The following is a 288,358-nucleotide window of genomic DNA, read 5'->3' as shown; positions in this document are numbered from 1 at the left end:
CTTAGGTTAGTTAAGGTTAAGTAGTTCTAAGTCTAGGGGACTGATGACCTCACATGTTAAGTCCCATAGTGCTCAGAGCCATTTGAACGATATTATTTATGTAACTGACCATGCATCGCTTGCCTGGGTAATGTCAGTGCCCATGCAGTGTCTCAATAATTGTCCATCCCATGGTCGACTGTAGGGGAAGTTTCGAGGTCTGTTTTACGCTGGTACCCGTACAATATCCTGATGGGGCAGCAATTGAAACCTCATGATCTGCAGTAACTTTCTGAATTTGCTCTTCGGTTTCTGGCACGGATCGAAGTTGATGACATGTGTCCGGACAGTGGACGCACATTTTACACTGCAGGGTGCAGTGACTACTCAGAAATACCAAATCTGGGGCACTGTTAAACAGCGTGTTACGCACGATGAGCCACTGCATTTGCGGAATGTGACTGTGTGGTGTGGATTCATAAGCACCTTTACTTTCGGTCCGTCATTTTTTGAATAGAATATACGCAGAGGGCCTGTCAGGTCAACCGTGACGTCTGCGTCTTATCGAGATTTCGTTGTACAGCATGTGATTCCTGCTTTTGAAGAGCTCAACTGCTTTCATTCAAGATGTGGCGACATCGCATGGCCCTAGCCCAGTGAAAGATTTCCTTAATGCAACCTTCCACGAACGTGTTATCTCCAGATATTTCCCAGATGCATCGCTTGCAGGTTCACCTGGTCTGAGTCCACGTGACTTTTGGGCTCTGTTTACCACGGACACATTCGGTGTTTACCTGATCTGAAGGCCAGTATACAGGAACACGTTGCTCAGATTCCAGCAGATCTGCTGCGACCAATTGTTGATCATATCGTTTTATGGATGCAGCATCTCGTCGACATCTTCAGTGTTCATACTGAAAAAATTTCGTAAGTGACATCAATAATAAAATCAACAGTATGCCTTTCTCACTTGTTTCACCTTTTCTGCCCACCTCCCATACTTCTTTATTTCATTCACAGCACCAGATTTGCACCCGGTGGCCAAAATTAGAACTAATTTTTTTCTGCGTAAATCGTTTCGATATTAACCCATTACAATAACTAGCAAGTTTCGCTGCCACACAATAATTGCAGTCCACCTCTGTGAGTAGCTGCACTTTAATTATAACCATCCATTCTGTGTGTCAAGGATCTGATAAGTCCTTGGTAGGTTTCCGTAAATATGTAAGCACAGTCGTCTAAGCATATATCAGGCAATTCCCGTAAATTGCGGGCCAATGGCTTGGGAACGAGGAGCTGGCGCCCCTTAGCGCCCCATTTGTACTCCGTTGCCTTGCACTGAGGCAAATTTGGTGGCCACGTGAGTTCACCCATTATCATGCCCCGCCTACAGTACGCTTCTGGCACTGTGGCGCGGACAGTTGTCCTACTGGAAGGTGACGTCGCCGAACAGGAAGACATTGAGCTTGAAAGAATGCAGGAGGTCCGCAATAACATTCATGTAGTCCACGGCTGTGAAAGTGCCTTTGGCAGACTTTTCGGACTTCCGTTTCTAGCCTGCTCTGTAGTATAATACATATTATTGTTCAGTTTTTAAATAATGGCTTTCACTTTTTGTGCTGCAGTCTTTTCCTGACATTACAAAAATTGTTCTAGAAAATTAAGGTTTTTCGAAATGTCAAAACATGTTACAAAGATACAACACGGTCATGTACCTCGGAACAAATATTTCACTGAAATTTAAAAGTGTTACAGTTGAGAAAATTTCCACAGTAGTTTATTAAATAATCTATCTGTTACGTTATTACTCTACTACTCACAAGTAATCAGTAATTGAAATCAAATCAAGCAGAAGTCTTACCAAAAACCAGTTACAAGTTATATACCATTTGAAATGGGAGCTACTGGAAACTAACATCAATTTCCATATCCAAGCTAGGCAAAATTGTCAAGACATTAAAGAAAGCTAGTTCATTTTCAGGTATCACATATTTCATGGTAGATGACTTCCTTCTGTCCCAAGGAACAAGATGGTGCACGAGCGACGAAATATAGCTCAACTGTCCACATGTTATATGAATAGACCTAAAAATACGTAGCATTTCAGTGACCATAAAATTCTGTGCTTGACAAATAGCTTTAATACATTACACAACAATTCAATGGGTAGAACGCGTTATATTTACAAATGTTGCGTAAGACATAATCCCTTGTCTAACAACAACAAAAACTGTAGAAAATGGCGGAAACTGCTTATAACATCCTCCTTTACGGATTCCTTCTAAAATCAGTCGCTAGACAAAAGTACCGACCAAAATAAGTCGCGTGTTCCTAGCTACACTATCCTCTAAGCGCAACAAAAACTAAAAACAAAACTCCTCCCGAACAGCCCATGAAGGCCCAAGGTACCGACCGGTCGCCGTGTCATCCACAGCCCACAGGCGTCACTGGATGCGGATATGGAGGGGCATGTGGTTAGCACACTGCTCTCCCGGCCGTATGTCAGTTTCCGAGACCAGAGCCTCTACTTCTCCATCAAGTAGCTCCTCAGTTTGCCTCACAAGGGCTGAGCGCACCCCGCCTGCCAACAGCGCTCGGCGGACCGGATGGTCACCCATTCAAGTGATAGCTCAGCTCGACAGCCCTTAACTTCGGTGATCTGACGGGAACCGGTGTTACCATTGCGGCAAGGCCATTGGCTCTAAGTGCAACACCCCTACCGCAAATCTGCTGGATGACCAGCTGCATGTCTCTCATAGCATAATACTGCACCCAACGGCATGCATCCGAGGCGCGGTGTATGTTTCCAACAGCGTTTCTCTTGAACGGCGGACATGATCATCGGCTTAGTTTCAAAAGAAACGTGATCCATCCGACCAGACGCGTTTCCAATTATCACAGCCCAATCTCGATAATTCTGTGTCCTCTACAGTGGCAACTGGCTACATCGTTAGATCAGCATGGCAACGCTTGGATGTCGTCCACTGCTCTGCCTATGGATCGCTGCCTATCCGGGTTCACAGAGCAGGCAAACATTCGTCCTCCACGTTCTGTGGTGAGTCGTGTGCGTCCAATACCATGTGGTCTACTCATGGTTTGACTGTCGTTCATCCAGTTTCCATAGATGCTCCTCATTTGCGGTCGATATCGTCGCTAAAAAGATCGCTCTTTCGTCTCTGCGCAGCGTATTCAGGGTGTCCCAAAAATGTTGTGACAAACGTCGAGGCTTTGTAGAGCGTGTTTTGAGGAACAAATCAAGGACAGGAGCCCGTGTCCGAAAACGTCATCCAACATCACTAAAGAGTGCCGGAGTTATAGGCGACGGCGCCTGCCATAAAGCCACCGCTTTGGCAGCAAACGTATTCAGCCGAAATATTAGAAGAAGAAACTGAATTTGTGCGGCTGCACGCCCGAAATTTTATGGAATAGTCTTTACGCCGCGAAAACATGAAGATGCACACTGACAACCTGTTCTGCATTCTACGAATCTCGAGAGTTTTAAAGCAGGTCAACGTGGGCTGCAGGCTCAACAGCACTCGATGTTCCACAAAGTGTCTTCTCAAGACTCTTGCAATAGCTCCGAGACGCAGATGTCGTTGGGTATTACAAGGTCGGCCAACAGGTCTGACAACCGGTCGTAACTGCATGAGGAAAGTGTACGATTTCTTGAGAGCTTGCAGCTGTCTCAGGAAATACAGTTTCCCAACAAACTGTGGAGGCTCAGTGTAGATACTCTGTATGCATTGCACCCATCGCGAGTGTTCTGCTCACAGTACTTCAGATAGCGTGTCTGTTGTGAAGTCAGCATCATCTATATGGAACCATGAGTGAATCTACGACCGTGCTCTTCACACACGTATTCCGCTTCAATTTTCACACTTAATCTCTTTACCCAGTCTTCTAATGGACAAGCGGTATCTGGTGCAGTCACAGGAAATGAGGAGAAAGAGACAAGACTGACCGTTGTGGGGCTTTGGAGCGTGGAGAGGGAATACTGAGCTTCTTATCTTCGTCGGTTGTGGAGGAAATACTGTTAACGCCTAGGAGTACAAATACAAGATACCGCGACGACGTGTGCCACTTCTGAGACACTTTTTCTTCATGGACGATAATGTACGTCGGGCACTGAGTTGCTCTGCACGATAAGTTAGGCTTAGGTGAAGGTATCCACAGGTATGATTTCCTTAGAGCACGTGCGTAATGCACTGGGAACACCAACTCCATCCGTTTGGTCTCCAGCACGAGCACTTCCATATCTCCTTAGAGTCTGAAAGTTACCAGTCACAATCACAACTTTCAGAATCGATTTTCCTTCAGCGTAAGCTAAATCGCAGACATTCTGCAAAGGTATTTCTGCACCGGGTAGTCGTTTACTAAATGAGACGGGATATCTCAAAATGGCTCTGAGCACTATAGGACTTAACAGCTGAGGTTATGTCCTCTAGAACTTAGACCTACTTATACCTAACTAACCCAAGGACGTCATACACATCCATGCCCGAGGCAGGATTCGAACCTGCGACCGCAGCAGTCGCGCGGTTCGAGACTGAAGCGCCTAGAACCGCTCGGTCACTCCGGCCAGCTCGGGATATCTCAGTTGGTAACACTATGGCGAGAGGCAGCGCTAAACAATGCGCTGCACGTTCTGGAAAAAGGGAGTTCTTGTCTGTCTGAAAGGTTCCAGTCGGCGTTTTTCGTAGGGCAGACGCGCTGCTGTGGGTGAGTGATATATTAAACAGAATATGAAATCACTTTCTGTTTGCTGAGCTTCTGGTTTACACTGAGTGGTCTGGCGTCACATTATTGGCACATTTCCACCTCTTTAATCTGTATTTATCTATACTCAAACTTAAAATTCGTTAGTCGGTGAAAAAAATGGCTCTGAGCACTATGGGACTGAGGTCATCAGTCCCCTAGAGCTTAGAACTACTTAAACCTAACTAACCTAAGGACATCACACACATCCATGCTCGAGGCAGGATTCGAACCGTAGCGGTCACGCGGTTCCAAACTGAAGCGCCTAGAACCGCACGGCCACACCGGCCGGCGTTAGTCGGTGAGACAGAAAGTTTTACCAGGTATGATACAAAATCGGGGGAACGTTAGTACATCCGAATACTAGGACCGCTGAATTCATCACACTCTCGTCTAGTAGACTGTGTTCAGCACTTTATACTACGTATAAAATTCTTGTTATTTGAATCTTTCCTTTACGGTTCTTCCTTCTGGCTATGATTACGCTTTTGATAAATTTACATTTGCTTGAGTCAAAGTTTATGTTGATTATTCGTGATCCCTTGTCGCTGTGTAACATTTTAGTATCTTTAGCACAGAGTGTTCAGTCTGTAACCCGCATTGAGCTGTCTCATGTATGTTATAGACTCCTGCCTTCGGAGGATATACAAGTCTTAACGGGCCAGTATTACAATTAGTATATACGTTTTTCAGGACTGCAGTCAGCAGTACCCTTTGGCTATTTCTTTACATGTTTTCAGATCAGAAGACAAATCATCGGTTGGAAACGCATAAAGCTGCGGTGCATCGCTTAATGCACGAGTTAATTGTTATGTGTCTTCAGTTTTTCAGATTTCTCATCAGAAAAGATTACATTCACAAACTGAACCAAGCACATTTACTGCGTGTAACTTGCCTACTACTAGGTGGGTTGCTTAAACATTCTTGAAAACAATCTATGACAAGTAAACTTTACCTGTTCTCACTACATTATGTTACTTTAAAATATTGTAGTCAGATAATGTTATAACATAATTTGAGTGTATATAACCTTTATATAGGAGACGGATAAGTCAGGATACGTTTTTGCGTGTAATCCGAATTTAACAAGAGGGAACAGGTAGGTTACATGTTTTTCCCGGGAATAGGCTCTGCTGCCAATAGAGCTTTTACGTTACTTCACAGAGAGCAGATCACGCCGTTAGCAAGTATGCATTGCAGCTGTACATAACTATAGTATCTATTTTCTGTTTTGTTTTTGTAGAACAAACCTTTTTTTTTTTAGAAACATTCCTATTTTTTCCGTGCTGGGGCTGAAAATGTATTTGCCCATTACGACATGTAAGACAACGAAACCCATTTTTTAGGTACTTAGTAATTTCCGTTCTGTCCTTAAAACAGGGACTGAAGATATTACGGATGGAAGAGTGCAAGGGATTTCGGAATGCAGCATCTTCCAGCCACCACGCATTCCCATCAGACGTCTCGTTGGTGACGTCATCCACCAGATACAGCGACAATCTTCCGCACTTCCGCCTTCCTTCTGTCGTGATCGTCAAGTAGTTTCCCAGAAGAAAAATGTAACCGTTATGAAATTTGACACACTAATAAAGTGGACGCAGCTGCGTCTCCAATTAGGAAAAAATTGATCACTGTTCCCTTTAAAAATAATGAATTTGTTAATGTGTTGTTTACTTCTTCTGACCGCGCATAACATAAAGGCGCGTACCGTAGTTTTTACAAAATATTATTGCTAATACGATACTCACACTCGTGTTTATTTTAAAATACAGTATCGACGCACCAAGTGGCATAAAGCTGATTTGTTGACTTAGGTACCGCGTGAGTGCGTATAGTATCGTTTATGGTGGTTTTTACACGTGAGAGCGTATGTACCGTAATTAATTTTAGAAACAGGAAAAATAAAGTATCACACTGGTCACTTTTTTGTTCCTTAAGGACCCTGGGTGATCACCACGTTTGAGTAACGAAACACAAAACAGTGGGAAATAATATCGGCAGAAGTCGATTAGCCACTTAAGTACAAAATGACATCAATATAAAGGGAAAAAACAAAATCTGTCGTTTGCTCTTGAAACCAAATCATCTGGTCGTATCCTGCTTTAAAAACAAATAATTCTGTGACGAGTCTGTCCATTTCCCAACACACTTACATTTACTATCACATCTGCTGATAGCCACCATTCTACCTGCCTTTTAAGTGTAAACAATATAAATAATTGTTACTATAGGTCTTTTACTCTAAGGGTAATAATTTAGCGTTACTTGCTGTACATCTTTCTAGAACGGGATAGTGTTCGGAACAGAAATGACCTCATTTTGACAGTACCAGTTATTTCCAGGCACTCATAACCACATGATGAAATAAGTTCTTATTTCTGTTTTTATATGTGCGTTCCATTGGTTTATTATTGTGATCACCCTTTACGGAACATGCCTTTAAGTGGGGTTCCGCTTTCAGCACATGCATGTTTCTTTTGTCCCCAAAAACCAATTTCTCAAATTCAGTAGTCCTTAAAAGTCGATATGCTTTTCTTAAGGCATTCAGTTTTTATGGTTGCTGTATCTGCTGAATATTGTTTATAGCTCGAGAGTTTGTTGGATGACTTTGTGATGTCTGATAGATTAATTGCTTCAGAATGATTGACATACGTGCATTTTTGTGAACTATAACGTAATCAGCGTATTAAAATAAATTTTGGAACATATTTCTGTCGTTATCCTGAAAAGTAATAAAAAATAAGAAAATCATATTTCTGAAAACTGACGTCTTAATTATTATAAAACAGAACTAAATGACAAGTGGTGTGTTGGCGGTTTTTTCAGGTGGAAATGCATTCTACACACAAAATGCATGAAGTTTATTTAACTGTATTAATACAGTTTTCTACTAATAGCAATTTCAGTGGCGCAAGGTAATCTTTTTTTACATTATTTTTGACGCCTTAGTAAGAACGTTGCCGGTAACCTGATAAAAGTAATTGTATGAATCCTGCCGATGAGCGGCTGATCGATACTGATAGTTAACAAAAGTTTGTTACATCAGCATTTCTTGCTGGTTCTGAAATACGACTTTTTTCACATATACAGAATGAAAGTTAATAAAACCGACAAACTGTGGGGACGGATTCCTGACTGGAAATGGTGGAAAAAAGTTCCTATGAACATGTGTCCGAAAAAGCATCGTTGCCACGGTAGATGGCACTGACGAACGCAAGTTCCTCTGAATACGTGCCGGTGTTCCTTGTGAGTTTCAGGCCGTGTGACTGATGCAGCGCACTGTAAGCAGCAGAATGGTCTGGCATTCATGTCGGAAACAAGTCGAGATGGTGTTTGTGTACTGCCAAGTCAGGTCAGGTGCCCACTATACGCAGGAGGCGGCTACACGGGTAGCAGGGGCTGTGTGGCGTGGACTGGGCGGTTTTTTAGGTTAGAGGGTCTTGGGAAAACACAAGATGGGCTTCAGTCACAAATGGTGCAGGCTGAACACAGGAAGAACATAGGTACAGGAACCATTGGTATAACAGTTGTAAATTGTCGTAGCTGTGTTGGGAAAGTACCAGAGCTCCAAGCGCTAATAGAAAGCACTGATGCTCAAATCGTTATAAGCACTGAAAGCTGACTAAAGCCGGATATAAGCTCAGCCGAAATTTTTGCGAAGAACCTAACGGTGTTCCGAAAAGATAGGCTAAACACGGTTGGCGGTGGCGTGTTTATTGCTGTTAGAAGTAGTTTAACTTAACGCGAAATTGAAGTAGATACTTCCTGTGAGTTAGTATGGGCAGAGGTCATTGTTGGCAACCGGAATAAAATAATAATTGGATCCTTTTACCGACCTCCCAGTTCAGATGATACAGTTGCTGAATGGTTCAAAGAAAACTTGATTTTGATTTCAAACACGTACCTGACTCATACGATAATAGTTGGTGGTGACTTTAATTTACCCTCGATATGATGGCGAAAATACATGTTCAATGTGCTAAACGCATTCTCTGAAAATTATTTCGAGCAGTTAGTTCATGAGCCTACGCGAATAGTAAACGGTTGTGAAAACACACTTGACCTCTTAGCAGCAAATAATCCTGAGCATCAAAACCGATATAGGGATTAGTGAACACAGGGTTGTCGTAGCAAGATTGAATATTGTAATCCCCAGATCCTCAAAAAATAAACCTATTCAAAAAGCAGATAAAAATTCACTTGAGCGTTCCTGAGAGACAATCTCCACTCATTTCAAATTAATAATATAAGTGTACACCAGATGTGGCTTATATTCAAAGAAATAGTATCGGCAGGAATTGAGAGGTTTATACCAGATAACCTAACAAACGACGGAGTTGATCCTCCTTGGTACACAAAACGGATTAGAACACTATTGCAGAAACAGTGAAACAAACATGCCAATTTTAAACAGACGCAAAATCTCCAAGATTGGCGATTCTTTACAGAAGCTCGAAACTTAGCGCGGAGTTCAATGCGAGACGCCTATAACAGTTTCCACAACGAAACTTTATCTCGAAACCTGGCAGAAAATCCAAAGAGATTCTGGTCGTATGTGAAGTATGTTAGCGGCAAGAAACAATCAATGCCTTCTTTGCGCGATAACAATGGAGATACTATCGAAGACAGTGCTGCCAAAGCAGATTTACTAAACACAGCCTTCCGAAATGCCTTCACAAAAGAAGACGAAGTAAATATTCCAGAATTCGAATCGAGAACAGGTGCCAACATGAGTAACATAAAAGTAAATATCCCCGGAGTAGTGAAGCAACTCAAATCACTTAATAAAAGCAAGTCTTCTGGTCCAGACTGTATACCAACTAGGTTCCTTTCGGAGTAGGCTGATGCATTAGCTTCATCCTTACCAATCATATACAACCGTTCGCTCGACGAAAGACTGGAAAGATGCACAGGTCACACCAATATTCAAGAAAAGTTCAAAGAAAGGCAGCACGTTTATATTATCGCGAAATATGGGAGAGAGTGTCACAGAAATGATATAGGATTTGGGCTGGAAATCATTAGAAGAAAGGTGTCTTTCATTGCGACGGAATCTTTTCACGAAATTCCAATCACCAACTTTCTCATTCGAATGCGAAAATATTTTGTTGACACCGACCTACATAGGGCGGAACGATCACCACGATAAAATAAGGGAAATCAGAACTCGTACGGAAATATATAGGTGTTCATTCTTTCCGCTCGCTATACGAGATTGGAATAATAGCGAATTGTGAAGGTGGTTCGATGAACCCTCTGCCAGGCACTTAAATGTGATTTGCAGAGTATCCATGTAGATGTAGATGTAGATGAAGTAGATTGAAACGGTCGAAGAGGCAGCAGGGCTGTAACAAAACAAGTACAATCACAGACGCCAACCACATCACACAACATTTCAACCCCATTTTGGGTGTTTGTGTGATCATGGGTCCATTTAGACTGACTCCCAACAAGGGGTTGAAATGTTGTGTGATGTGTTTGGCGTCTGTGAGGGTACTTGTTTTGCTGTGGCCGTGCTGCCTCTCGACCGTTTTCATATGCTTGGCCGTACGCAAACACCATTTCGGTTTGTTCCCGGCATCGGTACTGGACCATTCTGCTGCTTACTGTGTTAATCATACAGCCTGCGACACACAAGGAACACACGACACATGATCAGAGAAACTTACGTTCGTCAGAGCCATCTACCGTGGCAACGATGCATTTCCGGACACATGTTCATAGAACCTTTTTTCCCCCATTTTTAGTCACGAATCTGTCCCTGCACAAAATATACTGCAAATCGGTCTCCGCTAGCCATGTGGGAGTATTCTGACTATCCCCATTTCAAATGTTTATCATCTCCGTAATGCTTCATTCGTTTACACACTCTAAGTAAAACAAAACTCACCCGAGAAAATACAATGCCCGGAAAAAGTGAAGTACCCGAAAGGCGAGAAGGAAACGAAATCGAACTTCACGGTTTGACAGGTATGTGGTGTTATTTCAGTGATTACAAAATCGAATCAAATTTACAAATAACTTGGCAGTATAAATCCACTTACCAGTGTGACATTGCACACCCTTTGGCCTGGCTGGCTGCACTGATTCGGTTGGGAAGGGTGTCGTACAACAGTTGTATCGTCTCCAGGGGCAAGCTATCTTACAAACGTAAGTGGGTCTTGATACACCACATATAGACATTGGGATGGCGTTGACTTCCTGGCCTCACACATGAAATATCAACTGAAGACGGACCTGGAGAACTTGTTGACCACAGGCGTACCTCAACATCATGCAGACAGTTCGTAGATACATGTGCCATGTGTGGACGAGCATTGTCCTGTTGGAAATCGGCACCACGATACTGTCCGTGAGAGGCAACACTTCAGGACGCACGATGCACGTGACGCGCCAGTGTGCCGTCAGAGTTGCTTCGATCACCAAGAGCTGTGACATGGAATCGTACCCAACGGCTCCCAATACCATGATACCAGAAGTAACATTTCTGTGCCTCTCCAAGACATGGGAAGAATGGGACCTCTGCCCCAGTCTCCGACGATGGTCATAAGGGATAGTGCAGGACCGCAAAGCGCCTCCGAACACAATGTAATACCATTCATCAGCAGTGCACACTTCCCTGTTGGCACCACTCCAAATGCATTTTGTGTTGCGGTATTGACGACAATCTACGCACGGGGCGGTAATTTCCTAGTCCAACTGCTACTGGTCTGCAGTCAATGGTGCAGATGGCACAGAATGTTTCAGGGAACCCATTACTTCTTCTTAGGAGGCAGGCGCAGGCGTGGAGCGGTTTCCGGCCGCGTTGACCGAACGTTTCTAGGCGCTTGATTCCGGAACCTGTAGTGTTGCTCTTGGGGCACGAAAAGAAAAAGAATTATTATTTTATATTTTTTCTTGAAAAATTTCAAAAAATGAATATTTTGGTGGGACACTTGGCAACAGAATCAAGGATTGATTACACTATTATAATAACATACGTTGAGCATTAAATACCTGAATAAGAGCAGCATATATATATTTTGAGATCGTTCGGAAGAAACATTATCATTTCTGTGCATTTTTATAGTCGCGATGTAGTCATACCCGGAACAACACTAAGGGACCAGAAGATTTATAGACTTTGAAAGAAATGCAACACTACACAATTAAAAAAAAGAGTTGATTCAGAAATAATAGGAAAACGATAAAGTTCCTTCTGCTTCGTGCTGCGTTCGGCCCATCAGCGTGATCATAATTTCTGGTGAGGAACTAATACAAAATAATTAGCATTCAAGTAAATAAGGAGATGGAAATCGTCAAGGTTAATTTACTAAAATAAGCACACTCATCTTTAACACGCCTTTTTTTAATGCTACGTACCTTTTCATATTAAATTACAATAGATGGCCATTGTGGTTAAATACTTTGTACATAACAGTTAAAATGTCCTCTTGATGCTGTGTGTTCGTAATCAGTTACAAGAAACTACATGTTTTCTGAATGGAAAAATAACAATTAGCATATTCACTCAATATTTTTACATGAAATATAAAATACCGTTGCGGAACGCAGCAAATCCGCGTCCGCCTTTCATGGAATACAAACAGTAAAAGGTGAGGCCCCAAAAGCCTCATTTGTCTTGAAACAACAGAATTCTTTTTTATATCATTAATCGATACATGTACATAGAGATTTACAGGCACCGCTCAAGAACGGCAAAGGTAAAGAATAATAGATTCTGTCGCTGCTATGCGATGGTTCATTTCTTTTACTTTACAGTTCGATAACTTTAGGCCATCAGGCGTTTACTACTGAGAGTATATTAATGTTTGTGAGGCGAAAATTACTAATATTACAAACCACACTGCTGCTGCGGTCACAAGTTCGAATCCTGCATCGGGGATGGATGTGTGTGATGTCCTTAGGTTAGTTAGGTTTAAGTAGTTCTAAGTTCTAGGGGACTAATGTCCTCAGATGTTAAGTCCCATAGTGCTCTGAGCCATTTGAACCATTTTTGTGGAGCGATTATGAAGCGCTCGGTGCACAAAACAGCGATTCTCCTTTGTGGTAGTCAGACGTGGTCGAGCGGAACATTCACGAAGAGCATGTCTGGCCTCACATTCCCATGTAGTCTACCATCGAATCAGTGTCGCATCCGAATGCTCCAAAAATCTGCAGATCGCACGATTCGATCAGATGACCAAATGGAGACCCACCACGAAGTCCGTTTTAAACGCTGTCAAGTACGCAGCATCACGGGGTAGCTTACAGTGATCGCTCAATATTTGACACTGTCACACACCAAGTACATCCTACCATGTCTGGTAACAGCATTAAACACGAACAACTCTAATGACTCTCGTGGCCATTCTACCTGTCACAAGTGTCTTATAATTTACACAACCGGCAATGGTACACACGTAGGAAGTTACACTGAGAGCCGTCAATGTATTTTGGATGCTTTACTTTTTTCGTCAGGCAGTGTACTTTCAGCTGATGCAGAACTGACCCTTGTTGATCAAGATAACAGAAGATGCTGGAAATGACCACCGCGACTTCGATGAAGAGCTTCGCTCGATTTATCAAATTGTGAGTCACGCATACCAGCTCTACTTGATGGACAGAAGCAATAGCGTGTTCAGTATTCTAGAGTAGCTCTTCCAGTGTTTGAAGAATATTTGACTATAAATGACGCATCGATTTCCCCCGTATGTAAAAATGACAGGAAGAGAGATCAGAAGTTCGAGTTGACCGGGAGGTAGTGTTGTCTCTGCTCATTGTCCTCTCCTCACCGAACACCTTTTGTGTTCGGGACAACTGCGTCAAAACTTTGTGTGCCGTTGCTCCGTCTTGCTGAAAGTATTGAAAGGTGGCTACACTGAGTCACAGCGCCAGAGATTGCGCCAAAGAGTATTATTCAGCCGCCTCCACTGGCAGTGCTTGTTCAGAAGCGGTGGTAGGCAGTTCTTGTCGATAAGTCGTAGTGGGCAGTGCTTGTTCAGAAGCGGTGGTAGGCAGTTCTTGTCGAGAAGTCGTAGTGGGCAGTGCTTGTTCAGAAGTGGTGGTGGTTAGTGCTTTGCTGAGAGGATGTTGATAGCTGTACCTTTTGAGGCCATGTCGTGTGCCGTTGTTTTGATGGGCTAGACAGCAGATGTTGTTCGAATGGGGGTGCTGTAATGATCAGAGTGTACTTTTCGTCAATATATATGAAGGTAAAAAATTCCCTTTTTTTATTATTTCAATGTCTTAAACAATAATGTCTCTTGGTCACAGGTTCAGTCAACAAAGCATCTGGCTCGTGTTCTTGTATTAGACTGTATTTGTGGTTTCTATGTGCAATTATACTATTTCTGTTTTTTTTAATTACTTCAGTATAAATGGTGTTTAAAATATCTGGTCTTATTGAGGAAGAACCGTGCCAGATGTGTACGTTGAATCACACTTCCACACGCAGAACAGCTACACTTGTGCTTTGTTGTTTCGTAGCTTTTATAGTTGCTGGGGACTTAATTAATTAATTGTGTTAACGGAAGTTTTCTTTCATTCTTTGTTGTTATTCTATGCAGTCAGATTGCGTACTAATACTGGTCAGGGCCAACCGGTTACGAGACTGCGTAACCGGACAGACAGTAAAATTATTTGAATAATATTTAAATAATTAAGCCCCCATGCAGTATCCATGTGTGCCCGACCGAGACTCGAACTCGGGACCTTTGCCTTTCGCGGGCAAGTGCTCTACCAACTGAGCTACCGAAGCACGACTCACGCCCGCTACTCACAGCTTTACTTCTGCCAGTACCTCGTCTCCTACCTTCCAAACTTTACAGAAGCTCTCCTGCGAACCTAGCAGAACTAGCACTCCTGAAAGAAAGGATATTGCGGAGACATGGCTTAGCCACAGCCTGGGGGATGTTTCCAGAATGAGAATTCTGTCAACAAGAGAAAGTTCATATGGACGCTTTAACCCACGCACAACAGAAAATCTGTAAAGACTGAGATGCAGGTCCTTTTTTATAACATTTCGTCGTACTTTGTTCCAAACATCCCTTCATTCAAGCAGTTTTTCTGGTGTTCGAACGCTTTTCAGATAGTTATGGTTTTATTCGCTATGTATCCTATTTCGCGCCATTTTGCAAGTAGCTTTTTCAATACAGACTTGGCTGCAGGTTTTGCCAAATTATTTATAATCTTCAATTATTGCGCAAACAGTTCAGTACATGTTCACCACGCGTTTCGGTTATTATTCGGTAGTGAACACGCGCTGTTTTATCGTCTGCACTATTCTGTGTTGAACTATGCTGCTCACATCTACCCCTCTCACTCACCAACGTAATCGCACAGCGAAGTACTCGGGACGGAGAATGTGGGAAATGGGCATAAACAGGCATGTGACAGCAACCGACTGGGACATCGAAATGACAGTTTCCAGAACTGTCTGGGTGGGCAGTTCTCCTGTTCACTGAGAAGGTTCAATACCGCGTCAGGGTTACAAATATTTCCCAGTTCAGTTCAGTTCTGTATAAATATGACTATCGTAGTTTGTGAGTTTCGTCTTCTGGAATTAGGACAACTTGCGGCCTTATTAGCATCACACGCAGGTTAGCACGATCGTAACAGCATTTATACAGTAGCTTGCAGTAACGAGACTACTATCACCAGTACCAACAGCAGCGTCAGCAACTGAAACACGTCTGTCAACTGTATAGAACCGACAGCTCTTCTGTTTTTGCCACTGTCAACATCATCTTCCAACAATTTCACCAGAGTAATTACCACCAACGGAACGGAAAAATCTGAACTAACCTCATCCTGTGTTCCAATAGTTAAAGACCCGCTAAAATTTCATCCCAAAGATAATCTGTAAATAATAAATTAAAGGCCCCCACCTACTTTTCCTGTCTTTATGTGAATGCTGATCTGAGGAACTACTGTTTTCACTGATACATAGTCGGATTCACAAGGAAGATTTGTGTATCAATAAATAAAATAAAAATGGACGTACGTATGTATACTCAGATGACAAAAAATCATGGGATTGCAATATGCACATATACAGATGGCGGTATTATCGCGTACACGAGGTATAAAAGGACAGCACATTGGCGGAGCAGTGAATTGTGCACAGGTGGTTCATATGAAAATGTTTCCAAACTGATTATGATAGCACAACGGAAATTAGCAGCCTTTGAACGCAGGATGGTTGTTGGATCGAGACGCATGGGGCATTCCATTTCGGAAATCGTTATAGAATGCAATATCCGGAGATCCACAGTGTCAGTTGTGTGCTGAGAGTGCTAAATTTCAGGTATTACCTCACGCCACGAACGACGTAGTTGCCGACGGCCTTCACTTAACGACTGAGAGCATCGGTGATTGCGTAGAATTGTCAGTGCTAAGAGACAAGCAACACTGCTTGAAATAACCGCAGAAATCTATGTGGCACTACGACGAACGTCTCCATCAGAACAGTGATGTGAAATGTGGCATTAATTGGCTATGGCAGCAGACGACCTACACGAGTGCCTTTGCTAACTGTACGACATCGCCTGCAGCACCTCTTCTGGGCTCGTGACCACATCGATTAGACCCTAGACGACTGGAAGACGGTCGCCTGCTCAGATGAGTCCCGATTTTTGTTGGTAAGAGCTGATGGTAGGATTCGAGTGCGGCGGAGACCACACGAAGCCATGGACCCAAGTTGTCAACAAGCCACTGTGCAAGCTGGTGAAGGCTCCATAACGGTGTGAACTGTGTTTAGAGGGAATGGACTGGGCCCTCTGGTCCAACTGAACCGATCATTGATTGAGAATTGTTATATTCGGCTACTTGGAGACCATTTGCAGCCATTTAGAGACTCCATGTCCCCAAACAACGACGGAATTTTTATGGATTACAGTTCGCCCTGTCACCGAGACACACTTGTTAATGAATAGTATGACGAACATCCTGGACAGTTAGAGCAAATTACTTTGGCCACCCAGATCGCCTGACATGATTCCCATCGAACATTTACGGGACAGAATTGAGAGGGCAGTTCGTTCACAAAAACCTGAGAGACTGCAGAGCACTCTCACTTCTGATTCGGTGTCATGCCACTTAATGTTCTTAGGGAAGATGATGTTTACTACGATCTGACTTCAAACATCACGATGAAATGGTGGGCAGTAGTTAACGCTCTTGCTCGTGTGCTCTAGTGAAGGAATAGGGTAAACTTTACCTGCGTTCAAAGGAATAGGGTGCCGATTTGAATGAATGCAGTAAAAGCATACAGTGACTGAGGGTCGAGAGGAGCGATTTTTCTGCAGAACATGAGTGAAAACAACCCCCGATGGCCGAGTTCTGTGGTCTCATTTTGCAGACACGTTGGATGGCTCCGGTCGGTCAGGGGCCGCGTCCAGATAGGCTGACTAGCGCCAAGGAGATGCTGCTGCAATGGGCAAAGCATTGAAGACCGGCAATAAAGCAGAGGATGGGACCGGCAATAAAGCAGAGGCAGGAAGCCGACGAGACAACTATGAGCTTTCTGAGAATTTCTGTGGGACAGGTCACTGGCGCCCAGACGTCGAGACTCTGTTACAAAATAGATTTGTGAAGGCAAGAGGATTTTAGCGAGTTTATTGCCATTCTTTAGAAACTTCGAAATGGGTGTAACAGGGGAGATAACGATCTTTTTATGGCTGTGGTTACATCTTGGGCATGTTGTTAGCAAAAGATGCGGCGTAAATGCGTTGGAAAGACGCCGCGAAGCTGAATCTTTTTTCATTTTCTCCCAATTAACTTGAAAGTCTCTGATTGCTCAAATATGTGTATACAGAGCAAGTGGCAGTCTCCCATCTTCGAATGCTGCACTCCAGCTCGTGATTGGCTTATGCTAAAGTGGGAGTTGTCTAAGATGTAAATGTGCTTCGCTACCAAGATGGCGAGGAAAGTGGAGAGAGAGAGAAGTAGTTACTCTTGTACATGCAGTTTGCTAGTAAAGAACTGCAGGTCTGTACCTAAATGGTGATACTTGTGTCCTTTGCTAGTGTGCCACTTAGAGCCTATGCAAGTCGCCATCTGAATCATCAGAGACTCTGCTTCTAGCATCATGCACACAACGAGTGATGCGTGGTTGTACTTATTTGTCTTGAGTCGGCCGTCTAAACATTTCACATATTCCGTCGTTTCACTGATCGGGCGATACGGGCGCAGGTACCAGCGAGGTGCCTTAATAGCTGCACAGGTTCAGAAGACTGGCCTTTATGGAAGTCGAAATCAGTGTCGAGAGATGAAAGGGATTGCCACTATGACCAAGATGACACCGAGGTCGAGATCTGTCAGACGGTACAAGAGAGGGTTTGTGGTATTGACAATATTACCGAAGAGGAGAAGGCAGAACTACAAACCATGCTACTGAATAACATTGAAGTGTTCCTAAGATAGGAACCATCAATAATTTCCAGTATGCGTTCCGTGTGAAAGAACATCAGAAGTTCTTCGTCCAACCGTATCCCATTCCCATCGCATACAGAGAGACAGTCCGGAATGAAGTACGGAGGATGCTGCAAGAAGGGATAATTGAAACCGATGTGTCCGCATACAATAACCCATTGAGGGTAGTTGAAAGTAAGGATGGGTCGGTACGTCTGGTGCTTGATTCGAGGCAAATCAACACGACAACAGACCGTCCGGAGAAGCTAGAAGATTTCTTGCAAAGATTTCATGTTGTCAAAGTGTTTTCGTCCATTGACCTCCTTTCAGGTTTCTGTCAAATTGAATTACACCCTTCGTGTCGTCAGTGCACGGATTTCCTAGTTGAAGGACACTGCTATCAGTTCTGGCGATTGCCCTTTGGCCTCAATATATCGTCTGCAGCATTCATTAGAAGGCTGAATGGAATTTTGTCAGAAAGTCTAAACAACGACATCACGTCCTATGTTGATGATATTCTCATCGCAAAACCAACTTGGAACGAACACAACAAGGTCCTTGGCGAACTACTAGGAACACTAAGGCAACATGGGGTCAGAATTAATTTGGAAAAATCTTCTTTCGGGATGAAGAAGGTGGATTTTCTTGGCACGTGATTTCGCCAGAAGGGATTGCACCTAAACCGGAAAAACTCGAAGCTATAGCCCAATTCCTGAGACCACAGACGAGGAAGGACGTCAGAGGGTTCCTGGGCGTTGTAAATTGTTATAAGAAGTTCATTAGAACGGAGGAGAATGGCGCACCAAGGCTTTGTGCCTTAACAGGAAAGAAGACACCGTGGAAATTGGACGAGGTAGCGGATCACGAATTCAATTCGCTTAAACAGGCCCTTGTGGAGGCAGCTATCCTAGCTTACCCTGACTTAACAGAGGATTTTTGCATGTGGACTGATGCAGCGAAACCAGATCTTGGAGTAGTAATATTCCAGCAAGTTATGGAAGAGAGGACATTAGTAAATTAGACCACAGCATTTGGGAGCCGGGTTCCAGACTGCAGCGCCTAGAACCGCACGGCCACACCGGCCGGCAAAATATTTGTGGAATAGGATAAGATTATATTTTTGTTAAAGAGCTATGTAAATATGTAAACCATTTTATTTTTTTTATTCTTGGAATAATCATGTAAAGCAATCCTTTGCAATTTCATTATAATTGACTGTATTTATGCTGTAAACATATTTGTAAAAACATAGCACTAAGTCTCCATGTAAGCGTTGTGCAGACTATGGGTGGCTGAGCTGATGGCGATGTATCAGGCAGTTGGAGAGGTCGCTGACACCGGAGCGGCTGTAGCAGCTGGGCAGACGCACCGCCAAGCAGACAAGATTGTTAAGGCCGTTCGCCAGCCCTGTGAGCAGGGGATGGTGGCCGACATAGTTACCGCAGGGCAGCTGGTCGACATGACGTCATAGGACTACGTGAATGGAGGCAGGTGTGGACGAGCCCCCTCGCCCTTGAGCTGTCAACAAAGGGCTGGTGCCTTGCCTCATGCGAGCACTTTCGCCGCCACTCCCCACTCCGAGGTCCTGAGGGACCGACCGCTGAATGGAAAGATGAATGCAGGCCATCAGGACTCGGCTGCCTGTGGATCGCCGAATGGAGGTACTTTCATGTCTGCAGATATGTATCGATGCAACTGGCAGGAGGTGACTCACCTCAAACAAGTATCCATATGCTTCCCGGGTAATCCCATGATCATGTTCGACAGCAGCAGTGCATTGCCAACTACCACGTCATCCAAGATGGTCGGCAATCGAGACGCCACTGTTTGCTGCTGATAGACAAGGTCCTGCCACACTGAGGGTGCTGCCTGTACAGTACCTGCCCAGAAAAAAGGGTAACCCATCTTCGCAACCTCATCCCACATAGCTGCCACATCTAACCTGTTACATGACATGTGTAGTGCCGTGTTTATTCGTGTCACAACTGTAAATTTAAAAATCGGACTCCCAATATAACTTTGAGAAGGGAGCTGTAGTAGGCATTTGTTGTTTTCATTAATTTATTTTATTTATGTTTGTTTTACATATGTTTTATACGTGCCTGGCTGTTTTCATTTTACAAGATAACATTTATTTTCTGTGTTTTCTCATCAATTTTTATTTTCTCTTAGTGAACTCATGTATTATTTTTTCGTTTTGTGAAGAGATTCACTTGTTTTATATCAATCCTATGTTCTTTTGTTGTGTTCACACATATCTTTGTACTTAAGGAACAGACTGACACATTTTAGAGAAATAAGCTAAACATATACACATGTAAGAAGAAAACTAGGAATCTTTTATATTGGGTAAAAGTGAGAGTGTTTGTGATCGATGTTCTATCAAGGAATAAATGTAGCCATGTGTATAACTGAGCAGGGGTTGTAATTTTCCTTGGAAAAGAGAATCTGCATGACAATAATATTATATTCTGGTTAGGGAATAACGTTCTCTGGCCCTAATTTCAGGATGAATGAATAGATAAATGTATGCATGACCCTGTAAGAGTTTAGTAATTGTCAGTTAAGTCTGGGTCTTCAAGAATATGACCCAATGGTACATCGATCACATTTTTATTTCTCACTTTAATTCTGTAGGCAAGCAGCGGAGAGTGTATGGATGATCCCTGGTTGAATATGGTAAAGACAGGGTATAAATTATGCTGCGGTTTATGGTGAACAAAAATTGATTCATACACTCCTGGAAATTGAAATAAGAACACCGTGAATTCATTGTCTCAGGAAGGGGAAACTTTATTGACACATTCCTGGGGTCAGATACATCACATGATCACACTGACAGAACCACAGGCACATAGACACAGGCAACAGAGCATGCACAATGTCGGCACTAGTACAGTGTATATCCACCTTTCGCAGCAATGCAGGCTGCTATTCTCCCATGGAGACGATCGTAGAGATGCTGGATGTAGTCCTGTGGAACGGCTTGCCATGCCATTTCCACCTGGCGCCTCAGTTGGACCAGCGTTCGTGCTAGACGTGCAGACCGCGTGAGACGACGCTTCATCCAGTCCCAAACATGCTCATTGGGGGACAGATCCGGAGATCTTGCTGGCCAGGGTAGTTGACTTACACCTTCTAGAGCACGTTGGGTGGCACGGGATACATGCGGACGTGCATTGTCCTGTTGGAACAGCAAGTTCCCTTGCCGGTCTAGGAATGGTAGAACGATGGGTTCGATGACGGTTTGGATGTACCGTGCACTATTCAGTGTCCCCTCGACGATCACCAGTGGTGTACGGCCAGTATAGGAGATCGCTCCCCACACCATGATGCCGGCTGTTGGCCCTGTGTGCCTCGGTCGTATGCAGTCCTGATTGTGGCGCTCACCTGCACGGCGCCAAACACGCATACGACCATCATTGGCACCAAGGCAGAAGCGACTCTCATCGCTGAAGACGACACGTCTCCATTCGTCCCTCCATTCACGCCTGTCGCGACACCACTGGAGGCGGGCTGCACGATGTTGGGGCGTGAGCGGAAGACGGCCTAACGGTGTGCGGGACCGTAGCCCAGCTTCATGGAGACGGTTGCGAATGGTCCTCGCCGATACCCCAGGAGCAACAGTGTCCCTAATTTGCTGAGAAGTGGCGGTGCGGTCCCCTACGGCACTGCGTAGGATCCTACGGTCTTGGCGTGCATCCGTGCGTCGCTGCGGTCCGGTCCCAGGTCGACGGGCACGTGCACCTTCCGCCGACCACTGGCGACAACATCGATGTACTGTGGAGACCTCACGCCCCACGTGTTGAGCAATTCGGCGGTACGTCCACCCGGCCTCCCACATGCCCACTATACGCCCTCGCTCAAAGTCCGTCAACTGCACATACGGTTCACGTCCACGCTGTCGCGGCATGCTACCAGTGTTAAAGACTGCGATGGAGCTCCGTATGCCACGGCAAACTGGCTGACACTGACGGCGGCGGTGCACAAATGCTGCGCAGCTAGCGCCATTCGACGGCCAACACCGCGGTTCCTGGTGTGTCCGCTGTGCTGTGCGTGTGATCATTGCTTGTACAGCCCTCTCGCAGTGTCCGGAGCAAGTATGGTGGGTCTGACACACCGGTATCAATGTGTTCTTTTTTCCATTTCCAGGAGTGTATATATTTCTTTGATAATGACCCATCTAAAGTGTCACAATTTATTCTGTTCCATGTCACACTAACCTTTTAAGTGTGACACTCTCCAAAAGTAAATTTGAGAGGAACAGGGAGGCTGTGAGAGGATGCAGGGCACTCTCACTTCTGATTAGGTGTCATGCCGGTTAATGTTCTTAGGGAAATGATGTTTATTATGATATGACTTCATACATCATGATGAAATGCTGGGCAGTAACTAATGCTCTTTCTTGTGTGCTCTAGTGAAGGAACAGCAGTAAGTTTTACCTGTGTTCAAAGGAATAGGGTGCTGATTTAAACGAGTGCAGTAAAAGCGTACAGTGGCTGAGGGCCGAGGGGAGCGTTTTTTCTGTGGAACCTGGGTGAAAACATTTCCGGACGGCCGAGTGCTACGATCTCATTGTGCAGAAACATCGGATGACGCCGGTTGGTCGGCGGAGGCGTCCAGGTAGGCTGACTAGCGCCAAGGAGACGCCACTGCAATAGAGCAGAGGATGGGCCCTTGTTAGGCAAGAAACCGACGACACAACTATGAGCTTTCTGCGAATTTCTATGGGGCAGGTCACTGGCGCCCAGACGTCCAAACTCTGTTACAAAACAGATTTGTGAAGGCACAAGGCTTTCAACGAGTTTATAGCCGTTCTTTGGAAACTTCGAAATGGAGGCAACAGGGGGAAAAAACGTTCAAATGTGTGTGAAATCGTATGGGACTTAACTGCTAAGGTCATCAGTCCCTAACCTTACACACTACTTAACCGAAATTATCCTAAGGACAAAGACACACACCCATGCCCGAGGGAGGACTCGAAGCTCCGCCGGGACCAGCCGCACAGTCCATGACTGCAGTGCCGTAGACCGCTCGGCTAATCCCGCGCGACAGGCAACAGGGGAGATAGCGATCTTTTTATAGAGGGCTGTGGTTCCGTCCTGGTCATGTTGTTAGCAAAATACATGGCGTAAATGCGTGGGAAAGAGGCCGTGAAGCTGAATCTTTTTTTTTTTTTTCCTTTTCTCCCAATTAACTTGAAAGTCCCTGATTGGTCTAATCTGTGTATGGAGAGCAAGGAGCGGTCTCACATCTTCGAATGCTCGTGATTGGCTTGTGCTAAAGTGGCAGTAGTCTTATATGTAAATGTGCTTTGCTACCGAGCTGGCGAGGAAAGTGGAGAGAAAGAGAAGTAGTCACTCCTGTAACTGGCGCTTTGCTAGTAAAGAATTGCAGATCTCTACCTAAACGGTGAGACTTATGTCCTTTGCTAGTGAGCCACTTAAAGCCTGTGCCTCTGAACCGTCAGAGGTACTGCTTCTAGCATCACAAACACAACGACTAATGCGTGGGTGTACTTATTTGTCTTGAGTCCCGTCTAAACATTTGACATATTCCGTCACGCATAGTCGTGGGACGGAGTCAGATTGGTTTGCCAGACCATCAAACGTGTCCATCTGGACTCTGGAATCCACCGGCGTTCGAGATGCTCATAGGGAAGTACCTGCGTTCCGAATTAGCCGAACGCAAGACCGCATACTTGCATTTTTCGGGCGCGCGCCATTAATAACAGATTGCTGCCATCCACGATTTCAAAAATGGTTCAAATGGCTCTGAGCACTATGCGTCTTAACTTCTGAGGTCATCAGTCGCCTAGAACTTAGAACTAATTAAACCTAACTAACCTAAGAACATCACACACATCAATGCCCGAGGCAGGATTCGAACCTGCGACCGGAGCGGTCGCTCGGCTCCAGACTGTAGCGCCTAGAGCCGCACGGCCACTCCGGCCGGCCTCTACGATTTCAGTCGCCGAAAGCATTGTGGTGTGCCGCCCTGACCAGCGGAAGGGTAAAGTATTCGCTGCTATGGCGCAAGGCTCCAACATATGTTTCTCTGCACCCTGTTCTTTCGAATCACATTTTTCCTTTTGGAATAGTATAGATGCATGATGGTGGCGTAGTTTTTGTGCCATACCCCGGATTCACGTGTATGAAGTCAGATAAAGCGATTAGTGTTCTGGTTAATGTTGTAAGAGGTATGTGCTGCCTGCGATATGTAAGCTATAAGAGAATCTGAGACCAAAGAGCAGTGTTGACTGCAGTACGAACTGTGTAGCAGTAGCAGTAAGTTGTTGCTAGCGAGCAGTCGCCTGTCTGCTCTGGTCTGGTGTATCATGTTAGCTGGGCCAGTCGCGCTGCAGCGATGCCGGAGCCTGAGTATTATTGTATAAGGTAAAAAGCAGCCTCGCGCATATCTAGTAATGTTATGTAAAGTGCCATGTAAATCTTTTAAAAATGTCCTAATAATAATCTTCGTGATATAAAGTAATTTAAAAAAAACTTTCATTTCAATTTAAAGAATTTACTAATTTCTTCAATCCAGGATCATTCCTATTGTTGCAAAATAAAAATCAGTTGCTTCCTTTCATAAATGACAAATCTATCGGGCAGCATTGCACAGAGCTGTCCCGGAAAAATTTTATATAATATTTTTATTTATTTTTTTTCCTTTTTTTTATTCAGCATGATCTTACAGGGCCATGACGCAGCGCTGCTGTCGTCCAAATTCTACCAGATTACTGAATTTATTTTTTATTACGAGGTTTAGGAATTTTTCTGTTTCGAGCTTACATTAAATGAGAAAAGAATTTTGTGGGTACATTAAATGTGAACGCATTTCTGTAGGGAGGTTATAAATGAGAACCAATTTTGTTCTGAGGTTACACAAAAATTAGAATCATATTATTATTTAATCAATTTTGTTCTGAGGTTACACTTGGCTCAGAATCATTATCCATAATATTCATTACATTATTTTTTGTGGGGAGGTTACAATGTCGTACGTCGATCCCCAGCTGATCACTTTGTCGACCATACACCCAATATTAGTGAAAGCTTTTGTCAAATAAAAATGTTTGTGTGACGTTACTTTAGCCATTTTTTTTTTGTCTTGTGGTGTTAAGAATGTATGAAGCTACTGTTATTTAGATCACAACTCCTCCCTGTGTTCTGATTAACATTACCTTTGTCATATTTATTAAAGTCTTGATTACAAAAGAAAGTAGCAAGCTTGCAACCCTCCACCTCCAACACTTTCGAAATTATGGACGGCTATAGGGGTAGCATGGCTCAGTATTTCTGCAAGGGACTTCCAACGACTTGTTGAGTCTCTGCCACGTTGAGTTACTGCACTACTGTGGGCAGAAGGCGGTCTGGCACGATATTAGAAGGTATCCCATGATTTCTGTCACCTCAGCGTATGTTCCATGTATCATCCCAAACCACTGTACCGATTTCAACCGAAGTTGGTACACGTATCACATATTGTCTGGAAAGATTCGCTGTGGGGGTAAGAACCACGCACCTATCAAATGGGCGGGGGTAAAAAAGAAACGTAGCTCACGACGCGTAAATTCTCAGACTTTATTCGTCCATTATGTGAGAATGAGGGCACTTAGTGGTTTACAACAAACTCTACACATGATTTTGAGCCATTTCAAAACTTTTTCTGCTGAAAACTCCTCCCCTCCCCCTCTGAAAATGAAAGGAAAAAAGTTTACCGCTTACTACATTTTCGCTGTTCATGCAGTAAAACTGCCTCATCAGGCATTCTATTACTTCTTTACTGCAAACTGTATTCACGACAAATTTGTAGACAGCATTCACATATACCACTGCATGTACCTGAAAAATTATGTCGTTGTATGACGCATTCTTGGGAAGGTATAACGCCAAAAGCATTGAGCTGTATGAAAACGAAAACGTAGTGTGAGATTCGCTACAGATACAGGTAAAATAGGTGTATAAATTTATGTGAAGTTTGTTAAATATTTGTGACATATGCGTACTGTGGCAATACTGCGAGAAAACGCTCCTCCTAAACCCCTGGTTCGATTTCAACCGAACTTGGTACGCATATTACCTATCATACAGAAAGAATTACCGTGGATGTAAGAAACACCAGCCAGCTGTTGGAGATGAAGTGATAGATTGGTGAGGGTGACAGAAGGTGTAAAGGAGGAGATGGAAGAAGAAAGGAAAAAGGAGAGGGATACAGATAGGAGGGAGGAGGAAGTGGAGGATGAAGGGGTGAATAGTGAGAGATGTGGAGACTGACAGAGAGAGAGGGATGAGGAATGGACAGAGACAGGGAGGGAAGAGGGGGTGGACAGAGAGAAGGGGACAAGGATATGGACATTGAATGAGGGATGAGCAGATGGACAGAGAGAGGGGGATGAGAACATTGACAGAGAGAGAGGATGAGTTGGAAAGAGAGAATGGGACAAGGAGTTGGACATTGAGTGGGGGATGAGGGTCAGAGAAAGGGGCATGAGGAGATGGACATTGAGTGGGGGATGAGCAGATGGGCAGAGAGGGGAGTTGAGGAGATTGCCAGAGAGGGAGGAGGACATGGACAGAAATAAAGGGACAAGGAGATGGACATTGAGTGGGGGATGAGGAGATGGACAGAGAGAGGGGAGTGAGGAAATTGACAGAGACAGGGGGATGATGAGATTAACAGAGAGACAGGGAGGAGGTGATGAACAGAGAGAGAGGGGGGCAGAAGAAGATGAAATTACAATTAGAGAGGGAAGAGGAGATGGACATGAGGGAGAGACAGAGGTGATGGACGCAGAGAAGGTTTGGGGCAGATGGGCAGAGAGGGGGAGGGGGAGGAGGAGGATCAGGTGGGCAGAGACAGGGGGAACGAGCAGATGGAGGGGGAGGAAAGGAGGTGATAGATTAACAGATGATTGGAATACGCAGGCGGGATACTCAGCTAGTATGTACCAATGCTATTACTACTTTATTCTACGAGTTGAACGGTGGACAGGTAATTTCTTTTTGAAAGCTTTCACGTACCGTTCACATCATGGTCGCCGAAAACGAGAGAAAGGTGTGGTAACAGGAACTCCTGCGCTCTTAGTTTGAAACATTGAATGGTAACGGCACATAGAAACGATTGCTACGTACAGCAGCCTATAATAAGCCCGATGGAGGGCCGTAAAAGGGATGACCTTGATGACTGTCGTTCGGCTGGCGTGTCCGGCACGCCGCGGCAAGTCGCCAGTGACGCACAGACGGATGAACCGGCAGTGGTTGGCGCCTTAGTCACACGCGTACTTCTCCACAGAGTCACACCGACTGCAGCGCAGTTTGTAAACATCTTTCAACTGCCAGCTCTGCGTCGAATCGATACCAAATTCGACGACGCACCTGAAAAGTTAACAAACAGTAACGAGCACCTACAGTATATCTGATGTCCACGAGATTATGTATAGTGAACAGCTGACTGTAGAAAACTGCACTGATTCAGTTGGTTAAAAAATAGTATATAATACATGTCTTCTAAAATATTCTTTGTAAATACTGTATATTCACCATGGCGTTCCATGTACAAGGGGCAGTCAACAAATAATATAACACTTTATCTGAAAGCAGGTTAGTTTTATTCATGATTCAAATATACCGTACTATTCCCCACTCTTTTGGCTACAAAAACGTATTTTTAACAGAATCTCCGTTCAATGAGACAGCTTACGCCACCTTACTGGGAGAGCCTGTTTTCCCACATGGTACCACCTGTGATGTCCCCTCTCCGGTGCTGGTGTTGTCGACGCCGTGGAGCTGTTGCTACAGCTCGGTCGGTGGAGTCGTGGAGTCGATACGCGATGCGCGATGATGGATGTCTGCGTCGGTTAACGAGAGACAAGATCTGAAAAAGCTCTTAAGAAATCGTTCCTCGCGTAATGATTAAAGTTTGATTGCGAGTCCGCACAGTTTCTTTATTAATGCGAACTGCGCACCCTGATTGTCTCTTATGATTTGAAGTTGAATTATTATGTACCCGGTTAACACTTTAGTGCAGTAATTGACGAATCTTCCCTTACGCGCATCGTCCACATCACCAAAAGCGAGGAAAAAGTTCAATTGCAGATCGTATTGGTCGTTGTTTGTTCGTTGCTGAGTAAAATTGTTCGCTCTATATGACGCGAGATCCACAGATACTCTTTAACAATGTCTTTATTACCTTGCGTCGTAATATTATGTACATCCAAACCTTCCTTGTCACAACTGACTGTCCACAATTTGCTTCCAAGTTAAATAGTCACTGTTCATTAACTTTTGATGAGCAGTTACCAAATATTCATAGAATGATGGAGGCGACACGTTGAATTTCCGCTTTTGATGAACAATTTTATTGTTCCTTTTCGCTAAATACTTTATAAACACCACGCCACACGCACACACGGTTAATTAACACTGGCAGTTCTGTTAGTTTCAAGTATCGTCACAATTACGACAGCTTTAACCCTCGGCGTAATTGTATCTTCTTCATGCATTCGTGTCAATGTCTCCTACTCGAGACTAAACGTGTGTTACAGTCTTTTGAAACTTGTCCATTCCTTTCTATAAGTTCACTTATATGAATGTTGAGTCCAATATTGTCTACTCCCGTTAATAAAGTCCAACAACTCGGTATACACAGTCAGCATACTATCTCGGTTCAAGTCTCTAGTCTGAATATCAGTTCACAAAATCCGTGCGTCTACGTCCCGCAACAACGACGCTTGAAAGTAAAACAATCTCGTCGCGCTCAGTTCGCTCAACTATGGCAAGAGCTGCTTTCGTATGACTTGATAGCACGATAGCTAGCAAGCGACTTTCTTTTTCCGTGAATGAGTATTGTAGACGCATTGAATTTCTTCGTTGCGTTTACAACTCTCTTCCACATAAAAGTTATCTCTGACCGACATTTCTTTGGACTTAACTTTCATGGTATTAATTTGCAATTATTACTTAGATGTTTGGCAAATAACTAAATATGACCTTTATTTCTTCTTCCTTTCTATCAAAACACACTCTGTAATGCTTAATGTTGGTGTTTATCACGACTTTCTGGTGTCATATCATCAGCAAAGTTGTCGTACCTGTCAGGATAACTTTTCCCTGTTTTACATCATGATGGTCTTTCCTAATTGGGTTTTGGGGTTCATTAGGGTGTTACACACCCCACTGGTCGACGTCAGTAATTGGCCATACCCACTTAATCCTTCCCGTGGATGGCATCCTTCATTGAGATGTCCCTTCGTCGCTCTTTATGGTCTTCTGTTAAGTGGCGAGTAACCCAGCGGGAGCAAACCTTTGAGTAATCCGACTGGCGGGCGATTGTGTCAGCACTACCAACAGATACGTCTAGTTGTGAAGCGAGGTGTTTGATTGTGATCCGCCGGTCACCTCGAATGAGAGTGTCCGCACGTTCCAACACTACAGGAGTCACAGCTGTGTGCCGCCGGCCGACACGCAGGAGATCGGAAAGATTTACACGACCTTGTTGCGATGATGAAAGACTCTCGCCCAACGAGTCACCGTGCTTTTGCTCACCGCCAGGCCTCCGTAAACATTTTGAAAGCACCTAGGAATATCTGCGATGCTCTAGTTTTCACCAAAAGAAATTCAATGACAGCACTCTCCTTGGAACGCACTTCCGTTACAGACGCGATTTTGAAGGCTACGTCTAGCATCGCCACCTATCGGAACTTCATGAAACTACAGACATTAAAGCAGGAATATTACACGAAGTTCCACAACTGGCCGAGAAAGAAAGTGTTGTATTACTTACTGAACGCCTCTCGTATTTGTGCTCACCAGATTTCAGTTTCAACATAGGTAACTGGTTCGGTCGATGAAAAGTTCTTTCCTACAAACTAAAATTAACTTTACCAAATAGCACCACGAGACAAAAACTGGTGCCTGCTGGCGGAGGGAGAGGTGGGGTAATTGAAGGATCAGACAGAGGGAGGGCTGCCCGCGCTTTCACACAAAAGATTGTACATTTGTTTGTTGTGAGTACGTTACAGAGTGATGGAAATGCGACAGTGAATGTCGATTGGCGGCGTTGAGGGCACGTGACGCGGTAAGGAAAGTATATAAGCGTCACGGAGACGAATGGGGATTCACTCTAGTGACGATACGGGCATAAAACGGGCAAATTCACTGCATAAGCGACTCTGACAAAGAGCAGATATACAGGGTGTTACAAAAAGGTACGGTCAAACTTTCAGAAAACGTTCCTCACACGCCGGCCGGAGTGGCCGAGCGGTTCTAGGCGCTACAGTCTGGAACCGTGCGACCGTTAAGGTCGCAGGTTCGAATCCTGCCCCAGGCATGGATGTGTGTGATGTCCTTAGATTAGTTAGGTTTAAGTAGTTCTAAGTTCTAGGGGACTGATGACCTCAGAAGTTAAGTCTCATAGTGCTCAGAGCCATTTGAACCATTTGAACCATTCCTCACACACAAAGAAAGAAAATATGCTATGCGTACATGTGTCCGGAAACGATTGCTTTCCATGTTAGAGCTCATTTTATTACTTCTCTTCAAATTACATTAATCATGGAATGGAAACACACAGCAACAGAACGTACCAGCATGACTTCAAACACTTTGTTACAGGGAATGTTCAAAAAGTCCTCCGTTAGCGAGGATACATGCGTCCACCCTCCATCGCATGGAATCCCTGATGCGCTGCTGATGCAGCCCTGGAGAATGGCGTATTGTATCACAGCCGTCCACAATACGAGCACGAAGAGACTCTACATGTGGTACCGGGGTTGCGTAGACAAGAGCTTTCAAATGCCCCCATAAATGAAAGTCAAGAGGGTTGAGGTCAGGAGAGCGTGGAGGCCATGGAATTGGTCCGCCTCTACCAATCCATCGGTCACCGAATCTGTTGTTGAGAAGCGTACGAACACTTCGACTGAAATGTGCAGGAGCTCCATCGTGCATGAACCACATGTTGTGTCGTACTTGTAAAGACACATATTCTAGCAGCACAGGTAGAGTATTCTGTATGAAATCATGAGCGTAGTTGGAAGAACATGAAGCCCAATCAAGACTTCACCAACAATGCCTGCCAAAACGTTCACAGAAAATCTGTGTTGATGACGTGATTGCACAATTGCGTGCGGATTCTCGTCAGCCCACACATGTTGATTGTGAAAATTTACAATTTGATCACGTTGGAATGAAGCCTCATCCGTAAAGAGAACATTTGCACTGAAATGAGGATTGACACATTGTTGGATGAACCATTCGCAGAAGTGTACCCGTGGAGACCAATCAGCTGCTGATAGTGCCTGCACACGCTGTACATGGTACGGAAACAACTGGTTCTCCCGTAGCACTCTCCATACAGTGACGTGGTCAACGTTACCTTGTACAGCAGCAACTTCTCTGACGCTGACATTAGGGTTATCGTCAACTGCACGAAGAATTGCCTCGTCCATTGCAGGTTTCCTCGTCGTTCTAGGTCTTCCCCAGTCGCGAGTCATAGACTGGTTTGTTCCGTGCTCCCTAAGACGCCGATCAATTGCTTCGAACGTCTTCCTGTCGGGACACCTTCATTCTGGAAATCTGTCTCGATACAAACGTACCGCGGCACGGCTATTGCCCCGCGCTAATCCATACATCAAATGGGCATCTGCCAACTCCGCATTTGTAAACATTGCACTGACTGCCAAACCACGTTCGTGATGAACACTAACCTGTTGATGCTACGTACTGATGTGCTTGATGCTAGTACTGTATAGCAATGAGTCGCATGTCAACACAATCACCGAAGTCAACATTACCTTACTTTAATTGGGCCAACTGGCGGTGAATCGAGGAAGTACAGTACATATTGACGAAACTAAAATGAGCTCTAACATGGAAAATAAGCGTTTCCGGACACATGTCCACATAACGTCTTTTCTTTATTTGTGTGTGAGGAATGTTTTCTGAAAGTTTAACCGTACCTTTTTGTAACATCCTGTATATGTCCCGGCGCATGGGAATGGGCAGCTTGAAAACGGAGAATATCGTCGGCTGTTCGCGTTTTACTGCGGCGAGTATCCATGGAGAGTGAATTAACGAAGGCGGAGCACCGAGTAGGCATCAAGATGTTTGGCATCCACGCTAAGGTCGAGGGCTTGCCGATCTGTAAAGAAGGAAAGCGGCGATTTGACTCAAATGGCTCTGAGCACTATGGGACTTAACATCTGAGGTCATCAGTCCCCTATAACTTAGAAGTACGTAAACCTAACTAACCTAAGGACATCACACACATCCATGCCCGAGGCAGGATTCGAACCTGCAGCCGTAGCGGTCGCGCGGTTCCAGATTGAAGCGCCTAGAACCGCTCGGCCACAACGGCCGAAAAGCGGCGATTTAGGGCGGAAATGACGACAGAGTACAGCGCTAGTGCAGCACAAGTCTTTCGGAGCAGACCGTTGAGCACACGTTGATGAACATGCGGCTTCGCAGCAGACGACTCCTAAATGTTTCCTTGCAAGACCTAATGACATCGTCATTTACTATTGCCGTGGCCACGGGATCATGAGATTGGATTGCGTCAGCTGGTCGCACGAATGTCGTTTCTTGTGACACTAGATCGATCGTCATCTCCGTATAAGCCGTCATCCAAGTGAATTACCGTTCGAAACACCTGCGCCACAGACACTGGACGACTGGGGCAGTATTATGCCACGGGAGACACACGCATGGGGTTCCATTGGATCTGTGGTAGTAATCAAAGGTACCACGACAACCGTGTTGACATCTTCCCCAACGTCGATGCCATGTTCCAGGAGGTAACTGTCCATGTTACAAGGCCGGACTCATGCTACAGTGGTTTGGTTAGTGAAATCGCATTGGTCTCGTGGCCACCAAATTCGCCTGATCTGAATCCAAATGAGCACGTCAGGGTCTTTATGGGTCCAGCTCTGTGCTCAAAAATCACCAGCCCATAGTTTAGGGGAATTTCTTCGTCCATGTCACATACCTCCCGGACCCTACAAGAGACTTGTCGAATGCTTGCCACGCAGAATCGTTGATGTATTGCGTTCCGAATGTGGAACAGCATGCTACGGTCAAAATGTTCTGACTCGGGAGTTTATAACTGTATCTATTAGATCATCGAGCTCCAATTATTTACATATAGAAGGGATATCATAACTTCTCAAAACCATGTTCCGCATACTTATTTTACAAGATAAACGTCTTGAGGTGGAAAATATGCATTTACGGGACCACTTGACTTTAACCAATCTATCACAATACATCGTAGCACTTAATTTATTTTCATAGTGTTTTGTTGTTTTATGAAGTAAATTGACTTCCGCGTATGAGCTGCATTTATGTACTATGAACTGTTGGAGCATGTAACCTTGACAGTTCCTGCACTTTATTGCTTATTTTTGCATCCATCTTCTAGTTATACTTCCACAAATTCACACAGGAGGCCCCCTTTTCTGTCCTGCCACAAAGCAACTTCCTACACCTCTCCGTAATTCACTACACTCTGTTGTTGCTGAAGTTATGTTATAGGTCAGAGACCGGATTCATCATTTGCTCGACTACTTGTCCTTCCCGTGACCCTATGGCTGAATTTTTGTGGCTTATATAAGGAGTGATCAAAAAGTTTTCGTTTGTGGGCGTTTCTGTAGCGGATATGCAACGTACCGCGACACCGATGTAGATATACACTGATGCGGTAAAGCAACTGGTATAGGTATGCGTATTCAAATACAGAGATATGTTAAGAGACAGAATACGGCGCTGCGGTCGACAGCACCTTTATAAGGCAACAAGTGTCTGGCGCAGTTTTTAGATCGGTTGCTGCTGCCACAATGGCATGTTATCAAGATTTAAGTGAGTTTGAACGTGGCGTTATGGTCGGCGCACGACAGATGGAACACAGCATCTCCGAGTTAGCGATGGAGTGGGGGTTTTCCCGTGCGACTATTTCACGTGTCTGCCGTGAATATCAGCAATCCGCTAAAACATCAAATCTTAGACATCGCTGCGGCCGGGAGAAGATCCTGCAAGAACGACTGAAGAGAATCGTTCAGCATGACAGAAGAGCAACTTTTCCCTCTCATTGCTGCTGGGCCATCAACAAGTGGCAGAGTGCGAAACATTCAACGAAACATCATCGATATGGGCTTTCAGAGCCGAAGGCTCACTCGTGTGTCCTTGATGACTGCAAGACAGAAAGGTTTGCGCCTCCCCTGGGCCCGTCAGCACCGACATTGGACTGTTGATGAGTGGAAACATGTTCCTGCTCGGATGAGTCTCGTTTCAAATTGTATCGAGCGGATGGACGTGTACGGGTATGGAGACAACCTTATGAATCGATGGACCCTGCATATCAGCAGGGGACTGTTCAAGCTGGTGGACGCTCTGTAATGGTGTGGGGCGTGTTCAGTTGGAGTGATATAGGACACGTCGTACGTCTAGATACGAGTCTGACAGGTGACACGTACGTAAGCATCCTGCCTGATCACCTGCATCCATTCATGTCCATTGCGCATTCCGACGGACTTTGGCAATTCCAGCAGGACAATGCGACACCCAACACGTCCAGAACTGCTACAGAGCGCCTCCAGGAACACTCTTGTGAATTTGAACACTTCCACTGGCCACCAGACTCCCAAGACACGAACGTTATTGAGCATATCTGGGATGCCTTGCAACGTGCTGTTCGGAAGAGATCTCCATCCCTTCGTACTCTTGCGGATTTATGGACAGCGCTGCAGGATTCATGGTGTCAGTTTCCTCCAGTACCACTTCAGCCATTCATTAGTCGAGTCCATGCCACGTCCTGTTGCGGCACTTCTGCGTGCTCGCGGGGTCCCTACACGATATTATTCAGGTTTACCAGTTTCTTTGGCTCTTCAGTGTACAGGCTCCGAATTTTTGGCAAGGGATTAATGTGGGATTCATGTCTTTGCGACGTGCGTGCGGTAAATGCGGAAATTTGAACTATGGCAACGTTATTACCAAGCGCGTCCAAAGAAGATGAACGTGCTGTTATTCTATTCTTGTCTGTCGAAGGGCAAACACAGGCAGATGTCCATCAGAGAATGAAGAATGTGTATGGAGCAGTGTGTCTGTCGAAAATGGTGCATCAAGTTACAAGGTGCCCTGCTGCCTCATGAAGACGCGCGTTCCCACATAGCAAGTGTCGTAACGCAGGCGTGGTGCCAACTCAAATAGGAGACACTAGGGCACGTGGTCTGTAGTCCTGATCTCTCCCAATCCTGTTATCACGTCTTCGGCCCCTTAAAAAAGGGTCTGACGACGAAGTGCAGCAGGCATATCGGACTTCGTCACGCAGCAGGACAGGGCGTTTTATCAAGCGACTATCTTCAACATGGTGCGTCGGTGGGATGATTCCCTCAGTGCTCAGAGTGATTTTGCCTGATTGACATATGACTGTGGACAGTACACCTTCGATGGAAACTTTTTGATTACCCCCTTATACAACGGTGTCCAAAATTAAAGCAAAAATTTGCTATTTCTGTGTCTCATTCACGATATAATCATACAAACTGTCAACAAATGTCAGTACGATCGTGTTCTGCACGGAAGATGACACTTCTATCAACGGAAAACCACGCAGAGAATCTGGTAGGCTTCTTCATTGTGCCATACTGCACTGTCTGTGACTGTGTACACCGCAATTGTGGATGTGGACTACCCGGTAAACACTACTTCGTTTGATAGGTGTCCTGACGTCATCCTCGTCCGACCGGAATCGTCCAATGGCTTGACGTGAATCGTTCTGTTGTTTCTCGTCGGATGTGACGGCAGTTTATAGCGACCGAAACTGCATCATGAAGGCGAGGGCAGGGCTGACCACGTGTGACGTCAGAAAGAGAGGACCGTTATTAGCCTGTAAGGGCAAGACGGTACCACCTTAGTAATGCGCATCAGCTGTCCTCGCAACATCTACTGGAAGTGTTGTTTCGAGGCAAACGTGAAGAGAAAGCTACCATAGAGTGGCCTTTATTGGCAGAGACCTGCTGTCTGTGTGCCTCTGACGCATCTACACAGAAGGGAACGTCTAAAGTGGAGTCGTCAACGTGCCACCTGGAATGTCGAATGGTGGGCCAATGTTCTTTTCACAGATGAGTCCAGGGTCGGTATTGAGATTGGTTCTCGACGGATTCGCATCTGAAGGGAATGTGGGACACGATTTCGAGACCCGAACATTGTGGAAAGAGACCGATACCGAGGAGGATGGCTAATGGTGTGGGCAGGGATTATCTTGATCAGTGGAACATCTCTTCATGAAATTCTGTGGATGAACCAGAAAGGTTTAACTGCTGTTAGGTATCGTGACGCGCTTTTGGGACCTCGTGTATGGTTGTTGCTAGGTGCTGTGCGCCCAGGTTTCATACTGATGGATAATGCTCGACCTCATAGAGCTCGAGTGGTGATGTTTTCTTGGAAAAGGAGGATACGGCACACATGGCGTGTCCAGCTCCTTTTCCCAATTTGAAACCCATAGAGAATGTCTGGGAGGCACTAGGGAGACGGGTTGCACCACGTCACACCTGCCAACCACTCTCCAAGACTTGCGAGCAGCTCCGCAGGAAGAATGGGAGTTATTGCCTCAACATGACATTGATGACGTTATTCACAGCATGCCCCGTCGTTGTCAGGCCAGTATTGCTGCCAGAGGTGGCCACACCCCACAGTGAGCACGTTAACCAGTTGTCGGAATGTGTGTGCAGATCCCTTAAGTTGGAAAAGACGATCATTTTCTGCTGTTATACATGTTACAGTTGATTACGTTTTGTATTCTTTACGTTGTTTCTACTTTTCTGCCATCTGTTTATACTGTTTTGTGGCAAAATAAAAGTAACCTTATAACATTTCCATTTGTTGCTTCAATACACCAATGAAGATACCGTAGGCAATTATCGGTCACACATCCGCCGTCACTCACATGCAGTCCTAAACCATTTTATTCTCCCAGCCGGTCAGGAACTTTATGTCCCCTACCTGCTAGATATATAAATTCACTCGGTCGCCTTACAATGTTGAGGTGAGACGCAAGGTTTCACTAGAAGTTCTTCATAGCTTTGTAGATTGCCGTACGTCTGGCGTAAATTTCTGCTTAATCCAAGATTACAGATGCACGTTACTGGAAAGTAAAGAACGTCCTTGCTTTAAGAACAAAATGATGACAACGGGGTCCCGGGTTCGATTCCCGGCGGGGTGAAGGATTTTCACCTGCCTCGAAATGACTGGGTGTTTGTGTTGTCCTCATCATTTCATCATCATCCAGGAAAGTGGCGAAATTGGACTGAGGAAAGGTTGGGGAATTGTACGGGCGCTGATAAACGCGCAGTTGAGCGCCCCACAAACCAAACATCATCGTCATCATCATCATCATCAAAATGATGACAAGCGAAACAGCGGAAAGCGGATCACAATATAGTCTATTGCTGAGTGAGGAGCTTTTCATCTTTTTACCGTTTTGTTAGGTGAAAAGTTTATCTTGTAGACAACAGCAGAATGGTACTGGAATGCGCCAACAGACACAGGTGGGGTGATAACGATTGCCTCGCTCCCTAGGACACAAACGGCCGAGTCCAGTCACGTACTTCCGGCGAAAGGCGGCGAGAACAGGTAACTTGTCATGCACACTCCCTGACTGCCACTTATTGTTTGTCCGGCTTCAGTGACGACGTGCAGCTCCCACTTCGCATGTAAAATCATGCTACGAAATCCACCGACACGCTTCGAATGAACCTCAACTGCTCTTTTTTCCAGAAAAAAAGGGTCAAAGAAGATTCATCGTTGGCTGAGATATGAAGCCTACGGTTTCCCTAATGACACGATCTATTTTCCTCAATGTCTCGTTAGTCCAGGCCTTTGGCGTTTACAGTTGCGTTCTTACTCTGCACACTATAAACAAGTTTATGGCCAGCATTCTATTACACATTTGAATGTTATCCCTACAGAACTCACCAATGCTAAGTTGGAAGAATTATTTCTTACGTAGCTCTGTAAGAACAACATTTAATTTGAAGTTATCAGAACAGTCCTTTTGTGAAGATTATGAAGGGCTCTATTCCATATTTCGTGACTCCTCGCTGAAGAATGATTCTATTTTTAAGTCAAGTTTTTCGTAATAATCTACGCTCTTCTTTAACCGGTTCCCGTTTATAATTGTTCACAATTTGGTGTTGTCATCTAGTCGTAATTTTTACTTATTGTACTTGATCTCCTTCAAGTCTGTTGAACGCTCGAAGAATCTCACTCAAAGTTGTATGTTCTCTGCTTTTTCATTTTTTTAAATTGCAAGTTCGACTTTGTACAGCGTGATATCGAAAAGATATTAAGATACAGAGACCAGGGATTACGAACGTGATAAACTTCTACCATATCTATCGACAATAGCATTCATTAAATCCTCACCGAGAGGGGTAGAATTTCAATATAACTTCCGAAAATCTTAAATCAAATTCTTCTCTCTGAAAGTTGTCTTCATATACCTAAATAATTCACCAACATTTTTTCCTGCGTCCCATAAACTCCTCTCCAGGCTGCAGCGTATAATAGAAATTAAAACATATTCGTCCGATAAAATAATTTCCATCTCCATAAAATCCAGTGTATTTAAATCCACAGGAATTATTTCCTTAGCTTTCAATCTTCAATAAAGATTTACTGATGTTGTAGGATTTTTTAATTAATGTGTACAGGCTTATACTGATAAACTGGACTAAATGAAAACCAATACCATTAAAATGACGTTATGAATTATAATAAAAATCTCGCGACTCAGGCATGGACAATATGTGACTAGACAGCCTTTTTAGAGAAAGAGAGTCGCCAAAGGCGGAATCACACGTGACTTGCTGATCAACTGCAACGCCAGTTTCTTGCCACGCGTCTCTCTCGATTCGTATGTTCGCATTGCTTCCAGGAGCTGGATTGTTAAGTACGAGGGTTGTCCGTAAAATAAGGTTCCCATGGCGCTACAGTCCTGAAAAACGCTGTTACGGTGGATCCCGCGATTCTGTAGTGTACCTTGGTTCCCCCACTCCAAGGCCCAGCGCACACTGCACGCAATAGAGGCAGAGCCGAGGCAGAGCCGCTTTTGTGGAGCACGCTTTCCAATGGAGCACCGCATACTGCACGCAGCCGAGGCGCAGGGCAGGGTTAGCTGGGTCAGCCCTCTGTCCCTCTGTCCGAGCCGCACAGTTTTCCTCTGCCTGCGGCCCGAGGGGCCCGTTATCTCCGATCCCATCTCTGTCAGCGGTTCGCACCACCACAGAGGTGGTCTGTGGCACCGCGCTGCGCTCGGCCAGTAGTGACTTCCCAGCAGCAGTGTGTGCGTCTGCGACAGTACCTCACTTTCGTTCTTGTACGAAGTTTTTTAGTTATGGAACACCTCATTCAGATAGTTCAGGACAACCCAGTGCTGTACGACACCAGTCATCCGGATTACATGCGGAGTAAATTGAAGGACGAAATATGGAAGAAGGTTGCAGAGGAATTACATTACAGCAATTGTAAGTATTATTTATTAATTGATTTATTTATTTTATATGCATTTTCACAATATACATGTAATATTAATGACATAAGTCGTTCTCTTTAGTATTGGCCTCTTTTTATAGCTGCATACTGCCACTGAACAGAACCTTCTGGTGAATTAAAACACTCATTAAATTTTTCTCTCGTAAGAAACGCTTCACTCGTGTTTCTGCACCTACTTGGAGCAGGCGACAGAAGCTGGTTGGTACTCAGTGGTCCCATGTCGTCCTCCTCGGCGAGATCATTTGACGTAATGTTATCAGTCCTCAAGTAATTATGAAGTACACATGTAGCTGTCACAATTCTATCTACAGTCTCTAGTTTACACTCAAAAGGCCGTTTAAACACACGAAATCGGGAACTCGAGATACCAAATGCACACTCTACAGTTTGACGAGCACGAGACAGTCTGTAATTATAAACTTTATATTTGTCATTGCCAGTAACTCTGCATTTAGGGTACGTTCGCATTAAGTTTTTTAATAATGGAAATGCCTCATCACCTACGAAAACGTAAGGGGCTCTATTTTGTTGTCCAGGAAGCGATTTATCTCCTGGGATTTTTAAAGTTCCGTCAGTCAGTTTTCTTCCTAATACTGAAATAGAAAAAATATTTCCATCACTAAATCTGCCCATTGAACCGACGTCTATAGAGGTAAATCTGTAATGAGCATCGACAGTAGCCATTAATACTACAGAGCAATGCTGTTTGTAATTGAAAAATGAGGAACCAGATAACTGAGGTTTTCGCAAAATGATATGTTTCCTATCAACAGCTCCAAGACAATTGTAAAACTGCCATTTCCTCTCAAAGTCAGAAGCAATATTTTCCCACATAACTGTTGTTGGCTCAGGTAGATAAATGGGTTGTAGATGCTTCCATATCGCTCCACACACATCATAAACTATCTTCGACACTGTCCTTTGACCCATGCGGTAGCTTAGAGCGATGGTTTTAAACATGTCCCCCGTCGTTAAATACCTAAAATGAAAAAAGACAACAATCCGTTTATGTTGCATAAGCAGAGTGGACAGAAAGTTACTAAGTGTTTCGACATTTATGGTACGTGTACACGAAATCACAGATTGTTTCTGTCACTACTAGGGGAATGGGGCAAAACTATTCTAAAATGTAACTGTTCACCTTTCTTATGTTACTTTATACGGAGATATATGAAAAACTAAATTCAGGAATTTCTTGTTGCAGGGGAAACAGCGAAAGAAAATTGGAGAAAACTTAGGGATTGTCATCGAGATGCCCTCCGTAGACAGAAAAAGAAGAGTGGGCAAGCAGCGACCTCAGTCCGCCCATGGCTGTACCAAAATCAGATGGAATTTTTAGTTCCATATATGGCCAACAGAGGTACTGTAACAAATATAATGGAAGAGGTAAATGCTACAACGAGCGTTGCAAATGATGGTGGAGGAGATGACATAACAGACACACAGAGGAACGAAACACAAGGCGACTTGGGGACGCCATTGTCAAAGAAGAAGAAGAAAGCAGATGTCAGTAAAATCATTCTTGAAAGTACTAACAGCTACGAGGAGAGAGCTAAGAAAAGAGACATTTTACGCGAAAGATCACTGCATCAAGAAAATGACGCCTTACACCAATTTTTCATGTCGATGTACCTATCGACAAAAGAGATGCCAAAGGCGTACCAAGTGTTGGTAAAGAAAAAAGTGTTTCAGTTAGTATCTGAAACGGAGGAGGAAATTTTGACTAAATCAGTGGCTCCACATCATTCATCAATACCATCATGCAGCACAGAAAATAGTTCGTCTACCACGTCAATATCTGACTCTCCTGGTATAGAGTTTGAACCTTCAGCACCACATTTACTATAAACAGTGTTATCATGTTCATTATTTTAACAAATTTACAGATGGAAATTGTTTCTCTGAACTTTAATAAATACTGAGAAAAAAATACTTTATTTCAATTGTATACCTTAAACATACAGCTAACTTTTCTTCTGTAGGTATGGGCTCCCGCATGTGACTTGGTTTTCCTCTTATGTCTTGCTCTGTCAGTGTATGAACCTCTTCAAACTGCCGTCTGTTCAGTCGGAAGCTTTCCCTGAATACGTGATCAGGAACTTCCGTAGACAACGCGTATTCGCCATGTGTTCTTCGCTTTTGCATGTACTTGCTTTTCCATAGAGATCTTTCTCTGTTCTTGTATGCACTGTACAATAAAATAACACTCCAGAGTTCCGAATCAGAATCGGAATCTAAGTCTAACTGCATAGACAGACCCGCGGTGGACATTGCTGGGCGTTCTGTGTTTCGCGAGCGCTGGGCCACCACTGCGCTCTGCCGTGCCTCTGCTGCGTGCAGTGTGCGCTGACCGGCAAAACTTCTGTTGCTCTGCTGCGCCTCTGCTCTGCCTCTGCTGCGTGCAGTGTGCGGCGGGCCTTAGTGATGTATCTCCCCCTCGCTTCGCCCGCAAGGCGTGAGCTGCGCTCGGTGGTCCGTTTCCTGTCTACAAAAAACATTACGCATGCAGAAATCCATTCCCAGCTACGCGAAATCTGTGGACACAAGTGTATGGGCGTAAACACGTGCGCAAATGGAGCATAGAGTTCAAGAACGGGCGTAGTGACGTCCATGACGAGGAGCGTTCCGGACGGCCATCTGTTTCTGACGAAACAATCGCAAAAGTGGAGGCAGCGGTGCTCTAAGATCGAAGAGAGACGGCTCGTGAGCTCTCCAAAATGATCCCTGATGTCAGCAAAACCTCTATTGACAAGATTTTGACGGAGCATCTAGGGTATGCTAAGGTTTGCGCGAGGTGGGTGCCAAGAATATTGACCGAAGACCACGATCGTCAATGAGTTGAAGCAGCCCAAGAACTTCTTCAAGATCACGGAACTCATGGCGAGGAATACCTCGACTCCATCGTCCCTGGAGGCGAGACTTGGGTGCACTACCGCACACTCGAAACCAAAGAACAGTCCAAACAATGGAAGCACTCAGAGTCGCCGAGATCGCGAAAATTCAGACAAACGCAAAGTGTCGGCAAAGTGATGGCAACAGTGTTTTGTGACAGGAAGGGGTACTGTTGAGCGAGTTCTTGCCCACCGGTACAACAATCTACGCTGCCGGGTACAGCGAGACAGTCGCGCGGGATTAGCTGAGCGGTCTGGGGCGCTGCAGTCATGGACTGTGTGACTGGTCCCGGCGGAGGTTCGAGTCCTCCCTCGGGCATGGGTGTGTGTGTTTGTCCTTAGGATAATTTAGGTTAAATAGTGTGTAAGCTTAGGGAGTGATGACCTTAGCAGTTAAGTCCCATAAGATTTCACACACATTTGAACTGCGAGACACTGTAAAAATTGCGCCGTGCAATTCAAAACTAGAGGAGGGTATGCTGTCCAAAGGGGGTGCGTTTGCATCAGGATAACGCTCGATCGCCCACCGCTAAAGCCACCAACGAGCCCATCGCAAAATTTGGATGAGGTATTGTCAAACACCCACCCTACAGCCCGGACTTAGCCACAAGAGACTACCATCTCTTTTCTGACATGAATAAACACCTAGGTGGAACGCTAGGAGCTAGAAGAATCGGTTCTCAGGTATCTGGGTGGCTTGGCGGCAGATGTTTTTGACTCGGTCATTCAGAGACTAGTACACCGCATGCAAAAATGTATTGACCTCAGTGGCGACTATATAGGAAAATAGGTTAAAGGCTGAACTTTCCAAAAATGTACGCAAGCATGAAATACACATGTTTTACACTGTGAAAAAAGATTGGGAACCTTATTTTACGGACACCCCTCGTGTTTTGGAAAACTCTTTCAGTCTATAACATAACGGACAAGGGCAATGCATCCGTTATTATGGAACGATCTGACTATGACGCAAAGATCCGATTGATGCTGGAGGAGGAGACATATCAAAAACTTACAAGGGACCCAACATCCAGAACAATGAGGAAGACGTCGGAGCTTCTAAGGAGGTCCTCACTGCAAGAGAATGTCGGTAAAAAGCTCAATCCTCAGGCAGCTCGTCCACCTACTTTGTATGGCCTTCTCAAGGTTCATAAGGAGCACACTCCTCTACGCACCATCGTAAGCACCATTGGATCACCAACGTACAGACTAGCTAAACATCAGACCAGCCTTCTTACTCCGCACGTTGGTCGTCGTGAGCACCACATCAAGAACACGACAGACTTCATCAGTCGAATTAAATGCTTGCGTCTCTGAGAAGGAGATACGGTGGTTAGCTTTGATGTGGTGTCATTGTTCAGGCGGCTTCCCATTAGGTTTGCTCTCCCAGTTTTTTGATGACACTGTTGTGGATTTATTTAAGCACACTCTGACATCATTGTATTATTTTGTATGATGGAGATAATTTTAACCAGACGGACGGCGTCGCGATGGGAAGCCCATTAGCTCTGGTTATAGCCAACCTCTTCGTGGAGCAGTTTGAGAACATCGTCCTGGACACGGCTCCTGCAAAGCCTAGTTGCTGTTATCGTTACGTCGACGATACGTTCGTTGCCTGGCCTCATGGGCGTGAAAATCTGGGACAATTTTTCAACCACATCAACAGCATCCATGATAACATTCACGATGGAAGTAGAGACAGATGGTGCCTTGCCTTTTCTAGGCGTCCTCGTCCGCCGGAAAGAAAAGGTGTCTCGGCCACAGTGTTTATCGGAAACTCACCCACACAGACCGATATCTGCATGCTACAAGCTATTACCGCCCTTCACAGAAAAGTTCTGTTCTGAGGACATGGGTACATCGAGCGGAAGCCGTTTCAGACGCTGATAGCCTTCCGAAGGAAGTGAGCCACTCACGGGAAGTCTTCAAAGAAAACGACTACAACAACCGCCAGATTTCGCAAGCCATCCTGCCGAAGAAACATAAGCAGTATACCTCCGATGAGGGCACGAAGAAGCTTGCGTTCTTGCGGTTCTGTGGCTCAATAACATGAAAGATTATCCGGCTTCTAAAAAAGCATAAACTAGATACGGTTTTTAGGGCACCGGCTAAAATTTGACAGCTAATGAGGCCTGTGGAAGCTGATGTTGGACTCAGAACGCCAGGAGTATATAAAATACCGTGTGGATGTGGAGAGTTCAATATTGGACATACTGTACTATTGAACAGTGGCGTGTGGAACGAGAAATGTTTTCGCCTGCGGTATCCTGGGAAATTAGCGGTAGCGGAACATGCTTTAGAATACGGACACCGTATTGCATTTGCCGAGACATCTGTTATTACATGGACTGCTAGTTTTTTGAACAGTGTTATAAAAGAAGCGATCGAGTTAAAAATTTCTGACAACATCCTCAATAAAGACGGCAGCCTGCAGCTAAACACAACTTGGAGCCCAGCCATCGGAAAGTTGAAGCGGGCGCGGCAAGCGCGCAATGAAGACATTGCCATATTTGGCGCTGGAGCGAGCACCAGTGACGTCATTGAAGACAGCGCGATTATCTAAGGACGTCGGCAGCAATCATTCGATAGTCACCACTTGACAATGGCCGAGGAGAGCTCGGCCGAAAGCTCGTGGATTTTAAATTACTACACGCGGCTGCAAGCCCGAGAAAATTTTATCATTATAACATAACACGTCTGCAGATTTCTTTTCTTGGGAAGAAAAACATCGACTTCGATAATTTCTATGCACTATTATCTACGAAACGTTTCTCCTGTTCGTCGTAATGTCATGTGTTGCTCAGTAAACAACATTCAAGAATATACATCGTGCCTTCGGCAGTTCGATTCTCGCTATCCCCATTTTTTTTTACCTTTATTTGAAATGCCCTTATCGTAGTGAAATATCAGTTATCAATTCTTGAATCATAATATTTTTATGTTTAATTACTAGTCGCATGAAAATGCGAGAATCCGTAACACCGGAAGTTTCGTTTTCGAAAATCAGCTACGGTGAAATTGTTTTACCATGCTTTCATTCTTTGGCATTTCTAAACATCATTAACTAAGTATGTCTTCTGACTTTTTCCGCTTTAATGCATAGTTTCTATATCCACAATGATCTCATCTGTACAGTATTAAGCTAAGAAGGAAAAAAAACATATAAAGCTTGGAGGCCACTAACTTCAGCAACGAATATCCAAGCAGGAAATGCTGAAATCGCTTCAGAGCGTCTAATATAAGCCATATGAATATTTTTTTCCCTTGTCGACTCCCATTATTTGCCGGAATATTGTAGTGAATGACTACTATACAGCACCACATTAAATGTATAGTAGCCATAAACTAAATAACAAGCTAACTTTTCTGCTATAATGTGAGTGTCAAGTCCTTGTCTTGTGATAGTTAACTGGTAACTGTATTTCCCCATTCTCTATACGCTACCGTTACTTCGGCGCAATGCGGCTTGTGACGAGATATTAGACAGCGCGGCCCGTCATCAAAGGTTAACACACATTCTCCCCGTTACCAGCAGTTGCATGAAAAAAAAAATACTGTTTCTGAAGTCACATAACTAACGCGTGTTTTAACGAATAACACAAATTGTAAAACGGATTGTACATACATTGCGTAGGCGTTTAAACAGGTTGCGAGAGTCATCGACAATTTCGTGATATTACAGTATTCATTGCGCTTCCAAGCCAGCTCGAAGATCTTGAACAGTGCACTGATTCAAGTGTTCTTTTAAAAACTGAACATTTTGAAGCTACTTTCACAAATGAGTGAAATTTCTTTGCGATATCACACAAGTAGTAAAGTATACGTGATAATAATCCAGGATCGTCCAGCGGTGAACGTATTGTCTAGGATATGAATTTCAAAATCTTATGCATCCTCCTCCGCTGCAATGTACTGCTACAGTCGTACATAGAGAGAAGTAGAGAAGTGTTGGCTGCGATCTTCGGAGATAGTGTTCCATGCAGTAATCACATGAGCCGCGCGTGATTAGCCGAGCGGTCAGGGGCGCTGCAGTCATGGACTGTGCGGCTGATCCCGGCGGAGTTTCGAGACCTCCCTCGGGCATGGATGTGTGTGTTTGTCCTTAGGATGATTTAGGTTAAGTAGTGTGTAAGCTTAGGGACTGATGACATTAGCAGTTAAGTCCCATAAGATTTTTTTTAAGTAATCACATGTCGCATTTAGAGAAGGAATGCTACTGCTAATACAGACGAACCCAAACGCATTTCCATGATGTCCCACACTTGCTCAATGAGGAAAAGGTCCAGTGATCGTGCTGTTTGCAGAGTTGATGGATATTTTTGAGAGCGAAATGGTAACGTGAGAAGTGTGCATGGGGATTTCCCTTCTGCAAATCATCTCCTTGACGTTGCAGTAGCTGTAACAGCATGGGCTTCCTAGACACACTCCGAAATGTCAACAAACGTTAGAAGCTTATGATGCTAAAAGCTGGTCATACGGTTGTACCACACCTGCTCGAGGCGCACTCCCATCACTGGTGCCAAAACAGAATCTCTTCTCAGCATCCAAACAAAACGTTTGCCATTAATGTCACTCTGCAAACGACTGTGAAGAGCAGTGTATAGGGAACTTCCCGTTCTGTCACTTATTAAGGTCTCCTCCCGTCCATTCACGTATGGAGTGGAAAAAGAATGAGTGATTAAATGTCTCTGGGCTCACTGTAATTAGCGTAATCTTGTATTCACAATCCTATGGGTAGCGATACGTAGGGGGCGTAGTATATTTATGCTTTTTCATCCGAAACTTCTTCTTGAAATTTTGTAAGTAGACTTCGGCAGGATAGTTGGCGTTTTTCACTACACTACTGGTGAAAGAATGTTACTAGCAATGCAGACGAACCCAAACGCAGTGCGGAGAACAGTCACCTGCTCGGCTCGCAACAGGAAACCCCTCCTGGAAGCGAGTGGCGTGTCTGCGGTGGAGCGGTCGGCACGGAAGCAGCGACGCCGGTAGTCGGTGCGGAGCGTGACCGAGCTGTAGTGGCGACAGATGCTGAAGCAGGCAGCGCTTGGAGGCGTGGGTAGCGGAGCAAGTGATGCGGCGACAGCAAGGGGAGCCTCCGCCGGTAGCGCTGGTACCAGCGGATGACGAATCGTCGGGTGGCGCCAGGCCTGTGTAGGGACGTTGACCGGACTCGTCAGAGCAGCGTAGCAGGCAGAAGGCGTCGCGGTGGCGGCAGTTAGAGGTGCAAGTACGGAGCGAGTCGCCATGGTAGTCAGTCGGTGGACAGTGGAGGACGAAGCCTACCGCAGAGTTGCTATAACAAGCAGTGAGGACTGGGGACCTACTAACAATCGACGTAGGACTGGGCCGTAGTGTGAGGAGTAGAGTTGTAAAAGTACTGTAGGGTACCATAGACTATCGTAAGTCAGTGTAGACTAAGGTACACTACTAGCCATTAATATTGCTACACCAAGAAGAAATGCAGATGATAAACGGGTATTCATTGGACAAATATATTATACTAGAACTGACGTATGATTACATTTTCACGCAATTTGGGTACATAGATCCCGAGAAATCAGTGCCCAGAACAACCACCTCTGGCCGTAATAACGGCCTTGGTACGCCTGGGCATTGAGTCAAACAAAGCTTGGATGGCGTGTACAGGAACAGCTGCCCATGCAGCTTCAACGCGATACCACAGTTCTTCAAGAGTAGTGACTGGCGTATTGTGACGAGCCAGTTGCTCGGCCACCATTGACCAGCCGTTTTCAATTGGTGAGACATCTGGATAATGTGCTAGCCAGGGCAGAAGTCGAACATTTTCTGTATCCAGAAAGGCCCGTACAGGACCTGCAACATTCGGTCGTGCATTATCCTTCTGAAATGTCGGGTTTCTCAGGGATCGAATGGAGGATAGGGCCACGGGTAGTAACACATCTCATATGTAATGTCCACTGTTCAAAGTGCCGTCAATGCGAACAAGAGGTGACCGAGACGTGTAACCAATGGCACCCCATACCATCACGCCGGGTGATACGCCAGTATGGCGATGACGAATACACGCTTCCAATGCGCGTTCACCGCGATATCGCCAAACACGGATGCGACCATCGTGATGCTGTAAACAGATCCTGGATTCATCCGAAAAAATAACGTTTTGCCATTCGTGCACCCAGGTTCGTCGTTGAATACACCATCGCAGGTGCTCCTGTCTGTGATGCAGCGTCAAGGGTAACCGCAGCCGTGGTCTCCGAGCTGATAGTCCATGCTGCTACAAACGTCGTCGAACTGTTCGTGCAGATGGTTGTTGTCTTGCACACGTCCCCATCCCCATCTGTTGACTCAGGCATCGAGACGTCGCTGCACGATCCGTTACAGCCATGTGGATAAGATGCCTGTCATCTCGACTGCTAGTGATACGAGGCCGTTGGGATAAAGTAATGCGTTCCCTATTAACATCCTGAACCCACCGATTCCATATTCTGCTAACAGTCATTGGATCTCGACCAAAGCGAGCAGCAATGTCTCGATACGATAAACCGCAATCTCGATAGGCTACAATCCGACCTTTATCAAAGTCGGAAACGTGAGGGTACTTATTTCTCCTCCTTACACGACGCATCACAAGAATTTTTCACCAGGCAACGCCGGTCAACGGCTGTTTGTGTATGAGAAATCGGTTGGAAACTTTCCTCATGTCAGCACGTTGTAGGTGTCGCCACCGGCGCCAACCTTGTGTGAATGCTCTGAAAAGCTAATCATTTGCATATCACAGCATCTTCTTTCTGTCGGTTGAAAATCGCGTCTCTAGCACGTCATCTTCGTGGTGTAGCAATTTTAATGGGCAGTAGTGTAGTTTTTCTAGGAGCTTTGGTTAGTTACCCCTTTACCGTTACGTTAGGTGTGTTGCATACGTATTGGACGTTGCCTCGTAACGTTCGCTTTCTTTGTGTAAGCAATCAGTGTCTTACTACACTGCCCTAAAAACCGGAAGTCGTGAACCGTCTAGAAGCTGAGTGAGGTTCTATAAAGGACCGGTCAGCCTATGGAACAGTTTATTCTGTGTAGCTATCCTATGTGTTGCTTACAAGTAAAGATTACATATAGCAAAGTTGAAATTGTCCATCTTTCATTCAGCTTTTAGTCAAAAATCGTTGATTTGTAACGTGAATAGAGAGATGTTGCAGTAAAAACAAAGAAAACAATACAGATTTATTACATAGCGCTAGAAAACACAATTTCTTCAACAGAAAAGTAAAATAAAAAAAAACACACAAACCAAAAATATATCAAACATCGCTACAGTGCTTCGCTGTTCTTACATAAAACATGTTTCTGTTATTCATAAACAACTGTCACATTTACCAATAATAATAGGAAATTCTTGACTTTGATCATGATGAAGAACGTTCTATTGAGTACAAAACAGAAACAAACTACATTTGCATCAAAAGTAATTTTTTTGGTTACATAAAAACGCAGAAGTTATGCGATCAACTAGTTTTTATTACTTGTAAAATGCAATTTATATTCTACAAGGGTATAAAATACACAATGAACTAACAGTGAATGATGTTTGGTTATAATTATGTGCAAAACAAAAAACCAAACAAAAACAGAGAGACGTCGTCGGCTCCCAGTTTGTCTCTTACATGCTCATTTATGTTTCTTTCCCTGCCAACGATACCATACTACCGGTAACCCTACAATTTACTACGTGATTTATGTAGTGTACAAAAACTACCGCACCATAGTTTTGGTAGAACACAACTCTAGTGTCGACACAAACAAGGCGGGTTGCATTCCCGCAAAACAGCCTAGTTTTACCGCATAACATCCAAGTTTCACTACCGGAAAACTGGACATATCTTTACCGCAAAGTATCAGAAATCACTACCGAAAATGTAAAGTGCACAACAGCTTACCTTTAAAACTGGCAGTGTAGCACAGTGCTTGCTCCAGCGAAACACTTGTTCTAGAGTGGAATAAGCTGCAATCGGTGAGTAGTTATTTTTACGTACTCCAGCAACGATAATTCTCCACGCTTTGTCGCATAGTACATAATATTAAAAACAATTACTGAGTGTGATTGGGAGCAATTTTATGCAACTCTAGAAACAAATCCCCGACTGTGTTTGGAGGACGAAATTTTAAATCAAACATATATATTTTAGAAACTTTGAGACTTCTAATTGAGGTGTGATATACTCAGGACGATGTTCAAGTTCGTCTATCTTTTGATACCATGCTTAAGCGAGAACTGCAAGCCTTTAATGTTAACACGTGGAGATATTTTCTGTGGCATCACGTGAACTGCAACTTCACAATCTATGATTAATGTTTGAGGGTTAAAACTTTTTGTGCATAACCTACAAATACTACATGCATTCTTACACTGACACAGTTTTTCATAACATTGAACAAAACGCAACTTGGACATACCCCAAGGTAGTATGTGTATGTAAAGTGTAAAACTGATGGAAGTGTTTTGGTCGAAACGTAAAATGTCCCATCCGCTAATACAGTAAGCATATTGCTACGCAGGAGTTGCAGATTTTGTTCACATGTTAAAACTGCTTCACTGATGGCAAAAATTGCAACACCAAAAAATAATTAATGTGGAGTAATGGAATTTCGGGAATACATTTGGATCGGTAACATATTTAAGTGAATAACATTGCAGGATCACATATACATGTAAGCGCGAGTTAAGCCATGGCACATGTGAAATGCTAGTGCATTACTAACCGGTGTAATCGGCATAATGTTGAACACAAGCACGCAAAGGTGCATGCGTGGAGTTGTACAAGTGCCGGATATCAGTTTGTGGGATGGAGTCCAATGCCTGTCGCACTTTCGTCGGCCAATACAGGGGTTACCGTCCGATGATGTCCCATATGTGCTCAGTTGGAGACACATCTGGTGATCGAGCAGGCCAGGGCAGCATGTCGCCACTGTGTAGAACATGTTTCGTTACACCTGCGGTTTGTGGGCGAGATTTACCCTGTTGGAAAACACCTTCTACAATGCTGTTCATGGAGGTAAAAATTTGCAGCCAGGGTGCGTGGGATGGCTACGAGAGTGCTCCTGCTGTCATACGAAATCACGCGCCAGACCATAACTCCATGTGTAGGTCCAGAATATCTAGCACGCAAGCAAGTTGGTTGCAGGCCTACAACTGGCCCCCTTCTGTCCAACACACTGAAACGGTACAGTAGTTTCTGCTCTATAAGCAGCAGCTTTCGCTGCTCGCTCGCACCGGGAAACAGAAACAGAGGCGGCTCCGCAGCCAATTTTATTACACGACGCGGCCGGCCGCGGGTGCAACAGAACCCATGTGGACGGGTGGAAAGAAATGTATCAGGCTTCATAATACGTATTTATATGTGTCGTGTATTATGCATTTCTAGTACGTGAATGTGAATCTGCACATGAACTTTACTAATCCTCCTCACACCTTTCCGTAAAGCGTGGCCAAATCTTTGTTGGGAAGTAGTTCTGTAGAATAGTAGTGCCAACCTTACTCCTGGGTAGGGGATCAGAGAGACAGCACAGGCGGGTGAAAGTCAAAGACTTTCCAGTGTCACAAGATTTGGGGTGGGGAGGTTGGTCACGGCCAAGTGGTTAGACCACCCCCTCCACTGGGGCCCAGGAAGACCTCCGGGTGCCCGCCATATTCTCGGAGTGTTACAGAAGACGAGTAAGTGAGCAGACGTGCCCTCAGTGCGTCTGTCTCAATGTTCGCGCATGGAAGAGAGGTATTTGAATATTTGTACTAATTCTTTTATTTCCAGCTTCGGATTGTGTAAGGAAATGAATGATCTCGTTAATTTAGGAAATTTGACCCCCTGTGTTAATGTATCTGGTCCCAGCTTGCCCGTTATCCTCCTCACATAGTGAATGTCCTATGTAAAATATTGGGAGACTTTGGTGGTATACATTTGGCCAACGCAATTCCGTCTTGCCCGTAGAAATGTGCATGCAGATTACTATATAATATACCCGAGCTATAAGTTGTAAAATTGTAATATCTGTAAACTGGAACACTTGCTGCAATCGCTGTAAAATCGAGTGATAATGTTTAAAATAAATGGGTAATCAATTGCCATCAATCTTCAACATACCTTAAAAATCACAAAGAAGTCAAGTTAAAGGAATTCATTTCAAATAAAAGATATAGAATGCAGGGACCCACACATCAGCGTTTGAGCCCTCCAGCCGCTTGCCTAGCACCGTACAGTAAGGGCACGCTCTCTAGGTAGCGCTCTCAAGTTCCCCTCCCAAGTTACCCGTTGCGGAATTTTGATTCAGGGCTTGACGACATCAACTTTCATCTGGCGTCTCTAGGCAAGGAGGTTGGACGAACACGGAGATCAATGGCACCGAGGCAGAACCAGCGTTCATCAGAAAACACAGCAGACCTCTATCCTGGCCTCCAATCAGCTCTCGCTTGACACAACTGAAGCCGCAAATGGTGGTGATTCGGGTTCAGTGTAATGCACTCTACAGGGCGTCTGGCTCGGAGATGCCCTTGTAGTTCGCTGTGTGACTGCGCTGTCATCTGTTGCTCAAATTGCTACTGCGGATGCAGTACGATGCGCCAGAGCCACACGCCGAACACAATGGCCTCCCCTCTCGGCAGTGCCACGCGGCAGTCCGGAGCCCGGCCTTCTTGCGACCGTACATTCTCGTGATTCCAATCGTATACACGGTCCCATCAGTGGCCAACATCTGTAAAACGGCTTCCGTAAATACTGTAAAAGCGATGTTGCTTCTGCAGTCATCAGTATCGATATCGCTTTTACAATATTCTACGCAAACCAGTTCACAGATATTAACCACAGATGGGATCGCGTGTACGACTGGAGTTCACTCCCTCGGCGGCAGGTAAGCCTAAGATGGTGTATTGCGTCGCTGAAACTGGTTGCAATATAACTAAATAACATCAAAACGACGGCTGGAGGTATTTCATTTTATTACGTCAGTGAAGAGCCTAAGTTCCGCATACTATCAACCACAAGGATGGAGATACAAAATCTTCCTTTTACGTCGTACAACTGCTTCTTGGAACTGCGATTGATCCTATCAGTTTATATTATTTTCCAGGTCTACGAAGCAGAACCATTCGTGTCGATTTATTAAAATATCTAAATATTTAATTGCTCTAATGCCTCCTTTGCAGTACAAGGATGAGTGGACACCTGTTTCCTTCGAGCTCTGTAACTGCTAACGGAAACCATGTGTCTCCTTTCCTGTCTTTCATAGCTAGCTGACCTAGATAATTCTGTTCGTATTATTTCACTAGGGTTTGAAGATAGTTCTTTGATCACTTAATCGGACAGATAGGTTAGAAAATCTGAAAAGCGAAATGGATAGACCGAAGATAAATGTAGTGGGAATCAAGGTGAAGTTCGGTGGCAGGAGTAATAGGATTTCTCGTTAGATGAGTACAGGGCTAAAATTACAAAATAAAATAGGGATAATGCAGGAGTAGGTTTAATGTTGAGGAAGAAAATATGTACGCGGTTAAGCTATATGAACGGCATAGTTAACGAATTATCGTAGTCAAGACTGAGACGAAGCCAATACTATCCACAGTAATACAAGATCATAGGCCTGCTAGCTCAACAGACGATGAAAAGATTCAAGAAACGTACACTGACAGAAAAGAAATTATTCAGATAGTTAAGTGAGATGAAAATTTAATTGTGATGAGGGTCTGGAATTCGATAGTAGGAAAAGGAAGAGAAAGCAAAATAGTAGGTGAATATGGAACCGGGGGAAAGAAATGGTAAAGGGAGTCGCCTAGAAGAATTTTGCACAGACTATAATTTAATCATCGCTAACTCTTGGTTTACGAATCATAGAAGAAGCTTGTATACGTGGAAGAGACCTACAGACCCGGAAGGTTAAACATTGATTATTTAATGATAAGACAGAAATTTAGAAACCAGATTTTAAACTGTAAGGCATTTCCAGTGACAGATATGTATTGTGACAACGATTTACTGCTTATAAATTGTAGATTAAAATTGAAGAAATTGCAAAAAGGTAGGACATTAAGGAGGTAGAACTTGGATAAGTTGAAAGAACGAGAGATTTTTGAAAATTTCAGAGGGAGCATTTGGCAACGATTGACTGGAATATGGGTTAAGAACACAGTTGAAGACGAATGCGTAGCTTTGAGACATGAAATAGTGAAGGAATCAGAGGATCTAATAGGTTAAAAGACAAGGCCTAGTAGAAATCCTTATATTCTACAGGAGATACTGAATTTAATTGATAAAAGGAGAAAATATAAAAATGCAGCAAATGAAACAAGCGAAAGGGAATATAAACGTCCAAAAAATGACACTGATAGGAAGAGCAAAATGGCTAAGCAAAAATGACTATAGGTCAAATGTCCTTCCCACGCCCGGGTTCCCGGGTTCGATTCCCGGCGGGGTCAGGGATTTTCTCTGCCTCGTGATGACTAGGTGTTGTGTGTTGTCCTTAGGTTAGTCAGGTTTAAGTAGTTCTAAGTTCTAGGGGACTGATGACCATAGATGTTAAGTCCCATAGTGCTCAGAGCCATTTGAACCATTTCAAATGTAAGGATTTAGAAGAATATATCACTACAGGAAAAATGACACGGCCTACAGGAAAGTTAAAGAGGCCTTTGGAGAAAAGAGAAACAGCTGTATGATTACCGGAGTTCAGATGGAAAAACAGTCCTGAGCAAAGAAGGGAAAGCTGAAAGGTGGAAGTAGTATACAGAGAATCTATACAAGAGATATGCACCTGAATGGTTTATTATAGAAATGAAACGAAGATGAAGATGATACTGAGAGAAAAATTTGACAGAGGAGGTAAGACCTAAATCGACACAAGGCTCCGAGAGTAGACGGCATTCCGTTAGAACTATTGATAGCATTGGGAGAGCTAGCCATGACAAAACACTTCCTGTTATGCAAGATGTATGAAACAGGCGAAACACCCTCAGACTTCAAGAATATTTAATAATTACAAACCCAAAGAAGGTTCTGCCAGTTGTGAATTTTACCGAACTATCAGTTTAATAAGTCATGATTGCAAAATACTAACACGAATTCTTTACAGAATGGAAACACAGATAGAAGCCAACCTCGGGTGAGATCAGTTTGGATTCCGGAAAAATGTATTAACACCCGAGGCAATACTGATCTTACGTCTTCTCTTAAAAGATAGGTTAGGGAGGGGCATACCTAAGTTTATAGCATTTGTAGACTCAGAGAAAGTTTTTGAAAACGTTGACTTAAGTACTCTCTTGGAAATTTTGAAGGTAGCATGAGTGTAATACCTGGAGTGAAAGTTTATTTACAACTTTTGCAGAAACCAGATGACACTTATCAGGCCGGCCACTGTGACCGAAAGGTTTTAGGCGCTCCAGTCTGGAACCGTGCGACCGCTACGGTCGCAGGTTCGAATCCTGTTCGGGCATGGATGTGTGTGATGTCCATAGGTTAGTTAGGTTTAAGTAGTTCTAAGTTCTGGGGGACTGATGACCTCAGGTGTTAAGTCCCATACTGCTCAGAGCCATTTTGACACTTATCAGAGTTTAGGGACATGAAAGGGAAACACTGGTTGACAAGGAAAGGAGACAGGATTGTAGCCTGTAGCCAAAGTTATTCAAATTGCACATTGAGCAAGTAAAAAAGAAAACCAAAGAAAAAAAATTGGAGGAGAAGTTAAAGTTCAGGGAGAAGAAATAAAAACTTTCAGGTTTGCCGATGACATTGTAATTCTGTCAGCAACAGCAAATGACTTGAAAGAACAGTACAACAGAATAGACAGTGTTTTGAAAGGAGGATATACGATGAACGTCAACCAAACCAAAACAAGGATAACGGAATGTAGTCGAATTAAATCATGTGATGATGAGGGAATTAGATAGGAAACGATATACTTAAAGTGGTCGATGAGTTTTGTTATTTGGGCAGCAAAATAACTAATGATGGCTGAAATAGGGGAGATATAAAATGCAAACCGTCAATGCCAAGAAACGTGTTTCAGAAAAAGAGAAATTTATTAACATCTTATATTGATTTAAGTGTTAAGAAGTCTTTTCTGAAAGTATTTGTATGGAGTGTAGCCATGTATGGAAACTAAACATGGATGATAAACTGTTTAAAGACGTACATAGTAGAAGTTTTTGGTTTGTGGTGCAGCATACGAATGCAGAAGATTAGATCGGTGGATCACGTAACTAACGAGGAGGTAGTGAATAAAATTGGTGAGAAAAGAAATTTGTGGCGCAACCGGACTAGAGGAAGGGATCGGTTGGTGGGACACACTTTGAGACATCAAGGGATCACCAATTGGAGGGGAATGTGGGGGATAAAAATCGCAGAGGGATGCCAAGAGATAAATACAGTAAACAGATTCAGAAGGATATGGGAATGCAGTAGTTATTCGGAGATGAAGAGGCATAGTATAGAGTAGCATTAAGAGCTCCATTAAACCAGACTTCGGACTAGAGGCCACAACTAAATAGGAATATCTCTTCCACTCCAGTGGGGTCTGCTAACTGTGTTAGATATTTTGTTTTATCTTGACATTCTTGGGAACAGTCGGATGCTTCGTGAAGCTATGTAAACTCTCGAAGGCATTGAGCATATCATGATTGTTCTTGCATGCGCTGCTTAGCTTGAAACGTACAAATCTGCGTGGTACGGACATCAAAGAAGATTCAAATGGTTCAAATGGCTCTGAGCACTATGGGACTTAACTGCTGAGGTCATCAGTCCCCTAGAACTTAGAACTACTGAAACCTAACTAACCTAAGGACACCACACACATCCATGCCCGATGCAGGATTCGAACCTGCGGCCTAGAACCGCTCGGCCACTCCGGCCTGCAAAGAAGATGAAAATGCACCCTCTGACAAAGGCTCAGTATCAATAACCTGAAGATTTAGATTATTGATCATATTTCAGCAAATGAATATGGACTGGCTGCCTCCTTCCAAAATACAGCTTGTGAGTTGGCAGTCGCCTGTGAGCCCTGTTACCAACACGCGTGCCATCTGAAAGTGCGGTGTGAAACTTGAGCGTTCCGTGACAACATTGCCCACTCCATCCTTAATGGGGACGCTGCGAGAATCAGATGGTTTGCAGGATAATTTAGACTGATTCGGAACATCACGGATTGATAGTTTATGACTCCCATTGCAGCAAGAGCAGGCCGCTCTTGCTTGCTTCGAACAGTTTCTGACAGTGTAGCCTTGACTCAGACAAGTCGCTATGTTCACAAAAAGCGCAATAATGCTTCAAGGTATGAGTGATCTTGTGCTTCGAACGACCTTGCTTGGAATTAACGTTAAGAGTGGCTGTGACAGGAGGTAACATGCTTGTGAATGGCATGTCCTTGTGTGTCTTTTGCGCGGTGAGCGCACCATCGGCCTCCGTGACTAAAAATTTCATTTAACGTAGTAGTTCCCTTCGAACAGTTTCATCCTCTTGACATAGATTACGCAGCACCAACAAACATCTGCTGGGAATGGGCGCAAACCTGTGGCTATTTTCCTCAGGATCTCTGATACCTAGTACCACTTGACACTGTCGAACGCTTTTTCCAGATCGACAAATCCTATGAACGTGTCTTCATTTTTCTTTATTCTTGCTTCCATTGTCAACCGCAACATCAGCAACATTAGAAATGTCTCTCTGGTGCCTTTACCTTTCCTAAAGCCAACCTCATAGTCATCTAAGGCGTTCCCAGTTTTCTTTCCCGGTCTTCTGTGTATGATTCTAATTAGCAATTTGGATGCATGACTTGCTAAGCTGATTGTGCGATAATTCTCGCACATGTTGGCTCTTTCAGTCTTCGGAACTGTGTGGATATACACTCCTGGAAATGGAAAAAAGAACACATTGACACCGGTGTGTCAGACCCACCATACTTGCTCCGGACACTGCGAGAGGGCTGTACAAGCAATGATCACACGCACGGCACAGCGGACACACCAGGAACCGCGGTGTTGGCCGTCGAATGGCGCTAGCTGCGCAGCATTTGTGCACCGCCGCCGTCAGTGTCAGCCAGTTTGCCGTGGCATACGGAGCTCCATCGCAGTCTTTAACACTGGTAGCATGCCGCGACAGCGTGGACGTGAACCGTATGTGCAGTTGACGGACTTTGAGCGAGGGCGTATAGTGGGCATGCGGGAGGCCGGGTGGACGTACCGCCGAATTGCTCAACACGTGGGGCGTGAGGTCTCCACAGTACATCGATGTTGTCGCCAGTGGTCGGCGGAAGGTGCACGTGCCCGTCGACCTGGGACCGGACCGCAGCGACGCACGGATGCACGCCAAGACCGTAGGATCCTACGCAGTGCCGTAGGGGACCGCACCGCCACTTCCCAGCAAATTAGAGACACTGTTGCTCCTGGGGTATCGGCGAGGACCATTCGCAACCGTCTCCATGAAGCTGGGCTACGGTCCCGCACACCGTTAGGCCGTCTTCCGCTCGCGCCCCAACATCGTGCAGCCCGCCTCCAGTGGTGTCGCGACAGGCGTGAAAGGAGGGACGAATGGAGACGTGTCGTCTTCAGCGATGAGAGCCGCTTCTGCCTTGGTGCCAATGATGGTCGTATGCGTGTTTGGCGCCGTGCAGGTGAGCGCCACAATCAGGACTGCATACGACCGAGGCACACAGGGCCAACACCCGGCATCATGATGTGGGGAGCGATCTCCTACACTGGCCGTACACCACTGGTGATCGTCGAGGGGACACTGAATAGTGCACGGTACATCCAGACCGTCATCGAACTCATCGTTCTACCATTCCTAGACCGGCAAGGGAACTTGCTGTTCCAACAGGACAATGCACGTCCGCATGTATCCCATGCCACCCAACGTGGTGTAAGTCAACTACCCTCGCCAGCAAGATCTCCGGATCTGTCCCCCATTGAGCATGTTTGGGACTGGATGAAGCGTCGTCTCACGCGGTCTGCACGTCCAGCACGAACGCTGGTCCAACTGAGGCGCCAGGTGGAAATGGCATGGCAAGCCGTTCCACAGGACTACATCCAGCATCTCTACGATCGTCTCCGTGGGAGAATAGCAGCCTGCATTGCTGCGAAAGGTGGATATACACTGTACTAGTGCCGACATTGTGCATGCTCTGTTGCCTGTGTCTATGTGCCTGTGGTTCTGTCAGTGTGATCATGTGATGTATCTGACCCCAGGAATGTGTCAATAAAGTTTCCCCTTCCTGGGACAATGAATTCACGGTGTTCTTATTTCAATTTCCAGGAGTGTATTTCCGAAAATCAGATGGTACATCGCCAGACTCATACATCTGTAGACCAACGTGAATAATCGGTTTGTTGCCACTTCCCCTAATGATTTTGGAAATTCTGATGGAATGTTATCTATCCCTTCTGCTTTATTTGATCCTAAGTCTTCCAAAGCTCTATTAAATTCTGATTCTAATATTGGATCCCCTATCTCTTCTGAATCGAGTCCGGTTTCTTCTTCTGTCACATCAGAAAAATCTTCCGCCTCATGTGCTCTTTCCACTTATCCACTTTCTTTTCTACATTTAACAGTGGAATTCCCATTGTACTCTTAATGTTATCATCCTTGCTTTTAATTTCACGGAACGTTGTGCTGACTTTTCTATATGCGGAGTCAGTCCTTCCGACAGTCATTTCTTTACAGATTTCTTCACATTTTTCATGCAGCCATTTCGTCTTAGTTTCCCTGCATTTCCTATTTATTTTATTTCTCAGCGACTTGTATTTCTGTATTCCTAAATTTCCTTGGACATTTTTGTACTTCCTTCTTTCATCGATCAACTGAAGTATTTCTTCTGTTACCAAGAATTTATTCGCAATTACCTCCTTTGTACTTGTATTTTCTTTCCAATTTCCATGATTACCGTTTTTAGAAACTTTCATTCCTCTTCAACTGAAATGCCCACGGAGTTATTGCAGCATCTATAGCCTTAGAGAACTTTAAGAGTATCTCTTCATTTCTTAGCAGTTCCATTTCAAACTTTTTTACATATTGATTCTTCCTTATTAATCCCTTAAACTTCAGCCCCATCTAACTGAAATCTTCCCGTATCTATAGAACTTTTCCAGTTACATCTCCTCCTCTTGTGATTCTTGGACAGAGTATTTGCTATCACTACCTGAAATGTATTGCAGAACTCAGTCTTTCTCTTCTCTCATTCCTAGTAGCAACCTCATATTCCACAGTAACACTTTCTTCTACTCCTTCCCCTACGACCGCATTCTAGTCCCCCATGACTATGAGATTTTCATCTCCCATTACGTCCTGCATTGGCAACGGCCTTGCCGCGGTGGATATACCGGTTTCCGCCAGATCACCGAAGTTAAGCGCTGTCGGTCGTGACCGGCACTTGTATCGGTGACCGTCCGGGCCGCCATGCGTTGTTGCCATTTTTCGGGGTTCACTCAGCCTCGTGATGCTAATTGAGGAGCTACTCGACCGAATAGTAGCGGCTCCAGTCAAAGAAAACCATCATAACGACAGGCATAGCGTGTGCTGACCACACGCCCCTCCTATCCTTATCCTCAGCTCAGGATGACACGGCTGTCGGATGGTCCCGATGGTCCAATTGTGGCCTGAAGATGGAGTGCTTTTTTTTTACGTACTGAATTATCCGTTCAATATCCTCATATATTTTCTCCATCTCTTAACTTTCAACTTGCGACGTCGGCATGTATATGCGAAGTATCGTTGTCGGTGTTGGTTTGCTGTCGATTCTGATGAGAACAACCCAATTACTGAACTGTTCACAATGACACACTCTCTACCCTACCTTTCTATTCATAACCAACCCTGCTCCTGTCACACCATTTTCTGCTGCAGTAGATATTACTCTGAAGTCGTCTGGCCAGAAATCCTTGTCTTCTTTCCATTTCACTTCACTGACCCCAGTGTATCTAGACCGAGCTTCTGCATTTCCCTTTTCAGGTTTTCTGGATTCTCTACCAAGTTCAAGCTTCTGACATTCCACGCCCCAACTCGTAGAACGTTATCCTTTCTTTGGTTATTCAATCTTTTTCTCATGGTCATCTCCCTTTGGCAGTCCCCTCCTGGAGATCCGAATAAGGGCTATTCTGGAATCTTCTGCCAATGAAGAGATTATCATGACATTTTTTCAGTTACAGGCCACATGTCCTGTGGATACACATTATGTGTCTTAAGTGCAGTGGTTTCCAAAGCCTTCTGCATCCTCATCCCGTCGATCATTGCAGATTCTTTCTCCTTTACGGGCAGTTTCCCACTCAAAGACCGAGCGAGATGGCGCAGTAGTTAGCACACTAGACTCGCATTCAGGAGGACGACGGTTCAATCTCGCGTCCAGCCATCCTGATATAGGTTTTCCGTGATTTCCCTAAATCGCTCCAGGGATGGTTCCTTTGAAAGGGCACGGTCGACTTCCTTCCCCGTCCTTCCCTAATCCGCTAACCGAGCGGGGTGGCGCAGTGGTTAGACACTGGACTCGCATTCGGGAGGACGACGGTTCAATCCCGCGTCCGGCCATCCTGATTTAGGTTTTCCGTGATTTCCCTAAATCACTCCAGGCAAATGCCGGGATGGTTCCTCTGACAGGGCACGGCCGACTTCCTTCCCAATCCTTCCCTTATCTGATGAGACCGATGACCACGCTGTCTGGTCTCCTTCCCCAAACCAACCAACCAACCAAACCTAATCCGCTGAGACCGATGACCACGCTGTCTGGTTTCATCCCTCAAAACAACTGAACCCAACCGACTCCAAAGGCAAGAGACTGCTCTGATCCCCTTTCCGCCCCTCCACTCTCTGTGGCAAGGCCATTGATGGAATGAGGGTGACCTCTTATGCCGAAAGTCCTCGATAGCCAGTGCTGACTATTTTAATTCAAAATTTATGTGGTGACTGGGTTCGAAACCGAGGACGGCGTGAGTATCAATTGAATACACTATCCCCTTTTTTATTTCCATTTTGTTCTTTTTTGTGCGCTATGTTTGGTCTGTGACACCTCCGTTCAAGTTCATCGTTAGTTCCTTTACTCAGTTTTCTTATTAGAGAGGGCAGCCAGACCTCTGACCGAACACGCTGAGTTACCGTGCTGGCAGCCCCTCGCCCACGGGTGGAACAGCAACTACAGAGGTAAAAACAAGTGGAGTTGAAGCCGACGTCCGTCATCTTACCTTAAGGTGGTTTGATTGTTTCGAGTCGTGAAAGTTGTTTGCTCAAAAACGCCAGCTTGCGTCGTTTAAGGGTTTACTACACATTCTGATAGTCCTTTCTTGGAAAATATTTCGTCATGTATATATAAAACACAGATGCCCCAGAAGAAAGCAAATGACTTTTGAATGAGTACGAATAAAATTATATCTGCCTGCGGCAATGCTCTCCACTGGTTGAAGTATCAGGAAACGGAAGTTTCTTCCGGTAATCCAAACAGATTGCTTTCTTTATCACAGATTATCTGGACCTGAAACGTTCGGAACGTTTAATCTCGTAAAACTAGTCTGGTTTTCCGTTATGTAGTTTATTTTAAGTCTTAGATGTTGTTTCCGCTTATTCAAAATCTGTATCTGATTTCTATCTTTGTCACTGTTTATCTGCAAATCAAGTTCAGAACAGTCGGCTTATATTCGTAACGCACTGAACATGTCAGTTCTGCGGTACCCAAAATTTATGTTCTACTTCGTCACAAAAATCAGTCGATATTGTTCATATGGCAGGGATTGCAGGATTTTTCTCTGAATGCAACAGCTGTAACTTTCAAATATTACGTTCTTCCGGTAAATATAACCATTTGCTATCATGAACGCTTTTCAAGAGTAATAAGTCGTTTGTTGGTGATGTACCGTGTGATAGCAAGTATGCTGTTTGACATACGTGAGAAAATGAAAATTTTTGCCGGACCAGAACTCGAGCCTCGATTTCCTGCTTATTGCGATCGGTCGCCTTAACAATTTCGATTATCCGAGCACACTTCAGAAATCTGCATTTGTCCTAGTGTCCTCCTTGTGCACGTACTATATTACCGTTATTTCTGCACAGGTGAAACATGGCTTTTTCTCGTCATTGCCTTGCTACGGCGTTTACAGACTATTTCTTGACCGTTCCATTCCCGAATATCACTTGGGAAGAATGAACACATCTATAAGGCAGTGATAGCACCAGTGTTATTATTTGGGACGGAAACGTTAAGCACCACAAAAAGAGATGAAGAGCACCAGTTGATTTCTAAGCACAAAATCATGAGTAACACCTTTGGACCATTCTGCGAATAGAATACTTCGACACGTAGAAAGAAGCAGGAAGTGTAGTCCGGATGATACAAATCAACATCGTACAGAAAATGAAAGCGCGGACAATATGCCTGGCAGGGCAAACTTCCAATAGGCCAGATACTTGTCAGGCGAAAGTTGTGCTTACAGCGAAACCTGATGGAACCCGTCAAACTGCACGACCAAGAAAGCGGTGAGAGCATGAACTGCAGAAAGACCTTCAGCAACTGGGTAGCCCTGAGAGCACTAGATCGCCATCTATGGGCGAACATTGTAAGGTCGGCTAATGATCTCCAGGATTCGTGATCGGTGATTTGTATTTATGTAGAGCTTTCTGAGTGAGCTCTGATTTCTCTTATTTTATCACGATGGTTGTTTCTTCCTGCGTAGGTAGGAGAAAGTTGGTGATTGAAATTTCGTGAAAAGATCTCGCCACAACGAGAAACCCCTTTGTTTTAATGACTGCCATCCCAACTCGCTTGGTGACACTCTCCCTTCTATTTCGCAGTAATGCTCTTCTTCGAACTTTTTCAAAGGCATTCATCAATCCTACCTGGTACGGACTCCATAAAGCATAGCGTTACTGCAGAAGAGGACGGACAAGCGTTGTGTAGGCAGTATCTTTAGCAGATTTGTTGCATCTTCTGAGCATTCTACCAACAAAACGCAGTCTTCTGTTCGTTCTCCCGACAACATTTTCTGTGAGAGGGTTCCAGTTTAAGTTGTTCTTAATTGCAGTCCTTAGCCATTTAGTTGAACCGACAATTTTTAAATTTGTGTGACTTATCGTGAAACCAACATACAGCAGTTTTTTAGTACTGAGTGGAGGACCTCACTGTTTATTGTTCAGGGTCAATAGCCATCTCTTGTGTAAATCATTTTATGATACATGTTGATTTTCTGACGAGTTTACTAGGGAAACGACAGCGTCATCTGCATACAATCTGCCACTCCCTCATTGCCTAATTAATTATTCCAGCATGCCTCAGCAGATTTTCATTAGTTTGGCTATCTTTGTAGTAACATTTACTCACAGAATGTTTTCTAAACTGTATAACTGTCCGCATAAGTTGCAATATTCCGTATCCGCGGCAGAAGAAAATGGAAGGGCGAAATAGCAATAGCGGTAACTGCAATACCTAGACATTATTACCTGTACTCACTAGTCAACTGATAGACAACAAAAGGAAGCGAGGATGAACGTTTCAACTCCTGCCAGATATTACGGAATGGTTAAGTGTGAGATAGTTAAAACCAACGAGGGGATTATTTCACTTTATCACTAGCTACTTGTGAAAACATTCTGTTGGCACCCACCTACATAGAAATGAGAGAAATCAGGGCTCACACAGAAAAATTTAAGAGCTCGTTTTTCCCGCGCGCCGTTCGAGAGTAGAACGGCAGAAGGACAGCTTGAAGGTGGTTCATTGAACCCTCTGCCAGGCACTTTGTTGTGAATAGCAGAGTAATCAAGTAGATGTAGATGTAGCCATGGACCATATTCGGCATATTTATGCCGGTTTGGGATGTGGCACGACGATGTGGCAGCTGCGTTACGGCAGTAATTACCCCCTCATGACACTTTCAACTTATTGCGGCAAGAGGATACATTTCAAATCTTAAATAACCTAGCCAACGAGGTATCACGCAAGGTTCTTCAGGAATACTTGACGGATAATCGCGACAATTAGCAACCTGTGCCCCCAGGCCGTGAACTGGCCGACCACCGTTACGACCGGAATCCGCCACGCTTTGGACTAGGGGGAGGGGTGTGCCAAAGACGTGACTTGACAATCGCACCAAACTTGACGTAGGATAGATTAGTATAGCAGAAATTAATGGTAGGGTAGTATTAGATGGATTGAAGACTGCAGCGATTTTATTATTATTATTATTTTCGGTTATTCCCATTTAAGAGAGCGTTTGAACTTGAATTCCTTTATGATGATTGTTTATGTTTTTTCTGAGCCCAAATTTTCTTCATGTGTTCACTGTGTTGTTTCTTTCGCTCCGCTGTCCATTTGCATCCTGGTCTCTTCTGTGTTGTGGTGTCAAATTTATGTTTTTTGATGATGTTCCTGAATTCAGTTCTATTTTCTGCATCGTTTACTGTTATGTGTGCTTGTCTGAGGTCCTCTTCAACTTCTTTTATCCAGAATGAGATTTTCACTCTGCAGCGGAGTGTGCGCTGATATGAAACTTCCTGGCAGATTAAAACTGTGTGCCCGACCGAGGCTCGAACTCGGGACCTTTGCCTTTCGCGGGCAAGTGCTCTACCATCTGAGCTACCGAAGCACGACTCACGCCCGGTACTCACAGCCTTACTTCTGCCAGTATCTCGTCTCCTACCTTCCAAACTTTACAGAAGCTCTCCTGCGAACCTTGCAGAACTAGCACTCCTGAAAGAAAGCATATAGCGGAGACATGGCTTAGCCACAGCCTAGGGGATGTTTCCAGAATGAGATTTTCACTCTGCAGTGGAGTGTGCGCTGATATGAAACTTCCTGGCAGATTAAAACTGTGTGCCCGACCGAGACTCGAACTCGGGTCCTTTGCCTTTCGCGGGCAAGTGCTCTACCATCTGAGATACCGAAGCACGACTCACGGCCGGTACTCACAGCCTTACTTCTGCCAGTATCTCGTCTCCTACCTTCCAAACTTTACAGAAGCTCTCCTGCGAACCTTGCAGAACTAGCACTCCTGAAAAAAAGGATATAGCGGAGACATGGCTTAGCCACAGCCTGGGGGATTGTTTCCAGAATGAGATTTTCACTCTGCAGCGGAGTGTGCGCTGATATGAAACTTCCTGGCCCGATTAAAACTGTGTGCCCGACCGAGACTCGAACTCGGGACCTTTGCCTTTCGCGGGCAAGTGCCAACTGAGCTACCGAAGCACGACTCACGCCCGGTACTCACAGCCTTAGTTCTGCCAGTATCTCGTCTCCTACCTTCCTAACTTTACAGAAGCTCTCCTGCGAACCTTGCAGAACTGGCACTCCTGAAAGAAAGGATACAGCGGAGACATGGCTTAGCCACAGCCTGGGGGATGTTTCCAGAATGAGATTTTCACTCTGCAGCGGAGTGTGCGCTGATATGAAACTTCCTGGCAGATTAAAACTGTGTGCCCGACCGAGACTCGAACTCGGGACCTTTGCCTTTCGCGGGCAAGTGCTCTACCATCTGAGCTACCGAAGCACGACTCACGCCCGGTACTCACAGCCTTACTTCTGCCAGTATCTCGTCTCCTACCTTCCAAACTTTACAGAAGCTCTCCTGCGAACCTTGCAGAACTAGCACTCCTGAAGGAAAGGATATAGCGGAGACATGGCTTAGCCACAGCCTGGGGGATGTTTCCAGAATGAGATTTTCACTCTGCAGCGGAGTGTGCGCTGATATGAAACTTCCTGGCAGATTAAAACTGTGTGCCCGACCGAGACTCGAACTCGGGACCTTTGCCTTTCGCGGGCAAGTGCCAACTGAGCTACTGAAGCACGACTCACGCCCGGTACTCACAGCCTTACTTCTGCCAGTATCTCGTCTCCTACCTTCCAAACTTTACAGAAGCTCTCCTGCGAACCTTGCAGAACTAGCACTCCTGAAAGAAAGGATATAGCGGAGACATGGCTTAGCCACAGCCTGGGGGATGTTTCCAGAATGAGATTTTCACTCTGCAGCGGAGTGTGCGCTGATATGAAACTTCCTGGCAGATTAAAACTGTGTGCCCGACCGAGACTCGAACTCGGGACCTTTGCCTTTCGCGGGCAAGTGCTCTACCATCTGAGCTACCGAAGCACGACTCACGCCCGGTACTCACAGCCTTACTTCTGCCAGTATCTCGTCTCCTACCTTCCAAACTTTACAGAAGCTCTCCTGCGAACCTTGCAGAACTAGCACTCCTGAAAGAAAGGATATAGCGGAGACATGGCTTAGCCACAGCCTGGGGGATGTTTCCAGAATGAGATTTTCACTCTGCAGCGGAGTGTGCGCTGATATGAAACTTCCTGGCAGATTAAAACTGTGTGCCCGACCGAGACTCGAACTCGGGACCTTTATCCACTTTGTTTTTCCCCTGCCTGAGTTGATGACTTTAAGAATTCGCTTTGAAATTCTGTTTTCATTCATCATGTGGATATGTCCGTAGAACTGCATTCTTCTTTTCCTTATTGTATCCGTAATCTTGTCTGTGTATTTGTATAATTCTGATGTTGGTCCCTTCATCCAGATTCCTTGCTCTCGTATCGGGCCAAAAATTTTCCTGGGAATTTTCCTTTCTTGTTTCTATAATTCTTTGATTTTAGTTTGCCCACCTATTTGTGTTGTTTCAGATGCATACAGTGCCTCCGGAAGCACGACAGTGTTGTAGTGCCTCAATTTCGCGTTAATGGATATGGACTTTTTGTTATAATAGTTCCACGTGAGTTTATATGCTTTCTGTAGTTTTTTTATCCTTTCCTCATTGGCCTTTAGGTTGATCCCTGATGGCTGGATGATTTCTCCCAGGTACTTAAAATGTGGTACTTGTACGATTTTCCCATGGGTTGTCACAATGGGCAATTTGTCTTGTGGCACTCTTTCTATGTACTGGGTTTTCTCATATGAGATTTGCAGGTCAGTTCTTTGTGCAATTTTGTGTAACTTCTCTATGGCGTTAGTGGCTTCTTTTCTATTATTTGTGAGGATTGCAAGGTCATCCGCAAAAGCTAAACACTTCAAATTGAATCTATTATCTTTTCTAATGCCAATTTGGATTCCTTTGACTTCTTTTTCCCATGTCCTAATATTTTTTTCAAGAATGATATTAAAGAGTAATGGTGAAAGTCCGTCACCCTGTCGCACTCCAGTTTGGATTTCAAATGGTTCCGAGATATCCCCCATAAATTTAACCTTGGAGACTGTGTCAGTTAATGTTTCCCGAATGATTGCTCTTGTCTTTCTGTCAATGCTGAATTCTTCCAGCGTCTTGCAGAGCGCTACTCTGTCTATTGAGTCGTAGGCCTTTTTAAAATCTACAAAAGTAACCACTGTGTTTCGGGTGTTTCTCATCTGGAGAATCATTTTCAGATTCCAGATCTGCTCTATGCGTGATCGTTCCTTGCGAAAACCAGCCTGGTATTCTCCTATTTGTGGGTCAGCTTGTTCTTCTAATCTATTCATGAGAACTTTTGATAGGATTTTATATGTGACCGGTACGAGTGAGATACCACTGTAATTATTTGGTTCAGTTTTGTCCCCTTTTATTATTATTATTATTTATCATACACATGCAATTTACAGCGATATTTACACAATACAAAAGAAATATTTATACATAACAAAAGGAATGTACAAGAGTTATGGTCACTAATTATATCACAAATTGATATCCACAGAATCTACTCAATCCAGTTCTGTTGATTATGTCGTTCCAGCCACCACTAAAACATCTATTGGAACATTCCTCTACAATGAGTTCAACAGTCTGTTCTGTTACTCCACAGACGCACATCGGGGAGTCTGAGAGTTCCGAGCACGCACCAGGTTCTTCTATGTAGCTGGAAGCCTGGTATGCATGTAGGGCCTTCGAGGCCACAGCGAAGTATGCTGGTGTCGTTTTTCCATGTCTCCTTCCACACATCTTCAATCTTGATTGGTTCGGGTTCTCGAGCTGTCCAGAATGGTTTTCTTGATTTGAGACGCGTGCAGGGTGGATTGAGCAGTATTTCCTGGGCGGATAGCCTTTGAGAAAGCTTTACGTATTAATCTTTTCCCGTTCGCAGGTCGCTGCTTCTTGTGTCTCAAATATAGTGTGGCGATGCTACTGACAGCAGACAGCCAAGGTAGTGGGGTTGATATCAGGGTGCCCGTTACAATTCTCATGGTGTCATTCAGCTGAACATCATCCTTACTGGCATGCACAATCCTGTGCCAGACACCTGCGCAATATTCAGACACAGGATATACGAGAGATAAGGCCGCTGTACGGAGAGTGTCAGCTTGTGTACCCCAGGAAGTTCCACCTAGTTTCCGGATAATGTTGTTCTTGGTCTTTAACTTTTCCGCTAGTGACGTGCGGTGAGTCCTGTACATAAGTCCAGTGTGATTCCAAGAGGGTTGTTTTTAACTGATTTATTAAGAAGGTGACATTTAATGGCTGGTTTGCTAATCGATTGTTGAGGTGGAAAGCTGTCACTTCACTTCAGTCTTTGTAGGGTTAGGACACAATCTCCAATTTGTGTAATAGTCACCAAGTACTCTAAGGTCTTGTGAGAGCACATTTTCTCCCTCCTCTAAGTGCTTGCTTTTATATGCAATGGCGGTATCGTCAGCGTAGCAGAACTTCCTAGATATAGTTTCTGGTATGTCGATTCCACACCCGGGTTCCCGGGTTCGATTCCCGGCGGGGTCAGGGATTCTCTCTGCCTCGTGATGACTGGGTGTTGTGTGATGTCCTTAGGTTAGTTAGGTTTAAGTAGTTCTAAGTTCTGGGGGACTGATGACCATAGATGTTAAGTCCCATAGTGCTCAGAGCCATTTGAACCATTTGGTATGTCGATTATGTACAGGTTGAACAATAACTGGGCCAGGGCAGATCCTTGTGGTAGGCCGTTCTTAAGTTTATATGACTTGCTCGTTTCATCATGAAGACAGACTCGGAAACATCGTGTTTTCAGGATGTTGGACAGCAGTGTTGTTAGTCTTAAGCATGGAACAGCTCGCTTTAGCTTTTAACATTAGGCCATCCAGCCACACAGTATATTAAGCAGCAGTTAGATCTACAAATGCTACTGACGTTTTCAGCCGTTTCTGGAAACCAGCTTCGATATATGAAGTGAGCAGCAATACCTGCTCACAGCAACTGCGGTTTTGCCTGATGCGTGCTTGGTAGGAAGGCACTTTGCTGTCAACTGTTTGGTAGATCCTATTGTAGATTAGCCGTTCCAGTAGTTTGTAGCAGACACCGAGAAGGGAAATTGGACGATAGCTTGAGGGATCGTCTTTCGATTTTCCTGGTTTGAGGATGGCAAGGGTTTTTGCTACCTTAAAATCTGCCGGTACCTGATCCTTGCAAAAGCAGTCTGTAAGGAATCACTGTAGCCATGTCCTTCCATTTTGCCAAGGTGGATGATAAATTCTGGGAACACTCCACCTACGCCTGCTGCTTTTCTTAGCTTTAGGCATCTTATGGCTTTCTCAACTTCGCTGTCAGTAAAAGGAGATCTGAAGGGTGACCTTCCGTCGAGGGCGCCATCTATAATTTTGAGCTCTTCTTGTAAACTTTTTCTGCTGCTGATGTCCAGGGGCACGTTGTCTGCTCGTGACTTGATGTGTTGTGCAATCCGCGTTGGGGTGATCTGTGGTCTCTCGCTGATTTTTGGTGTTGCTGCCCCCAGTCGTCTGAGCAGGGACCATGCTTTGTGGCTTGAGTGGGTGCAATCAGTTCTTTGGTAGTTGGCAACCATCCTTCTTTCCTTCGGCTATTAAGAGACTGGAGTACCTTTTCGCCTGTCTCTGGTCCACCATTGGCTTCGTATTTCTTGCAGAGCTCTTCCGTCTCCTTTTCCCAGCAGGGCACATATTCCTTCCTGAAACCACGTGGTACACTGCATTTTGCTGCTCCTATAATGACACCAACAAAGCGCGTGTAGTTTTCTAATGTCGCTAGGATCCAGCGGAGATGTCCATCAACTTCTTTCCTGTAAGACGTCCAGTTGCCTTTGTTGAAGTTCCACCTTGGTTATCGGACAGATTTGATTAGAGGAATCTGAATTCCGATGGCTACGAGCCTTGGTCTGTGTTGGCTGTGATGGAAACCTGATAACACCTTCTTTGTGTGGGGTACTGGGGTGTGTTGTTGCTCGTAAAATACAGAGATCTGGGTTTGTATAGTCTGCCATCGGGCAGAGTGAAAGGTTTTCAAGTCATTTGCATCTTATGAGAGATGGTGGTGGTGATTTTCGATCGAAGCTGCAAGAGCTTCTCCGTTCGTATATTTGTTCTGTAAGCCCACATTTCATGGTGACTATATAAATTCCAGGATGAGGTACGTCTGGTAATGGGGGATTTTGTCACGGGTCATTAGGTGGTTTGTACAATGCTGTGATTGTAATTCCTGCTAGGTTGGTTATTATGATTTCAGTGCTCTCTTACTGGTAGCTTGCAGTCCCGAATATTCTTGTATGTCTTGACGAATGTACACAATTGATCCATAGGTATCGGACTATGGACTGCAGCTATAATTTAAGGCTTTTGGTGTTGCTGCCAGGAGCACGCCCACTAGGATTAGCTCGGTGGGCATGGCCATCACATAGTAGGTTTATATCAAAGTAGCACAACCTTTAGTGCTGGAGGTAGTGTAGTTGATAAGCATAGAATACCTTTAATGCATAGCCATAGTAGTTAAAACTAACAACATAGCTTGCCCGTAGCAGATCAGTTATTAACACACTACTTGTAGACTGCAAACCAATTGCAACAATCAATTATTGTAACACTGCTACGAACCACTAACTATGTAAGGTAGTGGTTTATCATGTATAATACACTACTGGCCATTAAAATTGCTACACCAAGAAGACATGCAGTTGATAAACGGGTATTCAATGGGCAAAGATATTATACTAGAACTGACATGTGATTACATTTTCACGCAATTTGGCTGCGTAGATCCTGAGAAATCAGTACCCAGAACAACCACCTCTGGCCGTAATAACGGCCTTGATACGCCTGGGCATTGAGTCAAACAGAGCTTGGAGGGCGTGTACAGGTACAGCTGCCCATGCAGCTTCAACACGATACCACAGTTCATCAAGAGTAGTGACTGGCGTATTGTGACGAGCCAGTTGCTCGGCCACCATCGACCAGACGTTTTCAATTGGTGGGAGATCTGGAGAATGTGCTGGCCAGGACAGCAGTCGAACATTTTCTGTATCCAGAAAGGCCCGTACAGGACCTGCAACATGCGATCGTGCATTATCCTGTTGAAATATAGGGTTTCGCAGGGATCGAATGAAGGGTAGAGCCACGGGTCGTAACACATCTGAAATGTAACGTCCACTGTTCAAAGTGCCGTCAATGCGAACAAGAGGTGACCGAGACGTGTAACCAATGGCACCCCATTCCATCACGCCGGGTGATACGCCAGTATGGCGATGACGAATACACGCTCCCGATGTGCGTTCACCGCGATGTCGCCAAACACGGATGCGACCATCGTGATGCTGTAAACAGAACCTGGATTCATCCGAAAAAATGACGTTTTGCACCCAGGTTCGTCATTGAGTACACCATCGCAGGCGCTCCTGTCTGCGATGCAGAGTCAAGGGTAACCGCAGCCATGGTCTCCGAGCTGATAGTCCATGCTCCTGCGAACGTCTTCGAACTGTTCGTGCATATGGTTGTTGTCTTGCAAATGTCACCATCTGTTAACTCAGGGATCGAGACGTGGCTGCACGATCCGTTACAGCCATGCGGATAAGATGCCTGTCATCTCGACTGCTAATGATACGAGGCCGTTGGGATTCAGCACGGCGTTCCATATTACCCTCCTGAATCCACCGATTCCATATTCTGCTAATAGTCATTGGATCTCGACCAACGTGACCAGCAATGTCGCGATACGATAAACCGCAATCGCGATAGGCTACAATCCGACCTTTATCAAAGTCGGAAACGTGATGGTACGCATTTCTCCTCCTTACACGAGGCATCACAACGACGTTTCACCAGGCATCGCCGGTCAACTGCTGTTTGTGTATGAGAAATCGGTTGGAAACTTTCATCATATCAGCACGTTGTAGGTGTCGCCACCGGCGCCAGCCTTGTGTGAAAGCTCTTAAAAGCTAATCATTTGCATATCACAGCATCTTCTTCCTGTCGGTTGAATTTCGCATCTGTAGCACGTCATCTTCCTGGTGTAGCAATTTTAATGGCCAGTAGTGTAATAAAGACTGAATAAAGGAATTTAAAAAAGAAGAACATCAAAAGGTCCGCTAGGTGAGTCACCGTGGTGCAACGGCAACCTGACTTCCGCTCTTCGCCGAGTCGATCGTTTCCGCGGACGCCACAAGTGAAACGTCACGCGCCTGGGCGTGTCACGTTCGCAGGGATTGCCTGCCGCCTGCGTGACTAAAGCAGCTGCGAGGAACCCGGCGCCGGTTCTTTGGCAGCCACCACCACCGCCGCCCCCACCAGCGCCTCTGGACGCCGGCGCTGGCTCGTCAGTCAGTCGGCGATGGCCACGCGCGCTCTACGGACTCGGATGGCGGCGCGGACGCTGCTGCTGCTGGCGGCGGTCACAGCTGCCGGCGCTTTCAACTTGGCGGACAGCCCCGACGCTGCCACGGTGCTGCAAGACCCTCAGGGCCAGGACGGCAGCTACTTTGGATACAGTGTGGCGCTGCGGAGGGACGACAAGGGGCCTTGGTAAGTGCCGCCAACACCTGTGCCGCTTCTGAAGATGTATGACTCGCAATGTGGCGCCGTCATACACAGTACTGAGTAATCAGTTTGTTAGTGCGACATTCTTAAGTTGATGGGTGTACTGTCAGACACTGTCGACTTCCTGTATCGGTGGCGTGACTCGTCGCCTTGATCAGGTGCTACCTGAAACTGTAGACTTCTTCTGAATTCGTTCAACTTATTTGCCCATAGGGTGCAGTATTTTACGCGAACTTATTGCCTGCTAAATAGGGTGATTGTTGCATTCCCTGAAGTGCTGTTGTTTTCCCGGGCACCAATTTTTATTTGCTACTAGGTAGTCTATTGTGGGCAAACTGAATGAGCCGGCCGCTGTGGCCGAGCTGTTCTAGGCGCTTCAATCCGGAACCGCGCTACTGCTACGGTCGCAGGTTCGAATCCTGCCTCGGGCATGGATGTATGTGATGTCCTTAGTTAGGTTTAAATAGTTCTAAATATAGGTGACTGATGACCTCAGATGTTAAGTCCCATAGTGCTTAGAGCCATTTTTTGCCAACTGTATATCCAACAGGGTCACGGACGGCTCAGAGTGGTCTGTGTCTTAATGGTGCTGACCTCGACATCGCAGGAGAGAATTTGGCGAATGAAGAATCGTTGGAAGCACTTGTCTTTCCCCTGCAATTCATTTTCGGAAAGGTGATAGATGCGCCGTAGCGCTTTATTCTGGATCCGTTGAACTTTTTCTATACGCGTCTTGGCTGTGGTTTCCCATACAGGCAAGCGTAGTTCATGGCAGATCGTACTGACGTTCTAAAGAGCAATTGTTCTCATTCTTCAGAGAGAGCAAGTCGTTCATTAATCATTGGCTACAGGGCACCTAGGATGGCAGTTTTTTTCTTCCAGACGTCATGTTTCGATGTCAGCTGCCGATCAATGCCTAGACATTTTGCCGTCGGAGCCCATGGTACGGGCGCGTCAATTTTTTTTTTTTTTTCTATCTCTCGCTCCATCTTTGAAGGGGATGGCGATCAGTTGTTTTCTGGCATTGCATTAGCACTCTTTGTTTGTGGAGGACGGGGTTCTTTGTTGAAGAATCTGGGGAAGAATCTCCGAAACCTCTGACCGGATTTCCTGCAGTTGCCACCTTATTTTGCCGCACGGATGTCATCTTGGCGCTTTCTGCACCTAGTGTAGTTGTCTCTTATGGCAGTAATCAGATCTATAGTGACCCCCTTCATTGCTTATCGGAGCTGTGGGGTTTTCTTCGCATCTGACTCGTCATCGGCCGCCGAGCTTCTTCACTCTACACATAGGGTGCAGAATATTACCGGATGTGTATTGCGGTGTGTGCTGTATCTTTACTGAACATCGTTTTTGCTTTTGTGTCGTCTCAGGGCTGGAAGTTTTCTTCGACATAACGTTATGTTTACGAGGGGCTACCTGTCGAGTCGCACCAAGGACCACGACACGACACACATCAGAGGATTTTTGGATCTTGTTTTTCTTTTTCGTAGCCTTAGCATTCTTGATGCCTTGCCTACTTCATTCGTTAATTCGGCAATATTTTATCCTTTCTTTTTGGTATCTCTGCTCATATTGTGATCCAGTTTTAACGTAAAAGTCTCTTGCTACGTATTGCCTACCGCGCACGCAGCAGTTACAGCCAGCTTGTGGACGGTCGCCATCGCATCTGGTTCTCAGTTTGGCGATAAACCTGATCTCAGACTGCTGTGCCAGTGTGTAAAATTGACGAGCGGTCTGTGGGAATTTGTCTCCTAATAACTGCACCCCTGCTTGGCCGTGAACCTCTCTATTGCTCAGCTAACGCCTTGGTAGATGAAGAGAGGGCGTAACACTCTGTTTAGTACCTTCCATAGTGAGTTAATGTGTAGCTCCACAATTTTCGGATAACGTTGGGCTGAGTTTAGGATGGAGTAAAGCGTCTTCATTCGTCTCAACGCTTTACCCCAGACTTCGTGGCCTTGTGGTGCTTAAGTCAGGTACCTGTCAAGGGTCACGCCTAGGTATTTTCCTGTTCGCGACCGTGGGATGGAGCCTCCCACAATGCGGAACGGAATTAAGTTCATAATAAGTTTTTCGGAGTGATAATCAGAGCCTGGCTCTTCACCGCGTTCATCTTTAGCCTCCACTCGGAGTCCTGTTGCAGAGGACGTCGCACGATGTGTGCCTTTATACTGCGCCTTAATAGTGCAATGTCGTCGGCGCATAACGCCAGTTCGACCCTCGGTGTTCTTGGGGTAACAGAGGTGAATAGAGTATGTAGCAGGGGCCGAATACGAACCCTCTGCGGCACAAAACCTTGATTTGTCGAGCAGTCATGATGCCTTCGTTGGCTCTGACGTGAAATGTTCTGTCACTAAGGTACGACTTGAGCAAAGGGCACGTGTGACACCGGTACTCTCAAATCAGGAAGCTTGAATATGAGACAGTCGTGCCACACGCTGTCGAAAGCCTCGACACGTTTCATGGAACTGCCCTAAAAATATTCTCAACGGTCCCGCGCTTCTACTGCCTGCTCATCTAGTCTAAGAAGTTGTTGCTTAGTGGAGAGCCCCCTCCGAAAACGGAAATGCTCATCCGGTAAGAGCCGCTGTTCCCTGACATGTCTGCGCATCAGTTTGGTGTACCTGTTTCCACAGGAATGATCAAGTATCGAATTTGATCGAAAGAAACAATGTTTCTTTTTTATTTTAAACGAACTGTGTTTTCCGGCATCACTTTCGAAAACTCCATGCGCCTGCAAGGCAGCAGCTTTGATTAAATGTGCGTGGTGCTCTGCGAATTTGTATTTCGATTGCGTCTACAACAAATACAATCCGTAATTCTGCTCTAGCACAGCAACCGATGAAAGCGGGCGAGTAAGACATTTCCGTAATCTATTCTGTAACGAACGAAACAAATATTTGAGGAAAGTTCACTGTAGTGATTCATTTATTAATGAAATTACTACGGCTAAAGTGACGGCTTTTGAATAATTTTACATGACGTATACTATTTAATGACATTCTGCATTATGAAACTGAAAAAAAAGTACACGGGCAAAACTTGAACTTGTGCCGGCGTCATAGCCACGAACTTTAACCATTGCGCTACTCTAGCTTGCTCGGGACACAATAAACATTGGGAGTGTAGTAGGTACGCATGAAACTTCAAGATCGATTTTGTCGTATTTTGTCGTATAAAAAGCTACCAGCCAGGTTCTCAGCACTGGTCCTTCTAGAACGTACCGAAGTCTGAAGTTAAAATCTTCTGGATTATTAGACCGCGTCATATTTCCTCTAAAATAGTCGACGTTTCGACCCCTCTGCTGGGATCTTCCTCAGGATCTTCCGGTGTCCACTACCACAGACTTACATACCGAAGACACACCGAAGTCTCATCAAAACACTTGATTAACAGGTCTGATGGTCCCCTTGTTAGGTTGACAATGTTGGTCATAGTACATACCATCTCTTAACTAATAATATTTTACGTATGCCCAAGTCTGACTCCAGAAACAGTATATCTCCGTGAACGTAATTCTGCCATCAAGTCGCATCCCCAAAAATAACGAAAATATTACTACCATGGGATCTCGAGCAGGAAACTATGTTGTCACTTCTTCCTAGGAAACAAACCGATGTTGTGAATCAACTATTAAGACGGGAAACTTCCTTCCGATCTACAGGAAGAGGCACTCACCGCTGTTCGTCTTTCGTTTCCCGTTCCGAGGTCACATTCTGAGTCTGTATCGACCTCGCTGGGAAGTGATTGGAGGCAACGAAACACGCTTCTGGTATGAACCACGCGATGTGGCTCTCCAGTCACCGTACTACACTCGCTTTCAGGAGAACTGATGTTTAAATCTCCTTCCAGTCATCCGACATTAGATTCCCCACGGCTTCCCAGAATAGTTTAACGTGAATAACGGGGTACTTCCTTTGAACAGAACAAGGCTAATTTCATTCCTCTTCCTTGTCGTATACGAGCAGATGTTTCATCACCAAAGGTCTCAAGGACGGTGTGATATTAAACACAAATATTCCTTTCTTGCTTTTGGCATATCCTAGCATAAAACGGTTTCTTGTAAAAGGAGTATTGCTATGCAAGAATCATTTATTAGCATGTTCTTCGTTACAGAATTCACATCGCTCTTCCACATAATACAAGCAGGAACAGGCAGCGAAACTGTTTTACCGCGTGCGTAAAAACAAATATTGAGACTTTTTTCCATTTCATGTAGGGGTAATAGAGTAACCAGTGATAAATGTTTTGAAGAGATAAGTAGTCTTTCAACAACAAATATTTGACTCTGGATAGGGGATCCCGGGTTTGATTCTCGGCCGAGTTGGGGATTTTCTCTGCCAGGGGACTGGGTGTTTGTGCTGTCTTAATCATTTCATAATCATGATTATTCGTGACAGTGGCTAGATTGGATTGCGAAAAAATTAGACTGCGTAAAAATTGGGACTTTGAACGAACGCTGATGACCGCGCAGTTGGGCGCCCCAAAACATCAAACAAACAAACAAAAATATTGAAGTATTTATCTTGTTATGATGATTAGTTTGGTTTTATTGGTGTTACATATATACCTTTCAACTTGGTAAATGCTCTTCTTCTGCCTGCACATCCATTCGAACCAAGGGCAGATGAAGGAACAATGGAGAACGGTACGTCATTAAAATGAGATCATATCAACTTTGTGTAAAACTTTATTTATTTTGTTGTCACACCATCAATAATCACTGACAAAGAAAACCTGTATCAGAACTGAATACCTAGAAGGAAGGTTGGCATACTATGTTATTGTGCAAGAACAAATTTTCATCTACACTTAATGAACGTGATGTCAGCGCCAGGATGCATGGAACCACCCCCCTGCATGTCGCATGATGACCAAAGTTGACGTGACTCCATGACTGCTAACGTTCATACACTATGTTTACGCGGAAAATTTTAACTGGCCTACACAGCAGAGATTGGACTTTAGCTGGAGAAGTCACACAGGTTCAGCACATCTCACAAGAATCATCCTTCATCTTCCGATAGATTCTAGAATACTGTCGTTGACTGCTTGGCACCGTCTGTAATTTATCCGTAGCACTCCTTACTGATGCAACGAACGTCACAGATTCAAGGGCAGTGATCTAATGCTGTATCATTATTCTGAAAGAAAAAAGGTATGAATAGGGTTTAAAGTCCCGAAGAAAATGAGGACAACTCTTGGAGCACAAGCTCGGATCGTGAAATAAATTCAGCTGTGGCCTTTTCAAATGAACCACAAAGGGATTTGCCTCAACCGATTTAGGGAAACCATAGAATATACACATTTGGATGGCCTGTTGTGGATTTGAACCACCGTCCTTAAAATGCGTGTCTAGAGTCTTAATCACTACACCATCTAGCACGATCTGTTTCTGTGAGCAGTATCTCTTCAGCTGTAACTGAAGATGACACTACCGTGATGTTTGACTTGATTGTAGGCAATGCAACAACCAACAATGATTCACGTGTACCATATTTGCAGATATTGCGGCTACTCTTGGGCGTCAGTTAATAAACACAGTCAGTTGTCAGACATCTCACAACTCAACTTCACAGAGCATTTTATTCCATTTGATGGAGTCATACCCGTATAGCTTTGAAGTAATACTGGTGCAATTCATTGAGAAGCTGAGTCACCTTTCCTAGAGCATTTTTGGTGTGGTGGTCTGGTTACTTTTTTCGTTTATCATGTGAAAACACTTTTTAACGTCTCTGAGAATAAGGCAGCTGTAGTGTGAAGAAACTGAGTACTTACGTGCGTCGTGGGCAGTTCCAAAACGTGGCTCTACTCCACAACGATCGCTTATTTCGTTGCTGGTAAACAAGGTAGGCTTGAAGGGAAAAAAGGACGCACAACAATGCTAGTAGGCGTGAAGGAAAGATCATTTTTGGTATGTAAGGAGCTGACCGAACAAACTGTCACCCTCGTCCTGCTAGCGCCTAACACAGTGGTTCCCAACATGGGAGTAATTACCCCCAGAGAGGACAAAATGAATTTTTTCGAGGGGTAAAACCAAAAGGGTTGGATTGTGTCTCAGTCACGAAACTATTTTTAAAAGATCATTATTATTAACATAAATATTGCAAGATTTTAATATCGTCTACATAATATCAAAAAGTTCTTTTGTTTTAAATTTTGTTTTAAATTTTATCATTAATGCATGACACGATTCGGTGGAGGTTACAGCTAGTGGATCGAATGTATGAACAACATATTCCCATATACACTCCCTATTCACATACGTTGTGCTTTTCACTGTGCATCTGTGACAATAAAAGTGAGACACGTAACAATACTAAATATCTCACGAAAATTTCTCCTACAAGTTGCAGTTAATTCCTGCAGTAGCCCATAAATCGCACGTTGAAATAGATAAACGAACTAACTGCCAGCGCAACGGAGCAATCAGAACTACATAATGCCTACCATATTGCTTTATACATTGTTATTATTGTTGTTATTATAGTTAGTGGCAGTGGGCGGAAAAAAGTACAAGCAGCATGAAGTCTTTCAATTTCTGAAAATTCAGATATAAGGCGTCCAGCAGTCAAGTGATTTACAAATAGCAAGACTAATGTGCGTATTTTAACTTATCTGGTTTTAAATGTGGGTGCAAAGTATGGGTGAAGTAACAGTTGCTACGGAGATGGGTGGTGCAGAGGTAGCATGCTTTGTAACAAGTGTCTACCTACATTGTGGATAGTTAGGACTCTTTCTGGGAGGCGTTGTAGTTAGTAGTCATAAGGTACTTGGAACTGCCTCATCATTCATTCTAACACACACTACTCGAAAACCAGCACATGAAAAATAAACATGGCTGTCAAGATCTAAAAATAAGCGAGAACTGAATGGACTTGTTGCATGACTTCCGAAGTGCTCTGAATGATTTCAGGAGTTAAAATTTGGGGTTTTATGGACCAATCTTGACGTGTGAGGTTTTTTCCCCCTTAACCATCCTCATCCCAAGCAGTCATAGGTTTAGCTCTACACCCACTTATAATGTTGATGGCAGAATTTAAGTTTCTTGCAGGACTACGTGGATTCCTACAAGAATTCTCAAAAATGCAGGCGCTCAGTTTTGCAGACCTGGGAGGAGTGTATCTTTATTTGATTCAATTAGCACAAGGTCACAAGCAGACTACTGTAAAAAAGTCTCGTAGTAGACTGAGAAGAAGCTTAAATAAAACTTGCCTCCGAGTTAAATTGAATAATACCGTATGATTGGAGAAAGCGGCGCAGATGCGACAACAGACTATCTCGACCCAGAAGCAAAGCCCTGGTCAGCCATTTCGGGTGCGGCTCCCTGTGATTTCGTTACATCCCTCCAGGCAAATTCTGGGACGTTTCATTTAAATCACGACGCTTTACTTCCCGCCATCATACGCACCATTTTTGCCTCATTGAGCTGCTCTTGTGTCTAGTGACCTCGTGTTTCACGTACAATGCTACAAGAAACTGAAGGAATCATCTGCAGCAGGAGCTTCTAACATTCCATCTAAACGTGAATCGGGACTCGACTATGATGAACAACCAAAGTCAGGTCGCTTTTTAATGCTTCGAGGATGACATCCATTTTCCCTTCTTTTACTTTGCATCTACATTTTCCCTGTTCAAAACATTTCTTGATAAGCAAACAGGACTTATTATTACCATAATCACTGTTTCAGTTGTAATCTACCAGGAAAAGGAAAAAAATGAAGTATTGCCTATACGTAACTTAGTAATAGTCTGTCTATCATGTACGACTTGTAGTTCTCAGTTCTAGGCGCCATTTACTGTACAACGCTGTAGGACCAGAAGGGGAAGCGGTGCGGCCGTGAGGCTACACGGCAAACGTGTTCAGCGAAAGGTGAAGGCCAGTCGCGAAGTTAAGAGCACTCTAAAATCCTGATACCGAGTGCTCGTTTAAAGCATGGGAAGGAACCGATGGAAAGGTTAATCCAGCAACAAAAAGTATTTTCGTTTATATTTAACTTGAAATCACATGAGTATGTATGTGTTTATATGTTAACAATTGTTAATGTTTTGGAAGTAGTTTCTGCTCGATGTCCGATTCTCGCAATATCAAAACATAAACGCGCCAAAGAATAAACGTCATCAGTTTCCGCTGCAGTACTCAACAAGGCTAAAATTGAAGACAATACAGAATCCACAAAGGATCAAAATTTTGTGAAAAGAGAGCCGAAGTGAGTTTATAAGAAACATCTTACCGACGACACGATTTGAATATTTATGTTTAAACTAAAAAGAATACGCGGTATTGCACAATGTAAAAATGTTAACCTCTGTGTTGGATTGTCGTATCTCGTTTATTGTTTGAGAGTACTGTGGCGGGCAATGGAACTTGGCAAGTGCTTCCATATGTAGGTCTTTACCCGTGTTACAAATAGATCGTGAACAGTAATGGATAAGCGGGTTATTTCGAAAGATACACGCAACACCGACAGAGTCAAACGTAGTTTGGTGCCTCCAATACAGGTAGTGCGCTGTTTTGTAAAGCAAATCTTCCCTCTGGTTTTCTGTAGGCCACTGGAGAAACTGTCACACCAGTCGAGACAACTGAACCAACAAAAAGACTTTACTGTATGGAGAAACACGCACATAAAGCGCAGAAGAGCTGCTCGTAAGAATCAAAGCGCAATTGAAGGTTATGCGAAACAAACTAGAAACGAATGTACGATGTGTGGTGGTGGTGCACTGAAGGAGTTGATGAACGTCTGGCAGATGTCTCCGGAAACAAGCCGTTCGCCAAACGTACTGTTAGAAGCCAACTGCGAGGAAATTAGTGGGCAATCAAGGCTGCGGGCCTAACGGATCACACTATTTGGAGGAGTTGCTAGTTTACAGTGACCTCGACAATGAAGTAGAATATAGATGTTTGACTCATGATTAGCTCGATCCGAACCTCCTGCCCCATTTTCACGGGTGTCATTGAGTCATAATGAAAAAATACTAAGGCAGGCTCTCTCTTGTTTCCTCAGACATATGTGTGCCTGTGCCAGGTGAATGAGTGTGATAAATATCTCTGTATAACGTATGTGTTGTTACGAATAATTGTGGAAATTCAGAAAAGGAATATGGTAAAATACAGCGTCGGTATGTCACTCGCTCTTCTCGAGAAAAGAGCCTCCGAATTTGACACACCAGTTTTACAGCTTTTTAAAAATTTTATTGTTATTTCTGTTATGATTTTCATTTTTAAAATTTTATTAATTTTATTTAACTTCAAAGCAAAGAAGGTGTTCCATCCAAGTACCAGAATTCTCAAACAATTCCATCACAGAAAAAGTTTCAGAACCCCAGCGCAAGAGATACTCGTTGGCAGAGGCAGCCAGAAAGCGCTTGGAGGAATGAACAGGATAACATACTTGCAGTATTTATGAACAGGGTTGAAGTCTGTCTCCAACTAGAACAGATCGTGGGTTGCTGACGGCAATGGGTAGACTCTCGAGTTACCAAAGTTCCGAGCACCGGATTAAATCACGTAAGTTTCCATGATATCGAAGGGACAGGTGATATAGTTGTAGAGAGTCGAGTATTCAAATACACAAATGAGATAAAACACTCCCGTTCCACGCTGAGGAATCAGTTGTGTTAATAATACTCGAGAAAAAAACCGAGAATTGTTGTTGGTTGTATTCTTAAAACAGCTCGGTTTTCCTACATGCAGTTGCTTTCGTTTTTCTCCTCCTAGTCTTTACTCGGGACTTAACCAACGGCTTTCATTTTTTATATTTAATAGAACGTTGCATTGAAGGGTATATTGAAAAAAAACTGGATCATTTATATTTAAAATAATAATAATAATGGCGTGTGACGAGGGCCTCCCGTCGGGTAGACGGCTCGCCTGGTGCAAGTCTTTCGATTTGACGTCACTTCGGCGACTTGTGCGTCGATGAGGATGAAATGATGATGATTAGGGCAACACAACACCCAGTCCCTGAGCGGAGAAAATCTCCGACCCAGCCGGTAATCGATTCCCGGGCCCTTAGGATTGACAGTCCGTCGCGCTGATCACTTTTTTTTTCTGCTCGGGGCGGACGTCGTATGACATCCGTTTAAGTTCGTTGTTGATCGAGTAACTCAGTTTTTTTTTATTACAGAGGGCAGCTAACCCTCTGACCAAACACGCTGAGCTACCGTGCCGGCTTCCACTCAGCTACCGGCGGCGGACTATGGACTATATTTAATATCAGCTTAGACTACGACTAAGAATTGTTCCAATAACAGTTGAAAATGATTTAAAAAATCACTAGAAAATCAGTAATTCTGAAAAAGTTTCGATGAAAATATTGAATTTCTTTAGTGTTCTATGTATTTCTAGAGTGAGATTTTCAAGAATTCTCTTTAAATGTTTTTCAAGAGGAATTCATTATAAACAAACGGAGAGTGAAGCCGCTAGTGTCATAAGGCATGATGAGGAAGCGTGTGGGCAAATTTATAACGCGATGTCACACAAACACCATAAAAATACTACTGTATATTGTTTATATTAGCCCAGTATTTCATTATAAATAGTATGTATATCTGAACTGGAAACACGACACAGGATCACTTACTGTAGGGAAAGAGCATGGAAGCCAAGAATATGTGTGAAATGGTACGCACAATATTATCGCTGACTGACTAAAAACCACATGCAAAGCAGGCATGGAAAAATTACGCACTTTTTCCGTTGGCAAGTTCATTGTTTCAGAATACGTAGTATTTGGCAGCCTCTGTGCATCGATTCTCAGTATACAATAACTAATGTTGGGCGTCTCAGATAGATAGCTCATATTTACAGTCTAATATCCAATTCAACCACTCATCGCCAAAGAAATAAAATTGTACAGCTTAAACGGGCAATGACTAGAGTTTAAAAATGACGATTGCTATATGTCGTGATGGGCGCTCTGCGTTTGTATAGCGTCTCTAATAGGTGTTCTTGGTATTTCAGGTTTTGCAAAGAAACATAGGCTAGTTACAGAAAAATCCCATCTCGAAATTCTATAGTAACTTCAGTAGGATTATCACGAATTTTTCAGCATCCAGAATAGTTCATTATTGTTCGTGCCTCCAAAATGGATGTGCAACACTCTACGGGATTTCTCTCAGAATTGCGTACTTTATCACTTAATACATTTTTTTCTAAATGACTTAGTGTGAACATTTTGTTCTAAATGACTTAGTGAGACTAAAAGGTCTGTGAAAAAATATACTGATTCTGCTGTAAGAAATATCACTCAAAAATAATACAAGCAGTGTTTTCGATTCGTTTTGTTTGTAAAGAAGAGATAAATCTCACTCTCTCGCACTACCATGCGCAACATTTACAATCTTAATTTGCCCAATCTCCACTACAATTAGTTAGATTCTGTTCCACTACATCATACCGCGCAATTATTAATTGACTAACATTCTGCAACCTGAGCCCCACAATTTCATGAGCCCACTTATATCGCACTTTCATTTTCCTCCTCATGATCCCATTCCATTCATTTGCATACCCAGAGCTGGTCACAGAGCACCCTATCGCTGTCCAGCCAATTTATAACATCAGCTTCATCCTCTGTACAGTAATCTTCTGACGGATCATGGGACGACAGCAATTGCTAGAATTTATACTATAGGTCTGACACTTTCAGATGAATTTATAGGTTTTATTGCAATCGATTTCGGTGTTCCGTTGCACTATGTTCAGGCCCCCTCTATCCATCAGGTAATCGGGTGGATTATCTTTGATTCCTAAGAATGCCTTTGTATCGAATGGATCAGCCGTTGCCCAGGGGACGCCCAATGACAACATCTATGTCTACATCTACAGCTACGTGATTACTCTGCTATTTATAATGAAGTGACTGGCAGAGGGCTCAATGAACCACCTTCAAGCTGTCTCTCTACCGTTCCACTCTCGAACGGCGCGCAGGAAAAACCACCACTTAATTTTTTCTGTGCGAGCCCTGATTTATTTTATTTTATCGTGATGATCATTTCGCCCTACGTAGGTGGGTGCCAACAGAATATTTTCGCAATCGGAGGAGAAAACTGGTGGTTGAAATTCTATGAGAAGATCCCTTCGCAACGAAAAATGTCTTTGTTTTAATGATTGCCTCTCCAATTCACGTATCATGTCTGTGGTACTATCTCCCCTATTTCACGATAATACAAAACGAGCCGCCCTTCTTTGAACCTTTTCGATGTCATCCATCAGTCCCACCTGGTGCGGATCCCACACCGCACAGCAATACTTCAGAATAGGGCGGACAAGCGTGGTGTAAGCAGTCTCCTGTTGCACCTTTTAAGTGTTCTGACAATTAATCGCAGTCTTTGTTTTGCTCTACCCACAACATTATCTATGTGACTGTTCAAATTTAGGTTATTTGTAATTGTAATTCCCAAGTTTTTAGTTGAATTTACAGCCTTAAGATTTTTGTGACTTATCTCGAAATTTAGCGGATTTCGTTTAGTACTCATGTGAAAAACCTCACATTTTTCTTTATTCAAGGTCAACTGCCGCTTTTCGCACCATACAGATATCTTATCCAAATAATTTTGCAATTCGTTTTGGTCATCTGATGACAAGCAAATATTGCACTCATTACATCATCACCATCCTCCTCCTTCGAGAGTGACGTTCAGGAAAAGTTTCATAAGAGCTACAGGTGACACTGGTCAACAGATGTATTTCCTATGTGGAAGATGAGATCCGAACACCACCGGGTGACGTCGTCGGAAAATCAAGCTGCTGGTTTCACTGAAAAATGGCCCGAAGGAAAACTCTTGAAAAGGCCCAGAACACGGGTTGCAATGTCAAAAGACATAATCAACCCTTTGTGACTGTGAAGTGCAATAAACTACAGAGCACTTGTACCAATGCAGATTATGTTCAGCAAGATGTACCACTGACGGCCTGATGTCCACAAGCCATAGTGATTGCCAAATACTGGGCTAGAGTTGCTTAGTTTATCATCTTTGTCTGCATTTCTTTTAACAATCCTGTAAAATATTCTTCAAATTTCAAATTAGCATTAGTTTTTAGGTGACCGTGCCTGGAATTCAATAAACTGCAACAGTGTAAACGATATCTTGCAAAACGTAACATCGTCTTCAAATTTTTAAATTAGCAATTAGCTTATAAGTGGTGTTACATATGGATATGTGCGTATCTTGTACGCTGAAGTTGAACGGTTTTTACACGAGTAAATAAATAAATCGTGTGGATACTGAGTAATCATCATAATACATCTCACAGAGCATAAAGGAACTCCGTGCCCACTATGCCGAACCTGCTTTCCTCTCTAGCCGATTTGCTACCGCCGGTCAAACCATAAACAGAAAGCAGGCTCAGCGTAGCGGTTATCGACTTCTTATACCCTCTCTGCGACCTGTAATGATGATTACTCGTATCCATATGATCACTTGGTATCACAGAGTGTCTTGACGATGGTGTAATGGAATAACGAAATCGATGGCAATAAAAATCTATGAATACATCTAAAGATCAACTTCATTATCCATTAAGATGTTCACGGCGGACACCATAATCAGTACATGAATATCTCTACTGTAACAACACAATCTCATAATATTCGATTTCCTGAACGTCTTCAACGAGAAGAACTTGATGACAGTTCTTAAGATAAATGTAATGAAGGCACATATTTCAGAAAAACCATGCATGGGAGTGGCGAAACCTGTAAAGACCGTAATGAATAAGTAAGTCACTCTAGGGGCCGTGGACACGACAGCGTAGAGGCCGGACTCACTGCCCTGCCCCCCGCCCCACTCTGCTGACAGTGACTGGCAGAAGGTTAGCTCAGTAAGCTGATGCAGCGGCCGTGGCGCCGCTGACTTCTTTGAGTCACTGCCACGGAACCCCGTGACGCATTTCGTGTCAGCACGTAGCAGACTCTGCTGGGCTTCGCAGAATGCCAAACAGTTCAGTAGAACACATGCCTGGGCAGATGACTCAGAAAGTCCGCTAATCGCCGTTACTTTTTAAGTCTCAAAAACTACCGTAAAGCATGTGCCGCGTGAAAGAAAAAGATGATATGATCAAAAAACGGTCAACGATAAATTGGCATAATCTCTTTCTTTATCTGTTGTGAAATTTATTACCGAAACAATAGCAGGCGTGACGTGTCTCGAATATGGCTACTACAAACAGTGGATATTCCCAAGAGAAACTAAACAGCCTGGCAAGTTTGACTATAAGTCGTTAGCATCACACAGCACTCACCACTGCCTGAACTCTAACCTCACGACTCCTTGTTACGTGTCGTGTGCGATGTGGTAGACTTACTCAGGATGCACCACACATCTCTTCTTCCCTGTCCACCTGTTGCCTGAGATATTACGGAATAAAAGGCATTTATCTCAATGAAGACTCCCACAATATACCCAGGTGAATGAAATGAAATGATCGTATGGCATTGTTGGCTGGGAGGCCCCATTCGGGGGAGTTCGGCCGCCGTATTGCAAGTCCTCTTTAGTTGACGCCACTTCGGCGACTTGCGAGTCAATGATGATGAATGATGATGAAGGACACACAACGCCCAGTCCCCTGCCGGGAATCGAACTCAGGCCCCCAGTATAACAGCAAAAATGTGCTGTACATCAGAATCGAAGACAACCTGTAGGTAAACCTAGAGAAACTCATAGTCTTCATTTGTGTCGACGATGAGGCTGCATTGTCGCTCTAAGTACAAGGGCTAATCAACAAAAACTGAGACAGATTTTTTCACAGATGTTTATTACTCCATTTCAGTGTTTACTTGATCTTTTTCAAAGTACTCCCCTCCCATTTGCAGGCACTTTTTATAGCATCTCTGCCAATCCTCGAACACACAGTGCAGGACATTCTTTGTCAAGTCCTTGAGAATCGCCTCACTTTTCTTGAGCGCTTCTTCAGAGTTCTCAAATGGAATGCCCTGAGGATTTTCCTTTAGTGATGGGAATAAAAACAATCACAAGGTTCTAGGTCGAGGGTATAACGCGGATTCGGCACAGAGGTAATGTGGACTGATCCAGAAACTGATGAATTGATGTGCGGCGTGAGGCTGCGTATTCACATGATGAAGTCGCCACCTATTCCGAGAAAGACCTGGTCGTTTCCTAGTAATGTGCTTCCTCAGTTTAGCAATACTGACGTGTAGTGTGCTGCTGTAACAGTAGTGTGAGGGGGAGCTGCATGCTGGTAAATCATTCCGTGGCAGTCAGAAAATGTGATAACCATCACTCTACCTGCAGATGGAACAACTTTTGCGTTTTTCGGTGTTGGAGATCCTGGTGATTTGCATACATTGCTGGCTCGTTTCCTTCAGGTTCACAATAATGCAGCCATGTCTCACAACCGGTGATAATCGATTCCAGAAACGCATCTCCTCCATCAGCAAAGAAACCTAGAACCTCACGCTTGTCTGCATTCGCACAGCCTTTTGATCGGGAACCGACAGAAGTGGCACCCAACAGGCACAAACACGAATCGTATGGAGACAATAATGCGTAATCGTAAAGACACTACCATATGAAATTCTCAAATATTCGCTGAAGCTACACAATGCTATACGCCGATCCTCACGGACGGTCACACCAGCTGCGTTGATGGTGACTTCCGTCACAGCGGAAGCCGAAACACCAGGTTCATCTTGCTTAACACATACAGATTGGCTTTCTTTGACGTTCTCGAACCACCTAAACACTGTTGCACGAGGTATTAAGTCTTCACCGTAAGGTTGCAGCACCTTTTCGTAATTTACAGTGGCTGTATAGTTCAAATGAACACAGAATTTTATTGTGCCATACGGTTCTGTTCCTCACGCGTCACGTCCATTGTTTGATACGCGAAACGGAAAATAGCGTCTACAAAATTGAGCATTAGTACCAACCAGAGACATCAGTGGTACCAACCTATCAACACGAGAGTGCTGCCACCTATAGACACTATACATTAAAACCCGCTCTTTTCAAATATTCGTGGTAGAGATAGTAAACTATCACGGAAGCTACAAGAAAATAATCAGTCTCAGTCTTTGTTGATTAATCCTCATAGAATACTTGAGTATTAGTATTTTGTCGGTAACGATGTTGTATTAGATCGTAACTTTTATGATTAAATTGTGTTAATATTGATCATCTATGAACTATGCCTTATGCTTTCCTGAAGACTTATTTAGAGTGCTGCAATAGTTTTGTCCAGTAGTATGATATCCTTTAAAGAGATTTTAGTGTTCCTTGAGAGTTCCTGATTCTTACATTACATCCCGATTGTCAGCAAACTAACAAAAAATAAGAGGCTCTCGAAGATGTACCCTCGTGAGTTACACCAAGCGTTTCAAAGATTGTGTCATCATGACCAAATGTACTGAAAGCTACAGTCTTTTAACAAAATTTGGTCGAAATTCCATCCGCATCAGTTCAATTGTAGTCAATTACTTACGAATGTGAAGACGATCAGCGGTTTGCAGTTTTATTTGCTTTCCTACATAAATATAGGGAGCTTTGCCTTTGAACCTTAGGATATTTCCCATTCTTTTTGTGTGAATTTTCATTCCAAAATGTGTCAGTAGATTAAAAATTTACATTTATTAAACATATCGCATAATACTGGCCTCTTTAATTGCTATCATCCAAAACACTTGTTTTTATTTTTAGTCAACAAGGAGACTCTACAAACTGGCCGTCTTCGAGTTTCTTCATCCTTATGGGATTTAAAGTTCAAGGGTCGGACATAAATTTGAACATAAGAATATTTCCGAGTGGTGTTAAGTACAAAACAAATTAACTTAGTTGTCTGTAGATGAGAGCGTAGTGTAACAGTCATGTAATCATAACAGCACTGGTACAGATCTCGCAACTTGTTGATTTTGATTTAAATTCGACATTTATTAGCAATCAGAAATGTTAATTGCCAATATGGAACCATATTTTTCAAATAAAAATAATATATATTTATTTTCAATTGCTGAACGCATGAAAAAGGTAATAACGATGAACTCAAATCAGGCACAAAAATAAAAAACAAAATACAAAAGAAAGAGTTTTTTATTTATGGAACGTTAACAGTATTATTGATGTACATAATTTTTTTCAGCTAACAACAAGACACTTTGCATGCCAGTATCAAATTTTAATACATTTTCATACGACCAATAATTAAAAATAAAAAGATGTTATTTTAATTGAACATCATGATTCAGTATTTGTGAATTAATATTTCCATTTCATTATAAACATAAAATTTTAAAGAAAAGAAAGAAAATAGTTGCTGGTAACGAGAGTGAAACCAGTGATTTTGTAATTGCTAGACATGTAGGCTACGCATTTTTTAAAACTTCATTTAACAGAATTAAGATTACACATCACATCCCCAAAACATCACTACAGTATATAAACAAAACCAGTTTATGAAGTATTGCGCACACTGTTAACACAGTCTAATATTAAGTATGGAAAATTGAGTGAAAATACTATTTGTGTTTTCTATGGGATTTGCGCTTGTAAACCGTCATCAACTTTGAATTGATACCCATTGCCGATAAACTGTCAAAATATAAAATGAAAATGAATAATCCTTCTTTGCTTCTGAAGCTTTTCCTAGTCAACTTTTGTTTAGCTTCTGTTTCTTCTAGGCGTTTCCAGCAAGTCACTGCTTTGTTCTGTAATCATTAGATTCAGATTGCGAACTTTTCCTTTTTTCTTCTGTTTTCGTTAAGTTGTAATGCTGTGTAGTGGTATACAGTGTAAAATCTTCCTTGCATTTTCTTTCTTTTGCAGCATATAGAGTGCCGTCTGTCCTTAAATCTAGTTCACAGCATTGCGTTTTGTGGTTGGGAGAGGAACATGATCTGGGTTCGGAAGATCTGCGCAGCTGCTTCACAGTGCTCGGAAATATTATCTTCAAAGGCGACAATTTTTATTTTATTTTTAATGTAAGAATTGCGCCGTGCTGCTTTAGGATTTTGTGTCTGGGCAATGACCTTCAAATGCTACATGTATGGCGAAAATCTGAGAGTGCCAATTCATAAGAATTCATTGTTCGGGTACAAGAAAGAATTTCCGAAGCATGCAGTAGAGGACTCTGTATTCCTTGTGCTTTCGTGCCGGAAGGCATGTCAGAGCGGCGAGCCCTAGGCGGCTGTGTTTGGCTTCCCAACTATCGCGGCGGTCGGTTATTCATTCCGACCTTGGCCTCGAAGGAGCGCCGATGCCAGGGACCGCAGGATACCCAAGGCCAGCGGCAACGCAGAGAGATGTCCGACACGGCACAGACTGCAGGGAAGAGGCGTCTAACAGCTAAGGCGGCTTCAGCTTGGACAAATCGTGGAATCCGGCAATTTCTGTAATTAAATCACAAAGACGTCGCGACGGAGCAGCTCTCCGTCACACATTGATATCACCGTGTGGATCGACTACGCAGCGATAGATTTAATTGCGATGCATATGTTACACCTCTTTGCCGCCTATCAACGTCTCTGGCGCCTTGTGTATCTTTGCCCGCATACGCAGTGGTTCGGTCCTCAGGTTTAAAAGGACGGAGCAAGTGCCGGAGCGTTAGTCATCTCGGCTCACTCTGAAGATGTCTGGACAGTATTCAGCCGAAATATTAGAAGAAGCTGAATTTATGCGGCTGCACGCCAGAAATTTTATGGAACAAAACAGCACATTTTCATAACGCAGAGTAACATCTTTCTCACAGCCGGTTTAGCAGCAAGAGTTTATTGTATATTGTTATTCAATTTTCCACCAAACGCTGTGTACGCTCTCCGTCTGTATCACTGACTCAACGATCGTTCAGTTGGTCTGCAATGCGCGTTCACCAACCGATATTTCGACCCCTCATTGGCTACATTTTTTCCAAAGAAACAAAGCACAAACTGAAATCAATTGAATGTTTGCAATACACCAGATTACCACGAACTGAAACTAAAACCTACATTTTTTAAAGAAAACATGTGACAGCAGAACTGTCAAACTCAACATTACATTCCTTTCATTGAGAGTTTCATACAAAAATACCATCCAGATTTCCATTTTTCTTGTGGAGTTTCCAAACTTTTTTTTTTTTAGCAGAAACCTTATTCGGACAACAAAACAATCAGCCAAATCGGTAGAGTTGTTCTCAAGTGATGTTTCTTACATGTGGTAATTGATTTTTATTTATAGAGATGCATCCGAATCCGAAAACGCCAGCTAACGTTGTGAGATTGTTAAGAGTGTAATTTCCCTGCTCAGTAATCAAAATACTTACAGAGACAGTAATATTTTTAGATGTGCTTAATTTTGGCGTTAGTGAATTCGGCTGTGAGCTAAGTAAAATTTGCCGCTTACTCAGGGTGACAGGGATAAATGGTGCAGAAATTTAAAATTCGTATTCCTTATTGTAGGATTTTAATGTCATAAACGTGCCTGATCACTATCACCAACTGCCCAACAATTTTATTCGACGAAGAAGTGAGGAACAACCAACACTTTTGAATGGTAAGTACTTATTCTCTACCGGTTTCGAATATATATTTCCATTTGTAACCGGTGTTAATGTTTAATAGCTTCTGAAGATGGATAACAAAGGTATATTCGGGACCGCTAAGGAGTAAAAACCATATGCCACTGATAACCATATCCGACTCCTTCACTGAATCAAAAATATACTGGAGGAATTATGGTAGACACGCAAAAAGTTGTCCGGTCACCTCAGGGGCGAAGCTGGGTGGAGGGGAGACTGATTTATCGTTGAGGGGAGAGGGGACGTGGTAGAGGGTTCACATTTGTAGCAAGTAATGTTAAATTAATACAGCGCGATGAGCAGAAGAAAAATGGCATTCAAAACATTTATAATAGTGAACATCTGTGACTGTTTATCGTATTGCATAGTGTATTCAACTAAAAGTATAATAACTTTTATTAATCAGTTAATTACCCGCTCACACAGACAATTCAGCAACACCTCCTCAGGCAATTACAGTTTAAGAACTTTAGGGATAACTGAGGGTGGTAGCAAGCAAAGAGAGAACAGCCGACGTAAAGGGTTCCGAATGGTACCGACTTTGAGCTATGGATATTTGGAGGCAGCGTCCACCTTATCGTGTCCTTACTATTAGCTAGTCTATTGAGTGTGGGGGACATAACAAACTAATTAATAATGAGATCGGTACCTGAGTGACCCGAGGTGCTGCCCGAATATCTTACAAGGATAGGACGCCTACTCGTCATCGCCGAATTCGTCCAATTTCACGGTAGATGTAGGGCGTGGTGAGGCCTGAAAGGGTCCCAAGTGGGAACTTCAGATCGCCAAGTGTTTAAGAAATAAAAGGAATTTTGATACGGATCTATCACCATGTGCACCTTATCAATTGTCCCTGTGACAATGTGTTTATGTAGCGGTGTTTGGCTCGGCTATACCGGCACGGTAGCTCAGCGTGTTCGGTCAGAGGGTTAGCTGCCCACTGTAATAAAAAAAAAACTGAGTTAATGGAACGACGAAGAACTTGAACAAGCGTCATGGGACATCCAACCCGAACAAATAGAACTAACAATCACGAACAAAATGAGATTTAAAAAAAAGCGGTAAGAGAACGGATTTGTTAAAAGGGTCGCCGGTTCGGCTCCGCCCAGCGGCAAATATTTTCTGTGCTCCTTGGCAATGCGTACACTACTGACGTCACAATTAACTGCAACATCACATAAGTTATTTTGTATTTCTATGTGCACATCACCATGAGATGTCAGTCTTTTTTTTAAAAAAAAAACCTTATTATCTTGCAAACTTGGGGTTGTGAACGGTCTACCACTGGTCTGCCACCGGGCAGAGTCGTACCTGCGACCCTTTCAATGTACATCCGATCTCTTATCACTTTTTTGCCGTAACCGCCTTTTTTTATATACCGTATTTTAATGTAGTGTTTAGTTAGACCTATTCCACTTCATGCGTTAGCCCCTATCACCCATACTACCCCCAAAAACCTTCTAACCTAAAAACAAAAACAAAGCTAGTGCCACCGCCACTTCCACCCTAAAGCTAAGTAGGACGGTCGTCCGCCACCACTTCAGGCTCCACCCACGAACAAAAATTAAATATGCCTCTGAACATTTTGTTAAAAAAAGAAAAGGATAAAGGAAGGGGTACAATACTTTATGATATTTTATTTGTTGCTCATTTTGTTCTAATGTTTTTATTTGTAATTCTTTTTTGTTCTATCTTTTTTTCTCGGGGGTGTCCACAGTAGCCAGACGGCGGGATATCCTAGTCGTCTTCTCGTTCAGCGAAGGTGAAACACCCTATAACTACCGTTGACGTCTCCCAACAGTCCATCATGTGCAACAACTCAGTCTCTTCTGACACCCGGTACACCCCAATGGTCTGGAGGGCGCGTAAACAACGACCCCAAGTAATTCGCAAAGAGCGTACCATACGACGCTTTGCGCCGTAAAATCGTGTAGTTACTCGTTAAATAATGCCAGTAATCTAACACCCCTGCAACGCTCTCATTAAAAAAGTATGACAATGTCATACCCACACCGTGGCGTTATGACGAGTAGCAGGGAAGTAAGTGACGTCGGGATGGATTAGTTCTGTGAACTCTACGGACTGAGGGGTCCGTCGCAGCAACAATGCCAACATGCGCCGTGTGAGAAGCCAGCAGTCAGTAGCAGTACCACAAATGATGAACGATGCCTGTCGGTGTCGACAGCGGCGCATCTACATCTACATGATTACTCTGCAATTCACATTTAAGTGCTTGGCAGAGGGTTCATCGAACCACAATCATACTATCTCTCTACCATTCCACTCCCGAACAGCGCGCGGGAAAAACGAACACCTAAACCTTTCTGTTCGAGCTCTGATTTCTCTTATTTTATTTTGATGATCATTCCTACCTATGTAGGTTGGGCTCAACAAAATATTTTCGCATTCGGAAGAGAAAGTTGGTGACTGAAATATCGTAAATAGATCTCGCCGCGACGAAAAACGTCTTTGCTTTAATGACTTCCATCCCAACTCGCGTATCATATCTGCCACACTCTCTCCCCTATTACGTGATAATATAAAACGAGCTGCCCTTTTTTGAACCCTTTAGATGTCCTCCGTCAATCCCACCTGGTAAGGATCCCACACCGCGCAGCAATATTCTAACAGAGGACGAACGAGTGTAGTGTAAGTTGTCTCTTTAGTGGACTTGTTCCATCTTCTAAGTGTCCTGCCAATGAAACGCAACCTTTGGCTCGCCTTCCCCACAATATTATCTATGTGGTCTTTTCAACTGAAGTTGTTCGTAATTTTAACACCCAGATACTTAGTTGAAATGACAGCCTTGAGAATTGTACTATTTATCGAGTAATCGAATTCCAACGGATTTCTTTTGGAACTCATGTGGATCACCTCACACTTTTCGTTATTTAGCGTCAACTGCCACCTGCCACACCATACAGCAATCTTTTCTAAATCGCTTTGCAACTGATACTGGTCTTCGGATAACCTTACTAGACGGTAAATTACAGCATCATCTGCGAACAACCTAAGAGAACTTCTCAGATTGTCATCCAGGTCATTTATATAGATCGGGAATAGCAGAGGTCCCAGGACGCTTCCCTGGGGAACACCTGATATCACTTCAATTTTACTCGATGATTTGCCGTCTGTTACTACGAACTGCGACCTTCCTGACAGGAAATCACGAATCCAGTGGCACAACTGAGACGATACCGCATAGGCCCGCAGCTTGATTAGAAGTCGCTTGTGAGGAACGGTGTCAAAAGCTTTCCGGAAATCTAGAAATACGGAATCAACTTGAGATCCCCTGTCGATAGCGGCCATTACTTCGTGCGAATAAAGAACGATGTTTTCTGAAACCATGCTGATTACGTATCAATAGATCGTTCCCTTCGAGATGATTCATAATGTTTGAATACAATATATGCTCCAAAACCCTACTGCAAACCGACGTCAATGATATAGGTCGGTATCATGTGTAAACATTGTCGGATGGTGAATTTTTCGATCGTTATCACATACCACAGCGCCCTGACCGTGGTGGGAAGTAGAGACCAGTGTATGTTACCCCACACCCGCCTCCAGCCAACTGCCGGATGTCGGCGTTCAACCACATTACCAGGCAGCGTCCGTTGAAAGGAGCAGTAGAAGTCCTTGGTTCAAAATGGTTCAAATGGCTCTGAGCACTATGGGACTCAACATCTTAGGTCATAAGTCCCCTAGAACTTAGAGCTACTTAAACCTAACTAACCTAAGGACATCACACACACCCATGCCCGCGGCAGGATTCGAACCTCGACCGTAGCAGTCCCGCGGTTCCGGACTGCAGCGCCAGAACCGCACGGCCACCGCGGTCGGCAGAAGTCCTTGGTTCTAGGATCCCGCAATGGTCGGCAAGACATCCAACTGATACCTCATGTCGGTCAGGTAGGTGCGAATGTGACACAGTGCTGGAGTGATATGAAGGGCTTATTTCAATAGTGGTACAAGTCCATTTTTGTTCATTTTGAGATACAGAGTCCTAAAGTTAAATGAACGCTGAAAAATCTGCAGTTGAGCTACCAGAAATATTCAAGCATATGGCTTCTTGATAGAAATGAACCTGTTTTTTTGGATGATTAATTTGAGAAGCATTATAGGCAGCAAAGTGGAGGCAGTGGACTTGTACCACTATTGAAATAAGCCCTTCATATGTCCAACAGGAATCGGCGTACGGAGCGATTGAGGCACCACCTCCTGAGTCATTTACCAAGGAGGGTGTCCTTGTCCGAGCTACGTAGGCGATGTATCGTCCGCAGCAAGAGGGCGCGCGCTCTGTTGTGCACGTTTATCATTCCAATGCCGCCTGCACGTGTGGGCAACGTTAGCGTCTCGTAACGGCTCTCGAACACCCAACCCTTGCTGACAAAATAACCGAAGGCCGCCTGGAACTTGGTGATAGATCCGTATCAAAATTCCTTTTATTTCCTAAACGTTTGGCCGTCTGGAGTTTCCACTTGAGGCACTTTCTTGTCTCACCACGCCCTACATATACCATAAATTTGGACGATGACGAGTAGGCGTCCTTTCCTTGTTAGTTTTGGCTCTTGAGCTAAAATGTTTGGCGACAACTGTTCTAAATAGAAACGAAACATATGAGAAGCTACTTCATACACAAAAACCCAATTTTCTCGTTAAAACGGCTACTCTTACAGCCAGAAACAATAACGAAATAGAATAAAAGCATCTCTTGTGTCAGGACCCGTCACAGTGTGACTGTCACTAAATACGGCTGCTGCAGAGTACAGTTCATTCCATTCCATATAAAGGTATTGAAATGTAAAATACATTACATACACATACCTCACTTATACGTTGGTCTTGAACAGCTTTGATGCCGCACCTATTCATTTTTAGAGTGTAACGGCATGTTAGTTCACACAATGAAAAATGGCGTGATCAGTTTAACGAGGCACTTTTCGCGGTGGAAGTAGTATCCTAAGCCACGTTTTATTGTCGATTGTGAAAATATTTACAAACGATGAAACGTGTTTTGTTGACCACACTGCTATTCTGCCAGCAAACCTATATGGATTTCCATTTTTTTTTTACGTTCTACTGTAATATAGTAATATAATGTCATCTCATTGTACTGCACATACATTAAATTTAATGCACATCTTGTAAGTACTTTTAGCTCTAAATTGATTAAAAATTAAACAATTTTTATAATGTAAATTGGGTCAGAAACTTTATGTACAGTGCAACTCGCGTTAGGTAACAAGGCAATGGGTTCAAAAAAATAAAGCGCTAATTAATTTTTAAAAGGGAACTCCTCAGTATGGCACGCTGAAATGTGTTTCTCCCACATATTTATGTTAATAGGCTTCAGGCTTTCGAGATTTTTTTTCTCATTTTATTCCCCAAGGGGGAAGAAATGAGTAGCAGCAGAAAATGATTGCTCATCAGTCGTACGTTAAAAAATAATTCAACGTTGTTTAAACAAAAATAAGTAATCTTCACGCTTCAGGTAGTGATTATGACGGGAGCTCTGTGGTCAGCTCCGAGTAGGCAGGGGAATGAAATGGGTCCTGATTTTTCAGAAATGTTACACATCTTGAAATACAGCTATAGCATTTCCTCTACTCACACACACATTGTGCGATGACATGCATTTGTAACTGTACTGTAGATAAAAACAATACAGGTAAACATTCATTGGATTTGTGTTACCTTTCCAAATACCTTCATTATAGGACTGAGTGTTCAGCCTTCCAGAGCTGTTGTAAACTAGCAGTAAGCTAAAGATAAGCCCGCCCTGCTAGCTGTGCTGTCTAACACACTGTTTCCCGAGCGGGAAAGCGCGACGGTCCCCGGCACGAATCCGCCCGGCGGATTAGTGTCGAGGTCCGGCGTGCCGGCCAGCCTGTGGATGGTTGTTGAGGCGGTTTTCCATCTGCCTCGGCGAATGCGGGCCTAAGTTACACTCTGCCGGCGATTGCTGCGCAAACACTGTCTCCACGTATGCGTACACCATAATTGCTCTACCACGCACACATTGGGGTTACACTCGTCTGGAATGAGACGTGCCCGGGCGGTCCACTGGGGGCCCAACCGCACAATAACCCTGGGTTCGGTGTGGGGCGGCGGTGGCGTGAGTGGACTGCTGTAGCCTGTTAGGGGCTGTGAACCACTGAGGGCAATGACGCGGACGAAGCCTCTCCGTCTTTTCTACATCCGCAGTTCAACACATACATACAAGCTAAAGATACAGTTCGGAAACGAGCTATAAGCTAAAGAGAAAAACTTATTCAGTTCTGTAACACTGCTGAGATAAAATTATTTGGAAAATACGCCTCATCCTGCACTACTCTCGTGAATGTCCATTCTTTATTTGGTTGTGTATTGAAAAAGTGAATGAGTGTTTAGGAACTTGTACATAAAATACTAATGTGATGCTAAAAAATACAATATTTTCTACACTTTGTAAAACTTTTTAGAAACCGCAACAAACCTTCGTTTGCATAAAATAAGGCTTAACATTCAATAAATTTTTCATCAGTTGCCGTTAGTCATGACACTGAGATTTGCAAGAAAATAACGAACTTGATTAAGATGTCACGTTGCACTGGAGGAATGTGCTAGGTAACGATAACTACATGCAGATACGGACAATGTAAAATTTACATCTCGGATACTTTCTCGGCTCATAATGAGAGCGTAATCGACACTGCCTGTTGAATACTACTGCCCGCTATTGTGATAAGAGCTGCAGCGCTAGGTCAACTCCCTTATCTGCTTGTGTCTGACCTGACAGATTGTTTCTTGTCACGGGAAATATATGTAGACTGTGAACCGCAGCCGTTGAACTGGAAGAGGAAGCGGTTTGGAAAGAGCGAGATTAGCGATACAAATGCAGCCTGGTTCGCTGTACAGGCGTGGTACGTAACTTTCCCGCGTCTGCTGTTTCGTCATTCTGGTGGGTACAAGAAGTACAGTATCATCTTTTGAATTATGATTTTAAACAGGCCTGTTTACCGACAACTTCCAGAAGTTTCTAGAGGTCTATAACTTTTTTTACAGCGTTATGAAAGATGAGGCCGTTTATACTAAAAAAAAGGAAATATTATCGTTTTAAGTGCTGTCGACGACCTGCACGATAGCGGCAGCGGAGGTAGACAAGGATAAGGGCAGAAAAACTGCTGTATCCTTTTGAGCGAAACGTTGTGGTATTTTAAGGTAATCACAGAAAGCCTAAATCAGGAGGGCCAGACGAGGTTACTAGGATTTCTCCTATAGAACGTGAATCCAGTGTGCGTTGGTACCGGTGTAACCTGCCTCATAACAATACGTAGGTTGGTTGTTCTGTTCCGTACTGAATTATTAATTCAGCAGTTTGGGGTCCAATTATTGGCGAGTTTCATAATTCTCTGCTTGATTGTACTGGAATGTTTCGACCAGATGAAATGTGTAAGGCGCACCTTGCTTTGTGTTTCACATTGAACTGTACATTCCTTACAACAGGCTTAGTGATTTGGTTGTTAGATTTAAGTGATAAGAGGAATCACCTAGTGTCTACAAAGGCACTGCGAAACTTGTGGCGCAGGAAACGGTGGGAGTGGAAAGAGGATGGGGTTGTGTGGGCGTAATTTAAAAACATTTATAAATTAGTTTCAGCAACTCAGTGCGCATACACAAGATAACGCAAGTAAGATTTCCACGCTCAGTTTACCAACATGCAGAACTTAATACCTAACACGCTATAATACACGACAAAATAATCCGTCCCTTCGAATTTCACCAACCTTATAATAAAGTGAGTAAAAAATGTTATACTAAAAACAACAACACAACAGTAAAAACGAAAATAATAGTCAATTTTAGTTCAGGGTACAAAGGCCCCAAATGTAATCAACGAAAAGCTAACACTATAACTAACACTAAACAAGCTAATTAACAAGAAAGCGAAAGTCAGTAATAGTACACATAAGCTTAAGTTTTTCGACACGATATTAGTAAATATCCCATGACTTCTGTTGCCTGTTGAAACCTGTTGTTTCTTAGAGGAATGTTGGTATCGTAGAGTGATAATTTCTGCTGAAACCCCTTCTGAGCAACCCGGTAAACACCTTTAAGTTTTTTTCCCCAAGGTGGGCCCACACATTTTTCTCTTTACACAGACTGGCAAGAACGAAAGTTACAGAAGATTCAGCAGTGGACAGACTTCGTTGTACAAACCGTACTTCTTCTTGCGTGCGAAGTGTTCCTAAGCTGCAGTATAACACAACGCTATAACAGCTCGGAGACTGGCGGTTGGGGAAAACGCTAGGGGAAAGAAGATGCATTACTCGAGTCTAGCCATCAAGAGGAGTAGAAGGGAGAGGGCGATTTGTGACTCAAGATATTACCTGATACTGCAGGGTCTCAAAGACTTAAATGATTGTGTTAAGAAGAACAGCGTTCCTTTTACAATATAAAGTTTACGTTCTTAAGAATCTTCACTCTACAAACAGACTTCACGCACAGCTTAGTTATATGAAGGGTAGTGAACCGCAATATACCACAACAGCAGTGTACTCGCGACGGCGCATGACAACAGTAAACATATCTTATGATAGTGTCAATACGGTGAAAACTTCAAATTTATTTCAGTGACTAGACCGTTATTTTAACTCATCCGTAAAAAATTGGAAACCAGAAGTCAATTCTAAGCTTCGAGCTAAGTTCAAATGGTTCAAATGGCTCTGAGCACTATGGGACTTAACATCTGAGGTCATCAGTCCCCTAGAACTTAGAACTACTTAAACCTAACTAACCTAAGGACATCACACACATCCATGCCCGAGGCAGGGTGCGAACCCGCGACCGTAACGGTCGCGCGGTTCCAGACCGAAGCGCCTAGAACCGCTCGGCCACGCCGGCCGGCCGAGCTAAGTGAATAAAGCCTTATACAAAACTGAAGAAGGTCGCTGAAACAGATTTGAGATAAAAGAAGTATGGGGGTAGATTAGGGAAGAACTAGGAATTTGAAATCATTTTCAATCGGGTGAGCCGGCCAGGGTGGCCGAGAGGTTCGAGGCGCTTCAGTCTGGAACCGCGCGACCACTACGATTGCAGGTTCGAATCCTGCCTAGGGCATGGTTGTGTGTGATGTCCGTAGGTTAGTTAGGTTTAAGTAATTCTAAGTTCTAGGGGACTGATGACCTCAGATGTTAAGTCTCATAGTGCTCAGAGCCATTTGAACCATTTCTTTCAATCGGGTGAAACCAGCGTAAAATGTGCATTACCTAGATGTGTAGCATGAACGCGTCAGTGTAGCCTGATGAGTCTTTTACTCGAACGATGTAGCTACATAGAATATAACATTATAATAATTATTTAACGACTGGATAGTGTTTTTTTTCAGATAGCATAATACTGATAGCCTGTTTTCAAATGGTTCAAATGGCTCTGAGCACTATGGGACTTAACTTCTAAGGTCATCAGTCCCCTAGAACTTAGAACTACTTAAACCTAACTAACCTAAGGACATCACACACATCCATGCCCGAGGCAGGATTCGAACCTGCGACCGTAGCGGTCGCGCGGTTCCAGACTGTAGCGCCTTTAACCGCTTGGCCACTCCGGCCGGCTAGCCTGTTTTAACATTCGAACAAACAACCTATTCAATACAACATCAGAAGGAGACCTGTTGATCAAAGCCAAACATCTGCGTTCGATCGCCCCTGTGACGTGACCGAATTTATTTCATGTACACGTGAGATCAGCACGACGGTCTGTTTCTATTGCGTCGCTCAATAGCACAAATCAGTTCGCAACGGTCTTGCAAATGGCATTCAATTCTGTATGTTCTCTTTGTTGTCCTCTCCACTGTTCTTTTGTTCACGCAAACATATACACGTGCACACACGTGTACGACGCACATGCACTGTTGCGCGCGCTGGACCCCTTGCATTAGTACATTAGTACAGTGGCATAAACGTGACTTTCTCGTGTTCCTATAGAAAACCTGATATAGCTGTAGTAGTATTTCGATTGGCCATCCGTTTGATAAGCGGAGAGTGTACCATACGTCAAGCTCCATGCTTGTCTGCTCTCTGCCCATCTTGTTCTTAAATATTAGTAACTCATATTTAGCGGTGCTCTCTATACTGATTGCTGCGTAAGACGAAACTTTTTACTTGCGAGGGCCAGAGCCATCAAAACTTGTCCGCTGTATATTTCTGTTTATTGTTTATACTAATGGCCTCACTGACTGCGATGAACAAATGCTGATTCGCAGTGTAGTCTCAAGTAGTAAACATTTCCCAGCGTGCTTTGCGTAATTTGATTCTATTACACCATGACGTAATGTACCAAAGCGCGCCAGATGATACGGCCTCTTCTAGTATTAAGCTACCAATGCACTTCTTTGTTCGACATGGAGCGCGCTCAACGTTCTTCCTCTTGCTACTGCTGTTGAGAATGATTTGATAAATATCTCTTGTACAATTACTATACGTTGTGTACTTGCCGACAATCAAGTACATTACAATAAAGCAACATATGTCCCAACATTACAAAGAGATCATTTTTATCCAGGATGGAAATAAGGCTACAGCTGCTAACAGTTGAATCGAATTAAAATAGCTATCGTGTCCCATAGTAGGGCGTTCTGTAAGTGCCAAACCTTCTCACTCCAGTGAGCATTGCCATAATCTTGTCCTCAGCCATTTTTCTACGGAATCTTCTTTTATGATAGTGCTTAGCGTATATTACCGGGTGATCAAAAAGTGAGTATAAATTTGAAAAGTGAATAAATCACGGACTAATGTAGATAGAGAGGTACAAATTGACATACATGCTTGGAATGACATGGGGTTTTATTAGAACCAAAAAAATACAAAAGTTCAAAAAATTTCCGACAGATGGCGCTTCATTTCATCAGAATAGCAATAATCAGCATAACAAAGTAAGACAAAGCAAAGATGATGTTCTTTACAGGAAATGCTCAATATGTCCACCATCATTCCTCAACAATAGCTGTGGTCGAGGAATAATGTTGTGAACAGCACTGTAAAGCATGTGCGGAGTTACGGTGAGGCATTGGCGTCGGATGTTGTCTTTCAGCATCCCTAGAGATGTCGGTCGATCACAATACACTTACGACTTCAGGTAACCCCAAAGCCAATAATCGCACGGACTGAGGTCTGGGGACCTGGGAGGCCTAGCATGACGAAAGTGGCGGCTGAGCACACGATCATCACCAAACGACACGCGCAAGAGATCTTTCACGCGTCTAGCAATACTTTGTTTTCTTTTGGTTCTAATAAAACCCCATGTCATTCCAAGCATGTGTGTGAATGTTTACCTCTCTATCTACATTATTCCGTGGTTTATTAAGTTTTCAAATTTATACTGACTTTTTGATCACCCGGTACGTATAAACACACTGCCAATCATACCAGATCTGATGTACAGCATCATTGCTAGGGTTTATTATTTCTTCCTTGTACGCGTTTATTGCCTGATAAAGATTTGCTCTTAGCGGACCTGGAATGTGTTTCAGCGGCCGTATGCTCTTCCTGACACCACAGCATCATGTTAACCTATGGAAATAAGTGTCGTTATCGCCATTTATGAGTAATCGGATTCTGTTCCGCGTGATTTCGTCAGTTTCACGTGTGTGACTCTGAGATGGGCACAGTAAACCAGCGACAGAATCCGCCTAGATACTGTGAAAAAACCGCCAAAACCCATACCCACAATCGCCAAATAAGAAGGTGCTCAATCCTCTGCGTGGGTTCTGTCAGTCTCTTTCACTTCTCTACATTGCAAACTGTATTTCATTATGAGCAGGTCAAACTAAAGTAGACGGCTTTGCAATGCAATATTACGATCTGCTTGGAGGACAAACAATCTTTTCGCGGACAGTAGTCCGTTGAAGTGTGAGATTCACTCTACCTTTACCTGACGCGTTATTTACCCAGAAGTATTAATCACACGGCGTTAGGAGGATAATTTTTGCCGCGCACATAGCAAAAAAATGGTTCAAATGTTTCTAAGCACTATGAGACTTAACACCTGAGGTCATCAGTCCCCTCGACTTAGAACTACTTAAACCTAACTAACCTAAGGACATCACACACATCCATGCCCGAGGCAGGATTCGAACCTGCGACCGTAGCAGCAGCGCGGTTCCAAACTGAAGCGCCTAGAACCGCTCGGCCACAACGGCCGGCGCGTACATAGCAGAAAACGAGTGTTACATAAGGGCCAGTCATAATAACAAATTGGGGTGGAATGACATGAAGGCATGCGTGACAGATACAATCAGAAAAGGTTGTAACTAATCAGCCATTTAAGTGATCTATTTCACAATTTCCATCCATTAGCAGATAACGGATCGACTGACTCTACTATGAAGCACAGATGCGTCCCATGAAATTCACATCCCATGATACTTCACGTCAGAAGCTTCCATCTGATTCAGCGTCACTCAACAACTGGAAGGAGGCAGTTTAAAATTTATGCTTTCCTCGGTGCTATACGCACGTAGCACTTCCTGTTTACTAAAATCGTCTTTGTATTTACGTAATTTACAATAGACTTGAATTCAGAAGCTCTGCCACAAAAGCTTTATTTACATAGTTTCCGCACTAGAGAACTCAATAATACTGTGCTGCCGCGCGGGGTTAGCCGAGCGGTCTCAGGCGCTGCAGTCATGGACTGTCCGGGTAGTCCCGGCTGAGGTTTGAGTCCTCCCTCGGGCATGGGTGTGTGTGTTTGTCCTTATGATAATTTAGGTTAAGTAGTGTGTAAGCTTAGGGACTGATGACCTTAGAAGTTAAGTCCCATAAGATTTCACACACATTTGAACATTTTGAACAATACTGTGCTGTCTAGAAAGAAGTTTAGTTCAGCAGTCACTTTCATAGCCGTAATGTCCTTATTAGACGTAATTATTTACTTTAGTGGCATCCCATCCTTGTCACTAGTCAAGATTCCCTTCTTAATTTTATCCATATTTCGCAACTTCAAACGTGATTGTAATCAATACAATGGAAGTACGAATTAACGAACGCCTTCAGTCACAACTTTTCGTGTTTTATTAAGTACACGATGCATTTCGGACGCTGTGAGTCCATCATCAGGTGTAATTTGTCTTAATACATGCTTTATTTTCTTTTTCTTGAATGGGGCGAAATGCATATTCCTGTCATGAAAAGCTTTGGTGTAAGGTTATGAATTTAGTACGCTGTACGCTGTGGTGACCGTACAAACAATACCTCAAGTAAAATTTAGATTACTGTCAAGAAGGCACCTACAATCGAACACTGAACGTTGGCCATTGTTTGCAGTTTGGAGGGCACGACATGTCGGTATTTTAACAGAGCGCCACACAGACCATAAGCATCGTGTAGTTCATCTACATCTACATCTACATGACTACTCTGCAATTCACATTTAAGTGCTTGGCAGAAGATTCATCGAACCACAATCATACTATCTCTCTACCATTCCACTCCCGAACAGCGCGCGGGAAAAACGAACACCTAAACCTTTCTGTTCGAGCTCTGATTTCTCTTATTTTATTTTGATGATCATTCCTACCTATGTAGGTTGGGCTCAACAAAATATTTTCGCATTCGGAAGAGAAAATTGGTGACTGAAATTTCGTAAATAGATCTCGCCGCGACGAAAAACGTCTTTGCTTTATGACTTCCATCCCAACTCGCGTATCATATCTGCCACACTCTTTCCCCTATTACGTGATAATATAAAACGAGTTGCCCTTTTTTGAACCCTTTAGATGTCCTCCGTCAAACCCACCTGGTAAGGATCCCACACCGCGCAGCAATATTCTAACAGAGGACGAACGAGTGTAGTGTAAGCTGTCTCTTTAGTGGACTTGTTGCATCTTCTAAGTGTCCTGGCAATGAAACGCAACCTTTGGCTCGCCTTCCCCACAATATTATCTATGTGGTCTTTCCAACTGAAGTTGTTCGTGATTTTAACACCCAGGTACTTAGTTGAATTTACAGCCTTAAGAATTGTACTATTTATCGAGTAATCGAATTCCAACGGATTTCTTTTGGAACTCATGTGGATCACCTCACACTTTCGTTATTTAGCGTCAACTGCCACCTGCCACACCATACAGCAATCTTTTCTAAATCGCTTTGCAACTGATACTGGTCTTCGGATGACCTTACTAGACGGTAAATTACAGCATCATCTGCGAACAACCTAAGAGAACTGCTCAGATTGTCACCCAGGTCATTTATATAGATCAGGAATAGCAGAGGTCCCAGGACGCTTCCCTGGGAAACACCTGATATCACTTCAATTTTACTCGATGATTTGCAGTCTGTTACTACGAACTGCGACCTTCCTGACAGGAAATCACGAATTCACTCGCACAACTGAGACGATACCGCATAGGCCCGCAGCTTGATTAGAAGTCGCTTGTGAGGAACGGTGTCAAAAGCTTTCCGGAAATCTAAAAATACGGAATCAACTTGAGATCCCCTGTCGATAGCGGCCATTACTTCCTGCGAATAAAGAGCTAGCTGCGTTGCACAAGAACGATGTTTTCTGAAACCATGCTGATTGCGTATCTATAGATCGTTCCCTTCGAGGTGATTAATAATGTTTGAATACAGTATATGCTCCAAAACCCTACTGCAAACCGACGTCAATGATATAGGTCTGTAGTTAGATAGATTACTCCTACTAGCCTTCATAAACACTGGTGCGACCTGCGCAATTTTCCAATCTGTAGGTACAGATCTATCGGTGAGCGAGCGGTTGTATATGATTGCTAAGTAGGGAGCTATTGTATTAGCGTAATCTGAAAGGAACCTAATCGGTATACAATCTGGACCTGAAGACTTGCCAGTAACAAGCGATTTGAGTTGCTTCGCAACCCCTAAGGTATCTACTTCTAAGAAACTCATGCTAGCAGCTGTTCGTGTTTCAAATTCTGGAATATTCCATTCGTCTTCCCTGGTGAAGGAATTTCGGAAAACTGCGTTCAATAACTCCGCTTTAGCGGCACAGTCGACGGTAACAGTACCATCGGCACTGCGCAGCGAAGGTATTGACTGCGTCTTGCCCTTGTGTACTTTACATACGACCATAATTTCTTCGGATTTTCTACCAAATTTCGAGACAATGTTTCGTTGTGGAACCTATTAAAGGCATCTCGCATTGAAGTCCGTGCCAAATTTCGCGCGTCTGTAAATTTTAGCTAATCTTCGGGATTTCGCGTTCTTCTGAACTTCGCATGCTTTTTCCGTTGCCTCTGCAACAGCGTTAGGACCTGTTTTGTGTACCACGGGGGATCAGTTCCATCTCTTACCAATTTATGAGGTATGAATCTCTCAATTGCTGTTGCTACTATATCTTTGAATTTGAGCCACATCTCGTCTACATTTGCATAGTCAGTTCGGAAGGAATGGAGATTGTCTCTTAGAAAGGCTTCTAGTGACACTTTATCCGCTTTTTTAAATAAAATTATTTTGCGTTTGTTTCTGGTGGATTTGGAAGAAACGGCATTGAGCCTAGCTACAACGACCTTGTGATCACTAATCCCTGTGGCGTTCTCGCTTCCCGAGCACGGGGTCCCGGGTTCGATTCCCGGCGGGGTCAGGGATTTTCACCTGCCTCGAGATGACTGGGTGTTTGTGTTGTCCTCATCATTTCATCATCATCCAGGAAAGTGGCGAAATTGGACTGAGCAACGATTGGATAATTGTACGGGCGCTGATAACCACGCAGTTGAGCGCCCCACAAACCAAACATCATCATCACTAATCCCTGTATCAGTCATGATGCTCTCTATCAGCTCTGGATTGTTTGTGGCTAACAGGTCAAGTGTGTTTTCGCAACCATTTACAATTCGCGTGGGTTCGTGGACTAACTGCTCGAAATAATTTTCGGAGAAAGCATTTAGGACAATCTCGGAAGATGTTTTCTGCCTACCACCGGTTTTGAAGAAGTATTTTTGCCAACATATCGAGGGAAGGTTGAAGTCCCCACCAACTATAATCGTATGAGTGGGGTATTTATTTGTTACGAGACCCAAATTTTCTCTGAACTGTTCAGCAACTATATCATCGGAGTCTGGGGGTCGGTAGAAGGAGCCAATTATTAACTTAGTTCGGCTGTTAAGTATAACCTCCACCCATACCAATTCGCACGGAGTATCTACTTCGACTTCACTACAAGATAAACCACTACTGACAGACACAAACACTCCACCACCAATTCTGCCTAATCTATCTTTCCTGAACACCGTCTGAGACTTCGTAAAAATTTCTGCAGAACTTATTTCAGGCTTTAGCTAGCTTTCTGTACCTATAACGATTTCAGCTTCTGTGCTTTCTATTAGCGCTTGAAGCTCAGGGACTTTCCCAGCACAACTAAAACAATTTACAACTACAATTCCGACTGTTCCTTGATCCAAGCACGTCCTGTATTTGCCATGCACCCTTTGTTATTGCAGCCCACCCCGTACTTTCCCGAGGCCTTCTAACCTAAAAAAACCGCCCAATCCACGCCACATAGCCTCCGCTACCCGTTTGCAATTCGTTTGCAGAGATTCTGTAGCACTGGAGGGCATTAGACTCAGAAAATAAGTTCCGGGAAGAAGAAATTTTAGGGTTTAACCTCAGATGGAGTATCAGTGATACGCTGACAGAAATTTGAATCCCGTACCTCCTGAACACGAGTCCAGAGCCTGAAGCAGTGTATCAAGTTTCTTGTTCCTACGTAGAAATTAGATCTTCATATAATTCTGCACATTCAAAGTAAAGAAGCGAGTCACGAAACTACCGTGCAGTGTCTTCGACATCTGTCTATTGTAGAAATCTGAAACATATTCTGAGCTCAAACGTAATGAAGTATCTCGAACAGAATTACCTCCTCCATGACAAACATCTTGGATTCCGTAAACACAGATCACGTGAAACGCAACTCGCATGTTTCTCACATGCCACCCTGAAAGCCGCGGATCAAGGCAGTCACGTAGATGCAGTATTTCTCCATTTTTGAAAAGCATTTGACTCAGTACTACACCTAGGCATATTTATAAAAAGTACGATCGTATGGGGTACCAAGTGAAATTTGTGACTCGGCTGAGGATTTCTTGGTAGAGAGGACACAGCATGTTATCGTGGACTAAGCGTCATCTACAGATGTAGAAGTAACTTCAGAGTGCCCCAGGACAGTGTATTAGGACCCTTGCTGTTCATGTTGTTGTTATTGACCTTACAGACAATGTTAAAAGATCTCTCGCAAGTGATACAGTTATCTGTAATGAAGGAGCGTCTGAGAGAAGTTCTACAAATATTCAGTCGGATCTTGACAGGGTTTCAAAGCGGTGCAAGAATTAGCAACTAGCTTTAAACGTTAAGAAATGTAAAACTGTGCGCCTCACAAAACGTGATATCTATAACTATGGTATCAAAGCGTGATAACTGGAATCGGTCAACTCACACAAACACTTCGTTGTAACGCCTTCCAAGGATATGAAATGGAGAGATCACATTGTCTCGGTCATAGACAAAGCAGTTGGCAGACTGCCGTTCAGTAGTAGAATACAGGGAAACGCAATCAGTCTACAAAGGAGATTGCTTATAAAACGCACTTGCGACCCATCCTAGAATATTGTTCAGATGTGTGGGACCCATACCAACAATAATCTCAGGAATATTGAAAGTTTACAAAGGAGGGCTGCACGTATGGTCACAGGTTTGTTTAACTTATGGCAGAGCGTCATGAAGATGTTGGGAAACCTGCATTGACAGGCACTTGAAAGCAGACGCTATCCTTCATATAAAATCCTGCCTATAAAGAATCAAGAACCGCCATTATGTGAGCCATCTAGGAATACAGGGTGTTTATAAATCAACATCGCCGTTTTAACGCTTTATAATATTTATTACATGAAACTTACAGTTAAAAATGATACGTCAAATGAAAGAGCAACTCAAACAGTTGTGTTTGGCACCAGTGCGCATGTGCTTTTTGTTTTTTGTGTCGTATCCCGGTGGAAAGTTTATGGGCCTTTCTTTTTTGGTGAACCTACTGTAACTGGCACATCTTACCTTGATACACTAGAGCAATGGCTCTTCCCTCAGTTGGAAGAAGATGAGCCAGAGAACTTCATTTTGTAGTAAGATGGTGCGTCACCTTACTGGCAAAGCGAAGTACGCGATTGGTTGAACTTCACTGTACCCAAGCGCTGGATAGGCCTCAAGGGGACCAACGACAGGGCATGCTTTGCAAAAAAAAAAAACAAAAAAAAAAGGTTCAAATGGCTCTGAGCACTAAGGGACTTAACATCTGAGGTCATCAGTCCCCTAGAACTTAGAACTAATTAAACCTAACTATCCTAAGAACATTACACATATCGATGCCCGAGGCAGGATTCGAACCTGCGACCGTAGCGGTCGCGTGGTTCCATACTGTAGCGCCTAGAACCGCTCGGCCACACCGGCCAGCGCTTGTTTTGCATGGCCTCCAGTTCACCCGACCTAACGCCATGCGATTTTTTCCTTTGGGGCCTCATCAAGGATCGTATGTACGTGCCTCCGCTATCAGCAGACCTCCCTAAATTAAGAAACCGGATTGAAGCAGCTGTTGTTGCAATCACTGAAGAGACACTTATCAACGTTTGAGAAGAACTCGGCTATAGACTTGATGTGTGCCGTGGTACGAATGGTGCTCACATTGAACATTTATAAGGTTCTTGGTAAAACTGTTTGAGTTGCTCTTTCATTTGACATATTATTTATAGCTGTAAGTTTAATATAATAAATATTATAAAGCGTTAAAACCCCGATATTCGTTTATAAACACCCTGTATACTACAACCTCAAAAGTATCGCTCCCGTACTGTCCGCCAAGAGAAGAACACACTAGTTGCAGCACGCAAAGAGACGTTTAAGTAATTATTCTTCCCGCCGTCCATACGTGAAAAGAATGGGAAGAAGCCCTAGTAAATGGTAAAGTATCCTTTGCCAAGCACTTCTGCAGTGGTATGCAGATTATTGATATAGATACCGATGCAGAGTCCGTCTTTGGAGCTGAGAAGTCAGCGCGACTGCCATGCCGAGGATCATGTTCAGTTTCCGGTACTGCCAGAAATTTTTCCTCGTTTGGAGAACAGGAACGGAGTCTACTAAGTCTTGTGATACCAGCTGAGGAGGTACTTGAATGAGAAGTAACGGCTCCAAGGTCTGGAAAGCCGACAACGATTGGAAGAGTTAGTGCGCTGGCCTCACGTCCTTCCATAACGCATCACAAATGACGCCATATGGCACAGGATGACACAGCGGCTAGACGGCATTGCGCAGCCCTCAGCACTCGACCAAAGATTTGCTTTTATTTTAGATGTACACTGCCTGACAAGAAATGTGATGCACCCAGAAGGGGAGGAGGAAACGAAATGAAACTTTACGAGTAGACAGGGTATGTGGTGGCATTTCAGTGATTACAGAATCGAGTCATATTTACAAAGAATCTGGTAATATCAGTATGACGTTGCACCTCCTCTGGCCCGGATGCATGCACTCATTCATTTGGGAAGGGTGTTGTAAAACCATTGTATCATCTCTTGAGCCCAGCTGGCCCACAGCTGTTGTAACCGCTTCTCGATATCCCGGGTACTGGCACTGGAGCCCCTCAACATCACGCAGACAGCTTATAGAGACACATTCCAAGTGAGGACGAGCAATTTCCTGTTGAAAAATGCCACCATGATTCTGTTACATAAGAGGTGACAGATGAGGACTCAATACGTCTGATAAGTACCGTTGTGCCGTCACAGTTCCCTCAATCGCAACCAGCCATGAACTGGTCATATCCGACGGCTCCCCACATCACTGGAAGAATGAGACCTCTCCCCAGGTCGCCACCATACTTATCAATAATGGTCATCCGGAGTAGTGCAAAACGGCGATTCACAATGCGACGCCATTCAACTGTAGACCATGCTTTCCAGCCACGGCACAACTCCAGACGCAGCCGTTGTGTTATAATGTTAATGGCAGCCGTCACATGGGACGGTAACTTCCTTGTCCAGCTGCTGCTGGTTTCTGAGCGGTGGTGCATGACGACATAGAATGTTGCAGGGAGTCCATTACTTTCCCTGGGACGGCAAGCACAGATGGGAAACAACTCGTTCGGCGCATAGTGCCGCTATCCTCCCATGTGGTGTTCAGATGCGGTCGACTGGAGCCACGACAAGGAGAATGTCTGTCCTCACGTCCTCGTACCGTCCAATATTGGGCCACTGTCACATCTGAATACCCCACAAAACTGGATACTGCACGATCTGAACAACTGGATAAATGGAGATCCACGCTCCATGTCCTTCATTCTGATCACTAGACATCTGACACTGTTTGCGCCCCACGTACACCCTGCCAGGCCTGGTCGCAACACTAACTTGAACAAGACTAATGCATTCTGGTGGCCATTCTACCTGTTACGCAGTATTGCAACTCTCATCATTTACATACATGCCAGAGGCCAGACAAACGTGTGGTTCCTGAACAGGGGCAGCAGCCTTTTCAGTAGTTGCAGGGGCAACAGTCTGGATGATTGACTGATCTGGCCTTGCAACATTAACCACAATGGCCTTGCTGTTCTGGTACTGCGAACGGCTGAAAGCAAGGGGAAACTACAGCCGTAATTTTTCCCGAGGGCATGCAGCTTTACTGTATGATTAAATGATGATGGCGTCCTCTTGGGTAAAATATTCCGGAGGTAAAATAGTCCCCCATTCGGATCTCCGGGCGGGGACTACTCAGGAGGACGTTGTTATCAGGAGAAAGCGTGGAATGTCAGATCCCTTAATCGGGCAGGTAGATTAGAAAATTTAAAAAGGGAAATGGGTAGGTTAAAGTTAGATATAGTGGGAATTAGTGAAGTTCGGTGGCAGGAGGAACAAGACTTCTGGTCAGGTGACTACAGGATTATAAACACAAAGTCAATTAGGGGTAATGCAGGAGTAGGTTTAATAATGAATAAGAAAATAGGAGTGCGAGTAAGCTACTACAAACAGCATAGTGAACGTATTATAGTGGCCAAGATAGACACGAAGCCCATGCCTACTACAGTAGTACAAGTTTATATGCCAACTAGCTCTGCAGATGACGAAGAAATTGATGAAATGTATGATGAGATAAAAGACATTATTCAGGTAGTGAAGGGAGACGAAAATTTAATAGTCATGGGTGACTGGAATGCAAGAGGAGGAAAAGGGAGAGAAGGAAACATAGTAGGTGAATATGGATTGGGGCTAAGAAAGGAAAGAGGAAGCCGCCTGGTAGAATTTTGCGCAGAGCATAACTTAATCATAGCTAACACTTGGTTTAAGAATCATGAAAGAAGGTTGTATACATGGAAGAACCCTGGAGATACTGAAAGGTATCATATAGATTATATAATGGTAAGACAGAAGTTTAGGAAACAGGTTTTAAATTGTAAGACATTTCCAGGGGCAGATGTGGACTCTGACCACAATCTATTGGTTATGAACTGGAGACTAAAACTGAAGAAACTGCAAAAAGGTGGGAAATTAAGAAGATGGGACCTGGATAAACTGAAAGAACCAGAGGTTGTACAGAGTTTCAGGGAGAGCATAAGGGAACAATTGACGGGAATGGGGGAAAGAAATACAATAGAAGAAGAATGGGTAGCTTTGAGGGATGAAATAGTGAAGGCAGCAGAGGATCAAATAGGTAAAAAGACGAGGGCTAGTAGAAACCCTTGGGTGAGAGAAGAAATATTGAATTTAATTGATGAAAGGAGAAAATATAAAAATGCAGTAAATGAAGCAGGCAAAAAGGAATACAAACGTCTCAAAAATGAGATCGACAGGAAGTGCAAAATGGCTAAGCAGGGATGGCTAGAGGACAAATGTAAGGATGTAGAGGCTTATTTCACTAGTGGTAAGATAGATACTGCCTACACGAAAATTAAAGAGACATTTGGAGAAAAGAGAACCACTTGTATGAATATCAAGAGCTCAGATGGAAACCCAGTTCTAAGCAAAGAAGGGAAAGCAGAAAGGTGGAAGGAGTATATAGAGGGTCTATACAAGGGCGATGTACTTGAGGACAATATTATGGAAATGAATGAGGATGTAGATGAAGATGAAATGGGAAATACGATTTTGTGTGAAGACTTTGACAGAGCACTGAAAGACCTGAGTCGAAACAAGGCCCCGGGAGTAGACAACGTTCCATGGAGAGCCAATCCTGACAAATCTCTACCATCTGGTGAGCAACACGTACGAGACAGGCAAAATACCCTCAGACTTCAAGAAGAATATAATAATTCCAATCCCAAAGAAAGCACGTGTTGACAGATGTGAAAATTACCGAACTATCAGTTTAATAAGTCACAGCTGCAAAATACTAACACGAATTCTTTACAGACGAATGGAAAAACTGGTTGAAGCTGACCTCGGGGAAGATCAGTTTGGATTCCGTAGAAATGTGGGAACACGTGAGGCAATACTGACCCTACGACTTATCTTAGAAGAAAGATTAAGAAAAGGCAAACCTACGTTTCTAGCATTTGTAGACTTAGACAAAGCTTTTGACAATGTTGATTGGAATACTCTCTTTCAAATTCTGAAGGTGGCAAGGGTAAAATACAGGGAGCGAAAGGCTATTTACAATTTGTACAGAAATCAGATGGCAGTTATAAGAGCCGATGGGTATGAAAGGGAAGCAGTGGTTGGGAAAGGAGTGAGACAGGGTTGTAGCCTATCCCCATGTTATTCAATCTGTATATTGAGCAAGCAGTAAAGGAAACAAAAGAAAGGTTCGGAGTAGGTATTAAAATCTATGGAGAAGAAATAAAAACTTTGAGGTTCGCCGATGACATTGTAATTCTGTCAGAGACAGCAAAGGACTTGGAAGAGCAGCTGAACGGAATGGACAGTGTCTTGAAAGGAGGATATAAGATGAACATCAACAAAAGCAAAACGAGGATAATGGAATGTAGTCGAATTAAGTCGGGTGATACTGAGGGAATTAGATTAGGAAATGAGACACTTAAAGTAGTAAATGAGTTTTGCTATTTGTGGAGCAAAATAACTGATGATGGTCGAAGTAGAGAGGATATAAAATGTAGACTGGCAATGGCAAGGAAAGCGTTTCTGAAGAAGAAAAATTTGTTAACATCGAGTATAGATTTAAGTTTCTGAAAGTATTTGTATGGAGTGTAGCCATGTATGGAAGTGAAACATGGACGATAAATAGTTTGGACAAGAAGAGAATAGAAGCTTTCGAAACGTGGTGCTACAGAAGAATGCTGAAGATTAGATGGGTAGATCACATAACTAATGAGGAGTTATTGAATAGAATTGGGGAGAAGAGGAGCTTGTGGCACAACTTAACTAGAAGAAGGGATCGGTTGGTAGGACATGTTCTGAGACACCGAGGGATCACCAATTTAGTATTGGAGGGCAGCGTGGAGGGTAAAAATCGTAGAGGGAGACCAAGGGATGAATACACTAAGCAGATTCAGAAGGATGTAGACTGCAGTAGGTACTGGGAGATGAAGAAGCTTGCACAGGATAGAGTAGCATGGAGAGCTGCATCAAACCAGTCTTAGGACTGAAGATCACAACAACAACCTGCCAGTGTTATGTAAGTGTACGAAGCTACATTTGCACCTGACCATGTCTTCTGGGTGCGTAACCTTTTTTACGAGGTTTAGCAATAAAGTAATGAGACTGATTTTCTTTGCAATATGTGGCAACCTTGCATGCTTGCGTACGCACAATGTTTTTGACCTTGGTGTATAAGCTGCTTCTGTTCCAAGTGGCACATCGATGCAACTGCTCAGTCGTGAGTTGTGCTGTAATAAGTTAACACGTGTTTGTGTCTCTCGTCACGGAAATGGAACCGCATAATATTGCGCAAGGTATGTCATTTCTTTTTGCGTTAAATTGGGTGAAAACGCTACGACAACTTACGGTAAGCTTCAGAAGGCTTTTGGAGAGGAGGTTATGTCAAGAGCTCAAGTTTTTCGTTGGTATAAAATGTTTAGTAAAGACAAAACGAATGTTGAAGATGAAGACCGCAGTGGACGACCATCAACCTCACGGAAGGATGTCACCTTGGCCAGGGTGCGTGAACTCGTACGATCTGATCGAAGATTATCCGTGAAAATGATTGCAGAAGAACTGAACATCAGTCGAGAAACGGTTCGTCTAATAATAACTGAAGATCTTGGTATGAGAAAGATTTGTGCAAAAATGGTCCCCAAAAATCTCACACCACAACAGCGAGAAACACGGAAAAATGTGGCAGCCGATCTGTTAGAGGAAACGGAAATCAATCCAGAACTGTTGAGCCGTGTTATCACTGGTGATGAAAGTTGGTTTTTTCAGTATGATCCAGAGACAAAACGCCAAAGTTCGCAATGGTGCTCAAAGGTATCACCCAGGCCAAAAAAAGCTCGTATGTCAAAGTCAAAAGTGAAATGTGTGGTGTCACCGCCAGACACCACACTTGCTAGGTGGTAGCCTTTAAATCGCCCGCGGTCCGTTAGTATTCGGCGGATCCGCGTGTCGCCACTATCAGTGATTGCAGACCGAGCGCCGCCACACGGCATGTCTAGTCTAGACAGACTCCCTAGCACTCGCCCCAGTTGTACAGCCGACTTTGCTAGCGATGGTTCACTGTCTACATACGCTCTCATTTGCCGAGACAACAGTTTAGCATAGCCTTCAGATACGTCATTTGCTACGACCTAGTAAGGCGCCATATTCAGTAATTAGAATGAATTTTGAACATACAATATTGTGAATCATGTACCGTCAAGAGCGACGTTCATCATTAATGGATTAAAGTTAACTATCAAACTAGCTACGTCCGCTTTCTGAATTCTAATTTCTTGTCATGTTCCAGACCTCACGTCAGTATAGTTCTTCCCTCCTCACGCCAGCCTGCGTGAGCTAAAACGCGTGCATTTCGGCCTGCTCTAGTAACACGGTGTTGGCTCTTCTGCCAACACAACAAAATGCATGCTTGTGTGCTTCTTTGATACCAAGGGAATTGTTCATAAAGAGTGGGTGCCTGCTGGACAAACAGCTAACCAATATTACTACAAAGAAATTTTAGAAAGTCTTCGTAAAAGAGTTCTTCGTGTCCGTGCCAACATTGCTGATAATTGGATTCTGCATCACGATAATGCGCCATCCCATACTGCTCTGTCAGTAGAGCAATTTTTAACCTCAAAACAAATTTCAGTACTACCACAGCCACCTTATTCACCAGATATCACCCCGTGTGACTTTTTTCTATTTCCAAGAGTCAAAACGGCGGTCGAGGAACACCATTTCCGAACAACACAAGATGTCCAAAAAGCTGTGACGAAGTTCTTGGAGGATATTACAGAAGATGAGTTCCAGAAATGTTACCATCAATGGCAGAGTTAGACCTCTGACGTCTTCTTGGGTGGCTCTCGAAGACTGGAGACCCGGCTCTTAGCCGTCGCACAGCTTGTAGGCAGACTGTTCTCACGGAACTGACCAGCCTTCTGGCATCGCGAGCGCTCTGCTGGGGGACCCAGCAGCTGGCGCGCCACTATTTTCGCCTTCGCTGCCGGAAACTGCGATAGGCGCCTCCGGATCCCGGCACAGTGCAGACGGCGAGCGCCAGTCATGGAGGCGCGAGGCGTGTGGTCGGCCGCAGCCTGCCGCTGGCAGCTGCTGCTCCTGGCTGGTGCCGCAGCCTTCAATCTAGAAACGCACCCCGAGCTGGCCAGGATCATTGCCGACCCCAACGCGCAGCGTGGCAGCTATTTCGGCTTCACCGTCGGCCTGCGCAGGGACCAACTCGGCACGTGGTGAGTCCTCGGAAGATAGTCTCGCCGATCACAGTGCCGTCTCCCTCTACAAGATGAACCTGCAACACCATCGACTAAATTGCAGAAGCTGTTCGGTAATATTTTCTGTGTACTTTGGTATAAAGGATCCGTGGTCTCTGGTCGCAAGTTAAAAACTGCTAGCATTCTATTTAAATAATAAAACACTTCACAGTATTTTTTCGTGCATAGGACGAAGTGTTTCGAGAATTTATTCTATTATCAAGTGCAAATATTTAGTTTAGTATTTTAACTAAAAGTAAAGGCTAATGGCATTGTTGTCTAGGAGACCCCGAAGGGCAGGTTTAGCCGCCGCAATGAAAAGTTTTTTCTGTCCTTCGCACACAATGGCACGTTTGCTTCCTGAATTGTGGGAGTTGCATGTGTAAGTGTCGGTAACTGTGTTGGGTGAGTGTGTAGTGTGGTGTCATGTTTGCATTGAACGATGATAGCAGAGGGGAGAGGGTGAAACCTGGTGTATGCATATAACATATTCCTCTCGAATAGCAGCAAGGAGGCTGCCTAGTTTAACGTCCCCATCTCCCCATACGAAGGACGGATCACCATCAACAGTGTCACATGCTCACATGCCTTCCTTTCGTGAGGTTTGAAATTTAATCCTGGTCATTGGCGCAAAGTCGGGTGAACAAGAACTTAACACCACGACCTCTCCTTCCCTTTGCCGTGAAGGCGAGGGAAAGCAGCCAATAGCACGTGGCGTACCCAGGCGGTTACCCATCCAAATATCGGCCACGCCCCACGTCAATTAACTTCAATGACGTGACGAGAACTGGTCTAGTCAACAATGCAAAGCCGTTGACTGTACTTTTCGTGATGCTTCCGTGTATGATTTTCTGCCTCTCTTGCTCCACAGTAGCATTTCTGTGGTTTTACGCCAATCGAAAAATATAAATCTTGTGATTCAGAATGAGATTTTCACTCTGATACGAAACTTCCTGGCAGATTAAAACCGTGTGCCGGACCGTGACTCGAACTCGGGACCTTTGCCTTTCGCGGGCAAGTGCTCTACCAACTGAGCTACCCAACCACGAAGCACGTCCTCTCCTCACAGCTTTACTTCTGCCAGTACCTCGTCTCCTACCTTCCAAACTTTACAGAAGCTCTCCTGCGAACTTTGCAGAACTAGCACTTCTGAAAGAAAGGATATTGTGGATACATGGCTTAGCCACAGCCTGGGGGATGTTTCCAGAATGAGATTTTCACTCTGCAGCGGAGTGTGCGAGCACTTGCCCGCGAAAGGCAAAGGTCCCGAGTTCGAGTCTTGGTCTGGCACACAGTTTTAATCTGCCAGGAAGTTTCAAATCTTGTGATTGTCTGACGTGCTAATGTTAGAAAAAGTATTTTTTGTCTTTCCCGAAAATGCATATTTGCGCCATCAGCTGTACATTTGCATGTTTATTGTCGATCGATTTCAGCTACAACAACCATCCTCACAGGAGAAAACAGTATACGTCAATGGATCAAAAATAAACCTTCGTCGAATACGACGCAACTAAATTTAGAAAATACGTAATCGTCGTGGATGTACGAAGTTTTACTCCTGTGAAGATGGTTGTTATAACTAAAATCGGTAGAAAATAAATACTGGCTGAGCTACGAGGAAAGCTACTACATACTTTGATGGGTGACAGTATTAGTAATTCTGAACAAAAAACTTGTGATAGACAAACATCCCATTCCGAATGTTTGCCGACAGAGAACACATTTAATGTCACTCTTGTACATTTTTCGTGAATAACGCAAAAACCGCAACCTCCACCGAAGATGTGGGGCAATACAAAATTAAACTACATTAAATTTCCTACGAAAAAAGTCGAGTTCATTTTTTCTCCAAGACTAATAGTTTGCGCCAAGGGAGCGCGGAAATACTATTTCGCGCGACGTGAATGCGCTGTAGCTTAGGTAGCTTTTGTAGGCCAATTTGAGGTAGTTTCCCGACTTGATGGACTACAAGTGTCCTGTATCAGATTGTTCATATAGACTTCCTCTACTCCACTGTGGTGGGTTGTAAACAATGACAATGTCTGAATAGTACAGAAAATAAATATTAATATACATTAAATGCGTTCTATCTCGGAAACCATTTGAAACAGGGCATACGTCTATGTGACGGGTTTTGTTTAGAACTGCTAATACTATCACTCCTCAAAGCATGTACCTTTCCTCCTGGCTCATCCTGCATACAACTGTGCAATTGACGACGCAAATGCGCTTTTTAAAAATACTTAAGAGCTGTAGACACTCACCTAAGAAAAGTTTTATTTTTTTGTCTGCTTACTTACAAATACAGTACCTCCTTCATTGTACAGAAAATCGAATACTCGCAAAACATCATTCACACTGTTCATGCGAAATCACTATACAGTACAAAGATATTACGACAGTACGGCTTCTCAAAGAGCTTGGATACAATCAGAGGTGTTCCATTTTGCGTCTATTACTTTATTTACATCAAGATGTCATTTATAACTTCTAACACTACTGACTATTTAAATGAGTGATTACGCTTTGTATTGTATTTTATACTATCTTGTTGCAAATACAGAGTGGAATGAGTAAAGGAATGAACATATATTTAGCATTTACCGTAGCTGTTATATAGAGTAGCAACATTTGAAGAAATTAATCGATTCACTGTCTAGTTTGTCACTGAGAATTTTTTCTCCTTGCTTTTTATTGTGTACAGCGACACAGTCGCAGACTTTCTAGAAACATTGATTACAGTGAATGAAATTAAGCTCCCTATTATCCCCATGCGGTTTTTCAGCGCGTAATTCGGCGACTTTTAGAAAAATAAACCTGAAGTAGTTTAGTATATGGATAAAGCAACCATAAGTCGCACACAATTTGATTTTATAACTAGTTCCCCCGTCATATGCAGGCATCATCAGATCTGTAAAAATTATAGAATTTAACAAGAACATCACATAAAATAAATCATTGCGTAGATGAAAGTGCAGTTTTATTTAAGATACCATGTGTTGTTTGAGAAAACCGATAAAATTAACCAAATGCACAGAAGAATAATACCCCCCCTCCCCACCCTCCACACTACAGCGTTAGCGTTGGTATTTGAAAAATAAATCTGGATATTGGTGTAAGACGACACGCGCTGAACTTTAGAAAAAGAATGGTAGAAAGCTTCAATGTAACACTCGCTATTTTCATTCTAAAAGAACTCAAGGAGCCGATAATCTTGATACTCGCTCCACCATGCAACTACCGCAGCAAAGCCACCACTCACAGCAAGTTATTTAACTATGAATGATGATGCATAGGGTTACGTTCTACTTTAATAAAAATCTTTCATAGTCCACTGTTGGACGACATTTGTTAGCCGTAAACAGTACGTGCAAAAGTGAATATGGCAATTACAACCACTGAAATCTTACTTACCTTCTTTCGGTTTAAACTAAAATGATAAAATATCTATAATAAGCCCATTTTATTTTACGATATCGTGAACGGTTTCCTATTATTGTACTACATCATGAGATCATTTCAGTAAAAACTAATGTGTATCATATGTTAAACATCATGTTAGTGTCAGGAGAAAGTAGCAATTTTTAATACTTTCATTGATCTGTAATGACACAGAGTAATTCTGTGCAATATTACCATAAAAATAAAACAAAAAAGAGTTATTATAAACGTTGCTTTTTACTACGGTATTTGAAGTTTTTATATAATGCATGTTACCTACAAAACCGAACAACAAATTCAGCAAATATAATTCACTAATATCATCAGAAAACACACGATAATGAAGTTATAGAAGGAAGAAGTGCGTCATATAATCGTAAAACAAAAGTATATGTTTACAGCTTTATGAAATTGTTTCACAAAACTTTCAGCTATGGCTATACTAAAACACTAACACTCTTTTATCCGCAAGGAATCTAATTGAATTCACAGGCAATCTGAGTTCTGTAGTTTCTTGAATTCGGATTCACGATAGCTTCGCTATGAAGTACTGTGCACGAGTAAATGAATTAGCAAGTAAATTAAATAAAAATTATATCAGAATAATAAGAGAATCAATGGACAAAAATCAAGAAAATAAATTGTAAGATACATTACAAAGTAATATAAATAGTTAATGCTAGTAGTCTTGCTAGCACCGATCTGCTCAACAAGCTAAATATTTTTCCCCAACTTGCGTACGGATTTAGAAGTTCGCACAAAAATGTAGAAGCTGTTTTATACTGAACAAAGGAGAGATCCTTCTGGTGGGTCCCTCGGCAGAGAAGAACGCCGCTTGTCAAAGGACAGTGTCTATTCAGAGACACGTTAACAGCGCTCTGCTTTGCCTGGATGCCTGAATGGAGGTTCGACCAGATGAGTCGTTGCCTCACCATCCGTAGCTTCCCACCCCCCACTTCCAGTCACTCTTCCTCCTTTCAATAGTTCATTCAACCGCAGGCCTCCTTCTCGCTCGTATCTAAAAATTCGTTTGGTGTATTTATCGCGATTCCGTCTTATGTGCATCAAGCGCAGGCGACGACGGCCTCGCCAATACACTGTCACAGAGCGCACATGCAGGTAAACAACATGCGGCATCAAGCATAAAGCTGGTATGAAAGTAATTATCGTAGACGTCCATCTGACACTTCAAAACGAAGTTAGACTAAGGAGAAGTCACGGAATCAGTCTTTTCAGGTTTACAAGCATCAGTTTTAAGTTCGTTTAAGAAACTACTTTCCCATGTTGAGAATTCCTTCCATGTCTTTACACTGGCCAGCTTTCTCAGCAAACTGTGTGAAAATTGCTAGTTCGACATCTGACTAAAATTCTAGAACTCTGATTATGCTGGTGATTGCCATTTTCATCAATCAAGTGTGTTTCATAATATATCTTAACGACTTTTCCGTGTGCTCTTGCAGAACTATCGATGTATCAAAGTTGGTACCTGACTTACATGGATGTTGTGAAGAAGCCACGCTGAAACTTTTATTCACTGCCTTTCAAGTCTGAAATATCCGACTTCTGAAACATTCGACATACGATTAGACACTTTTTTGTGGAGGGGCAGGATTGAATACTCATTTGGTAAAATACCGAAAACGGGTAGGAAAAGTTTATAAATCAGTACCCTATCATTATTCGCTTGCCCAAATGTGCATATCATATCTGCTTATTCCTGGTACGACTAACGAGGTCGTTGCAACTGCAGCAAAGAACAGAGGCCTAGTCAACACTAAATATGGAACAGGAGTAAAATGTAAACACACTACAAATGGTTTGTGTTCGTGTTGGGTGGGGGGAAAGGGAAGAACGATAGGAACGAAGTCGAGGATAGAGGTCGAGGATAACAGAACGAAAAATATGCATATCCGGACCCTACTGATATGAGACCTTTCGCCCCTTCATCTGTCAGAACCAAAAATTCGTTCCTTGAGCTCACAAAATAAGTATCACTGCGAGTGTGCGTCGTATTCTCAATTCGAATCGGGTAATGAACGCTATCACGCAAGGGAAGAACGCATAAGAGATATTTCATGATATGAAATTTCGTTTTGATGTGAGCGATTGACTGGATTAAATAAGCTCACAAAACGCCTGTAATTTTCAGAAAAAATGATGAGAAATGAAGGTCCACTAAGTTTTAAACCAGTTACAGTAATCGCTCGCAAAATATGGTTGTCCCTGTGGCATACAATCAGGTACTCAAACTGATTCGTTAACAACTGCTCACGATCTAACTTCGTTTTACTTGAATAAAGAAAATTGAAACCAACAGCTGTGTTGTAATTCAAACGTCATTAATTCAAAACGTGTTACTAGTTTCAACGTGAAAAAGCGTCATTTTCAGGCACCAAGCGTAATCTCCCATCAATGTTCGATCCACAATGACATAGACAAACGGAGTCTTTGGATAGACGGTACAACCTATTAACCTTGTTAGGCCAACATGTGCAACCAACAAAGTTGAATGTAGCGGGGCCGAAATCAATTGGATTCCATAACTTCCAGTAAAAAGCCCGCCATCGGTCAGACAATTCAAGATGACGCTTTTTCGGGTCGAAACCGGAAGCATTTTGAAAAAACAACGTTTGAATTACAATACAGCTGTTGGTTTCAACTTTCGTTAGTCATTTACTTCACGTCTAGCTGCTGTCTCGCTGTCTTCGCTGGACTTGCAGAAACTTTGTTTTACGTCTTCATTAATACGTACTATCCACAGAGACGCATTGCTATTACAAGACTGATACTCACACCCAGTTCCAGAAATATATAGTTAAGTCGTTAATTACCCTAATGAATGATTTCGTGAAAGGAGTTGCTGCTTCTTAAATCACTGATTAACAAAATATGATCTTGCATCGCTTGAGCGCATAGCAGTTTCGCAAAGCTTGAAGACAAAATTTGTATGAAACGTCTACCGTGAAGATGGTTTATCACCCCTTATTTCTTTACGTACATATTGCGGAAATGAGTATTTTATATATATCTAAGCCGCCATACTGTCTGCCGATTAGCGCCGGATCTTGAAACTTGAAAGCTGCCCGACTGGCTGTTACAAGAAAGCAGCAACCTACTTTACCTCCCTCCACACATACGACTGTTAACACGATGACCTGTAGAGTGAAAACCACCAAATCGCCAACTACGATGTCTCCACTGTGATATCCATGTACATACAGTACGTCAAAGACGTACGCGTCCCTTAACAGTTTGGAATGTTGGTGGGAGCCCAAAGGGAACTATCAAGGTCACAGCTACTCAGCAGCCAAACCTGTGACCTTGTTTGTCAGCGCCGTGCTGTTGTCGCGGCCGACTCCGGAACTAGTCTTAATCACCACACTGGCGCCACAAATATCGCCTTGATACCGTTCCCCTCTAGCGCGAGGCCTAAAATAATTGTACCTCAGCTACATTACGGCTGCAGCAGTGCAAATCTGTGTCGCTCTTAAGTATCCGGACAAAAATATTTGTCCATTATCCTTGGTATTTGGTGTACTCTGTACAAAACTTAACACTCTCTCATAGAAAAAACAGAGGATGGATACAGACTAAAATCTGGCAAAGTAACAGATAAATTATCAAATCTGGCAGCAGAAATTAGAACACGAAGACTGAAACTCTACAGACATGTTCAAAGACTCCCAACAATGATGATTACACACAAAATTATAACCTGTAAAGGAAATTTAAATAATACGCCATGGATCAAACGAGTTAGAAAAAACTCGAGAGAGCCCACATAGAATCTGTGGAAGTAGTATACAGAAAACTGCTCAGACTGCCCCAAGAATTCCCCTCATAATACTTCGTTCCTCCTACAGGATGTTTTCTTGATCGCCTTTTCCGTTGAGAACTAGGTTCGCTTGCGTACAAAGTTTGTTGTGCAGTCTAACCTTTGTATGTGTGTACATGCACTTCTTATTCTCTTGAGTTTCTGTAATCGAATTCTTTGTGCTCCCATTTCTAGTCTAGCCCCATTGGTTTTATGATCTCACTGAGAGACTTCAAGTGTATGACCCTCATGAATTGCCACTACTCCGTGTTTAATTTCAGTAGAGTACCAATGGTGTAAGAAATTTCCATCAATAGCATTTTACAGCAAGAGCAAATCATTAAAGATTGTTGGCTCGAACAACAGATCATTGCAGGTTCGTCATCTTCAGCTCCGAAATATTGTCAGTTTTCGCAACATGTTTGACTCATCAAGTCACAACCTTACATTTCTCGCTCTTCACAGTTCACGTGATTTGTCAGAGAGAGTTTACCATCCTACTTTCTGAAGCATAGGTTCTGTGGTGTGTATCCACGTATCTTTCCTCCGAAAGTCCTGTAAACGTCACGTGTGTTGCCTTCTGTGAGGTTGTTCTTTCATGTGTCTCATCTTTATCTAACCAATTAATTTCCCCACCAACTTTTTCATACCAGAAAAGTGTTGTTTGGCATTTTTCTTCTGTTATATGTCCTGAAGATTTTCTTCCGTTCTTCCAGATCTTCATTGCTGAATTCCACCAATGATGATTTTGTGTTGTTCTTCCGCAGGATTAGCTTTTTGGTGTTCCGTAGGATCTTCGTTTGGAACTGTTATAACGTACACTAGTTTTCTTTTTCCCAGTATTCTTTAAAAAGGTTGATTCTCTTGCAGTCAGTGGAGAAGCGTGTCTTTCAGCCTAAGAGAAGCTCCAAGTAATAACTGTCATTAAAAGGAAGAGAATAATGAATGTCGTATCTATAATTTTTTCTCAGTCTTGATGAAAAAAATACATTTAAATTCTTATAAGTAGACGATGAACACCATATATTCACAAAGAAGAGTAAATTAAATATCGTACCTTATGTTTTGTACAGCTCAACGATCCTTCTAGTTTTCCTCCCAAAGATATCAAACATGTCATCATAGAAGAACGGGTCTGCAAAGTTGTAAGCAAGGACATTGCAATGCTTTGAAGAGCTAGTTAACGAGGTCTCTCCTGACATTGACTATTTCGAAGACAAAATATAATCCTCTTCGTTGCTGATAGTAACCTCTCAGCAAATGAACCAGATGCTGGAATGGTAATTACTAAAACGACAAATTTATGTAGTCCTTGAAACACAACACATCCCGTCTCTATCACGTACTGATATAATTTCACGATGCATTTTAATGTCTCTGAATAGCGCAATTAACTTCTCAAAATTGAAAAGTCAAAGAATTTGCCAAAGCTCTACTTTAAACTCAAAAACCCGACTTCTGGAAACTGTTTTGCAAATTCTTTAAAGCTCGAAAGTCAGCAAGTCTGGAATGAATATTGCTCTTCAATACGCCAGAATTTCCGAGAATATCTCATAAGAAGTTGGTGCACTTTTCCCCTGGTGAAGTATCTACTCCAAGTCTTTTATTGGGGCCAGGCTTGCAACAGATGTCAGATTTTTTTATACCACATAGATTCAAAATCACTTCTGAGTTTCGTAACACGCATAGAAAATTTGTCAACTTGTTTATGGCAAAAATTAAAAGAAAAAACCTTCTTTTAGAGTATAGTATGTCAGCCTGAGGAAATAGACAGTAGAGCACATGAAGAAACTAGTTGTAACCAAACTCATGTAATGATAAAAGAAGACCTATCAGCATTTTCGATCTTTGAATTTAGCAAGTCTTCTAAATCTTGTTTGTATTCGTACATAGTTTGTAATAGCCTATTACCATAATTACATCTTGTTAAAACTAATGTTGCAAATCTCTTGCTTATTTCATAGTCGAGTGCTGTCATTCACTTTTTAGATGTAACAAAGAAAATACCAAAATCAGAAAGTGAGGTCAAAGATATTTGACTCTGTGTAACGAAGCTCAGAGTTTGTGACAAAACTAAATTCACTGTATGTGTATAGCAATGCACAACTACAACTTGTGGGCATTATTCTCTTACTATCAACTGAAGACCAATGTGTTCTCCTGACATCACAGTAGCCCCATCATCGTCTTTCCAGTTAAATTATTTTAAGATATCACGCACATTATGTGCTTAAAGAACTTGCTGTTCTATCGACAGCGACGTCTCTAAACACAGACATCTTTCTTTCGTACTTGCATCTTTTATCAGATATCTACCCCTGATAGATGTGATTTCATTGTAATATATGCTGCCTCGTCATAATAATTACCACAAAAGAAGCTTTAGAAATTTTCTTCTTTATTTCGTTTCCCATCAGTTACGAAAAAGAATAAATAATACCATCCTCTATGTCACTGAACAACCCTGAAAAAAATGTCGAATTTCACAATTAATAAGTCTGCATCACAGCCTCCTAATTCTTTCAACATTTCAACATAATTTCCTTTGATCAAAGATCTTTCGGACTCGTTATGTCCTCGAAATGCGAGTTCCTGCTTTACCAAAAAGCATACCGGTACTATAGTTAGCCTATCATTTGCGAAATAATTTTCCTATTTCTTCTTACATTTTAATTGTGCTTCTGTATTGTGAGCCAGAATCGCTCACTTAAACACGATTAAATCCGTGTTTTCCTAACTGCATAAATTGTTTGAGACAAATAATGTCCTTTTACTAGGGCATGCGGCTTATTCTCCAGACTTGGCTCCGTCCGATTATCGTCTATTTGCATCACCGGGACACGCTTCAATTCGTATGAAAATGTACGAAAATGACTCGCTGACTGGTTCGCTTCAAAAGAAGAACTGGTTTTTTTTTTTTTCAATTCACTGGACTGGAACAGACGATTACAGTTGATACACACCATTGTTTCTGAAGTAACAGCGCAGGCACTGAATCTTTGTAGGAGAATTCTTCGGACCGCCCGAGACAGAGGTCAACGACCGATAACCGCACTCACATAGTACGCCCTGCTGCATCTCTTTTCACGACCATAGCTAACAACGATATCCCGATAGTGCCGAATGACCATCAACATTCAACTGCCAACATGTAGACTGGCGGTGTGCTCTTCCTTATTTCCCGCTGCAATAATTTGCTACGACCCTTGTTCTTGGCAGCAACGCAAGCGTCACGCGAGTAGTTCTATCGATAGCAACAAGACACCAGTGGCCATTCTGAGTATTCGTCCTTGTAGATTACACATACGATGCTTCGAAGTACGTATCTTCACGATGTGTAGCTAAAGCCAGGTCGTACTAAATTGAGTCTTAGAATGTCGACACATAACAACCCGCGGCTATGCTTGAAAACCAGGATCCTCGCTTCTCATTTCTACGGTAATTCTTTCAGAGTGGGAACTTCGCCTCTGTGCTAACAACACAATAATTAACTCCCATGTTGATTTACAGTTTTTAACCGAAGAAAATAAATCTATACTCCAAAACTGGCACAACAGAATGACGATTTATCCACATATTATGCAGTCTGTACACCGTACAGGTGTCCGAGAAATCCCCATAGCCCATAAGAAACCTCGAGAGGAAACGCTTGGCGCCCTCACTCAGTCAACTGTGCGCGGTTGTGATGTTGTGCTGATAAAAAAAAATAAAAAAAAAAATAAAAAAAACCATAGTCACCGAACTGTTTCGCTACTGCATGCAGAGTACATACTGCTTCTGCATTTAACATTTTCTTAAGCGCAATGATGGGACCATACCGCAATCGCAAAAAATACCGTCTTCTTTGTGCTTCATTGCTGCCACCACACGCTATGGCACGCAAAGTTCGCCAAACCCAAATCTTTCCATCGGATTACCACACGGTATAGCATGATTCATCACTCACAATCATTCGTTTCCAGTCATCCATTGTCTAGTGGCCTTGCTTTTTACATCTCAAGCTTCGGTTAGCAATGAGTACAGAAAGAGCTGTTCGACTGTTGTACCCCATTCTTTTTAACTCCAATGTGTACCACGACTGCTTGCATGTACCTGCAAACAAATTATTAATTAATTACGCAATTTGGTTTTTCAATATGGTGATTAGAACTTTATGACTAACTCTCGTAAGCTAATAACAAACACACGCGATGACGCAGTAGGCACTGGAGTATTATGAATTGAAGACATAAAGTCTGTAAATGAGTCTGCGGTCGTATTATGGCACTTTATTTGTAAAGACCCCTTTTGATCACAGAAGTTGGTTTTGCCCTCGCTACCACAAACTTGTCATAACCAGATCTGTTACAAGGAGTTAAAACAACGATGGGACAAACCAAGTTCAATTATCTGAAGCTAAATCTACAAAAGGCTGAAGAATACATAATTAAAAAATATAATAATATGACTAATATACATATATCACCCTGATATACCGTAAAAATTCTGATGTATCAACATCAGTATATATAGTAAGGATGGAAGCTGAAGTAATGAATTAAAATTTGTACCAAGGCTAGGACTCGAACGCAGGTCTTCTGCTTATGTGGCAGATGTGCTATCCACGACACCATGTGCGCGTTCTGGCTAACTAATATCCATGGAATACCCTAGGTCAAAGCCCTCGCTACCACAAACTTGAATTCAAACCTCAGCTCATCCTGATTTTCCCCTTCTTAAATATTCAGTATTGCCGAGGCTCTCGAACACTGGAGTAGCACCCCAGCTTTGTACATAATTAGGAAATCATGCTTGTACCTCAGGCGTAATTGATCTATTGGTCTGATGTAATTACATTTTCCTAGAGAGTCTCAGCTTTATCTTCGATAAGGCTTTGGCACAAATTTTAATTCATTACTTCAGCTTCTACCCTTATCGAAGGTGAAGTTGAGAATATAATTACGTCAGATCAATATATATAGTATACATCGAGGTACATATTACGTGCTAGTGATGACATGCGGGCGCTCTGTATTTATAGAAATAACTGTAGCCAGTAGTGGGCACCAATGCTAGGGTACATCAGTAATCAGTATAGTACACCCAACAGTTAAAATGTAATATTCATAGCCGTTAGTTAAAATTATTTTATTAGCGAAATGAGCTTCTGATAATAAAACATGAACTGACATACAATACGTGGAAATGAAATCCACACTTCAGACCCACATAAAACGCATAAAGGGTAAAGATTGAAACCTCCTGGCCGCCACTCCTAGCCTGCCAACGTAAATAACACATCATTGTGCAAAGGCTGTGAGGAGACTGGGTCTTCTTCCGCAAGCTCCGCCACAGGAATACGAAAGCTTTTTACAGACAGGCCGCGAGGCGGCGCTGGCGAGATTCGGCGCCGAATGTGTTAACAACTATCATGAGTATAATTAAATAATAATTGTATTCTTAGTTATCTACTTACGAATATGTTTAATTGCTAGTAATATATTTCATGTTACTTTTACACAATGTTGTGTTATTTACGTTGCCATGGTAGGAGCTTTCTGTCATTACCCTTTATACCTTTTACATGGATCTGAAGTATGGATTTTATTTCCACATACCGTATGTCAATTTATATTTTATTATCAGACGCTCATTTTGCTACATGAAATAATTTTAAGTAGTTACTACGGATATTACATTTTAACTATTGGATGTACGATACTGATTACAGAGCTACTCTAGCACTGCTACTCTCCACTGGCAACAGCTATTTGTATAAATGCAGGACGTCCGCAGGCTATCACAAACACTTAATATGTACCCAGATGTATAGATGTTGACGTTGTTACTTATATCAAAATGTTTTACGCTTTGTATGGCTGGTATTCACGCCTGTTAGACATCTTATTACACAGAGGTGATAAAAGTGATAGCGATATGCCCATATACAGAGATTGCGTAATATCGCGTACACAAGATATAAAAGGACAAAGCGCTGACGGAACTGTCATTTGTACTCTGGTGGTTCATGTGAAGAAGTTTCCGACGCCATTATGGCCGTACGATGGGAATTAGCAGACTTTGAATGCGCAGAGGTAGTTGGAGCTAGATGCATCGGACATTCCACTTCGGAAATCGTTAGGGAATTCAGTATTCCGAGATCTATAGTCTCAAGAGTGTGCCGAGAATACCAAATACAGGCGTTACCTCTGTCAGCCACTGTGGCCATGCGGTTCTAGGCGCTTCAGTCCGGAACCACGAGGCTGCTACGATCGGAGGTTCGAATCATGCCTCGGGCATGGATGTGGGTGATGTGCTTAGGTTAGTTAGGTTTAAGTAGTTCTAAGTCTAGGGGACTGATGGCCCCACAGTGCTTAGAGCCATGTGAAGCGTTACCTCTCACCACGGACAACGCAGTGGCCGACGACCATCAGTTAACGACCGAGAGCAGCGGTGTTAGTGTGCAGTTGTCATGTTAGCAGACAAGCAACACTGCGTAAAATAACTGCAGAAACCAGTGAGAGACGAACTTTATCCGTTGGGACAGTACTGCGAAATTTGGCGTTAATGCGCTTCGCCTTTGATAACAGCACGGCATCGCCTGCAGCGCCTCTCCTGAGCTCGTGGTCGTGACAGTTGGGTCTTGACTGGAAATCTGTGGCCTGGTGACATTGAAACGTCCCCTTAGAACAAATTATACAAGACTGTGCTTAAACTGACACACAATATTTTTTAGCGCAACGCAATCTGACTTTCAGAAATCCGTGCAAAGGAATGGCCCTGACTAACATTAACCTGTACCTTTCACAAATCACTTACCTCACCAAAAATCTTCGTTACTCGAACTACTGCAATACAGCGAGCGCCACTACTGCCAGCTAAATAAAAGATTCAAACTACAGAAGGCACTAACTACTGATAGGGATAGTTAGCAAATGAAAGATATTAATAGAGAACAAACAATGTATTTACCTTAATAGTCATAATATATAGAGCAGTTCATGACAAATTACAAAACTCCGCCATCTCTCTCCCCACATCCACCACTGCTGGCGGCTCACCTCCAACTGTGCAATGCTACGCGCTGTTCACATCCAGCTGCCGCTGCCTAACACTACAATGGCAGACAACAATGCAAACTAGCCACAGGCTGCACACAGCACAGCCAGTGATTTTCATACAGAGCGCTACGTAACGTTGCCAATAAGAAAACATAAACAGCCTACTTACAACATGAGTCCCGATTTCAGTTGGTAAGAGACGACGGTAGGGTTCGGGTGTGGCACACTAAGCCGTGGACCCAAGTTGTCAACAAGGCACTCTGCAAGCTGGTGGAGGCTCCATAATGGTGTGGGTTGTGTTTACGTGGAATGGACTGAGTCCTCTGGTCCACCTAAACCTATCATTGGCTGTAAATGGTTATGTTCGGCTACCTGGAGACCATCTGCAGCTATTCGTGGACTTCATGTTCCCACACAACGATGGAATCTTTATGGATGAGAATCTTTAGGCCGGCCACTGTGACCGAGCGGTTCTAGGCGCTTCAGACCGGAACCGCGCTGCTGCTACAGTCGCAGGTGGGCATGAATGTGTGTGATGTCCTTAGGTTAGTTAGGTTTAAGTAGTCCTAAGTCTAGGGGACTGATGGCCTCAGATGTTAAGTCCCATAGTGCTCAGAGCTAATTTGAACCATTTGAGAATCTTTATAGATGACAATGCACAATGTCACTGGGCCACAGCTGCTCGCGATTGGTTTGACGAACTCTCTGGAAAATTCGAGCGAAAGGTTTGTTCACCCAGATCACTCGACATGAATCCCGTCCAACATTATTGGACATAATAGAGAGGGCAGTTCCTGCACAAAATCCTTCCCCCGCATCACTTTCGCAGTTATGGATCCACTATTGAGGCAGCATGGCTCAATATACTGGGTGATCAAAAAGTGAGTATAACTTTGAAAACTGAATAAATCACGGAACAATGTAGATAGAGAGGTACAAATTGACACACATGCTTGTAATGACATGGGGTTTTATTAGAACTAAAAAAATACAAAAGTTCAAAAAATTTCCGATAGGTGACGCTTCATCTGATCAGAATAGCAATAATTAGCATAACAAAGTAAGACAAAGCAAAGATGATGTTCATTACAGGAAATGCTCAATATGTCCACCATCATTCCTCAACAAAATCTGTAGTCGAGGAATAATGTTGTGAACAACACTCTAAAGCATGTCCGGAGTTATGGTGAGGCATTGGCGTCGGATGTTGTCTTTCAGCATCCCTAGAGATGTCGGTCGATCACGATACACTTGCGACTTCAGGTAACTCCAAAGCCAATAATCGCACGGACTGAGGTTTGGGGACCTGGGAGGCCAAGCATGACGACAGTGGCGGCTGAGAACACGATCATCACCAAACGACGGGCGCAAGAGATCTTTCACGCGCCATCTGTCGGACATTTTGTGAAATTTGTTTTTTTTTTTTTTTTTGTTCTAATAAAACCCCATGTTATTCCAAGCATGTGTGTCAATTTTTACCTCTGTATCTACATTATTCCGTGGTTTATTAAGTTTTCAAATTTATACTGACTTTTTGATCACCCTGTATCTGCAAGGGATTTCCAATGACTTTTTGAGTCAATGCCAAACCGAGCTGCTGCGCTACGCCGGGCAAAAGGAGGTCCGATAAAATATTAGGAGGTGCCCCATGACTTTTGTCACCTCAGTGTAAACCGAAGCTCTCCCTCCGGCCAACAGAAGCGGCAACTGCAGCGACGGACGGATGGAAGGCGCGTTTAGCCGGCTGGCGGGCGGACGTGACGCCTGCAGGGCGGGTTCACTTGCTGCGATAAGGCGTGGGCCGTCGGCGCGTAAAAAGAGAGGAGCAGGGTGGGCATCGCATCCGGCGCGCCACTGATAAGGCGGCCAATGCCGGCCAGCCCGTTCCGCTCAGCGGCGTGACCCCAGACACGCTACCAGGAACCCCCGTTTTGCGGTGGGCACTCCTCCCCGGTACACATACTGACAGTACGTTGTTGAGCTACCTGGCAGTATCCAGAGTGCTCGCCGCGTTCAGCACGCGCAACATCTAGACGAGCTGGAAGTGACTCACTCTGATGCTGATAACTAGACACTGATATCTAGAGCCACGCTGTCTACACGTCTTCTCACAACTAATGGAGGGTGGCGGAGGATTCACACAGTGAACATGACGATCGATGTGCTTCCACATTCACTGCCTGAGAAAGAAACTTGAGGGGAGGAGTTAACGAAATCAAACATCATGGATTGAGAGGCTGTGTGATGATTAGAGAGCCGACCAGTGTGGCCGAGCGGTTCTAGGCGCTTCACTCTGGAACCGCGCGACCGCTACGGTCGCAGGTTCCAATCCTGCGTCGGGCATGCATGTATGTGATGTCCTTAGGTTAGTTAGGTTTAAGTAGTTCTAAGTTCTAGGGGACTGATGTTAGGTCCCCTAGTGCTCAGAGCCATTTGAACCATTTTTTTTTATGATTAGAGACCAGATCATATGTATCATAAGAACCTCAAAATGCTTAAAAACGCATGAAATGTGTCGAAATATGCAAGATCAAATAATAAAAAAAACATTGTAGTTACTGCCTGCATTGTATCTCAAAGTCGAACCTGTGCATACCAATTACGAGGAAGAGCATCGGCCAAGCGAAAAATCGGTACATTTTCTGAATACTTTATGGTAGAGATTAGGAAGGGGGCCTTTCTGGGATTATTTTCTAAAAATTTGCAAAATGGAGATGCATACCGTATGTCAGGAATTGTTCCTTCTTTGTTATTGTTGTCGGTAACAAGCGGATGCGATGCGAGTGAGTCGCAGCGAAACAATCTATATATAAACGACCAACTTCGCGATATATCCCACCCAGAGGGGCACGCTCAAAACCTGCGTAATATTTTATTTAAAAAACAACATACAATCATGAATTTGTTTGAACAGCATTAACTTTTAACTAGTACTACTGGGCCAAAACATCATTTACAATTTATTTTAAATGTTTGTACTGTTGTAAATATAAACGACCAAGTGCTGTTCCAAATGTTCGGTATTAAGTTTGTGTCTTAGATCACTCAAAACATCTTTATAAGCAGAAGAGGACCGTTCTACATCAACTGAGGTAACTGGGCAGTATTTGAATTTAGATGCTTTGTTGGCACTTACTGTTTCTGGTAAAACTTCAAATTTTAATACTTTCAGGTATATAAGAAAAATGAGTGCTAATCACAGCAATGTCTTCTTTAATACCGGAATCGTTAAAAGCTTCCTTGCACTGGCAAACTCCCAAAACCTCTGCACTATCGAAGCCGTTTACTACGCCTCCAACGGCCTCGAAATGTTCACTGTATAACAACACAGCTTCGACTCACGTACCCCAACGAGTTACCACTGGTTCGGGAGGTAAAATCACATTTGATAGTTTTTCTTTGTAGGTCTTGATGCGAGCAAGAGCCTTTACAAACACTTTCTTTGTGGATGAGATCAGTTTATTTACATTCACAAACGTGGAACGTACTTCTTCAGCAAGGCGATGTACTCCATGAGCACAGCACATCATATGAATCAAATTGTGATATAATACTCGCAGAGCTTTTCCTGCTTTGATTATATAAGGAGCAGCCTCTAAAGTAAACATTTTAATGGCCAGTAGTGTAGTTCAGGAGATATGGCGTCATAAACTTTGAGACGCGTGAAAAACTACATCATCTTCAAAGATAAATATTTTACATGCCTAATGTGAAGTATTTAACACAGTAAGTCTTTTGTAAAGTAATAAGACGTTTTAAGCTGTTTCGTACATGTTAGTTCGATTGTTCGAAGAATCGAGGCTATGGGGAAAGGGGGGGGGAGGTGTTACTGGTAAATAATAAGTAAACGTCAGTTCCGCTACCTACCTCATTCATTTCTGCATGTTATGCGACGTACGACATGAGATACATGTCATGCACATCACAATCAAAATCCTAGCAATAAGAACTGAGAATTTTGCGACATTTATTGGAGGGCAGAAATCCACGTGCCTTTTTTGTATGTACATCATTTTTTATTTATTTTTTATTTATTCTTTTACCATCCACAAACGCTGGGAAACGGGCAGAAGATGTTTCATGCCTTTTTAAGGAAGTAAATACTTGATTCTTGAAGTTTTTCCCGCCTATTGAGGTTTCGGGATTGCAGCCAGATGAGATCGACATCTTGCCACGATTTTTCGGCTGGCAACCATTCAGCCATCTTCAGGTGAGCTTTACATTGAAGAGTGTTGGAGCACGTCACTAATTTTGTGCCAAAACTTGGCTCGGTGGCGCATACGCTCAAGTTACCTCTTAATGGGAACTGTCTATCGAGTTTAGCACCTCGCAGGTGCATTTGCATAACGATGACACTGTATGCACGCCCACAGTCGAATTGCAGGCCTACTGAGTTAAAACTCAATGGTACTTTTTAATCAGATAGTAGACGGGATATCAACTTACTTTCATCTAAAAATTATTCAATTGTCAGAACCTCAGAGTTACATCGTTCGGAAGTCGATTGCCATTATAGGAACAGAGATATTATTCTCATTATAGAAGTACTGTAACGTCGGAAACTGTTCCTAGATGTGTGATACATTATCTAGTGAGTAAAACTGATCACGTATGGCCTGCATCGAACCGCGCTGTGGCCCATTACCTATCTCCATTCGTTCTGGATTATCGCACTTTTATGGAGCTGACTGGACTAAGAAAATATACTGCATCGATAGAATCTTTAAGGTTCCATTGTTCTCGGGATATGACGTGTACATTCCTCAGCAGTAGACAACGGGATGTGCGCTGAGCGCGCTCGTAGTGCTTGTGAAATAGCAGACCAGCTGGGTTTGCCTGACTCTGCGAGTTGTATCTTACCACAGCTACCTACGTTTTAATAATAATAACAATAATCTATACCACTATATAGAGATAAACCGTTGTTACCAAATGTCGAAAAGTTCTTGACTGTTTTATTTCAGGATTTTGCAATTTTTACACTACTCTCTAATAAACATTTCGACGGTTGCTTCTTGACAGATGTACGTCAGATTTTTACCCGATAGTGTGATAAATATCTCACAGTCAGTTTTAATTACGTTATCAGGGAATTTAAATCGTTAGACTAGCCGTCATTGAAGCTACTATCCTTACAGATCAAGCAGCTGAAGAGGTCTCTCTCATACCCCGAATAGCAAAATCCTAACCAATTTACCCATTCATTTTAAGTGACTTCAGTTCCCAATCAAGGTTTCGTTCGCAGATAGAGAGAGTGAGAGGGGGGGGACAGGAGGGGGAGGAGATGGAGCAACAGAGGAGGGAGCAGTTGGCGAAAGAGGGGAGGGGGAGGACGAGATAGAGAGAGTAGAAGGGGGCAGGAGATGGGCAGAGAGAGGAGAGGGGAGGGGAAGAAGGAGATTATGACGTACATCCAATTCCCATACGTATTTAGCAATTACGAAGAGTTGTCGGGTTCCCTAGTATAATATGCAACCTGCCTGTGGACTCATGAACCGTGTCGAATTTGTTGTTGGCAGCAGGCAAGCTTAGCCTGTGAAGGACGCTGTGGCTGGAATACTCGCTGCAGTCGGACAACCCACAAGTGCATCCATGTAGGCAGGCCATCCAGTTACAACAAAAAATGGTCCAACGTTAAACATAGCTTGAATTTTTCTAGAATTTCTTGCCATTTTTAGATTGTTTTCATGTGTATTTTCCGAAAGTTATCTAAGAAACATGTAAATGATATACATAAAAATATTAACGCCTTTAGTAAAATATTCTTTGGGGAGGAGGATCCACCCCTGCCCCCTCCCCACCCCCAGCCCTACCCCTTGCATCCCCTTGGGTCCGTGCCTATTCCTCTCATGCACTGTTGAAGGTCGCAGTATTTCACGTAATTTGAAGCGCTGCAGGTGTACGACCTTATACGTGAAAAGAAAAACTCCCTTCACTGTGGGCCGGCCAAGGTGGCCGATCGGTTCTAGGCGCTACAGTCTTGAACCGCGCGACCGCTACGTCGCAGGTTCGAATCCTGCCTCGGGCATGGATGTGTGTAATGTCCTTAGGTTAGTTAGGTTTAAGTAGTTCTAAGTTCTAGGGGACTGATGACCTCAGAAGTTAAGTCCCCTAGTCCTCAGAGCCATTTGAACCATTTTAAACCTTCACTGTGGTCCGTGCCAGTCCCTCTCCTGGATGTACATTTTGTCAATCGCAGTGTCACGTAATTTGCAGCACTGTTGTTGAACGCCCTTATACCTTAAAAGTAAAACTACCTTCACTGTAACTAGTCAACGCAGCGAGATATTCACGCGAGTGGTTTTAGCATTGAGGTACAGAATTCTTGGCGCCTCGGGCTTTCGGAACTTGCGTCTACAGCCAACAACACGAGGTGAGCGCTCGGCCTCGGTGAGCGCGGCTATGACGTCACGCCACGAGTGGAGGTCACTGCGTCTGCCATGCATTTCACATACCGCCTGCAGCTGACGCGCCAGCGACGAGGTTATACAGGCTATACAGACATGCGGCCAATTGTGGCTGAGATATCTCCCTGAAAAGCAGATCAGCCCCATCAACCAGAATATTATGACAACGCGTGTAACAGCGTGTTTGTCATTCTTCGCCACGTAAAACCAATGCAGTTCATTTCTGAGATTCCATTTTTTTTCACATTTGTTTTTTGTCAGCAGCCAGCAACTGCGGCACCCATCTTGCATCAAGCTTTCTTATGGTTTCTTCCTCTTGTAAGCCGTGAACTGTTTCTTCAAGAGAAAGCAGGGACCAGGCTTCGGAACATTGGTAGGATATCGGAAAAATGTTGGAAATGAAGACAGAAACTCATTTTGTCACCCTGGTATACCAATTCATTTATTTTAGTGCAATACCAACAATGCGTGTTTTTAAGGTTCCGTACACCAATCGGTAAAGACGGAAACCTTATTCGGTCATTTTGTTGTCCGTCTGTCAGTCCGATTGCTAAATCCCTTTTTCACAGGAACGAGTTGAGGTATCAAGCTGAAATTTATGCCAAATACTAAGGTCTGTGCTCCCTTAGCGGTGTAAAAAATGTAAAAAATTTGATCGAAAGATACGGCCGTTTATGTCACATATTTTGATACTTGCGAACTCACTCTTCAAAACCATTGATATCGAACCATAAAATTTGTCAAGAAAAAGGATTCGCAGTAAAGTAAAGTAAAAAATCTGAAAAACATTAATGTGTAATTATATGACATAATAATTTTTTTTACCATTTCTTGACCCCCTCTCTATCTGACCGTCTCTTTAAGATCCCTATTTCTAATGAACGGGTAGAGGTATCAGATTTATGCCAAATACTAGGGTCTACGAACCATTGGCGGTGCAAAAAAAATTAAGTTTCGAAGTCAATGCAGTCAAAAGATACAGCCATTGATGTCACATATCTTGATACTCGCAAAGTCATTCATCAGAACCTATGGATGAACTATCTATATACGTAATTAAGTTTCTGCGGAAGTCTCAGAGTGCGATTCCTACTCACACTTGTGCGGTTTTTTAGAAGGCCAGATAACCAGAACCAATTAGTAGCAAAAGTTGATATTTAACTTACTTTACTGCGCCTTGTACCAACATAACGGAAATAAATTTTTGATGGTATCAGCACCATCTCTGTGCCCTAAAAACTTTGACAGCAAATTTTGAAACATTCGGTCATAGTTTTGCATAGCGGACTATTCCTGCATCCATTCAGTCAGTTAAGAACGTGAAAGAAAAAGTAAGTCAGACTGAGCTGATGCGGAAATAAATGTTCTGCCGGTCACTAATTGCTTGAGCCGAGCTACTCGGAACCTTATGACGTGTCGGGCGTGCGCGCTTCGCCTGTCTGTGATTCCCCGAAACCGGCTGGAGTAAACGTGTGGCGCAAGGTCGCTGCAAGCCAGTTCTCGGGGAAGCACCGTTTTCTGTTTGCTAAATTGTTCCTCTGCGAAAGCCTCGCTGACATACTTGGGCAGAGTAAGACGGAAAAAATCTATTTTCATTTTGTTTCAGACAGTTCCCTTGTCTGACTAACACAAGGTGACCAGCGTTGTTGACGATTCTGCTCATCTGCTCCAACGAGAATGCGCGTCAGATTGGCCGAGCGGTCTAGGACGCCAGATTTAATGCCGGCCTGTGTGACCGAGCGGTTCTAGGAGCTTCAGTCTGGAACCGCGCGACCGCTACAGTCGCAGGTTTGCATCCTGCTTCGGGCATGGCTGTGTGTGATGTCTTTAGGTTAGTTAGTTTTAAGTAGTTCTAAGTTCTAGGGGACTGATGACCTCAGATGTAAAGTCCCATAGTGCTCAGAGCCATTTGCTCCAACGAGCGATGATTTCAGAGATGCTTGCTGCCTGAACTCAAATTAGTTTCCGCTGCAGATCAATCGATATCTGTGTGTATGGTGGAATATCACTTGTGTGCTTCCGCAAGTTGATCTCAGGAGCGAACTTACAACCGAAGAGTGTCACAGGCTGACTTGGCAGAAACTGTATTTGGCTGCAAGACAGAATACATACTGTATTGATGTGGTGCGCAATCCTCATCTGATTTATACAAATTTCTGCATACTGATGTAGTGGTTCTGGTGTCCATTAATGTAACGCTTTGCTCAGAAAACTTTCCACTTTCAAACAACCTGTAAGCTTTTTGAAAGATACTCGTCAGCTGTAACCACCTTGTTCAATAATGCTAATTACATGATTGTACACACGGCGCGTTCCAAACGATTATGCGTCCCAGACGCAGGAAGATGCCTTAGATAGACCTCATTGCCTTACCTTCCAAAAGAATTGTTTCATTCCTTTTGTAACGTAATTAGCAGTAGTGAACATTGTGGTTGCAGTTAGCGCTAGACTGAGCCCGTCGGAGAACGGGGCTGGCGAAATTAAATGGGGCTCAGTCTGCTTAGAAATTGATCTGTTCGAAATCAAGTTATTATAACGTGTGTACTCTGCGCTTTGGTAACTGTGTTACACACACTTAAGATATGGATGAGAAGCTTAAGATACGAATCAAGTTTTAGCACAGCAACCGTTAGGTAGAGTGCAAAGAAATAACAAAGCATAGAGTAAGAAAATTACCTTCTATTTTATGCGTCTGGAAACAAAGTTTGCACAATTATAATATTAGTTAGTTCCGTAGCTTTAGTACGAGATAGTTATTATTATTGATATTGTTACAGTATAGAGGAAAGGTGCCTATTGTGCGATAGTTCCCTAATATGAGACACCCCAACTGTGCTCCTGTTAGGGGTTGCACTCTGGTGGAGAGTTTCTTAAACACGTCTAATACGTGCCAGACGACGACACAGTGAGTAGGACGCCATAGTTGAGCCGGACACAGTACGTAGAGGTTAATACAAAATTTCTTGTGTTTGGCGTTTTTGCGACAACGGTGTTAAGACAATATTTCAGCTTAAAGGTGAGTGGATATTACTGCACTCTTTTATTGTTGTTATTTGTGACAATAGTACCTATAATTATTGACAATTAGGTTCATTTTCCAACGAACGTTGTTAGCAAGTGTGTGGTTCTTTGTGTAAGATGGCGAAATTCCTAATATGCGATAGTATGGGGATCCAAATACGCGACAGTGTCGCATAAAATGGCTCTGAGCACTATGGGACTTAACATCTATGGTCATCAGTCCCCTAGAACTTAGAACTACTTAAACCTAACTAACCTAAGGACATCACACAACACCCAGTCATCACGAGGCAGAGAAAATCCCTGACCCCGCCGGGAATCGAACCCGGGCGCGGGAAGCGAGAACGGTACCGCACGACCGCGAGCTGCGGACCAGTGTCGCATATTACGATACCTATCGCATATTGGGGGAACTCGTTCTCTCACAATTTGTTACGTTTAATTTACGCAATACTATCATGAGATAACAATATATTATCATTTATTGTAGTGAAATTTTGGCAACTGCGTTTATTTTAGTTCGATTAAATTATCATAAACAGGCATTACTTTGACTAGTCTTAGGATCAGAATTTGGAATGTTTTCTGGAACTTTCTTTCAAGGCAGTATTTTGCTCAGAAGTTGATCAAAATTACTCCAAATTCAAAGTACTCCATTCACAGTACTTGTTGTTGTTGTTGTTGTTGTGGTCTTCAGTCCTGAGACTGGTTTGATGCAGCTCTCCATGCTACTCTATCCTGTGCAAGCTTCTTCATCTCCCAGTATCTACTGCAACCTACATCCTTCTGAATCTGCTTAGTGTATTCATCTCTTGGTCTCCCTCTACGATTTTTACCCTCCACACTGCCCTCCAATGCTAAATTTGTGATCCCTTGATGCCTCAAAACATGTCCTACCAACCGATCCCTTCTTCTAGTCAAGTTGTGCCACAAACTTCTCTTCTCCCCAATCCTATTCAATACCTCCTCATTAGTTACGTGATCTACCCACTTTATCTTCAGCATTCTTCTGTAGCACCACATTTCGAAGTACTTATAAAAAATAATCTAACAGATAAAATCATAGAAGTTGCATGTCTGATTATTGTATTTATTCTTTGTAAATGGCATTGGCACCTAAAAGGAAAACGTGGGATAAAGACGCCATGGTTCGTGCCATTACATGTGTGAGAAATGGCGAGATGGGATACTTAAAAGCCTCAAAAGTTTTTGCTGAAGCAAAACGTAGTTTGGAAAGGTATGTGAGGGATAAAACTCGTACACCCGAGAAGCTAGTTGGTGTTAATCTTGGCAGAAGGCCTGTTCTCCCATCTCAGCTGGAAGTTGAACTAGTGAAATACTGCCTTGCAATGGAAGAGCGATTTTATCCTCTTAAGAGTAACGGCATACGAAGCATGGCCTTCCACCTAGCTGTTAGCAATAGGCTGAAGAATCCCTTCAAGTCAGAAAAGGCTTCAGCAGGAAAGAAATGGCTCCGAGCTTTCCTTAAGAGACATCACATTTTATCAATGAGAACTCCTCAGGGTCTTGCAGCAGAAGGAGTGAAAGCTTCACTCCACAAAAGGTGGGGAGACTTTTTGATATTTACGAATCTGTGCTACCTAAAGTCAACGATAATCCGTATCGAGTCTTCACTGTTGACGAAACTGGGGTGACGTCTGTGGAGCACAAACACTAAAAGGTTACTGCTATGAAAGGGAAGAGACAAGTTGCTGCCTTGACTTCAGCAGAAAGGGGAAATCTCATCACAGTTGTAACGTGTATGAACGCAGCTGGCAGTTATGTTCCACCACTAATCGTCTTTCCAAGGAAGAATATGAAACAATAATTGATGGACGGTGCACCTGCAGGATCAATATCAGCTTGTCATCCAAGTGGCTGGATACAAACTCACATTTTTACTCAGTGGTTTGATCATTTAGTGAGTCATGTAAAGCCATCTTCAAATCACCCTGTCATTTTTATTCTTGATGGGCATTATTCCCACCCAAAGGCTCTCGATGTGTTAGATAAAGCACGTGAAAACAATGTTCATATCGTATGTTTGCGACCTCACTCAACGCATAAAATGCAGCCACTTGACGTCGGATTTATGGGGCCTTTGAAAACCTACTATGCCGAAGAGATGGAAACGTGTTTGGCAAGTAACCCAAGTCGTGTTGTCAACCCATTATTAATAGCCGGGTTATTTGGGGCAGCTTACAACCGAGCAGCAACAATGGGAGCATCTGTGAATGCCTCCAGAAAAACAGGTCACATCCCATGGAACAGAAACATCTTTAGGGAACATGAATTTTCAAATCATCGCCATGCTGACGCTCTTGAAGAAAGAAATGCCAAAAACGAAAATGAAACTACTGATGGTGATGGCCAAGCTGTCAGCCTGGCAGACATCAGACCTCTCCCACACCTCGCAAAACCACCTGGAGATATTCAAATAGGTCAAACATCACGTTCGTGCTCTCCTGCGTTACTAACTTCAACTCCTTATGTGAAGCAATTGCAAGAATCTAAACAGAATAAATCAGAGGCTGAAGCTAAGAAAGCAGCCAGAAAGTTATTTGGGGAGCAGAGTGGAAAATCTTCAAATTGTAGACCTAAAGCAGAAGAACCGTCTAGTGACTCGGCATCCAGTGTCCATCTTAATGACAGTGGGGATTAAGACAGCAGTGATGACGATGACGCAGAGTGTCTGTTCTGTACTGGGCGCTTTTCTGAAGACAAACGCGGGGAGAAATGGGCACAGTGCACGAAATGTTATCGCTGGGCTCATGAAGATTGCGGTGTCACAGAAGACAATTTTGTATGCCCAGGATGTTGTAAATATAAACGTAAGTAGTGTGAAATGAGTGAAGGATAACATAAACGAATGAACAAGTAAAAATTGTATATAAGTCATTATTCTATAATAAAATAATTAAAGCAAAATATTATTACTGTCTCATATTCGGAAACCTTGATCTCATTTCTACGAAATGCCTTGTTTGTGAAGATTTAATAACTACTCTGAAAGATAGTTTATTATTGCAAATACGATGATTGTATGATAAAATTAAATAATGCACGATATTATTACCATCATAAAAAATACGATTGCACTTACTTTTAGCTCTTTCAAATGGGTTTACAAAAGTGTGTCTCATATTAAGCACCTTTCCTCTTTGTTTTCGTGCCTTTATTTTACTGAAATCCTCAAATTCAAATGGTTCAAATGGCTCTGAGCACTGTGGGACTTAACATCTTAGGTCATCAGCCCCCTAGAACTTAGAACTACTTAAACCTAACTAACCTAAGCACATCACACACATCCATGCCCGAGGCAGGATTCGAACCTGCGACCGTAGCAGTCACGCGGTTCCGGACTGAAGCGCCTAGAACCGCACGACCACCGCGGCCGGCTGAAATCCTCAATAGGGTCGTTGAAATCTATTTGATTTGAAACTTTTCTTTCAGTTGATGAAATGGACAGATAGGCTATGCCTTCTTGATCCATCGTAGAGCGAAGATAGTTTTTTATTAGTTCCAGTTTAGAAGAACTTGTAACTGACACACATATGATCCAGAAGTATTGAATTATGAGTGATGTACGGGGTAATGATTCCCTGAAGTCCAGTTCAATCACAAATTGAAGGATATCTTGGACTGTCCATCTAGCAGCAACATGATCATTCACACCCACATCTATCGGCTGCACGGGAGCCTATGATACCTTCTTATTTCTAGCACTTTCTGCTCTTTACCAAACTCATCGTAAAATTCTACCAGATTCTCCAGTGATACAGCCAGAGCTTCATCAGAAGCTTCAAACATAAATTTTATTTCAACAGCATGGAAAATTATGGTGATTTTTTTAGGTCCATGTATCATTTTGGCAAGTCTTGTATAAATAGATTTATGCATTCAAACATTGATCAACGAACTTCTTCCTGAATCAATGGTCCAGCGTCATGAGACTTTGTTTTATTTACTTTTCATCGTCGTGGATTGTTGATGTCCATATTTTTTTAGGGCCGAAAGTAACAGCTTTGTCCATAATTGTGGGCCGTTCTGTCGAAGAAACCTCATTCAGAGTTTTTAATTTGCCGAGTCCTTAATCTAAAGTCATTTTGGGGATTGTAGATATTGTAGGATTGTTTTAAATCCCCTAGTATCGAGTGCCAAAAGTTCAAAAACGTGAAAACATACATAGCTGGAAGCTGCAAGGGGTAAGCTTGCACGAATCTTGCATATGATCCAAAGTGCTCACAATTGTTCCCACATTTTCTTCTGTCACTGTAAATACATTGTAATGAGCCCCGTAGCCAGTATCAGACAATCGTTTCAGACTTTCTCCTGTTTTCTCTACGAGTAATTCACATCTATATGTAAAATACGAGATCAATGAATGTAACTTATCTACAGTTCTAAACAGGTGACGCTAGAGGGAACACTTGTGAATGTATGAACTCCACAAAGATTTAAGGAATGAATGAATGATTAGCACCGGGACTGAACGGAGTTTTTGGATTGATTTCTCGAATTTTTCGTTGTACTCTCGAAATACAAGTGACACTGACGCGACGTTATCATAACCTTAATCCCTGCACAACGCAATATGCAGCCCTTCATTTTCCAGCAGCTGTATACAGTTGATCTAGTTGAATTTTCATATTCATAAAATAAACAGTATAACCTATGAAAAAGTAATTTTTAGACTGTAATACTTTAGTTAAAAAAAATCACTGGTAAGCTTTTCACTGCACTTATGCACATATTTTTGAATTCTGCTTATAGTACACTTGTGTGGATGGCTTAGGTGTCAAAGAACGTTTCACGTAGAATAATTGAGTCTAACAGGCAACTAGTTACCATTTTACAGCTTTTAAGCTTCATGCAACGTTTTACAGAAATTCTGAACACACCCATTGACAACTGACAAACCATAATAAAAGGTAATTAGGTACCTATGTTTTATATTTTGCGCACATGCTATCTCTTATTTACTGAACATGTTTTGACCTTGTTAGAGATTTGATTAAAAATGATCTCGTTGTGGCGGAGAGGGTACGGGGGTCCAAATCCAGAGGTCCTCGAGATTCGGAACCCCCACACCAGGGCGAGAGGACCGTGGCGAGCCGCCCCCTACTAAGTCCGGCACGGTTGAAGCTGACAAATAACGTGACGCAATCGCGGTATCTCATCTAATAGCGTAAATAATTTCTTTTGGAAGCGTGGCAGAGAAATCCGTCTATTTTTCTTGTGATGAGAGGATGCTCTCCCGAAACTCGCCGTGTGTTTAAAAACGTGATTAGTATTACCGAACATTGTCTTTGAAGCTGACAAGTAACGCCTGAAAACTACGTGCAAGCACGGCCTCTCATTCAGCAAAAATGGATGAAATTAATCTCTAAAAACAGAATGTACGTGAACATATTTCGTCAAAATCTGGAGTAGAGCGTTTAGTGGTTTTCTGGGGTGCACTGCATTAGTAGCTATTATGTTCTACAGTAGCCAGTGCAGCTAAGCAACGAGAAATAGAGTATCCATACGGTTCACTGTTGCCGCAACTTCTTCTATCGGTTGTTACGATTAGTGCACGTTTCTTTTGTTGAACTGTCGAGGACGCTGTCTGGTGAAGTGTTGGCTTCGACATTTTAGTTAACTCGCAGCTTTTACTTGACAAAATGTCTAATGTCACACTCTTCCGATTGTTATCATATCTGTTATAGTTTTAACTACACCATATAACAATTCGATGCTGGACGTCAGTTGCATCCGCATGACAGATCAACTGAAAAAGATTGACGTCTTTGCCATCTGTGTTTTGCGTTCTTCTCATTTTCATCTTAATGAATGCTAGGCTGGTTTTGCAACGAGGCTGATGAGGGAGTAATATGTTGGACATAGAAAACATACAAATCTGTGGAGACGAAGCACAGTGACCCGAAAGTAACACAATACTATGTGTGTGGATGGCAGATTTGCATTAAACCGGCGGATTACTAATTCTTACGCTTAATTACGTGAATGCTGTATACAAAAATTATGAAAACCTGATTTTCGGAGTGTCATTAATCTCTCGTAGTTACAGAAATCTGTGGTGAGCCTTCTCAGAAAGTGTAAGGGAATCATACTCCTCTCGTTAACGATCTGAGCCCCGTATGATGATACGCCGAGCCCAAAGTGCAGTATGATCTCTATTGGAGATAGCACCGTATGCCGACTTTCGTCTGGCTAGCTTCGTACGCAATGAGACTTTTACTACAATCGAAACCCCGTAGTACTCTAATACTGTATGGCACTTCCGATGCGAATCGAGAAGTGTAGCTTCGGTATACGAAGTCGCGAGAATAAATCCCACCCTCCCACTGGAATTTGGAGTCATTACAGAATCCTCATAAACTCCTATAAGTGATTTCTCGTGATAACCTAACCTAACCTAACCAGCGGCAGACCTGTCGTTTTGCCATTTGTATCACTTGTGTTATTCACAATTGTCAATGTTAAGGCTTTAGTAATTTCTGTATAACTTACTATTCCGTGGCAATTTTAAGGTCTCGCTTCCTCCCCTCACCCCCCTCCTCGATAAACTTCTGCGGTCGGACACGCTCACCATTTTACGCCCAACGGCAGCAGTCGGTGTCTTTCCTGTGTCGCTGCCACATCCTGTTTTTTTGCAAACATGTCAGCAAGCGTCGCTGACTTTGGTCTCAGGACGCCTACTGTGGTCAGTTTTCCCACGCACTGCACCCTATATAACTTACAGCCGGACACCACTATATGAGGATTACTTGGTACTTAAATTAGATAATTACTTGTTCCATAGATCATGAATACGACACTTCGTAATGATGTGGAACGTTTCAGGTTAATAAAAGGTGTCTATACAAGATATTACATTACACAAAACATTACATGACACTTAATATTTTCAATTTTTTTTTTGTGGGGGTTGGGGGAATTACCCACTTACTATATGTCCAAAAATTCATCTAATGAGTAGAAGGAGTTGCCATTAAGAAATTGTTTTAATTTCCTTTTAAATGCTATATGGCCATCTGTCAGACTTTTGATGCTATTAGGTAAATGACCAAAGACTTTTAGGCAGCATAATTTACCCCCTTCTGAGCCAAAGATTTAACTGTGAGTAGTGAAGAACACCCTTTCTCCTAGTGTTGTAGCCATGTACACTGCTATTACTTTTGAATTCGTTCGGATTGTTAATAACAAATTTCATAAGTGAATATATATATATATATATATTGTGAGGCCACAGTGAAGATCCCTAGCTCTTTAAATACGTATCTTGGATGAGTTCCAGCAATTTTTCTGATTACACCCTTTTGTGCAATGAACAATCTTTACCCAATGATGAGTGACCCCAGAATATGATGCCATACGAAAGCAGAGAATGAAAATAGGCGTGGTAACCTAATTTACTGAGATGTATATCGCCAAAATTTGCAATGACCCCAATAGCATAAGAAGCTGAACTCAAACGTTTCAGCAGATCTTCAGTGTGTTTTTTCCAGTTCAACCCCTCATCAATGCATACACCTAGAAATTTTGAATATTCTACCTTAGCTACCGATTTCTGATTGAAGTCTATATTTATCAGAAATCGGTAGCAAAGGGCCAACTGGGAATCTGCAACAGTAGCTACATAACAAAGTAAAGACACGACCAAGGAATTGCAATGTCTTCCACATTTTTTCCCTTACACACTGACACACAAAAACGAACTTTATACAAATCCAACATCATTCAACGAAAATATTTTACTGGCGTAAATCGGACCGTTAAAACTTATCCTACTGAGAAATAGTAGTGCAACTTGACACCAGTGAGCTAAAACTTATCGAGCACCTGCGTAATAGCATGCCAGTCCACCTTTGGAACACGATACGCTACCGATTCTGCGTGGCATGGATCGAAAAATCCTTAATAGGTTTCCAGAGGTAAGTGACACCAGACCTCCATGCTTAAGTAACGTAATTTACGTAAATTAATGGTTGATAGTTTGTGGGTGTGGAGCTGGCTCCAGGTTTGTTCCATTAGATTCATTCCACGAGAATCTGGTGGCTAACATGTCAACATGAGCTCACTACCATGATCTTCAAAGCACTTAAGAACGTTGTGAAACGGATAGTTGGCGTCACCATTGGGGAAGATGTCGAGCATGATGGGATGCAGGTGTCCCACAATAATGTTCACGTGGTCCACTGTCATCATTGGACCTTCGATCACGACCACAGGTACCATGGGAGCAAAGGTGACTGACCCCCCTAGCACAACAATGACCACACTGGCTCTCGTCTGTGGCGTGGTGCATGTTTCCAGCAGCCATTTACCAGGATGATGCTATATCTGGGCACCACGGATTTGATGTAACAAGAAACGTAGTCAGTCTGACCAGGTTCACATGTCGCTATTGAGTCGTAGTCCAGACTCAATGATCCCACGCCCATTTCAATTGTTATTGATGATCTCATTGAGTCAACACGAGAACACATTGGTTTCATCTACTGTGGAGCCCCACATTCAGGAATGTGCAATGACAGTGTGCTCTGAAACTCATACAGTATACCTGTACCAGTGTTGTATTCCATCATGATATCTGCCACAGATTACCACATATCCTGCTTTACAGAGCGGGCAAGCCTCTGACCTCCACACTCTGTGTTGAGATGTGTACGTCCAACACCTTGTTGCCTACTCATCGTTTCACCAATGTTCAAGTACTTTCTATAGATGTTCAGGATAGCAGCTCGCAAACAGCTGACCAGCTTCACTGTTTTTGAGCAGACTTTCCTTGTCGAAGTTGTTTATGCACCTGGATTACCCAACTGTGGGCTGTATCACTGCATGGATGATTCCTGATTCATCCATGTTATGCTTCTATACTTTCCTCACTGTGTCATGCGACTACAATGCCACCAGGTGGCATTTAGTCTTACAGTGGACACTGGTCATAATAATGTGGCTCATCAATGTATACCTGTCTAGAAAGGAAGTCCATTGTAGGTCACATGGTGGGATGAAAGAAGGTTGAAAATAAAGGGACACTTCTTTAGCTTAGGTGCCAACACGCAGTAGTTTTCGAGAAAAGGCAGTCAAAGTTTAGACACCACTTCATTACTCCTCTCTCACATTGTGCCTTGAAGTGAGTTGGTAGCATAATTACTAGACCACAGAATTAAACTTTTGCACACCATGTTCAAATCCAGTCTCTTATCCTTTTTCCCTCTTTTGTCATCACAGAAGTATGTACATGAATATTTATGGTGACACTGTGAAATGCTCATACAATGGAATCATTGATAAAAGAAATGAGAATTTCATATCATATTAAAAATAGATTTTATTATTGCAAATTTTACATAATTAATGATAACTGAAAATTGAAAACATGTAACCTGTAGTATTTCGTGTTTTGCTCTCATTTTTGCTTTCATTCTTCAACGGAATCATGTGCCCTCCATGGCCATATCTATCACAAGAACATTCAACATATAAATATTTGGAGCAACACAAGCAATGTGGGAAGGCACATATGCCACAGTCATATTTATTAGTATGGATACCATTAGGAAAGCATCCTTGTTAACATAGCTAAATACCCTGTAATTTGGCAGTCATTTTGTGGCAAATCGAGTATATCAAATCATTTGCTTAGAAGGTGGACCCTGCAATTGATTATGGACCAAACCCTGTATTTTAATTGCATCACTTATACTTGTGGTTTCCCTTCACTGTGTGATGAAAATAGGGCACTTCTGGAATCAGTGAATGTCATTCTTCACCTGTCAGTAAAAGCATATGTTTTACAATTAACATAAAGGCATACACTTTGGCAGAATTACTTTTACCAAAAACATCAATATTCCCATTTCATTAATAAACAGCCAGTTGTATAAGGGGTGATTGCTTTACTCACCCAGATGTCAATAATATAGAAATAAGGCTGCATTTTTGTGTAAGGTCACAAACTTAGTCCTAAACCGATGATAGGTGCTCTCCCGATGTTGTGGTGTTGCAGGTATACATTCTGTTGCCATTTCACTAATTCGTTTACATCTTGTTGGAGTCATGGACTAAATTTCCCACTGAGGTATTGGAGACAAAAAAAGAAACATTGGTAACAGTTTCCTGGGAAGCGTTAATCTGAGTGAGTTGTGATGATAAAAACTGATTTTAATAAGAATTGAAATGCTTACCTCTTTTGTCAATAATTCCATTGTATTTCAAGATGTCACAAAACATAATGATGTCACATTCTTTCATGGCAACAAAAGAGAGAGAAAAACAACAATATAACATTGGATTTGAATGTGGGACACAAGACTGCGAAGCTCTGCTGTTAGCTACCTCACTACCACCTCAATCAGTTATGTGCCATGCCAGAGGACAGATGAAGTCATGTCAAAGCTTTGACCATTATTTTTCAGAAACTATTTAGTGTTGGCACCTAACCCAAAAAGGTGTTCTTTATTTTCACCCTTCTTTCATCCTGCTTAGTTTTGACTGTATCATAGAGTGACCTTTAGTGGATTATGTGAGTGATCTAGCATGTAGGGAAATTTTTGTGTTGCTGATGACAATGAGGGAGAAGGAAGTGGATGGCATCTGATATTAGAAAGTAAGCTATTAACAGAGTAGTACCAAAGAGTCCATCAAATCCTACTACTCAGTAAAAGTAAATTCTGTATGCCATTGTTGACCAGGACACCCCACAGATGCCTGTCATCAGAAAGAGTGTCTTTCCTCCTAGCAGATATGTGAGAGTTGTGTTGTACATATACTTGTAGACTATAGGTGGTTGTAATGGATGTGTGTAAAGCATAGTGTTATGTTTGTGTTGAATGACAATGATGAGAGAAGGGGGAGGTTTGGTGCCAGCACATAGCCTATTCCTCTCGAATAGCACCAAGGGGGCAACCAATGGACAGATCATCATCAATGGTGACACATGTCCTCACTTCATGAGACACATTGGAGAGATTTGGAATTTAATCTAGTCTTTACACGACAGATTGTTAGACACCTTACACCACCAGTTGTCCTCCCAATGCCTGCCAAACACTGGCAGTAAAAATTTCAACCACCACCAGGATTCAAACTGGCTTACCTTTGAAGTGAGTGGCACTGTGCACGTATGTGTGTTAGAGGCTCTGGCTATGGAGGTGGGTCAGTTAGAATTAACAGGAGTCTGCTGCCCTCAGCCTTCATGAAACTGTGGAGGGATTCAAGACTTATGATGTTGGCTCTCAGTCTGGTGATTAAAAACTGTACATTCCCACTGGGCATATATTGGTTATCAAAATTTCTTCCATTACCAACATTTGAACCAGTCATTTGTAGCCAAGGACAATATTTATTGAATACTGTGTCTGATGACATTATAAATGCTTGCAGTAGTGTTAATATCCTAATAATGTGGGCACTAGGATAACAACTTAAATTCATCAACATGTTCCTCAGACCAGTGGAGTGTAATACTGGCATTTCAGCATGGACAGTTACCCTAGTGGGAATTGTCATGTTTCAGAGAGACTGCCATATATGGAGACAGAGATGTGAGCCACGATGTGTTTAAATGTTATGTCTGCCCTCACTCCACACAGTAAAATGATACACGTACATGCATTTTATAATGATTTTCAGAGTATAGATATAGATAATATGCTTTCATTTGTCCATCATGCATATAGGGCTGTGAGTCTGCTTGCTTAGTAAGACGAAGTGTGACCATAGTGGTGTCACTACAGCTTTCAAAACAAATCAGAGTGGACAGATTAATTCTTAACAGACATTATCATACATGTATTATCATTGCAACTGAATATGTTTGGGATGCTGTGAAGAGGTATGTACCCCTTTTATGTTGCTCGGACAGGTCTCTGTTGAGTTGAGGATTGTCACTGAGTAATCATGGATAAGCATGACTGCACACTGGCTCCGTGGTGTGATAAGTTGGTGCTATTAACACAAGATTGTTGCTACACATTACCAGTGATATTTTTCTAATTCAATTGCTCATTGATAAAACATGTCCTGCTCCCTCTACTTAATGAGCAACTATCTTTTTACATCACACTTTCTCCTTATTTTTCGTATCCCTTCATTGCCTAGCACGTAACAGAGCGCACAGTACATTTAACCAATTTATGCATGTACTATACACTTTCTAAAGGCTGACTTGTCTATAGGTTCTTATCCACATGAAATGAATAAATATATATCTTTTCAGGGTAGTAGTTGGTGCACCCAGAGCCAATTCAACGTATCCAGCTCATGCAAGCATCCACCAGCCAGGTGTAGTCTATCAATGTGCAGTCCTAGGCAGCAAGGATTGCATACGCCTCTCACTTGATCCTACAGGTGAGTTACTTCATTAATTTAGTTACATCATGCTCTGCACATACTATATTTTACAAACTGTACGTAATTTTACATGTTACTGGTGAAAGGAACTGTAAAGAAAGACTAACATTGAAGAATACCTTTGGATTCACCTGAGGAAATACATTATGTAGTGATCAGAGACATTGGAAAAAAAAAGATCTGTTTTCTCAAGATAAACTAAACCAAAATTTTTAATATATAATTTGAAGTATTTGCAGATTTATCTTGTGATTCTATTCAGTAGTGATTGCACGATACCATTCTTAAAATGCTATTTAAAAAATAGATATAAATATTGATACCTATATAAAAAATGTTACTTTTCGTATATAGTAATCACAAACAGAACCTGAATTATGAAGAGTATTATACTGTTGTATATTACATATGTATCAAGTGGTATGATAAAATACAACACTCCCTATAACCAACAATCCCTATAACCATCCTTGTCTAATTTTTTAACAGGAAATGTGGAGCAGAGATTGGGTGATGGATTTGATGTCAAGCATCACAAAGACGATATGTGGCTTGGTGGTTCCCTTGATGTCCAACAGAATGGACCAGGCATTGTGGTATGTGTTATATTGCTCACAAAATGTAAATGTGCTGTGAAGAACTACAAAGACTATTTGCAAAATTAACTGAATTGTTCGGTTTATGATAAAAAATCTATTACACATAATTCTCCATGTTCAGATGATACTACTATGTCACTAAAATCCAAAATTATTTTCAATTACGTGGGAAGTAAAATGTCAGCAATTTCACCTATCATTTTCACTCCAGTAAGAGAGCAACAATTTCGAAGCTTGACAAAATGCAGTATGCCACCAAGTGTTAAATATTTCTTCTTTTTCCTGATCTTTACCCCAAACCTTCACAGGTTCTGCGTGTTAATATTGGATTTGGCAGTGTGAGTGGTGGAGGGTGGACTTCCTGTTGCCACCACTACCCATCCCCCTCCCCTTCCCCAGAAATTATGTAACCAATATGTCTGCATCTCATGTTATCCTATGCCTAGTGTTATCCCATGTGAAAGTGTGTGAATGTTTTCCATATGTATGTGAATCATGTAACTGAGGAGGGTCATAGGTATCAGCTCAGAATTCAGCTAGCTGGATGTGGGACACCAACTTCTGTTATTAATCTTCGGTTGGTTTCAGTCCTGGGATGACATATTTCCCTGAATCCCAGAAACTGCATGCTAATGTGTGCTGCTATTTGGATAGGTCGCACACCAAATATGTGCTTGCTGCTTTTTGATAAATATTAGTCATTTGTAATGATACAATCTGAAACTACACAGCACAGTTTCCGTTACAGATGTTAGTCGATAAAAAAGCCCTACAGATAAAATTTTGTTAAGACTTATACAAATTAAACAATTAAATATGATGTACACAATATTACTAAATAAAATATTGTGATCTAAATGACAACAGCCTAATTTTTAAGAGATTTTATACTATTATGCAGTTTTAGACATAACAAATATTGTTTTGTTTACAGGCTTGTGGAAGCCGATGGATAAATCAGTTCTATACAGGTTACTACCTCATCAATGGAATTTGTTATTTTCTAAAAGACACACAGCAAGCAGATTCAAAAGTCCAGAAAATAATGCCACTTATTCAGAGAAGTAAGTTTCTGTAGTCTTACTGATGATTTCTAGTTCTGTTTATATGACTTATTCATCTCAGCAATTTTTCTCTTTAATAATTTTCTTTATTTTACAGCAAGATGCATTTTTGTTCTCTATTTACAATGGTTTGTATGACATGTATTTAGGAACCCATGTCTATATTTGTGGATGCATGTGCACAAATAACCGTGTGTGTATGTATGGACAAAGTTTAGATTAATTGTTAGAAGTTAACAAACAAACATGGTTTGAAGAAGATTCTTATGTTTCAATGACATAACTCTATTTTTCAACGTATGTACTGAATATTTTTGAAATTCAATCTATAGTGAGTTTTCCATTTCATTGAAGAAATGAAGTGATTTAGACTAGTAGCATGATTTCAAGAATTTATGTTTGATGATGGGCAAAGGTATCTCACAGTGCACTGCAGGTGACAGTCAAACTGACATTATCATAGGGACAGCTATTCTCTTGTATTATGCAGAATGTGACACCAGGTTTACCTGCTTTAATGTCATCTTTACTGAATGGCTTTTTAATAATAACTAATATCGCCTGCTGTGCCCCTGTTTTTGGGGTCATTTATGAGTATCACAAAAGACAGATGTCATCTTGACCTGCTGCCACATGCAGATCTCCTACACTGTTTAGATTTGATGGTTTGGGCTATTCCCATTCCAAACACATTTTTTTTTTTAAATTCCATGTTGCAGAATAACGTAAGGATATCAGAAACTACTATCGTAGGGAATAAAAGATAATTATTAAAATGGACATAAAAGAACAATAACTGAAAGTAGTATATGACTTCTAGACCATATAAATTTACTCTCATATAATAGTATAAAAGTAATTACTTTCTAAATCCCACTGTTCATCCCCTTACATTACCGAGTCACTGTTTTTAAGGAGTATTTCAGACTAAGCATGTGTCTGACTTTACACAGAGTACTATCAGTTCTCTATATACAGTGTACATAACTTAAAACCTGCACCACAAATATTGTGAAAATGGAAAATGGTATTGACGTACTGTTTTCAAGAAATGGATTGCTAGTGAGGGACTCATATTGTTATCCAGTGAAGAGATTGTAATAATGCTCAGAAAGAGTATTTTTTGTGCAAACATACACTTTTTTAAAGGGAACAGTGCCTATTGACATTAACAGACTAGAAGTTGGGTAAATTGGAATGTCTGTGGTGTTTGTGCAAGATTCTAGGACAAGTCATTTATGAAGTAGCATATTTTGAAAGGTTTCCATACCTACATGTGTTTGTGTCATCATAAGATGTTGTTATGTTTGCTTACAGTGTGCTTGTGTGTTCCCTGAGTGCATTGCAGCTTGCTAGTCAGTTAGTGTGTGACAGTCCAAGCCTAAGGTTGTGAGTGGATGACAGGACTGACCAATGCAGAAAAACCCAACATGTTCATGGTGTATGGAGAGTGTAGAAAGAATGCAGTTCATTCAAGTGTGGCGTATGTGACAAGATATCCCAATAGACATCAACCATCTTGTAAATTATTTATCAACATGTTCAATCAGTTATGTGAAGAGTATTGTAATGCCTAGACAGTGTAACAGAAGGAAAGAAGTGACAACAGAAGATGGAGACAGTAATATTCTTGCTGCTGTTGCAGTTGATCCACACTTTAGCTCTTGCATAATTGCATGAGAAAGTGGCATGAGTCAGGCATTCTCCATTGACATAAGTTCCATCTCTATAATACCTCTCTTCAATAAGAGCTACATGGAAACTATTATGAGAATCATGTTAACTTCTGTTCATGGGCATTAAGACTTCTCCAGATCAGTCATGTATCATGTTTAGTAATGAAGCCAGTTTTACCAATCATGGCCAGGTAAACCACCAAAACATGCATTATTGGTCTGTTGACAATCTCCATTGACTTTTTCTAGCAGAATGTCAGAGTCCATGGAGTGCAAACATATGGTGCGGGATAGTGAAACATCAGCTCATAGGCCATTTTCATAGAACACTGAATGGACACTAGTATTATACATCAGTAGCCTCTTAGCAGACAGTCTTCCATGGGTACTAGAAGACGTCGCTCTGCAGGCTAGGAGAAACCTGTGATACCAACGTGGTGGCTGTCTGGCTCATAGTGCACAAAGTACTACAGCATGTCTTCGCAAATTGTCTCCAAATCATTGGATTGGATGCAGACGACCTGTACCTTGACCAGTCTGTTTCCTGCATTTTACACCTGTAGACTTTTTTCTGAGGGGGAAGCTGAAAGGTTTTGTCTACAAGGACATACCAACTGCATCCAGTGATATGCAGTGACATATTACAACAGCCTTTTCAGATATCTCTGCTGAAATTCTAACATGAATGCAGCAGATGTTCCATACCTGACTCATCCTGTTTAGGTCAGGTTAATATCTGGGTAGTGTGAATATTATTGTTAGCTAGAATTTACATCTCTGACATTCCAATAAATTGTAGAAGGAATGGTTAATAAAGTTCTTGATTACATTAGTTTTGAATATTTGCGTATGTCCAACTCCCTGCCTGATGTCTGCCAACAACTTGTTAGACCTTTTCAGCAGAAAGTATAATACTTTTCTGAACCATAAATGGATAAGCATAATGTATATGGAAGCTATGTTTACTTGTCGAATAATGGTTGTAAATTTCTCAGTTCATAAAGGTTTCATTCTTATTAATAACTACAAATAAAGTTATGGAATAAGTGTTTCGGCATGTAAGTGTAAGAATCCTATTATCCCTGGAGAGGTTTCTGCAAGGTGTTTTGTTCATTACTTTCTGCGGTATTCTTACTGGGTACTCTTGGATAAGTATTACCTTTTGACATTAGAATCACTGCCCCAGAAGAATGTGCCATAAATTGAAAGTGTGCAATTTATACTAGCAATCTCATCCTCAATTCAATGCAGTTAGAGAGATTTCTAAGTGCAAAGCAGGCAGAAGTGAGCTTTTGGTTAATTTATCCATGTGCTGGCACCACTTCCTTTTGTTATACACCTATATGCATGTATGGACTTGTTGTCAATAAAATAGCTTATAACATTTATCAATAATTTGACTATTTCCCATAGTCTTATGTTTACTGTTCAGAACAAAACTTCATAATACAAACTTGGAGATAGGTCCAAGCAAAGCCTTGTGAAAAAAATGAAGTTACCTTCAACTTATACTATTTACAAATATGGTGTGGAAGGTTATGGCAGAATACAAATAATTAAGGAGTAAATATAACAACCCGCCATATAGTAAAAGTGTTGAGATATTTACAGGTACAGCTGGTGAAGTTTGTAGTCGTGTTCACATGCCTGTTGATGACTCAACACTTCTATTACCTTTACCTCAAAATCACTCTCCTGTTTATGTGTATATGTTACACCAGGGCACTTCATCTCAATAAATCACCATACCATCTCCTGTTTTCTCCCAATCATTTAATGCTCTGTAAATTTCACTCTGTTAGTTCTGCTCCCTACAGATACATATCATTGTTCTGTGTATGTTAAGAGGTTCTGTTTTTACCTTTAAAATGCAAATAAATTGATGTGTACCTCCAATTATCTCTCAAAAATCTTGTACCTGCTGTTGCACTGACATTACTTTTAAGCTATGCACTTTAGCACAGTGTATGAAAGATGCTTCAGCTAACAATTTATCCTCTGCTTCTAAGTGCTAAGCAGAGAACCTATGGTACTTTTGACTTGCCCTCACTTAATAGCAAAGGACGAGCTTCAGAAATATGGAATGTATTAAATAAAATTAATAACACACTCAAACAACTATAACAAAGAGTCAATGATTAGCATTAAGAATAGCATGAACACTTCATCTGCAGTTGATGAAATGACAGCGTCACCACAAGTTTAAACACTGAAAATATGTCCCCTGGTATCATATTTCTTCACACATTTGGCAGAGACCTCCAGCATATTTAAAAAAAAAAAAAAAAATGAAAATATCTGTTACCATGTATAACATGTTATCTGATAAGAAATCACTAGGGCAATTTTTATAGCACTGCTAAAGTAACAGCAAACCATTATTTGGTTTTCTTAGCTAAAACCACAATTAAAGGAATCTATCAAAACTTAATTATATCAATATTTTCTCACCCAATTACTGAATTACTTAGTAATTAGCTTAAATGAACACACAATAAATTGTTTATGGAGATTTCCTATTTTGTTTGCAGGGGATCAAGGTTATGAAGAAATAGAAAATGGTGAGAAGGCTATAAAATACTATTACAGTTATGGACAAGCTGGACTGGCAGTTCAGTTTGCAAAAGTAAGTTCAAAAATTGATTTATCAGTCTGCACAAAACAAGTTAACAAATTTTTTCATGGTACAATACGTTAAATGGGTTCCAAATTACTTTCTGGTTCAGTTATGGCAAATAATTTATTCTTTTTTTCATTTGCATCTTGTTCTCAAGCCAAAGTACTGTATAATTCAAACCTGTATCATTGAGATAAACAGACATAGTACAGTTCACTTTTATTCTGAAACAGCATCATATCACTATACTGACACAAAAATCCCTCATATTAGACGTAATCAAAATAAAACACCATAGAAGCTATCACTTTGCAATCCAAAAAGTATGGCACTTACTGAATTTTCATAGCTTTTCTTTTCTAAATAAGTTTAGTTTCATTTACACTATGAAGTATTATTCACTGTACTGTCCTGCTGAAAAAAAATGTTACTTTGTTGTGCATATTTCAACTTCTTGTTGGTCTGCAGAACATTTACTTTGGTGATGTAGTCAATAAAGTACCATTTTGCCAAATCAAGAATTAAAAATATTGTGCAAAGATAATAGCTGCACATATTGCAGAAGTCTCTTCATAAATCTTAGAATTATTGCATTCACTTTCTATACATGTACCCTTTACTAGCTATTTAAATGAATTTCAGATGAACTGCAGTTTAGAAACACCCAACACACCACTCAAAAATATTATTCACGAAGACTCTGGCTTCTCTAGGGTTCAGAATAGAGCTATATAACCTTGTGCAAAAGTCTTCTACAAGCTGTCTGTAGGGAATCCCTGCCAGTCCAGTAGAAAGTTTAAATCATATACAGAGTGATTCAGTTGCCCCTATCAGTGTCATTTTATGCAACCCACACTCTTATATCTGGCCTTCAAAAATGAAACATGAGATTTTCATATTGTCCTGCTAGCTACATATGAACCATTAGTCCTACAGAAAAAAGAACAGGATCTCTTCATAGGAAATTTAAAGTAGTTAAAATTTATACTGGGATACATTTTTGCTGGAGGCCACAGTTTTCAAGTTATACAGGAAAACATACAAAAGTGATCTTCTAAGACACCTCCATCTCCACACTCGTCCATCACCAGTCACGATTTCCAGTATGTTGTTCAAGGCACTCCCTCCTACCACAGTGCTAAAATTTCTGAGTAACAAATTATCCCTGATTTTTTACCTTTTTTTATCTCTATTGGCTGGGCTATTACAATGTTAGCATAGTCATCTATTTCATCAACATTATTAATTTAAATGTGCCCATGAGGGCAACGAAAGCAAATTGACTTTCATAAATCTTAGACTAAGACTAATCATGTTGACAATTTGATCCAGACTTAATTCTTACAAGCACAATAGTTTTGTATTCTGAAGACCTGATGAATACAACAATGTAATTTTTTATTTTATGCTGTTAAAATTCCCAAAATTTTAGGGGAAATTTACAGAGACATCAGTTTTACAATTTGTAAGTGCTCAATTAAGCTGGAGACATAAGAAGACCATTCAATGATTACCAAAAAAGGTCAGATGTGGGAAATAATTTGTGCAGCTACAACATTTTTTACATAGGTAGGAGGGATACCATGAACAACATGCTAGGAATCCTGACAAGTGGAGGGTGAGTGAGGGAGTGGAGTGGGGATGCATTTGAAGGTCTTTTTAACTGTTTTTCTTGAATAATTATAAAACTATGGGGTACAATGAAAACGTATCCCAGAACAAAATTTAACTACATTAAATTTCCTAAAAAAGATCCTGTTCATACTTTTTTTCAAGAAACTACTAGTTTGGGTGTAGTGAGCAAGAGAATATGAAAATCTCTCGTGTGGACTTGAAAGCTAGATATAAAGTAGCAGGTTGCATAAAATGACATTGGTGGGGGCTGCTGAATCAGCCTGTCTGCACTACAGATACATGAATTGAAAATTACTGTTACTAGTTTCAAAAGCAACAACAATCACTGTGTAAATGCCTCTAATCTTACAGTATATCAGTAACTGCTGTCCTTTGATAGTTATTAAGAATTTGTGTTAAAGTAAATGAGCAAATGTAGATAAACAAGAGCTAATTAGTTAAACTGAAAGGGAGCAGCTTTTTTGCTGAATGCATGGTTGTATTTGTTCCATTAAGTTATATTTTACACCATTTTACAGCTTTGAAGATTCTGACTATCTCTTTGGTACATAATTGTTTTAGTGAATAAACACGTTGACTCTTCATTGTAAAATCGTGGACATAATGCAAAGAATGGATGAGTAAAGACAACCATTACCTACTACAAGATTAACCATTCAAAAATTTTTGAAATAAGAAATATCACATTTGTGAACAAAAAATATACTTGGAAAATCTAGAGGTATTTTGTTCAACAGTCAATGTATTTCACTGTGCAGTAAAATTTCAAATGGAAAATGTAAAACTAAGAAAATATTTAAATTTGACTCAGCTCTATGAAGTATAATATTTTTGTAGTTGAGTCAGTAACGAGCAACTGTTTCGATTTACTTTTTCCTTTATTAAAAAATCCTATATCTCTAGACAGAAATACATCTTTCCACAGTAACAACTAACATGAAGGCAGCACTGAACTACTACCACAAACACACTACATTTGGCAGGTGCCACCACTATCTATGAATTTCTAGAATGAAGGAATGGGTACTAGAGGAAGTAAAGCTGTAGGGATGGGTCATGAGTCATGTTCAGGCAGCTCAGTCGGTAGAGCACTTATCAGTGAAATTCAAAGGTCTTGAGTTCAAGTTTCAGTCCCATCTAAGTTTTAATCAGCCAGAAAGTTTTAGCTCGATGCACACTCCACTGCAGAGTGAAAATTTCATTCTATAAACATCCTCCAGGTTGCAGCTAAGCCACGTTTCTCAGTTTTCTTTCTTCCAGGAGAGCTATTACTGCAAGTTTCACAGGAATGCTTCTGTGAAACACCATTAAACTATACATATGAGGTGTTGGAATAGTGGATCTACACAGAAACAGTGTGTTACAAGTTACAAAATAGTGTTATAAGACGGCTCAGTCTGTTAAAGATCTGCTGAATAATGTTTACTGAAAATGTAACATCTGTGTATTAAGGCAGACCATATGAAAAAGAAGTGAAAGACTAGATAGAAAGTAATGACTAAATACTTAAAAAGGCAATCTGGAATTAATATGTACTGAAATTTTTAATTTAATGACTTACAGTGATCATAGTGTAGTGGATTTGATTGTGCAAGTCACTTTCATATCTAGTGAAATCTGCAATGTCTCAGTGAAAATTGTTTGTAAAGTTTGTGTCATACTAGTGTAGATCACAAGCCATTTGAATGTTCTGTAAGACAATAGAGAGCAAACATACGCTAAATGCTAGAACTGCTAGCAGTTTTTTACACATATCATTAAAGAGAAACATTTTGTAATATAAAAAGTGAATAAAGCATTCAGAGGTGAAAAGTTGATAGTGGTGTTTGGCTGACTTGATAAGTATCAACATTCAAACCTGAGGTTAGAAAAGCATACTAATGTTATGGTATTCAACACAGTGTCAGCACTTTGTGGTCCAGTCATTTAGAAACATTTTAGGCCCAAAAGCTCAGCAATTTATACATGATTTAAAATGCTTCTGACACATTTGTGTCTGATATATCTTAAAGGGTTAATATACATTTAAAAAAGGCCAATCTTCAAGATTTATTTTTTATATTTATTTTAGTTCTTTTATGGATTACAAATTTTACAATAATTATGGTGGAAAATATAAATATCCTCCCAAAAAAAGTATGAGGTAAGTTCTTGAATAATTTGGCACCGAAATGGTTTTTATTCAGAAATGTTTGTAGCATTCTTGTATGCAGAGAGATACATTGCAATCAGGGTAATGTCAGCTCATTTCTTTGCTGTTTGCTTTGCCACTAAATTGTCTTGACTTCAACAAACAAATTTTGAAAATCCATGTTTGGTACTGCTTCACCATGAGATTCATTTGTAAAAAAGGTGAAATTAAGACAAATGAAACAGAACTAAACTGTAACTTCAGCAGCAGCATTTGTAGCAACAACATTAGCAAAGAAAAATTGTAGCTGACTGTATATTACCAAAACATTAATCTTCTTCAGATTGTTCTCACTCAGATATTTATTTCTCCCCCCTTTATAGAATCATTGAATTCTTCATCCTGAGCTTTCAAACATTCTTGTTCACCTAGCAAGCATGGCATATTTAGCAGAAGTATAACAAAATACAAAATTCACACATGAAACTCATGGCGACAAGAGCACACAATGGCTCAATGCTTTTACATTTGACATTCGAAATACTGCTAGAAATTTCAAGAGAATGCAGAATCTGTCAAGGGGTAGATAATATGGTGTCTGTATATTGCTCCCATACAAAACTAGCTCTGTTTTCAAGCGGTAAGTAGCTCACACATCATGAAAATCACAGCCTGAGATGTACTTGGGCGCAGTCATTTGAAAACAGTTTTGTGCCCTGAGCTACTATCAGGCTTGGTCACCAAAGTGTTAGTCAGCTCAAATTCTGTTGGTGTGCAAAATTTCATAACCATCTTCTGCAGCACTGAGAGAGGAAAGAAGGTTGCTTATAGATAAATCTCCCAACAGCAGCACATTAAAGAGTGCAGGATATTGTTGGTGATATATGCAGGAGGACTTATAGGAAATGCATCAGTGAATATGACAAACTCATTTTGTATCTGAATTGTTGTACTGGTTGAACAACATAATACTTCAATGGAAACTGAAATTTAATTCACCCAAACACTTAAAATAACACAATGAAAGATAATTTTAAATGAGAAACAGGACATTGCACCATATTATTTGCATTCTATTCAACAGACTAAGTGGCACATTATAAACATTGTACTCTTCATGACACAGTGTGTATGAATTGTCTTTGTAAATGTCATTTTTATTTAAGAGGCATATCGAAGTGCAAATCTTTACATTTAATTAACTCAACTAAACATATTTCACAATCACAATTTAAAATAATGCAAACAAATGACATTAAAAATCTTTTTTCTTTATGTATTACTTTCTTTTTCAGAATGATACTGAAATTATAATTGGTGCACCTGGTATATATGTCTGGAAAGGTAAGCACTGCAGAGTTCTTCTCCATTTAATCAAGTAAAGTAAAATTCACATCAGAATGTGTGCATTATGTTACTGCTGTCAAGTGTTTAAAGAAACTTCCAAAAGTTTTATTTTTGTTGTGCCAGCATCTATATATCAAATTATCCTTGTTACCCATCATGAAAAATCATTGCTTTCAGAGAAGTAGGTTCATGAAATTGATGTCGATTAGAAAAGAAATAAAATTTCTGTTACCTCTGTAGGTGCATATATCTTAATTACATACCATATAAACACAAATGCATTGTGACTGCTCACACTAACAGGGCAATATTAATTCACAACTGGTTTCTGACATCACTTAGCTAATTACACTGTGAAAGTTTCATCAAAATTTTTCAACTCTGCTTCTCAAGGAAATATTTTAAGAGACTGACAGAAAGAAGCAAAACTGATGAAAATCTGGATACTTATTAAATATGTTCAGTTAATGGCACTTACTTTCAAAGTAGGACCCACCTGAGTCCACATTTACCTACACTCATTTCTTTCATTCATTGACATCTTTCTGCACATCATTTTTTTGTGAGATTGTGCAGAGGCTTGATTTGATTAGTTTTGGCTTGTGTTACAGTTGAAGAACACATCTATAGTAAATTTCTCATTCATTGATTCTGAGTTGCTCAGTTTTGATTACTCTTGTCACAACATGAGGAAAGCTCAAAATCTAAAAACGGTTATGCACTAATACATTATGATAAAAATTTCCTTAGTACAGTGAGCAGTGTCATACATTTTGAGCCAGTGTAATATTATGAACAGCCATTAAGCTATCCATGCACTAGCTGTTCCACTGTGTCTTCATGTGAGTTCATGCTACCAACAAATAGTTACCAAAAATGTGTTAAAGATGACAAGACGGGTTGTATGATGAATGACTGTGTTTAGTTGCTATATATTAAATGACAATTATTTTTAATTTCAGCATTTAAAAATAGTAATAATACAGTTAAATAAAAGAGGTGTAAGCCTGTTTATATGAAAATTCGATTGTTTAGTGGCATTACATTACAAACTATTTGGTATTGAACCATGCTGGCAAGCCATGTCCTTTCACATCAGTTCTCAGCTATATGAACCATCCTATGTACAACAGACAATTTTAAGAGTTTTATCCTGTTACTTTATACGTATTACAGTTGGTCATTCTTTTTCTGAGTTTCATCTTTTATCTCATACAAATATTATGCACAGTACACAGATTGAATGTCTATCTGAAATGATGAATGCAAATCTTAGTTAGTAAAGTTATGACTTAGCTAACAACATAAGTTTGACATGTATGTGAGGAAAGAGGTGCCTGGATCACACTTTATTTATCCACATAGTACTTGCGCATTGGGATATGCAGTACAAGAATTGACATGTTACCTTGTATTGCGCAGTTCTTTTTTTTTTGAGGATCTGATGATGACGGTCAGCCAGAATGAATTATAACTGTAGACAATATGTCATTTTGTAAGTGTATCATGATTGCTCAAGTCTATCAAGACTTTCTAGCTTTTATAATCAAAGTTTCACTTGTGGTACTGTTTTATTTAGAGTTACTTGAAATGTTCAGCCTCATATTAATTATTAAGTTCCCTGTTTCCATTTAGTTGTGTACTGACACACAATGTACAATCCTAAAGCATAATGGTGCATTAAAAGTAAGAACTAAATGTTGAATTTCAAAACAAACATACATAATCAAGAAGCAAGATATGTGGCGAGTCAACTGAACAGCCACTCTTACTTAACATTCTATATTGGCATGCACACACCACATTCATAGTTTAACATTATCCCATCAGTATCAAACATCACAAACATCCCACCAATGAGTATTTACTGGAATGTAATAGAGGGGAATTAATATTTGTGCCACCAATTGCATTTCAACAACAATAATTTTTAACTCTTAATGAAGCACCACTCAATATATACTACTTTCTTCTCTCTTTACAGCTCTACTGCCTTCTCTTCCTTTTTTACTCCTCTCTGTTATCTTATGTAACTTTTTTTGCTTCTCATTCATACATTCTGAATTATCTTTACATCCTCCTATTTTCTATGTTTCCATGCACCTTATGTTTGTACAGCTAAATATTTTTACTTTCATCAGTATTTCATACTTATTTTTAATTGTTGTAGCTTTCATGACTTTTGATTTTATTTCCCCCTTTCATCTAGCGTTACCCCTCTCTTCATTCACCCCTGTCAATGTTTTCTGCATCTCTTATCTTCATCTGTATTCTGTGATTTCATGCAAGTATTGATTCCCATAGTTTAACTATTAGTAACAGAGTCAGCATATTAGCTTACTTTATATACTTCCATTCAATGAAACTTGCTGTAAGAATAAATACCTGATGTCCCTCTAAGAATTTCATACAGGCAAATATTTAAAGAAAATTAGGCATAAATGTCACATTACATTTATTCTCTTACGAAGTTTGTTGTGGAGCAACAGACATTATTTCAGAATAATAGTAGTGTTCATAACTATAGTAGTGATCATAACTATAACACTAGGAATAAAAATAACATCCACTATCCACAACTCAATAGTACTATTGCACAGAAAGAAGCAAAGTATGCATCCATAAAAATATTTGACCACCTCTTTCCTGAATTAAAGGTGCTGAAAGATAATAAATAAAATGCTTAAAAACACATAGGAATAATTTACATTTGACAACTCTCTCTATTCCCTAAATGAATTCTTGAATAGAAAATGTAGATGTAATGGGGTTAAATTTATCAAATTTTGTTGTAGACCTAAACAAAAGAATCCAGTTATGTAAACTGCCAACAGGTAACCATGTTTTCACTAATAAAATGTATCTTCCTTGTGAACATAATGAAATGCTTCATATTATGTTGAACTGCCACAAATATGACTCATAGAATGTGCAAAAAATAGAAAAAATAAACTAATACTATAATCTTGCTTGATCGACTGTTGTAGCTTCTGATGCCTTTTCAGCATCTTGGTTTTTCAATGCTTCAGGGGTTGGGACTACATTTACTTTTATTTATCAGCTATTCATCTTTGCTTTAATTTATCTTATTACTTGTACCGTATCTCTTTGCTAACAAAGGAACTGATTAAAAGTCCCATAAGGCAGAGAGAGACCCAATGTCTGTTCCTCATCCTGTACCTTCTGTGAGGAAACAAATAAGTACAATGCAGTACAAAACACCATATTACAATAATTATTAGCTTCAACATTTATATTTGATGTGTTTCAAGGATCTGCTATCATATTCAGAACAGAGGAAAGTGACAAATCTAAATACACCAAAGTGGCAGTTCCAAATCCACGGCATACTCCATTACTAAAAGAAGATTCGTATTTTGGTGAGTAAATACAGAGTTAGTATAATCTCTCTGCGACTGATTTTCAACAGTTTCTAATAGCATTGTACATTTTTAAGGTTATTCACTGGGGACAGGAAAATTCTATGCTGATACAAATGAAGTATTTTACGTAAGTGGAGTTCCACGTGGTGCAGATTGCAAGGGGAAGGTGAGAGAGAATGTGTGCTCATATATACTTTATTTTATGGTCCTAATTTCATATAGTGCATTCTAATTTTATTTGAAAATAGTTTGAAATTTTGCCTTTGTCTTTATCTGTAAATTATTTGGCACATATGAAAAATAATAAAAGGTAAAATTTAATGTTCTCTGTTGAGTCCTCCCTCAACATGTCCTAATTTAAGTGTGTTATCTTACCATGATAACTGAAATCTGGTAGCCTGCATTACCTAACAAATGTAATGTATAAATGTAATCACATTTATTGTACTACATAAATTATAAATAAAAATTTCTCACCTCCTATTTGACTGCCCATAGAGACAACTTAGTATTGGGTATGTAGGGTTGTTAACCATTTTATCTAACCACATGGTGGAGTCAGTGGTGCATCAAAGCATAGGCACCTACTGTGGTGTCAGTGCGACATACTGATCTCCAGGCAAGCAGGTGTGGTGTGACAAGGCCATTGTTTGATAGCCAGTAATGGTTATCTCTGAATTTCTTTGTATCTGCATCTTTATCGGTGATGCTCAGAGCAGCTTTACTCACATCCTGTCCACAGCTTCCTTCTTAATTACTCACCAAGTAAAAACATAGTGGCATAGTGCAAATGTCTTGGCTGCAGCAGTCACTCACGGTCTCCTGATGCCTGATGTGCAGGCAGTGTCTTTTGACTGCTGCAATTAGACTTCAGAGGCAGTATTCAAGTTGTATTTGGAGATGTAAGCCAGACAGCATGAACTCAGTCAAATGTTCATGCGTCCAATCATTGGACAGAAAAGAAAACTAACTAACACAGAAAGGGAACTAAGGATCTCATAAAAAGCCAATATACCCCAGGATGAATACAGGAATCAGATTCAATGTCTGAAAACAGAGTGGGAAATGAATTGACATCCCTCCAGAATTCCAAGTCAGAATGTTCTACGAGAAACAACATGTACATCACTTAAACATGACTTGCAATGAAAATCTTCCACAAATATCCCTCTGAAAGCTTTTGTTCAGAAGTTTTGTTCTTCTTTCCCTACCCTTATGCTTCAGGATGCTGAATTTCTGATCATATTGTGTTGTTTTGCTGTGTCTCCCAATGAATGATTCATTCAATTCCTCCATCCTTCGCCCGCATCTCGTGGTCGTGCGGTAGCGTTCTCGCTTCCCACGCCCGGGTTCCCGGGTTCGATTCCCGGCGGGGTCAGGGATTTTCTCTGCCTCGTGATGGCTGGGTGTTGTGTGCTGTCCTTAGGTTAGTTAGGTTTAAGTAGTTCTAAGTTCTAGGGGACTGATGACCATAGATGTTAAGTCCCATAGTGCTCAGAGCCATTTTGAACCTCCATCCTTCCAGTCTTGGTTATAGGATACCAACCTTTTTGATTTTGATTTCAAAAATCCCTGGACAGCAGCCAGCATGAAACACATGAACTTCAGGCTGTGTTCCAGTGGTGTTTTTATCACTGCATCAGCCTCTACCCACAGAAAATACCCTGTTGGATTTCTCCTGAGAAATGGTTGTGAATGTTTTCAGATGTCCTGTCTCTGCTTCCCTTGATCTCCAAGAAGGAAGCAGCTTTACAGCAGGTCCATTTTACTGTAACATGAAACCCTTTACACCTCCTTCTCAAGTGTCTCAGGTCCTGGGAAACTTGATGACGTCCTTCACCTGTCAGTCAGTGTTTGAACAGGATACCATTTTCAGAGTAAAGTATAACACATACAAACCACAACTGTCTATCTTCTGTGGTTTTGTGGAAAGTCTCACAATAACAAAGTGCAGCTTAACTGCAACCCTATTGTTTAGAGTGGCAGGCTGCAAAGTATTACAGTAGGAAAATTTCTCAAGAACAGGCTCTCTTCTGTTCTATGACATAACAATTCGTGGCTGTATCTGAGGCACCCATTGGCTCCCTAACACAGTGAATTTGCAAAATTAGAGATCATATGTAGAGAGAATGACGCATTTCACAAGATGCTCACGAAGTTTATCTATGCCGAACAATAGGTTTATTCAAGACACTGAAAGTCACTTGATGTATATGGCAGTGAAGTTTTAATACAGTAATGTTATAGGCAGTCATTCCTGTATCACTCCTGAATACAATAATGTAAAAACTCTTTCCCATAACTCTCTGTAAGTGCTATCATTAATAAAAAGATTTTCCATTATTACTGTAATTATTACTATGCTGTTAATGGGAAATTGGTCCTTGATATTTCATAAGTACCTTTTCACAACAGATTTTGACTACTGATACTGTCATTGAAACCTAATGTCCACTTGTCTCTGTCGGTGCTCATTACTTGATGTCTGCTATTAATCCAGTCTGACAGGATCCCACTTATTTAAGAAAGATTCAGGAACAGACTAAGAGTCTTCCTCAAGTATTCCATTTTTTGTTTTTTAAATGGAACAAATTATTGAGCCAAACATTTTAAAGCCACATGATCACTTCTGTTCATAGCCCACTTCTGAACTTTATTATATGACTAATTGACAATTTGTTCTGTTATGTTTACTGAATGTCGAATCTCTGTTTACGCACTATGCTGTAACATTGCAACTACATTTTCATCTATAAAATAAAATCATCTTTGAAGTGCTTGACAGTTAAAAATTACAATTGTGGCAAAATCAAGATCTAATATAAATATTACAGTGATATAAAATACACATCCCTTGGTCCAAATAGTCTGATAAATTGTAGAAGGAGTGACTAATGAGATATTCTGTATTCTTTTATTTTGTCTCTGAATATTTGGGGACTTTCAATTAGCTGTCTGACATATACTAGCAACCTTTTATAGACTTTTGAACTTCACTCTGAACCCTAGAGAGAGATGCTTAGACTGTCTGAAAATTAATTTTCCATCTAGCCCATTGATCTCTGGTTATGGAGAATTCAAGGTATCCTTTATCAGAACTGTCCAATATCAAATCTACACACATCAAAAAAAGTTTTGTGTCACCACGGTGTGCAGAACTCCTGAAAATAGACATTGACTGTGGATATTGTATCACAGACACAGTCCCTTTTACTGTTCAGAGATATCAGTAAACTCACCCAAAGATGTAAACAACCATGCTTGAGCAGCACCTATTAGACTGAGGGGGTCTGATAGCCAATCATGACCCGTCATTCCATGAAGAAGGGGGTACATAGCTCCTGTTGTCTGTAGTTCAACCATGCCTAGATGGTCAATACTGTGGTTCGATTGTGTCCACATTGTTACTTTGTGCCAGGAAGGGCTCTCAACAAGGGAAGTGTCCAGGCATCTCGGAGTGAATCAAAATGATTTTGTTAGGATGTAGAGGAGATACAGAGAGAAAGGAACTATCGCTGACATGACTCGCTCAGGCCGCGCAAGGGCCACTACTGAAGTGGATGACTGCTACCTACGTATTATAGCTCGGAGGAACCCTGACAGCAATGCCACCGTGTTGAATAATGCTTTTTATGCAGCCACTGCATGTCATGTTATGACTCAAACTGTGAGCAATAGGCTGCATGATGCACAAATTCAATCCCGACGTCCACGGCAAGGTCCATCTTTGCAACCATGGCACCATGCAGCGTGGTACAGATGGGCCCAACAACATGTGGAATGAACTGCTCAGGATTGGCATCATGTTCTCTTCACTGATGACTGTCACATATGCCTTCAACCAGACAATCATCAGAGATGTGTTTGGAGGCCACCCGGTCAGGCTGAATGCGTTAGACACATTGTCCAGCGAGTGCAGCAAGGTGGAAGTTCCCTGCAGTTTTGGTGTGGCATTATGTGGGGCTGACATATGCCGCTGGTAGTCATGGAAGGCACTGTAATGGCTGTACAATACGTGAATGCTATCCTCTGACCAGTAGTGCAACCATATCAGCAGCATATTGGCGAGGCATTCATCTTCGTGGATGACAATTCGCGCCCTCATTGTGCACATCTTGTGAATGACTTCCTTCAGGATAACGACATTGCTCAAATAGAGTTAGAGTGGCTAGCATGTTCTACAGACATGAACCGTGTTGAACATGCCTGGGATAGATTGAAAAGGGCTGTTTATGGATGATGTGACCCGCCAATCATTCTGAGGAGTCTATGCTGAATTGTCATTGAGGAGTGGAGCAATCTGGACCAACAGTGCCTTGATGAACATATGGATAGTATGCCATGATGAATAAAGGCTTGTATCTATGCAAGAGGATGTGCTACTGAGTATTAGAGGTACCAGTGTGTACAGCAATCTGGACCACCACCTCTGAAGGTCTAGCTGTATGGTGGTACAACATGCAATGTGAGGTTTTCATGAGCAATAAAAAGGTCAGAAATGATGTTTATGTTGATCTCTATTCCAATTTTCGGTACATGTTCCAGAAATCTCAGAACTGAGGTGATGCAAAACTTTTTTCGATGTGTATATATTGGAATCTCAATGTGTAGTTACTTCCCAGTTACTTATGCTCTTTCTTATTGGTGATTGTTTGACGAATTTTAAAACCTTTTGTTGCTGGGGCACGTAGACTGTGTTTTCAAGACTAGCATTGAAGTGCAGCACTCAAAGAGCTGTTCAGTGCAGTGCTCACTGAAGTCATGGCCTCAGACCTCATTACACTTTTGTGTTTATAGCCACTCCCTCTTTCCTCATAAGAGAGAACTTACTACCTCATAAGAGAGAACTTACTTCAATTTACACATGATTTGGTATGTAGGACATTTGCAACTGAGATGCATGATAATTAATTTAGAAAGATCCATTTGAGTTGTACTAATTAATTCAAACCATGACTGGTTTTTGGAATTTAAACCCCCCATCTTCTTCCCTCCTGTCCTTTGTATGTCACAGTTTCATACACTTGAAGATGAGATTTTAAAATCCTGAAAGTGGTCATGGTTTGAATAAATAATTAGCACAACTGAAGTGGATCTCTCTACATTCATTACTTCCACATAATTTTACAATGGAATTTTTTAATGTTTAAGGTTTACATCTTTCTGTGTTGCAGATTCAAATATTTTCAGTTAAAATAGACCAGGAGAGGCAAAAATCAGAACTTTTTATAATCAATGAATATGAAGGAAAAGTAATGGGAGAATACTTTGGGGCTGCCATTAGCATTGTCGATCTCAATTCAGATGGTCTTGATGACATTCTGGTTGGTGCACCATTGCATCCTCCACTGGATTCTGGAAGAGTATATGTTTACATCAATAGCTTACAGGTATGGATGATGTTAAATGATATCAGTATTCAATAATCTAGCAGGTATGTGGACCTAAACATATAAAAAACTGTAACATGGCTGCTGTTAGCATTATCAAACTCAATCAGATGGTCTTGATGACATTCTGGTTGGTGCAACTTTGCACCCTCAATTGGATTCTATAAGAGTATATGTTTGCATCAATAGCTTACAAGAATGGATGATGTTAAATAATTTCAGTATTCAGTAGTCTAGCAGTTACATAGACCTACACGTATAAAGAGCTGTAGCATGGCACTAGGTGACTTACGGAGTTTCAAAGCCTCTTACTTCCTACTACAGTATCCTACAGGGCATCTGTGCTTCTGATAGTGCATATCTGCTTGCTGCTATTCTCATACTATGAAAAAACATAGAAAATTTTTACTTTCAGTTATGACTTTCTGTATAGGGTGTCAGAAATAAGTTTGATAATGCCAATGTGATATCTCAGGGCAAGAAAAGAAAATTATACCATTAATAGGAAATTTAGCCTATGATTGTAACAGTACTCCACACTTTGGTGAATCCCTGACAGGTGGATAAATTCACAGTGATCAGTTAAAGTGGGGGTAAGAGCTAGAGAAATCCATTGTATTTCTCGCTGGAGAAATATAAATGAGAGAAGGCTATGATAAAAATGAAGGGAGATCAGTGTTTTCTTGTTTGCATATTGAGTAACCCTGAAGAAGTTTATCACATGCTTGCAGAAGCATTGACTACAAAAATTCAAGTTACTGCATTCATTTTTGTCTGTGTAAGGTAATATAGTCTTTCATGATTTGCAATGTATCTTCAGAGCTACATGAGAAGCATTGTATAGTGGAATATTGTTGATTAGTACTGGATTAATTGGTGTCATGAGGTAGCTATTCTCCAGTCTTGTTTCAGTTGGCCTTAAAAAAAAAAAAAAGAAGTGCTTTTGGATGTAAGACTCCCTCGTAAAACTGGAGTCAGCAACATCAACTACTTAGGTGAGGAGTAAGCAAAACTGCTATTCCTCTTGGCACAAAAATCTGAATTATGAGAGTTGACTGAAAAGTAATGTCTCCACCTTCCTAACTCTTCAATAATTGGCAGCATTGGTATGCAGCAGGTACTGTACTGTTCTGGAGCTTCTTCATTACAGCTCCAGATGGCAGGAAGCCTTAGTATTAAATGGTTGTGTTGTTACAATGTAAAGTATGAAACCCTGCACAGATGGTCGGTCAATGAGATTTAAGCAACATGCAGTCATTGAATTTTTGACAGCAGAAGGTGTCCCCCCAAAGGCGATTCATCAGAGAATGAAAGCTGTTTATGGTGACCCTGTTGATAGGAGTACTGTGCGTCATTGGGCAAGTAAGTTTAAAGATGCTGAGGTGGGAACATTTGACCTGTGTGACAAACAAAGAGCTGGATGTCCTATGACAGCCACCACTGAGTTTCACATGCAAAATGTTGACAGATTGATTCAGGATCATTGTATCACTCAGAAAGAAATTGCAAGCACAGTCAGCATTTCACAAGAACGTGTAGGTCACATTATTGCTTTGCTTGGCTATCGGAAGATCTGTGCACAATGGGTACCCCATATGCTGGCTTCTGAAATGAAAGTGCACAGACTTGAAGTTTGCCAGGAACTCCTCTCGCGTTGTGAGAGTAAAGGTGACGCCTTTCTCCATTCAGTTGTGACAGAAGATGAAATGTGGGTACACCATTACAATGTCATTACACTTCTGATGAAGACGTTGAGAGAACTGTGAGACTGTGGTTGTGGAAACAGAGTGTTGACTTCTTCCATGATGGCTTCAGTAAACCTGTTCATCATTGGCAGAATTGTATCCAAATGGCTGGTGATTATGTGGAAAAGTGAATATTGATAATTAAAGATCACATTCTAAGGATTATTCTGCATTTGATTTATTAAAATATTCCCATCCAAACCCAATTAATGAAGGTGGAGGCATTACTTTTCATTCAACTCTCGTATATCCGTAGTTTACAAATTATAGTCCATCATTCCAGGGACGTATGCAGCAACCGTTCTGAAATTTTTGGTTTGTTCTGAATAGACAGTAAACTGGATCTGTAATTTAGGATGGTGGATTGTCATTGGGAGCTACTCAATATTATGCAGAAAAACTATACCTGTAACTCTACCATGAAATATAATAATCATCTTTCTTGTTTTATGGAGTAGAAAAGTTGAAATGGACAAGGACCATAAGGCTTTCCTCTGTAATATCATGTGGAAAATAAACCACATATTCTCCTTAATGAAGCCTTTCCATGAAAAACATCTTTTTTATCTTTATATTGCATTGACTGGGTGTCATGTATGCAGCATTTTGACCCAAAAACATGTACTGTGGACCTACCAAAAAGCAGATGAGATAAAAGAAACATTAGACAATGAGATTTTGTAGACTTCATGATAATTAGTGCTGAAACATCTATTCAACAGGATGATGATAGGGGAAAAAGTTGCTATAGGTTGGTGAAAAAAAAAAAATCTTAGTACTCGTGTGAAGTGTTGCAAGAAAATAAAAGCTGATTTAAGTAAGAAAGGCAATACACACACACACAATAGGCATATGTATGTGTGTTTGTGGGTATGTTTGTGTTTTTGAACTCTAACTCATGAAAGGATAACTCTAAAAGCTAGCAAGTTTTTTTTCTTTTCTGTGTGCCTATTCACAACTCAATGTTTCCACTTTTCTGTGAGTGGTCTCCTTTAATCCTCGAGTATTCGCATTCTACAGGAACATAAAAACTAGTAAGTTAGCAACAAAGTGTAGTTTTTAGAAGGGATGTTCAATAAGTAATGCAACACATTTTTTTCTAAAAGAAGACTGGTTATATTCAGGATTCCAATACACCATATTATTCCCCACTCTTTTGACAACAAAAAGCTATTTTTCGGCATAATCTCCATTCAATGCAATGATCTTATGCCACCTTACTGAGATGGCCTGTATGTGCATGTGGCACCACTCTACTGATTGATGTCAGAGTCCATGTCTTACTGCATCAATAACCTCCCCATCCTCCATGTACTGCTCCCGTAGAGTACATCCTTCATTGGATCAAACAGACTGGAGTTGGAAGGCGTGAGATCCAGGCTGTAGGGTGATTGAGGAAGAACAGTTCAGTGAAGTTTTGTGAGCTTCCCTCAGGTGCACATACTTGTGTTAGGCCTTGCATTGTTATGGAAAAGGAAAAGTTTGTTAGCATTTTTGTCATGATGAACACATTGAAGACATTTCTTCAATTTCCTGGTGGTAGTACAACATGCTTCAGAGTTGATCGTTGTACCATCAGGGAGGACATTAAACAGAATAACCCCTTCAGAGTCCCAGAATACTGTCACTATGACTCTTCTGGCTGAGGGTGTGGCTTTCAACTTTTCCTTCAGAGGAGAAGTGGTGTGTCACCACTCTCTGGACCGCCATTTTGTTTCTGATTTGAAGCGATGAACCCATGTTTCATTTCCTGTGGTGATGTTCAACAAAAATTGGTGTTAATCAGCCTCATAATACGCAAGCAATTCTGTACAGATGTTCCTTCATTGCTCTTCATGATCTTCTGTTATGCGGTGAGGAACCCAGCGGGCACAAGCCTCACAGTACCCCAACTGGTGGTTGAGTGTGTCAGTACTACCAACAGAGACATCCAGTTGAGAACAAGGTTTTTGATTGTTATCCATTGATCACCTCGAATAAGAGTGACCACACATTCCAACATTGCAGGAGTCACAGCTGTGTGTGGCCGGCTGGCGCACAGGAGATCGGACAGGTTTTTGCAACTTTATTGTCATGATGATGGACGCTTCACCCAGCAACTAACCGCACTTTTGTTCACTGCCAGGTCTCTGGAGATATTCTGCAATGACAGCTCTCTGCTTGAAAAACATCTCCTTTGCAGACATCATTTCAAAGGCTATTTACAATGTTGCCACCTATTGGAACTTCATGAAACTATAGTAGTTGAAGCAAGAGTATTCCACGATGTCCCACAACAAATTCTGCAGTTTTTCAACTGAAATTGGTTGGGAAAAGAAAAAAAAATGTTGCCTTACTTATACTTATTGAATGCCTCATGATATTTTTAAACATCTATACAAAATTATTTTTATTAAAATATACTGCTTATAGGGACTCCTTTTGAAGTGTAGATGCAATTCTGATTATGTTTCACATACAGTAAAATTGTTTAATTCAGTGTCAGTTACAACAAACAATTCATAAAAATTAGTCATGCAACTTAATCAGCATCTAGAGAAAACCACGTTTTTAGATCTTCTTAGAATAAAGTAATGTGTTGTATTGTCTCTTACTTATTTGCAGCATTTGTACAATTGGTGAAATGCCTTCACTACACAGTGATTCTGATTTACAGGGACGATTTAAAGAAATTGGTGAAAGTCACAAAATAGTTGGTTCAGGTAGTCCTTGGTCCCGATTTGGTTCCGCAATATCAAACCTAGGTGACATAAACATGGATGGATTTCCAGGTAAACAAATTATTTTTCACAGATAAATGTAGCAGTTAGAGAGAATAAGAAAACAACAGCTGTAGTATTGATTCACTTACTGTGAATTTTTTACATTCATTATTTTGTATTATTTATATTACATTATATTATATTTACTATCTTTAGTTATTCTTCATGGGAGGCATCAGATTTTGTGTTGACTATCACAATAAGGCAAAAAACTGGTGAAAACAACAGAAGATAATTGTGATAAGAGTTGTGGAAGCATGAATAAAAGGAAAGAATAGAGGAGTGAGAAGAAAACAAAAGAGGAAAAGGGAAGACACTGAGGGTATACATAGGTTTCACATTGGTAGATTGTAGGATTCTGGGGCAGCTCTCCCAAAGTTCCATCATCTGAATCAACATTACTTCTATATCCTTTTCCACTTTTTCTCTTCTGTCCCTCCCACAACATCATCCTTAATTTACTAATTATTTTCCTCTATTTTCCATTTCAATCTAAATTTCATTTTTTCTTTGGGTTTTGGCTTGATACTACACACTTTCCACTATTTCCCCCATCTTTTGAGTCAAATTGTCCATTGCTTTTGCACAGTATCAAGAGGAAGCTCCTCCCTTCCCTTAAATTGCTTTTTTTGACACTCATGCTTACTCAACCTGCCAAGTTTTCCATCCTAGAAATTCTCTTCACATGGGTCATTAGTTACTCATATCTTAACATTTAAAAAGATTAATATGTTCCTGGAAAGTCCTTGATAGAATATAAATGACTGAAGGAGTAAAGTTATCATTCACTGTCTAGTTGAGGAATGAGGAGTCAACAGACACCTAATTGAGATTAAACTTGGTGAAAATTTTTCAGATAATGGTTTCCTTAGTGCTAATTCACAAAAACACAAACATATATCTAAAAACAAAGATGATGAGACTTACCAAACAAAAGTGCTGGCAGGTCGATAGACACACAAACAAACACAAACATACACACAAAATTCAAGCTTTCGCAAAAAACGGTTGCTTCGTCAGGAAAGAGGGAAGGAGAGGGAAAGACAAAAGGATGTGGATTTTAAGGAAGAGGGTAAGGAGTCATTCCAATCCCGGGAGCGGAAAGACTTACCTTAGGGGGAAAAAAGGACAGGTATACACTCGCACACACACACATATCCATCTGCACATACACAGACACAAGCAGACATTTTCAGCTTGTGGAATGTTTCCCTCTATTATATTCAAAACACAAACATACACATACATGGCTACTTTTTCCAGTGAACTACACTTTCCTTGTGCGCAGCCCATCCAACTCTTAAAAAGTTTTTTCACACTGCATAATTTATTACTAATTTCATGGAATTGCTACTGAAAATAAAAATAAATTTAATAAGGATTTAGTCACTTACCTTGGTCCAGAAAAGTATCCATTATTCAAGAATCACATTTTTAATAACTTGACAGTAGCCATAAAATGTTTAACTAATAATGAAGTTCAAAAGAAGAGGAGACTAAAGTATTTATTGGTGGCCAACTACTTCTATCCCATTCACAAATGCACATATTTTTGTGTAACATCAAATAATGCAAGTATTGCAAACAATCTGTGTCTTGAACAAATTCACTGCAGTAATACATTCAGTGTAAGTAAGTGCTGTAAAATGATTTTTCTGTTTGATGATTCTGTGCTATATTAGCCAAGAAATATCATAATATCACATATTTGAAGATCCATTCACTATGAATCTATGGAATAAAAAAAACTTATGTTATCTTGCTTTCTTTTTAATATGACTTCTAATTAACTGTCACAATTTGTATAATATGAAGAGAGGATTTGTTTTTCTATTTTTATCTGAATGAATTTCACATTTGACCATTTTCAATTTTTCCTCTTCTCACTTTTATTTGTTGTCTTTTGCTCTATATGCATTAATCTAGAGTAATTTTAAGTTTATTTAATTTATTCAACAGTATATTAGCAGTTTACTGAAATATGGATTTCAGACATTGCTGTTGGAGCACCATATGAAGATGAAGGTTGCGGTGCTGTCTATGTGTATATGGGTAGTGGTACAAGCAAGACAGGACTGAGAATGCCTTATTCACAGCGCATAGCTGCCTCTGAACTCAGTCCTTTGTTGATGGGTTTTGGGATTAGCATCTCTAGGGGTTTTGATGTCGATAACAACCACTACAATGGTAAGACTTCTCTCTTCTATACAAGTGTATCTAACAAAGTTAGCTAGTAGAAATAACATGTAAAAGAATAACTGTTAACATTCTATTAAGGCCTCAATATTAGAAATGGTTACTCTATAAATGGGCATTTTCTGTGAAGCTTAGGGAAATAAAACTAACGAAAACACACTCAGCTTCTACAGCACTGTTTGAACACAGATACATTTTTATTGTTATTAGAGCCACTGCCGCATGAGCTACATATAAAATAAATTTATAGCAATTTTGAGGATTCGTTTAAAAGTATATAATTGCATCACCAGGTAAGCAATTGGCATAATAGAATTCAGAAAGTTTTCACATTACAGGAAATGTTGTTATTCCTGAATGTAATATGTTGATTCATGGTCGATGAAAGAAAAATTAGCAGGACACTCATAAAGTAAACGGTTTCTTCGAACAACACTATACTACACAAGACATGGTCCTATTGCATATATCTGTACTTTCTTTCATCCAATTTGTAAACTATTTTGTTCAGCCATCTTCAGAGACCCTCGTCTTTTGAGTAAACTGCAAACAAGAGCGCAACATCACATTTTTTACACCAGCAGTGCATTCCTAGGAGTGACTGTTTTGTTAAGTGTCATAAACAATCTTATACTCAGGTGGGTGGCTAAAGTTAAGCGTTTGGAATGCTAATCACACTTAACAAACTGAAATAAAATGTTACTGGAAAAAAGTTATACTAATTTGAAAATAAAAGTAACAAGTAACTTTCAAGATTTGGCACTGTAAATCAAGGTTGCTTGCTTATCAAATAGGAGTATAATAGAACAACAGTAACTATACTAGTAGTGAGAATAATGCAGTAATGAATTCTTTTTATATACCATTTTCTATTATGCACATAATAGATCTTTGCAGCAACATAATTACTTGGGGTGAACCTAAGTGTTATTGTTAACACAACACCGAGTCATTTATAGTTGTTTTTTGTTGACTTTACAGATGTGGCCATAGGTGCTTATGGATCTGGGCATACTATTGTTCTACGGTCATACCCAGTAATAACATTGCTGCCACAAATACTTGCACCCAAAGTTATCTCTATCAATGATACAAGCTTCAATATATCAGCCTGTATAGGCTACCGTGCACAGTATCCACCACCGATGGCTCGTAAGTAACTATTCTTTTCTTTTGCTCTTATTCTGTGTGTACACTGGAATGAATCAAGAAACAAGCTATCCAAGTTGTCACCCATTTATCAGTAGATTTTCTATTTAGGAAATAATGATCTCCCCTCATGTACATGCCATATTCAGTCCTGCATTTCTCATCAATGTAAATAAAAATAGAAGTAAAAGAAATAATATTAACAAAGGAGAACCTTGAGGGTTAACAGCAAGTCAGTACAGTGTGAGATCAAGCTGGACATTTCATAAGCCATTCTGTGTATATTTTACAACTATCCCTTTGTACATTCTAGACAACTGGTTGAACTCTTCTCACTAAATGTTGTTATATCCACTCATCAGATGGTTCAGTGATCCAAGAAAGTGCCTCAAATACTTAGGAATCTTACCCACTTCTACCATATTCATATAGTTCATACATTCCAGGAAGTTAACTCCAGTTTCAAGTATGTTCTCCACTAATGCTAAATTTTCTCATTGGTCACTGAAGAGAATTTTGCTGAAGTGTACAAATTAATAAAGGAAGAATGGAGTATATCATACCAGCAGTGCTTTGTGCCTGTCTGCACATTGTTCAAATCATTCAGTGTGTAGGAGAACATCACATTGATAAATTCTTTGCTTTTTATAGGTACCACAGACCTTGACCTAAGAGCATCCCATGCCTAATGGCATATAGAATATCTAAAATAAAAATTTCCGAGTGAAATGTCTCACTATGTTATAGCAATTTTACGTAAGAAAAAATATGACTTTTCAATAACGATGAAAGTGCAAATGTTAGAATAATAAAATAAGAGCTACATAGAAAAATACCTCCCTAAATGCCAGAAGAGCTTCAAGCTATCTTTCGCTTCAAGCTATCTTTCCAAGCAGGAGCACTTGAGATTTATTAAGCATATCTTGGAACACTGCCAACTTTATATGTTTCAGACAGATGCTCCCATATGGTCAACAAGGGTGTAACATTTTTCTGGATTAAAACCAGATGCAGATCTCTAGCCAGAAAGTAATTTTCAGTCTATCTTGACCAGTTTTGTAGGAAAATCTGTAACACTTCTCTTTACTGGTCACTGTCATCATCATTTCTCTTTATCCAGCATCAGGCCAGGTTGGGACATTTGTGATACTTATCCACTTTCCTAAGTCTTTCCACCATTCTCCTTGTACAGCTATTTTGTTCCAGTCCAGATTCCTTCTCCTTAAACTTGTGTTTACTGAGTCAGTCCATCTTGCTCTAAGTTCCCCCTTGCTCTCAAACTTGACCTCCATCATACATTTTGGTACTCTTCCATCTCCCATTCTCTTGACATGTACATCCTATTTTAACCTGTTCTTTTCAGTTCTTTCATCATATTTTTCTACTCCAATTTTATTCCTAACACCTTCATTTCTCACTCTGCCTCTCCTTATTTTCCCTAACATGCTTCGTAGGAATTTAATTTCACTGGCATAGATTCTACTCTCCTCTCTTCTTTCACTGTTCAGATCTCCGATGCATATCTCTTTATAGTATAAAAATATTTGTGGCGAAATATATAACACTCATCTGTAAAATTTTCTAAGTTGTTTCACTTTTTTGTGCACTATCAACATATTAGGTGAATAAAAATTTATATCGATTTCTAGGAGTGCGAGTGAAGCTCCATGTCACCTCCAGTGAAGGAAGAGCAAAGTTTCTAACAGATGAGTCTGGCATGGACACTAGCGTGACATTCTCAGCTGAAGTCTATCCAGACAAAGCAACATGCAAGCCTTTCACCATTTCAGTAACGGTAAATTTGAGTTATATTCCATTCCTATGTACACAATAGCTTTAAAAAAAGAAAATGCAGCACTTATTGAATCTACTGGTCATATTTAAACTTCTACTCAGTTTTTACCACAAAAAGTTATTTCTGTTAACTACAATCCAGAGCACTGACAGTCAGTTACTTCATTCATTACAGACTCATGTTGATGAATTCTACAAACCAATTGACATAACAATGGAGTTTGATCTGGACAAAGAAAGGAAACGAAGGGCCGTACTGGATTACAGTAAGTAATTAAATAATGTTTGTGTATCCCCACTGTAATTGTTTCATTTAGTTTCTTAACATTAACATGACCATTGTTTGGTGGCTATACTGGTTTCAAAGGACTAGTCATCATCAATAGCCTATAAATATTTCTTGGTTGATGGCTGTTTCAAAGCACACTATGATTCAATATATTGTTGAGGCTCCTACTAGAGTCTGCTAAGATAAACTTCAAAATGAAAAGTAAAGTGCTTACTCATTCTCTCAGCCAATAACAATGTAAATATGAACAAAATAGTGTAAGTTATGCTGAACCTGATTCACAATTGGGAAGTCACTGTAAACCCTGATTTATTATTCCATTCTGAAGTTTTTTTAATCATGTATTGTGGTCCACTGTGCCTCTAGTGGATGGACATCACAAATGATAAGTGTCATCAACCGCAGATTTTCTCATGTATTTGTATCATTTTATGTACCACAGTGTTGCCAGGGCAAGTTTTAGTGCACACTTTATCATTATGCCACAAATTGTTTTTTTGATCTGAGAGACCATAATATAGACTTAAATATGTATGGGTAGAATTGTTTATTAGGGAAGAAAATATTCATTACACAGAAACATCTAAAATGACAAGCAGGGGAGTCCACCTCTGGACCTATTTTGATGACTGGCATATTGACCAACATCTTCACTGTACAGTTATTTCATTCTATAATTTCACAACCACATTCACAGTTTAAGAACAACAACACTTCCATAAAGTAATGTTAGAAAGAAACGTGGCTTATATTGTCCATCATTCAGCCATAGAATCCATCGGAGAAGGGTTAGGTATGCAATAATAACAATTATTGACCTATTCTGAAGGGTCTAACAAGTAATAAAAATTATTTTAAGGGCAAATTAAAATCATATCTGTAAGATACATTGTCTTACTACATGAAGGATAGTTAAATAATTGTTTGTGTATCTTACTGCAATGTAAAGTCTTACTACACGAAAGATAGTGAAATAATTGTTTGTGTATCTTACTGCAACGTAAAATCTACAATTTTAAATTCACACGTCATTTTCAGAATATGGAAGCCACTTTAAGGAAAACTGTGAAATTGCTAGCTAGTATCTTAATAAAACATTGAAAGATGTATCTGATAAAACTTTTGACATGTCGTAAATTATGAAAAATAGTTTTACATATGATTCATGGAAGAAGTAAGGAACTAAACTGCACGAGATTAGCATATTATACAGATTCCACAGGATTATAAGTAATGAAATGTTCAGATTGTACAGTCTCTCAGCACACAACATCCTACTTCACTATGTTTTGTTGCATAATACTTCATGAATGATGGAAAGGAGAGCTTGGCTTTTACTTTGCCTGAGGAAACCAACAACCTTTAACTTAGTTTTTCTTCTGTTCTTTCATCTTTGCCTTCCTTTCCTCTGTATAGCATCCTCCCACAGGTTGTAATTTGTATTTTTGCTAACACAATATGAACAAACAGCAATTTCCCCTTCATGTAACACAGCTACTATGACACTCATAGTGTATGGTTTCTTCATCCTCTCTTCTCTCCCCAATCAATTTGTAACACAGAGATTATTACTAATAGTCTAGTATCTTTGCTGTTATATTTCATTGTTAATTCTTACATCTATTGCTATCTTATGAATCTTCACTCCTACAATTTTTTGAAATATGTTTTTCTTTTATTTCTGTGACCATACATCCAGAGAAGAAGCTCTCACAATCTAGGACTTCAGAGTCAATGGTTCACTGATGTTCCTTTTCTTTGGTGCCATAACAGCTGTTTCAGTTAGGGCAAATTAAAACAATTTCTTTTCTTTCCTTTCATTTCATTAACAGCCATCATTAGTAACTTTTGTGTTCAAAGTGTAGTCACACATTGGGAAAAATTCTATATAATGTAATTTGAATATGTTTAGTGACATCACTGGAACATTCTGAAGTCACCATTTACAATGTGCATATATTTATTTATTTATTTTTTTTTTTTTTTGCACTTAGGTAACATAACAGAGTGTAAAGTTAATTTAGATGCTGGTAAAAAGTTGTAGCACCAAAAATTTGCATTCTTACAGATGACTCTTTCTGCAAGACATGTCCTACTATTGATCCAGATGCTCCACGGAAGTTACTCACAACTGTGCACACTGCAAATGGCTGTAAAAATGTTGAGAAGTGCATCACTGATCTTCATTTGACTGCATTTCTTCATAATATTACGTAAGTTTTTATTCACCATGGATGATATATACACTGGAATTGCTTCTTCTCTTACACATAGTATCCAAATACTCATTTAGATACTCAATTACAGATGTCTAGTCATACATTTTGGATTTTGACATATGTTCACTACCAGTATATCAAAATGCTACTTTATATTATAAAATGGATTTTCAGTCAACCAGCTATACAAGTTTTTTTCAAATAATTTCCAAGATATGGACCACGCTGAGGGTGCAATTTTGGAACATCCATTTAAATTTTCCCCTAGTGTTGTGCAAGTCAATATTTCCTCTTGTTTGAAATTCTTTTACACTTTGTTTAATGTATAGTGACAAGACATGTACTGGTATAGACAGATTTACAACTGAGAGTATCTTAAGTTTTATAAACAGAGGTCAACAGTGATCTCATCATCCAGCCCTAGACATTTCTCTTATGCCTATTCTTTGTTTCTTCAATATGTCACTTACATGTGAAGAGTGCACACATACCAGCAGTCCATAAAAATTGGAGACTCGAATGGTTCAAAATATGTCAGTCTCATATATTCAGAAGTAACTACACCTCTCAATTTCCAAATTCAAGACGTAGGGTTGGCCATATTAACATAAATCTTAAACACAGACATGCCAATCAGCTGTATATAGTTTATTTTTAGTGAAAACTTTAAATTTATGAGTAGCAACAATTACAAAATAAGAATGAAAATAACTTAGAAATGAAAAGCAAAAATATAAAAGAGAATTTTATTAAATTTATAATATAAATTTTGTGAAATGTTTAAAATACCAATTAGACAATTCTGAATCAGTATCATTTGCTGCCCTGCTATCACTCAATTCCTTGTTGCTCAGTTATTTGTGTAGAGCATCATCCTCTGTACCATCTAGTGCATTTGATATTGAACTTTTTTTAAATGCCTGTTGTAGTCTGATTTGGGACACACTTCCATGCATCATCAGTTCATCAACATTTTACACGTCCTGTTGGTGTCAGTTATATGTCATTTTCCAAAAGCCAATCCATGTACATGCATTTAAGCTTTTCCTTAAATGGTTTATTCAAACAGTTGTTGAATGCTTACAGAATTGATGTCATCCCACCTGGAATTACTGCCAAGTCCATTTAGCTTTCTAATAATTTCTGTATTACTGCAGGTGTTTTATGACCGGTGTACACATCTGACACCAGCACACTGTGTAAATGAAACATTATGCCAGAACTGTGATTCCACACAAGCCTATTCCATTCCATCATTATGTTCTCCAAAAAACACCCACTTTAATTTACTTGTACAATCACAGTTTTTGGAAACACTTCTGATTTTACTTAAGTCTTTTGCTTGAAAACTATGAACGGGGGTATTTTGTGCCTATCTGCTGTGTAAGCAAATTTGGCCACATTCCCTATCTAGCCAAGAAGGTATTGGTTTTCAATGTGCAGCCTGATTATGAAGTGCTGAAATTCCATAAGCTATTTTTCATAATTTTTCAGCAGCTTCTGCACCATTGAAGTTCACCTCAAAAGTGAAAAACTTCAGCATTCCACAAAAAGACCAATTTAGTTGTGGCCAGCCTTAAAATTTTTGATTTTGTGCACTCAAGCAATTTCATTTGCCACAATTTTTAAAATTCAGCATTCACAGGCAGACATTTCTGACACTGTTCCTTAAGAAACTCATTTAAAATTACCTCAAGAGCACAATATTGACCACATTTTGGCCCACTAAAGACTTTCCTGCTCATAGAACATTCAAAGAATTTGTTGCTTTGTAGTTACCATCATTGACGTTGCTCTCACCAATCCTGTGTTGCAGACCTGCAGCACAATTAGAACTTTTTCTGCAAAAGAAATAAATTCCTTCTTGAATTTGGCACTTTAATGAAAGAGCTTCATTATAGTTCACTAACACCAGCCTTCACAAAATTTGATGAAACAATTCATGAAACCAGAATGAGCCACAGATTACCAGCTCATGCAAGAATCCTAAAGTTGTCTGCACTGTTGGTATTAATGAAAAGAAATTTATTTTTGTTGCTATGAATATTTGAAAGGCTGCTACATTTGGAGATGAGCAATACTGAATTTCTGTTTTCTGCATTGGGTGATGTATTAAAACACAATAGTTGAGATTTGAGAAAGAAAAAACAAAAGAGAAGAAAAAAGAAGAAATTGTAGATTTGTCTTCTTCCTTTTATTTTGTGTTTTTACTAACACTGAAATATATCTTTGTGCCTGCAAAGCATGATTGTGTAGCAATGCTTATATTTGGCAGCAAAAGTTAGTTGTGATGGTTCCTAGCACCATTTCTCAGAACTTCTGTTTTTCACTTGATTGTAAGCCACAGGCAGTTTTTTGGAGCCCGAAAATTGGAAAAAATTGCAGCTTAGATTCAAGTGCTTACAGTAATGATTCAAATCTTGTGAAAAAAATGATTAATATAAGTTAGGACTGAAATATGAACATAAATGTACACCTTCATAAGAAAAATTATGACTTTTGTGTTCTTCATTAAAAATTTATCGAAAGGTCCTATACAAGAATCTAGAGCTGTTACATTATAATATACACAATATTCCAAATTATCCTGTTTTGCAATCTTCATTATGAAATTGTGTCTCAACTTTAAGACTCAGATGACATTCAATTACTCCAAATACTGTCAGGTATATTACAGTACTCACTGTGTGCAAAAAACTGCAATTGTTCTTCTATTCACTTCAGGCTGCTTTCTGTGATCAAATATCATTACTTGTAACATAGGTTTCCTTTTCTTGGATCCTCATTCACAAAAATCTAAGAAATGTTTAAGCAATAAAAGTCATTAAGGAAGCTAAAGTTTCTGTTGCTTCATTGTCAGTGATAAATGTTTTATTCAAACATTGGAGCTTTTGGACTTCACAGACCACATTTTTATTTTTCATATGTTTATTTTGTTTCTCCACAGAGGTCCAATTACCTTGGGAACAGCTGCTGCTTATAATGTGTCAGTTGACATTTCTGTAACCAATACAATGGAACCTGCTTTTGTGACAAATGTCTATGTTTCACTACCACCAGAAGTGTCATTGGTACGTCTCCCTCATAAATGCCAAGAAGATGGGACATCACCTGTACTACTGACATGTAGTATTGGAAACCTCATTACAGGAGAAATGGTAAACCCTTCAAATATTGCTTCTTTAAAGAAATTGTTTGTCATAAGATTGCCAATTTTGTTTAACTACCAAGTCAGACACATACATAAAGGAATTGTAAACTTACTCAAACAACTAGGAATCTTCACCATAATATCACATTACATTCTTTCTCTCATGTCATTTTTTGTTGAGAATTTTTGTTTGGACAGAATGAAGAAAAAAGATATCACAAGCATAATATAAGAAATAAGCATAATTTGCACATAGCGTCTCGCTTTTTAATGCTCTTCCAGACAATTTCAAATCCAGTATTAGTGATCTAACTACATTTTAAAAATATTTGAAACAGTACCTTCTTGAAACACAGTACTATTTCTTAAAGTAATTTTATAATAATGTATGATTGTATAGTGTATTGTAAAATGAATATTACATTCCAATCACCTATTTGTCTTTATAACTGAAAATATTTTATGAACAACCCAACATGTAAAAATAACATGTACAGCTTTATAGTAAACATATAACAGATTGCACATCCTTGTGATTTATTCACTAATGGATCTAAGCTTCCAGAAGAAAATAAATAGACTTCACACAAAGGGGCAGAGCACATTTTCCCAGCAAATCTTTCTTCACACAGCTTGTTTGCTAGCCCACAAACCATCAACGACTGAAGGACTGTCATGAACAAGTTTCTGACAACCCATAATCCCCCTCCAAATGATCAATGGATGACATGTCACATGAATCTGCACACCAGAGGAGCAGTGGCACCCATGATTCTTTTTATAATACTTGCACATTCTTCACCACATGTGAAAGATATCTATATCCACATCTATACTCTGCAAATCACTGTGGAGTGCATGGTAGAGGGTACTTCCTATTGTACCATTTATTAGAACTTTTTCTTGCTTCATTCATACAGGGAGTGTGGGAAGAATGATTGCTTAAATGCCCCTGTGCACATTGTAATCTTGTCTTTGTGGTCTTTACAGGAGTGATACATAAGGGGTTACATTATGTTCATAGACTGTCCACTTAAGACTGAGTCTCAAAATTTGTAAGATAGTTTGTTGATCTCAGCAAGTGTCTGCCATTTCAGGTCCTTCAGTCTCTTTGTAACACTCTCTCATGGGCCAAAGGAACCTGTAACATTATGTGCTGCCCTTCTTTGTACATGCTCAATATCATTTGATAGTGCTGTTTGGTATGGATCCCACAGACTTTGTGTACTCATTTCATTTTCTCACCTAACCTATTAAAATGAACCTATCTGAAGACATCAAACACTGTCTCTCTGCAAACATACTACCTCATGCTGTATACAGATGACTGTAGATACGCTCTCAACTACTTCTCCTTTGAGGGGAAGATATATAAAGAAATGTATATGTAAAAAAAAATCTGCAGCACAGTGATTGGCTCTCACATCACACCTGTAATCATCAACCCATTTATCAACTTATTTATAGGCTACTTCAAGAAATCCTTCTCTACCATCCAAAACTACAGTCCCCTTACATGGTTCATGTTTATCACATTATCTCATTATCACCAAGACCTAGACCTAAGGTCAAGGCATTATAATTCCTTTATTAAATTAACATCTTCTCTCCTATTCATTCCACCTGTTCCTCTTCAGGTCAAGACATCTTGCTGAATATCATCCTTCACATCTCTAATGTCACCATAAAACTTCTGTCCGTGGTCTACCAGTCTGCAATCACTTATACAGCAACCCTCTGCATACAGTTGTTAACCCTCACAGCTGTTCCACAAACAGCTATGGTGTGGCACTTTCTCCCATGCTTCTAATACTGCTACCACATACACTACCTTGCTAGAAAGGAGCAATTCTTTTGTTAAGCAAAGTCAATGAAAATTGGAACAGGAGAGCCACATCCTTCGGTAGAGCCTAGACTACCTTTGAAGATTTTGAATGAGGAAGATCATCCATTAATCCTTGACACCTCTCTGGTTTTTTACTGCACATCCAACCTGAGAAATATCTTTGACCATCCTGTACCACTCCTACGTCCAACCCCTTCCAAATCAGTTGTATCTGTGAAAAAGACCTGTCCCATACACTCACCAAGTGTACTGTATACAATTCTAAGCTTGCGACAAGTATTTACACACCAGGAATACCTTTGGAAACAACCATGTTTATAAATAAACTCTGCTGCAAATACTGAGCAGCCTCTTGTGTGGGCATGGTCACTAACCAAATTTCGACTCCTGTGAATGGCCGCTGTACAACTGTGGCCAAAGACAAAGTTTACAATCCAGATGCAGAATACACTGCTGAACAATTCACAGTTGACCTCAGTGGCCATTTCATGATCCATGCCATTACATCCCACCCTCAAAAACTTAGCTCCCACAATGACTTTGGCCTAAATCTCTACACATCCCTGTTTACATCCAACTTTCCTCTCATTACACCACCCTAAATCTCTGAATATACACTCCTGGAAATGGAAAAAAGAACACATTGACACCGGTGTGTCAGACCCACCATACTTGCTCCGGACACTGCGAGAGGGCTGTACAAGCAATGATCACACGCACGGCACAGCGGACACACCAGGAACCGCGGTGTTGGCCGTCGAATGGTGCTAGCTGCGCAGCATTTGTGCACCGCCGCCGTCAGTGTCAGCCAGTTTGCCATGGCATACGGAGCTCCATTGCAGTCTTTAACACTGGTAGCATGCCGCGACAGCGTGGACGTGAACCGTATGTGCAGTTGACGGACTTTGAGCGAGGGCGTATAGTGGGCATGCGGGAGGCCGGGTGGACGTACCGCAGAATTGCTCAACACGTGGGGCGTGAGGTCTCCACAGTACATCGATGTTGTCGCCAGTGGTCGGCGGAAGGTGCACATGCCCGTCGACCTGGGACCGGACCGCAGCGACGCACGGATGCACGCCAAGACTGTAGGATCCTACGCAGTGCCGTAGGGGACCACACCGCCACTTCCCAGCAAATTAGGGACACTGTTGCTCCTGGGGTATCGGCGAGGACCATTCGCAACCATCTCCATGAAGCTGGGCTACAGTCCCGCACACCGTTAGGCCGTCTTCCGCTCACGCCCCAACATCGTGCAGCCCGCCTCCAATGGTGGCCCGACAGGCGTGAATGGAGGGACGAATGGAGACGTGTCGTCTTCAGCGATGAGAGTCGCTTCTGCCTTGGTGCCAATGATGGTCGTATGCGTGTTTGGCACTGTGCAGGTGAGCGCCACAATCAGGACTGCATACGACCGAGGCACACAGGGCCAACACCCGGCATCATGGTGTGGGGAGCGATCTCCTACACTGGCCGTACACCACTGGTGATCGTCGAGGGGACACTGAATAGTGCACGGCACATCCAAACCGTCATCGAACCCATCTTTCTACCATTCCTAGACCGGCAAGGGAACTTGCTGTTCCAACAGGACAATACACGTCCGCATGTATCCCGTGCCACCCAACGTGCTCTAGAAGGTGTAAGTCAACTACCCTGGCCAGCAAGATCTCCGGATCTGTCCCCCATTGAGCATGTTTGGGACTGGATGAAGCGTCGTCTCACGCGGTCTGCACGTCCAGCACGAACGCTGGTCCAACTGAGGCGCCAGGTGGAAATGGCATGGCAAGCCGTTCCACAGGACTACATCCAGCATCTCTACGGTCGTCTCCATGGGAGAATAGCAGCCTGCATTGCTGTGAAAGGTGGATATACACTGTACTAGTGCCGACATTGTGCATGCTCTGTTGCCTGTGTCTATGTGCCTGTGGTTCTGTCAGTGTGATCATGTGATGTATCTGACCCCAGGAATGTGTCAATAAAGTTTCCCCTTCCTGGGACAATGAATTCACGGTGTTCTTATTTCAATTTCCAGGAGTGTAGTTGAGTTTATAGATCTACAAGTCAATGAATCTTCATACACATCATTTTCTCTACTCTCTTTCTTCCTATTCAACCCTCCTCTGAACCTTCATGCTGTATATCTCTATGTGTACCACAATTTTAATCTGTGGCCATACCAAAGCTATGTCTCTCTCAGGAGTTGTATTCATTACTGCATCCTCTGATATCCCCTTCCCTGTAGTGCTATCTTCAGTTTGCATTTTTATTTTTTAACTCAGTCGCTCATCAAAAGCAAACTCTTGCCTGCAATGCTGGGATTATATAGCTGTTTATGTATATTTCTGCCTGCATGTTCAGAAAAATAATGTAGTTTGTAACGTACAACATTCCAGTTCTTCTTTATGGATGTTTTCTTTGAATTAATAATCATCATTCAAGATATTCATTTCAATCATCATATAAGTAGGACAATCAGATGTTGATGCCTAAATTATATGCCCTTGTCAGCAGTTGATACGAACAACAGCAAAACATATGTAACACTGTAATGTGTAGGCAGTCATCATTGTCTCCCCCATGCTAAAGATACACTTGACATACTGTGCTGAAAGAGGAGTGCATACTTCTGTGTGGCGATACATTTAATTATCTTGTATGAAGATGGCTTACATTTTTGAGAACTGAATTAATGACTGGGACAACACACTTGGAATGTATTGTGAATTGATATGTTTTTCTCTTTCAGATTATATTTATTTTTTGCTTGTACGTAGTACAAACAAAGATAAATAGCAAATGCTCAGTGTTATAATGGAATACTTCATTATTTATTTGCAGGAACATCTTTCGTTGTATCTTCAGATTGGAGATGAAGCCATTGGATTAGAGTCTATAGCTGTCAATGTGACTGCAAGCAGTGCTGGCACAGAGAGTACTCCTGAAGATAATATTGTAGTTCTTCAAATTCCAGTGGTAACTGCAGCAGATGTAGAAGTGATAGGGTGAGTAAATTATAACTTACGCTTCACATTTTGTTTCTGCATTATAAGGAATGAATAAACAAAATTGAGGAAAGGAAACCTTTCACCTGTAACTGGTTGATGTGTAGTATACAGATGCATGTACTTTACCTAGCTTTCAAGCCATATCTCTTCTTTTTAGTTTAAGTACAAGCTCTCCCTCACACACAATGAAACACACACCCAACACACCCATTCTCGACCTAGTAGTTATTCTTTTACTCATGACATTGGCTTCTTCAGGACATGATGATTCTGGGCTGCTCTCATAATCTATCTCCTTCTCTTTTTCTCTTGTACCACTTCCTTCCATTCAGTGATAACCAACACCCTGCAGCCTGAGATCACATCATTTTGTAATCTGCTTCTTAGCTATCAAGAGGGTTTCCAAACTACCAATTTTACATGCACAGATGTCTTCAGTAGCAGTGCCTCCATCAAAAACTGGCTGAAAAGTTGATGGTGAAAGTAGTCTACTCTCAATAATGTAGTTCACACCAAAATCGAAGTTAAAACACTTTAACTGCACTTTGAGATTGTCTGAACTCTCTTTTATGGCCAGTTTGGGTACAGATAAATGAATAATTGTATACTTTGCTCAGCTGACGTTCTACAGTATAGTTTGAGTGTAACTTAACATCGGTGTAATTAATCACAATTATTCAAATGTGGCAAATAAGCAATTAACACTGACACTTAAGAAATCATCAACATTGTCATTATATGTCATTATTAATGACTGACACAGTCACTGGTATCATGTATAGGATCACATTAAAATAATATCAAGAATTGTCACTGAATTATTGAGTAGTAAAAGGTAGAATATGAAACAAATCACAAATGTGGTATATTTTTTGGTGTATAGTATCAACTGGATTGATTGCAGTACATTTCCCATAAAACAGTATTATGAAAAGAATAGATTGCTACTCACTACATAGAGGAGACACTGAGACACAGACACAACTGAAAGACTTTTATATATTAAAGACCTTCTTCTGCAATAGAAATCACACACACACTCACACAAGCACAACTCACACACACCTGACCATTTTCTCTGGCCACTGCGGCAAGACTGCAGGCTGCAATTGTGCCTTATGGGAACAGTGGTCTGACGTGGAGTAAGGAGGAGGTATGGGGTGGTGAGGGGAAAGATAGCAGGGGAGGGAAGATGTAGTGCAACTTGTGTGAAGAGGCAGGAATGTGGTGGGGACAAGTTAGGGCTGCTAGATCCAGTTGGGAGGTTTGGAGGAGGGGGAGGGAGGGAGTAGAAAAGGAGAGAAGTAGAGAAGGGGAAAAAAATAGTGCGTGCTTTGGCGGAATAGAAGGCTGTGTAGTGCTGGAGTGGGAGCAGCGAAGGGAATAGGTAGGTAAAGGACCGGCGCTATCAAAGGCTGAGGCAGGACCTTATAATCTACCTGCTGACAAAGTCTCCACCACTATGGTTTTGACCCACAGGGATTACCCAGTGAAGCAACTCTACCAACTGTCATGTTCATCCACCTACAACCCCTGCCACAGTGATCCCATTCCAGAAATCCAACAGGAGATCCAGTCACTCCTTAAATCCTTAGGCCCATCTCAGAGCCTCTTTCTTGAATCTATCTCTCTCCTCACCACTGCCACTCACCACACTCCTGCCTTGGACATGCTTCCTGAAGTTCCTACCTTGTACATGCCTTCTAAAGTCCATAAGCAAAACAACCCAGATGCCCCATTGTGGCCAGGATGACTCATTGTGGCCATTTACTGTATTCCAATAGAGAGAATCTCTGCTCTCATCGACCAACACCTTCAGATTATTATCTATAAACTGCTCTCATACCTACAATACACCAACCATTTCCTCCACTGACAGTTCCTGTTCCTTTATCACATGGCACCCTACTCATCACTGTTGATTTCACCTCTCTCTACTCTAACATCCCCAGTGCCCATGGCCATGCCTCCATTAAACACTATCTTTCCCAACACCCGACTGAATCCAAACCTACAACCTCCTTCCAGCTCACCATGACCAACTATGTACTTACCCACAACTACTTCTCCTTTGAAAGCATTCCGTACAAACAAATCCATAGTACAGCAATGGGCATCCACATGGCACCATCTTATGTCAACAAGTCATTGGCCGTCTAGAGGAATCCTTCCTGGCCACCCAGAATCCCAAACTCATCACCTGGTTCTGATTCATTGGTGATATCTTTGTGATCTGGATCGAGGATGAGGACACCCTACCCACATTCCTCCAGAACCTCAACACCTTCTCTCCCATTCACTTCAACTGATCTTTGTCATCTCAACAAGCCTCCTTCCTCAATGTTGACTTCCATCTCACAGAAAGTCACATCCATACCTCCATCCATATCAAGCCCACCAAACCACAAGCAATTCCTCCACATTGATAGCGGCCACCAATTTCATACAGAGAAGTCCCTTCTACACAGCCTACACTACTGTAGTGATGAGCAGTGCCTCTCCAGATACACTAAGTGCCTCGCTAATGGCTTCACAGGTCAAAATTATCCTCCCATTCTTGTACAGAAACAGATCTTCTGTGCCTTTGTAGTGTAACCATATTTACCTGTACAAATATGACATTGGTAGCTGTGCTTCCATCGAATCTGGCTGAAAAATTGATGTCTAAAACTAGATTATTTCAAATGATGTAGGTTACATGAGATTCACAGTTCACACATTTTAATTGCATTTGGGTGATGAATGAACTAATGTTTATGGCCAGATCAAGTCTCACACATTATAATTTATACACAGATAAACAGTTAGTCACATACTACACTCAGTTGGTGTTCTAATATGCAATTACTTGCGTGTAGTAAAATAACACTGAAGTGGTCATTCGCCCAAGTTCATATGTGGCAAACATACATTTAACACAGTCAAATAATTATTCTTTTAATGTACATTTTCATATCTAACAGACAAATCAGTATGAACAAGATGTCCACAGTAATTGATATTCAGAACTAACTCAGTTCACACTCCAGTATTATTGTCACAGTTTGCATTAGCTGTTATTGAAGTTTAACCACATCAGTCAGTAAGAAACAGTCATTGAACCATGGAACCAACTTGGAGACTTGAAATCTAGATTATTCAAAGTATTTTTTCCAACTTTAAACTGTACTAAATTGTCTGCAATACACTTCCAGTATTTGTGAACATGGATTTTGCTCCTTTCAAACTCACTGCAGACTAACTAAAAATGACTTCCTGCATCTCTTGTTTATAAGTTTACTACAATTAGAAATAAAGTTAGCTATCTTGTTTACTGAACTTTCATAACTTCCAATTAAAGAATTATGATTCTGAGGAATTGAATAGTAGAAGAAGATTTGTTGCAGAAACAACTTTATGTACTATGACAATTTCTATTATTTATGCTGACTAATTTGCAAAACAAGGGATTCATCTACTCGATCAAGAAGTTAATGGTCAGGTATATGTTTACATATGAACAATGATAACAAAATCTTAGATTAGTGGTATTCTGTAATTATCATAATTTTTATCAAACTGACTGGCTCATTAACTCTTAGTAAACCAAAAGAATGATAATAAAGTTAAACTGGAGAGGACCTGAATCAGTATTCAAGATCTTTATGCACTGTGAACATGTCATACAGATGAGCATATTGAATATATTACAAAATATGGAAAAAATAATATTAATTTTGGGGGCAAGGAAAACATAACAGTTGGATGGAATCCACCTGCTTTGTTGCTCCTTGACTCTCCAATTACTTGCTAGCTTCTACACATTGACCATCTGGCTGCAAAGGAGCACTCCCCTCATGAATCAGTTCCACCCAGGACTGGAGCAACTGAATCACATTCTCCACCATGTTTTTGACTACCTCTCATCATGCCCTGAAATGAGGAATATCCTCTCCACTATCCTCCCCACCACCCCCACCCAACTGTGGTATTCCATTGTCCACTGAACCTATGTAATATCCTTGTCCATTCAAACTCAATCCCTGCTCCCAACCCCTTGCCTCATGGCTAATATCCCTGCAATAGACCTAAATGCAAGAACTGTCCCATATGTGCTTCCACCACCACCTAATCCATTCCAGACATTTGCATCTCTTATCCCACCCAAAGTAGGGCTGCCAGTGAAAGCAGTCATGTGATCTGCAAACTAAGCTGCAACCATTGTGCTGCTTTCAGCTAACAAGCTGTCTGTCTGCATGAATGGCCTTTGACAAACTATGGCCAAGAGAGAGCTGGATCACCTATTTGCTGAAGTGCTGCCGAATACAATGTGCTTCATTTCAATGACTCTTCACAGCTTGCACCATCTGAATCCTTGCTGCCAACAGCAGCTATTCTGAACTGTGCAGGAGGAACTCTTCCTTCAATACATCCTACTTTCCCATGAACCCTTAGCCAGTCTGGCCACAATGGCCTGAGACAGTGGTTATACATGGATGAGTTGTAATAAAATGATAATTAAATCGACACCCTAGCTGCAAACAGGCACTGATATACATCATTGGGGACATGTTGAAAATGTGTGCCCTGACCGGATCTCGAACCTGGGATCTTCTGCTTACATGGCAGACGCTCTATCCATCTGAGCCACTGAGGGCACAGAGAATAGTGTTCCTGCAGGAACTTGTAAAGGATAGTGTAGGAACAAACTGTTACTTTGAAAACCACATAAAGCTTTAAAATTCGGCCAGGTTGGAATTTACTGTTATTGATGGACTAAAGAAGCAATAGACTTCTGGATTATAAAAAATGTTGCTAGTTACAAATTCAAAATATTTTATGGAACTATTATACTTACACAGATGTGAATCCCTTGTTTACATGAATAAGCATCACATTGCTACTCAAAGTAAATAACAGGAAATTATTAATTAGTGAGTTAATCAATCAATGGTGTGTGTCATTCTATACAGAAAAATTAAGGTAACAAATTTATGTAGTCAAAGTCAAAAATGCCACAGCAGCTATGACAGAATTCACAATGAAAAGTGCCTGCGTCTCCGAACTCCAAATTCAATTATCATGAAAGATAATTAATTTCAGGAAAAATAAAATGTATTATTGTTATGTTGGATTATTGTATTATTGAATCTTATAGGTCCAATTACTGAAATATGTCTCCTAGGTTGCACCAAGTCTGCAGAGTTGTACTGCATGAATATTTTCAATTAATGATATTTTCTAATTAAGGTATTGAGTTGCAAACAATTACATTAAAAAGACTGCTAAACACGAAAGCTTATGACCAGAAGGCCTTCTTCTGCATTAGGCAAAACACACACACACACACACACACACACAAACACATTCACACAAACAGAATCACACACATGTAACCACTGTCTCTGGCTGCCAAGGCCAGACATCCAGCAACTGCACATGATGGGAGAAGCAATCTGGGCATTGGGGATAAAGAAGAGGCTGGGTCAGGGAGGTGGGTAGGGAAGGGGGACTGTAAAATGCTACTTGTGGGAGCAGGGATAAGATGGAGAGAGAATAGGGCAGCTAGGTATGGTTGAGAGGTTAGACAGAGAACAAGGTGATGGGGAGGGGGGGGGGGGGTGGAAAAGGAGAGAAACAGACAGACTTTGAGTGCATTGGTGGAATACAAGGCTGTTTAATGTTGGAATTGAAACAGGGAAGGGTATAGGAAGAGGATGACTAACAAAGATTGAGGCCAGAAGGGCTATGGGAACACAGGATATATTGCAGTGAGACTTCCGACCCACGCGGTTCAGAAGAACTGGTGTTTGTAGCAAGGATCCATATGGCAGAGGCCGTGAAGCAGTCATTGAAATGAAGAATATTGAGTTGGACAGTGTGCTCAGCTAGTGGGTGGTCCCGTTGTTTCTTGGCCACAGTTTTTTGATGACCATTCATGGGGACAGACAGCTTGTTGGTTGTCATGCCCACATGCAAAGCAACAGTGTGGTTGCATCTTAGCTTGTAGATCACATGATTAGTTTCACTGGTAGCTGCACCTCTGAGGGGTAGGTGATGCTTGTGAATGGACTCGAGTAAGTGATGGTGGGAGGATCTATGAGACAGGTCTTGCATCTAGGTTTGTTACAAGGATATGTGCCATAAGGCAAGAGGTTCGAAGCAGGGCTTGATTAGGGATGGACGAGGATATTTTGTAGGTTCAGTGGGTGGTGGAATACCACTGTGGAAGTGGTGGGAAGGATAGTGGGCAGAACAGTCCTCATTTCAGGATGTGATGGGAGGTGGTCGAAACCTCAAATATGGTAGGCAATACAAAGTTGTGTTTCTTGAAGGTTCTTTCTATTCTTGACATGCTGCCAAAATATTAGAAGAAGGCCACTGTTTGGTATCTCTGTATCTTTATTTACATCCCCACACTGAACTTGCTCAGAATGTAATGCATTACATATCTGTCAATCAGAGTATCCATTCTGTTGTAACATGATTCTTAGGTGTTGTAGCTCACCAGGGAGACTGTCAGCATTTGAGACCACATATGCTCTGTGTACCAGAGAGTGTAAGACACTACTGCATTTTGCAGGATGATGACAGCTTGTGACCTGCAAATATAATTCTGTGCGAGGTGCTTTGCAGCAGAAACTGTCTCCCACCATACTGTTAACTTTTCTTCTAACCATGTCATCCAGAAATAGTAAGATCCTATCTTCTTCCACTTCCATGGTGGACTGAATATTTGGATGGAGTGAGTTCAAATGCTGGAGAGACATAGGTAATGCCTCTAGTCTGTCATACATGCTTGGGCCAACCTGATAAATCAGCTGTACCAGAGCACTGCCTGAACCCGCGGCATCACATGTGTTAGGAGAAGACTGACATTTTATCCTTGGCATCATCATTCTGGGATTGTGTTTTGAAGAAGGCCATACATATCCATACAGAGGACAAACTTAATAGGGGTGCAGGTTTTCAAATAAGCACTGCCTGGAATCCAGTACTACCCGCCATTAAATGAAAACAAGAGAAACAAGAACCTCTGGTTAATGACCAGACATGGTGCACTGCAGAGGTTTAATTTAGCTGATAACTACAGGAGTGTCCAGCAGCACATTCGTTACCCAGTGTTCATGCATGGAAGGCCTCTCTTTGTCTCTCTGAGGGTGTGCTGTGAGCATCACTGTCATCCAACTGTGAGTGCATCCACTCACATACATGTTTCCTACTCCTGGCCTGGCCACACATCTTGCAGCAGTGACAACAGCAACTACCACCACCTGAACATGTTGAACAGTTGTATTTGTCGAACAGTTGAGTTTGTTTGAGCTCTGAGTTTTGTGAGCAACATATTTGAAGTACCTGACAAAACAGCAAAGGAAATGAAGTAAAATGAAACTAAGACATAAATATACTCTGGACATGCTTTAAGAAGTGAATCAAATGTCAGCCAAAAACATCAACAATAATAGAATGAGGGATGAAGAAATAGTTCAGTGATACATGCAAAATGGTGATAGATGTTAGCAACACAGCCAGGAAGGCGTGAGCGCTACAGGATAGGAAAAATGAAGATTTAGAACATGGCTACAGGGAGAATGAAGGAAACAATCAATGTGCTACCAAGAGAAAAAAGAAAAATTATAACTGGATCAGATGAGATATTACAGACTTGTAAAGAGTATTTTGACAACTAACTGAACTGTACAGAAACAGACAACAAACTGGAGAAAACTTGCCCAACATACAAAGCAGTAACCAGCAGGTTGAAAAAATTGAAAAAACACAAAGCAGCTGGAAGTGGTAGAATGCCACTGTAATTGCTGACATTTGATAGAAATGTCATGAACAATTGTTTCATTTTATTCTTAACACAATCCAGTTGGGCCAAAGTGAGTTTTGCAGCCCCCAGAAGTCATAAACTTGTTCAACTTCTTTTTGTGGCTCCTGCTTATAAGATAAAGAAAAAAAAATCAGATGACCATCTGTTTCAGAAATATTGCCATCTATTTCAAAAGCATCATAATCAATTTCAGATCCAGATTCTTCAAGTAGCTGCAGAATTTCCTCATCAATCAACCATCTCCCATTTCACACCAAACTTTTGCAATCAAGGCAACTACAGAAGCACACTGCAACAATGAATGTTTGGGAATTTATCATACCTGTAATTTGTTTTTCAAGTTACATAACAGTTTGTGGAAGCAAGAACATCCATCTAGCAGCTCTCAGAAGTATTAAAAGAGTGAACAGCTAACTACCAGCCATCACTGCTGGTAAATAATGCATCATGAATTAACAATCATGAAGCCCATACTCAGATATTCCTTGAGTGCTGACAGTTAGGAGAATCACAAAACACCCATAATTTCTATGGGTAGTGAATGGACTGTGTTAAAATTTGGTGAGATGAAAAAGTACCAGATGAATGGGAGGAATTAATTACTATCCCTATATACAAGGAAGGAGATAAAGGAAACTGCAGGAATTACAGAGGAATTTCCCTACCAGTCACAGTCACAGCATACAAAGTACTGTCCCATGTAATACTCCAAGGACTAATCCCCTAAATCAAGGGCATACTAGGGGCCTACCAGAATGCTTTTTGGAAAAGTAGATCAACAACAACAAACAGCATATTCTGCATCAAGACCATCAATGAAGAACTATTGGAATACAATAAGAACATCCACGGCTTGTTCTTGACTTCATGACAGCCTAAGTTTAGGTGCACAGAAAAACGGTATGAGAAATGAGAAATCATGGCAGAATATGGCAGCCTTAAGAAATTCATCAGCCTGGTCAAAACATATATGGAGACAGCAGTAAGACCGGTGACATATATGGTTAATTAATGTAGGTTAATTCTTACATAGAAGAAGACAGCAACCAGCCACTATTAATACTGCTATTTATTTAGCTAAACAGCGCCGTTACCAGTTTTTAACTTGCAAGTTCATCATCAGATGGCTGTTCACATGGTATGCAAGATACACTTCACATTATTGTCAGTTTTCGATTTTTATTCTTCCACTGTGGTGAAATATTTTTGGTGTGTTGGTGCTGACAAAGGCACTTATGTAATTTGTACATCATCATATTGTGCAAAGCACCACACACACACACACACACACACACACACACACACACAGACAAAATAAATTTGCCACATGTGGAGTTATCACAAAGATTGCAGATTTATAAATAAGTGCTGGATATATTTTGGAATCGAAAAATACAATCCTGCAACTTTGCAACAAAATTGCATGGAATTTTCGACGGCACCAACACACCAAAAATATTTCACCACATTGGAAGAATAAAAATCGAAAACTGATGATAATGTAAAGTGTATCTTGAAAATCATGTGAACAGGCAGTTCAAAACCAATAACGGCGCTATTTAGCTAAATAAATAGCAGTAGTAATAGTGGCTGGTTGCTGTCTTCTTCTTTGTAAGAATTAACCTACATTAATTGTACACAGCCACAGTCTCATCTGTCAGTTTTAGACAAAATAGTATATGGTTAATTATTGGACTGTTATTTTGAAGCACTAATTTGCTCATCTTTCTTACATTTACAACTTTAATAAGTGACTGCATTTCTGTGAACAGTTCCTCTATTGTTACTGTCTGATGCACACCTCTTATGACACATTGTTTAAGTATCAAATAATAGGGAATGTATATATCAGTATCTTTCTTGCCACTACTGGTGACTTCATAGTATTATTAGCAACATCAAGACTCTTTACCACTATTTTAAGCCTGTTTCTACCTCAGTTGTTATGCTTTGCTTCAGAAATAGAACTGTGGAGCAGCTTCCCAACTGCCATAGGGTGTAGTGTGCCTATATTTTTATTTTTTATGTCTGCAGGCAAAACATATGGGTCAGCATAAGTATGTCCATGACTGTTGGGAGATTGGAGGCACAACTAATATTTTGTGAAGTGTTTTAATTATTGTTTATGATATTGACAGATGATGCACACACTTTTTCTACAATAGGTGTTTTTTGAGAGCCATCTGTTCTTTCTGAAACCATGTTAGGGATATTAGAAGCAATGATTTTCTTCTTGTCAATCTTAGGATCTGAACTTACATTCACTGGGCATTTATGGTTATTTGCTACACCCACTACTTCCCATAACCATTTGCATCTGATAATCTGTGACTGCTTCTTTTATTGCATTCACCACACTTACAGCTGGTGCCATAGGTTTCTCCCGCTGTTGCATGTCCTATAGGCACACCTTCCCTTGCAAATCACTGCAGTCAGACTACCGCTCTCACCATCCTGCCCTCCATACATGCCATATGGGAAGCAGTCTCTGAGCACCAGAACCACTGTACTTGTTTAAGTGTCCAGTTTGGCAAAAGTGGAAATATAATGTGCACTAGTTTACTGCTTAATTATTAGTGAGTAAGTACAAGTTATCATCATCATCTTGGACAGTTTCCAGTCTCTGGCCGGGTCTGTATGGAACATAGGCCTTTCCATCATCCTCTGTCTTGCCACCATCTCTCCGTCTTCACCTTGGTCCAGTCTTCTCCTTTCTTCTGGACACATTCTTCTACTCCTAGCCCTCTGTCTCACGGTCTTCCTCTTGGTCTCTTTCCTTCCAGTTTTATCTCTTGTATCCTCCTGGGTATCCTCTTCTACTCTATTCTCTTAATGTGTCCGTACCATCTCAGCCTTGACTTCTCTGTCTCCTCCTGTAATGGTTTCACCTTCATTAACTCTCTGATCCTCTCTTTTTTTAACATGTCTATCTTTGTCACTCCAATACTGATTCTCAAGATTTTCATCTCACTAGCTTGTACTTTGCTTTTCTCTCTTCCTTTCATAATCAAGGTTTCTGACACATTTGTCAGGATCAGGACATAGTATGATCGATACATAACCTTTTTACTTATTTGGGGTACATCCTTGCTCCGTATCAGGCTTCTGACATTCTTCCAAAATGCTTCTGCTTTTCTTCCCCACTCATTTATTTCTCTGTCGTTTTTTCATCTCCCTGTATCAGGCTTCCTAGGTACTTTAAACTCTCCATTATCCCCCACCAATTGTTATTCCAGTTGTTCCTCTCTCCTGCTTTCTTGTTGTGATAATCATCTCACTCTTACTTATACTAAATTCCATCCCATATTCTTGTATTGTTCATTCCCATACATCCAACTGCTCTTGTACTTCCTCCTCCTTATTCCCCCAAATCATCAGATCATCTGCAAACACCATAGCTTTCATCTTCCTTTCACCAATTACTTGTGCTGCTGTACTCATTATATCATCCATCACTACAATTAAGAGTAATGGTGAAAGTGCACTTCCCTGCCTCAAGCCATTCTTCTGTTCAATCCAAGCTGATCTATCTCCTCCCACTTTCACACAGCTCACACTTCCATGGTACATTTCCCTTATCCTCCAAATAATCTGTTTTGCTACTCCTCTGTTCTCCAGAGTTTTCCACACTTTGCTTCTACGTACACTTTCATATGCTTTTTCAATGTCCAGGAAGGTCATTAGTAGGTATATTCCACATTCATAGTGCTGTTCCTGCAGCTATCTCCCAGCAAAAATTAGATCCACCGTGGACCTTCCTGTTCTGAAGCCATGTTGCTCTTCTCTCATTCTTCCTTCTAATTCTGCCCGAATTAGTGCTTCCAAAATTTTCTCAAAAATCTTTGCACAATGACTCATCAATGTTATCCTCCGACAATTCTTGCACTCTTTTCTACTGCCTACTTCCAATTTCTTGCCACAAGGGGCATATCCTTGTGGTCTATTCCAATTGAGTCATAGGCAAATCCTATTCTATCAGATGCAGAACCACATGTGAAAGCAGTCATGTCAATATACCAATTTTCAAATGCGCTTTAAGTGACTGCAGTTACCTGAATGAATGGAGACTGCTAAACTGTGGCTGTGAGTAAAGTTGAGCACTGTCAAGCACAACGCGCTTGACCGCAATGACTGCTTCACAAACTGTGCCATTCCAAGTACCGTAACTACCCAGGACAATATAACAGTATTAGAGTCAATGTGTGCCTACATTTTTGTTAGTCAGCTCTGAAGTAGGACATTGTCAGAAAGCTTACAAACAATTTTGATCTGGATTATGACTGTTTAGCACTTTACTGCTTCCATTCCGTGTAATCCATCCACGATTTTCCAGTGTTGTGTTAATGCATTTAATAATGTATAAATGATTACTGAATGATAGTGTTTTGAACACTAAAATTGATAGGAATATTGTGAGGACAGAAGAAACACTTAAAATAATTTTAGGAAAAACTGAAGTTTAGGGTTTAATGCTCTGTTTATACCAAATACCTTTGAAATAGAGTTCTAGCTTCAGAAGGGAATATTAGGGAATTTACAGTGTTTTAATTGGAGCACAATGTGACTTGGTATTGCTGCTATCCAATTCAAGTGTTTAGAAATCATGTCCCTTACTCTGGAGAGAAAGAAAGTTGTAAGGAATCAAAGGGGAGGGGGGGGGCTATTTAGATCAATAATGATCTTGATCTAAGTCAAATTTTCAAGTAGTTTGACTGTAATTACTAGAGAACTTTCTTTCATTTGTACTTACTTTCTTTCATTCTGTACATAACCTAACAGAACAACCCCCCTTCCATCTTTTTTAATAACATCTCTACATTTTATTTTTCTCCAGAAGAGAGAACCTGTGTTCTGTATGCTTCAGGTATTCTTTTTGAGTCTTGGACACTCTTATCCAGAAAGGCAGTATAATGATTAAGATACATTTAGGAGATGCAGTCTTTAAATCCTCATCGACCATTCAGAATTATGTCTTCCATGGTTTCCCTAGTTAGTTAACATGTGTGCTAATATCATTCCTTTGAAAAGGACATAGCCAATTTCTTTCTCAGTTCTTGCCCAGTCTGATCTTGTGCTCTACCTTAAAAGACTTCATTGCCTATAAGACATTAAACCCAAATCTTTTTTCCTTCTTTTTCATACCTCCTATATCAAATTCTTAGTGCTCTTGGTAAGTATAGACACTCTGTCCATTCCATCTTTTATTATTAACTTTTACATTATGCACAGAGGTTCTTGAAAAAGTATGACTCACTTTCACAGGAAAAGCAGTCATGAGCAGCTTCTTCTTACTACCAACAGCAGCGCAGTTGAATCAGATGAAGCTCTAGGAAAGAAGCGAGTTTTCAGGCATTTGTTTCAGGTAAGTGTACATACATACCCCTACTCACTTACCAGAGTATAAAAGGAAACCTTCAGGAATGTAAAGTTCATCAGTAAAGCAATTGTAAATAGATCTATTTGCAGGAAACAGTTTCTATTCACGCACATTAGCTACCAACGTGCATTAACAATAGTGGAAGTTTTAGCACAAGAGCCAAATGCTGTAAGAACATTACTGTTACTTATATACAATGCTAAAGTAATATCTAATTCTATGACCATCAAAGTATTTTTGTTTAAATTTCAGGTTGCTGTTAATCTTTTAATGTTAACTGCTGTCTACTTGTGTAACAATATAAAGGTTGGAAAACACAAAAAGATATTTTTGTTCCATCATCAGTATTTTGACTGCTGTGATGTCATCATCCATCTCTTCTAATCTTTTCTAACATTTACATCACTTAATATTGGTACCTACTAGGTTAAATGTCATTAATTTATTTCATATATTTTCATGTTTGTCTTTACTTCTCTTCAGTACTTTTTCCTGTGACAAGTTTCTATCCTGATTGCCATACGACATCTCACTAACATACACATCTTTTTTTTTTTTTTTTTTTTTTTTTTTTTTTTTTTTTTTTTTTTTTTTTTTTTTTTTTTTGCAATGATTTTCACAGATTTGTTTCCCTTGTCTGTTCTTTCTGAAGCCTCATCATTTCATACTTCATGTGTCTATATTAATTTCCAACATTCCTTTAGGGCATAGAGATGTCTGCTGGCTGGTCATAGACTGCTGATTTTGGGGGACAGGTGGCTGTGTAAAGATAAGTGTAAGAACATGATGTGGCTTCTGAAACTACTAAATGCTTTGAAATTTGACTAGGTTAGATTTTATTATTTTAAATGGACTCAAAGACTTAAATATTGTTTGTTTATGAAAAATGTTTCAGGTTAGTAATTCGCAAAAGCGTACAGAGCATTATTATATGTCATCTAAAATCCTCTATTTACGAGTATGGTAACCATCCTGAAATAAATGATTTATGATTCTAAGTCATTTGAAATCTTAATTACCTACTGAATTAATTAGTAAGAGGTTTTGTCTTATTAAAAAAATTTTAAGCAAAAATATTACACTGTCAAAGTTCCGAATTTGCAGTGATTAGAACAAAATAGGCAATTTCAATTGTGAGGGTCCAAATTTTTTATGTCAATTATTTTGTAAGTTAACTAAATAAAGATAATTTCAATTATATTTTCAGAATTTTGGATATGTCTGCTTCCAAATAATTGGCAACAATACCTCTTCTGTTGCTCATTAGCTCAAAATGTTTTACCATATATGACATTATTGGTACTTCACTTAACTGTAACTTTTAATTACTCAGTGTTCTAATAAAATCAAGTGCATTATTCTTATGAGGAAGATAAATATAAACTACTGATCTATAAATTTAAATAAGATTTCATTAAATAACAATTTTATCTGTTTCTGTACATATTACATGTGCAACTGGATTAGGAATAGATTGAAAGCACAAAAAAACTTATCTGTTTTTGGGAGTAGAAAACATGAGAGAGAGGGATTAGATTCCAACTTACTACATTCCATACTTCTACTTCCTTAATCAAAATTCATCTTCCATCCTCTTCAGAATTTACCTCCAGTTTTCGCTCCTCTTCAGCAACTCTCTTCTGCATCTATTATTTTTATCTTATTTATGCTCCAGATTACCATTCCTTTGCTCAACCTCCTTGAGTCCATCTGAAGATGAAAAGAACAGATTGCCATTCACTGCATAGAGGGGGCACTAAGTGGTAGGCAGGCACAGGAAAAAAGACTGCTAGATATAATTATCTATTGGACGAAGTCTTTCATCAGACAAAGAAAAAACAAAAACTTGCACTTCACACATACGTAACTCACATCCATTCGTTTTATTTGGTATGTGTATTCCATGGATCCATATGTGCAAGTAATTCACTTGGATGTGGAATGTGTCAATACAATTATACAAATACAACTAATACTACAGAATAATAATAACAGTACAATAATATAAATAATAGTAATTATCAATCTTTCTTAATTAGTATCTAACATTTATCTAATATTATAATTCACTGTCTAACATTAATATAGTATTGTATCTTTCATTTAATAACTGAATAACAAGATATATCTTTTTATTCAAGGAGTATATTAAAAGTGTATATGGAAACTTTTAATTATTTCTGGAAAAGAATTCATCTAAGGAGTACAGTGGATGGTCAAGGAGGTATTTTTTAACATACATCTGAATAGCATTTCATTTTCTCTTGTACATTTAATATTATTAGGCAGTGCATTCAAAGTCTTAATAGCAGCAAACTTTACTCCATCCAGTGACAAATTTTTTACTTCAAAATGGAGATCATCTTTACCTGTAGCATTATAGTTGTGGTATGAACGATGTGTTTCATACTGAGCATAATTTTCAATGACAAAATTCATCAGAAACTATGCTCAGTATGGAACAAATTATTCATACCACAATGATAACACTGGAGGTACAGATGATCTCCATTCTGAAATAAAACAATTGTCACTTGTACAGAAGGGAGTAACTATGCTGATATTAAGAATTTTAATTCACTACTTAATTATAATAAATGTACAAGAGAAATGCTATTCAGATGTACGTTAAAGGAATACCTGCTTGGCCACCCACTGTATTCCTTAGAAGAATTATTTTCCAAAAATAATTAAACACATTGCGACTGTTGTCTTTGGGTGCTAAGGCCCAACTGCAACTGCATCTGAAGTGAGCAGAAATCTTTGCTTGGATGGGTAGTAGGGCTACAGAAGAGGTATTGTGTGGGGAGGGAAGATATGGCAAAGTAGAGTTGGTGGGAAATGGTAGTACAGCCTGTGGGAGTATACAAGAATATGATGTGGATGATAAGGACAGTTGCCTGCTAGGTGCAGAATTGGAAAGCTGTGCTGGGGGAGAAGGGAAAGGACAGAGGAAAAAAGTAGAGAAGGAGCTATGGCTATGTAGGTGCACTGGCAGGGTAGAAGGAGTATGAAGGGTTGGAGAAGGAGCAAGGAAGGTGATAGGCAGGTGGAGGAAAGAGACTAGCAAGGATTGGGGCCAGGACAGTTACAGGAGTGAAGGACATGTTGCAGTGTGAGTTCCCCCCATATTGGTGGGAGGAATCCAGTTGGCAAAGGCTGTGAAGAAGTTGCTGAAGTCAAGCACATCATACTGGATGCCATGGTCAGCAGCTGGATGGTCCATCTGTTTCTTGCCCACAGTTTGACAGTGGTCATTCCTGTGGACAAGCAGCTTGTTAGTGATCATGGCCACATAGAATGCATAGCAGCCCAGATTTCCATCGTGTGAAGTATTCATTAGTGGCTTTAGTTGACAGTCCTCTACCTGGTAGCTCACAATCAGACAATGAGCTGATGCTATGTCCACTGTCTCCTCTGAATGCATAACTAAATTGACTTCTTGTAACTGTCCCCCAATATTCACATTTAGTCATAACTTAGGTTTATGTTTAGACTGTCTGATGCAGCATCAGTAACTGGCTCTACTTCCACTTTACCTAGTGATCTCATCTGCACAGTTCTTATTAGTCTTGACAACCAACTAGGTAAAACAGATCTATATTAGCATCAGTGGGAAATTCCTGCAGGGAGATGAGATGCCTTTGTCAACTGAAGGCAGTCTAGCCCAGTAATATCACTGGGGTTTAATTACAGCTGCCGGCTTTTCTGTACCACTATCTGTTTTCCAATCAACAGCTTATATGTTGTTACTCTGGAGGTATTTAAAAACTGCTGTATCTGAGTAAAGAAATCACAATGAATTTACTTGAAATCTCTTATTTATGAAATTTTATTGAAACTGTACTGTGCAATTTTCCAAACAAACAAATTGCCCCATACCACTGTTACAGCCAAGCTCTCTGTGTAAAAGTAAGGCTTCTGAACAATGTTTTAGTTCTAGAGTTAAATAAAATAATTGCAGAGGGAACAATATATTCTGCTACAAGCAAGTGAAAAATATCTAATAATTGTAATGAAAGCTCTGTTTTATATTTGTTTAGATGAAGGCTTTTTTTCCTCCCAAAATATACTCTCCCAATGAGCTGTTATTCATTTATATGTAAAGAATTTATAGCAAAAATGAGGGTAATACACATAATGCACCACCGTATCTTGAAATTTTAAATTAAGGTATCATTTAGAAGCTAAAGGGTAAAGAGACAAGAAAGACGGTAGAAACTTGGACAGTGAGTTAGAAGCTGTTACTAATCTTAATAACAATAATGGTAATTCCTGGCTGGAGCAGTGTGTAAAATAACGCAACAGTAACCACTTACCTCCACTGGAACGATGGGTGGAGCACAGAAACACATAGCAGAAAACAACATTCACACAACCTTTTGAGCTCTTGCTCTTTTCGCAGCAAATGCACACAAACTCACACATACAACCATGCAGACACCTGAACACACACTCTTGTGATCACAGTGGGACTGATTATTGATACTCAGTTATTGAAAGCAGTTGGCTGAGCTGATGGAGGCGGAGTGGAGGTAGGGAAGGACATATGGTGAGTGTTATACTTATAACACAGAAAACACCATTTACTTTCACTATGTGGTATTTTTATTGGCACAACATAAATCAAAACACAAAGAAATAGTTTCCAACAATCACGGTAACAGTCATGACGAATGTCTCACACCAACTAGTCAACAACCAAAGTAAGTGAAGCGAAGTACAAAAAAGCAAAGATATTAATATTTTCTGGCAGTTCTGTCACAGACACAAGAAGTACTAGCCTGTGATCTGTTAGGCGACTTGACGTCACAGTGCGGACCGGTGCACCTATGGCGGCCCGCCGTGCGTGTTTGGGCGCATTGCATAGGGTGAGCGGCAATTCCTGGCTGTATTATCGTAAACGGAGTGATACCAGCAGAGAGGATAAACTTGTTGATCCTGTGTTGTTACGGGGTGAAGGACGTCACTTGAAGCTGTGGTATGGGATGGTGAAGGACGGTGTGGAATCTGGCGCTCAGCCAGTGTACTCTGTTGTTTTGCAAATATTGGCCTCTGCCACGCGGGGGAGGCGTAATATCGAGGGGGGCACACGTAGATAACTTTCTTCTGTTGATTATCTTATATGCGGCGTCGGCCAGCAATAATTTCGCTTGTAGAGGTTCCTGATCGTGTGATAGGAGCTGCAGTTAGATAGCTTGCGGCAGCTTTGCAACCCAAAAAGATAGTAAAGCTTCATCTGGCATAGTTTTGCTATCGAAGACTGGTCTGATACATCGCCACAGTTGTGAAGGAGTTGAGCCTTTGAGATGTACATCTCACAGTATTTATAAAACAGACTCTTGTGTAGTCTTAGCTAGACGTTCGCAGATCTGTTGTTTTGCCAGTGCGTAACGATTTGTGGGGGCCGCCAACAGCACTAAGTCCTGTACCCACTCAGCGTGGTCCTCTAGGGCATTAATAAGCGCAATAAATTTAGCACTGTCTGAATCAATGTTTAGGGCGGTGAATATAGTCTCTGCCAAAATAAACCACGTATGCGGATTGTCCATCGTGAGCCTTGGTAATTTAGGAATTTTCTCACTCTTGTGTTGTGGATGTGTTGATAGCACAGCGGACGGGAGTGGCGGAGTGTTTATGAAGCTGTCTCTAGTAAACTGTTGAAAGCCTGCAGTAATGATGTAAGTGTAGTACTTGCTCACATTTACAACATGTCTCTTTATGAGGGAGCTGTTCCAGAGAGAATGAAATATGCCATTGTGAGACCTCTTTTCAAGTCTGGCGATGCTACAGATGTCAAAAATTATCGTCCTGTCTCTCTCTTAACAACATTTTCAAAGGTTCTTGAAAAGGCAGTGTATAACAGGATTGTGGCACATCTTGATAAACTTAATATTATTAACCACAGACAATTTGGTTTCCAATAAGGGGTTTCCACAGAGCGTGCCATATATTCACTCACAAATGATGTCTTGGAGTCTATTAATAGTAAGAAGTCACCAGTTGGTGTCTTCTGTGATATTTCCAAGGCCTTTGATTGTGTAAACCACAAGATACTCTTGGAGAAGGCCTATCATTACGGAATCGAAGGGCCTATAGGTAACTGGCTAAAATCATATCTTGAAGACAGGAAACAAAAGGTGGTTCTAAATGGCTGCAACAAAGGATCTTCTAATCTAGTGGATTCTGAATGGGGCAAAATTCAGCATGGAGTTCCCCAGGGATTTGTCCTTAGACCTTGCTATTTTTAATATATGTTAATGATTTACCCCTGTCCATTAGTAAAAATTGTGAATTCACAATGTTTGCTGATGATACAAGCATTGTTGTAGATAGTAAGTCTACTGCTGATCTGGAGACTGATGTTAATGATATACTCAGAGAAGTTACAGCTTGGTTTTCAATTAATTCTCTTTCAGTTCATATTAAAAAAACTAATTTTATACAGTTCCACACAAAAATAAAACTCTAGAAAATATAGTAATTGCTCAAGACAATCAGGAACTAGAACAAGTGCACTCCACTAAATTCCTGGGGGTTCACATTGATTGTAGGCTCAACTGGGAACAGCATGTGTCCCTTACTCTAAAAAGGCTTTCATCAGCAACTTTTGCTCTAAGAATCTTTACTCATTTTGGGGACATCAACATTTTAAAATCAGCTTACTTTGGGTACTTTCTCTCATTAATAAGTTACGGCATAATATTCTGGGGTAATTCACCAGCCTCAAAAAAAAAAAAAAAAAAAAAAAAAAAAAAAAAAAAAAAAAAAAAAAAAAAAAAAAAAAAAAAATCTTAACTGCTCAGAAGAGAGCAGTCAGAATCATGTGTGGGGTTCCTCCACGAACCTCACGTAGAAAACTTTTTACACAGTTAGGTATTCTGACCACAAGATGTCAGTACATATACTCTCTGATGAATGTAGTTAATAAAGACTATGCTCAGTATGAAACAAATTGTTCATACCATAACTACAATAATAGAGGTAAAGATGATCTACATGTTGAACTAAAAAATTTAACACTTGTACAGAAGGGAGTAAAGTATGCTGCTATAAAGACTTTTAATGCATTGCCTAATTATATTAAATGTACAAGGGAAAATGAAACGCTGTTCAAAGGTATGTTAAAAAAATACCTGCTTGACCATCCACTGTACTCGTTAGATGAATTCTTTTCCAGAAGTAATGCCTTCCCTTAATAATAGTTGTATTTAGTCTCTTAGTTATTAGATGGATGATACAATATTATGTTAATGTTATAGTTATAATGTTATATTGATAATTGCTATACTAGTTAAATGACAGCTTGTAAATGAGAAAAAGTGATACTTATTAATATCTATATCATTGTATTATATTACTATTCTGTAGCATTAATTGTATTTGTACAATTGCATTGACATGTTCCACATCCAGGAGAATCACTCGCATGTACGGATCTATGGAATACGCATACCAAATTTAAAAAAAAATAAAATGTCACTCGCGGCTGCTCGTTTAAACACGGCTGGCGTGGGAGGCGCGGCAGGCGCAGCCGGGGCTGCGGAAACAATTGGGGCGGGGCGACTGTCCAACCAGTAATTGTTGTCACTGAAATTTGTACCCATCTGTTTTTGTAGTGAGTCTTGTAGTGGGTGGGGAGAGAATGTGTCCAAAACCGATTTATCAGCAATATATGGGGAGCTCCAAGTGATCTGTGGGCTCGAAGAGTCTGTGAGTTTCATAGTGTTGGGGCACTGTTGCACACTACATGTCACAGGAGGTTGTACATACGACGCACTGTAAGTCACAAATTTAGGCACGGCACTCATGATTGGTTTGTTATAGATGAACGTAGAAAAATATTTCATAGCAGGTGACGTCACTGACGATGTTGAAACAGTCCACAACGGCATTGTTGATGACGGAGAAAATTCCACGGCGTTGTACTTATCTTCCAATTTTATCCCAGTTGTTGGTGGCGTTGTGCGTAGGAAACCGTGGAAAGGCAGTGTAGAGGCACCATTAGTATCTTGTTGTAGTCCGAAAGGAGTGTAAGGTGAGTGAAGTGGAGATGTCGAAGTAAACGGCCACATTGTCGAATCGGACGTATGTTGCGCGTCAGAGGTCACCAGTATGGCGAGTGTTATACGTATAACACAAAAAACACCATTTACTTTCACTATGTGATATTTTTATTTGCACAAGATAAATCAAAATACAAAGAAATAGTTTCCGACAATCACGGTAACAGTCATGACGAATGTCTCACACCGACTAGTCAACAACCAAAGTAAGTGAAGTGAAGTACAAAAAAGCAAAGATATTAATATTTTCTGGCAGTTCTGCCACAGACACAAGAAGGTATTAGCAGGAAAAAGGCAAGTTTTTGGAAGATGGTCCATGTTCATGTGCATGTGAATGTGTGTACTTTGGCAGAGCAAAAGCTTGAAAGCTAATGAGGAAGCTGTTTCCTGTTACATGTTTCTGTGCTCCAAGTGTCTCTACACTATAGGGGAGTGATTGCCTTTGCCTTATTTTATGCAATAATCTTAATACATAGGTACTAATAACAAGGTAAATGGTAGAACAGAGAAAAATCATTCACGTCCAAGACACATAAAAAAGAAGTGAACTTGTAAAATCAGAGGTATAAGACAGAGGAACAAAAGAAAAAGATCAAAACAACAATAAAAGATGGAAGGAGAATCAGAAAGAGGGAAGAGAAAAATTACGTAGTCAGAACTGGAAGAATGAGAAAAAAAAGGGAAATTAATAACATTAAGTGTGACTCTCAGTTGTAGGGAAATAGGAAAAGCGATGTGCAGTCCAAAACTGACCTCATATTCCAAAAATTTCAATGAACATGTTAATTGTAATAAAGTGATTTTATACTGTATGTTATATATGTAACAGACACACAAAAAACACATTATTTTCACAGGTTGTTAATTATGGACCAAGTCCAGTGCAGGATGTTGGCCTTGAATTCCATATTCCTGCCCAGGTCAAGATGAAGAACTCTATCATAACCCTCCTTGAAATTTATAAACCAAAGGTAATAGTAACATTCAATATGCAAAAAATATGTCCAAAAATGAGTGTCTTCAAGTACTTTCGTAGGTAGAGAATTGTCTTTACTGTATTAATTGTTTACTGTTTATATTAAACTTGTGAAATCAAAAGTTAATGAAATTCACTAATGAGTCACAAGTTTGACGTTTCGTCAGTAATATTTTGTTGTTTTGATGAATTATGTTGTAACTTCATTGTCACTATGGAAATCATAATTACCTTAAATTTAATCTCCTGTTCTGAAATAAAGTCTGTATATTGTAAGATATGGATAATGTTTTTGAGCAGGTCAAGTTAAGCTCTTGTAGGAAACAAAATGTTTTTCTGGGATTTCCTTTAGAATTATATTTGAACAACAATAACAATTTTGTCTGTTTTTAATAAGCTATAATGATACTTGGAATACATTTACAAATACATTTATGTCTGTTATAATAATAAGAGGACACATCCAAGATATGCATATGTAGTGATGATTAATCATAAATTTATCTTTGCAGGCATATCTTGATGACGAACCACTAAACTGTCATCACGTAGGTCCACTGGACTTTACTTCAATGGAAACTTGGGATTCTGGTGAAACTGAGGGCGACTTTCTTGGGAGTGGTATTAACGTCATACAACAACGACGCCGAAAACGGCAAGTGACACAAAAAGAGGTTGAAGATTTATCTACCAGTGTACAATCATTCAATTGTTCCCATCGAGATGTGGTCTGCCTTCAGGTGTACTGCACTGTTGACCTATTAGCACCTCTTACTTCAAGAGTTCTTGTTACTTTTACTGCAAAACTCACTCCTATTACCTCATGGGGTAAGTAAAACCTGTACAGTTATTTCATTTCTGAGTATTCTATCTAGAATTAAATGCCGTATGTGGAAATACAAAAAATGGCAATTTTAATACTTCCTGACGGAAATGTACAGGATGTTCTTTTTACTGAGATTAAATGGAAATAGGATTTTAGTGTATTTTGAAAATGTGAATTATTACGTTGGCGTATTATAAAATAGGAAACGTATTACGAACACTGCAAGTACAGTATAACGAAAGAATGAAAACTGCTATAGAAAACATAGTGATGGCAACCTATGTGCAATATGTACTTGGTTTCCCATCTTGTTGAATGCCTTGCTGCTTTTCTGTTACTTAAACTACAGAGAGGCTGTCTTGTGGACATTTTAGATGTTATCTCTGCATCTACCCACATCAACAAAAGTTGTTACATCACCTCAATATGTGGTGTATGTTGCTATTGTGACTGTTCCTATATGGATCAGAAGGTCATTCTTGACATTGTTTATAAACATACACATAGTTACAATGAGCACTAAGTGTGAGTAGAACACTGCATTTCATTGGATTGCAGCATTTCATTTAAAAGCAAAGCACCAGTAGGAACACATTAGAGACGTCTGTGGAACAGTAGAGGGAACATCCATCATGCCACGAAGGATCCAACTGCTATATATTATCAGGTCTGCATCATCATGTAATGCTCAGAAGGCCAGGGAAGTTGACTGATGTATGCATGAGAGTCAAAGTGATGTGGTGCAGATGTAGAATCAGTTCCAACTCACAGGTAATGTTGAGTATCTAAAATGCACAGACCACCCACCTTTGACAGATGCACAGAATAATGATACCTATGACTTTGAAGTCAAAATAACCATGGGATGAGTGCTCCAGAACTGAATTTGGCATATGAAGAAGCTACAGGAAGTTTGCATCAACTGTTAGGAAATGATTCCAAGATGCAAACCTCTGTTCCTGATAAACATGGCAAGCACCACATTGTGAGCACATTATGGACTCCATTACAGGTGGACAAGAAATCATGCAGAATGGATGCCCCGGGATTGGTGTTGGGTGTTGTTTACATAAGAAACCCAGATTTGTTTGTATCCTAGTAATTGCAGACAATGTGTTTGAAGACAACCAATAATACTGAATGCCTCCAACAATGAGTCACACATATTCAACAAGGTAGTGCTGGAGAGAATGAAGTTCTAGGGTGGCATTACAAGGGGCCACCATACATCTCTCACGGTTGCTGAGGGCAATCTCACTGCTGTAAGGTACAGGGACAATGTTGTGACTCGCCGATCATTCAAAGTGCCGCCACGCAATTATGCACGTCCTCTATGTCCTCCAGACAAGAGTCTGAAAACAATAGTGGGACTGCATTGCTAAGATTTTGGTGACAATTTCAACTTGATTGTGATAATACAATCAAGTTGAAATTGTCACCAAAATCTTAGCAATGCAGTCCCACTATTGTTTTCAGACTCTTGTACCCATACCTCACAGCAGTGAGTTGCCCTCAGCAACCATGAGAGGTGTATGGTGGCCCCTTGTAATGCCACCCTAGAACTTCACTCCAGCACTACCTTGTTGAATATGTGTGACTCATTGTTGGAGGCATTCAGTATTATTGGTTGTCTTCAAACACATTGTCTGCAATTACCAGGATACAAACAATTCTGGGTTTCTTATGTAAACAACACCCAACACCAATCCTGGGGCATCCATTCTGCATGATTTACCCTGTATGCTCATTTTTCTGTTCTCATGAACACATTCATTCAGCATGATCACCAGAAACAGAGTGGCCTCCTGTTCTCCTGATGTGAACCCAGTCAGACATGTGTGGTTTCAATTGAAACATGTTGTTTCTGAATTTTGACAATTGCTATGTACTTTTTGTGACTTATACAGTATTGCCATTGAAAAGCAGGACAATTTGGACCAAATTTGGTTTTAAGTTCTCACTGATTGTATGCCATGGTGGGTTCAAACATGTACCCAAACAAGAGGACATTCCACCACCTGTTGACAATGCTCAGAAGTGCTGTGAAAATGGTTTCTTTTGTTTTTTGATGATCTTAATACATTGCAGATGAATGTATACACATGCGTCAGAGCCAATTTTTGGTTTCTTTGGTCATCCTGGAAACTGTTGCCCCAAAATGGTACTTGCATCATATACAAGAACTATGGAATTTCAATTCCATCTACTTAATTTATTCCAGGTATACCTTAATAATACACTGAATTAGAGGACAAATGGTAGCTACCTACTTTTATCTGTCTCCCAGCAACAATTAGAAGCAATGAATGCCAGCTGCATCTGCTTTGTTTCCTATTTAATAATGTACCACAAGATTTCTTTCCTTTTCTTTTCTAACATAGTTTGCCTTTTTCACCCTAGTTTAGAATACAGCACTGGTTACTGCACATTTGTAATTTTTGTTTAAAACTAATCCTTAAAATTACATGGCAGCTGCTGTTCTTGTAAGATAGAATTTTGACACCAACCAACATTTTCTCCATTTTTGTCTCCAGGTTGAAGCCACTATCATTGTTAATTAAATTCTTCACAAACTGCGTTCCAACTGCATAATTTATCTGGCAAAAAATGTAATTAACAAAGATGGTGGTTTCAATGTAGACAAATCATGGAATCCAGTGTTTTCTCTAATTAACTCACAAATATGTTGATTCAGTGCAGCTAGTAATGATACACTGATATCTCACCATAGATATACCACATAGACACATTTCAGATTATGAACACTCTTTGCCACCAATCAGCAGTGTATCTGGCACATGTTTTCTGTGATTTAAAGTGATGATACAAGTACTGTATCTTCAGCCTGTTGGCTCACTCTTAAGAAGGCCAGAAAGTGTACAGCTTAAATATTGGAAGATAAAGAAATAAAGATTATGGACTCCATAAATTTAATGCATTAACTGGTACTCTTATCTGTTGGTTGCAGTAACACAGATAAATATATATAGTCGTATAGTTCATTCACTGCACATATAATGGCTTTGCTTTACTGTTGTGTGGTTACTCCCATATGTTAATGATTTCAGAACATCTCTTCGCAATCCTGATCTTGACAAGGTTAAAGTAGCGCACTACAACCTGAAAGTGAAGGTGCGCACCCTCAAAGACAAATGGTGACTGAATGATGCCAATGAAATGCAATCATACGCTGACACAAACCAAACAGGCAGATTCTTCGAGTGCCTGAGAACTATCTTTGGTCCAAAATCAAGGAAGATAGTACCTGTTTATGACAAAGATAAAACCTGTCGGCTGACGCAACAGAGTGATATCCTTGCTTGGTGGGCAGAACATTTTGATGATGTTCTTAATCCCAACCATAAGATGACTGATATTCCATATATAGAATCACTTGAAGGCCTGCCAGTCGACGAACAACATGCTGATGCCCCTTCGTTCAGTGAATTCATTTCAGCATTGGCTAAGCTGAAAAATAATGAATCAGCATGATTAGACAACTTACTTTTATATCTTCAAATTTAACACATATTTTGGACAACAACACATATAAGTCACTGAGTAAGTTGACCTGTGTACAAGTCGGCATTCGATTAAACACTGAGTCTCAGTCTAGCGGCCGCTGCTCGGCTGGCCGCTTAGGTGGCGCAGCTGCTGCGTGGCTGGCAGACAGCGCCGCACGTAGAGGACGTGCGTAATTGCGCGGCGGCACTTTGAATAATCGCCGAGTCACAACACTTTTCCCCCCTTTGAAATTGTTGCACTGGTCTTGATGGAGGTGTCCTGGAGATGGCTAACGTCCATAGGTGTTGTTTGACTCGCTGTAAAGTCTCGAGGAGGAGGCTTCCTGTACGGACGGAAGTGTCCCCGATGATAACGGGTTGAGATGACAGGAGACGTAGGGGTTGAATCTGCTGGGGCCCCCTGCACCAATCTGCCCGTTGCGGCAAGTCCAGTTGATATGACAGGAGACATGGGCGATGTGTCGGCGTCTGTTGGAAGAGGAGGCAAGTAGATGTACTCTGACAGAGGACGGTCCTCCGGTTCCTGCATGGGCACGTCTCCTGGTGGCGTCCGTTCTGGTGCTGGCATCGCGATGACGGTGAGAGGGCTGCATTGTGAGTATTGAGAGATGCCAAGATCCCGAGCATCAGGTAGAGCTAAAGGTGGTGTGGCGGCATTCGGAACAGGCGTTGCTGGCACCCAAGGCCGAAGCTGGTCCGAATGACGCACTGCAACGCCCGTGTCCGTCTGGATTTCATACAGGCATCTGCCACGGTGTCGTAAGATGCGGCCCGGGCTCCATTTTGGCCGCCTGCCATATCCCCGCACCCAGACGAGGTCGTCAGCGGTGAACCGGCCAAGTGAAGGCACCCGCGGCCGTGAGGTGGGAGGCCGCAGAAGATGAAGTAGCGTGCGGGGCTGTCAGCCATGTAAGAGCTCAGCCGGGCTGTGATCGCCCATGGGGGTGAAACGGTAAGACGCCAGGAACTGGAAAAGCGCGTCATCAGCAGCAGAAGAAGTCAGAAGTTTCCGCATCTGAGCCTTAAATGTGCAGACCAGTCGTTCAGCCTCACCGTTGGATTGTGGATGGAACGGTGGGGCCGTGACATGCGTAATGCCGTGACGAGCACAAAAATCTGCAAAGTCGGAAGAGGCAAATTGCGGACCATTATCAGTAACAAGAGTAGAGGGGAGGCCTTTCAAAGAAAAAATGTGGGCCAGAGCACTGGTGGTTGCCGCAGTGGTAGGTGACGTGCAACGGACAATGAAAGGAAAGTTAGAATAGGCGTCAGTTATGAGGAGCCAATAAGTACCAAAAGAGGGTCCCGCAAAGTCAGCATGAATGCGCTCCCAGGGCTTCTCAGGCAAAGGCCACGGTGACAAAGATGACTTCGGGGCAGCGGCCTGTGACGCACAAGGGCCGCAGGCAGCGACCATGTGTGCGATGTCAGAGTCGATGCCAGGCCAGTACACATGACGGCGTGCCAGAGATTTTGTGCGAGACACACCCCAGTGCCCCTGGTGAAGGAGGCGCAAGACCGAAGCACGCAAAGACGCAGGTACCACAACACGCGGCGAAGCATTATCAGTGGAGAGGAGGATAACACCATCCCTAGCCATGAGGCGGTAGCGCAAAGTGTAGTAGTTCCGCAACGGATCAGAAGTCTTAGCGGACGGGCGATCTGGCCAACCCTTCTGAATACAGCGTAAAACCTGGGAGAGGGTAGGGTCAGAACCCGTAGCAGCCGCCAGCCTGTCCCCAGTGTGGGGAACCCGTCCACAACCCGTTGCTCGGCAACATCCAGGTGGAAACACAAAAGTTCGTCCCTATCGAATGCCTGATCAGGACCCATGGGAAGGCGAGACAAAGCATCAGCATTCGCATGTTGAGCCGTTGGCCGGAAATGAGTCTCATAATTGAAACGAGACAAGTAAAGAGCCCAACGCTGGAGGCAGTGTCCAGCCTTGTCGGGAAGTGATGTGTTGATGGATGAAACAAGGAAACAAGCGGTTTGTGATCCGTAACAAGATGAAATTTTGAGCCATAGAGAAAAACACCAAACTTATGAAGAGCATAAATGATGGCCAAAGCTTCTTTCTCAATTTGAGAATACTTTTGTTGGGCATCCGTGAGCGTTTTGGAGGCATAAGCAATGGGTAGTTCCGAACCGTCAGAAAAAGGGTGCGCAAGGACTGCACTGACCCCGTATTGAGAGGCATCTGTGGCAAGAACAAGATGTTGGCCAGGTCGATAAGTAGCCAGGCATGGGGCCTGTTTCAGCATAGTCTTTAATTTCCGGAAAGCCGCGTCACATGACGCGGACCAGTGAAAAGGCACGTTTGTATGCAACAGGCAATGCAACGGCTGAGCCACCGACGCCGCAGACGGTAAAAACTTGTGATAGTATGCTATTTTCCCCAAGAAAGCCTGCAGTTCCTTAACAGATGTAGGGCGAGGAAGGGCATCAATCGCAGGAACAGTGTGTTGAAGCGGACGAATACCATCCCAAGAGAGTTGAAACCCCAAGTACGTGATAGATGCCTGAAAAAATTGTGATTTCTGAAGATTACACTTAAGACCGGCAGTCTGTAAGACATTAAAAAGTGTGCGGAGATTTTGAAGATGTTCTTCAGTGGTGGAGCCAGTGACAACAATGTCGTCCATGTAATTGATACACCCTGAGACAGCAATAATTGTTCCAAGAATCGCTGAAAGAGAGCAGGGGCGCTAGCAACCCCGAATGGCAAGCGTTGGTATTGATAGAGGCTGAAAGGCGTGTTAAGGACCAGAAACTGCCGGGAAGCAGCGTCGAGAGGAAGTTGATGATAAGCTTCCGACAGATCAATTTTAGAAAAGTACTGTCCTCCAGCGAGTTTAGTGAACAGTTCTTCAGGACGGGGCATAGGGTAAGTGTCGATGAGGCATTGAGCATTTACAGTGGCTTTGAAATTGCCACAGAGACGAATATCACCATTGGGCTTAGCAACTACAATGACAGGAGAGGACCACTCACTGGAAGTGACAGGAAGCAAGACCCCTGAAGCAGTGAGATGATCCAACTCCTGTTTTACCCGATCACAAAGGGCCACAGGAATGGGCCGAGCCTGAAAAAACTTAGGCCACGCCGTGGGTTTGAGCGTGATATGAGCTTCAAAGTCGTTTGCATGGCCTAACCCAGGAGAAAAAAGGGACGAAAATGTCGTCGACAAGGAATCCAGTTGAGCATAAGGAATAGCGTCAGAGACAATATTGACAGAGTCATCTATGGAGAACCCAAAAACGCGAAAGGCATCGAAACCAAAAAGATTTTCTGCGGTGCTCTGGTCGACCACAAATATGGGAACAGTGCGAACGACGGATTTGTAAGATACTTCAGCATTAAACTGTCCCAAGAGAGAAATCTTCTGTTTATTGTACGCCCGTAATTGCCGAGTGACGGGGGACAGGAGTGGAGAACCCAGCTGAAGATACGTCTGAGAATTAATTATAGTGGCAGCAGAACCGGTATCCACTTGCATGCGAACATCTCGACCAAGGATTTGAACAGTGAGGAATTACTTCCCTGAAAGGGAAGAAGTGCAATTGACAGACAACACAGAATCAGAATCAGCGTCATGTTCATGAACATCATGTATGCGGTCGGATTTACAAATGGAAGACACATGACCTTTCTTTTTGCAATTGTGACACACAGCCCAACGTTGGGGACAATCCTCGCGTGAATGTTTCGTAAAACACCGCGGACATGAAGGAAGTTGCCGGGGAGTTTGCTGCAGTTTCTTAGTGGGTTGTTTACGGCTAGGCCGAGGCTGCGCGTGGGAGCGCACTGCGGCCACGTCGGCCGGCGGGGACACGCCGCACGCGTCGTCAACAGCGCACAGAGGTTGTATTTCCCCGACGTCACCCCACGCTTCTATTTGCGCCCCAGCGGAGCGAGAAATTTCAAAAGACTGCGCAATGGAGAGAACTTCATCTAGAGTCGGATTCGCCAACTGAAGGGCACGTTGCCGAACTTCTTTGTCGGGCGCCGACCGGATAATAGCATCCCGTACCATGGAATCGGCATAGGATTCTTTGAGAACGTCAGTAACAAATTGACACTTTCGACTGAGGCCGTGAAGTTCAGCAGCCCAAGCGCGATAGGACTGATTTGGTTGTTTTTGACAATGATAAAAGGCAACACGAGAGGCTACCACATGCGTTTGCTTTTGAAAATAGACAGACAGAAGTGAGCACATTTCAGCAAAGGACAAAGACGCAGGATCCTTCAAAGGAGCCAATTGCGACAACAACCGATACATTTGAGGTGAAATCCAGGAAAGGAACAGAGACTTACATGGTTGTTCATCCGTGACATGAAATGCCAAGAAGTGCTGTCGAAGACGTTTTTCATAATCAGACCAGTCTTCCGCCGTCTCGTCGTAAGGTGGAAAAGGAGGTACAGCCAACGACGAGAAACGCCCCGCTTTCGATGCCGCGACGAAATCGTGAATCGCCGCTGTTAGAAGCGTTTGCTGATCGCGAATCGCCGTCGTTAGAAGCGTTTGCTGTTCAAGGAGATTTTGCAAGAGCTGCTCGACAGTAGCCATGGAACCCTGTGAGTCAACGGTGGAAAGGAAAAATCCACTACCTCGTCGCCAATTTTTATATCTTCAAATTTAAAACATATTTCGGACAACAACACATATAAGTCACTGAGTAAGTTGACCTGTGTACAAGTCGGCATTCGATTAAACACTGAGTCTCAGTCTAGCGGCCGCTGCTCGGCTGGCTGCTTAGGTGGCGCAGCTGCTGCGTGGCTGGCAGACAGCGCCGCACGTAGAGGACGTGCGTAATTGCGTGGCGGCACTTTGAATAATCGGCGAGTCACAACACTTACCAACAGAATTTTATAAATATGGTGGGCCAAACATCATGGACCCACTGTTTGTTCTAATTTCAAAGATTTGAGAGTGCAAAATAATTCCACAAGATTGGAAAGATTCCTGCATTTGCAAGATTTACAAAGGCAAAGGTGACATTTCTGACTGCAGTTCTCACAGGGGAATCTCTCTTCTCTCAGCAGCAGGGAAAGTCCTGGCTCACATACTCAACAACAGGCTAACGCACCTTGCAGAAAAAGTGCTACCAGAGACCCAGTGTGGCTTTCGCCTGACAGAGGCACAGTGGATGCCACATTTGTTGCCAAACAAATGCAAGAGAAAAGCTTAGAGCAACATCTTCCTCTGTTCATGTGCTTTGTAGACCTGGAATAAGCATTCGACCGAGTCCCACGGGAAGCTCTCTGGGTTATGCTAAAGAAAACCGGCTGCCCTGACAAAATTGTTAACTTGATTAGACAGTTTCATGACAACATGATGGCAAAAATCTGCCATGAAAACAAGCTTTCAGACCAGTTTCCCATGACATGTCGTGTAAAACAAGGCTGTGTACTGGTTCCCACACTCTTCTCACTTTATTTCACAGCTATTATGATAGAGACAACCAAAGCCTGCAGTCGTCAAATGGGTCTTGACTCGAGAACAGACAAAAGTGTCTTCAACATCTCTCATCTCAGAACAAAAAGTCACATAAATAAAATATCTATCTTGGAAATTCTTTACGCAGACGATGTATGCATGATGGCTAATTCTCCTGAATCTCTCCAAACATACATGAACCTGCTAAATGACTCCTGCAGAAGATTTGGTTTAGTCATAAGCATCACCAAGATGCGAATCCTTCAACAACCACTTAGGGGTTCCAATACAGACAACAGCAGTATTAAGTTGGACAACAAACATTTGGAAAACGTGTCACACTTTAAATATCTAGGTAGACAAATTAGAACCAATACCAGCCTGACAACAGAAATTGCAGCTCATATAGCCAATGCAGCCTTAGTTTTCGGCAATCACCAAGTATGGAAATCACATGATCTAGACTACAAACTAAAATTGCAGTCTACAAAGCAATAATATTACCAGCTTTACTCTACACATCGGAAACCTGGTGCTGTTATAAAGATGACATTAGGAGGCTAGACACCTTTCATTTTCACTGTCTGACACTTCTCCACATGAAATAGGAAGACCGTGTTCCAAACACGGATATTTTGCGCCACGTGAAACTGCCCAGCATTGAAGCTCCCTTAATGAAACACCAACTGATATGGAGTGGCCATATCATATGCATGGATGACAGTAGACTTTCCAAAACAGTGTTTTACTCAGAGTTCTCATCTAGAAGGCGGTGGCAAGGTGACCAACACCTGCGATATAAAGACACCATCAAATGCCACCTTACAGCCTGTGGCATTCTGAGCAAACATTGGGAGGAGCTTCCATTTTTGCACTGATCAGAGTGGTGCTCAACTGTACACAAGAGTGTGGAACAATTTGAGCATATCTGCCTAAAGAATCTGGACGATAAACGAAAGCTCCACAAATCTAAGCCCAAGCCTAATTACATCTATACATATAGCTCCACTGGGCAACTGTATTGCACTTTGTGCAACTGGATCTTCAAAGCAAAGCTCAGTTTTGCAAGCCACATCTGAGCTCGCCACAATATGGACTAAACGACTGATGGAGTCACTGCCGCCGGACACGGTGAGGAGGACGTGATGATGACTCCCATATGCCTTAGCTGTGATTAAGCCAATTATATTTTTTTGAAGTAATTATTTTAATTTGAAAATGAAAATTGGTGTTTGTTTTATTTCAGGCCACTTAATAAAACAGTATGTGTTAAAAAATACTTGATGCAAAAAAACCACAAAACTTTGTTGTGGCAGTAATATTAACTTGACTGTGGTAGAAAATTACTAACTGTTTGTGAATTTTTACTTGGCCCATCTATGATAGGTGGAACTTGGATGACTTCATGCTGATTTAGAAAGTTTATGCTCAACGCCAACCTTAGCTATGTAATAGTATTGTGCACTGTAAAAATAAGTAGTCACTGTGCACCTAGTATTGATTTGTTGAGCATAGTGATTATTAATATTATTTACAAAATTGAGCAGAGAGGCTGTACGTGGTCCTTGAGGTGGCTTCCCATACACCTTCATGTCACTTCTGAAATCATGAATCCATTACATCTTCATTCATTTTATAATCTATAAACTGGCTGCTCTGGGAAAAGGAGGTGGGAAAAGGAGGTGGGACTTGTCATAGTAGCCAATGTGCTTATGAGCCTATAACGAGCTTTCATGCCTAGCATCCTCAGCTCAGGAGCCAATTGATTGTGCAACAAGTACATGCAAGTTTTATAATGATGAAATTGTAGTATTTTCTGTTAATACTGATTATCGTGGTCTTGTGCAATGAAAGGTGAATCGTTGCAACATCATTTGTATATAAAAAATATTTAAAAACAGCAGATAGTGAAACTTTCTTGAGTAACATGAGTACAGGAAACAACACCTCTCTAATGAAGAGTTTGCATCAGTATTTTTTTTTTTAATGCATTATGGTGTAACTTCAGTACCACGGTGAACATCATAACACCTTAGAGCTCACCTCCACAACTGTGATAAAAAATTATGTCTTCAAATTACCCATGTGTGTCTGGCAAAAGACAGGTACTGAAATTCAAAAGGGCATATTTTAAGCTGTCATTGTAATTGAACAATGATTACAGAATGTTGCTTGCAAAATTGATGCCTGCCAGTGAGCAGGTGAGACCTCCAAAAGTGGAAGAGGGTGAGGGGTAGGAAGGATTCCTTGCAAAACCAAAACACTGCTGTCTATGAACCCACATTCTACACAGTGTTGTTACCAAGTTCAACACTTAAGTGTACTGTAAACTTTTACTGGGTCCTTTTCATTTTTGTTATTTCTTTTGCTAATAATGGACAAAATCTAGTCCGATTTTATTGAAAATTAAATGCATTCATGCAAAATCAAGTAGTGCACAAATTTTGACCATGGTAATTGTATTTGCACAGTTATAAATCAGTTCACTTTGCTTATTCTGCTCAAATCTTGTAGATTATATCCATGTGGTATGTTGGTTTCATTTTGTCTAAGCACATGATTAATTCTTGCTTGGCTGCTAAAAGGTGATGGGTCCACTTTCTCATACAATGCTAACCATACAAAAAAAAAAAAGAGTTTCAAATGTGAGTTGCAGTTTAAACTTCATTTTAGTTTACTGTTATGATCAGCTAATTGCTATGTTCACATTCGTTAGTGACACAATAAACGAAGACATCTCTCTTACAAAGCACCTCCATACATCCATCCCACATCCTAACACATAATGGAATGTGTCATGTGTTTCTCTGGCCAGATACACAAAAAGATGTGATGAAATGGTTCAAATGGCTCTGAGCACTATGGGACTTAACATCTATGGTCATCAGTCACCTAGAACTTAGAACTACTTAAACCTAACTAACCTAAGGACATCACACAACACCCTGTCATCACGAGGCAGAGAAAATCCCTGACCCCGCCGGGAATCGAACCCAGGAACCTGGGCGTGGGAAGCGAGAACACTACTGCATGACCAAGATGTGATACATCTACATCAACATCAACATAGATACCCTGTAAGCCACTGTACGGTGTGTGACAGATGGTACATGGAAGTCCAAAGATGATAAATGCATACATCGATTATTGGAATTACATTTACAAAACTTTTCAAAGTACATTTTGTATTTTGTTGTCTAATATCACTTCTTCATATTTAAAAGTGAAATAAATAACATTATTGATAGTGATTATTGATATAGTCAACATATAAATATAAGAAATAAATGAGCACATGTTTTTATTAACATTTCAATTAAAGGTGCTTTAATGTTTGTATGTTGACAAGATAGTTTGTTAGGATTTAACTGTGATGACAAAATCAAGAATTAGTATATTCCCAGAAAAATGTCATCTGTATCATGAACTCTTATATTTTGAGTTTCCTGAGGTCCAGTACTTCAAGTGTCATAAAATACTGTACTATACGTAACCAAATGAGCTCTGCTGGTCAGTTCGATTCCAACATACAGTGGCTAAATCGTAGGAGATGTCTGCCAAGAACATTAATGGATGCATGGCAGGGCAATGCCCCATATTTCAGTAAATATGCTTTACAATACCAGAGATTTATCCCACAGCTTTACGGTTGAACACTGTTCCATGTCATCAATATTACTAACTGGAGTAGCTTGCACCACACTTTTCACATGTTCCTGCAACTAAAGTTTATGTGGATTAAGGTCATGAGAGTAGTTAAACCACTGTGTTGGTCATCATTGCATGGACCATTTTCTTGAGAAGATATTTTACAAGACCGATTGCATATGCAAACTAAAGTGCACTAGAGCACTATCCCACATGAACCACTAGGTGTAGTAAACTACCGGGGACATATTTTCCAATAGTGGACATAGTACATTCCTCAGGAAGGTCAAGCATGCTGATCCATTCAGTTCATGGACCACTCAAGTTACCAAGATAATACTGCACCATACATTGAGCCTGAATTAGTGTTGATGATTGGCAAACAGAATATCTATCCACCTGTAAATTTATTACATCATGAAGGCCTCCTCATTGAAAGAAATAGACAACACAAACACCACTATGGTAGTGACCATGTGAAGAGACTACTGCTAGAAATTGGCTCATTAGTTGCAAATCTGCCCCTTGAGACCCTTTGCAGATGGTATAGGTACAAGTCATAATCACCTATATATGCCACACAGACAAACAAATATCATACATTTCACAGTCCACTGCTTGCACACTCATAACCGGACCATAGTCCATACATTATTCCAGAGCAGAATGATCATATGCAAGGGAATTGACAACCATTCAAAGAGCCAGTATAGAACCTCTTTCATAAACATACTAGTGTAGCACTGCAAATATCTTGCTGCTGTCTGGAAGGAAAAAGCTCCCGTTACAGGTGTGCTACTTCATGCCCTTTGCCATTTGCAAGTTCATACATGAACAGTATGCCACCTTCTTCTTAGTTTCAAAAACCAGCACTCACATTTTAATATGACTGGTCACAGGTACAATGTGTAATATATGCCAAGACACCTATGTTCAGACTATGCATAGGGTGGCTCATGATTTCCACCGCAAATGTAGCATCATAGTACATTGTGGTGGGCGGCACATGACACTTCATTTATGCAGTGCTGTGATTCACTATCAACACATTATACGACATATGCAGACAGGAGAGTGCCTTCATTTTATCCCATAAATCTTCTTTATTCTCTTTTTGAGATGCATGATAATTAGAGATAGTATCCAGTGTACCTCAAAGTAGTGTGATAGATCAACTGAGATACTACTTTTGAAAGCTGAACAGAGATCACTGGTAATAGATACAAATATAACACAGACATATTCATCTTCAGTCTCTTTTCCAGAACTTTTTAACAGTTTCTTTATTGGGAGGAAGACACAAAGAGGAAAGATAAGGACACAAACAGGTATTGGATGGGTAAAAGAGTCACTCTAAACCATGATCCATTTTGCATCTCTGCTTAATTTTATTGACAAAGTAAATGTTGAGTTATGTTGGCCTCATACCTTTTATTACTTTACCAGTACTTTGAATTTAGGTCTACTTACTTAACAAGGACAAGAAACCAATCTGGGAAAATGATGCAGATACCAAATAGATATGCTCTTGATTTCAGGACCAGTACTACAGGAAGGAGGAAGCCTTAGCATCACCAGTTCTGCAAGAATCAAAATACCAACTTACGTGCTGTCATCAGGAAACAGGTAATTTCATTCAAATTCCCGTGTGAATATAAAAAATTCAGACAATATTCAACAGGTATATCCTTCACTGAACGAATAAATTCAGGCAGCAGGACAAGTGGCAACATACACCTACTTTTTTTGAATGACTATTACACAAGAATATGTCAGTGATGTATATCTTTCTTTATCAGTAACTATCCTGTATTGCATAGTTAATGATTCCCCTTTTTTTAATCTAGACATTTAATCAGTTTCTTGGTAAGCAGATTGCAGTAAAATACATACAACGAAACTCAACTCTGTTACATGTACTTCACATTTCCACTAACAAGATTGTTTACATCTCAAATGAAGCTTACAGCACTTCCAAACTCTACAGCTGTTCAGTTTCTACTCAGCATAGCTTCTGAATCTACAACTTTTCCTATTTCAATAACCTCATCACTCATTACTTTTCTCAAACTCTCTCTCTTACTTATAGGTCAGCACTTTATTATGAGTTTTTCACACCTCATTTTTGCTTATTTATTTCTCTATTGTTGTGATTTTCCCTTTGAAGAACTATGCCAATATTCTATCCTCTCTTCTGCCTTTCTCATGCTCCACTCTCTAGTTTTGTGGTTGTTATGTAATGTAATCTCATTTTGCTGCTACAACTGAGAAACAGCTTTTCTCTCCTGTCTCCCATTACCTCATCACCTCCTTATTGTCTTTCTTCAAATAACAATGACCAGTGTATTTATGGATCTCGTGGATTTTATAAGACACCTATGTGCTTATTATTTGAAACATGTATTTATTAATTTTGTTTACCACCTGCTTCCAATATAGCTAAATGATTCATTATATTATATTCCCTCAATTTACAGAAGAAGAAACTCTGATTCTGTCTCAGTCTCCTTAACACTGTTTCTTTTTTACTGTTATTGAACAAAAGCAATAGCTGGACTATCATAACAGAACATACTTTCATCTGTTTTTAAATAAATACAGTGCTTGTAAGTATACCAGAAGTTCCTAGCTTTTAGGCAGTAATCAAACAGAAAAGAACATAACTCATATGCATTCTCTTATATTCATGAGACTTAATGGATCATTTTCTTATTAATATGTGCTACAATAGTTTTAGAAATGTTTTTCAGAAATCAGTGACTGATAGCTACTGTTCATTTTTTCCCCAGAACTGATGAAGCAGTGGCAACAATACTTCTGCTAGCCAGTAGACCATTACGAAAGGTTGATACATGGATTATTATTATATCAGCCATAAGTGGTGTCCTTGTTCTGTTGCTCATTATCCTTGGTCTCATCAAGGTTTGTATGACTTTATGATTTTACATGTACAGCTTAAGGGCAATAATATTTTTGACTTGTACTTCTAGGAAAAGAGAGAGAGAGAGAGAGAGAGAGAGAGAGTATTACAATCTGTAGCTATCTTTTCTTCTCTTTCTTTTCATTTATAAAGCTAATATTATAAATATTGTAAACGTTTTCTAATATTTGACTGCTGAATAATGAGAGCAGTCAAAAGCCCTTACTTCATGTTAGCACGTGGCAGTTTAATTTGAGCATGTACAAGAAACCTGGACAAAAGTTTACAGTGAAACCTTCATATTTGCCATATTTATTTCCTGATTACTTCTTCACAACTGAGTCAGTGAACTTCAAAATTAAGACATTTCTCTCGTGTCCAGAGATTCATACTTTCAAATTAAGTAAGAGAGGAACATTTTTAATATTTTATTTTCCTCTTGATGACTAATAAGCTGACTCAGTGTGCTCTCCAAGTAAATACTTTATCATTCCTGTGACACTGCACATTGGCTGTGTTGCATAGCATGTCACATTAATAATCTTAAGTGACAGAAGTAGAGAAATAGAGAAAAACTGATCTCCATTTGCAAACCTTTTAATTTTTCGTTATATAGTAAAACTTAGTTATATAGTAAGAAAAGTTCTGGCAGAATATATGTAATTCAGGAATAAAGGAGACCACTCACCATATAGCAGAAGCACTGGGTCATCAACAGGCACACACTTTGCTAGCTTTTGGAAGAAGGTGGGTGAACTAGGGTGGCAGTTGTGTCAGATGTGTTGGGTAGAGGGAGAAAGAGGCAAGGAGCAAGAGTTGGGGGTAAGTATCCAGCAGCTCAAACAGAGGCAGCAGGTGTACAGGCTAGGAACGTGGGAGGGAGGGTGGTGGGCGCACTGGGTAGACATGCAACTCATGGATACTGGAGCCAGTGAGGTGAGACATCCAAAGAAGACAACATGGAGAGGTGAATTAGGAGGGGATGTCAGTATAAAGGAAGAGGAAACCATTGGGTATAGGGTGTGAGGGCAGTAGATTAGCTGAGACTGACGCCCTGAGGATTACAGAAGCAAGGATAACTCCCATCTATATAGCTCAGAAGTTCAGAAAAGCTGGTGCTGGAGGGAAGGATCCAGATGGTATATGTTGTGAAGCAGACTTTGAACTCAAGCACATGCTCAACAGTGTGTTGTGCCACTGTGTGATCAACTTTGTTGTTGGCCACAGTTTGGCAGTGGCCATTCATTCTCATGGACAACTGGTTATCACTCATGCCCACATAAAATGCTGTGCATTGACTGCCACACAGCTGGTATGTGACATGGCTGCTTTCACAGGTGGCCCTGCCTTCAGTGGTGTAGGATGTGTTGGATGGATGAATTGCACAGATCATACCTGTGGGTCATCTTTCACTGGGATATGACACATGGGACAAGGTGACAGGAGTGGGAGTGACTTAGGAATGAATGAGGATGTTTGTAGATTCATTTACTATGTTCAGTATTATCAAGTCAGTCCATGTTTGGTGTTCATCATGCATTTTTCAGTAAGTTGTCAACTGCTACTCATTATGCTAACATCTATGTTTGTCAGTTACCCATAATCTTTGCTACTAGTGAATTTGTGGGACCACTCATAATCTTTGTAGCTATTGATCTATGCTACAAGATTGCTGTTAATACATTACAATCAAGTTAATCACTGAAATCAAGATAAGAGTCAACAAGTGGGAAGAGAATGAAAATTTAAAGTCTACAGAATGTTGTGTATGTTTATTCAGTCACTATCTGAAGATCCTAGAAGAATTAAGATGAGAAAGAAATTTCATGAGACTTGCGTGGCATCAAAGCACTTGGTAGGAGTTCAAGATGCTGGCCAAAAAGTTATTGGGAGAAATCTAAGAGTGTGTAATTCATCTCGTGCTCACAGAAGCTTTGTTTAACTAATTCACAAATACTGTTTTTCGTAGTGGGCACATGTAATGTCTGATTAATGGAAGCGAGAGAGAGAGAGAGAGAGAGAGAGAGAGAGAGAGAGAGAGAAACATTCAAAGAAGAGCTTTTGACATTTGAGGAGGTTCATTTACATAGAAGAAGAGTGTCACAGAAAAGCTCAACAAACCACAGTAAGAGACATTACAGGCAAGAAAGTCTTACTCTCCAGACTTACAAATATCACTGTCAAAGATTAGCTAAGAAATATATTACTCCCACAGTATAAATCTCATAAATGGCTATCGGTAAAATTAGATAAATTCAGGCTTATATGAAGGCATACAGAGAACTGTTCTTTTTATACACCTTTCACCAGTGTAATATGAAGGGAAGAGGGAATGATTCTGATACACTTTTAACTCTTTGTCATGCAACATATTGTAGCTGCTTAGTACAAATGAGAATGTGGATGTAAGTAGCAATGTATTACAGTTATTGTCTAGAACAGAGACAAGATGGCTGACAGTACCCTACAAAGATGCTATTGAAGTTTGTACACATAGAGCTTTGACAGACAAGAAAATATGTCCAACAACTGATTTCTGCTCATGAGTCTCATTCTGAAAGAACAAAGGTTAGGTTCTGCATAAATTAACTTTTAATTACAGTAAACCACTACTCAAGCGTTAAACAGATGAAATTCACCACCACTGCGAAATTTAAAGGATAGTTAATATATGGTTTCATCAAGATACAATCTGCATTAATCACAAAAACTACTGGTTTATATACTGTGGCTTTTATTGGAAAGGCATTTTGTTCACGATAATGTAAGATGGGACTTGAACATTAGAGTAATGAAAACTAAAAGGTACTGAGAGGAAGGTACTGGATTCAGCAGAAACAGTCAGGATGCTGACAAATAAGAAAAATATATTCTGGAAGAAACAGAGGTTAAAATACAGTCAGCTGAACACATGCCCTGTGGTCAATGGCCAGAATTATGAAAAGTGTTAACCAACTATCACAATGGATTTTCGAATCAGCCAAGTGTCATGAAAAATTATGAGTGTCATTTAAACCTGGACAAGCCTTTTTCAAAAAAATTTACCAGATACATGTTGCTAGGAAGGAAGCAGTCAACAGATAAACTTACTGTATGTTAGATTGTGGGTTTGATTGAACAGGCAGGTAATGACATTCATAATCCCCTTGTTGCGATGCCTAAATGTGATGGGAGCATCAGATTGTTATTGATTGCCTACTAGGTAAGTGAAATCATAATGACAAAGAGTGACTGTCCCCAATATGGACAAGTTATTGCTAAAATTCTGAGGGGTTAAGTATCTCACCTCAATGGTTAACATAACCTAACATTATTTTACAAACGCTGGCTGCTAATAAGATTTGACAAAATATTGATAATAGACACTTATCTAAAAACTTGTAAAGGTTTGTTTAAAAATGAGAGCAGCAAATGTGAAGACTAAACTGTTTGCACAAAATGAAAGGATTGACAGAGGTTACAGATTTTGTGAATGGTAAATATATACAGAAGAAGCATATTAACTGTCATATGCCTTTAAAAAAGTATTATTTAGCCTTGGTAGGCAAATGTCCCGAGTTCAAGACCCAGCCTGGCATATGGTTTTAATCTGCCAGTAAGTTTCATATCAGCACACATCCCACAGCATAGTGAAAAATTCGTTCTAGGAACAAGCCCTAGATTGTGGCTAAACCATGTCTCCACGATATTCTTTCTTCCAGTAGTGCTAGGCCTACAAGTTTGTATTCTTACCCTCTCCCACATCGTTTGTTGGTTGACACTCTTCAAGATAACTAACTCTTTTAATAAGCTTTGAGGGAAGTAAGATGTACAAATAACTTATTTAATTACCTTCTTTCCTCGTAGTTGGCTCCAGTACTTCATGTAGGGGGTTGATTCTTGAGGCTGAAATTTTTGACGTTGTAGGTTCCAAATGACATGATAGTTATTGAAGAACTACTTATTTTTATCTTGAATTTTATTTTTTCAGGTTTTTCTATCTCACACTGGCTTTACAATCTCCAGTTTTAAATAAAAAATTACATTGTGATTGCCAAAATTAAAAACACATCCGATCACATCAGAGGCATGCCCACTACTAATTCATTTTGCAGTTCTAACAATATTCCAGAGAGTTTACAAACTTTCTTGACTAATGAATATCCACCAATTTATGTTATTATTTTATAAATGAATCCAGAAACAAATTTAATAATTAATATCAGATTGTGTAATTAGTAATAGGAATTTCAAGTGATCCAGATATTTTGTAATTTCAGATGTCTCTAAAAGAAGATTAATTTTAACTGTATATATAGAGCTAGTACATATCAATTGTAACAACAAAAAATAAATTAATTTCTTTCTATACATTTTAGCCTGAAATATAATACATCATGTACAAAATCATATGAAATTTCTTTAGGAAAACAGCTGAGATAATATTAACTTATACAAGATTGGAAATTATTTTTGGTATTGATTACTTCTGTTGAATAAAGGTAATGTTTGAGGAGGGTGGCTCTTTACAAAGTCTTGCAGGAGAACTTCTGTGAAGGCTGGAAGGTAGAAGTTGAGGTACTGGTGGAAGTAAAGCTGTGCGGTGTGTCATGACTTGTGTTTGGGTAGCTCAGTTGGTAGAACAGTTGCCATGTAAGGCAAAGGTTCCAGATTCAAGTCCTGACCTGCCACACAGTTTTAATCTGCCAGGAAGTTTCATATCTGTGCACACTCTACTCCAAAGTAAAAAATTCGTTCTGCACAAGATTCACTTAATTTTAAAACACACTAATATCACAAGAATTGTTCTCTTTCCATTATAAATAGAGTAGGAGAATATTTAATGATAGCATAATAATGAGTACTCATCTTTTCAGGCTGGATTTTTCAAACGAACCAAGAAAGAGGAACTGGACAAACTGAAAGAACAGTCACTGGTATGTTATTTTATCATTAGCCTCCTAATAAATATAAAAATAAAGAACTTGAACAAAAACCTGTCTAAAAACTATGTTCCAAATTTTATTTTATGATTAATGTAATGTACTCATTTAAAAAAATAAATGCCAAATAAATGTGTACATACTTAGCCAATTAACTAACTCATGAGCTTTACAAACAAAAATATATTGTTGAGCATGCTCACTGTCACTTATCTTTAGCAGGCAGACATACTTATATGGTATGTAATACAAATATCTATCAAAACTATGCAAACACTTATATTTCAAACCAGAGCATGTTGTTAAAGTGCACAATTACACCAAGTATTCATTTACCGTGAAAGTCAATCATCATTACAATGAAGAAAGTTAGTCTGCAGTATAACATACACCAAATGCAAATGTTCAGATGTAGGCAAGTAAAGACTGAAAAGAAGAGTTCCTTTGAGAGTGCACACATGAAATAAGAGGTTTTTATGAATTGCAAGATGGAAGCCTTCATCTCTGTTGAACAGGTTGTTTGCCAGCTGAGCAGTTTGTCTGCCAGTTCTGTTTTCACAGCCTCGTTGACCACAGAATACCATTAGGATGAGCTGTGACCAATCTCATAACTTTTACAAACTCCGTGGAACAGCTGGCAGAAATACAATGCTCAGCCACTACTGATCTGTTAGGTTGAAGAAGGGTGGTGTGGTGTTGGTGTCGTATATATTGTTCTTGCGCAGTGCATGTTGTTTTTGCTATACAGATTTTACAACACTGGTAAGAAATTTCAGATTCCCACCATTCTTAAAAGCAGATCATCATTCACAGATCCTGTCAGAGCTGCTATCTTGGCAGCTGGGCAGACAATCACACTCACCCTATGCTTTTTCATGATTCTGGCTGTTTTTTGCAGAACCATTTCCCTTATAAGCAAAAAAGAATCTAGACTTTACATCTCTTTCATCTTGCTCTTCCTTGGTTGATTTGCTGTTGTGACTGACAAATCTCTCTTAATCTGGTGTTCATATCCATTTTTTCTAAATACTGCCTTCAGTTGTACTGTAGGCTGTCAGTGTCAGATATTAAATTAGCCTGGTGAACCAATGTTTTAAATTTACTCATGGTTTCCAAGGTATGATGGCAGCTGGACATCTCTGTGTGTAAATTGGTATGGATAGGCTTACAATACATGCAGTGTCCCAAAAACCCAAACTGGCAAATCCAAGAATGGCAGACAGCCATTCTTATCTTGTTGCTTGGTGAACTTGGTATTTCTGTGAGTGGAGTTAAGAGTTCACAAAACTTCTTCAATTTATTTTTACTGTGGGGCCACACTATGAGTGTATCATTGACATATTGCCAGAACACAATCAGAGTTGAGTGCTTTCTCTTCAAAAACTCTGTACATAAATTAGTTGGAAGGAGTGATAAGGGGTTCCTTGTGCCAACATCATCATCTGTTCAAAGCACTGGTTATTAAATGAAAAGTTAAATGGATATTAACACATTCTGAAGTAATGCTTTCATGTCTTCCTCAAAGTTGTTGATAATTACTGATAATTATCAACACTAGGTCCCTTTGTAAACAAGAAGATAACATCAAAGCTAACTAATAAATCACGTCTGTTAAGTTTGAATTTATTAATCTACTAATAAAATCCACTGACTTATGGATGCTGTGCTTACATTTCTTGATAAAAAGTCTAAACCTCAAGATTAAATATTAGGTCACTCAATAAGTGGGTGCACCTACGTTACTTACTGTTAGGCTAAAAGTCAACCCTATTCAGCTCTAAGCATGGTTTATGATTTTCATTTAATTCTGTACCAAATATTTCTTTCTGGAAAATTTTGTCTGGGAGCCACAGAACTGTGCCCCTTCAATGTGTTGATAACTTTCTTGGGTAGAGATCTGGAGTTCAATAGAGAAGCAGCTTGTCTTTGAACACAGACAGTGGCACTCTTGTCAGTCATACTGTATATTGATGCTTCAAGAATGCTGTACATACTTTCAGTGTAGAGGGGTACTGGTAGCAAAACAGTGGTATTATCATTGTATGCAGGAAGAACTACCATCTGGGAATCATTCTTGAGATTACAAAGTACAGTTCTGTCAGACAAGGATACATTACTTTTTGTGGATGGGATCTTGTTTCACATGTCATTTGCTCAGCAAAGTTTACCACATAGTTCTCTGATAGCTACTTCAATGCCTCCATAAAAGATGTTAACAACAAGGGCTTTAGTGTTGGGGCAAAATTTAAATTTCTTCCTAAAGAGTCATCATCAAATTGTCCAAATCCTTATTTGTTAAATTACAAGTATAACATTTAAAAGAATTTTCCCACTGTGACAGAGTAGTAGGGTGGTTAAACTTTGAAACTTGCCTTGAGTCTTGACAGGACCAGGCCAATAAGTATACTCATCAAAGGTTGGATTTGATCTTGGAAGCTCTGTCTCACATACACCTCATTCAGTCATCATGTACTGTAGTTCCCATCAAGAAGGCAAATCTGAAGGAATGTGGAATGAGTCAAGACCCATGTCAACAAAAGATGGTCAATGTGAAAAACTAAAAGTAATGTTTGGCACAGTGTGAAGAAATACAAGGAATTTGTTACAGGCTACAAGCAATTGCCAAGGACTGAAATAAATCAGAATACTCTTCCAGTTCAGTGTAATTGGACTAACAAAATGTGAAGTTAGTAAAAAAATGAGTTAACAGCAGTACATGAAGTCTATGATAAGACTAGATGCTTTATTAAATTTTACATAAATGCTGCCATGAGCTATAATAAAGTGGAGAAAAAAGAGAACAAGAAACTTCCTAACCATTTGTACTGCCAGTATCAGCTTAACCATTGCTTAGAACAATGACTAAATGAATGAAAGGGATGGGCAAAATAAATCATTGAAAATAGTTAGGAATCAAGTTCACACTCTGCTGATTGTCCGATGATAAAGGGACTTCATACAAGGGGATTTAAAAAAAAGAAAGAAAAAAAATGCCATGGGCGGAGCTTGTGCAGTACACACTTCTGCTACTAGGCATGTATAGCACAGCTCATTGCCAGTTCAGTATCACCTGATCGCCTGTGTTGATGTCCTGGCTTGTTCTGTTCATCTGTAATGATTGTTTTTGCTACCACTGTTTTCTTCTTGTTTCATAATTTATGATGGAAAGTTTAAGTGAACAATTTGCAGCTGTGAAATTTTGTTTTCTATTCAGTAAAAATACTGCTGAAACTATTTTAATGTTGAAAACAGGTTACCTAGATGATGCTATGGGAAAAACTCAAGTGTATGAGTGTTTTTCCTGATTTAAAAATGGTGACATGTCGCTTGATGACAAATCTTATTCTGAACCTCCATCAACTGCCCGAATCAATGAAAATATTGAAAAAATTTGAGAGCTTGTGCACTCAGTCCATCAAGACAATTGATCAGGAGTCAGAGATTAGATTGGTTCAGACCCAATTTGTGGCAGGCAGAAGACTGGTTCTTCCACCACAACAATGCACCTGTACACACAGTCATCTCGGTAAAGACAGTTTTTGGCTAAAAATGGCATGGTTCTGTTGCCCCACACATCTTACTCACCTGTCTTGGCTCTGTGCGACTTTTTCTTATTTCCACGCATGAAAAGCTGCATGAAAGGGCACTGATGTGACAACATGAAAGAAGTCAAGAAAAAAAAATGAGGGAGGAGCCGTCAGCCATTTCTAAAGACCAATAATGTTTCAAAAAGTGGAAGTACCAGTGGGACAAATGTAGTAGTTGTAATGGAGAGTATTTTGAAACAGATAAGGTTGTTTTCAAAACAATTTTAAAATATATACCTTGTTGTTGTTGTTGTTGTTCTGGTCTTCAGTCCAGAGACTGGTTTAATGCAGCTCTCCATTCTACTCTATCCTGTGCAAGCTTCTTCATCTCCCAGTACCTACTGCAGCTGACATCCTTCTGAATCTGCTTAGTGTATTCATCTCTTGGTCTCCCTCTACGATTTTTACCCTCCATGCTGCCCTCCAGTACTAAATTGGTGATCCCTTGATGCCTCAGAACATGTCCTACCAACTGATCCCTTCTTCTAGTCAAGTTGTGCCACAAACTCCTCTTCTCCCAAATCCTATTCAATACCTCCTCATTAGTTATGTGACCTACCCATCTAATCTTCAGCATTCTTCTGTAGCACCACATTTCGAAAGCTTCTATTCTCTTCTTGCCCAAACTATTTATCGTCCATGTTTCACTTCCATACATGGCTACATTCCATACAAATACTTTCAGAAATGACTTCCTGACACTTAAATCTATACTCTATGTTCACAAACTTCTCTTCTTCAGAAATGCTTTCCTTGCCATTGCCAGTCTACATTTTATATGCTCTCTACTTCGACCATCATCAGTTATTTTGCTCCCCAAATAGCAAAACTCCTTTACTACTTTAAGTGTCTCATTTCCTAATCTAATTCCCTCAGCATCACCTGACTTAATTCGACTACATTCCATTATCCTCATTTTGCTTTTGTTGATATTCATCTTATATCCTCCTTTCAAAACACTGTCGATTCCATTCAACTTCTCTTCCAAGTCCTTCGCTGTCTCTGACAGAATTACAATGTCATCGGCGAACCTTAAAGTTTTTATTTCTTCTCCATGGATTTTAATACCTACTCCAAATTTTTCTTTTGTTTCCTTTACTGCTTGCTCAATATACAGATTGAGCAACATCAGGGAGAGGCTACAACCATGTCTCACTCCCTTCCCGACCACTGTTTCCCTTTCATGGACCCGACTCTTATAACTGCCGTCTGGTTTCTGTACAATTTGTAAATAGCCTTTCGCTCCCTTTATTTTACCCCTGCCACCTTCAGAATTTGAAAGAGAGTATTTCAGTCAACATTGTCAAAAGCTTTCTCTAAGTCTACAAATGCTAGGCTTGCCTTTCCTTAATCTATTTTCTAAGATAAGTCATAAGGTCAGTATTGCCTCATGTGTTCCCATATTTCTACCGAATCCAATCTGATCTTCCCCAAGATTGGCTTCTAGCAGTTTTTCCATTCATCTGCAAAGAATTTGCGTTAGTATTTTGCAGCCATGGCTTATTAAACTGATAGTTCGGTAATTTTCACATCTGTCAACACCTGCTTTCTTTGGGATTGGAATCATTATATTCTTCTTGAAGTCTGAGGGTATTTCGCCTGTCTCATACACTTTGCTCACCAGATGGTAGAGTTTTGTCAGAAGTTCTAATGGAATGTTGTCTACTCCCGAAACCTTTTAAAAAATAATTGCAGCTTTTTTGGGTATCCCTTTGTAATTACCATTTTTAAATGTTCAGTGAGATGTTGGAGTAATGAATCATCATCCAGATGCTGCTGATCTGTGCCTGTCTCACATATACTAATAACAAAATTGTAGAACCGTCATGTCTACCTGTTTGAAAATGTTATTCTCCAAAACTACTAAATGAATTTCTTTGAGGTTTTCAAAGGTAACTTAAGCATAGCTTGGGGCAACATTCAGGTGTTATTTCATCAAAATTGGAACACAAAAAAAGATATCATAATTTAAAGTTATATCAAAAACAGTCTGCTCAGCTTGGTAGTTCCAATGTTTAATCATCACAGTGTAGTACAGAAACAATTTATAGATGATGCTTTTAGTTTTTTAGCACACAAAAGAACTAATAAGTGGTGCTGTTAGTTTTTTTAAATTCGGTGATAGATCTATTTTTTACATCAGTGACAGAATTAAGTGCCACAGTCTTATCTTTGAGAATACAAACTAATAGTGAATTTACTTGGCTATGATGTATGGATTTACTGATTTTGCTTTATGTGTTGAACACTTAATGATACTGCTTTGCTTCTTTTGACAATTTTTATTTGTACTCATTACTAAGAAAAGCAAATTTACTAAGGTTGCTTAGTGATTTGGGTGCCTACTTGTTGCATTTTGATTTCATTTTGTTTATGAAGAAAATGCCTAGAAAACTGTCAAGGCTTTCTGATTATATGAGAATGGCTAAGAGATTGAGGATTATATGGTCTGAAGAATCCAATGAAGATCATGACTTGCAGCTTGAGGACATCAGCCTTTAACTTGCTATTTGGAAACAACTTCCAAAAGCAAGGTGCTACATAACTCCGATTGATAGTGTCGCACATTACCTCATTCCTCAGAACCCTTTACTCACAGAGGCTTATAGTTTCTTCTCTTCAACACAACACCATAGAAATGGAAATTTTGATGGGAAGTGGTACAGATGTGAGTTTTTATACCCCAAATTCCAAACAATTTACCATTTAACTTTAAATGAGTACAATTCCTGGTGAGCTTATATTATACCGCAACCATAAACTAAGCAAAAGGCCAGATGCTGTGTGTTGCAGGTGTGGACCTTAGTATCAAATGATTTTCACACAGCCAATTCTAAGTGGCTCTCTCCCATGTTAGTGAAGCAAACAAGCTCTTTGTTCATGTCCCTAAACATACTGCTTCAAACATTGAACACAAAGCCACTTTTGTAAACAGAAAATAAATTCCAAGCACATAAGTCTCAGGCATAGCTATAAATAAATACGTGGACAAGGCTGGGTTCTCAGTAAGTTTGCAAATAGATTCCTTTCAAGTGAAATGATTATTAACTTTTACAGATTAGTTCAGATAAGTGTTGCTGAGTCTGGTAGTTGTAATAATGCCAAGACATTAAATATGCTGCATCAATAAAATAGATGATTCTGACCCACTGTTGTCCCATATCTACTGTCACAACAACCTGTTGTCATTGAAGCCCTCATATCTCCATGATTAATATGGTAATGTAGAAATGTCTCCTGTGAGGGACACACTTAGAAATGGAACTACAAGAACTTATAGATCATCATCTCTTCTCAACCTGTTCACAGGTTATCTGCACTTTTCTGTCCTCTCCTGAAATTTCAGGCTTCTTGTAGGATTTCCAGATAATAAGAAGATGTAGATGGAAAGAATACCATGCTATGTAATTTTCCCAAGCATGTTCTAATTAATCTATTCTATCTTGTCCCTTGTCAATACACAGCAGTGGGTTTCACAAACCCTTACAGAATTTTAACTACTTTGTTTTTATCTGCTTTGTAGTAAAGTATTCCTTGTCTCCAGTCTTAGCTGGCACAGGTACACATCTGCAATCCAGGCAATAATACACCTGACAGTCTTACCAAGGCTTTTGTAGACTTTACATGTACCTCCAATTTAATCTATAAACTTGTCATAGCTCTGATTTTATCTATATGAATACTAATCATTTGCAAAAAAAAGTCACACTACTGGCTACATCAGAAATAAATCAGCTACCTTCTGCATCATGTTTAGATTTCCATGTGCCATACTCTTAAGTGATTCGAGATGACATTTATTACTCTCTATCTCAAGCTTCATCTCACTGACGATGAGTTTGTTGCAACTTCTCCTGGTAAACTATTCTGGTAGAAGGTAAAAATATGTTGAAACAATGGAAAATCTGGGATGGAACAGTAATATGATTTAAGATAGAAATGATAATTCCTATTTTAAAAATATGTTCCACATGTTTCCTCACAACCCCTCTGTTCTTGCACTGTTGATAGTACTCTTTTATATCTACTGTGGCAGATTAATGTATAAAAGCATTCATATCTTTCTTTAAAGCTCAGATTTCTTACATTGACATAATAACAGAAAAATGGCAACCAGTAATCCTTCACCATGTTGACATAATCATCAGATACTCTTCAGAATGAGTAAACACTTAGCAAACACATTTCTGGATAAAAGAATTGCAGCATCATAAAGAGATCAACACTGGACTATGTTGATGGGTCCAGAAACAAAAGAAAAGTAGAACTTGACATTGCTCTGCAGTTTATTATTGCCCCCTGTAGTTTCTCAGCCATGTTGATTAAAACTGGTAAAATGCATTGATTGTAATAGTCTACATTTTCTTATCCACTGCACCCAACAAAGGATTTCATTTGAACTTATTTAGCATATTTTTTCTTGCTATCCTTTCAATATCTTTTCATCATTTCACTAAGTTTCATGAGTGGATCCTGTTAATTTGTCAGGTAGACTTCTCAACAAATTTGCATTTGTGAATTAGGATTCTGGCTTTAGTTCCACATAAAACAATATATTTATGAATTCTGATTTATTTTAGTTTCCTACTGATTTTTATCGGACTGTCCTCATCTAGAATAAATATTTCACTCAGTGTCTAGAATGAATCTTTCACTCAGCAGCAAAGTGTACAAAGTTTTGGAACTTTCTGGAAGATTAAAACCCAGGCCAGGATTCAAACCCAATACCTTATCTATTCTAGGCAATGCTCTTATGGAGTGAACTATTCAGGTACAACTCACAACATGCCCCCACAGGAGAAGAAGTGTACTGGTGGAAGTAAAACTGAGTCATGTCTGGATTGCCCAGTCAATAGGAGCATTGCCTGCAAAAAAATGAGGCTCTGGGTTGTCTTGGTCTGGCACACAGTTCCAGTCTGCCCCTATCTATTTTATGTATGTGACGATAAAACCGAAGTCATTTTTGCTGAAACTGTTCACAGTAGCTAATCGAGGTGCTTGATTATTTTTGTCGCTCGTCCCATGTCTGGATAAAGGAGGAGGGTTGGTATAAAACAAAGTCATAAAACATGCCTTGAGCCTACCTGCAGGATTCAAAACCTTGGTTCTGACAATGAAGTTAACTAACATAGATCTTATTTGCATGAAGGGAATGTAATGGTGGCCTAGACTGATGCCATAATGTCACAACTGTTATAGCAGAACTACATTGTCAGAAAATGTATACCAAAAGCCAACTGTCATCTATTATAAATCTGGGAGACATTTTAGCCAAAATAAAATGTGGTTGTATTCAAGCATTATTTGCAATTGGAGGAATCAATTCAAGCCCATGTGTTTCCAAATGTGGATTTACACTAAGCTTTGGACTATGTGGAAAAACAGGTGACCACTGATGATCACATGTGGTGTGAAGGTGTAGATACTCAGAACAAACAGTATCTTGAGTAAGTCTTAAATGCCAAATTCAAACTCTGAGATGTTCCACACTCCATCTCTACCTAGCACTCATTCATATCTGGGTGAAAGCCATCTGCTTGTTTCTCAGAACTTAAAAATACTAAGAAGTAGTCTACTCCACAACTCTTCTTCTGTAGAATACACTTGAAGGTTGTTGACCATTGCTTCAAGTTTCTGTTCTGCTTACTAACCTAATTTTAGACATTAATCTCATAGACTTCATAATCTTGATTATATTGAGCTACACAGCTGATTATTGTTAATATTAAAAAAAAAAAAAAAAAAAAAAAAGCCACAACTGTATTGATACGCATTTATTGTGTCATAAACAGTTTCATTCAAAAGAACATTGTCAGTTTACGCTGCCAACAGTGTCCCCATGTCCATGATATTGGCACTATTCTAAGGGGATTTCTTATGAGGATTGTTGGGAGTGTAACATGATGATGTTCTTTCTAATGAAATTAGTCATGATGTGATAAATGACTATGATAGTTTCTTACTAATACTATCATAGACTTCAGTCATTGTCTGTTTGCATGGTTCATATCTAAGGTTTTCATATACACTGCAGTTTGATGGAAGGTTCATGCAAGCATTTCAAAATAAATAAATAAAAAAATAAAAAAGAATAGTGGCACAAGGAAATGAGACATTCATTTTCATTAACAGTTTCTTCAACAATGTTTCTGCACCTAAGTCACAGCTATTAAAACTCAGATCTAATCATCCTTCATTGCTCTTTTCTCCACCAAAACATCACTACTGCCACTTGTCCACAGGTAACTCTTGTTATTTACCTTGTGTGAACAGTTCCTGCAGAGAAACATTATGTGCTCCCTTCTTCCCTGCCCCACCAAAAAATTATCAATGCAACTTCCATTCACCAAGCACAAGGGTGAAAAGGTCACTGCACATTAAATTATTTGATAACAGGTGGTGAAATATGGTACCTTATAGCCACCCCTTCAAACAGTGGAGCCAAATCTTAAATAAAATTTGTATAATCTACATGTTCTATACAAATTCTACTGATTTTAAAATGAGCAAGAAAATTTGATACTCAGTGACACAGCATAAAATAATGTGTACAGCAATTTTTTGTTTGGTAAGTTGTAAGAATTCTTTAAATATAAAAGAGAGTGTAAAAACCTGTATGCTATCTGTTTATTTATTTTTTTCTTTTTCAGATCAGTTCAGATCAAATGAGTGAAAGCTGACAGAAAGTGGAAACGTGATGACAAATGTGATATGCAGACATCTGCAATCCTGTGTGATATACCAAAGACTGTATGATAACTTTATGGAGGCAACTAGCTGTAGCCAACATTAATGTGATCTCACTTTTTACTGTTAGAATTATATAATATTTTTATGGGTCATTACAAATGCCACTAAAAGTGTAACAGTGCTATAGATAATGATCCTATTTCATTGTCTTTCCATACAAGTGATCATGAGCAGCAAACTCAAAAGTATGCAGCATTCTCATTTCCATGTTTCAATTTTCATATACAGCAACCTTTCATCAGTCACAAACTGTAAATTCATTTCAGTATTCTCATTTTTAGGAAACACTAGGCATGTTACTTTTATACTGGTCCATCATATGTCACATGATATACTACTTAAGTCATGCATTGTATTCTGCATCAGTCTATAATTATCTGAGAGGAATCTGTTTGTTGATCCACACTTAGGAAACATCATCCTTTCACAAATGGTCCATTAAAAAAAATCACATCTTTGACTCTGTAACAAGAAATTTATCATGAAGTCATAATAATAACATTGACAATGTCTGAATTACACTAAATTTCTCTGCAGAAGTTCAAAGTATTCCCTATATTCTAATTGGCATATGTTCATTATTTTGAAAATTCATGTGCATTTTTCACCTTAGAACTAGCAACGTAGCCAATTGTACTGATAACAACGTCCTGTGTTGGTTTCCAGTGTCTTACAAACTTACAAATGCTGGTATTTGTAACATCCTGTTACACTGGAAATTTTGTATTCTGAATTGAGGTGACAAATGTGCCACAGAATATTATTAATTGACTGCCTCTTTCTATAACGTAAATCAAATAATGTTGATTCTGAAACTGAGCATTTTTGTTGGTGCATCATTATATTCTCAATTCCGTTTCAACTATAATTTTAATCAGGATGGTAACTGATATCATTGTGAACAGTTAAATAAGGATTTGAAACACAATATGACATGTTATGTTATAGAATACTTTAATTTTCTAACAGGAATGAAAACTAAGTCGGAAATATGCTTCTTGGTACATAAAACTGGTTTTTAAACATTTCCTTCAGCACCATGAATTGCAATTTAACCAGTCACTTACATAAGTTATTAATAACCAATGGGTTTATAAGCAAATATTGTGACCATGTATGGGTTGCTGAATGATAGTAATCCATATCAAAGTATCACATCAGCATTAAGGAACTTTAGGCATGTACTTCGCTCAAATTATGAACATAAAGTACAAATGTAACATAGAAAAATGTTATATATGTTTTGTTATGTTAAAGAACGATCATCAGAGTATTATCATGGAATACTGGTAACTTGGATGCCCTTTGCATCCTTAAAGGACTATTCTTTTGTATGTCTGGTATGAATATTCACATATTAAAATGAGAAAGGGAAATCTTCAAAACTGTAAATATGTGTTGTGTAAATAGTAATGAAAAAGAAAAATGTGAATAATTGTTATTTATATTTTATTAAGTGTAGTTCATTCTGCAAATATTAATGCTGAAAAACAGCTTTTTTATTTTATTACATAATAAAAAAGGAAAATGGATCTGTTTGACTATGGTCTTAAAGCTGCTGCCACATACAGAAGCCCCTGTCTCATCAGCATATCATTAAATGCAAACAGGATCTTTAGATCCCAGTCATGTTATACCGTAGCTTTGGAAGATCATTTGAATGGAATGGATAGTGTCTCATACAATGGTTTTAAGATGAACAACAACACAATTAAAACAAGTGTAATGGAGTGTAACAAAATCAAAGCAGGAGACACTGACAAAAGTTGATTATACAATGAAAGTAGAAAATGAGTTTTGCTGATTGGACAGCAGAATAACTGACAATGGCATATGTAAAAATAATATAAAATGAAAACTGGTAACTGTGAGAATAGTGTTTCTGAAAAACAGACATTTGTCATTGTTAAAGTTAAATTTCAGTGTTAGGGAGTATTTGTCTGGAGCATAGCATTATATGGCAGTGAAATTTCAATAATAAGTATTAACAAACAAATGTGAATACAAGCTTTTTTTAATATGCTGTTATACAAGAATGCTGAAGATTACATGGGTAGATTGAGTAACTAATGAAGAGGTACTGAATCGAATAGAGAGAAGCCAGCATTATGGCACAATTTAATTAAAGAAGTGATAAGTTGGTGGTATTCATTCCATGCATCAAACAAATTAATTTGGCAATAGGGGGAAGTGTTTATGGAGGAGAGGGGGTAAAAACTAGGAGACCAATGCTTCACTGTAGTAAGAAGGTTCAAGTGGATTTGGGTTTCAATACCTACGCACAGATGAAGGGGTTTGAATGAGACAGACTAGCTTGAAGAGCTATGGCAAACCAGTCCTTGGACTGATGATGAAAATAACAACAACAGCTGTAGGTGTGTATGTTCTGGAGAAGATTACAAGTTTGAAAGCTTGATTTCAATACTTGTAGTGTTGTTTGCATGCCCACCTACTACTCAACACGTACTTTATACAGTGAGTGGTTGCCTTTCCTCATACCATAGTTGGTATCCTCAGAAAAAGTTCATCCAGTTTTCAGAACTAATTGCAGAGCTACAAGTGCTCAACATCTTTCCAGTTTAACATACATATTATGGACTGAAGTTTGTGGTACAGGAAACATTGGGAGTGGTAAGTGGCTTGGGGTTGTGGAGACATAAATACTTATGAAGCTTAAAACATTTATTAATGACACAATCAAGTAAATCAGAGTGCATGAGCATAACAAAAAAAAACATAAGAAAATATTACTTGTGCTCAAATTCAACAAATACACATGAACTTAATATTTTACACATAATGCCTACCAGACAAAATTCCTGGTCCTTAAAATAAATGTACAGGAGAGAACAAGGTAAATCAACAAGCCTACGACTGAGTAACTTTACAGACTGGAAGGAATGATAACAGAACTGGGTAGCTGTAGTCTGTAATCTTACCCTCTAACTCATCAACATTAAATTTCTCTGTTTCTAAAAGTTTCAAAAGCTTCAAGAGGTGTAAGGTATACAAAAGAAAAACTTTTTTCTTATATTCATTTTATCTTCTTGTTGTTGGCTGCAATTATTGCATCTAGGGGTACATTCTTAAGGCTGAATTTTTGATTTTATAGGTTATTGTTGAACTGATTAAGTGATGGAATTCTTTCTGATGCTAAGAATATCTTCTTATTTTATCCCATTCCTTTATACCACACTGACGTCACAATCTCCATTTCCATAAAACCTTCAATTACATTGTTGCAGACAAAATTAAAAAACACGTGCACTTCCATCACAGGCACACCCACTACTACTACCAGCCGGCCGTAGTGGCCGTGTGGTTCTAGGCGCTACAGTCTGGAACCGAGCGATCGCTACGGTCGCAGGTTCGAATCCTGCTTTGGGCATGGATATGTGTGATGTCCTTAGGTTAGTTAGGTTTAATTAGTTCTAAGTTCTAGGCAACTGATGACCTCAGAAGTTAAGTCGCATAGTGCTCAGAGCCTTTTGAACAATTTTTTTACTACCATTCTGAGATACTCACAATATTCCGAAGAGTTTACAAGGCAAAGGAGTTTACAAACGTTCTTGACAAAAGAAGAAATATCACCAAGATATAACATTATTTTATAAATGAATTCAGAAATAAGTTTAATAATTAGCATTAGATTGTGCAATTAATAATATGAATTTTAAATAAGCTAGATATTTTGTAATTTCAAATATTTATAAACAAAGAGTAATTTTAACTGTACGTACAGAGTACTAACAAATCAGTTTCTTTTTATACATTTTAGACTGAAATATGATACACTGTATACAAAATCAAATGAAATTCTTTCAGTGAAATAGCCGAGAGTGTTCACCTATACCAGATTCAGGATTAATCTTGGTATCGTCTACTTCTATATATATATATAAAAAGGGTATGTTAGAAAAGTGTGTCCCATTAGAAGTCGAGACAGCATAAGAAGATCCCTGACAGCTTGCAGCACTGCTGCCAGCTTTCAACTGTGAAGTGCAAATGGTGGCAGGTGAAAAGAGCTGTAACAACAATGAGGCATTGCCATAGAGATGTTCACAAAATCATGCAACATGACAGGTTGAGGCAGGTGAGCAAAGCTGTTTCATTGCAGCTGTCAGGGATCAAGTTATGCTTATTCAGCTATAGGCACAAGTTCAATATACGATTCGGAAATAAAATACAAATGAGAAATGACGCAAAAACACCAAAAGCTACATTAATTCTGCCAAACAACTAATGGGAGCACAAAACAGACAACTTAAACCACATAGAAAGAGGTGAGATCGACAAGTCCAGCAAAATCAAATGCTAAGCCAACTGATTAGACATAAGATCACACATTTAAACACAACAATAATACAATACATATCCCCATGGTGCCATTCGCATAAATCTCCAACAACTGACAGCCTCCATACCTGACTGGTCAGTGTGGTTGACTACCATGCGGGGGACACAGATTTGATTCCTCACATGACTGGGGTTTTTATCCATCTAGGGACTGAGTGTTGTGTTGTCCTCATAATTATTTCATCTTCATTGTTGGGTAAGTCACCAAAGTGGAAAGAACAACAATGGAACAAGGAAGCTAGGCACAAGTTCAGGATACAATTCACAAATGAAGTACAAACAAGAACTAACACAAAAATACCTAAAGCTAATTTTAATTCTGCCAAACACGTAAAGGCAGAACAAAACAGACAAATTAAACCATACAGAAAAAGGCCTACACTATGCTGGAATATGGACGAGATATACAAGTGCAGCAAAATCAATCACTAAGTGAACTGATTAGACATAAGGAGATAGCACATTTAAAAACAAATTAACAATAACATAAGAACACACCCCCAGGGCCCAATTCACATAAATTTTCAACAACTGACTGCCTCCATAGCTGAGTGGTCAGAGTGGTTGACTACCATGCGGGGGACCTGGGCTTAATTCCCCGCCTGGTCAGAGTTTTTATTGACCTATGGGCTGGTTGATGTGGTGTCCTCATCATCATTTCATTATCACCAACACACAAGTTGCTGAAGTGGAATCAAACAAAAGGACTTGCTCTAGGCAGCTGAACAACCCCTCATGGGGTCTCATGGCCAAAAATGCCAAACCATCTTTTTTAACAACTGAAATGTGCTGCAGCTGAACACACTTAGGCCTTACTGCAGCCCCAGTATTAGGACAACAGTAAACATGAAAACACACAACCCTCCAACAGCTAGGTGAATGTGAATCACAATCAGAATGAAAGTGACTGCACAACCAGCACTTTCGTCAAGCACCACTTTCACAGCACAGTTCATGTGCATCACCTCCCAAGAGCACACACTGTGGGTGTACCATCAGCATGATCTCCCCAGGAATGAAGATGCCAGTCACTGTCTGCCCACCCAGAATAGGATCTTTTGTCTGCACAATGATAACAAGTTCTGTTAGCTGCTAGCTCAGGGTCAGACCCAACCAGAATGTCTCACTGCTGGCCACATGAACTAGCAGCATACAGCTCACACCCATCTCTGTTACTCCCTTGTTTTGCTTCCACAGTAGTTCTCTACTGCTTGAGTGTGGCAGCACTTTTGACAGGCCACTGCACAAAAGGTGACCAGCCAAAAGCAACCACTGGGCATACACATTGTGTAGGGTGGGATTTCAGTGTGCCATAATTCACAGCACAATTTTAGGATGGGTTCCCTGTTTATCAGTGGTTGTGTTTGAATCCTGACAGACATTTGAAGACAAGAGAGAAATAATAGGCTGTGGGCTTGAGAAAGTAATTTAGAAAGTCCTGGGGAGTATAAATTAGTTTGGACTGATCCGGCAACTTTATTATCAAAACAACAGCATCTGAATATCAAAGAAGGCTAACAACAGTTTCTTATAGATATATCTCCACCAAGTTCCCTCATGAAACAACAATCTGTGTTCTTTCCTACTGCTGTATTTATTTACATGCATGGCTCATGGGTGAGTGAGAACCTTGCTAATGGGCTTCAATTGGGAGGATTGCTTGTTAAAGGTTTTGAGGGTAATTATATTGTGTATATGTGGTGAGTATGTGTATAATGTTGTGTCATGTTTGTTGATGATGACAGAAAGAAGACAGTGGATGCCAGTGTCAGCACATAGTCTAGACCTGAACATGACCACCATAGGCGCACAAACCATAAAATTCTTGTAAGGCAGACAGATTATCATCAACAGTGTCACATGCACTCACTCCATGAGGCAATGCAGAGAAGTTTGGAATTCATATTGTGATTTTTGTGTAGATTCTGGAGGTCAAGAACTGTATGCCACCTCCTCTTCTCCTGTTGCTGGCTAAACATAGTGGTGTAATTTTGTTTCGTGGAATAAAGCCATGTGATAATTTTGATACTAATTGATACAAATAGGCTATGCACTCATCTCTGTCACCTATACAAAACATTTAAAGACACCTGATATGCTTACTGCCTCAGGTCTCAACTAGAAAGGCTTGTGGCAGGCTGTGTGCACCAAGAGAAATGAGCAAAAGGGTTCCTGTGCAGGGCATACCATTTGCAAAGAAATCACGCATAATCAACCAAAACGTATACTTGTAAATGTAATGTTTAATTTGAGATTGTGGCTTATGGCCTCCTCCTATTCAAGAGATGTTGTGTGATCTAAAAGTTATCATGACAAAGCAACTATACTCAGCTTTTGAATGTAGTTATGTTATCAACAAGACATTTATTCTCTTTGCATGATTATCATGGAGTTGTTAACTCGCTATTCATATTCAGTAGATAATAGTGGAGGGTAGCTGCCCTAGCAACATACCTATTAATTAGTTACATGTTCCATAGGTCATATGAATAATTCTTTTATTGAAATGATGTAGAACAAGTTAGTTTGTAGCATATGTATAAACGTTTTGCATTAACATTAATGGACACTATTTTTTTTAGCCCTGCTCATGAAAGTATACTTAAAAATTAGGTTTATTTTTATTTTTATTTAGTTATTTATTTTACTGGCTACCAGTTTCTAAACAGAAATTCATCCATGGGAAAGGAATTGTCCATGAGAAATGATTTTAGATTAGGTTTAAAACTTGGCTTTGCTACCTGTCAGACATTTTATGTTATTAGGCAGATTATCAAAAACTTTTGTTGCTGTATACTGAACTTTTTTCTGAATCACTGACAGCTTTAATAATGGACAGTAAAGGCCATGTGGATGTGACTACTCTTCTCAAATTGTGATGGACTATTTATGATGAATTTCATTTGTGACTCTCTGTATTGTGATGGTGCAGTCAAAATGTCTAACTCCTTGAAGAGGGTGAACACATATTATTCTTACTGCATGCTTTTTTGCAATCAATATTTTCTTTCTAAGTGATAAGTTACACCAAAAGATTATTCCATAAGACATTATTGAGCAGAAATACACAGAATATATAAGGAGATTGATTCGTCTGTTACCAAGTCTAGCAATTACACAAATAGCAAAAGTAGCCTAACTTAATATTTGAGAAGCTCAGTAATATGCTTCTTCCATTTCAAGTTTTCATCAATATGTACACATAAAAATTTAGAGCATTCTATCCTATTTACTGACTCCTTTTCATGTGCTACATCAGTTGCTGCTATTATACTGTTTGTTGTACAGAACTGAACATAGTGCATTTTCTCAAAATTTCACTGTTTCCATATAGAGTTTTGTCTCCTCTAGGAATGGTTTTTCATTTTTGTCAACATTTGCCTTTTCCCTTTGGAGACAATAAAGCAGTATCACTAAGACGACTTGTAACACCAGATTTTCCCATATCAACAACAGAGGCAATGTCGCTTATAGTCATAGAAGTATGTTCATGAAAAGCAACTATTTTTCCCGCTTCTTAGGTGTAATGTCCATTTTAACAAAATGACAAAGATTTTTCTGTCGAAAACAGAGAAATAACACACACTGCTGCTACAAATACAAGTGTTCAACTGAACTGGTGGGTATATACAGTTATTGTCCATAATCAGGGAGACAATAGCTCGCTAAGAGCCCAACAACTGGGCAAATAAAACTAGTTTTAGTCAACCAATTCCAGTTCCTTTTAAAATATGAGTTTCTCCCAGTTAATTTGTACATTACTGTATTTATGTTTGTACTTATTGAAGGTGATTTGTAACTGGTTAAGCCGTGATGTCTAACAGGAATGCTAAGAAAAAATACTATTAAGTTACAAAAATTAATATTTAGGTACTCGCAAGACTATGAGGCCTTGTAAATGTTATTACCCAGGAGGAGGAATAATTTGCTAGGCACACTGCTACCTTAACCAACTGAATACTTGCCAGTCGATGTATATATATGTAAATAGTAGTTGTAAGGATTATCACTTATGAGACAACTATTTTAGACTCAACAGAAAGGGGAGATGCTCTCACTACACAAAATTATGATTGAAAAATATTATTAGTGTTACTCATATCAAGGCTATTTAGATATTAAGGTAAGGGAGTAAGCAGGCTTCATATGAGTACTCTTCTCTGAAAACAAATGATAAGTATGTAAAAAACGCGAATTACTGGTCAGAGTTGTTGTTTGAGAATATTTTATGATCAATGATGTAGTACAGTCCATTTCCTTCGAAGCTTAAAATTCTTACTATCAGTTTATATTGATTGCAAACAATTTAAATGATCCTTTATTACTTTTAGTGTCTTTCAGTTTTAAAATCATATTGACTTAACAAAAAGTGGTCACAATGCATAGCTGATTAATGTTTTCTCGTGGTACTGAAATATGTGCTCTGCTTAGTGCAGAGCAGTATTTTGGAAGTGGATAGATGTTGCATCAGATGATGACCAGGGGTATCGGAATCAAAGGCATGGCGCAAACGATGTCATTCATCTGCGTTAGGACCTACCCTTGTACTCAGCTTCTTAACAGAAGATCATCATCTGGAACAAAAGGCATGAATCATCTGTGCAGTATGCCTGGCATCTCAAAAAGTTACCCCAGTCAGTACAGGGTTTTCCATGTGCATGAAATAATTATAAAACATAATTAAAAATATTTAGTGCATGACCCTTGCAGAACATACATAAAGAGAGTCATTGTTGATGCACCGTTAATGTTCTACATACACAGAAAAAATTATTTATAGTTTACATCAAATCTATTCATTTTTTTCGCGGGATATATCTGAATCTTTTACTATAAGTGCATCACTTCGTTGTTTTGTATTGTTACAGTTCGTTATAAACGACTTCATTCACTCAAGTTTACATTTTTATTAACGCCTTAGAATTAACAGTATGAGTATCTCTGCTAGATAACCCATAATTTCTTAATCACAGTTCAAGTCAATAATGACGGCGCTCAAAGTAGAGTTACCAACAGTTAGAACTAACGTCACGCCATGTATAGCGGTTAGCTCAGGTCAGGAGGCAATTGTCTCCTGCTCATCAGCCGTGCGGAATTCCAAGTGAGTGCTTGTGATGTGTCTGTAAGGAGCCGTTACTCACAAAGAGGCCAGTTTTCATTATTCTGCATGACACCAGATCTAGTTAGCGAGTCGCTAAGTTGATCTCAAGGTAAGTACAGAACCCAACGCTTAGCATATGTCAACATTTCGTCTGTCACCCACACACTCCCACACTGTACTATTCCATTTGTACCGTTGAATGTTCACAGTGTACATGCCCATCACTGTCCTATCCTTCTACCTATTTACTAACATATTAAACTCTTGAAGTAGTAATTATTTCAACACAGTATATCATAACTTTATTAATAGTCTATGCTATCCTGATTTTCAACACAGATTCCAAGATTTTCAGTATAGTACAACTAGATAATTTGTTCACAAAATAAATATATCTCAGTGTAGAAAACTTACCTATTGACAGTACGATAGATATATTTACATTCATTTATCATCTTCCTATGTGTGATTATGGACTGACACATCTGATATTGTTTCAGGAAGGTAACATAATTACGTAGGTCGCGAAACATTGTCTATTACTGGGTAAAATTGAATCTTTGTACAGAGTCACACACCAAATCAAAAGCAGAATTAAAAGAAAACAAGAAAAGAAATAAAGCAAACACTCAGAGCTGAGTAGAATACATATTCATACCTATAATTCGTGAAAAATCAAAGAAGAGTACTCATATGAAGCCTGCTTACTCCCTTACCTTAATATCTAAATAGCCTTGATATGAGTAACACTAATAATATTTTTCAACCATAATTTTGTGTAGTGAGAGCATCTCCCCTTTCTGTTGAGTCTAAAATAGTTGTCTCATAAGTGATAATCCTTACAACTACTATTTACATATGTATACATCGACTGGCAAGTATTCAGTTGGTTAAGGTAGCAGTGTGCCTAGCAAATTATTCCTCCTCCTGGGTAATAACATTTACAAGGCCTCATAGTCTTGCGAGTACCTAAATATTAATTTTTGTAACTTAATAGTATTTTTTCTTAGCATTCCTGTTAGACATCATGGCTTAACCAGTCACAAATCACCTTCAATAATTACAAACATAAACACAGTAACGTACAAATTAACTGGGAGAAGCTCATATTTTAAAAGGAACTGGAATTGGTTGACTAAAACTAGTTTTATTTGCCCAGTTGTTGGGCTCTTGGCGAGCTATTGTCTCCCTGATTATGGACAACAACTGTATATATCCACCAGTTCAGTTGAACACTTGTATTTGTAGCAGCAGTGTGTGTTATTTCTCTGTTTTCGACAGAAAAATCTTTGTCATTTTGTTAAAATGGACATTACACCTAAGAAGTGGGAAAAATAGTTGCTTTTCATGAACATACTTCTATGACTATAAGAGACATTGCCTCTGTTGTTGATATGGAAAAATCTGGTGTTACAAGTCGTCTTAGTGATACTGCTTTATTGTCTCCAAAGGGAAAAGGCAAATGTTGACAAAAACGAAAAACCATTCCTAGAAGAGACAAAACTCTATATGGAAAGAGTGAAAGTCATCCTCACAGGACAAGTAAGAACCTGAAACAGATTTATTAGTTACTAGAGTTGAAACTGACTCTTCAACAGTATGGCATAAGCTCTTGGTTATAGGTGAGAGGCACTAAAGCCAATAAAGAAGCAGTTATTAACACCCGACAAAAAGAAAAAAACGTTTGGCATGGGCCAAAATATATAGATCTTGGACCTCTAATGACTAGAAATATGTAATTTTCAGTGATGAGTTACATTTTATTGTTCAGTGTCAAAGAGCAAGGGTCGTCAGGCAAAGCACCTATGAGGCAGTGAGGACTGAGTATCCTGAACAGAATTTAAAATACTCTCCCAAATCAATGTTTTGAGGTTTCTTCACTGCTAGTGGTCCTGGGGCACTAGTTCCTCTTGACAAGATGATGAATTCGACCAAATACATGGAAATCGTTAGCCACATGATTACTACAGACCTTTGCAGATTATGGAAAAACATTAGCACATGATCTGGCCCCATATCACATTTCTAAAGCAGTTATGAAGTTCATGGAAGAAAACAATATTAATATGCTTCAGTGGCCTGACATTTCATTTGATTTCCAGTAAATGTGCTAAAAGTGTGGTTTCATGTGGATGAAATACGAAACAGTTGCTCTAACCTGGTTGATTCTATGACACAACATGTTCAGACTTGACATCTAAGCTTCTGTCGTTTTTTTTAAGGCACATTGACGATCCTCTAACCAAACAAATTCTGAACCTGCCTTCAGTAATAGCGCCAATGGACTGCCAACATCCAAAAATCCATTTACGAATCTTCAGTAATAATTTACAATTCCAAGGAATGATTGAAGTTTTTACATTGACTCAGGAACAGAAAATTCAAGTATAGCCTTAACCAATCTCTGGTGTGTCTGAACCCCATCTTTACTAATTATGTGACCAAGGTAAGCCACCTCTTCCAACACTTTTCTGTAGTCAGCGTTAAATTTGCTGCTCTCAATCTCAGGAATACTTCCCGTGAGTGTTGTATGTGCTGTTCCATGTCACTCGCATAGACGATTCTATCATCAAGATATACCAAGCATTGACTTGGTTTAAATCCTCTAATAAATCCGTCTAATAATTTATGAAACATCTCAGGTGCGATCTTTAATCCGAAAGGCATCCTCTTGTATTGACAACAAACTCACAGCAAAGAAAATGCTGTTTTGGGCCGATCCTCCACAGCGACTTCTAGCTGATGGTAGCCACTCCTTCAGAACATCGTTGAAATTACTTCCATTGGCCCAAATAGTCTATCGGCTCTGTAATGTTTGGCAAAGGGTAGGCATCCGTTATAGTATTAGCTTCCAAATGTTGACAATCGCAAAAACAACTTATACTTCTGTGATCCATCTACTGATTTCTTGGGCACGGCGACAGTTCTGCCCCCCCCCCCCCCCCCCCCCCCCCCGTGGCCTATTATTCTCCTCAGTAACTCCATCCTTCAGCTGCTGATACATCAATTCTTCCTAAATCAGCTGTAAGCACCTCAGGAGTTTGTATGATTTAAGGTAAACAGGTGATTCGTTTCCTAATGGTACTCAGTGATGCATAATATGCTTAGTGGTGATGGCCCTTTTGGAAAAAACAAAGTTCCAAAGGTAACTCCTCCATCCATTCCCCATAACTTCCCTTTAGGTGTTTTGTCTTCCTCATAATGTAGGTTCAAGAGTGTTTGACGAGTGTCCATGGCTGACACCTCTTGTGTCCCACTCGTTCACCTCCAGAAGATCCACATTAGCGATCAACAATGCATTTGTTAACTATAAATGCTCAGCGCTGAAAGTATCCACAAATACAGATACTGTTTTCTCATCATTTATCTCTTGTATACACACAACTCTTCTCTTTGCTAAGCAACCTGCCTGATCCAATACTTCATTTACTTACACCAGTTGCACCACACTCAGTATTCCTACCAGTAAGCTAAACCCAACGCTAACATTTCCTGCTACCATTAGATACGCAATTATGTGAACTGAGTCTTAGTGTAATTGGTTGCAGTTTCAGTGGTTTGCATTTGCTGTAGACTCACCTGGTGACAGCTCTACACTAGCAGCAGTTTCACCCAACTGAAACATTTTCCCCATCAAGCTCTACCATATGCTGCTGAAGATCGATTTGACACAATGCAAATACAAAAAATCCAACCACAGAACCATATCATGGCCTTCACTCACAGGTGGTACAATCTCCACCATTGTTTGAAGTGAACCGTACCTAGGCAAGAATCTATGTCCACCAATCCCAATGGCGCAACATCTTTATCCCTCTTCAACGCAATCTATAACGTGTTGGGTTCCATTGCTTAGCTTCCACCAGATCCCCACTGGCAACCAGCACATGCACCCCTGTGTCCAACAATATCCTGCAATTCCTGTTTCCTGCTATTCCTCTGACTCCACAGCCCACCTCTACATATGACTTTGGAGCATCTAATTCTACTACGAGTGATAGTAGGTAGACTTGGGTTCCCTTTGGCGTTTAACGTCTGGTTCTTTCCCAGTCCCCTACCTCTGAAACTACTATGACCTCTACTTCTACTTCCAATGTCCCAAGGTTGGCGACATTGCCTCCTCATACACCCTATTTGTCCACACCTATAACAACCTTATGTTGGTTGAGAACACTGTCTGTCTGACCTGCACTCTAGCTGACATGTCAAATTCTTCACTTTCAATGCTATTCAGACAGCTGTGTAAGGCAGTCGGACCCCCTGTCCATACTCTTGTTGACATCTCTGAAGGTCTCTTACAAGAGCGTCAAGCGCCCTCTGCTCAGTCTCTCGTAAAATCACCTCGTTCACTATAGCACTCTGGCCCAGTATGTAAGTACACCCATTGGTCTTCCTTATATCTTCACCATATTCTTAAGATGTTCTAGAAACATTTGCATATCCTCAGTTGATTTACTACCAACAAAAGGAGCAACTGAACTTGCAGCTGACAAATCTGCACCTTGCCATGGCGATTGCAGTTGCACTAGACAACCTAATTCCTTATTAATTGCTGTCAACTGCACTAATCTTTCCGATAATATGCGAACTGTCTCCAGTTCTGACACGCCTTGTGTCTCTGACTCTGCAGAAGCCTTGTCCTTCCAAACACTGTTTTCGAAGTACCAATAATCAAAATACACAAAAAATAAAATTATTAATCTATTTCTTATGTCTAACCATTAATCATTTCGACTCTCAGCACTACCTAGATACTGATCCTTTACTCGATGCTGAATGACCTTCTAAGTTGCACTATGTATATATAACAAGTACTGGCCAATTGTGAGACACATTACCTCTGAAGTGCGACAAATCCTTCTAAGTTACGCTATGTATATCTAACAAGTACTGGACAATTGTGAGACACATTACCTGTGAAGTGTGACAAAAGTGCCGACTCTTTACTTATAACAGAATTAACCTTACAAAAAGCATGATGGTAAATCTTTTCCATGACTAAAACACTCAAGAACAATTAAATTGCCTTGACTCACCATACCATTGGCTGTAAGTTCAGACGTTTCTCTAACAAGGCGACATCAGTTTCCTGATACCAGTCAAATACGACTACAACCAGTAGACACATACTAAATTCTTCTGCAATTGCTGGTATTGAAATGCTTCCCTCTTATTCTGCTTAGGTGCTGCTGTGTCAACTATTTCCACACCTCACATGACTAGCTCACCTTGCAAGGTGCTATGACTGTGTTCTGCTGCACCCCTGCAGCTGGCTCTCCTGTGAACTAAATCCTACTCTGCATGTGGTTTGTGTGCTACACCACCGATGTGCCAGGTTGAAGATATCCCTTTGGTAATAGACAGTGTCCTGCTGCGCAAAGAAGTCCATAACTGCTTGCTGCACGTACTCGTTCGACAGTAATCGTCGACCCTTCAAGACATTTTTTAAGGTACTGAAGGCATGGTAATCACATGGGAAGAGATAAGGACTATAGGGTGGATGCTCAAGTGTCCCTCACTTGACTTGGCGTAATTCCTGTGTTACAACACTTGTGGCATAGGAACATGCATAATCATGAAGCACCCCCCTCACATATCATTTCACAATGGTGGTTTTCAACAGACATGTATCCTTCATTCACTGATATACGCCTACCGGTGTTTGTTGTTTGGCTGTCAAGAAAAGAATAACAGCACGTTGGTCCTGTTTGGATGCATTTGGTAATCATGTTGCAATAGTTCACATTACTGCATGCTCATCTGAAAGACATGAACACCACACTAATCCCTTGCCTACAAGCAGTAATAATATATCCACATCAGAGACAAGCTACATTGCCTATGTGAGGCAGCAATGCCCTCAAATTGAAGCATTTTGATCACTCTTTATATGTGTGCATCCTTGTCCAGGGCATGGGCTAGCTTCGCCCTGGGTTAGAGTGGTATGTATAGCATATGTCCTGGTGGTGTACAGACACAACTGGAAGGCAGGTTGCTTACTCAGTGAATGGCGACTCAGCAGATGCTGCCATTGTGGTAGTAGTTGGCACACTTGATACGGCTCTGCTGCTGGCTAGTGGCAGCCAGCATGTCTTCTAAAGTAGCAGCTGATGACAACATCACCCAGAGTCAAACTCTGTATCCTTGACTAGCGAGCAGCAGTATGTGGCTAGTGGTTCCCATTCGCATGGAGCCAGCTAATTGTCCATTCGTGCCTTGGCATACCTTGGCCCATGAGGCAGCTGCAGGTTGCACTGTGGGCAGTCTGCCAGATTTGATGGTGGATTTTTGGATGCTTTACAAGTATGATGTCACCTGGCACAGAGTAGCCCAGCTATACTGATTATAAATGCATCAGTAAGAATTTGTTGGGTTTGCAGTGGGTACTAGAATACAGCAGAATAAATAACATAGCCCTGCCTAGCTGATGACACACTTAGCTCCACTAAGGTTTAAATACAGCTGCTTGGTGCAGAACATGTACACTATTGTGAGCTGGGAAGGTCATATGGAAATTTGCCAAACTGGGTGCAGTCTCCAAGGCCCAGCTGTAATCATGCAGAAGGTGGTCAGTGTGGAAGCAGGCACAGGGTAGAGGCTTGCTGTGTCAGCATGTTCATTTTCCATGGCTGCTAGTGCTCACGATATGGCGCTGGGTGCTAGTTTTTGCCTTTGCTGATACATTTCCTTCACTCTAGAAAAAACAGCTCCACTGGATTCCTGTCGGCGACTTAGGGGAAATAGAATCATTAATGTGTTATAAGTGGTTTTATACTTCATGTTATCCATCTTGAGTCAATAGTAAACACTATTGAACAACTATCACACTTTTCTCGACATTCAGTTCACTGGCTCACAACACAGAGTTTTTAGTTCCTAATTTCACTATTTTTCTTCAACTCTTTTTCTTTCAGTCCAGTTAGTAGCTGTGTTTTTGCACCTTATGGGAAGAAGGATGGATCTCAATATGGTATCCTATAAGTATAACCTTGGTACTCTACCCACTTAATTTTGCATGCTGAACCTACTAACTTTTTTCCTGAGTTCATTGGGACTGTTCACTAAAAGCCTCTCCATAAGTGTATCTCATACTAAAATGCGAATTGCACACATTCTCATAACATATACAAATCGTAACTCTAATAACTATTAAAAAATTCTCGTACATCTCATTAACTAATGCCCTGCTCTAAACTACACAAACAATATGATGCACTCTCTGGTGGTCTAAATCAAAAGCCAGGCACTTCTTGACCTTTGTGAATTCATTTACATTAACCTACTCTGTTGCCTTATCACTTTGATGGAGCAAATAAAGAAAACTGTTTCAAAAAGAAGGGAGTCAGTGATAGCTACTCTATGGTCGCTTTTTCAGGTGTATTGACATGGGAAAAACACAAATTTTCTTTGGCTCAATCAACCTATTCATCTTCATAACAAAGAATCACTAAAGAAAGCTTCACGCGCACAATACTTCATCATCTTCTGTAATACAACATAATCACAACCCTATCTCATTATCAGAGTAGTATCACCTCATAATCAATCCCATTCATCATAAGAAACCTTAATACCTCGACTCACAGTTACCTTTCAACTCAACAACATAGTCCAGTGCCCAACTCATACACCGCAAACTTACTTCTTGGGTCACAATTGCTTTTCAGCTACACTCTTGTGGCGTTAGTGCACCTTTGATGCTTTGTCATGTTTCTTAATACCCAATTTGTATTCCTGTAATATGAATTATTTACTGGAGAGACATATTATAGGTGGATTTCTTGCTATTATGGTCACTGTATCTTGATGAACCTGGAATGATTTAATGGATCATCTAGCATCAGTGTGGTATCTCAGCAAACTGCTGCTCTGAGTCAGTGTTGCATGATATAAAGACTGGAAATCCTAACCATCTAATATTGTTGCGACATTTGGATCATGTTCTACTTTGTCAATGTTGTAACACTGTTTGCTACTACCTTATCATCTGGGAATTAAATAGTATTCACTAGCTGTAGTCTTGGTGGTCGTCCTACCATAATAATATCTTATTTTCTTGTACACACTTTATTAAATATTCAAAATATTGCACTACAACATATCATTTTTTCCTAAATTACACACGTGAAGTTTCTGCTATTCACACTGCTACAGTATGTATTGCACGTAATAGAAGTTCAACCTAAAAGTTTATTTACTTAAAAACAAACTTCATTTGTTCCCTGTTCCGTCTTCTTCACAAGTTACATCAGAGACACTAATATTGACTACTAAATTCCTAATTTATTAGTAACAACAGTCCATACTCGTAATTAACTATTATTTATATCAACCTAAGCGTTCTCGATATCCATAGCCTTCCTCACTTTAACCTCAAGCTCTCTTTGCATGGCTAGTGTAATGCACTTTCTTTCAGCATAACCAGCAACCTACATCATGTGATTCAGTACATGAAGCTGAGTCTCATGGTAAATTACACTATGTGCATACCACAGGTGCAAATGATTCACCCCATGGGCCCTTACCAGATACTGCGACTAAATCTAAACACGACATGGTGAAAAATAGAATGGCGGGATTTCAAGAATACACAGATACAATGATCTCATGAGTAAAAATTCAAAATATGAGCTGCTATTTACGTCTTTTGCTGTCGTCCAAGTCGAATCAACATTGCAAATTCTATCCGCCTCTGTTATAAGAATCAAGTGAGGTATCTTCTTCTCCATTGAACAATCAGTCTATAGGTCACCCCATTCCTGATTTCACAAGGTAATGGACAGGGTTGCAGTGGCTGCTGCCAAGTGATGGAAGCTGTCTTAGCATATGTCAGGAGGAGTTCAACTCCCACCTGGAGTTCATGTGATGGCAAGGGAGACAGGAGTGATTCCAGACTGTAGTGCTGTAGGAAGGCAAGGGAGACAAGCTGCAGATAGACATGAGTGTTAACATAACAATTTTTATCACTCTGTTGGATCTGGAAATATTATATGTGGATTCCCTCACTCAGAGCATGGCCTGCTGTCAGCCCATTTTATGCTTGTGTTAGAGCAGCATGCATAACGTACAGCCCCATGATGTAGGTGCACAGCTGGTGGGAGCCTGCATACTCAAAGAATGCTGACTCAGCAGATGCTGACACAGCAGTGGCAATCGGCACGCTTAACGTGGCTCTGCTGCCAGCTGGCAGCAGCCAGCGATGTGTCTTCTAATGTTGCAGCAGACGATGGCATTGCTCAGAGTCAAACTCTGGATTATTGGTTGGAGAGCAGCACTGAGTGGCTGGCAGACCCAAGAGGTGCAAGCCAGTTGTTTATGCATTCATGCCTTGAACCATGAGACAGTGACAGGTTGCTCAGTAAACAGCCTCACAGTGGCAGTGATGGAGTATTGGCTATGTCATAATTATGGTATCGTTTGGCACATCATAGCCCAGATGCACCAACTGTGACTGTGTCAGTAGGACATCATCAGTCCAGCGGCAGCAACTGATGCATGGCAGGCAATGTAACATAGTCCTGTCATGCTGCCGACCTACTCAGCTGGGCTGGAGCTTTAAATGCAGCTGTCTGGAGCTGATCACACAAAATATGTACCACTACTGCTTACCTAAGTCACACAGGAAATTTCCTGAATGGGGGACCAGTGTACTAGAGTCCAGCTGTCGTCATGCAGAAGGAGGTCAGTGCAGAAGCACACACTTAGTAGAGGGTTGATGTCTCAGTTAGAGGTGGGTGATCCACTCTAGAACTGATTCAATGAACCAGATCATTCTAATGACTGAGCGATTGGTGACTTTGGAAAAGCAGTGGAGCTCCTGGCAACATGAATAACTAAGAAGTAGATATCCTCAGTGTAGTAAAGCAATTTAAATTGCTTAATAAAGGCAAGCCCAACAGTCCACAATGTATATCAGATTCCTTTCATGGTATGTTGATGTAATAGCCCTGTACTTAACAGTTATATACATCTGCTTACATGATGAAAGATATGTACCTAAAGACTGGAAAGCTGCACTGGTCACATCAATAATCAAGAAAGAAAATAGAAGTAATCCAATAAGTTACAGGCTCACATCACTGACATCAATTTTCAGTTGTATCTTGGATCATATATTGTTTTCAAAATATATACAGTAAATTATCTCGAAGAAAACTATCTATCTGTACACAGTTAGTACAGATTTAGAAAATATCATTCTTTTGAAACACAACTACTTCTTTATTCTTATGAAGCAATGAGTGGTATCGATAGAGGATCTCAAATTGATTCTATATTTCTAGATTTCCAAGAGACTTTAGGTACCATTCCTCATTTCCCTGTGGAGTATCGTCTAATTCGTACAACTGGTTTTCTTGTCAGGTAGGTCACAGATGAGGATGATAGGGTGATGATGAGGACAGCACAACACCCAGTGCCTGGGCGGAGAAATTTCCCTGACCCAGCCGGGAATCAAACCCAGGCCCAGAGGATTGACAATCTGTCACATTGGCCATTCAGCTAACGGGGTGGACAGTCGTAGACTAAAACAGGATGATATCTGGAGCTCCATAAGGAAGTGTGAAATGTTATAGGCTCTCTGCTGTTTCTAATCTATGTAAATGATTTAGGAGACAATCTGAGCATCCAGCTTAGATTTTTTGTAGATGATGCTTTCATTTAGCACCCAGTAAAGACATCAGAAGATCAAAACTAATTGTAAAATGTTTTAGACAAGTTATCTGTATGGTGTGAAAACTGGCAGTTGACCGTAAATAAAAGCCATAGAAGTCATCCACATGAGTACTAAAGGAAATCCGTTAAATTTATATTACACAATACATAACACAAATGCAAAGACTGCCAATTCTACTAAATATCTAGGAATTATAGTTCAAAACAACTTAAATTGCAATGCTCACATAGATAATGTTGTGAGGAAGGAAATCAAAGACTGCATTTTATTGGCATAATGCTTAGAAGACGCAACAGATATACTAAAGGGACTGTCTACACAATGCTTGTGTGCCTGTCCGTCCTCTGCTAGCTACTGCTGTGCTGTGTGGGATGCTTACCAGATAGGATTGGCGGAGGGCGTAGAAAAATTCAAATAAGTGCAGTTCGATTTGTACTGTCGCGATATAGTGGAGAGAGTGTCATGGATATGGTAAGTGAGTTGGGGGTGGAAATAATTAAAACAGAGGCCTTTTTTGTTGCAGCGAGATCTTTTCAAGCATATCAGTCACCAACTTTCTCCTTGTTTCTCGTCGACCTACACAGGGAGAAATGATCATTGTCATAAAATAAGGGAAATCAGAGTACACTTGCAAAGATATAAGTGTTCGTTTTCCAACGCATTGTTCAAAGGTTGAATGGTACAGAAACACAGTGGAAATGGTCCAATGAATTGTCAGCCAGGCATTTAAGTGTGAAGTGCAGGTTAGTCATTTAGATGTAGCTCATCTGATCCGAAATGTCACTCTAGTGATGTTCGTAAGCGGAAAGGAGATTCTGTGGCGGGCTGCTGCAACAGTGCCCCACGTCAAATGCTGAAGGAAACATTTCCCAATAAGCAAAAGAAATGTGCTACAGACCATGTTCATGTGTGGATTTGCATATCATACTAATGCGTGCAGCTTTTCACAGCCATGTGTACCATATCGACCATATTCAATCAAAAAACCCACCAGACGGGAAGTGAACTGCGAGAGAACGAACTGCAGGTGGGCGAGAGTATTATGCATTGCAATGCAAAAGACGGCCAACTGACGTTGCGAAGCAGAGATAGCTGAGTACGGTGTAGCAACAGCTGACATTGCAGTAATTAGTGGAAGGACAGGAGCCTTTCCTCACTTCCCACCTCGGAAGTGTGTAGAGTACATGACTTAAGTCCTAAACGAACATATTCCCCAGCATTTAAGTATTCAGCCATTGGTGTATTAAAGCGTTCTCATCTCAGTATCAAAGGATACAGCCTGTGACACACGGAGCAGCATCCTAGAATGCAGTACAGGGTACACTGTTCGACCATGAGACAGGGCAATCTGCCCTCAGTTAGAAGGGAGGATGTTCACAGCCATCTTCTGCTGCGCCACTATGCCGTCATCACCATGCAGGTCCTTATACCTCCATGGTCATCACGGTTGCAGCCTGAGACGTCGCTGACAGTGGCGTATGAGTGATGCCACGCTAGTTCCCACCCTATGCGCTATCAGCAGTGCTGGATATCTATTGTTTTGCATGAGAGGCAACTGGACGCCTCCACCAAGCTGCTCCTGATGTACTACGGCTTAGGGCTGGAATAAAGAAATTAGTTGAACAAATTTGCGGTCGTCCTGACGTTTCTTTTCACTCTCCATGGGTGACGATCTAAGTGTCATTTAACACATGAAAAGAACAGAAAAAGAAGAAACCCACGAACAATACGAGACTGGTTTAGAAGGGAGAACCAGTAGAGGTACTCAAGGTACCCTCCGCCACACACCGTCAGGTGGCTTGCGGAGTATGGATGTAGATGTAGATGTAGAGATCAACTCTTCAGAATGCTGCATTAACGCAGGTAACAACTTGTCGCCTTATACAGGGTGTAAACGATAACTGTTTACAACATACCGGTACCTCAGTGGTGCAGAGGAAGTCGAGATGAACCGTTTTATATACAATGAGGTGACAGAAGTCACGGGATGCGTGATACTGGGGTGGAAAGGCCCACCTAAAGTTTGAAGCAAATTTTAGAGGCTCAAATAATTGAAATAGTTTTAGAAAAATTAGGAACCGTTTATTTAAACATTTTTGTAATAAAATTTGCAAATGAAGATAACATAAAACAACATATTTCGTTTGTGAAATAGCTGCCTTTCGTTAAGGACGTTGCTAACCACATAGGAAAAATCCTGAAGAAACGGAACAATGCAGTAGTCTACAAACCCACCCAGAAGATACAAGATCATCTAAAATTGACCGAGGATGCTCGCCAACCGCCGGAAAAAGCAGGAATTTATAGGATGACGTGTAGTTGTGGGGAGGTGTACAAGATTACTAAAAAAAGAACGGTGAACAAACTACCAGAAGAGCGCAAGGACAGCTGCAGAAAAGGGGGGGGGGGGAGACTGACAGGTCAGCTGCTGCAAAACATGCTTTGCAGCCAGACCACCACGTTCAGTTTGATACGGCAAAGTACTGGCACCCACAAGTGGATCCCATGAAAGGCTATACAGAGAGGCCATAGAGATTGTAAAACACCCCAGGCATTTCAGTAGGAAGGAGGCTTGAATGACATCTGGATTCTAATACCAAGCTTCTACCACGGGGTGATAGCAACAGTGGGCGATGGCAGTCGTCAACAGCCATATGCGCTTGGATATTCAAAACATGTGACGTCACAGAAGAAGGCATAAATGGAATTTAACTACAGGCAGTAATGAGTCAATGTCAGATATTATTCTCTTTGAAAATGTGCTCCGCAGGATGGGACGAAACGTTGGGTTTAAATGTGAAATCCATTTGACAACGGCATAATAGCCCAGAACATTTTATTAATTATATTGCATTTGCAGTAACCTAAATACCAGCTGTTCTCATTTTTTTGTTGAAAGTGTGCGGGCATCTGTTTCGATCTTCAAGCTGAGATGCTGATCTGCACAGATCTTTCGTAGTAATACCAAAATGTCGCTTTTGCAGATCCTTAACATATCTGACAAGTTATAACTCTTGCCACTTAATGAAAACGCACTTATATCTTCCGGAAGTTTTGTCAGTTGTTGAGATGGGATTGTCCTTCTCCACTTTTACGTATCGTTTTCAAAAGGCACGACAAATTGTTTCGACACTTTTTTGTGGGTCAGCTATCAGTTCAACAGCTTGTTCCATGTTCCCCATGGACCAGCTTTGTCTCTCCGTTTTCCATACATAATGACGTACCATCTGCAAACGAGAAAGGCAAACCACGCAGTCGAAATCTTAAGCTGAAGAATAAAAGGCGAATGGGGAGGAACGGATTATGCCAGTAGAACATCTCTCCCCAAACGCAGATCTTCTGAGAAAATATTCAGTAACCACTGTAAAAAATTAGTTTTTTCCAGCTGCGTTGTATACAAAGATAGCTAAGAATATGCTGATTCAGATGGACTAAACGTTGACTGGTAAGAAAAAAAATGACAGACTTACCTTAGTTGGAAATGGTCTGGAAAGGTATAATAGAACAGTGAATTCGACCACTTTTATAGGCGAACTATGCGCCCGGTAACAGTTGCACCCTACTAAACCGTAACAGGCGTTGGTTTGTTAAGCACTTGTTAGTCCGAGCGCCTCTAGACGAAGTTAGGCGTCCGAGACCGTTCTACCCCAGTATTCTATTCTGCCCCAATCTCCCCTACCTCCTAATATCGCGCCAGCGCACCAACTCGACGTGGCATGGATCAACAAGTCGTTGGAAGTCCCCTGCAGAAATATTGAGCCATTCTGCCTCTATAGCCACCCACAACTGGAAAAGTGTTGCTGGGGGAGGATTTTATGCTTGAACTGACCTTACAACTATGTGACATAAATGTTCGACGGGATTCCTGTCAGGCGATCTGGCCGACACATTCGCTCGAACTGTCTAGAAATTTCTGCAGACCAATCACAAACAACTGGGGCCCGTTAACATGGCGCATTGTCATCCATTAAACATTCATTTTTGTGTGGGAACATGAAGTCTATGAATGGCTGCAAATAATCTCCATGGAGCCGATGGTCCATGTAAACACAGCTGACACAGTTGTGGAGCCATCACCAGCTTGTGCAGTGTCTTGTTAACACCATGGGTCCACGGCTCCTTAGGGTTTGCGCCATACTCAAACACTATCATCAGCTCTTACCAGGGCCTGTTTACAGCTAGCGCAATCACCACAGCTCGCAGGCTCCACTATAGGAGTGGGACAAAGAAAGAATGAAAATAATTTGTTTGAGTGGGTTGCCTACTGCAAGGGCAAGTATGCACTCAGGGACAAACCTATTGTTCTCTTTTGATTGATAGGTTATGACACCCTGGGGATAATCCTTCCTTTTGATTGACAGGTTCTTAACCTATTGTTCCCCCACCCCTCTCCCTCACTCTCCTCCCCCTAACCCCTCAGGAAACCTCCAACACACCCCCTCTACTTCGTTGATACAGGTACACTTTCAGGTCTGAGTTATTCAAGTAGCCATCTCCCAATCTATCAATTTGATTGACTATTTACTTCAACTGTTCAATTAATTAACCCCTCCCCCCAGTGTCCCCCTCCCCTTTCCCACTCCCTCTGTGATGGAGAAGAAGGGCCTCATTAAAGGAAATACAAGCATATATTGTTTATTTATAAAAAATTCAGTTTGCAGGGGTAGGATTTCTCTTGCTCATCCATCTCTGCTGTTTGAGAAGATTTAGGTCTTGTAAGATATAGTTACACTGATCGCTTTTTTTAAAATTCCAATGACGCAATGAATATCTTCATGAAACTCCCATCACACGTAATTACGCTGTTAACAATATTTCGATCGTGAAGCATGCACAGCCCACCGTCCCCTGTCCACTGGACCACATAGAAGGCCAACCCTGCTGGAAGAGAGGCAATGTGCTGGGCTTCCTGTCCCAAGTCTCAGCGCCGGCTCACGCCAGGGTCAGGGAATGCGCCAGCATACGGCACAGTCACCCGTTCGCCGCTAAGCACTTTCTGTCAATTGGAAATACCCGCGGCCTCCTTCCCTTCCCATCCCTGGTGTGCAGATAGCCTTCTTTGTTGAACACGAACTGCTTCAGGAGTTATTACATCTGGTGTTGCGGAATATTCTTACATGCATAACTTGAAGATATCACAATAACTAAATGTACCACTGCACAGAGAGAGAGAGAGAGAGAGAGAGAGAGAGAGAGCTTTGCAGATGATACGAGAGTATAAACAATTACACATTTTTTCCGAGGAATATCGCCACTGCCATACTTGAAAATGGACTCTTAAAGAAAGAGATAGCGACTCAGTTGCGAAACCATCCCAGAGATACTTCACGCCCTTTTGTGGGATATACACTTGTCTTTGAGCATGACCTGCTTCAGGAGTTACTAAATCCAAATTAGTATGTCTCTAAACGCACTTTCAAAAAGATCGATGCACAGTAGTTTGCTTCAATTTGGGGACCCTAAAAAGACTGCAGCACACTTGCGAAAGCTCCCTGAGACACTTCACATGCTATTGTGGGAAAAAGATCCCGAAACCAGTATCAGCTGCAATATCTGATTATATACGTCAAAATGACGGCATTGGGAAGTCGAAATAAATATCTCTGTATCTTTAAAAATAGGACACTCACCACTTTTCGAGTTTTAGTTGCTTTTTTGAAGGCTGCCAGAGAGAGAGAGAGAGAGAAAACTTTCTGAGTCCTACTGGTGCTGTGGTGTTCATGACTTTTCTGAAATGGCGAGTGGGCTTAGTTAACATTTGTTGTTGCTGGAGTCAAGGATGTTATTTTTTCCTCATTTCTCAAAGCAGCTTCTAAACACAGATCGGAAAATTAGTATAATTACGCAAACAGAATCCACAGATGAGAAAAATGGATGGAACTTTCGGTGAATTTTCGGTGTTCTACAGCTGCCAGTCTGGAGATGTTCTAAAGGCACAATGACAGATGAGGGACAGCATACCACCAGAGATGGATGGTCTGCTAGAACTTGTCTTTGAGCACTCAAACAAAGAAGACATCACTTTACACTCAGAACTTTCTTGTAGATACCTTGCCACCGTCTTGTTCGAACCAGTCTGTAGAGGCTCCTATGCCCCACACAAAGTATGTCTTGTGAATGAATGGAGCATTCTGAGTGACTCTTACTGAATTTACCCTCCAAACTGCTGCTGCTGCCATTGTGGGTGAACTGTCCCCCGTTTTCTGCAGATGAGACTTTGTGACAGAACGGTTTTATGCAGAGCGCCATATTGCAGTGACAATTAAGCCCGCAAAAGTGGTCTACAGATCATGAAATTCGGAAAGACACTTCCTCAACGACACCGCTCTGCTATTGTCGAGCAAAGCTTGAATTTTTCGTTGTGAAACCCGAAACTACTGCTGTGTGAGAGCACTGCCCGCCATTTCTTTTTCTCCAGAAGACACTGTGAGTGGCAAGACTATTTTGTACAAATCGGAAAAGGACATACAGCACTCGTATTGCAATGACAGCTAAACCCTGCAAAGTGATCTAGATCATGAAAAAAGGAAAGACAGTTTCTCAATCACACTGCTCTGCTACTGTCGAGGAAAGCTTGAATTTTTCAGCACGAAACCAATCTCCAACCGGGCTATACCGCCACATACCACATGATGCAGTTATCACAAAATCGTATCCTGGACCATACAAAATCATCACTTCTACATCCTGCTTATAGCTATCGACCAAGAGACACTCGTACATATACCACAAAGACAGACAGATAAAAAAAAAAGCACATGCACCTTAGTTACTCCTCACAGCCCTAGATATTTCCTGTGAGGTCGGGTGGTCATCCACTGAAGCCAATGGTCATGAGGCAACTGTCCCTACACACACGCTAGCCCAACCTGTGATCAGAGCGCCCTCCATGGACATTGGTCAGTCTCTTAACTGTTGTACAAAGGCTGGACCAGTTCCTCGTTTCACAAAGACGTTACTGTTTATGGCCCTGACTGCTTGCTTTCTTCACCCATCACTAGACTCAGGGATTACAAGAACATCTATCTATCTATCTATCTATATCCGAATCCCGCTCCAGCTACTGCCAGGTCTGGGTGCTGACGAGTCCTCTCCATTTGGCTTGGTCCTCCCACCACTTTTCTTCCTCTACTTGCTGCCACGTCACACCTTTCTACAGATATTCTCACTCCCATTTCCCACCGTGTTCTTGGGTGCCCTCTAGGTCTTTTCCCATCCATCTTTAGTTCTTCCATAATTTTGGGGAGTCTCTGCACATGCATCCTCTTAACATGCCCATACTATCTTAATATCTTTTTTCAATTTCTCCTCTCATACTTTCTTGTTTAAGGTCCTTTCTAATCTCTACATTCCTTACATTACAAGAACATACTCATTTGGAAAGGTTTGCCAGAATGTCACACCATTTATGCAATAGTTCTCGATATCAAGCATATAGCAGTATGCTACTGATCGCTTGCACACAATAATTCTGAAGATAAAGACTGGAAGTTATGTTTCAAGAAACCCGAAACTTTAGCGAGGGGGAAAGTGCTGCAAACCACTGAGTAACTAGAAACTTATCTCGTCTGCGAAGATCTTTACATGAATTCTCGAAAAAAAATAGAGGAAACTGGTGGTTCCACTTGCGAATACCTATGTCAATGATATAACATATTCCAAATCACCCTTCTGTTTTACAAAGTCAGCTAAGGTGTTTCTTATGTATAGAGAACCAGCAAATCCGTCTTACACTATCTGGCTGCACAAAACACACACCACAATCCATGTTCTCTCAACCAAATAAAGATGGGAATTGTGCAAAAGCAGTCAACTGGAGAATTTACATGGGAGGGAATAATGGTCCAGCACAAACACACATCAATATTGTATCTTCTCAAATTCCCACAGAGAACACACGTGATCACAAGGGCTGCCCAACACATGCTGAATATTAGTTCGCTATTCAGTCATCTAGAGAGCGACACGGTCAGGTGAGCTACATTCCTGCACCCTAGCCAGCCTGTCCATTCGGACGGCTCACGACGTAAGCTGGAAACGTCAATCGTTCCCGCCACAGGCCACTGCTGCCACGTACCCTCTGTACACCACGTAGAATCGTCCTAGTAAACCGACGACATATATATTTGATTGCTGTATTTACAATTAAATATTACGATTGCATCCTCAACTGGAAGTTATTAGACAAAGAGTGAAGTCCCGGAAATACCCACTCCTGACAAATGTGACTCTATAAACAGACATATCTGTACCATTCTTATGACTAGACATAATTTTCCAAGTAAACAAAAATCTTTCATTCCCTTTGCGGCTACCGCAGTTTTCCACATCAAATCCATACCCTCCTTACTACAGGAAATTGTCATTTTCTTTGCACATGCCGAAACACACACATACTTTATAAGCCTGCTGCTCACGCCGTATCTCTCACACGTACCCTACTACTAAGTACAATACTTCGCCAATAACTGAATGCTGGCAATACGAAACAATGCTGCTTTTGGAAAATTGTGGTAAGGACTAAAGGACCAAACTGCTCAGGTCATCGGTCCCTAGGCTTACACACTACTTAATCTAACTTAAACTAACTTACACTAATAGCGGATAGTGCTCCCGCACCGGTGGTAGCAGCAATTTGGAGGGTAAATTCAGTAAGAGCCAATCAGAATGCTCCATTCTTTTACAAGATATCCTTTGTGGGGGGCATAGGAGCCTCTACAGACTGGTTCGAACAAGATAGAGGGAAGGTATTTATGGAAAGTTCTGAGAGTAACGTGATGTCTTCCTTGTTTGAATGCTCAAAGACAAGTTCAAGCAGACCATCCATCTCTGGTGGGATGCTCTTCCTCATCCGCCATTGTGGCTTTAAAGCATCTCCCGACCAGCAGCTGTAGAACACAGAAAATTCCAGCCATTTTTCTCATCTGTAGGACTGTGCTTCGAATTCTGTTTGTGTAAGTGTTCTGATTTTCCTGTCTGTAGTTAGACACTGCTTCGATAAGTTTCATAAGTGTGCTGCGATCTTTTTAGAGTCCATACTCGAGTGTGGCGGTATACAACGCAAAATTGAAGCAACTACTGTGCATCGATCGTTTTGAAAGTGCGTTTAGAGACCTTTTCAGCTGGATTTAGTAACTCCTCGAAATAAAACATGTAATTGTTTAAATATTCTCATGTCATCTGCAAAGCTCTCTCTCTCTCTCTCTCTCTCTCTCTCTCTCTCTCTCTTTGTACAGTTCATGTGATATCTTGAAGTTGTGTATGTAACAATATTCTGCAACATGAGGTATAATAACTCCTGGAGCAGTTCATGTTCAACAACGAAGGCTATCTGTGAGCAGGGGTTGGGAAGGGACGGGGGCTGTGGGTATTTCCAACATGACAGGAAGTGCTTAGTGGCTAGCGCGTGACATGCAAGTTGACACACTCCCTGGTTGTGGCATGAGCCAGCGTCGAGACTTGGGGAATGGCGGCCTTCGTGTTGCCTCTCTCTCAATGGGGTGCAGAGACTAGGGGTGGCCGTCTATGTGGTCCAGTGGATAGGGGAGTGCGAGCGGTGGGTGGTTCTCCATCGAAAGGTTTTTAACAACGTAATTGTGTGTGATGGATGTTTCATGATGGGATACCTTGCGTGATCGGAATAAAAAAAAGCGATCGATGTAATTACTTATTACAAGACCTGCACCATCCCAAACAGCAGAGAATGATGAGCAAGAAAAATTCAACCTCTGCAAATTGATTATTTTATGAATAAACAATATACCCTTGAATTTCCATCTTGAGATCCTTCCTCTCCACCACAGAGCCGCCAATTTCCAGGTAGATGAGAGGAGGTGTGGAGGGGGAGTGGCTTTGGGGGGTTTACCAGAGGGGGAGGGTTAATTAATTGATCAATTTAATTAAGTAGTTCAAATGGCTCTGAGCACTATGGGACTTAACTGCTGAGGTCATCAGTCACTTAGAACTACTTAAACCTAACTAACCTAAGCACGTCACACACATACATACCCGAGGCAGGATTCGAACCTGCGACCGTAGAGGTCGCGCGGTTCCAGACTGTAGCACCTAGAACCGCTCGGCCACCCTGGCCGGCAATTAAGTAGTCAATCAAGTTGATAGATAGAGTGGGAGATGGCTATTCGAATACCTCAGACCTGAAAGTGTACCTATATCAGCGAGGGAGAGAGGGAGTGGTGGGTTGTAGGTTTCAAAAATGGTTCAAATGGCTCTGAGCACTATGGGACTTAACTTCTGAGGTCATCAGTCCTCTAGAACTTAGAACTACTTGAACCTAACTAACCTAAGGACATCACACAGACCCATGCTCGAGGCAGGATTCGAACCTGAGACCGTAGCAGTCGCACGGTTCCAGACTGTAGCGCCTAGAACTGCTCATCCACCCTGGCCGGCTGTAGGTTTCCTGAGGGTTTGGGAGGAGGAGGGAGATGAGGTGGGTTGGGGGAACAATAGGTCAATCAAAAGGAAGGATTATCCCCAGAGTGTCATAAGCTGTCAATCAAAAGAGAACAATTGCCCCTAAGTGCATACTTGCTCCTGGTGTAAGCAACACACACTAACAAATTATCTTCGATTTTTCTTTGTTCCACTATTCACTATGAGCCTGTAAATATTTGTTCTTACTTAATAAAATCAAGTTTCCTGTTAAAAGAAATATTTTTTTTCGAATTTAGAACATTGACAGGTCCCAATTCCCACTGTCGAGATCACCTTCATTATTGATTCTATTTTTTTCTTGAACTGGACAACCTTTAAGAATACTGCAGCAGTCATTCTGACAGTGAACGAAGACAGGAATTTCTATTTCTGTCCCAGTCGGTCGCTGGCTTGTGCAGAAATAGCAGAAACGTTTGATGTCACTGCCAGGCACAGTGCACCTTGCCTGGAGGACAAAGTGCGCCGTGTAGGCAGGCAAGCCCCCTGCGATTTACACTGCTAACCCACGGTGGACACATTTGAGTAAAGGTCCCGAATGTTTACGGTATCTTGGTTTAGGATCTCAGTCAGGTGCGAAGTACAAAGGCAGTCTGTGGTCAGTGTCTCGTGCTATTGGAGCCCATGATTTATTTCGTGATAGAATGTAGGATGGCTTGTAAATACTTCTCAGATGCCTAAAAAAGAAGAAAACAAACAAAATATAAAATAATGAAAAAAAGAAAGAAAATAAAAAGTTGGTGTGACATCCTAAACGTGCAGTTGCAGCAAAAAGGTTCAATAAATACATTTTTAAACCGATTTGACAGTGTTTTAGTGAATTTACAGCGAGATGTGAAAGAATGTAGTGTTATTGAAGCTTCATCAGTTCACAACGCTAAGGAATCGTATGTTCTGTGCAAACAAAATTAGTGGCTGATGAACTTGTTCCACTAGTGGAAATAGCTAAAAATATTGTTTCTACGTAATGAACTGGAGCAGGCTAAGATCTCCAGGACGAAAGAAAACCATCTAATGAAGGTGATGGTTTTCAGGATGTCGACGATCTTAGCGATCCAGGATCCTGGCCAGATACTAAAAATGATAATTTAGCATAAGAGCAATTAAGGAAAGTCCGCAAGACATTAGTGAAAAAATGCAGTATCACATTTCCTGTGGATAGTGAGACAAGAAGGTGTTTTACTGTTTTTCATTGCTCTTCAACTTTCAAACAATGACTAAAGTTAAGCAAACGTGGCTTATATATTCTCGAACAAAAGATACTGTGTACTGCTTTTGTTACAACTTTTTCAGTTCGAGTGCTGCCACTATCACAAGAAATGGTTTAAGAGGCTGCCAAAGCTTATCAAAAGTTCTCTTTAACCATGAACTGTCGTGCAATCACATTGCTAAAATGTACAAGTAGAAAGAGCTTCCGCAGAGAATTAAAAACTCAAAATTAATTTATCAGGCAACTCAAAATCAATCTGATCAGGAAGAAAAGAGCTGGCGATTGGTTTTGTTAGGGTTATATTCCATAGTACATTTCCTTGACGAAAGAAATCTCAAAGTATGAGGCGACCATGGAATGTTGGGGAATCCAGATCATGGAAACTTTTTAGGGCAATTAGAACTAATGGCCAAATTTGATCCTCTGTTAAATGATCATATTAATGGTGGGTCTAAACCTGGTTGCTTGGTTAGTTACTTATGTAAGGATATACAAAATTAAATCATTACCATAATACCTGATGAGAGTGTATCTATCATGAAAGATACTACACTAAAAAATAAATATTATTCGATAATATTGGACTGTATACCAGATTTAAGTCACAAGAAACCATTAAGTGTGATTTTAAAACTGGTAAATGTGTTTTCCAAATCGGTTGCAAGTGAAGAATTTTTTTCTTTTAAGTGGATGACACCACTGGAAAAGATCTTATAGAATTGTTACTTCAAATACGTAATATGTAACCTTGGAATATTGCATGCAAATTGTAGGGGACAGTCTTACGACAACGGGAAGAACATGAAGGGCAAGAAGGGTGGTATTCAAGCCCGTATCTTCGAAGAAAATCCAGAGCTCATTATATTCCTTGCTATGCTCATAGCTTGAAGTTTGATTGTTGGTGAGGCAGTTAAATCATCTATAATTGCGCTACATTTTCTATGTAATTCAAAGACTGTTCACATTACCTACTGCATCTGTGAAGTGCTGGGGAGCATTCAAAAATCATGTAAACATGATTCTAAAGCTGCTGAGTGATAAAAGATGGAAGGCTAGAGCTAAAAGTGTTCAAGTTGTGAGATATGAGCTTAATAACATAAAGCTTGCATTAACAGAGTTAAAAAAACACATACAAGAATGAACCAATGTGTTTCAGTGAAGTATCTAGTCTCTTGAAACAGATCTCAGAATTTAAGTTTCCTCTGTGTGAAGTGATATGCCATAACGTCCTTTGCCATCTCAACAGATTCAACAAACCAGTTCAGCAAGAAGGTATGAAATTAGACACTAAGTAAAATTAATAAAGTCAACACTTAGTGTTATTGATGATTTTGAAAAGTTATCTTGTGTATTAATAACCACTTCAGCTGTATTCAGTCCTTTATTATTGGATCATAACTGGTTTCGTGGCACGAAATGTCACATCTTTAGGTGAACATATGACTAAAACATTAGGGCGGAAAATCTCATCATATGTTCATCTGACGATATGGCTTTTAGTGTCATAAAACCGGTAGAGATCCGATAATAAAGGACTAGATACAGCCAAAGTGGTTATTAATGCCCAAGAATGACTACTCATAGGCGTAATGGTCTTTCCATCAATCTAAACAAGACAAATTATGTGCTTTTTTCCTCTAATACAAATGTTACTGATGTATGAATCTAAAAATGGGTGAAGATGTGATCTAAAGGTTGAGTCCTCCAAATTCTGGGGTCTACATATAGACAGCAAATTTAAGTGGCACTATCATATTCGAGATGTGTAAAAGGTTAAGCTCAGCAACATTTGCCTTGTAAATGTGTAAATCATATCAGGCAGCATGGAGATGACCATAATAAAAACAGCATACTTTGGCTCTTTCCATCACCTTAAGGGCTACAGTGTAATATTCTGGAGAAATCAACTGATGGCAGAAAAGTGTTTCATGCACAGGAGTGAGCCATAAGAATTATGTGTGGAGTACATCCTAGGCACTCATGCAGTAATCTATTTAGAGATCTTCAAATTTAAGTTGTTAGTGTGTGTTGCCTACACCAGGAGCAAGTATGCACTTAGGGGCAATTGTTCTCTTTTGATTGACAGCTTATGACACTCTGGGGATAATCCTTCCTTTTGATTGACCTGTTGTTCCCCCAACCCACCTCATCTCCCTCCTCCTCCCAAACCCTCAGGAAACCTACAGCCGGCCAGGGTGGATGAGCAGTTCTAGGCGCTACAGTCTGGAACCGTGCGACTGCTACGATCTCAGGTTCGAATCCTGCCTCGAGCATGAGTGTGTGTGATGTCCTTAGGTTAGTTAGGTTCAAGTAGTTCTAAGTTCTAGAGGACTGATGACCTCAGAAGTTAAGTCCCATAGTGCTCAGAGCCATTTGAACCATTTTTGAAACCTACAACCCACCACTCCCTCTCTCCCTCGCTGATATAGGTACACTTTCAGGTCTGAGGTATTCGAATAGCCATCTCCCACTCTATCTATCAACTTGATTGACTACTTAATTGCCGGCCAGGGTGGCCGAGCGGTTCTAGGTGCTACAGTCTGGAACCGCGCGACCTCTACGGTCGCAGGTTCGAATCCTGCCTCGGGTATGTATGTGTGTGACGTGCTTAGGTTAGTTAGGTTTAAGTAGTTCTAAGTGACTGATGACCTCAGCAGTTAAGTCCCATAGTGTTCAGAGCCATTTGAACTACTTAATTAAATTGATCAATTAATTAACCCTCCCCCTCTGGTAAACCCCCCAAAGCCACTCCCCCTCCACACCTCCTCTCATCTACCTGGAAATTGGCGGCTCTGTGGTAGAGAGGAAGGATCTCAAGATGGAAATTCAAGGGTATATTATTTATTCATAAAATAATCAATTTGCAGAGGTTGAATTTTTCTTGCTCATCATTCTCTGCTGTTTGGGATGGTGCAGGTCTTGTAATAAGTAATTACATCGATCGCTTTTTTTTATTCCGATCACGCAAGGTATCCCATCATGAAACATCCATCACACACAATTACGTTGTTAAAAACCTTTCGATGGAGAACCACCCACCGCTTGCACTCCCCTATCCACTGGACCACAAAGACGGCCACCCCTAGTCTCCGCACCCCATTGAGAGAGAGGCAACACGAAGGCCGCCATTCCCCAAGTCTCGACGCTGGCTCATGCCACAACCAGGGAGTGTGTCAACTTGCATGTCACGCGCTAGCCACTAAGCACTTCCTGTCATGTTGGAAATACCCACAGCCCCCGTCCCTTCCCAACCCCTGCTCACAGATAGCCTTCGTTGTTGAACATGAACTGCTCCAGGAGTTATTATACCTCATGTTGCAGAATATTGTTACATACACAACTTCAAGATATCACATGAACTGTACAAAGAGAGAGAGAGAGAGAGAGAGAGAGAGAGAGAGAGAGCTTTGCAGATGACATGAGAATATTTAAACAATTACATGTTTTATTTCAAGGAGTTACTAAATCCAGCTGAAAAGGTCTCTAAACGCACTTTCAAAACGATCGATGCACAGTAGTTGCTTCAATTTTGCGTTGTATACCGCCACACTCGAGTATGGACTCTAAAAAGATCGCAGCACACTTATGAAACTTATCGAAGCAGTGTCTAACTACAGACAGGAAAATCAGAACACTTACACAAACAGAATTCGAAGCACAGTCCTACAGATGAGAAAAATGGCTGGAATTTTCTGTGTTCTACAGCTGCTGGTCGGGAGATGCTTTAAAGCCACAATGGCGGATGAGGAAGAGCATCCCACCAGAGATGGATGGTCTGCTTGAACTTGTCTTTGAGCATTCAAACAAGGAAGACATCACGTTACTCTCAGAACTTTCCATAAATACCTTCCCTCTATCTTGTTCGAACCAGTCTGTAGAGGCTCCTATGCCCCCCACAAAGGATATCTTGTAAAAGAATGGAGCATTCTGATTGGCTCTTACTGAATTTACCCTCCAAATTGCTGCTACCACCGGTGCGGGAGCACTATCCGCTATTAGTGTAAGTTAGTTTAAGTTAGATTAAGTAGTGTGTAAGCCTAGGGACCGATGACCTGAGCAGTTTGGTCCTTTAGTCCTTACCACAATTTTCCAAAAGCAGCATTGTTTCGTATTGCCAGCATTCAGTTATTGGCGAAGTATTGTACTTAGTAGTAGGGTACGTGTGAGAGATACGGCGTGAGCAGCAGGCTTATAAAGTATGTGTGTGTTTCGGCATGTGCAAAGAAAATGACAATTTCCTGTAGTAAGGAGGGTATGGATTTGATGTGGAAAACTGCGGTAGCCGCAAAGGGAATGAAAGATTTTTGTTTACTTGGAAAATTATGTCTAGTCATAAGAATGGTACAGATATGTCTGTTTATAGAGTCACATTTGTCAGGAGTGGGTATTTCCGGGACTTCACTCTTTGTCTAATAACTTCCAGTTGAGGATGCAATCGTAATATTTAATTGTAAATACAGCAATCAAATATATATGTCGTCGGTTTACTAGGACGATTCTACGTGGTGTACAGAGGGTACGTGGCAGCAGTGGCCTGTGGCGGGAACGATTGACGTTTCCAGCTTACGTCGTGAGCCGTCCGAATGGACAGGCTGGCTAGGGTGCAGGAATGTAGCTCACCTGACCGTGTCGCTCTCTAGATGACTGAATAGCGAACTAATATTCAGCATGTGTTGGGCAGCCCTTGTGATCACGTGTGTTCTCTGTGGGAATTTGAGAAGATACAATATTGATGTGTGTTTGTGCTGGACCATTATTCCCTCCCATGTAAATTCTCCAGTTGACTGCTTTTGCACAATTCCCATCTTTATTTGGTTGAGAGAACATGGATTGTGGTGTGTGTTTTGTGCAGCCAGATAGTGTAAGACGGATTTGCTGGTTCTCTATACATAAGAAACACCTTAGCTGACTTTGTAAAACAGAAGGGTGATTTGGAATATGTTATATCATTGACATAGGTATTCGCAAGTGGAACCACCAGTTTCCTCTATTTTTTTTCGAGAATTCATGTAAAGATCTTCGCAGACGAGATAAGTTTCTAGTTACTCAGTGGTTTGCAGCACTTTCCCCCTCGCTAAAGTTTCGGGTTTCTTGAAACATAACTTCCAGTCTTTATCTTCAGAATTATTGTGTGCAAGCGATCAGTAGCATACTGCTATATGCTTGATATCGAGAACTATTGCATAAATGGTGTGACATTCTGGCAAACCTTTCCAAATGAGTATGTTCTTGTAATGTAAGGAATGTAGAGATTAGAAAGGACCTTAAACAAGAAAGTATGAGAGGAGAAATTGAAAAAAGATATTAAGATAGTATGGGCATGTTAAGAGGATGCATGTGCAGAGACTCCCCAAAATTATGGAAGAACTAAAGATGGATGGGAAAAGACCTAGAGGGCACCCAAGAACACGGTGGGAAATGGGAGTGAGAATATCTGTAGAAAGGTGTGACGTGGCAGCAAGTAGAGGAAGAAAAGTGGTGGGAGGACCAAGCCAAATGGAGAGGACTCGTCAGCACCCAGACCTGGCAGTAGCTGGAGCGGGATTCGGATATAGATAGATAGATAGATAGATGTTCTTGTAATCCCTGAGTCTAGTGATGGGTGAAGAAAGCAAGCAGTCAGGGCCATAAACAGTAACGTCTTTGTGAAACGAGGAACTGGTCCAGCCTTTGTACAACAGTTAAGAGACTGACCAATGTCCATGGAGGGCGCTCTGATCACAGGTTGGGCTAGCGTGTGTGTAGGGACAGTTGCCTCATGACCATTGGCTTCAGTGGATGACCACCCGACCTCACAGGAAATATCTAGGGCTGTGAGGAGTAACTAAGGTGCATGTGCTTTTTTTTTTATCTGTCTGTCTTTGTGGTATATGTACGAGTGTCTCTTGGTCGATAGCTATAAGCAGGATGTAGAAGTGATGATTTTGTATGGTCCAGGATACGATTTTGTGATAACTGCATCATGTGGTATGTGGCGGTATAGCCCGGTTGGAGATTGGTTTCGTGCTGAAAAATTCAAGCTTTCCTCGACAGTAGCAGAGCAGTGTGATTGAGAAACTGTCTTTCCTTTTTTCATGATCTAGATCACTTTGCAGGGTTTAGCTGTCATTGCAATACGAGTGCTGTATGTCCTTTTCCGATTTGTACAAAATAGTCTTGCCACTCACAGTGTCTTCTGGAGAAAAAGAAATGGCGGGCAGTGCTCTCACACAGCAGTAGTTTCGGGTTTCACAACGAAAAATTCAAGCTTTGCTCGACAATAGCAGAGCGGTGTCGTTGAGGAAGTGTCTTTCCGAATTTCATGATCTGTAGACCACTTTTGCGGGCTTAATTGTCACTGCAATATGGCGCTCTGCATAAAACCGTTCTGTCACAAAGTCTCATCTGCAGAAAACGGGGGACAGTTCACCCACAATGGCAGCAGCAGCAGTTTGGAGGGTAAATTCAGTAAGAGTCACTCAGAATGCTCCATTCATTCACAAGACATACTTTGTGTGGGGCATAGGAGCCTCTACAGACTGGTTCGAACAAGACGGTGGCAAGGTATCTACAAGAAAGTTCTGAGTGTAAAGTGATGTCTTCTTTGTTTGAGTGCTCAAAGACAAGTTCTAGCAGACCATCCATCTCTGGTGGTATGCTGTCCCTCATCTGTCATTGTGCCTTTAGAACATCTCCAGACTGGCAGCTGTAGAACACCGAAAATTCACCGAAAGTTCCATCCATTTTTCTCATCTGTGGATTCTGTTTGCGTAATTATACTAATTTTCCGATCTGTGTTTAGAAGCTGCTTTGAGAAATGAGGAAAAAATAACATCCTTGACTCCAGCAACAACAAATGTTAACTAAGCCCACTCGCCATTTCAGAAAAGTCATGAACACCACAGCACCAGTAGGACTCAGAAAGTTTTCTCTCTCTCTCTCTCTGGCAGCCTTCAAAAAAGCAACTAAAACTCGAAAAGTGGTGAGTGTCCTATTTTTAAAGATACAGAGATATTTATTTCGACTTCCCAATGCCGTCATTTTGACGTAT

At 41.1% G+C, this 288,358-nt stretch overlaps 2 protein-coding genes across 3 annotated transcripts; both read left to right on the top strand.

Moving 5' to 3' along the window:
- Positions 1-39,486: 39,486 nt before the first annotated feature.
- On the top strand, positions 39,487-41,519 carry LOC126088358 (uncharacterized). The gene is made up of 2 exons (XM_049906496.1): positions 39,487-39,643; positions 40,876-41,519. Exons 1-2 carry the CDS (start codon positions 39,514-39,516, stop codon positions 41,517-41,519), a joined length of 774 nt encoding a protein of 257 aa, XP_049762453.1. The 5' UTR covers positions 39,487-39,513.
- A 32,522-nt stretch (positions 41,520-74,041) lies between these two features.
- Positions 74,042-249,957, top strand: LOC126190823 (integrin alpha-PS4-like). Of its 2 annotated transcripts, none has more exons than XM_049931393.1 (24): positions 74,042-74,225; positions 155,551-155,681; positions 156,174-156,280; positions 157,218-157,347; positions 161,555-161,649; positions 166,702-166,750; positions 170,026-170,133; positions 170,211-170,302; positions 175,311-175,526; positions 179,928-180,042; positions 182,026-182,220; positions 183,211-183,381; positions 185,028-185,173; positions 185,348-185,438; positions 187,530-187,674; positions 190,628-190,838; positions 195,516-195,679; positions 208,761-208,860; positions 217,799-217,912; positions 218,430-218,745; positions 232,894-232,981; positions 234,145-234,277; positions 239,132-239,191; positions 249,435-249,957. In XM_049931393.1, the coding sequence occupies exons 1-24, from the start codon at positions 74,062-74,064 to the stop codon at positions 249,462-249,464; spliced, it is 3,171 nt and encodes a 1,056-aa protein (XP_049787350.1). In that variant the 5' UTR covers positions 74,042-74,061; the 3' UTR covers positions 249,465-249,957. The 2 variants fall into 2 exon arrangements, with proteins under 2 accessions (XP_049787350.1, XP_049787349.1); XM_049931392.1 differs by lacking the exon at positions 74,042-74,225 and adding an exon at positions 119,384-119,577.
- Positions 249,958-288,358: the final 38,401 nt, after the last annotated feature.

This window comes from Schistocerca cancellata, chromosome 6 (assembly GCF_023864275.1).
Source record: "Schistocerca cancellata isolate TAMUIC-IGC-003103 chromosome 6, iqSchCanc2.1, whole genome shotgun sequence".
Taxonomy (NCBI): domain Eukaryota; kingdom Metazoa; phylum Arthropoda; class Insecta; order Orthoptera; family Acrididae; genus Schistocerca; species Schistocerca cancellata.
Note: the sequence above shows the minus strand (reverse complement) of the source record. Positions and strands in the feature narration are given on the sequence as shown.

What these genes read in the sequence shown, in the direction of transcription:
- LOC126088358 (XM_049906496.1), top strand. Translation starts at nt 39,514, where the DNA reads ATGGAACACCTCATTCAGATAGTTCAGGACAACCCAGTGCTGTACGAC. An exon ending in GGAATTACATTACAGCAATT is followed by an intron (nt 39,644 to 40,875) that starts GTAAGTATTATT and finishes TTCTTGTTGCAG; the next exon opens with GGGAAACAGCGAAAGAAAAT.
- LOC126190823 (XM_049931392.1), top strand. Translation starts at nt 119,393, where the DNA reads ATGGAGGCGCGAGGCGTGTGGTCGGCCGCAGCCTGCCGCTGGCAGCTG. An exon ending in AAACATGGATGGATTTCCAG is followed by an intron (nt 180,043 to 182,025) that starts GTAAACAAATTA and finishes TATGGATTTCAG; the next exon opens with ACATTGCTGTTGGAGCACCA. An exon ending in TTATCCTTGGTCTCATCAAG is followed by an intron (nt 234,278 to 239,131) that starts GTTTGTATGACT and finishes TCATCTTTTCAG; the next exon opens with GCTGGATTTTTCAAACGAAC.